The sequence below is a fragment of the Schistocerca cancellata genome, chromosome 1, assembly GCF_023864275.1.
Source record: "Schistocerca cancellata isolate TAMUIC-IGC-003103 chromosome 1, iqSchCanc2.1, whole genome shotgun sequence".
NCBI lineage: Eukaryota > Metazoa > Arthropoda > Insecta > Orthoptera > Acrididae > Schistocerca > Schistocerca cancellata.
In genome coordinates this window covers 880,783,522-881,057,837 of record NC_064626.1, presented here as the reverse complement: position 1 = coordinate 881,057,837, position 274,316 = coordinate 880,783,522, and the positions used below count along the sequence as shown (strand labels likewise).

Genomic DNA, 274,316 nt, shown 5'->3' with positions numbered 1-274,316 from the left:
GGCAAGGAAAGCGTTTCTGAAGAAGAGGAATTTGTTAACATCGAGTGTAGATTTAAGTGTCAGGAAGTCGTTTCTGAAAGTATTTGTATGGAGTGTAGCTATGTATGGAAGTGAAACATGGACGATAACTAGTTTGGACAAGAAGAGAATAGATGCTTTCGAAATGTGGTGCTACAGAAGAATGCTGAAGATAAGGTGGGTAGATCATGTAACTAATGAGGAGGTATTGAATAGGATTGGGGAGAAGAGAAGTTTGTGGCACAACTTGACTAGAAGAAGGGATCGGTTGGTAGGACATGTTCTGAGGCATCAAGGGATCACAAATTTAGCATTGGAGGGCAGTGTGGAGGGTAAAAATCGTAGAGGGAGACCAAGAGATGAATACACTAAGCAGATTCAGAAGGATGTAGGTTGCAGTAGATACTGGGAGATGAAGAAGCTTGCACAGGATAGAGTAGCATGGAGAGCTGCATCAAACCAGTCTCAGGACTGAAGACCACAACAACAAATATTCATCAGTTATTTGTACTAAGACATTCATCTATCAAGTAGAAGGGCCAACCACCAATAAATCATTTAGGCTGCTCTTAAAGTGAACTTTGTTACTAGTTATTTCTTTTTGTGGCCCCTGGCAAGTTATTGAAAATGTTTGTTCCTGAGTAATGAATACCCCTCTAGACCAAAGTAGGTGACTTTAAATCTTTGTGAAAACTATTTTTATTTTTAATATTGATTCCATGAATTGAGATGTTGGTTCAAAAAAGAGATTGTTGTTTTCACAGAGGTGACAAAAGTAATGTGGCAGCAATACGCACATATACAGATAGCAGTAGTATCACATGCACATGGTATAAAAGGGCAGTTCATTGACACAACTGACATTTGTACTCAGGTGATTCATGTGTAAAGGTTTCCAGTGCAATTATGGCTGCACGACAGGAATTAACAGACTTTGAAACCAGAATGGTGGTTGGAGCTAGACACACAGGGAATTCCATTTCAGAAATTATTAGGAAATTCAATATTCTGAGATCCAAAATATCATGAATGTGCCACGAATACCAAATTTCAGGGATTACTGCTCACTGTGGGCGTTATTTAATGACCGAGTGCAGCAGCATTTGCGTAGAGTTGTCATTGCCAACAGACAAGTAGCACTGTGTGAAATAACCACAGAAGTCAATGTGGAATGTATGACAAAAATATCCATAAGGACAGTGCTGTGAAATTTTAATTTAATTGTCTATGGCAACAGATAATAGACACAAGTGAGTTTGATAACACCACACGATCACCTCTGGTGCCTCTCATGGGGTTGTGTCCATATCAATTGGATACTAGATGACCAGAAAACTGTGGCCTGGTCAGATGAGTCACAATTTCAGGTGATAAGAGCTGATGGTAAGATTAGAATGTGGCACAGACCCCACAAACCATGGACCCACATTGTTTACAAGGTACCATGCAAGTTGCTATGTGATACTACTGCCATCTGTATTGTGCATATCACTGTCCCATTACTTTTGTCATCTCACTGAAAATAATAATCTCTTTTTTGAACCAACATCTCAGTTCACAGTTTCAGTACTGTGTTTACATGGAACAGACTGGGTTCTCTGGTTCAATTGGAGTCCATTTGCATCCATTCACAGGCTTCATCTTCCCAGACAATAATATCATGTCACCACCTCACAATTGTTCATAATTGGTTTGAAGAACATTCTGGACAATTTGAGCAAATGGTTTGGCCACTCAGACTTCCTGACAAAACTCCCATTGAGCGTTTGTGGGACATAATCATGAGCTCAGTTTGTGCTCAAAATTCTGCAATAGCAATACTTTCACAATTATGGATAGTGTTAGAGGCAGTGTGGCTAAATATTTATACAGGGGCTTCCAATGACTTGTTAAGTCGAGGCCACTTTGAGTTGCTGTACTATGCTGGGCAAAAGGAGATCCAGCACAATATTAGAAGGTATCCCATGACTTTTGTCACCTCAGTGTATGACAAATTACACTAGGAAATAAATACAGGGTGAACATTAATAAAACTGATGAACTGCAGGGATGGATTCCTGACTGTAAATGAAGGAAAAAAGGTTGTATGAACATGTGTGTGGAAATGGACAGTGTGCATGAAATGACAACAAATCATCCCAGAACACAGTACAGAGCTGCATCGCATCCATGTCACAACAGATGTTCAAAATGGCCTCCATGGGATGCAATAGTTATCAAGTAGGACACACATAACTGTACTCTTACTTACACCATGTTCACGGACTACTTGCCTAGAATTTGTACTAGTGTTTGTCTGAATATACTTTAGAAACTGGTCCTCCAAATCTGGTACATACAGTCCGCCACCTCCCTGCACATTCATCTGTCTGAAAAGACCCATGGTCACACAAACACCCAAAAAGGGCTTCAAATGTTGCGTAATGTTGTTGGTGTCACTGAGGGTACTTGTTTTGATATAGTAACACTCGTTCTCATCTGTTTCCATCCACTTGGCCTTGTGTCAACCACACAGCATGCAACACACAAGGAACACAGGGCATGTGGTCAGAGAAACTTTCATTCGTCAGTGCCATCTACTATAGCAACAATGTATTTCTGTACAATGATCATAATGCTTTTTTTCCTCCATTTCCAGTTAGGAATCTGCCTTTTAGTTTGTAGTTCCTTGAACAGGCCTCTACAGGATGTTCTTGAGTTCATACCAAAAATTATGCGTATTATACATTTTTAGACTTGGAAAAACATTAACTTGGCTTCATGACTTACTCCAAAAAGTGTTCCTATATGACATAGTGGAATGGAAGTAAGTGAAGAATGTTAGCCTTTTTTTTATACCAACTGTATCTGAAAATATCTGCATTTCAAATAAACATTTGTTTAAGGACATCAGCAAGTCTGTGGGTGTTCCACGTAGTTGCATTTCTTAGCAGACTGTAACACCAAGAATTTAATACTGTCAACACTTTCTATCCGCTTCCCATTGTATTTAAGCATATACAGTGGGGAAACTTCTTACAAGTTGTGAATTGATTGTAGTGTGTGTGTGTGTGTTTTTTTAAGTTTAGTGATAAAAAATTGCCTAAAACATTTATTAATATCCATGAAGATTTCATTAACAAATATTTCTGAACTTGTATTTGTCTTGCTGTTTATAGTAATGTTTTTATTGTCTGCAAACACAACAAACTTGGCATTTGGTAATGTTCCTTACGAAAAGTCATTGATATACACAAGAAAAAGTAAGGGCCTTAAGATGATACCTTGTGGGGTACTGCATGTAATTTGTTCCCAGGTGGATGATGCCTCACTGGTTAATAGAGGACCCTTCGCTATTGATACCCTTTATTTCCTGTCAGAGAGACACAGTTTGAACCATTTTGCAGTGTTTCCTATTACACTAGAATATTTTAATTTACTTAAAAACATATTGTGATTTACACAGTGAAATGCCTTTGACAGATCACAAAATACGCCATTGGCCTGTGATTTATCACCTAGTGATTTAAGGTGGTAAAGAGATAGATGGAGATATCTTATTTACAAATTTGGTTTTATGGGTGGAAGCCACTTGCTTTTATTTTGTACTCAGTATTAGTTTGTCAGCCATACTAACAACTGCAGCAGCTCAAGATGAATGTGACAGCCTCTCCATGAAACGTATGTATTGAGGCATCTGACATGGAGAATGTTTCCATTACGATGGTAGAGAACGATGTTGCAAACACTGCAGGTTTCATAACCTTGAAAATCTTTTTTTCTTGTTTGTGTGGTAGCTGTCTTGTGTCCAAAAGTTCTTGAATTTTCTGTTCCTATAAACAGAGAGGAGGGCATTCCTTAGAGCATACTGAACATTTGTCTGAGCAGTTAACAGGAGCTTGTGATAATGTACATGGTGAGCATGGATCTTGAACATACAAACCTTATCTCCCATAGGTTGGCTTCCCCTTGCACACTGGTACTGTGAGCCCAAATCTTTAACATGAAAGCAGTGCAGTGAGTTTGAGGCATATGGATGGATATGGAGACATACAAAGTCTTAGGTTTTATGGTCAGAAGCCACCTGCTTTTATTTTGTACTCAGTATTAGTTTGTCAACCATACTAAATAAATCGTTTGGGTAATGTGGATGGGTTAAAGATGAATATTAAGATGGATGTTTCTCTAACTCATCATTCACCCATTTCACCTTAGTCATATCTTCATTTTACCATGCCTCTAGCAGTTCTTTGGTTTTGAAATCCATTAGATCATGGGTTGATGCAGAGCCTTTACTGTAATTGAGAATGTTGATAATTTCAACAACAAAGGGATATTTCCCAGGTTTTCTGCTTTGCACTTGACTGGATGTCATTGTCTCTAATAGAAAAACACCATTTCTCAGCCTTTTAATACAGTTCCTGTTACATCTCTCTGTATACAGAATGGAAATATTCTATCGAATGTACCCTCTTCTCTCTTCAAAGAAACGAATACATTTTATGCTTTGACATTCTTGTCTTACTACGATTATGCATCATATTATCCATTTCTGAAACAGATGTAATAATGACCAAGAAAGAACCTGTACAACATAGGATAAGAACATTTGGTATCTAATGATTTCTTGAACTCTGTAGGGGAAACTAGGGGAAATGTGCACACCTAAGCGGAACTTTTTTTTTAAAAAATTTGACTTCATTAAATAAAGTTTATTTTATATCAAAACTTAGAGCAACTATTCTAGTATCTGTAAAAATTAAGATAACCCAAGATATTCAAAAATTAACACACCAAAAACAAAATTCCAAGACACTACCTAAGCGCACGGTTTCCCGAACATCAGGGAAACGTGCGCACCGGGTGGGGTAATTGTGTGCATGTTAGAAGAATTGATACACAGTAATACCTGGAGAGGAAAAAAAAAAAAAAAACAATACAAGGTTTGGTCCGAAGATTATATTGATAAGGCACATTTTCGATTAGGTTAAACATAAGTTTCAATCAAATTTTACAAAATTTAACATAGTTCAGGACTATTGGTTTTCAAATAAAATGCAAAGTCTTTTTGATGTTAGGGGCCTACAGATTTGACAAGTTAGATAAGTCCTTCATTGCACATATCACATATAAAATCTTTAGCAGAATCATTTGCGGTACAAACTGCATGGCACCGTCTTCCGCACAAAGTACATCTGTACCACAGTTCCCTGTCTTTACCATGATCTCCACAAAGTCTGCAAATCTCATAGTCGGCTCCTTGAAGTGCGCCAGGGTCAAACAGCTCCATGTCGATATCATCGGACTCATCGTCATTACACAATGGAACTTCATCAACATCTGAATGGTCTGATTCTTCTTCAATCATCATCTTTTTGTTTACTTGCTTTTGTAAGTGTTTCTAGCCAGCAGTCTGATTATCCTTTTTCTTGTTTTGAAGTCTGTTCTTATTCATACTTTCTTTTGCATTAGGCTTAGGCCTATTGCCGAGATTAAGCTTTCTAGCAACTTTATGTTTTTATTGGCAATTCTTTGCTGTTTCACCTCTTCTTTTTCCTTTTTCTTTTCTATATCCAATTGAAGCTTTATTTTCATGGGTGTGATAATTAGTATTTCAGAGTGCTGCTTTTCTCTGGGCTTTCTTGTTTTAACCTCAGCAGGCTTAGGCCTATCAGATTTCTTCTTTAGGTCAAAATCTGGTAGATAAGTCATAAACTTCTTCAGTAAAACCTCCTGTGGATGTTGAAGAAGTAGGGTCATCAAAGAGCCCCACAGATGGACTTGTAGCAGTCGATAGGGTCTTACATGCTGCAGATGTTGATGGACTATCACAATCTGTGGCTGCTTCCACTCTTAGCCCGTCTACTTTTCAAGCTGGAGCAAAATCAAGTTCAGAAAACTTGTCAGGGTTGTATGGGTGAATACCAGCTGCACAGGAGCCAGATAAGGCATTTGACAATGTAGCAACTTTAAGAAAATCATTCTTCACAAATTCAGCAACTTTGTACTCAGCAATTCTCTGGTGTCCTGTTCGTATCATGAAAAAATCATATTCTCTAGAAAGAGCATTCTTCAGAGGGTCGAAAAAGGTTAGGTTCAAGGGTTGTAGGCAGTGGGATGTGTGCGGTGGCAGAGAGACCATGTGGATGTGGTTTTCTTTATAAAACTTGCAAGACTCAATGGAAATGTGGCTGTTGTGGTTGTCCAATATTTAAGGAGCACTGGTTCATCAGCTGTTGGGCGAGTATGTTTTTTAAAATGAAGAAGCCACTCATTGAATAGTTCTGTTTTGGTCCACCCATTGTTGGAACAATAGGAAATGGCCCCATCCAGTCCATTTTTCTGAAAACTTGCACTCATTCGTTTTCTTGGATAAATCATCATAGGAGGTATGAAATGACCTCCAGCACTCATACAAAACACACTAGTGATGGTCCTGCCCCTCTCAGCGGAAGTTGCAGGGGCTACGCTCTTTGAACCTTTTGGTAGCAAACACCTTAGAACACTTTTTTTGTACAATGTTTATGCCAGTTTCATCTTGGTTGTACATTCTTGTGGGATCAATATTCAGTTTTTCTTTTAAAGTTAGCAGATTGTAAAAAAAATCGAGTAACTTCTACCTTGCTGAAAGCATTGATTTTATTCACACTAGTATTTTCCGGCTGCTGCAGTCTGATGGTCAGGTGGCGCTTAAGAAAACTGTATATCCAATCTTTGCCGGCTAAGCGACTCTCTTTGTTGAAATTGTGGTTAATACCATTTTTCACAACGTAGTCATATGCTATTTTCCGCAAGCCTTTAGGTGTTAGGCCATAGAACAAGTTGCAAAGAAGGACGATAAAATCAACCATTTCTTGCTCAACACTCTCTGGAATAATAGCCTTACGCTCCAAACTTGGCTGTGTTACCTGGTTAATGGGTTTTGTGAGGTATTATCGTATTGTTGATTCTGTTATTTTGAAGCTCCTACCAACTTCTCTGATTTTCCTCCCATCTGTTCTTCCTGCATGTATTGCTTGTTTAAACGTGTCTACACTATAACTGTAGTGCTCTGTTTTCCGGACATGCTTCCTCAACATCTGAGAACAAAGAAAAAAACTGTTGGTGGCCTGCTGGTGTTTAACTACATGAGTGGGAGATGTACGCATCGGTGCCCACCTTCACCCCATAGTGTTGTAGCCGCACCACAGTTTAGGATAGGGAAAGTTAGTTTTGTGCAATATTCTGAGCTCACGTTCCAGCCAGGTGTGGGCCAGATTGCAGTAAGTTATGCTGACCAGCGGTTGCAAAATGGAATGGAGGCCACAGGGGCCATCGAACCGCTGAAAAGCATAAATGCAGTGGTTCGCATATCGCAAGCTATAGGAAGAAGGGGCCCACTGGCGCATCTGTGGTGTGGGGCTGTACGTGACTTGGAGCGATGCGTTAGCAAAACAGAGCCACGAAGCCGAGTATACATAAGTGTGGTTTTCTAACGAGATTCATTCAAGTGTGGCAGCTCTCCTGGATGGTGGGGCATGTCACACTACTGGTGACACGGCGACAGATGGAGTGACAGTGTCCCACTCCACGCTGGGTCGCTGATTTGACCCTCTGTGGCCGACGCGGGGTCCGCAGCCAGCCAGGGCGGGCCACTCTTCGACAGTCGTCTCGGGTCCCGACACACGCTGGAGACTTATAAGGTGAGGGCCGCATGTTCGGACGCTGGAACGGGAGCAGTCGTTGCCGCCGCATTCCCAGCTACGCCAGCTGAGGAAGAAGCAGCAGTGTGGTTGGCCTACGGCTCCCGGTGGGGCAGTGCGGAGTCAACAGGGACGGTGGCCGCTGAGTTGGCTGCTAGCACAGCCAGCCTGACGTAATTGGAACTCTGCAGCTGCCGTACAAGGCCGGCTTGACACAGTGTGTTGCACAAGCCACTGGGGTGCTACCTCAGCAATGCGGGGCCCGTGACGCGGACCGAGGTCAACAAAGCTCTGTAGTGGAAAAAATAAAACATTTGAAAAGCTTGGACTAGAATGAGATTTTCACTCTGCAGCGGAGTGTGCGCTGATATGAAACTTCCTGGCAGATTAAAACTGTGTGCCCGACCGAGACTCGAACTCGGGACCTTTGCCTTTCGCGGGCAAGTTCTCTACACTTGCCCGCGAAAGGCAAAGGTCCCGAGTTCGAGTCTCGGTTGGGCACACAGTTTTAATCTGCCAGGAAGTTTCAAGCTTGGACTAGTTTTAATACGGCACCTCCTGGCACCCATCCACTACATTTGGTGTCAGAATAGCAGATGTTGTCTGTCCAGTACGACGTTCAAGCCCACCGCCTGCAGTATAGTCACAAGATGTGGTAAGTGCTGTCAAAATTGTTCTTTTGAGTGTTGGACGTTTTCTTTCTTGTTGGTGTTTTGAGTATGGCTTGCCAGAAACCACATTTTAGATGTTTTGTTTGGGCACAGTATTTTTTGTTGTCAGAGTAAGTGTTAGTGTGTTCAGGGAGTAACATTGTTTTGTGACGTTTGATCACTTTTGTGTTAATTTGAGTGTGATGTTACTGAATATGATGATATGGAGTTGTAGGAAGTCATATTGTTCTTGTACTTAAATGTTTTTGTCGGGACTTACTGAGAACAAAAGCAACACAATGACAGAGTCCAGGACGCGAGGTGTGTCAGAACCAGAAGCGGTGCAGATTCTGTTGGAAAAAAATATCACAATTGACAGCAGACAATACGCAGCTGAGAAATGAATTAATATTTAGAAGTAAGAGGAAACCGCATCTGATCAGTCGTTGTTGCCTAGGGTGCAGGAGATTGATCCAGCCGTCTTGAGTTTGATTATTCCGTTTTCTGGCAAGGCATCTGAGGATGGGCGTTCATGTGTGGAGGACTTGGAAATTTCAGATGAGATGAATGGTTGGTCTGATAAGGACGAAGGAAGTTAGACCCACCACATTATAGGTTGCATGGAGTGGGGCACGCCTTTGGGGTCAGTGACAGTTGACTTTCGCATAGGGAAAGTCCAATTTAATGCATGCATGGAGGTAGTACCGTGGGTGAGCGAGGGCTACGACATGATCCTAGGAGTAGATTTCTTGCATCAACATCATGCCAAAATTGACCTTGGACAACGAACTGTGGAACTTGGTGGAATGTTATTTCCGCTAGGGGAAACTGTTGTCAATGCAGAGCTGTCGCAATGAACAAACCAATTGAACCGTGTACATTAGCATTACGGCTTAATTCACATGAGTGTGTGTCTAGTGGCACCGGGAAGTCGCTTTGGGTAAGTGTGGAGTCGAATCTACCTGTGGGTACGGTATGTGTTATTGAACCATTGGAGGATAATGAAGATTTGGGTTCACTGGGTTGTTATGTGAAACGTAGTGTTGTACGCGTACAGTAGGAAACGACGGGCGAGTAGTTCCCGTGAACGTGGATAATTTTAGCGCTGTAGACGCGAATTTGAGGAAAGGAGTTTTAGTAGCAAATTTGGATGTCCCAGATGATGAAGACTGGTGTTCGAGAGGTAGGCGAAGCGATCAACCACTAACTGCCGATAGAACAGCATTGCGTGGCAAAATTAAGCATTTGAAAGGAGAAGAAAGGAAGCAGATGGAAGAAATATTGTGGGAGTTTAAGGATTTGTTTTTTCCACAACTCCATTAGTTCAACATAGGATACCAACAGGGAATGAAGCACCGGTTTACCGTAAACCATACGGAATACCGAGGTATTTGCAGCCGATTGTGGAGGATTTCATTGATCAGCAGCTTGCGGACGGTTTTATAGAGCATAGTAATAGTTGCTGGGGAACAGGCATTGTCATTGTGCCTAAAAAATCTGCGGATGGAACTAAGAAGTACAGGTTCTGTTGTGACTACCGATACCTCAATAATAAGACAGTAACGGACGCACACCCCATTCCAAACATATCGGAACTTTTCTACGATGGATTTGACACGTGGTTATCATCAGTTAGAGGTGACTCCAGAGGATCGTCCAAAAACTGCTTTCTCTACACCTGGAGGCCATTATCAGTACATTAGAATGCCATTCGGTTTGAAAAACGCTCCGGCAACGTTTCAGAGGTTACTGGGCAGTGTATTGAGGGATTTGAAACCGCGGCAGTGTCTTGTCTATTTGGATGACATTATAGTATTTTCAAGTAGTTTGGAGCAACATAGACAGCGGTTAAGGGAAGTCTTTAGGAGGTTAAGAGCTGCTCGTTGGACGTTAATCCTGGAGAAGTGTCATTTCGCGTTAGAAGAAGTAAAATACACTCATGGAAATTGAAATAAGAACACCGTGAATTCATTGTCCCAGGAAGGGGAAACTTTATTGACACATTCCTGGGGTCAGATACATCACATGATCACACTGACAGAACCACAGGCACATAGACACAGGCAACAGAGCATGCACAATGTCGGCACTAGTACAGTGTATATCCACCTTTCGCAGCAATGCAGGCTGCTATTCTCCCATGGAGACGATCGTAGAGATGCTGGATGTAGTCCTGTGGAACGGCTTGCCATGCCATTTCCACCTGGCGCCTCAGTTGGACCAGCGTTTGTGCTGGACGTGCAGACCGCGTGAGACGACGCTTCATCCAGTCCCAAACATGCTCAATGGGGGACAGATCCGGAGATCTTGCTGGCCAGGGTAGTTGACTTACACCTTCTAGAGCACGTTGGGTGGCACGGGACACATGCGGACGTGCATTGTCCTGTTGGAACAGCAAGTTCCCTTGCCGGTCTAGGAATGGTAGAACGATGGGTTCGATGACGGTTTGGATGTTCCGTGCACTATTCAGTGTCCCCTCGACGATCACCAGTGGTGTACGGCCAGTGTAGGAGATCGCTCCCCACACCATGATGCCGGGTGTTGGCCCTGTGTGCCTCGGTCGTATGCAGTCCTGATTGTGGCGCTCACCTGCACGGCGCCAAACACGCATACGACCATCATTGGCACCAAGGCAGAAGCGACTCTCATCGCTGAAGACGACACGTCTCCATTCGTCCCTCCATTCACGCCTGTCGCGACACCACTGGAGGCGGGCTGCACGATGTTGGGGCGTGAGCGGAAGACGGCCTAACGGTGTGCGGGACCGTAGCCCAGCTTCATGGAGACGGTTGCGAATGGTCCTCGCCGATACCCCAGGAGCAACAGTGTCCCTAATTTGCTGGGAAGTGGCGGTGCGGTCCCCTACGGCACTGCGTAGGATCCTACGGTCTTGGCGTGCATCCGTGCGTCGCTGCGGTCCGGTCCCAGGTCGACGGGCACGTGCACCTTCCGCCGACCACTGGCGACAACATCGATGTACTGTGGAGACCTCACGCCCCACGTGTTGAGCAATTCGGCGGTACGTCCACCCGGCCTCCCGCATGCCCACTATACGCCCTCGCTCAAAGTCCGTCAACTGCACATACGGTTCACGTCCACGCTGTCGCGGCATGCTACCTGTGTTAAAGACTGCGATGGAGCTCCGTATGCCACGGCAAACTGGCTGACACTGACGGCGGCGGTGCACAAATGCTGCGCAGCTAGCGCCATTCGACGGCCAACACCGCGGTTCCTGGTGTGTCCGCTGTGCCGTGCGTGTGATCATTGCTTGTACAGCCCTCTCGCAGTGTCCGGAGCAAGTATGGTGGGTCTGACACACCGGTGTCAATGTGTTCTTTTTTCCATTTCCAGGAGTGTATTTGGGTCATATTATCAGTAAGGACGGAGTACGAACAGATTCGAGGTTGGTACAGGCTGTAAAGAACTTTCGGGAACCGAAAACAGTTAAGGAAGTGCAGTCATTCATCGGACTTCGCAATTTCTATCGAAAGTTCGTGAACGGTTTTGCAGATTTAGCACAGCTATTGACGCAATTGTTACGGAAGTGTGTGAAATTTGAGTGGGCAGAAGAGTGTCAGAAAGCGTTTGACAAACTGAACATCAAGTCCGGTTCTTGTATTTCCAGATTTTGAAAAGGAGTTTATACTAGCATGCGATGTATCGAATCAAGCATTAGGCTGTGTTCTTAGTCAGGAAATTGATGGGAGAGAACTTCCTGTAGCCTATGCGTCTAGGCAGTTGAATGCAGCAGAGAGGAATTACTCAACAACAGAGAGGGAGATGCTTAGCGTAATCTATGGAATCACGTATTTTAAATATTATTTACATGTGAGAAGATTTTGGGTAATGACAGATCATGCTGCATCCGTGTACTAGACTCGCTAGATGGGCTGTGAGGCTTAGTGAATTCGACTACGAGGTGGTGCACAAGCCTGGGAAGAAACACGGTAATGCGGATGCACTAAGTAGGAAGGTGGCAAAAGTAGAATTCATAGGTTATAACCTAGCAGTATGGCAAAAATTACAGGACGCGGACAACGATTGTAAATTGTATCGGAAACAGCCACAGTTTAATATGTACGACGGTCTTCTGTGCAGGGAAACGAAGTTAGGGCCAAGGGTAGCAGTGCCAGCGAAACTGAGGGACGAGGTTTTAAAGGAAGCACATGATCACCTGTTATCCGGTCATGGAGGGTGTAGAGCGACGAACAGGAGAGGGCGGAGAGGTATTGGTGGAGAGGTAGGAAAGGAGATGTGGATCAATATGTCAAGAATTGTATACCATGTGCGCAGAGAGCAGATTTGAGTCGGAAACAGATACAGCTACAACGATTACCAGAAGCAACATGTCCATTCTCTACCCTGGGGATTGATGTCTTAGGACCTTATAGGCGAACACCATCGGGGAACAGATTCGTTCTGACAATAATAGACCACTTTTCAAGATATGTGGAGATGGTGGATATGCTAAATCAACAGGCAGCAATGGTCGCGCAAGCATTAGTAAATAACTGGATATTGAAGTTTGGTGTAACAGAGACAATAATTACTGACCAAGGGACCAACTTCATGTCGGATTTAATGAAGGAGCTGTGTAAATTGTTGAACGTAAAGGACGAGCGCATTGCATCCCCAGGCCAATGGAAGGACAGAACGGGTACACAGAACAATCGGGAAGATGCTGAGTTTTTATGTGTATTCTCATCACCTTCAGTGGGACGAGTATTTGAAGCATATTGTATGCGCATACAATGCAAAAGTCCATACAAATACCAGTTTGTCTCCATATGAGGTAGTGTACGGGCGAAAAATGCCGTCATCATTTAATTTAGTGAAGCTACAGAAAGAAAGGACTGGTGATTCTGTACGTCAAATCGCGAGGACACATGTTTGGAAATGAGTACAAAAGGCGAATACAAAGGCTTTGGAAAGACAGGAAGACGCAGTAAAGCAGAAAGGAAGTTTACCCCAGTATAGGGTGGGGCAATGGGTAATGCTGTCCAGCCCCTATACGCAAAAAGGGAAAACGAAGAAGTTCTTCATGAGGTATCAAGGGTCATACAAAGTTGTTGAAACCACATCTCCCGTTAATGTGAAGCTTCAGCTGCCAACTAGAACGACTATAGTAGACGTTGGGCGATTACGGTCATTTAAGGGTTGCCCCGATGTGATTCCAGGCGTGTCACAGGAAAGAAAGAGGAAGAAAGAAAGAGTGAAGAGAGGTACTAAGCACAGAGAAAACCAGGAAGTTAGCGTACAGCATGAAGTACCGTATGCTTTGCGTTCTAGAAAGTAGTAGAGTATTTGTAGTTTTATTTTTTATTTTCTTGTTATGTATCATTGGGTTTGTGTAGATACATTAAGCGTTGTGTTTTTATGTGTTGTATGTGTTTTCGAGTATTGTAAGCCTGCTAGGGGCAGCAGTCTTATGGAAGAGGGAGGAAGGGTGATGGTGATCCCTGACCTCAGGTCACTGAAAAGGGAAGTGTAGCGTCTTACGTGTGTGGAGTGTTGTTGGAGAAATAAATATGTCAGAGTGAATTTTTCGCCAAAGCCGTAATAAATATGTGTCGAACGATGTAAGAGTCGTACGACTTCTTGTTTAAATTTTTAGTTATCAACAATGCTGGATCAGGAAAGTCGTGTTTATTGCACCAGTTCATATAATGTAAATTTAAGAATACAAGTAGTCACACAATCGGTGTTGAGTTTGGATCTTCTCCACCTACGAGAATTTGATAGTAGTAGCAAGTTGTTTTGAGCAAGGTGTGTTTACAGAAGCGAAACGTGTAGAGCTCGAGGGGAGAGGAATTTTAATCAATGGAACTGAGGGTAACATAATAGGACCAACCTTCCGTCTGCCAGCGTCAATTTCAGGAGTTATACAATTGAATGTTACGCAGATACAGCTGTACTGGCCAGAAACTACTGTAGAGTTTTTGCCAAGGCAGAATCTGACCTTGTTAAATCAAACTCTGGAGCCAGGTCTGTTGGGATCCGTAAATCAGTTCATTATAGAGCAAGAGGGGCGCATATCAACCGAACAGCTTGTTCAACATGTCACGCAGTATAGGGAAACGCAACGTCAAATAACGATCACTTTGAGCACCTCTGTCCAAAGTATCATCGCAGCCTTAACTTTGTTATGAGTTGTTTCCTTTCTGATCAGGTGGAGAGCTAATTCCAAAAGGGAACCAAGGGTAGTCCAAGTCCCAGTGGATTGGATACCGAGGGCGTGAGACGAGTAGGTAAGGGGTTGATCAAGCAGTGGTCGTCCAGTAAGGAATTTTTACGTTTTGTTTCATGTCATGTGCTTAGGAGCACTAGACCACATTTTTCTAGTAGTAAGGAAATATGCCAACCCAAGCAAGTTAGGAGGTAGTTAAAGGACAACCTGGGGACCGGGTCTTTCCGAAGAGGGGAATAATGTAGCGGCATCACAATTTAGGATAGGGAAAGTTAGTTTTATGCGATATTCTGAGCACGAGTTACAGCCAGGTGCAGGCCAGATTGCAGTAAGTTATGCTGATCAGCAGTTGAGAAATGGAATGGAGGGGCTATTGAACTGTTGAAAAGTTTAAACGCAGCAGTTCACATGTTGCAAGCTATAGGAAGAAGGGGCCCACTGGCGCATCCCTGGTGTGGGGCCGTACGTGACTTGGAGCGATGCGTCAGCGAAACAGAGCCCTGAAGCCGAGAATAAATAGGTGTTTTCTAACGAGATTCATTCAAGTGTGGCAGCTCTCCTGGACGGCGGGACGTGTCACACTACCGGCGACACATGGCAACAGATGGGGCGACAGCGTCCCAGTCCATGGCGGGCCGTTGGTTTCACGCTCTGAGTCTGACACGGGGTCTACAGCCGCCCAGGGAGGGCCACTCTATGGCTCGCTACTGCAGACAGTCGTCTTGGCTCCCAACACACGCCAGAGACTTACAAGGCGAGGGCCGCAGGTTCGGATGCCGGAACAGGAGTGGTCATTGCCGCTGCATTCCCAGCTACGCCAGCCGAGGAAGAAGCAGCAGGGCGGCCGGCCTACGGCTCCCGGCGGGGCAGTGGGGAGTCAACGGGGGTGGTGGCCACTGAGTCGGCTGCTAGCGCAGTCATCCTGATGTAATTGGAACTCTGCAGCTGGTGTACAAGGCCAGCTTGACACAGTGCGTTGCACAGGCTGCTGGGATGCTACCTCAGCAATGCAGGGCCTGTGATGCGGACCGAGGTCAACGAAGATCTGTAGTGGAAAAAATAAAACATTTGAAAAGCTCGGACGAATTTTAATACAGCACCTCCTGGCACCCATCCACTACAGAGTCTTGGAAATAAATTTTGGCCACAATTTTCTTAAAACTAATTACAACCAAACAGGACTCACATCGAAACATACCCATAGCATACAGGCTTTAACTATATCACAAGTAAATTTAGTCAACGTAATAAATAGAGACTCACAGTCTTAAATCCCGAAGGCTGCAAATTACATCACAACATCGCATTTCACCATTTGCAAACTCACTGTAATGGCGGCCCAGCAACCAGACGAAAGTAGTTCGCTAACCTGCTGCTAGTTGTAGCACTGGTTACAAAGTTCAACAAACCTTTTAAATCAGAGAAACAGCAATGCGCATGTTTACCCACTGTGCACATTTCCCCTACTTTCCCCTAATGAGAATGTAATTTTGGTCCTTTTATTGTAATTTAATTCCTCAGCCCCACATGGGCAGGGGTGGGCTGGAAGTGGCACAATCCGCTGTTCTTCAGCTGAGTGGCATAAAAATAATAAAAGATCAAACTTATACATAAAAGAGTGGGAAAAGGGAGATATAAAATACAGTAAATGGAGACAATGGTAGTTAAAATATAAACTGACACGGGGACGTTCATTGGGGGGCAGTTAAGAAAGTCGACAAACAGTTAAAATAACACAGTTGGTGACTTGTGGGGCACTTAAAATACACCGAAGTCACACATACAAGTTAAAAGTCGGCCACAGTATAAAAACACACACAGCGAGAGACACTTAAAAAACCACTGTAAGAAAGATACCCTGCCGCTTATCATTCGCCATATTGCGATGGCGCCAGAAGGGCAACTAGCGAAAAAAAAGGTCTCCTATCATGCTGGTGTGTTAATGTTTCCAATTTTAGCACAACGGTTCCATTCTTTGCCGTTTGCAACATCCTGTGACATTCTTAAACCAATTGTTTGGCTGGTATTAAAATTAATTCGTCTCCAATATCCGATATTCTTTTATCTACCGAATATATTGGTGCCTCCAGAAGGCCGAGAAAAATTGATACCATACTGTAATAGAAATCTTCACATAAAATTTTCCGATTTGTAAAAATTCATTCAACCAATTCGTGATTGCATACATTGGAGTTGTAATTTTGTTTTCGGTATTGTCATTCAAATAATTGAATACTCTTCCTTTGTAAGGGACTGACCCACTCAGTCGCTGAGGGCTCTCAACATATAGGTGAAACATTGCGGAAAACCTCAGATTTATAGCCCCTATCACTTTCACTGTGATTGCTTGAATAAGAATCGTGCGACATGTGTGTTCTGTATTGCAACTGCTAGAAAGATGCCTGGGGTTCTCAAATAGGAATCTTTGGAAATAAGGCAACGCCATAAAAAATAAAATTAGAGCACAAATATTAGAGGAAGACTGCGCAACAATTCTGCTGCTACCACCGTAAGGACCACAAGAGCGATATAAGAGATCAAGGAGCCTAGAGAGGCATGTCAACAATCATTTCTTCCGCTGCTCAATACATGAATACAGTAATAAGACAGAATCTCACTGATACGGAATATCCTCCGCGACGCACTGTACAGTGGGTTACGGAATATACAGGGTGAGTCACCTAACATTACCGCTGGATATATTTCGTAATCCACATCAAATACTGACGAATCGATTCCACAGATCGAACGTGAGGAGAGGGCCTAGTGTAATTGGTTAATACAAACCATAAAAAAATGCACGGAACTATGTTTTTTAACACAAACCTACGTTTTTTAAAATGGAATCCCGTTAGTTTTGTTAACACATCTGAACATATAAACAAATAAGTAATCAGTGCCGTTTGTTGCATTGTAAAATGTTAATTACATCCGGAGATATTGTAACCTAAAGTTGACGCTTGAGTACCACTCCTCCGCTGTTCGATCGTGTGTATCGGAGAGCACCGAATTACGTAGGGATCCAAAGGGAACGGTGATGGACCTTAGGCACAGAAGAGACTGGAACAGCACATTACGTCCACATACTAACACCTTTTTATTGGTCTTTTTCACTGACGCACATGTACATTACCATGAGGGGTGAGGTACACGTAAACACGTGGTTTCCGTTTTCAATTACGGAGTGGAATAGAGTGTGTCCCGACATGTCAGGCCAATAGATGTTCAATGTGGTGGCCATCATTTGCTGCACACAATTGCAATCTCTGGCGTAATGAATGTCGTACACGCCGCAGTACATCTGGTGTAATGTCGCCGCAGGCTGCCAGAATACGTTGTTTCATATCCTCTGGGGTTGTAGGCACATCACGGTACACATTCTCCTTTAACGTACCCCACAGAAAGAAGTCCGGAGGTGTAAGATCAGGAGAACGGGCTGGCCAATTTATTCGGCCTCCACGTCCTATGAAACGCCCGTCGAACATCCTGGCAAGGGTCAGCCTAGTGTTATTTGCGGAATGTGCAGGTGCACCATCATGCTGATACCACATACGTCTACGCGTTTCCAGTGGGACATTTTCGAGCAACGTTGGCAGATCATTCTGTAGAAACGCGATGTATGTTGCAGCTGTTTGGGCCCCTGCAATGAAGTGAGGACCAATGAGGTGGTCGCCAATGATTCCGCACCATACATTTACAGTACACGGTCGCTGTCGCTCTACCTGTCTCAGCCAGCGAGGATTGTCCACGGACCGGTAATGCATGTTCCGTAGATTCACTGCCCCGTGGATTGTGAAACCCGCTTCATTGGTAAACAGGTAGAACTGCAACGCATTCTCTGTTAATGCCCATTGACAGAATTGCACTCAATGATTAAAGTCATCACCATGTAATTGCTGATGTAGCGACACATGAAACGGATGAAAGCGGTGACAATGCAGTATGTGCATGACACTACTTTGACTCAGTCCACCGGCTCTCGCAATGTCCCGTGTGGGTTCATGGAAACAACAGCTAACACACCAACTGCACCCGCTTCTCCTGTGACGGGCCTGTTACGGACCCGTTTGCGTGCTACGACCATACCTGTTGCATACAGTTGGCGGTAGATGTTTTGCAATGTGCCGCACGTTGGATGCTCTCTGTCCGGGTACCGTTCTGCATACACCCTGCAGGCTTCAGCTGCATTTCGTCGACACTCGTCATAGATGAGTATCATCTCCGCCGTTTCAGAGTTCGAATACACCATGGTCACAGTTCCTACAACACTACACTATCACAGACGTCTGGTAACACGGTGTACTACAGTTGGTCTGCATTCGAATACACCATGGTCACAGTTCCTACAACACTACACTATCACAGACGTCTGGTAACACGGTGTACTACAGTTGGTCTGCGTGCGGAGACGAATGCAGAATAACAATAGCAGCAAGCGCTACATGCGGACACTGCGACAGCTAGACCAAACCACAACAGTGCACTACAGCCACACTCGCAAACACGGTCGTCATCGTAAACATGTCCCTGCAGATGCTGCTCGCCGACCGTGGCCCGTGTTTGTTACAACACGCAACTGAACGTCGGAGGCTTCAAGCGTCAACTTTAGGTTACAATATCTCCGGATGTAATTAACATTTTACAATGCAACAAACGGCACTGATTACGTATTTGTTTATATGTTCGGATGTGCTAACAAAACTAACGTGGTTCCATTTAAAAAAACGTAGGTTTGTGTTAAAAAACATACTTTCGTGCATTTTTGTATGGTTTGTATTAAACAATTACATTAGCCCCTCTCCTCAGGTTCGGTCTGTGGAATCGATTCGTCAGTATTTGATGTGGTTTTCGAAATATATCCAACGGTAACGTTAGGTGACTCACCCTGTATATGTCGATGTAGATATAGAAGTTGGCGTCTAATGGCTCAGCAGACTACCTTAGCTTCGTTATCCAGCTGCTCGTGAAAATTTCATTTAAAGGTTTGAAGCTTTTTGTGGTACAGGCAAAAGTTTGCTAGCGAAATCCAGATCAGAGAAACGACGTGTTCTTGTGATCCTGTTAGCATTTTTGTAAACAAAGTAACCATACCTAAATCCGTTACCAACAGAGATGGTGCAGTGATGTCGCACTGAACTTGCATTTAGAAGGACGACATTCCACATTTTTTTCTTTAGTGTACCAACATAAATCAAAGCAAAAAAATGGTTCAAATGGCTCTGAGCACTATGGGACTCAACTGCTGTGGCCATCAGTCCCCTAGAACTTAGAACTACTTAAACCTAACTAACCTAAGGACATCACATACACCCATGCCCGAGGCAGGATTCGAACCTGCGACCGTAGCAACAGCGCGGCTCCGGACTGGAGCGCCTAGAACCGCACGGTCACCGCGGCCGGCAAATCAAGGCAAACGGCAGTATGGTTCATATGATATATTTCCTTGTGTTCCGCCTCTAATAACCCCATCGTCGACAGCGCGTTAGTCGTTACCTCTACTATTTTCCTCCCTTTCTGTGTGCTGCTAGCGACCGTTTTCTTTCTTTTTTTCTTTTTTCATGGTGTTCTTCATCCTCGATATAATGGGTGTGCGAGTGTGCGTCAACCTTCTGTGGTTGTAGCAATGACGATTAATATTTCGCCAGTTTCGCGATACATCCTCTTTACAGATTTCCAGTAAAATAAAAAAAAAAAAAACGAAGTAAATGTTCCTGCACTGTGCTGCGCATATTCGTCCTTAATAGGGATTTAAAAGTTCATAGTCTGTACCAAATCATCTGTTTGATCAGCATGTAACTCTTTTTAAACGTCTTATACAGCATGTCATGATTCTTCCACTTACAGTCCTTGGTCTTAATGATGACGATCGCATTCTCCATGGCTGCAGATACGTACCGCTGTCGACGAGGTCGCTGACTGCCTATAGGTTTCCGTATCTCACATTAGAAGTTCATTTGCTTAACTAGCACATAACTGCGCCAGTTCCTGGGAGCTTTCCACAGCTTGTACAGAAATATCATAGCGGAGAACCCTTCTGTACGGGTACTGATACCCTACACATCTTCGGTGCTGACTCCCGGGTAAGGATGGCTATTGGAACTACTTTTTTTCGGATCACTCGCTTCAGTGTGCTTCCTCTGAGGCAATAAAATACTGGGAAGCCCTGTCTGGGCTCCATTTGGTTGCATATTTCAGACAGAGCCCACTTACGCACAGGTTCGTAATGTTTTTAGTAATAGTTGCTTTATTCATCGGTAGATCATTTTGACAAGAATACAGAACGAAGTGATAAATACCAGCGTTTGTATTCTCACAGGTCTAGTTTGATAAGGATGGAACAGGTAGTCCGCATGGCCTTTTTTGTAGGAGCCATGCGGCCATTTGCGTGAAGTAATTTACAGAAACCACAGAAAATGTAAATTGGGATTGCCGTATACAATGCCAATCTGTTTAAAACTGTGCGGCCTCATTCGGTTAATCCCTAGCGTACAATAGTGTTTTACAAATAAGTTATTTAAAAATGTAAAAGGCTACTGCTACACTGTTCACTCATTTCTAACTACCAGTTATTGCACACATTGCACACTCGTTCTTTCATGATGGAACACTGCACACACTCTAAGCTGATGTCGAGGTCATAGCAAAGATGTCTGACTTCTGTTTTGTGTACCGCGACTTCCCATTTGTTAGCCTGATAGGCTAAGTCAGTATCCCTCCATAATGAGTCACTTGTAGAGCTCAGAAAGATTACAAGCATAGCCTTAGTAGAAAGTTTTTCCAGAAAAAAAAGAAATAAGGAAGAAAACATAGTGCAAAAGTGTTCAGTGAAATGTCTTATTATAGTACTTATCATTCAGTAGCTTAGTGCCCGTTGCTTCGCTCGCGTAGACTGTATGGCCTACAAATACTTTTTTTGTTTTTCTTTAATCGATTTTTTATGTAGTTCACAAATTGCAACATCTTCTAAACTTTTCAAGCTAATGAAGGTCATATAAGCTTTTCCGAATGTACTTCTGACCAAAAAGCTATTCTGGTCACTAGAGTGGAAGATTTTTGTTAATCATACCTTTTCCGTTCTTCTTGTGATATTTCCATAGAACCTTGCACCCCCTAACACATATTTCTGTCTACTAACCGATAAGTGAAATACGTACCAATTTCCAAACCTTTAATTTTTTAATTTATTTATGTAACGAAAAATTTTCTTAATAATTTTCATCTCCTATTTCGCCGACTTAGGAGCTGAATTTCCCAAAATAGTGAAACATTTATATTTTTTTAAAATTTGTAATAGAGACGCCAAATACAAATTATGATAGATTTAGCTTTGAAAATGTTCTCACAATGAAGTAATTTCATAAAACTTTTCATCTCCTATTTCACTTCTTTATGGGGTTGAATTTCCAAAAACACTGAAACATCTCATTTATAACCGAGAAGCCAGTAACAGTTTTCAAAGATTTCGTTTCAAAAATGCTTACGTAATGAAGTATTTCCATCAAAAACTTTCATCCCCTATTTCACCCACATGGGATAAAATTTCCAAAAACAGTGAAATGTGTACTTTTTTATTTCTAACTGAGAATCCAAATTCAAAGTTTAATAAATTAGCTTTAAGAAATGAAACGCCAGTTTTAGTAGGTCTAGCTTCTACAGTGCCTTTTAAGTGACATCTTTCAGAAACCTTTCATCCCCTATTTCACCCCCTTTACGGGTGGAACTTGGAAATATCCCTTCTTAAAATACATAATATAATATTTTACAGTATAATATAGTATTTCAAGTTTCCATTCTTAGCGGTTTCGGGTGGGCGATGATGAGTCACTGAGTAGTCAGTACATTGCCTTTTATATAGGTCTTTATAGATTTGTGTTACACTTTGTCATCAAACGCCTACTCTGTATTATCTAAGTAATCCTTCAATGCACAGAATTTATTGCTTAACATGTACTTTTTAACTGTCTTTTTTAGTAGGTTTGTTTCAGTAATCTTCTTACTCTCTCTGGGAAAATTATTGTACAGTTCTATTCAGAGATAGAAAATGCAGTTTTGCGTTTTATATTTATTCTTTCTTGGTAGAGCTCGCTTTGCGACTTTGCGAGTGTCTGCGTACAACTCACCGATACTGACGGTGTAAGAGTTGCCGCGTTTATCGCCCTTTGTATTCGAATCTCTTATCCCTCAGAGTCAGCAACAATTATCTCCTGTCTGTTTCTTAATATTGTTTCCCACGTTTCACTACTTATGATTCTCTAGGGTCTGGCTACACATATAGGCCCTATTCACACTGGGATACTCAAATCAGGTCTGACAACCAAGAGACTGGGAGACGACTCGAGTAGCCGGTCACATTCACACAGGCACAACACGAGTCTCCTGTACTGCCAAATCACTTGCAGTGTGAACAGAAAATTAAATGAGTTTGATTGGCTGTGGGCAAAGGACGCTTTTTGTGTGCCGTGGCCCCAGTCTTACAATGTCCAGTGACTCTATTATTGATGATGTTACTATAATACAGTATTATTATTACCGCCGGAACAGAAGGAGAAAAGTGAGAAAGTTGTAGGTTAATACTTACACCGAAAATAATATAAACCGTTAATTGTCTAATTGCTTGGGTGCATCGGACAGGAACCATATCCGCATTGAAAAATTACCTGGGACGGGTCCAACTAACTTCAATTAAAAACAATACCACTCCACAGTACTGTTGGCATGCAGTGATGCTGATGGTTTATTCATTACCATTGAAACTGATTATGCAAAAATGGCTCTGAGCACTATGGGACTCAACATCTTAGGTCATAAGTCCCCTAGAACTGAGAACTACTTAAACCTAACTAACCTAAGGACATCACACACACCCATGCCCGAGGCAGGATTCGAACCTGCGACCGTAGCAGTCGCGCGGTTCCGGACTGCGCGCCTAGAACCGCGAGACCACCGCGACCGGCACTGATTATGCAGGTAGATAAAGTGATGGAGGGATATTTCGTGCTTCAGGAACCAAACACTGGATTACAATGGAAGATTAAACTTTCCATTGTATTCGAGATTACCAGATGATGACAATGAATATAATTTCCCTTGTTACTTTGTAGGAGATGAAGCGTTTCCATTATCACGCTACGTGATGCGGCAATACGCACAAAGATCATTCGATAGTGTGAAGAGAATTTAATAGCATAGTTTAAGAAGAGGAAGAAAATCTGTCGAATGCGCATCTGAAATGCTGATACAGAAGTTCCAAGTCTTAAGCAGTCCTATTCGTTCTCGAACTACAGGAAGAGTGGTGACATAATAAAATCCGTGGGCATACCGCATAAGTTCATTCGAAAACATGAAGATATCCAATACAGTCGTGGTGAACAACAATGCAACAACTTCGAAATGCCAACAGTTAGAATCCAGTCAAGGTAAGACGTTGCACTGCATCCTCATTCTATTGCTTATGAAGTAAGGAATTATTTAGCCAACTACCTTGTGACACCTCGCGCTTCCCTCCCATGGCAGTGGAAGTACGGCATCAACAATCATCAGGATCTACTACAATTGTCTTTCTTTACAAACTTTTTATGTGTAATGCGTATTTCCGCAAAACTTAAAAATGAGTTTCTGTACGTTTTTATTTATGTATTAATACGTAATTAAAAACGTTTTAGTTACGTATTTATTGCATTCATTGTATAGTGGTTGCTAATAAATCGTTGATTAGTTTTTCAATAGACTGGATCTTAAAGCATAGTAAGTAGGGAGTGTTTATTTTATGCAAAAAATTTTAATTACTGATAACGAGTTTACCTGATAGATCAACCTCCTTGGCTACTTCGTGCCATGCTCTCTCTGTCACCTCCTTCCTTGAATTTTATAGTTTCGGATATTTCTCCACTTCTCCCAAGAATTTCAAATTAAACATTTGTTCGCACATTGCGCAACCCAATGGTACGAATGAAACTGAGAGACTAGGAGACTAGGCAACTAGCACGTCGGGTCGCTCCGACTCTGGAACGCCACTACTGAAGTATCCCCGTGTGAACGATCTCATCTAATTACACTTGCCAGGTCTCCTGGCTGCAGAGTACCTCAGTCGTTCGGAAACTTAAGTATTCCCGCGTGAATAGGGCCAGGGCCTTATTTCCTGTTCGACTGTTATACTCTTGAAATTTTTAATTCCTGTAACGAGCTGGCTATCCGACGAATAATCTGGAACTGCTGATTGATGTCGTCCCAGGGATAACAAGGCTACTTCAAATTCAAATGTGTTTTAAATAATCAATATATATTTATTCCAATGATTTACTGCCTGTCTGCTGCGTGTTTTTTGCTTTGCCTCTGTATTTTATTATACGTATAACTTTTCTGGATGAAAAACATACTTCAGATTTGATCTCCGATGCTGACACGGGTCAGTGAACAGATGTCTGCAGGTAAGATAACTTTATCTGTTGTTAGTGTAAGTGGTAACAGATAGGAGCCGGCCGCGGTGGTCTAGCGGTTCTGGCGCTGCAGTCCGGAACCGCGGGACTGCTACGGTCGCAGGTTCGAATCCTGCCTCGGGCATGGGTGTGTGTGATGTCCTTAGGTTAGTTAGGTTTAAGTAGTTCTAAGTTCTAAGGGACTTATGACCTAAGATGTTGAGTCCCATAGTGCTCAGAGCCAACAGATAGGACACCTAATTAAATTAATTGCTCACTGATCACCCCTCATCGAGTACGCCCACGCTACAGGGTGATACGCTACTTGAAAGTGTGTGAGTAATTATGTCTTTGAAGTCAACCGACGATAACGTGGCTGAAGTTTCCAACTTTCTATGATTGTTGTTTTATCTGTTCTCTGATAACAATATAAAACGTGACATATTTGGTTTTAAACGTGTGATACACAAATGGTCAACTTGTTGAGCTAATGTTGTCGGTTTCTGATTCAGAAATTCGCCAGGCAGAACGTATGTGTCAACTGTTTCATTTATATCACGCACCAACGAATCACGCTCATATAGGCTTGAGGTGTGTTTATCAGGCAAAGGGTCCTGAGAAAATGTACGGGTTTATTAATCTATGGTGCAGTCTGGGAGAACATGTCACATCATTTCAATAAAACAAAACAGTGGAGTACCACTGGTTTAGCTCACATGAAACATTTGATACCCCACACTAAGCTAGGAAAGAATAACAGCACACAAAATCAGTAGAGGGGAAGCAATAGCGTTAGAAATAGAATAACACTGACTTTGAGTTCCAAAGAGGTCCCGAAATGGTGAAAATGTCTTTTTCACGGTGCTGTTAACTGCGCTTCTCTGTATTTAATGAAGAGTTGTCCCCCCACCCCCGGTAGCTGAGTGGTTAGCGCGTCGGAATGTTTTACCTAACGGCCCGTGTTCGATTCCCGGCTGGGTCGGAGATTTTCTCCACTCTGGGACTGGGTGTTGTGTTGTCTAACTTATCATCATCATTTCATCCCCATCGACACGCAAGTCGCCGTAGTGGCGTCAACTCGAAAGACTTGCACCAGGCGAACGGTCTCCCCGACGGGCCCTAGCCACACGGCATTTCCAATGAAGAGTTGGCAGAAATTCCATATTTCGTTTTTTTATTTGTGCGTGATTAATATTGGCTGCAGCTGAATGGAATCTTTTTGCCTTTGGGGCATGGGTGTTAAGTGTATCGTTCTATCGTCGTAGACTCTTCTGAAGCTATGTCCATGCTTTTTAATGAAGTTTTCTACTAAAAGAAGGAAGAAATCGCTGAACTGCTTGCTTTACAAATCATCTTCCGATAAAATTATTTTGGAAACTCATTTCAAAGCGACACAATCCAAGTAATACCCTTTATGTTTGTTGGCAGAGTAGTAAGATTGAAACGAGCAAATTTATTGCGTAAACAGTAACAAAATGTTCCGATACGAATTTGGGTGCAATACATAAATCGGAAGACGTCGTTTCTAGGAATGATCTATGACTCTTCCAGTCCAGTTGGCTTGGCTCCACAATAATGTGACTAACTAGGGAAACGAGGGCTCCCTAGAAAAGTTAAAATTCGGTTCTGCCCGCCGGTTGGAGGGTGGCTTTGAGAGATTTAGTAACACACTGGCCCCGGATTGAACTTACCTACCCACATCAAAACATCTAGCTTTCAAAACATATTTTCTTTAACTTTAGCTAAGCCAGTCAACAGTAGGAAAAAGAAAGCATGAAAATAACGCAATACGTTGATTAACGCTGTCAGATGTGAGGTTTTGCAAGCATTAAATGTGTTGAAGGTGTTATCAGCGTGTAACAAACCCATTATAAAGTTATTCACTGTTTCTCCGTTTCGAGAACTATTAAATCAGAGAGTTGCATTTGTATTAGTTACTGTCGATATCCAACACGATTCAATATTATGCAATATGGCTAGTTTCTTGTGAATATATTCTAGCTTTATTTCAGAACTCGTCAGAGTCAGTCATACAAGGGTGCAATTTCAGATCGTCAGAGCTAGAAGATATACTTTTCATATACCACTGAAATATCAAAGCAATCTTAAAATTTTTTTGGTGTCATCACCTCTGTCTCCCCCTACGGATTTTACTCTTTGTAGAGCCCTCTAGTACCATAGAACTTATTCCTTGATGTCTTAGCGCATGCCCTATCATTCTGACCCCTCTTCAGAGTTTTCTATATGTTCCTTTTTCACCGATTCTGCGGAGATCGCCCTTAAAAACAATAACTAGATAACTATCAATCATTTGAGACACAATACGTTTTGTGTCCCCACATGAACCATGGACCTTACCTTTGATGGGGAGGCTTGCGTGGTTCAGCGATACAGATATCCGTACCGTAGGTGCAACCACAACGGAGGGGTATCTGTTAAGAGGAAAGACAAATGTGTGGTTCCTGAAGAGGGGCGGCAGCCTTTTCAGCTGTTGCAGGGGCAACAGTCTGGATCATTGACTGATCTGGCCTTGTAACACTAACCAAAACGGCCTGGCTGTGCTGATACTACGAACTGCTGAAAGCAAGAGGAAACTACAGCCGTAATTTTTCACGAGGGCCTGCAGCTTTACTGTATTGTTAAATGATGATGGCGTCCTCTTGGGTAAAATATTCCGGAGCAAAATATCTCCTATTCGGGTCTCCGGGCGGGGACTACTCAAGAGAATGTCGTTATCAAGAGAAAGAAACCTGGCGTTCTACGGATCGGAGCATGGAATGTCAGATCCCTTAATCGGGCAAGTAGTTAGATAATTTAAAAAGGGAAATGGATAGGTTAAAGTTAGATATAGTGGTAACTAGTGAAGTTCGGTGGCAGGAGGAACAAGACTTCTGGTCAGGTGAATAAAGGGTTATACATACAAAATCCAATAGGGGTAATGCAGTAGTAAGTTTAATAATGAATAAAACAATAGGAATGCGGGTAAGCTATTACAAACAACATAGTGAACGCATTATTGAGGCCAAAATAAACATTAAGCCCACGCCTACCACAGTAGTACAAGTTTATATGCCAACTAGCTCTGCAGATGACGAAGAAATTGATGAGATGTATGATGAGATAAAAGAAATTATTCAGATAGTGAAGGGAGATGAAGGTTTAATAATCATGCGTGACTGGAATTCGATGGTAGGAAAAGGAAGAGAAGGAAACGTAGTAGGAGAATATGGACTGGGGTTAAGAAACGAAAGAGGAAGTTGCCTGGTAGAATTTTGCACAGAACATAACTTAATCATAGCTAACACTTGGTTCAAGAAGCATGAAAGAAGGTTGTTTAGATGGAAAAAGCCCGGAGATACTAGATGGTATCAGATAGATTATATAATGGTAAGACAGAGATTTATGAACCAGGTTTTAAATTATAAGACATTTCCAAGGGCAGATATGGACTCTGACCACTATCTATTGGTTATGAACTGTAGATTAAAACTGAAGAAACTGCAAAAAGGTGGGAATTTAAGGAGATGGGACATGGATAAACTGACTAAACCAGAGGTTGTACAGAGTTTCAGGGGGAGCATAAGGGAACAACTGACGGGAATGGGGGAGAGAAATACAGTAGAAGAATAATGGGTATCTTTGAGGGATGAAGTAGTGAAGGCAGCAGAGGATCATGTAGGTAAAACGACGAGGGCTAGCAGAAATCCTTGGGTAACAGAAGAAATATTGAATTTAATGGATGAAAGGAGAAAATATAAAAATGCAGTAAATGAAGCAGGCAAAAAGGAATACAAACGTCTCAAAAATGAGATCGATAGTAATTGCAAAATGGCTAAGCAGGGATGACAAATGTAAGGATGTAGAGGCTTATTTCACTAGGGGTAAGATAGATACTGCCTACAAGAAAATTAAAGAGACCTTTGGAGAAATAGAACCACTTCTATAAATATCAAGAGCACAGATGGAAACCCAGTTCTAAGCAAAGAAGGGAAAGCAGAAAGTTGAAAGGAATATATAGAGGGTCTATACAAAGCCGATGTTCTTGAGGACAATATTATGGAAATAGAAGAGGATGTAGATGAAGATGAAATGGGAGATACAATACTGCGTGAAGAGTTTGACAGAGCACTGAAAGACCTAAGTCGAAACAAAGCCCCGGGAGTAGACAACATTCCATTAGAACTACTGACAGCGTTGGGAGAACCAGTCCTGACAAAACTCTACCATCTGGTGAGAAAGATGTATGAAACGGGTGAAATACCCTCAGACTTCAAGAAGAATATAATAATTCCAATCACAAAGAAAGCAGGTGTTGACAGAAGTGAAAATTACTGAAGTATCAGTTTAATAAGTCACGGCTGCAAAATACTAACGCGAATTCCTTACAGGCGAATGGAAAAACTGCTAGAAGCCGAACTCGGGGAAGATCAGTTTGGATTCCATAGAAATATTGGAACATGTGAGGCTTATCTTAGAAGATAGATTAAGGAAAGGCAAACCTACGTTTCTAGCATTTGTAGACTTAGAGAAAGATTTTGACAATGTTGACTGGAATACCCTTTCAAATTCTGAAGGTGGTAGGCGTAAAATACAGGGAGCGAAAGACTATTTACAATTTGCACAGAAACCTGATGGCAGTTATAAGAGTCGAGGGACATGAAAGGGATGCAGTGGTTGGGAAGGGAGTGAGACAGGGTTGTAGCCTCTCCCTGATGTTATTCAATCTGTATATTGAGCAAGCAATAAAGGAAACAAAAGAAAAATTCGGAGTAGGTATTAAAATCCATGGAGAAGAAATAAAAACTTTGAGGTTCGCCGATGACATTGTAATTCTGTCAGAGACAGCAAAGGACTTGGGAGAGCAGTTGAACGGAAAGGGCAGTGTCTTGAAAGGAGGATATAAGATGAACATCAACAAAAGCAAAACGAGGATAATGAAATGTAGTCGAATTAAGTCTGGTGATGCTGAGGAAATTAGATTAGGAAATGAGACACTTAAAGTAGTAAAGGAGTTTTGCTATTTGGGGAGCAAAATAACTGATGATAGTCGAAGTAGAGAGGATATAAAATGGACTGGCAATGGCAAGGAAAGCGTTTCTGAAGAATAGAAATTTGTTAACATCGATTATAGATTTAAGTGTCATGAAGTCGTTTCTGAAAGTATTTGTATGGAATGTAGCCATGTATGGAAGTGAAACATGGACGATAAATAGTTTGGACAAGAAGAGAATAGAAGCTTTCGAAATGTGGTGCTACAGAAGAATGCTGAAGATTAGATGGGTAGATCACATAACTAATGAGGAGGTATTGAATAGAATTGGGGAGGAGTTTGTGGCATAACTTGAGTAGAAGAAGAGATTAGTTGGTAGGACCTGTTCTGTGGCATCAAGGAATCACCAATTTAGTATTGGAAGGCAGCGTGGAGGGTAAAATTCGCAGGGGGAGACCAAGAGATGAATACACTAAGCAGATTCAGAAGAATGTAGGTTGCAGTAGGTACTGGGAGATGAAGAAGCTTGCACAGGATAGAGTAGCATGGAGAGCTGCATCAAACCAGTCTCAGGACTGAAGACAACAACAACAATAAAAATCATCAGACCCCGCGAAGGCATTACAATCGCCCTGTATTTTTCGCAAACGCGGAAGACAGTAACACGTATTGGACACCAGAACAAACGCAGCAACATTTTGACACGAGGTTTGTGCATAACAGTAATTTTGTTCCTCAGTGTTCTCACAATGTCAGATTGGTCGAACTTTCTAATGATGAAGGCCAATCAAAACCACACAAACAGGAAAACTAAGTTCAGCATCTGAAAGCTCCCTAAGTGATGCTATGAGACAGAATGGGGGCGACCACTTCGACGGAGAGACTAGCCATGACGTACTTGTACTGAGATACAATGACGGGATTGACATGATACAAGAATTATTACAAGAGAAAGAGACGACTGACGGTGATGAACCGATAGATGACCAAGTGCAAGCTATGACAAAACTTCCTATAGCCGGAATTTTGACGACTGTAATCCTAGATACAGGTGCAAATATTAATGCTATGTCCTTATGTTTCTATAAGCAAATTAGTACATTAATTAAAATTCCAACATTACCCGTCCAAGGAAGTTCAAGGTCAATTCAATTCCTAAGTGTAACAACACAAGTGCTAGTTTAGACGCCAGAATAAGACAAGCTCTAACAACGTTGACCACCCAAGCCAATTTACGCAAGAAGGCGTATGACAAACATGTTAATAAGCTGTTAACTTATAAAGTAGGCGAAAAGGTCTTGCTAAAAATACACTTTAAACCATCGTTGCTCTTACGCAAAAATCGAAAATGGCAAAGTCTTTTTGAGGGACCTTACGAGATCCTTCGTATACTGCATACAGGTTGTTATCTGATTTCTGATCCCGCAAATGGAAAAATAAAAGGATTATACCATCACTCTGATCTTAAAAAATATCATGCTACAGTATAAGTCAAAAGGAAAGCTTTATAATGACAAGAGAAGGTTAGCCGCTAGTGACTAAGTGACAACTGATTTGACTTCGTTAAAAAAATGCTTAGAATATATTACACGACAGTGAGTCTATCTTGCTATACAGCAGACAATTTAAAATATGTTATTTTGAGCCATAATTTAAGTACAGACAAGCTGATAAATAAAAAAAAATTCTTGTTTAACAAAGAAAGTGATCAACTCCAAGAACTCTAGTTTTAAGATTTAGTTTTAAGGAGATAATATTTAAGGGAGAAAAATGAAATATAAAGCGAAGGATGTGCCTAACAAGCCGGCTTCTGCGATATGAAATGCTAAAGAAGTGAAAATAAAACATAGTATGTAAGAATTTTTTTTTGAAGTTCAAGGAGCAATGATCCAGAAACGAAATTTATTTTCGTCAAGGACAAGGGTCGCTTGACAATTATTGGTTCCTGATCCCACTAAAAAGGAAAACAAGTAACTAGTTTCTAAGTCAGCTATGTCTAGGTTAAGTTCCAATGTACATAGAAATCTGGAACAGGTTCATCTCTGCATTAAAATAACGTAATGTTTACGAAGCATGTGAGTTACTTGTAAGTACCAACATGACCACGAAAGGGCTATCCTTCAGCTAGATAAACAAAGTAGCATTAATTGTAATTGCAATACGCAGGACAGATACATTCAAAGCCATAAGTGAAATAAATACCAAGTATAAGAGCGTAAGTGGCAAGGACAAAGCAATGATGACCTAAGGTCATATATAGAGGCCAGTGCAGTGTAGCGCAAGCAGGCGTCAAGGCGAGAATAAAATGACAATGAAACCGCCGGCAAAACAAAGTAGCTAGTTTGTAATTGGAGCGCGTACGCAGACGTACGGCCCAAAGGAAAATTAATTTCTAAGTCATAAGGAACAAGGAGTCGTTTGCTAGATTTCTTCTTCTATGTACTATTATATCTATGTCTTTCTTCTGAATTTGTGTAAATATCCTAACCCGCCTAAACCCGTCCCGTAGACTTGACGTCACAGATTGAGAAATGCGGTTGACGTGGAAGGCTGGTTTGGCATACGATTTTCAAAAGGAAACGCGTGAACGAAATCGGGAAAAGCTAGTTTTGAAATGTCTTTATTTTTCCTTTTAAAGTCAATCCGAGACGCAAACCGAGATCGCGATAAAGAATTTGAATATTTTCTTGAATGGTGTTCTGTTCTCATGTGAGAGGGCGATCAAATGTGACTGATTGATCCTCACATCTAGTAAAACGAGAATTTTTGTTGAAATGACAGTGATAACTTAAATGAATCAAATAATTAAAAAGAACGATTCAAATGAATTAAAATAATAATAATAATAATAATTGCTAACAGATCGGAGAAACTAATGTATTGTGACTGTGAACTAAAAGCATAATTAGTCTTAGAGAAAGATGATGAACAATGTAAAGCGAAATGTTAAAGATAGTTACCAACAAAGTAACAGAAATTGAAATGGACATGATAATCAAAGCTCTGAATTAGCAAGCTTCAAAGTGAGACAAACTATTTGATTATAAAATGTAAAAAAATTGTGTACATAGTAGCGTATAAGTGAAGGCTTAAAATGGTGTGGAAGTCTGCCACAGACACGATGAAGATAAAGTGTTAAACGCGCAGATAGGCCGACGGACAATGATAGTCCGTTTGTGTAACCGAAGGTGGTGATGTGATTACGTGCAGTGCACCGGAAACCAAGTGTGTTAGCTGCTTTGCAAAGTGCGAGCGCTAGCCTACCTTAAAATTTTCAAAATCGGCTGGAAAATGTGGAGACAGGGATGGTTTCAATGGAGTCTCTGTCCCTGGCAATCTTCGTCCCTCCTCACCAGCTCAGCAAACCACAACACCATCGACGCAACGTGTTCACTGAACCGTGCGCGAAAAAGCTGAAGTACCGCGTGAAGGCTAGTGAGCGCCTCGAGTTGCGATTCAGCTTTAACAATCAGCCTGTGTCAACGTCCATCGACGCAACAAACGCGTTAAATTTAGTTTGATGTACTTGCACAGCACTCCCGCTGCAGTTCGACGAAACGGACTTTCCATGAAAGCCGCTCCTAAAATAAAAGACTCTTACATTAGTTCACAACATATCACATACTATGCTAATGTTATATCCCGTGAATAAAATGCAAACAGCCAAACCACACTCCAATAGTGACAAAGTCAAATTCCTATGAATCCCAAGTCCTAAAATAGATTTAAGCTTAGTTTTTAGACTAATGGGTATTTGTATTTTTTGTTACATGTAACGTGTGTACGTAACGTGCGAGTGAGACTCGCCCGCCAGAGCTGATGAAAAGTTTTCTACTCGGAGACCGCAAAGTAGCGATCCAACTTCTCAAGGGATAAGCTTCACCTGGAGAAGAATCAAATTTTAAATTACCTGTCAAATACACAAACAATGAAAGCGTAAAAATCATGACAACTAGTGAGCAATGGAAAATGGACACGTGTGAGAAATTCCATGTGTGAGAAGTATATGTGTATAAAAATGGACGCGTGTGAGAAATTCCATGTGAGAGAATTGTGTGAGAATTATGTGCGTATAAAAAGATGAATCCTATGTGTTTTCTTTCAGGAGCAAAGAGCCTATGAGCTCTGGACAATAACTTGAAGCCACAAAGATGGTCGGTATGAACTCTGTAAAAAAAGGACTGTAATGAGTATAATGTATAATCTCCAATGTAAACTTCGTAGATTTACTGTCTTAGTTTTTAAATTTTTTTGTGTATCTTTACCTTAAGAACTGTCTTTGTCTATGAATGAGAGATCACCATATTTGTGTAATCCTAATAATCAAATTACAGGAATACTGTGTTTGATCAATGTAAATCGGTAAAGTACTCAATCCCATAATGTTAACGGCGACATGTGAATCTTGGTAATCTCCTTGATTTCCAAGATTCCCATGGAAGGCAATGTAACATTATGTGATTGTCTTATCATTTTAAATCATTCACTAATCGAGCAGTCGCTCGGCAACAGCTACAGTTAGCAAATAATGTTGCGAGAATGTAAAAGGTGAACGACCTGTGACGTAACTTGTTTATTGTCGAAGCGCCGTCAGAGATGCAGTGAGTTCTTGACTTTGAAAACCGCGGCGCGAAAAACGGACAGAAGAAGAACATTTTTACACTTTTTTTTTTGAGGTACGAGATATTCTCGATGAACAGTTACTCATTCTTCTCTTGTCTCCTGTAACTTGTGTCGGACGCGCATGTCTTGCCGCCGTATTATTATTGTTAAAAATAATATTGTTCTAGTGTAAAGTAAATGTGTAATACTAAAAGTGCCTAGCAGTAGATTTATTGTGCGACGTGTATGTGAAAACGTCAAAGGAATTGTTTTCATTAAGAGAAGAGCCAGTCAAAACGGCATCCATGTTAAATCCTTCATTGCAGTGTAAGTTCATCTATTAATTGCCATAAATTCAGAGTTAAATGGAACTGGTATATGGACTATTCATTTACTATAGAATCTGTCTCACTTCTTCATGAAATCATTTAATTTTCTATATGTTTCTGCCAAATAGAGAGTTCAAAGTCACGAATTCTTTCGTCGAGTTCGGACGGAAGTTGCATGCGGCGAAATATTTTCTCCGCGCCATATTCTACTGGTAAATGCATGATAAACTACGGTCCCTTAGGAAATTCATGTTGAGCTATCCAAAATAATTATATTTTGAATAGGCATTTACTCTCCTCTGCAATGCAACTTCCGACTGATCAGACGATCCAACAAGAAACAGCCGCACACAGTCGGCGTTCGCAAATATGTTTCCACCGCTGATTATAGCTATATGTTACAGCACAAAAGTAACATATTGTTATAATTAGCGACTACGAACGGGGACATTTATAACTGTATGTTTATGTATACACATTACGTAAACATATCGTTAAAACTTCCCGTCATGTATATTTCCCAGGCTGACGCTGGTTGCTACGGTCCAGTGCGGAGCCCCACCCCACTACGCGCGACATACGGTCGCTTCGTCACCTAGCCAGCCAGCGTAGGAAATGCTCTCCGACTCATGGCCGACTACGGGCTACAGCACTTCCTAACCATCGTGAATACAGCAATAAGAAATAATAATTTATTAAAACTGGTAAAAATGTCTTCCTCACGTAAGAGGCACCTTACACTCTTCTGGGCTCACTGTCTGCACATCAGACACCAGATGTATCGTCTGCATGCATAGTGATCAATATTGCTTATTGCCAAGAGAACTTGGGAAATCATTTATACAACATGTGAATAGGACTGGACCTACAATGGAGTCCTGAGGAACACATAAATGTATGTTTCTTATACTTGACCTACTTTTCTCCAATATTTATCCATTAGAGTATATCATCTCTGTGCACTGCTGTCTACCCTTTAAATAAGTTTCTAGTCCCAGTGACTCCACTCTTTGCAATTTTTGATAAGAGCACATCATGAAGTACTCTATCAAAAGCCTTTAAAGAGGGCCAGGGATACTACTGCTGCTTGGGATTTTCCATTTGTTTGATTGCGTTGACTTTGAAGCTTCAATGTTTTACACCGCCAAGGGACCATTGACCTCAATGTGTGACAAAAATTCAACTTGACATGTTACGCGTTCCTGAAAAAAAAGTTTTTTTATCGTCAGACAGAAAGATGGACAACAAAGCGATCCTGTAAGGGTTCCGTTTTTACCGACTGACACGCGGAACGCTAGAAATTACGAATACTGTAGACACTAGGCGGCCAGTGCGGTAGCCGCTGCAACCTTTCACTTAACTGCTATGAATATTTTACAATTTTGTATGCTTCTTTTTGCCAAACATATTCAGCACATGCATTAATTTATACTGTTAACGCAGAAAATTTCACTCAGCTATAGAACACGATATTGTCCACATGTCCACATCCAGGCCTGTTCTGTCCAAGCCCTTTTCATTGCCTCTCATTTAGCTCTATTACGTATTTTAATACGAAATGCTGATAGAAACTCTTGCGATAAAATACAACTCGTGTTAATTTCGATAAATTTTAAATGTATCAGAGCTGCTGAAGTTTCCATTACATCGTTACAACAGGAAATATTTGCTCCACAGAGAAAAACAAAAATAGTATCTAGGTCCGATACGTTGACAAACAGTGAGGGATGGGGTGCATTGATTCAGTCTTGTTTAGCTTTTGCAAGTGAATAGAATGTCCTCCTAGGCATTTTAAGGCACGCAGGTCATGTATTACTGAATCATCTTGGCCTCTGATTGAAATTTACTACCAGCGTTAGGTAGATCCAACAGTTCAATTTGTTCAAAAAATGGTTCAAATGGCTCTGAGCACTATGGGGCTTAACATAGGTCATCAGTCCCCTAGAACTTAGAACTACTTAAACCTAACTAACCTAAGGACATCACACACATCCATGCCCAAGGCAGGATTCGAACCTGCGACCGTAGCGGTCGCGCGGTTCCAGACTCCAGCGCCTAGAACCTCTCGGCCACACCGGCCGACGTTCAATTTGTAACTCTGTTTCCAATAAAAGGGCAAAAATGTTCAGAACAAATCCATGTATTGTCAACTTTCATTTTGTCTCTTTGCGTACAGCGAGATGGCTATTGAACTTGGAGAACTATGTCTTTCGTCTCTTCGTATGCTGCGCGGCTCTTCCCACCAGAGGCTCGAGTCCTCCGTTGGGCATGGGTATGTGTGTTGTTCTTAGCATAAGTTAGTTGAAGTTGTGTGTAAGTCTAGGGACCGATGACCTCAGCAGTTTGGTCCCTTCGTACGCAACACGATGGTCATTTACGTTGGAGCTCCATGTGTTTTGCAAACGACAGTAAACTGCGTCCTCGATTGAAAGTTATTCTTCGTAACAACAGGCCAACATAAAGCGCTTGAATTAATTTTACTCTTCAAGTGGTCTACATCAATGGTCTTCAAAGTGTTTTGCTCAGGAGCCAATACTGACAATGTGGGACGGCATCTCGGGCCGTTTTATGCACCCATCCTACTATTAACTTAATTGGTAATCTACATAAATTAGTATGGCTGCCAGATCCCCATTGGGAACACTTCGTGTCCACTCGTCTCTGTTTCTGATTGCTATCACCCTGAGCGACCCCAAAATGGTGACACTGTAATAGCCTGATGAAGAGGTTTTGTGTTGACTGTGTGAGCGGATGGTCGATTAATAACAGTAAATGTTTCCAGAATGATAATTTCACTCTGCAGCGGAGTGTGCGCTGATATGAAACTCCCTGGCAGATTAAAACTGTGTGACGGACCGAGACTCGAACTCGGGACCTTTGCCTATCGCGGGAAAGTGCTCTACCATCTGAGCTACCCAAGCACGACTCACGCACCGTCCTCATAGCTTTACTTCTGCCAGTACCTCGTCTCCTAGCTTCCAAACTTTACAGAAGCTCTCCTGCAGGCAGAGTACAAATATGTCTAAACACACAGTGCACCCAACACTCCTAAGGGTGGGCCTCCGCAATCGACGATGAACCATGGATGTGCTAATGTTAATACTACTACATCGGCAACTACGACCGAAACGGGCACGTGACCATTGGCACTGGAAGTCTGCATTGTCTGAAGAATTCCGATACTTTTTTCAACATGCCAACGGGAGGGCAGTCTTTCAGGGGAACAGCTCCTTGACAGCTGTACTGCGGAATGGAGCCAAGTTGGCAGCAGCTCCGCTAAGCTCTGAGTAACATTCACGTGGGCATCCATGGGTCCAGTGGAGCTTGCGCCCACGCCTACCACAGTAGTACATATTTATAGGCCAACTAGCTCTGCACACGACGAAGACATTAATGAAATGTATGATGAGCTAAAAGGAATTGTTCAGATAGTGAAGGGAGACGAAAATTTAATAGTCATGGGTGACTGGAATTCGATAGTAGGAAAACGGAGAGAAGGAAACGTAGTAGGTGAATATGGAATGGGGGTAAGGAATGAAAGAGGAAGCCGCCTGGTAGAATTTTGCACAGACCATAACTTAATCATAGCTAACACTTGGTTCAAGAATCATAAAAGAAGGTTGTATACATGGAAGAAGCCTGGAGATACTGGAAGGTTTCAAATACACTCCTGGAAATGGAAAAAAGAACACATTGACACCGGTGTGTCAGACCCACCATACTTGCTCCGGACACTGCGAGAGGGCTGTACAAGCAATGATCACACGCACGGCACAGCGGACACACCAGGAACCGCGGTGTTGGCCGTCGAATGGTGCTAGCTGCGCAGCATTTGTGCACCGCCGCCGTCAGTGTCAGCCAGTTTGCCGTGGCATACGGAGCTCCATCGCAGTCTTTAACACTGGTAGCATGCCGCGACAGCGTGGACGTGAACCGTATGTGCAGTTGACGGACTTTGAGCGAGGGCGTATAGTGGGCATGCGGGAGGCCGGGTGGACGTACCGCCGAATTGCTCAACACGTGGGGCGTGAGGTCTCCACAGTACATCGATGTTGTCGCCAGTGGTCGGCGGAAGGTGCACGTGCCCGTCGACCTGGGACCGGACCGCAGCGACGCACGGATGCACGCCAAGACCGTAGGATCCTACGCAGTGCCGTAGGGGACCGCACCGCCACTTCCCAGCAAATTAGGGACACTGTTGCTCCTGGGGTATCGGCGAGGACCATTCGCAACCGTCTCCATGAAGCTGGGCTACGGTCCCGCACACCGTTAGGCCGTCTTCCGCTCACGCCCCAACATCGTGCAGCCCGCCTCCAGTGGTGTCGCGACAGGCGTGAATGGAGGGACGAATGGAGACGTGTCGTCTTCAGCGATGAGAGTCGCTTCTGCCTTGGTGCCAATGATGGTCGTATGCGTGTTTGGCGCCGTGCAGGTGAGCGCCACAATCAGGACTGCATACGACCGAGGCACACAGGGCCAACACCCGGCATCATGGTGTGGGGAGCGATCTCCTACACTGGCCGTACACCACTGGTGATCGTCGAGGGGACACTGAATAGTGCACGGTACATCCAAACCGTCATCGAACCCATCGTTCTACCATTCCTAGACAGGCAATGGAACTTGCTGTTCCAACAGGACAATGCACGTCCGCATGTATCCCGTGCCACCCAACGTGCTCTAGAAGGTGTAAGTCAACTACCCTGGCCAGCAAGATCTCCGGATCTGTCCCCCATTGAGCATGTTTGGGACTGGATGAAGCGTCGTCTCACGCGGTCTGCACGTCCAGCACGAACGCTGGTCCAACTGAGGCGCCAGGTGGAAATGGCATGGCAAGCCGTTCCACAGGACTACATCCAGCATCTCTACGATCGTCTCCATGGGAGAATAGCAGCCTGCATTGCTGCGAAAGGTGGATATACACTGTACTAGTGCCGACATTGTGCATGCTCTGTTGCCTGTGTCTATGTGCCTGTGGTTCTGTCAGTGTGATCATGTGATGTATCTGACCCCAGGAATGTGTCAATAAAGTTTCCCCTTCCTGGGACAATGAATTCACGGTGTTCTTATTTCATTTTCCAGGAGTGTAGATTATATAATGGTAAGACAGACATTTAGAAACCAGGCAGCCATACTAATTTATGTAGATTACCAATTAAGTTAATAGTAGGATGGGTGCATACAAGGGCCCGAGATGCCGTCCCACATTGTCCGTATTGGCTCCTGAGCATGGCTGGTTTGTGTTTCGCGCTACGACCATCGCCGCCCAGCCTGAAAGTGGGCTTCGTATCTATCTTGGCCACAATAATGCGTTCACTATGCCGTTTGTAATAGCTTACCCGCACTCCTATTTTTTATTCATTATTAAACCTTCTCCTGCATTACAACTATTTGATTTTTATTTATAGTCCTGTATTCACCTGACCAGAAGTCTTGTTCCTCCTGACACCGAACTTCACTTATTCCCACTGTATCTAACATTAACCCATCCATTTCACTTTTTAAATTTTCTAACCTACCTGCCCGATTAAGGGATCTGACATTCCACGCTCCGACTCGTAGAACGCCAGTTTTCTTTCTCCTGATAACAACGTCCTCCTGAGTAGTCCCCGCCCAGAGATCCGAATGGGGGACTATTTTACATCCGGTATATTTCATCCTATAGGACGCCATCATCATTTAACCATGCAGTAAATCTGCATGGCCTCGAGAAAAATCACGTCTGTAGTTTCCCCTTGCCTTCAGCCGTTCGCAGTACCAGCACAGCAAGGCCGTTTTGTTTAATAGGGCCAGATCATTCAATCATCCAGACTGTTGCCCCTGCAACTACTAAAAATGTTGCTGCCCCTCTTCAGGAACCACACGTTTGTCTGGTCTCTCAACAGATACCCCTCCGTTGTGGTTGCACCTACGGTACGGCCATCTGTATTGCTGAGGCACTCAAGCCTCCCCACCAGCGGCAAGGTCCATGGTTCATGGGGGGGATTTATTATCTATGGCTCGAAAATAAAGATATTAATATCTATGACTAAACTATCACGTCACTGGACAAAGCCGACGGATTGTATCTCATTCTTCTGTTGAACCGGATAATGCCACTGGACAGAGAACGGCAAGAAAATGGTTTTCTCGTTTTAACATTAGTGATTCTCCACACTCAGGAAGACCTTCGCTGTCTGGTGAAGACCGTTTAAACACACTGGTCACGTCAATGCACTCGAGAACTGGCAAATGTGATGAACTGTAATCATTCCACCATCGTGCGACGTTTACATTCGATGAGGAAGGTTCAAAAATCGGATACTGAATGCTCTAAGCCAAAATTATAAAAATCAGCGGGTGGCCATATGTGCATTTCTACTTGCTCTTCGTCAACATGCTCGTAAACGAAACCGTCCAGCCGGCCGAGGTGGCCGAGCGGTTCTAGGCGCTCCAGTCTGGAACCGCGCGACCGCTACGGTCGCAGGTTCGAATCCTGCCTTGGGCATGGTTGTGTGTGATGTCCTTAGGTTAGTTAGGTTTAAGTAGTTCTAAGTCTTAGGGGACTGATGACCTCAGCAGTTAAGTCCCATAGTGCTCAGAGCCATTTGAACCATTTTTTGAAACCGTCCATTCCTATCCTGCATCGTTACTGGTGGCGGGAAATGGTGTCTTTACGCTATCACGAGGAAAAGTAAGAGATGGCTGAGCACCAACAAAGCAGGAACTCTTCGTACAAACACCTGCGCGCATCCACAGAAGATAATGTTATGCATCTGGTGGAACAGCGACGGTGTCGTGTTCCGCGAATTGCGTCCCCGAGGTGTAACTGCCACTGCTGACATTTCTCATCAATCACTGAGACGTCTTGCAGACACAATGCAAGAACAACGACCAGAAAGACTGCGCGAAGTGATGTTACTCAATAATAAAGTCCGCCCACATTCTCCTAGGCTGACAAAAAACATTATACAGGAGATGGGATGGGAGGTAATTCTGTATCCAACCTTATTCACCTGATCTTGCGCCGTCAGATTTTCACCTTTCCCGCTCTCTATCAAGCAACCTTCAACGAATTCTCTTTCCGGGTGAAAATGCATTTCGGTCATGCCACGATGAGTTCTTCGCCTCAGAAGCACATGATTTATGCAGTTGCGAACCGAAAAGTTAGCCCAGCGTTGGCAAACTTCTATAATTAGTGAAGGAGGATGTATTGTTGATGACTAAAGTTTGTTTGTTATGTGTATCTATTGTGTTTTTAAATTTACGAAAACGCTAGAAAATTACGCAGCAACCCAATAATAAGTTTTCCGTCACCTATGAAACTAAGTTTTCGTGGGATTACAGGTCTCGAAGCTGGGCAACATATTTGTATGAATAAAAAAAAATGGTTCAAATGGCTCTGAGCACTATGGGACTCAGCTGCTGTGGTCATAAGTCCCCTAGAACTTAGAACTACTTAAACCTAACTAACCTAAGGACAGCACACAACACCCAGCCATCACGAGGCAGAGAAAATCCCTGACCCCGCCGGGAATCGAACCCGGGAACGCGGGCGTGGGAAGCGAGAACGCTACCGCACGACCACGAGATACGGGCTTGTATGAATAGCCACACGTTTAGAGCCTTATTCCCACCGTCATCCCAGCCCCCTAAATTTCTGCCGAGAATGTTGGAACTTCTTATGAGTTTATTTAACATTTTAAAAATTTCATTCTACATTGTCTGCCTCTCGTATTGTTAACTTATCGCCTCGTTACGGACAATGGCGAGATAAAGTAACTGATGACATACGACTAACTCTTGTAGAAAGAGGCCCCTTTCAAACAACTGAAGATAATTTTCCTGCTGATAAGAGAGGTAGAAAATTTACTCCGGCAAACTACAGGAAGACATTGTTCGGTGGTAGAGAAATCAACTAAGAGTAAATCAGTTATTCTGTTTAGAATAACGCCATTTCTTTGTTCTGTTGCGAACTTTTCACTGGTGAAACTGGCTGGCAGATATCACAGTTTTCTCCATGCAAAAATACGTCCAGGCTGTAGCAAAGAACGAAAATCGCTAAAACCCATCCCTTCCCTCACGCTTTCAACATCATCATTTTAGAGCATAACTAAACATGACAACTAAAAACATTTTCTGTTAAGATTTTTACTTTTAAGATGGCGAAAGATAAATTATATTTAGTTTTTGTAGGTGTTTTATTAAAATACAAACTAATGAACCAATGAGACGATTAGTAGGGGGGGGGGGAGAGTTGTACCCTAGTTCATTTTTCAGACTTGCCTATAGTCAGCTGGATAAAAGAAATTTAATATATTTTCTTGTTTCGTATTTAAATGATTGCATTCACATTTTATATGCAGTAGTCTTTTTTATGAAATTAGAAAAATTACTCCCAAACAACATTTTTCCAAGTGTGAGAACATGTTCCAAGGTACAACATGGTCATATACATAGAAACAGGCATTCCACTATAGTTTAAAAACGTCGCAGTTGAGAATCTTGTCAATATGTAAAGCACACGTGCATTCCCTTCACGTGTTTAAGCCAAGTATTGCACACATTTATGCCATCGGGAATTCTCAGTAGCAGCCAGGCTACATGTACATTTGACAATTAAGCGTCAGCAAGGAGCATTAGTGATGAAATCATAGAAGGCAATGTTGTGCAACCTTAGTAGGGACAAGGTCCGATTATTCGGGAGTAGGATCTTACAATCTGAGACAGTGTTCCGAGACAAACTTCCGTCACAATGTCCGCACACACGACGTCAGATCCGCCTAGCAACAACGATCTGAACGCCCATTGGCTGAAATTTTGGAAACGAGCGAAGTGTCCTTATTGGCTGCAGCAGGATCACAACCTAGATGGAACCTGGCACCTGAGCGCTACTAAGGTGCGACGAGGGACAACCGAAGCAGCAAGACACCAGGTTAGTGAACAAAAACCGGAGAAGTGAGGCAGAGTCGCTTCCTTCTCGCTACAATGCCACTGACACTGAGGCATTGTAAATACTGGATTTAACAGTCTATCTATTGCGTTGGTCTGCAGCTCGTGGTCTTGCAGTAGCGTTTTCGCTTCGCGCGCAGAGGGTCCTGGGTTCGATTCCCGGCGGGGACATTGATTTTTCCTACCTTAAGATGACTGGGTGTTGTCATCATCATTCATCCCCATTAGGTAGGAGGAAGGCAATGGCAAACACCTCCGCTAGGACCTTGCCTAGTACTGCGGTGCGGCTGTCCCGCATCGTCCCCTACGCTCCTCGGAGTATGGTATCTCATCATCATCCGTTACTGTACTACACACCAAAAATCAGTAAGTGAAATCAAATTAAGCAGAAGTATTAGCAAAAACCAGTTACAAGGTAAATACATTTTGAAACAGAAACTGCTGAAAAATAACACAGATTTACATTTTCAAGACAGGTAAAATTGTTAAGTCAGTTAATTCATTTATCTGTTTCGGAGCGAGTAATGAAGCAATTTAAGGACTACCAGAGGTATTATCTACAACTTGGAGGAGACATTTTCTTGAAGTATTTAGCATTTGTTACGTAAATATTTCATTTTTATCATCAGCGATGTATGAGACAAAGAATACATACGTATGTGAGGAACTACCACATTTATGCTACCAACTTAGAAAAAATAATTAATTATTGATAACTTATACAATCAGTATTAGAGTCTTATAAAAATGTGATAATCGTAATGACCTGCTGAGAATAATCTACTTTTGCGTCTCAAACAGAATCGAATTTCTAAGTTTGTACCCCTCAGAAAATTTCGTTTTGCTTCTCAGGAGGTAGTTACCACCAGGTTGGGAACCAGTGCACTGGGTGATATGTTTCTTAAACAGGAAAACATAAATATAGATTGCATTCACAACTGCCACATGTAGTGCAGCATTCTGCTGCTGAGCTCTAGTCTCACAAGGGAACCTCCCCATCGCACCCCCCACAGATTTAGTTATAAGTTGGCACAGTGGATAGGCCTTGAAAAACTGTACACAGATCAATCGAGAAAACAGGAAGAAGTTATGTGGAACTAAGAAAAAAGAAACAAAATATACAAACTGAGTAGTCCATGGGGATGATAAGCAACTTCGAGGATATAGTAAACTCAGGAACGGCGTGGTCCCGTGGTTAGCGTGAGCAGCTGCGGAACAAGAGGTCGTTGGTTCAAATCTTCCCTGTAGCGATAATTTTAATTTTTTATTTTCAGACAATTATCAAAGTTCAGGCACTCACACATAATCAACTTCACTCTCCAAAATTCCAGGACATGTTCAGATTTGCTTGGACATATGCAGGATTTGAGTCTCTACACACGGAAAAATTTGAAAACGTTAAAAACATACGTTTTGACAGAGCACAGGGAAAACTGTGCGACTGTGAAACTGTTGCATTAATTTGTTGCAGTTTATGTGACAAACTCTTATGTTTTCATCACTTTTTTGGGAGTGATTATCACATCCACAAGAAAACCTAAATCGGGCAAGGTAGAAGAATCTTTTTACCCACTCGTCAAGTGTACAAGTTAGGTGGATCGACAACATATTCCTGTCATGTGACGCACATGCTGTCACCAGTGTCGTATAGAATATATCAGACGTGTTTTTCTGTGGAGGAATCGGTTGACCTATGACCTTGCGATTAAATGTTTTCGGTTCCCATTGGAGAGGCACGTCCTTTCGTCTTCTAATCGCACGGTTTTGCGGTGCGGTCGCAAAACACAGACACTAAACTTATTACAGTGAACAGAGACGTCAATGAACGAACGGAGAGATCATAAAGTTTGCGAAAATAAACTTTTCACTCGACGGAAGACTTGAACCAAGGACCTCTCGTTCCGCAGCTGCTCACGCTAACCGCGGGACCACGGCGCTCGTGAGCTGACGCTGTCCTTGATGTTTCTTATCTTGCGCATGGACTACCCACTTTGTATATTTTGCTTATGTTTTTCATAGTTCCATACAACTTCTTCCGATTTTCTCGATTGATCTGTGTTCAGTTTTTCAAGGCCTATCTACTGTGCCAACTTATAACTAAATCTGAGGGGGGGGGGGGGGGGCGATGGGGAGGTTCCCTTGTCAGAAAGACGCTTCAGAAGTAGTAGTTACAACTGAATCAAACCCATTTGAAACCAAATTAAGTGCAGATTTACCGGAACCACAATACAGTGTTAGATCACAAATTAGTAGTGTGCAACAAGAGCGGTCCATTATAGAACAAATAGTACATGACACACTGTGTTTTGTTGCTAGAATCAGTAGTGAAAATATTACACCTACACTACATGACGAAATCTATAGCGATGAAACAAATCATGCAGGCCTGTCACCAAATTAGATGTCCTAAGGGGTAGTGGCAGCATCATATTTACAGTCAGTTTTATTAAGTGAATGTGCAAGATTACACTAGACCTGTGGTGTGTTTTCAAAGGCTACAGGCAACGCTGAGTTTACGCCCTGACAGCAATCACTTTAACTAGTAAGCCTTCCACTTGACTACCTGGCCCATGCATCTGGTAAACTGATTTTTCCCTGTGACTCTGTTGTTGTAGCCTCCATTTGAAGCTATCACATTTATCAGAATCTATATGAACTTGAGTGCGGAAATAATATTAATGAAATGGTGAATCTGTCATTATTTTAGTCAACTGTCGATGGTGGTTAATGTATCAACACGGGATAGATATATTGTAAAAGTTATGGCACAAGTTTATCGGCTAAAGTAATGGAACAAACAGTACACATTAATATGATGATAAATAGAACATGACTATTGATAACACAGAAAGACGCAACAGATACTTAACACTCCACTGGCTGGCTACTGGTTGGCAAAGACTAAGGTTTGTCTGATTGAACTATTTTGTCTCCCTCAAAACATTGATAACACAAACGGAAATTATCTAATACTGAATAAACTTTGATGGATTAATTGCACACAGAAATTATACTACGTTAGTGCAGCTGAGAACAGATTGGGATTCTGTTTGCCCTAACAAGCCAGACCAGCAATATTACACTACTGGCCATTAAAATTGCTACACCACGAAGATTACGTGCTACAGACGCGAAATTTAACCGCCAGGAAGAAGATGCTGTGATATGCAAATGATTAGCTTTTTAGAGCATTCACACAAGGTTGGCGCCGGTGGCGACACCTACAACGTGCTGACGTGAGGAAAGTTTCCAACTGATTTCTCATACACAAACAGCAGTTGCCCGGCGTTTCCTGGTGAGACGTTGTTGTGATGCCTAGTGTAAGGAGGAGAAATGCATACCATCACGTTTCCGACTTTGATAAAGGTCGGATTGTAGCCTATCGCGTTTGCGGTTTATCTGATCGCGACATTGCTGCTCGCGTTGGTAGAGATCCAATGACTGTTAGCAGAATATGGAATCGGTTGGTTCAGGAGGGTAACACGGAACGCCGTGCTGGATCCCAACTGCCTCGTATCACTAGCAGTATAGATGACAGGCATCTTACCCGAATGGCTGTAACGATTCGTGCAGCCACGTCTCGATCCCTGAGTCAACAGATGGAGACGTTTGCAAGACAACAACCATCTGCACGAACAGTTGGACGACGTTCTCAGCAGCATGGACTATCAACTCGGAGACCGTGGCTGGGGTTACCCTCGACGCTGCATCACAGACAGGAGCGCCTGCGATGGTGTACTCAACGACGAACCTGGGTGCACGAATGGCAAAACGTCATTTTTTCGGATGAATCCAGGTTCTGTTTAGCCCGCATCTCGTGGACGTGCGGTAGCGTTCTCGCTTCCCACGCCCGTTTTCCCGGGTTCGATTCCCGGCGGGCTCAGGGATTTTCTCTGCCTCGTGTTGGCTGGGTGTTGTGTGCTGCCCTTGGGTTAGTTAGGTTTAAGTAGATCTAAGTTCTAGGGGACTGATGACCATAGATGTTAAGTCCCATAGTGCTCAGAGCCATTTTTGAGGTTCTGTTTACAGCATCATGGTGGTCGCATCCGTGTTTGGCGACATCGCGGTGAACGCACATTGGAAACGTGTATTCGTCATCACCATACTGGCGTATCACCCGGCGTGATGGGATGGGGTGCTATTGGTTACACGTCTCGGTCACCTCTTGTTCGCATTGACGGCACTTTGATCAGAGGACGTTACATTTCAGATGTGTTACGACCCATGGCTTCACCTTTCATTCGATCCCTGCGAAACCCTACATATCAGCAGGATAATGCACGACCGCATGTTGCAGGTCCTGTACGGGCTGTGGTATCGTGTTGAAGCTGCATGGGCAGCTGTACCTGTACACGCCATCCAAGCTCTGTTTGACTCAATGCCCAGGCGTATCAAGGCCGTTATTAAGGCCAGAGGTGGTTGTTCTGGGTACTGATTTCTCAGGATCTATGCACCCAAATTGCGTGAAAATGTAATCACAAGTCAGTTCTAGTATAATATATTTGTCCAATGAATACCCATTTATCATCTGCATTAGTTCTTGGTGTAGCAATTTTAATGGCCAGTAGTGTATTCCCCTTTCTCGATGTGTGGCGCTGTTTCAGCTGATAGTCGTGGTTCAAATACCTGCAGAGCAGCGAAGTGCGGCGCCTTTGATTTGTTATCGCGGGCACGAAGTATACAGAGTCACAGCTGGGGATCTGCTTGATGGACCGCAATTACTCTCTAATGGAGCCCTGAAATCTCGGCAGATTCAAGCGTGTGACACTCCCGTTTGCTGGTCATAGCATGGACAGCTTGATTCACTTATATGACAGTGCAAACAAGGAGTCAAGGCAGCTGACCTGTCACGACTAAGATTGCCATGGGCACAGCGAGTTGTCTGAGATGACTGGGATCTAAACTGGCGGTAGAGCTAAGTCCTCACCACAGGCTCCCCAGTCAACACTAGTGCTACTATAAAGTCACGCTCAGTACAAGTGTCCCAAGTGTAACACCTCATAACAAAAGTCAAGTCCAGAATCCTCTCCAGACCAGAGTCTGAATCGGAATATCCTCTCTAGACCAGAGTTTGACTCAGAAGACTAAGTTTCTCCTCTCCTCACTTTCCATCAAACCTCAGTAAACTTCACAAAAGCACTCCCACAGCTGCCCCAACAATGTTTTCATGCAAATCACAAGATTCCACGAGCTCTATGTCTCTCCTCTAACATACTGACCTTTTTTTTTTTTTTTTAGAATTGTTACTAAAAGCTTTCTGCAAGTGACTTGTCACACATGCCAGTTGTATTTATTTCTGTTCTTAAAAGATTTCGACTGTGTGAAGTATTGGTTCAAATGGTTCAAATGGCTCTGAGCACTATGCGACTTAACTTCTGAGGTCATCAGCCGCCTAGAACGCACAACTAATTAAACCTAACTAACCTAAGGACATCACACACATCCATGCCCGAGGCAGGATTCGAACCTGCGACCTCAGCGGTCGCTCGGCTCCAGTCAGTAGCGCCTAGAACCGCACGGCCACTCCGGCCGGATGTGAAGTATTGACAAGCTATTCACAATTACATTTTTTTCTGTTCATGTATTGTTGCAATAACGTTATGTTCATAAACAAATAAATTAAAAAAAACTCCAGAACGAGATTTTCACTCTGGAGCGGAATGTGCTCTGATATGAAACTTCCTGGCAGATTAAAACTGTGTGCCCGACCGAGACTCAAACTCGGAACCTTTGCCTTTCGCGGGCAAGTGCTCTACCAACTGAGCTACCCAAGCACGACTCACGTCCCGTCCTCACAGCTTTACTTCTGCCAGTACCTCGCCTCCTACCTTCCAAACTTTACAGAAGCTCTTCTGCGAACCTTGCCGGACTAACACTCATGAAAGAAAGGATATTGCGGAGACGTGGCTTAGCCACAGCCTGGGGGATGTTTCCAGAATGAGATTTTCACTCTGCAACGGAGTGTGCGCTGATATGAAACTTCCTGGCAGATTAAAAAAAAATCTCGTCTGCTCAAACCTGCAACCAATCCTAATTAAAGTTAACAATATTCTTCTCTTTACAGGAGAAGCAGCCAATCGCTGACTCGAAAACTCTCATTCAGAGAGGAGTAGATGTTGTGCTCCCAACTTGTTTTTTTTGCAATGCCCAATTTAGGCAGCATGTTTTTGAGTTTTTGTATAGCTCTAAAGTGGACAACACATTTATCTGGATGGCCCGAATGTTACAGCGTGTCCGATCAGGGGCCTTGGCTAAATTAAGAGCAAACGTTGCATTCCTTCTAAAATTATTTCGAAAGCCCGAGGCTTCTCAAAAAACTTTGCAGGCAGAGGGATGATACCACCTGATGGCTCTCTGGATAGCATACGCTCCACGATGAACACAGAAACTCATAAATTTTTATCGCCACCATCCCTGTTCACAAAGGGTGTTTACGACACTGTCGAGAAACTTCGTCCAGGCGACCTAGATTTCTCTTGCGACCCTGTCCCTGCTGTGACTAGAGGCGCCTAAAAAGTAGGTCCAGGTAGTTTTTCCGCCTCTTCAGCCCAACGCATTGTCTGCACACAGGTACGAGGAATTCTTGGGACCAGCATTCTGTCCCCAGTAAGTGCTTCGAGATGTTCCTTTCCCTAATAGCTCCACGTTGCTTCCAAGCCCCAAACGTCCACTGCAAGATTTACTGTTAAATGACCAAACTGGCAGTTTATTCTCGACTCCAGAAAATACTACTCGAAGGAGAGCCACAACAAAGATCCCAAATATATTAACAACATACTTGTTCCCCTCAGTGCCTGCCCACGCTGATAACTTCATGTCATCTCACAAAAATGATGTCTCGTGTGTAAAATCGACATTACAGAACAGCCTTGAATATAGACAACAGTAAGAGAGTGACTCGTCCTCTCTCAAATGCTTGTTCAAGAAGAACGATTTCAAGAGTACACTGTTGTTGTTGTGGCCTTCAGTCCAGAGACTGGTTTGATGCAGCTCTCCATGCTACTCTATCCTGTGCAAGCTTCTTCATCTCTCAGTACCTACTGCAACCTACATCCTTCTGAATCTGTTTGGTGTATTCATCTCTTGGTCTCCCTCTACAATTTTTACCCACCACGCTGCCCTCCAATACTAAATTGGTGACCCCTTGATGCCTCAGAATGAGCCCTACCAACCGATCCATTCTTCTAGTCAAGCTGTGGCACAGATTCTCTTCTGTCCAATTCTATCCAATACCTCCTCATTAGTTATGTGATCTACCCATCTAATCTTCAGCATTCTTCTGTAGCACCACATTTCGAAAGCTTCTATTCTCTTCTTATTTAAACTATTTATCGTCCACGTTTCACTTCCATACATGGCTACACTCCATACAAATACTTCCAGAAACGACTTCCTGACACTTAAATCTATACTCGATGTTAACAAATTTATCTTCTTCAGAAACGCTATCCTTGCCATTGCGAGTCTACATTTTATATCCTCTGTACTTCCACCATCATCAGTTAATTTGCTCTCCAAATAGCAAAACTCATTTACTACCTTAATCGTCTCATTACCTAAACTAATTCCCGCAGCATGATCCGATTTAATTCGACTACATTCCATTATCCTCGTTTTGCTTTTGTTGATGTTCATCTTATATCCTCCTTTCAAGACACTGTCAAATCCGTTCAGCTACTCTTCCAGGTCCTTTGCTGTCTCTGACAGAATTACAATGTCATCGGCTAACCTCAAAGTTTTTATTTCTTCTCCATGGATTTTAATTCCTACTCGGAATTTTGCTTTTGTTTCCTTTACTGCTTGCTCAATACACAGATTGAATAAATCGGGGAGAGGCTACAACCCTGCCTCACTCCCTTCCCAACCACTGCTTCCCTTTCATGTCCCTCGACTTTATAACTGCCATCTGGTTTCTGTACAAATTGTAAATAGCCTTTCGCTCCCTGTATTTTACCCCTGCCACCTTCAGAATCTGAAAGAGAGTATTCCAATCAACATTGTCAAAAGCTTTCTCTGAGTCTACAAATGCTAGAAACGTAGATTTGCCTTTCCTTAATCCATTTTCTAAGATAAATCGTAGGGTCAGTATTGCCTCACGTGTTCCAACATTTCTACGGAATCCAAACTGATCTTCCCCGAGGTCGGCTTCTATCAGTTTTTCCATTCTTCTCTATAGAATTTGCATTAGTATTTTGCAGCCATGGTTTATTAAACTGATAGTTCGGTAATTTTCACATCTGTCAACACCTGCTTTGTTTGGGATTGGAATTATTATACTCTTCTTGAAATCTGAGGGTATTTCGCCTGTCTCGTACATCGTGCTCACTGGATGGTAGAGTTTTGTTAGGCCTGGCTCTCCCAAGGCTGTCAGTAGTTCTAATGGAATGTTGTCTACTCCGGGGGCCTTGTTACGAATTAGGTCTTTCAGTGCTCTGTCGAACTCTTCACGCAGTATCATATCTCCTATTTCATCTTCATCTACATTCTCTTCTATTTCTATAATAGTGTTCTCAAGAACATCGCCCTTGTATAGACCTTCTATATACTCCTTCCACCTTTCCGCTTTCCCTTCTTTGCTTAGAACTGGGTTTCCATCTGAGTTCTTGATATTCATGCAAGTGGTTCTCTTTTCTCCAAAGATCTCTTTAATTTTCCTGTAGGCAGTATCTATCTTACCCCTAGTGAGATATGCCTCTGCATCCTTACATTTGTTCTCTAGCCATCCCTGCTTAGCCATTTTGCACTTCCTGTCGATCTCATTTTTGAGACTTTTGTATTCCTTTTTGCCTGCTTCATTTACTGCATTTTTATATTTTCTTCTTTCACCAATTAAATTCAATATCTCTTCTGTTACCCAAGGATATCTATTAGCCCTCGTCTTTTTACCTACTTGATCCTCTGCTACCTTCACTATTTCATGTCTCAAAGCTACCCATTCTTCTTCTACTGTATTTCTTTCACCCATTCTTGTCAATCGTCCCTAATGCTCTCCCAGACGCTCTCTACAAGATCTGGATCTGTCAGTTTATCCATGTCCCATCTCCTTAAATTCCCACCTTTTTGCAGTTTCTTCAGTTTTAATCTACAGTTCATAACCAGAGTCCACATCTGCACCTGGAAATGTCTTTAAATTTAAAACCTGGTTCCTGAATCTCTGTCTTGCTATTATATAATCTATCTGAGACCTTCCAGTATCTCAGGCTTCTTCCATGTATACAACCTTGTTTTATGATTCTTGAACCAATTGTTAGCTATGATTATGTTATGCTTTGTGCAAAATTCTACCAGGCGGCTTCCTCTTTCATTCCTTACTTCCATTCCATATTCACTTACTACGCTTCCTTCTCTTCCTTTTCCGGCGGTGGTTCGAGTCCTCCCTCGGGCATGGGTGTGTGTTATTGTCCTTAGGATAATTTAGCTTAAGTAGTGTGTAAGATTAGGGACTGATGGCCTTAGCAGTTAAGCTTCGTAAGATTTCACACACATTCGAACATTCTTCCTTTTCCTACTATCCAGTTCCAGCCACCCATGACCATTAAATTTTCGTCTCCCTTCACTATCTGAATAATTTCTTCTATCTCATCATGTATTTCACCAATCTCTTCGTCATCTGTGGAGTTAGTTGGCATATAAACTTGTACTACTGTGGTAGGCGTGGGCTTCGTATCTATCTTGGCCACAATAACGCGTTCACTGTGCTGTTTATAGTAGCTTACCCGCATTCCTGTTTTCCTATTCATTATTAAACCTACTCCTGCATTACCCCTATTTGATTTTGTATTTATAACCCTGTATTCACCTGACCAGAAGTCTTGTTCCTCCTGCCACCGAACTTCACTAGTTCCCACTATATCTAACTTTAACCTATCCATTTCCCTTTTTAAATTTTCTAACCTACCTTCCCGATTAAGCGGTCTAATATTCCACGCTCCGATCCGTAGAACGCCAGTTTTCTTTCTCCTGATAACAACGTCCTCCTGAGTAGTCCCAGCCTGGAGATCCAAATGGGGGACTATTTTACCTCCGGAATATTTTACTCAACATTACATTATTGGCAGGATTAACAATAACAGCAATAATTATAGTGGCGCAGCTCACTACTCTCCATCCTGCACGAAATTTTTCAGTCACAGCAGATCAAAAGAGTGTCACATCAGTCCTCTGACGCAGCTGGTGAGACCTCCATCACACAGTGCCCGACATGCTGAACGTGGCCCAGCAAATTTTATTTGGGGAAGGAGGGATGGTAACAAATACCAAGCTGGTTACCACTGTGTTTGTGTGGGAGCAATGGCAAGATTATGGCAATGACAATGAAGCCATGAACACTTATTCACTTATGCAAAATGGGTCACAGCATCACAAGTCCTGTTTATATGAGTAAGTGTTAATACATAATAAAATTCATTACTCAGCTTGCTTGCGAAGGGAGCAACCCAGTGCTCCAAGTCATGAGTACATAACATCACACTATCCACAAGTGAGCGTCTGTTCTGCTAGCCTGTTAGTCAGTCTTAGTCAGTTGATGAGCTGTTCTCTTCCTAGCACTGGGTTGCTCTGCCACTACATCGGTAAGAAAGTGCCACCTTATACCATTCTACACAATAAATTGCACTGTGCTCCGATTAATTACATTAACAGTGACTATTTTATAGCCAATCTGATTTCTTAAAATATTATTTTAGTATTCTCCCAATATAAAATATTTTGTTTCTTTTTTTAAATGCAGGCAAATCTTAAAAGAAGGTTTTATAATTACATGGGCGACCCTCCAGAAAATTTTGTGAAAGTAATGGATCATGTCTTGGTCACTGTTCATTTGCTAATGTAATGTAGATACTGTTCACTGACTAATATGTCTTGACTATGATCAATGAGTACACCTATGACCTTTTAAAACTGAGATCATCCCTTGAGCGGTGCGCCTATCTATAAATTGCACCATCTACAAATAGTGTTGTCTTGTACCATCACATTGTTGCTTTGCAATTGTGAGCCAGTACCTATTTCTTCGTTATTGCTTCAGCTAACACACTGCTAGTTTGTGATGTCATATGTCCAAGTGAACAGCAGTATAATACAATAAACAACGAGCTAGGTGGGAAAACATTTATGATCAGTTCAAGAAGATGACCCAGATTCTGAGGTAGTGGCGCAATCCCATATTGACACAGTTGTCTACAAGATAATTAGCAATCGAATGAACGGTTGGCTAGGATCTGATACAGCTGCACTGTTTAATGCTTTGTGTGAGTCAATACTGTAGAGTAGCAGTTGTACGCCACAACAGAGTGATGTAATGAAAGCTTATTTTATTATTGTTTAATTAAACAGTGATTTACCTAAGATATTATAAGTTTATTTTATTGTTTTATAATCAAGCAAAGATTACACTGCTATTTTGCTCAAACATGTTCACCTTGGAAATAAAAAGACAGCTATTCTTTACATGTGTACAAGTATGCCATGTGCCTGCTTGTGCTACAAAAAGTGGTGCGCGAACTTAAGGGTTATATTTTAGATATCACCTTTATTAATTTTAATAACTCACGAAGTTGACACGTTATATATTACTCTTTAACATGTAGGGTGTACCTGATGATGCAACTTTAGGTAGCAAAACTGATTGTATATCAATAAAACAACTATTTTATCAGCTGTCAGCAGAGTGCTGCTTAACATCATGCCCTTCAACAGATGTGGATGCCCAGAACATAAAATACTTTGTGAACCGCTTAAAAGTAAGCAAGAAATTCTAGTACAAAACCATGCTGTTGGTACCAACTGACAAACGCAGAATCCCATCTTGAATATTACTGATGTACACAGCTACGTCCTGCAACAATAAGTTTAACAAACTAAACACAACAGTAAATCATAGATTGTGGAGTGGTGTGGGAACAATGAGTAATATTACAATACAACAATGACGGGGACATTACGGAAGAATTAACAACTGACCACTACAGATGCAATGATGATAGCAAAGACATTGTTCAAGATACTGCACATGCTATCATAGGGAAAACACTGACTCCAGTTGTTTTCGATATGGTGAATGTGAATATCAGCCCATTTACGTAGTAATGAGGTCACAAACGTACCCACATTTCCTGTACTGGATTCTAAGATTAATGGATCTATTGGTGTCGGACTGCAATATGTCAAAATGCAAATGCAGGTGGAAATTGTAATAGAAAATGAAGTTATAAAATACCTGTCCCTTACTGTAAGAGAGTTTAATGTAGAATGAATTCTCAGCATTGAATTGCTAAGAGAGAAGGATACAATAATCGACTTCTCCTCAGGCAACTGCTTTCTAAATGTAGATGGCAAAAATATTGTAGTTGGCTTAGTAATAACAAAGACACAGCACAGTAAACGCTGCCAAGATCTAAAGACAAATTTCGTTATGAAATGGCTACGTACTGTGCTCTGTTTGAGAAAAGTGAAAATCAAATAAAGGTTAAGATTACAGAGTCTACAAACATTGATTCCTTGCAACAGGCAAGATTAAAGACGTTACTTTTAAAGTAGATACGTGTATTTAAGAAAAACCACGTATTATTAACACACACCAGTATAAAATGGAAGGTCACTCCTATGAAATTACTATCAGAATACATACACCATCCAATGGGCTAAGAGAGCGGTGGTCACGAAAGAAATGTGGCAAATACTCGAATGGAGAATTAAAGTGCCCTTGATGTCACCATATTACAGTCTTCTACTAGTTGTGGCAAAGTCCAGTGGAAACATTTGCCTAGTTTTGGATGAAGTATACTAGAGGGTTCAGACAAATACACACACAAAGGAAACTACTTCGTAGCTTATCCTAAAAATAATAAAATTAAGGTATTTTACACCCACCAAGATCTTAAAAAATGTCTTCATGGATGATTAACCTTATTTGAATATGAAATTAAGTGCTTGTGTGGAAGGTATATGAATTATTGTGCAATTCAGCAACTAAATTAATAAGTGATATTTGTGGAAAGTTATGGAGCTGAATGCAGACATGGTGTCCCCATCAACTGAAACAAAGTTATCTGATTAGTACTATTGGAACTTAGATACCTGATACAGGAGAAAAATTTTGACTATTAGTATTTAGTTTGACTGAACTGTCATACTCTAATTATTTATGTCAAATAGATTGAGTACTAAGCCATACACTCCCTGTGTTACTCAAACGCTAGTTGAAGTGTATCTGTACAAAGTAGTTGCTAGAAAATGCAAGGCCAAAAGACATTTTCATATTTGTATGCATACTGTATGACGGTACACTATGATAATATATATATATATGTTGTGATGCTTTCCTACTTGAGATGCGTATGCTAGTATTATGTGAATAATAGGAAGACGTTTGTACATGTACATATGAACAGACTACTCACTATGAAAATAACATAACATGTTGTTTGAAATGTCAAGTATTTAGCTTTCAGTAATATTTCTTCATGTAATTTTTCCAGTTCTTATAGCACAAATGAAACGAAATATTGACACAAGAAAGGCATATCCTCATTACCAATTACATGTTTCGTAACATGTGATGTTGTTGTATGATAAGGATGGACAGTTAATTTAATAGTAACAGTATTCAAAGCCATGTGAGTCGTAAAATTATCCATGTAAGCAGGCTATGAATGATTACATTTGTCCTCGCATCTCACCTGTTCTAAGTAAGTATTCTGCTCAGATTCGAGCCTGTTTTTTTTTTCATTTTTCTCCGTGTTTTGGTGTTTTGCCACGTATGGTTTTGAGTTGATCCATTTATGCAAAAATTAATTTTATCCTATGAATACACGACGTTGCCCTAGCCTATATAAATGTTGGTTCATGCAGAACGCTTCGGTTTTCCGAAATGAGGCCAGCGTCAAAACAGAAAACTATTTTATTCATTGTAAACGTATTTCTCTAATGTAGTATCGATGTAATTCCTACAGAACGATGTACACAATTAGTTCTACAAACATTTTTGCCTGTGTTTTGCTTTACACTAAAAACAATCGAGATTCATGGGACTGATACGAAAGCATTTGCAGAAAATAACAAATACTGATAAAATACGATAAAGTGAACTCAGTTCCTAAAAGGTTGTTGTTTTAGTGTGTATGTGACGAAGATATGGGACAGCGATGAAAGTTAAGACACAGTCAAACTAGCACTGTGTTAGGATTTGTTAAGAAGACAACAAAAACTAAAACACCAATGGAAGCTCTACTAATAATCTTCTAATTACCTAAGATGAGCTTAGCAGTCTGCTACCCGCTTATGGTGTAGTCCAAGACTATTAAGTTTGTTTTCTTCATGTGACGTGGGACAATTGTACGCACACGTTCACAAATGCTTAAGTACTTAAACGTTCAGCGTGAAACTATCACAACGAGCCAAAGGCTTGACTAACCATTCTGCATGCCATGCATCTCACCTGATTGTCGTTATGAGATGCTAGTTGCGCCGTCGTTATTGAGTTGAACTGTGTATTGACATAATGAAAAAACTGCCCTAAAAAACCTTATACAGCGCATATTGTGGACATTAATTACAAAATTAGTGGTTTCGGCTGAATGAGATGGTTCATCAAAATCCTTGGTTTTTTAAATCATTGTGTTCTGGACGATGAGCGAAACTCCATAAATGAAATAAAAAGAAAGGCTCTCTCTCACAATAACACGAATCTATTTAATATGTTTGATTTATCCTTAGTTATTTCTGTTTGCGTAAAAATTTCACATCTATTTTAACAAAGAATTGTCTTTTAATATAACTTTTTAAGTCATAACGTTCATAGCAGTTATTCTGTTGTAAGACTATTGCATGTAACCTGATATCGATGGAATATCTGATCGCGTCATTAGGTACAACCCGCACTGCGATGGCGTGACCTTCCCGCTGCCAGGCCACCAACCTCTGTCTGGATCCTGAGTGCAGGGAAGTCCCAAGATGCCTGCCAGTGTCGCCCACACCATGTCTTTGGGTCCATCGTACCTTATCATCACCAGCAAAAACATTCAGCCATCACCACCACTAGCACTTCCTGATTTCTGACACTTACTGTAATGAAACACAAAATACGATATAAAACATTATGGAAATGAATGCTCCAAACCAGCTGCAGTAAGGTAATATGTTTTTTTTTTAATATTTTACACAACAGGCCTGTTTCAGCTTATTGGCATTATCAAGTGACGTCTAGTTGGAAGTGACGACCATATTGCCTCTATAGTAAAGTCGTTCTGCTATGTCTCGGTAAGTATAATAGCTCATAACTACAAGAGCTATTATAGGCCTGCTTACCGAGATACGACACAAAGACTTTACTATAAATGCAATATGGTCTTCACTTCCAACTAGACGTCACTTGATAATGAGAATAAGCTGAAACAGGCCTGTCGTGCAAAATATTAAAAAAAAAATATTACTTTACTGCAGCTTGTTTGGATCATTCATTTCTATTATATCTTACACCGACGTATACTATGCTGTGGGCCCAAAAGATCGCGAAACAGAAACTTTAACAGTCATTTCACTGCGTCTGCCCTATGTACTACATCTTATTCATAAGATGCTACCTGTGTGAAAGGATGGAAAACAAAACAAAAAGAAAAATAATAATGAAGACAGTAACCAAAGATTATATACAAATAATTGTTAATTATATAATTTTTCTGACAAATTTGAGGCGTAAGAACCGAAACTGTAAAACGAGTACTAAATGACAATTTTACTGAGCACTGCATTATGATAAACTGAACTATCAAGAACTGTACTTAACAGAGCCAGTCTCTGTAACCTGTCATGTACCATTCTCAATGTTCACTATTCATAACATTTCTAACTCTGTAAAGTTTTAACGTCTGTAGTTCGAGCCACAGTTTTCTCAGATTTTCTCTCGAGTATTCCCAAATGGGCAAGGGGGAGGGGTCAAATATTTACTTAAATGGTCCTGAGCACAGCTATATTTCCAGACTTTAACACTAATTCATGACAGCTAACTCTTTACTGAAAAACTTTAAGCAGTCTATTACTATCAAATGGTTTGCCTGAATGTCGTGACAAGAAAATCCGTTCTCTCATGCTAACTTTATGAAACTGTTTACCATGAACCATTCGTTACCTAAAACAAACCAATTATTTAGAAAAGCAATACGTCAGCGATAAGCGACTGGGTGAAACATGACTGATAGGTATGAAACATAACAGCTTATTTTTCTTACAATTTCGAATATAATTTAGATTGCCTGATGAAATGTTATTAAATAGGACCCATGTAAGTAATTTCGCCTTTCGACTTCTGTAACGTAGTTTTCAACAACTTCATGTCAAAGAAGTCTCTAATATTACTTTCATCCATTGATTGGAACATATACTGCCATTTCGTTTAGCTGCAATTAGGCTTTTCGTTTACAAACAATCGAGTAACAAAATAGGTATCAAATACACTGTAATTACTATGTTTGAAACCTGTAACAATTCCGTCTATCATACTGACTGTTGCTACGCTATTGGCTAACATAATCACATCTAATTATCACGTATTTATTAGAATTCATAAAACAAAAACCAGATTAACAATTAAACAAAGTGTTTATTTGGGCTGCTGTACGATATATTGAAATTCCGTTCATACTAAAAAATAATGTACTCATATTTGAAACAAGAAACTGGGTAGGAATATCTGGGACATTGTAGTTTCAGTATAACTAACAAAAATGTAATCAGCACTGTTTATTCATACCATTTCATTTATTTTTCGACGAGCACAAGATATTTGTAATTGTCATTGTATGTTATTCCATGCATTTCAATTATAACTACAGGATGATAACTTTAATTATCAGCAACTTCAGTGATAGTAATCAGCGAATTTACTATAAAATGCAACAGTTCATCAATTGTTAGGAAGAGCGTATAAGGCCCGCGAGAAATCCTGTTGGGGTACATTCTGATTGAGCAGTACTGTGTGACGTAATAAACTATACACTTGAAACACTGAATGACTTTTGATGTCTTTTGAGAAAAATGATGTTCTCTGGTGCGTCTTCACTTAAGAAACTTACAGGACGAGTCATCTACAGCAAAGCATCGAAATGAAGGTAAGTTCTCCTCATCGTTTATTATTTTGAGCAAACTGAGCTACACCCACCTGACTTTAGGAGGATTGACAAAATTAATATTTCGTAAAGATGTTTAATCTGAATTATTTTCTCTTTACAACATATATCTCTAGAAAGAGGGCTACAGCGCAGGCGCTACCAGGAACTGTGACAGACACTGTCGTCACCATTCAAGGGACAAATATAAGAAAACATGTTTCCATAAAAAATACCTTAATTGTATTGAAAAAAGGTTATATCTCTTGTTCGTATTCAGCACTCTCTGGAATTTGCGTTCTTCTGTTGTTTAAAAACTGCAAAAGCGATATACAACTCTCTCTTGTCCTTCGTGTCAGAGCTTCCAGACGATAACGTTCTGTACTGATTATTTTTATTACAATTACTAATGAAATAATAAGTAAATCCTTAAAATACGCAATATATTTTATTTAAAACTGTGTAATCAGCACCATGTTCCACTTATCCAGAAAGATTTGATGTATTTTCAGCCTGTTAATTAGTTGGAAGCGATTGATTTGGTGACTCAATGTTCGCACGCCCTCAGTATGCTATCGTTTACTCATTTTCATTTCTACAAGCTGAGCCTGCAGGCTATGCCCTTCACGAAGTCCGATAACCAATATTATCATGCAGGTCATTCCATTTCAATGAAACTAAACATTAACACGATCTTGTCTCACCAAACCTTTCCGCTATCCAGCAACGACTTCTGGACCTGCTAAGTCATTCACATGACGATACCAGGCATTTACCATTTCAAGATATTAGTCGAAGCAGGAGAATTTTTCTTCATTTTTATCCTGAAGACTATGTTTCTTTCTTGATTCTGGTATACTCTTGTTGTAGTCAGTCTGATGTGGCTATGTTTCCTGAACGTTTTACTTCTGACTCCAAAAATATTGTTGAAAAATTCGCACTGGTCGAACCAAAGCCAGCTGCAAAAAAGTCATTTAATGACAAAATAATATATAATACAGAGAATAAAAGCAAAACAGTCTGGGACGTTATAAAAAAAGGAAACGAGGAGAGGCAAACAAATGCAGAATAACATACTGCTAAGAGAGAGGTATAAGGTAATAAATAATCCACAACAGTTAGCAAACTATGTAAATGAGCATTTTACAAGTATTGCAGAAAAGTTACAGCAAAAATTCCTCAATACAAATATAACACCTGTAAATAATGTTGCACTAAGTACAATGATGTTACTTCCAACCACAGAGAATGAAGTCAATAAAACTGCTCAAAAATTAAAAATTCAGTAGGCTTAGATGAAGTACCAATGTGTGTACTAAAACAATGCATAGAAATTGTACAAGGCCCCTAAACAAATATAATGAATGAATGAGGTAGGAGACGATTTACTGGCAGAAGCAGAGATGTGAGGACGGGGCGTGAGTCGTGCTTGGGTAGCTCAGTTGGTAGAGTATTTGCCCACGAAAGGCAAAGGTCCCGAGTTCGAGTCTCGGCCCGACACATAGTTTAAATCTGCCAGGAAGTTCCATAATAAATGAATTCTTCACATCAGGGACATTTCCAGAGCAGTTAAAACAGGCAGGAGTTGTACCTTTGCTTAAGATAGGTAATAGAGAAGACATAGAAAATTACCAACCCATTTCCCTGCTGTCACCATTGCCAAAAATAATAGAAGGAATTATCAAAGACAGATTAATGAATTACCTGAATAAAGATAATCTTTTAATCGAATCTCAGTTTGGTTTCAGAACTGGCAAAAATACGGAGTCAGCCATAGTAGAATTCAAAAAAGTTGTACTTGATGTTCTTGATAAAGATGATCGTGTCACAGGCATACTTTTGGATCTTCCTAAGGCCTTTGATACTGTCGATCACAAGATTATGTTAAATAAATTAGAAGCATTAGGAATAAGAGGGGTAACTAATGACTGGTTTCGATCATACCTAGCAGATAGGGTACAAAGATCTAAACATTTAGTAAAAGACTTATCAGAACCAAAATACATTAATATAGGAGTTCCGCAAGGTAGCATATTAGGACCAATTCTATTCCTGATGTACATCAATGACTTCCCCAGTAGTGTTAGTCGTGGTGAAAACATTCTCTTTGCTGATGACAGCAATGTTATAGTCACTGAGAAAACAAGAGTACTCCTCAAAGAGAAAGCAAATGAAACTCTCAAGGAAGTTTATGATTGGTCAATAAGCAAAAAAGCGCCATTTAACATAAAGAAACTAATGCCATGAATTTCAGTTTGTTAAAGAAAAATGACAATGTTAAATTAAATATATATGGCACCTCTATAGACTGTGTAACAAATGCAAAATTTCTAGGAATGAATATTGATTCTCAGTTGAAGTGGTGTGAACACACAAAGGTAATTGCAAACAGAACGTCATCAGCGTATTATACCCTTAAAATCCTATCATCAGTGTGTAACATGCATTGTCTTTTAGTTACATATTATTCATATGTACACTCAATTCTTAGCTATGGCATTCTGTTTTGGGGAACAAAGGCAAAAAATGTGAACATAATTTTCAAACTTCAGAAAAGAGCCATAAGAATAAAACCAAAAATAGTAGTCGAGCTCATTGTAACGATCTGTTCAAAACACTGGGGATTTTAACTGCACCACGTGAATACTTTTACCAGTCAGTTGTACACATAAAAAATAACATTGGTAATTACTTCACAAACAGCTCTGTCCATGACCATGGAACAAGAACTAGACTCAACTTACATTTGTCAATAAAAAATAAACATGAAACTTAAAACAGCCTTTTCCACTAGGGAATAAAACTGTACAATAAATTTCCAAAAGAGATTAAAGAAATTGCAAAAATACACTTATTTAAAAAGGCAGCTAAAAAGTATCTGTTATGCAATACATTTTAAACAAAGAGGGATTACTTAGATAAAACAGAGTAGGTGTTTGGTAAAAAAAGTTATACAACTAAATAATAATAATGATTATAAAACATACAACATTCCACATAACACCTTCACACTATGTTTTTTCCCTTCGTTTTTCCTTTTCTATAAATACGTACCCCCCCCCCCCAAATGCTTAAGCATAGCACAACATTAACACCTCTTCCTCTTTCTGAGCTCAACATCTCATTCATTATAGAGAGATGCTGACTCAGTTTTTCAGGATAGCAAATGGGAAGCTGTGATACAGAAAATGGCCCAGAGATCACCGGTGTGTGTGTGTGTGTGCGTGTGTGTGTGTGTGTGTGTGTGTGTGTGTTTGTGTGTGTTTGTGTGTGTTTGTGTGTGTTTGTGTGTGTTTGTGTGTGTTTTTGTGTGTGTGTGTTTTTGTGTGTGTGTGTTTTTGTGTGTGTGTGTTTTTGTGTGTGTGTGTGTTTGTGTGTGTGTGTTTTTGTGTGTGTGTGTTTTTGTGTGTGTGTGTTTTTGTGTGTGTGTGTTTTTGTGTGTGTGTGTTTTTGTGTGTGTGTGTTTTTGTGTGTGTTTTTGTGTGTGTGTGTGTTTTTGTGTGTGTGTGTATGTAGTGAGTGAAGTGTTACGAAACGATGTGTGTATAGTGTGTGGAGTGACTGATAGTGAGGTATGAGTGAGCAGCGTGGCATTACATTATTTAATAAGTTATTTGTAAAAAAGTATTGTATATCAGGAGTAAATCTAATGATTGTCTCTAACTAGAAGTATGTAAAGGTATGTGTATACGAATAAGCTTTTTTTTTTAAATCGTTCTAAACTTGTAAATACTTTGACATGTGCTATATCCTTGTAAAAAGAGATCTACGGATGAATAAAGCTACTACTACTACTACTACTACTACTACTACTAGCATCACAAGTGCAAAGGGCCTCGCGGAGTGGCCGCGCGGTTTGAGGCGCCATGTCACGGATTGTGCGGCCCCTCCCACCAGAGGTTAGAGTCCTCCGTCGGGCGTGGGTATGTGTGTTGCTCTTAGCATAAGTTAGTTTAAGTATTGTGTAAGTCTAGGGATCGATGACCTCAACAATTTGGTCCCTTAGGAATTCACACACATTTGAACAAGAGCAACGGCAGTTTAAATCGCTAGCTCGATTATGAAAGTACTATGTCGAGCACACCACGTAGCTGTTCAGCGTTGAAGTCCGAAAAGCGGGTGTGGATAACTTTTCAAAATCCACGAACTTATTCAGAAATGTCACTAGTCTCGAAACACGACGGTGCAGTTCAGAGTTACAAGTCCATGAAGGTATGCGGAAATTTCTCAAGTCTTTGACTGCTCTGCTATTCACGTTAAATTTAATGAGCGCAACTGTCGAATGGTTCCTTTGTAGAAATTATACTGGTCTGCAGGCTCGTCAACAGGAAATTTTAAGTACTTTATTCGAGACTGACACACTTCTAACTCACGGACGTCCGACCTCGTCGACCTCTCAAAGCAAACTCCATTTGACTAGCATGGCCATTGCCTTTAGTTTCAAAGCCAACAAAGTTACATATACTCTACACATTGCCATAAAAATTACACATATTAACACTCTACATGATTTGTGCTTCCATGCCCTTTTGAGCTTTTAAAAACATCGATTTCACGGCCTTTTTTTTATAAAATATTTAATGTCTTTCGTTTATTGCACGTGAGCTTTATAACGAATGAAAACTAACATTAAACTTATCGCTACCATAATTATTATATCAAATGAAACTATATGATTCCAGAGACACTATCAGTCTCAAACATTTATGGTGTATAAATGCAGACTGAAGCGCCAAATGAAAATTTGTACCGAGGCCAGGATTCGAACCTGGTTCTACCACCCAGTAGGCAGATGGACCAGCCACTGCGCTACCCAGGCACCACAGCTTCGCGTAACTGCGGGGACTACCGTAGTATGCCTCCCTCCTGGGTCCAAATTCCCATTGATGCCTCAGCCCAATTGCCCCTAAACTCGAGCAGCACTGCAGTGACTTTCCAATGAGGGACCATGTCTGAAACCCAACCACAGGTGTATTAATCCAGTGAAAATATATGGTTCCGAAGACCTTAAGGTCTCAATCGTCCGTAATGTATATATGCAGACTGAAGCGATGAATAAAAATTTGTATTATGGCCAGGATTCGAATCCAGGTCTCCTTCTCACTAGGCAGACTCGCTAACCACTATACCACCCTGGCACAGTGGCTTCGCACAATTGCGTGGACTACCTTGGTACACCTCTCTCTTCAGTCCATTTGTGCCTCATGTTTGCCACTTGATAAGGCCTCTAGAAGCACATAGTTTCATTTGATTAAAGCATCTATCCCATTTCGTTCGATGCTGAGGTGCTGTTTCAGTATAAGAGGGTCACTCCAAAAGAAATGCACACTATTTTTGTAAAAAGACAGTTTTCATTCTGCATGTGTGAAAGTTTTACAGTGTGTAGATACATCCTTCCCGCTTGTTTTCAAACTTAGTTCAACCTGTTCCCGTGAGTGGCACCGTCACAGCATGTCTTCAAGATGGCTGCTACACTTGACGTTCGTCAGAAGCAACGTGCTGTCATCGAATTCTTGTCCTGTGAAAACGAGACAGTGGGAAACATCCACAAGAGGGTGAAAAAGGTGTATGGAGATGCTGCTGTCGATCGCAGTACAGTTAGTCGGTGAGCAAGCAGGTTACGTGATGGAAGTGGGCACGGCAATATTGAGGATTGTCCTCACAGCGGCAGGCCTCATACTGCACACGCTCCAGACAATGTGCAGAGAGTTAACGAATTGGTGACTGCTGACAGATGCATCACACTGAACGAATTGTCACGCTACGTTGGGATGAATAAAAACTTAGGAGTGCGGGTTAGCTCGTACAAACAGCACAATGAACACATTATTGAGGCCAAGATAGACACGAGGCCGATGCCTACTACAGTAGTACAAGTTTATATGTCTACTAGCTCTGCAGATGATGAAGAAATTGATGAAATGTATAATGAGATAAAAGAAATTATTCAGGTAGTGAAGGAGATGAAAATTTGATAGTCATGGGTGACTGGAATTCGACAGTAGGAAAAGGAAGAGAAGGAAACGTAGTAGGTGAATATGGATTGGGGCTAAGAAATGAAAGAGGAAGCCGCCTGGTAGAATTTTGCACAGAGCATAACTTAATCATAGCTAACACTTGGTTCAAGAATCATGTAAGAAGGTTGTATACATGGAAGAACCTTGGAGATACTAAAAGGTTTCAGAAACATTATATAATGGTAAGACAGAGACTTAGGAACCAAATTTTAAATTGTAAGACATTTCCAGGGGCAGATGTGGATTCTGACCACAATCTATTGGTTATGAACTGAAGATTAAAACTGAAGAAACTGCAAAAAGGTGGGAATTTAAGGAGATGGGACATGGATAAACTGAAAGAACCAGAGGTTGTACAGAGTTTCAGGGAGAGCATAAGGGAACAATTTACAGGAATGGGTGAAAGAAATATATTAGAAGAAGAATGGGTAGCTTTGAGGAATGAAATAGTGAAGGCAGCAGAGGATCAAGAAGGTAAAAAGACGAGGGATAGTAGAAATCCTTGGGTAACAGAAGAGATACTGAATTTATTTGATGAAAGGAGAAAATACAAAAATGCAGCAAGTGAAGCAGGCAAAAAGGAATACAAAAGTCTCAAAAATGAGATCGACAGGAAGTGCAAAATGGCTAAAAATGGCTAGAGGACAAATGTAAGGATGTAGAGGCTTATCTCACTAGGCGTAAAAGAGATCCTACCTATAGGAAAATTAAAGAGACCTTTGGAGGAAAGAGAACCACTTGCATGAATATCAAGAGCTCAGATGGAAACCCAGTTCTAAGCAAAGAAGGGAAAGCAGAAAGGTGGAAGGAGCATATAGAGGGTCTATACAGGGGCGATGTTCTTGAGGACAATATTATAGAAATAGAAGAGAATGTAGATGAAGATGAAATAGGAGATATGATACTGTGTGAAGAGTTTGACAGAGCACTGAAAGACGTCAGTCGAAACGAGGCCCCGGCAGTAGACATCATTCCATTAGAACTACTGACAGCCTTGGGAGAGCCAGCCCTGACAAAACTCTACCATCTGGTGAGCAAGATGTATGAGATAGGCAAAATTCCCTCAGACTTCAAGAAGAATATAATAGTTCCAATCCCAAAGAAAGCAGGTGTTGACAGATGTGAAAATTACCGAACTATCAGTTTAATAAGTCTCAGCTGCAAAATACTAATGCGAATTCTTTAGAGACGAATGGAAAAACTGGTAGAAGCCGACCTCGGGGAAGATCAGTTTGGATTCCGTAGAAATGTTGGAACACGTGAGGCAATACTGGCCCTACGACTTATCTTAGAAGAAAGATTAAGGAAAGGCAAACCTACGTTTCTAGCATTTGTAGACTTAGAGAAAGCTTTTGCCAATGTTGACTGGAATACTCTCTTTCAAATTCTAAAGGTGGCAGTGGTAAAATACAGGGAGCGAAAGGCTATTTACAATTTGTACAGAAAGCAGATGGCAGCTATAAGAATTGAGGGGCATGAAAGGGAAGCAGTGGTTGGCAAGGGAGTGAGACAGGGTTACAGCTTCTCCCCGTTGCTATTTAATCTGTATATTGAGCAAGCAGTAAAGGAAACGAAAGAAAAGTTCGGAGTATGTATTAAAATCCATGGAGAAGAAATAAAAACTTTGAGGTTAGCCGATGACATTGTAATTCTGTCAGAGACAGCAAAGGACTTGGAAGAGCAGTTGAACGGAATGGGCAGTGTCTTGAAAGGAGGGAGTAAGACGAACATCAACAAAAGCAAAACGAGGATAATGGAATGTAGTCGAATTAAGTCGGGGAATGCTGAGGGAATTAGATTAGGAAATGAGACACTTAACGTAGTAATGGAGTTTCGCTATTTGGGGAGCAAAATAACTGATGATGGTGGAAGTAGAGATGATATAAAAAGTAGACTGGCAATGGCAAGGAATGCGTTTCTGAAGAAGAGAAATTTGTTAACATCGAGTATAGATTTAAGTGTCAGGAAGCCAGTTTCGAAAGTATTTGTATGGAGTGTAACCATGTATGGAAGTGAAACGTGGACGATAAATAGTTTGGACAAGAAGGGAATAGAAGCTTTCGAAATGTGGTGCTACAGAAGAATGCTGAAGATTAGATGGGTAGATCACGTAACTAATGAGGAAGTATTGAATAGAATTGGGGAGAAGAGGAGTTTGTGGCGCAACTTGACTAGAAGACGGGATTAGTTGGTAGGACATGTTCTGAGGCATCAAGGGATCACCAATTTAGTACTGGAGGGCAGCGTGGAGGGTAAAAATCGTAGAGGGAGACCAAGAGATGAATACATTAAGCAGATGGAGAAGGATGTAGGCTGCAGTAGGTACTGGTAGATGAAGAGGCCTGCACAGGATAGAGTAGCATGGAGAGCTGCATCAAACCAGTTTCAGGACTGAAGACCACAACGACAACAACAACAACACGTTGGGATAGGGGAGGAAGTGTTAGCAGAATACTGAAAGTGTTTGCGTTAAAAAAGGTTTGTGACAGGTGGGTTCCCAGGATGTTGGTAGTGTCTCACAAAGAAACAAGAAAAACGGTACCCAGCGAACTTTTGGAACAGTACGAGAATGGTGGAGATGAATTTCTTTGAAGAATTGTGACAGGTGATGAAACATGGCTCCATCATTTTTCACCAGAGACGAAGAGGTAATCAATGGAGTTGCATCATGGAAATTCACCCAAGAAAAAAAATTCAAAACGATTCCTTCTGCCAGAAAAGTTATGGCTACGGTGTTTTTCGACTCTGAAGGACTCTCGCATGTGGACATCATGCCAAGTGGAACCACTATAAATTCTGATGCATGTGTGACGACACTGGAGTAACTTCAAGCTCGACTGAGTTGTGTTCGACCACATCGGCAAAAGCAGAATGTTTTGCTGTTGCACGACAATGCACGGCCACATGTCAGTCAAAAACCCATGGAAGCGATCATATAACTCGGATGGACAACAGCACTGAAACACCCGCTTTACAGTCTTGACCTGGCTCCATGTGACTATGATCTCTTTGGGAAACTGAAAGACTCTCTTCGTGGAACAAGGTTTGAAGGTGATGACTCCCTTGTGCACACTGCCAAACAGTGGCTCCAACAGGTTGGTTTGGATTTTTACCGTGCGGGTATACTGGCGCTTGTTCCAAAATGGCGTAAGGCAGTTGAGAGGGATGGAAATTATGTGAAGAAATGAAAATACTGTTCCTAAAGGATGAAAACTTTGAAACATGTAGAATAAGCCGGCCGGTGTGACCATGCGGTTCTAGGCGCTTCAGTCTGGATCCGCGTGACCGCTACGGTCGCAGGTTCGAATCCTACCTCGGGCATGGATGTGTGTGATGTCCTTAGGTGAGTTAGGTTTAAGTAGTTCTACGTTCTAGGGGACTTATGACCACAGATGTTAAGTCCCATAGGGCTCAGAGCCATTTGAACCATTTGAATTTTGTAGAATAAAACGTGGATTAAAAAAAATAGTGTGCATTTCTTTTGGAGTGACACTCGTAGCTGGAGAGTATCTGCAGTGTGGTTTGAGCTTAGAGGGCTAAGGTATGATTGGGAGTTTGGATTGAGGAAGAAGGTGGGGGGAGGGAAATCCATGCATTGTGAAAAGCCATGGTGCCAGGGTTGTGTTGCGGATAGTGAGTCTGTCAAGTGATCAGGAGACCTGGGTTCGAATCCTGCCATTGATACAAATTTTCTTTCTTCGCTTCAGTCTGAATGTTTACAGTATTACACATGAATTAGAGCTAGAATTTCACCAGCATTTCCGTGGTGACATTAGCTTTTTGCTGAGGTTCTTGGTTTTTGGTTTACTTGTGTCTTATTCGATGATATGGTAAAGATTAGCATTATTTATCGTTATCTGCATTAAAGCTAATGAGACCTATATGGCCACAAATAGTTAATCTAGTGTGTTACCTAATCTGTCGCTATACTTATCGATGTGTAATTTATTTTCTTCTAAAACCCGTTTCTTAACCCTCGTAATCAACATCCAGCTCATTACTCTATATTGCTTTGATAGAAATTCTGAAGCTGTTTTTCGTCAGCGCCGTTCAAGTGCTACCTGTTGACATTTTGATCTTTAAGATCGCTTAAGATGTTTAGACGTTATTAATTTTTAAAGATAATAGGTATATTCATATCTCACATCGTCAATATCTAAAGTACTATTATATCTACACAGTGGGTCTTCAGACGTGTGTTGTTACCTCGTTATTCTCTTTTATGGGGTGCCACTGCCTACTCTTTACGTGTCATTGTTATTCAAATTCGGCCAACTAAAGACCAAGTGAAACAACTCATTTATAACATTATATTCCTTTCCTCTTGTTTTTTTTTTCCCTTTTTTCCACATACTTTTTAATCCTTGCTCTCTGTTCATCTCTTCTTTCTTCTGTTCATGTCCTTTCTTTCTTCTTCTGGTTTTTTTCCAAAAGCACGTGACTTTTTGTACTCTTTCCCTGAATGCTTGTCTGTTGTCTATATGTTTGTCCATGGCTCCCAACTCCTGCAGATACATTTTAACTCTTATATACCACGAATTCTGGGTATTTATTTATTTTGTCAAAAATCTGAGTATTTTCTGTCAGCCTCTGGTTACCGATTCTTTCTCTGTATTTTTATTAATACCGAATTTACTTATATACTGATCGTGAAATGATGTATGGCCTCTGAGTTTGTACTACAGCAGCAACCTCACACCACATGCAGGTTAGAAACTGCTACTCATCCGTGCAAATCAATTCACAGTAACCTATTGTAATCCCACATCTCATACAGGCCAGCAACCAGGCAAATCAACTCGCAGTAACTTGTGGCATCGCCACGCAACTTACAGGCCAGCAACTGCTACTCGCCAAGGCAAATCAAATCGCAGTAACAGGTAGCACTCCCACACCACATGCAGGCTAGAAGCTGCTAGTCGTCCAGGCAAATCAACTTGCAGTAACCTGTGAGACCCCCACACCATGTGCGGGCCAGCAACTGCTACTCGTCGAGGCAACTGAACTCACGGTAACTCAAGGCATCCTCACACAGTGTGCAGACCAGCTGCTGCTACTCATCCAGGAAAGTCAACTCACAGTAACTCGTAGTACTTCTCCACCACATGTAGGAGAGCAGCTCCTAGCCATCCAGTTGAATCAACATGCAGCAACTTGTATCACCCACACACCATGTGCAGGCCAGCAGCTTCTACTCCTCCAGGAGAATTGACTTGTTGTAACTAGCAGCATCCCACACCATGTGCAGGCCAGTAACTGCTACTCATCTGGACAAGCAGTAACTTGGGACTCTCCCACACCATAGACAGGCCAGCAACTGCTACTTGTCTGGGCAAATCAGCTTGCAGTAACTCGTGGCTCCCCCACGCCATGTGCAGGACAGCCACTGCTACTCGTCCGCTCAAATCAACTCGGGGTAGCTCGTGGCACAATCATATCACGTGCATGACAGAAACTGCTACTCGTCTGGGCAAATCAGCTCGCAGTAATCCCTTAGACTACTTGCTAACCCTCAAGACAGTCGGCTTACTTCGTATCCACCAATAAAAGAGGTTGAAGCGACTCTAGTTGGTCAGACAGACAGCTCTGCAAGCTACCTCAACGGCGACTAACCACGCCTATCTCTCATCTTTCAGGCTACCCGAAAGTGCTGGCAGTTTTTTGAAGAACGTTAGATCACAGGAGGATGTTAATAGTGTGATAACTGACGGAAAAGTGCTTGCTGACAAATTTGAATGTCATTCAAAATGCGAAAAACAAATGAAACTTCGCACCAGCAATTTACTTGTCAGTCCAAAGGCATCCGCAAAGGGGAACCAGAGGGAACACTTGCAAATCTAGAATCTTGCCCCCTCTTGGAAATGTTTCCATAGCTGACCATTCATGAGTTCCAGCGATGAACCTATTTATAACGATAAAGCATAACGCTCGTTTAAGGTAAATTATTCTGTCCTATTATTCATATTTCCACTAAAAATACATTACAGGTGAGCAGTTACAGTGAAAGCTTCAGTTCTCTATACGACATTCGTGATCGACAGACATAGAATGGTGGAAAACTAAAAGCCATATGAATGGCTCTTGAGATAGTGTGAAGTCATGCTGAAGAATGTGACATCAATAGGAAAGAACTAAAGTTAAACGTTGGAGTATTGATCTTAGCGTACCTGCTTCCTATTGGAAGGTCTCCACAAAGCTTACAGCACGTCGCCGCGAGCTCTAGTGCATCCAGTATAACGAAGGGGTTAACATCACTGGCTGGAGTGCAGTGAGTTGCCAGTTCGAACTCGACCACCAGCAAATACACTGAAGCGCCAGAGAAACCGATATAGGCATACGTATTCAAATACAGGGATATGTGAACAGCCAGAATACGACGCTGCGTCGGCGTTTCCTATATAAGTCAACAAGCGTCTCGCCCAGTTGTTAGATAGGTTACTGTTGCTGCAATGGCAGGTTTAAGTGCGTTTGAACGTGGTGTTATAGTCGCGGTACGAGCGATGGGACACAGCGTCTCCGAGGTAGCTATGAAGTCAGGATTTTCCCGTACGACCATTTCCCGTGTGTACCGTGAATGTTAGGAATCCGGTAAAACATCAGATCTCCGATATCGCTGCGGTCGGAAAAAGATCCTGCAAGAACGGGACCAACGACGACTGAAGAGAATCTTTCAACGTGACAGAAGTGCAACCCTTCCACAAATTGCTGCAGATTTCAATGATAGGTGATTAACAAGAGTCAGCGTGTGAACCATTCAATGAAACATCATCGATACGGGCTTTCGGAGATGAATGCCCACTCGTCTAGTCTTGATGATAACACGACACAAAGCTTTAAGCCTTGCCTGGGCCTTTCGACACTGACATTGGTCTGTTGATAACTGGAAACATGTTGCCTAGTCGAACGAGTCTCGTTTCAAATTGTATCGAACGGATGGACGTGTACCGGTCTGGAGACAACCTCCTGAATCCATGGACGCTTCATGTCAGCAGAGAACTGTTCAAGCTGGTGGAGGCTCTGTAACTGTGTAGGGCGTGTGCAGTTGGAGTGATATTGGACCCCTTATACACCTAGAAACGACTCTGACAGGTGACACATACGCAAGCATCCTGTCTGATCACCTACACCCATTCATGTCCATTGTGCATTTCAACAGACTTGGGCAGTTCCAGCAGGACAATTCGACACCCCCACACCTCCATAATTGTTACAGAGTGGTGCCAGGAGCACTCTTCTGAGTTTAAACATTTCCGATGGCCACCAAACTTCCCAGACATGAACACTGGCCACCAAACTTCCCAGACATGAACATTATTGAGCATATCTGGGATGCCTTGCAACGTGCTTTTCAGAAGGGATCTCCACCCCCTCATACTCTTACGGATTTATGGAGAGCCCTGCAGCATTCATTGTGTCCGTTTCATCCAGCACTATCCACCAACGCCACTTGGCTTGCATTGCACAGGAAGACGTGCATATATCCTCCAAAGTTCGTAGTAGGAAAGAAAAGTTACGAAGTGGGGCAGTGTCGTGTGAAACTGGGATGAATACCAATTGAAGTGGGAAAGCTGAAAGTGATGTGATTCTAACGTTGTGACTATTCTTTGTGTTGTATTCTACGTTGCCAGTGTGATGTATTGCATTTAATTTAAGTACGAGTATGTGTGGTTGGCATGGAAGAGCAGCAAGATAGGTTCAGAGGCAGTGGGTTATGCGTGTTCCTTTTTGTACCGCTCGATCTGGAGTAAATTTTCGTGATGATGGGTGTGAGAGTCGAAGTGTAAGATATAGCATAAGATCCACCATCCTATCCAGAAAGTGCACTGTAGCGTTAGATAATTAGGAGACCATAAGATAGAGAATCACCAATGTAAAGCCATGCCCGCTGGGTGGAGTTTCCCATGTGTAATTGTTGTATAAAAGGTAATGGTGTGTTTAGGTTATCTTTGAATCATAATAGAATTTATCGGAATAAAATAGATAGCGAAAAGAAAAAGATTGGTGACCTTGTTCTTCGAATAGTGTGTAGTCATGATATCCAGAATTTATAATGTGTGCGCCATTCATATTCAGTGCGATGGCCATGTGTGATCAAAGCCGTTGAGTAAGAAAGAAAATTTGATATTGCCAGAGCGTGTGTAAATTTCTAATAGTCAGATGTGCGTTATCCGTTTCCGTTGCGTAATATTCAAACAGGAGAATAATTTGTAGCTTAATTGTGGGTACTAGAGCTCATAATCAGTCATTGATGTTACTCGATCGAGAAATAAGAATAAATCCACTCGCTTGGCAGACCACTCATCTTGCAGGCCTGACTGCTTGAAGCCACAGTATGAGCAAGGCATGTGGGTGCCTCTCAACAGAAATAAACCGTTTTTATCATAATACTTATATGACCAATGTTTATACATACAGGGTGGTCCATTGATCGTGACCGGGCCAAATATCTCACGAAATAAGTGTCAAACGAAAAAACTACAAAGAACGAAACTTGGGCATCATCATTTGTTGCAGGTCGTGGTTGACGTTTCACATATGACTGAACGCTTCCTGTTTCCTCGGCGAACGGTCCGGACACTTGGATGATGTCGTCCAGGATAGCGAGCAGCATACATAGCACACGCCCGTTGGGCATTTTGATCACAGTAGCCATACATCAACACGATATCGACCATTTCCGCAATTGGTAAACGGTCCATTTTAACACGGGTAATGTATCACAAAGAAAATACCGTCCGCACTGGCGGAATGTTACATGATACCACGTATGTATACGTTTGTGACTATTACAGGGCCATCTATCACAAAAAGAAAAAAGTGATTCAAGTAAAACATTCGTATTTCTTTACTTTTTTTTTGTCATCAGTCTACTGACTGGTTTGATGCGGCCCGCCACGCACGAATTCCTTTCCTGTGCCAACCTCTTCATCTCAGAGTAGCACTTGCAACCTACGTCCTCAATTATTTGCTTGACGTATTCCAATCTCTGTCTTCCTCTACAGTTTTTGCCCTCTACAGCTCCCTCTAGTACCATGGAAGTCATTCCCTCATGTGTTAGCAGATGTCCTATCATCCTGTCCCTTCTCCTTATCAGTGTTTTCCACATATTCCTTTCCTCTCCGATTCTGCGTAGAACCTCCTCATTCCTTACCTTATCAGTCCACCTAATTTTCAACATTCGTCTATAGCACCACATCTCAAATGCTTCGATTCTCTTCTGTTCCGGTTTTCCCACAGTCCATGTTTCACTACCGTACAATGCTGTACTCCAGACGTACATCCTCAGAAATTTCTTCCTCAAATTAAGGCCGGTATTTGATATTAGTAGACTTTTCTTGGCCAGAAATGCCTTTTTTGCCATAGCGAGTCTGCTTTTGATGTCCTCCTTGCTCCGTCCGTCATTGGTTATTTTACTGCCTAGGTAGCAGAATTCCTTAACTTCATTGACTTCGTGACCATCAATCCTGATGTTAAGTTTCTCGCTGTTCTCATTTCTACTACTTCTCATTACCTTCGTCTTTCTCCGATTTACTCTCAAACCATACTGTGTACTCATTAGACTGTTCATTCCGTTCAGCAGATCATTTGATTCTTCTTCACTTTCACTCAGGATAGCAATGTCATCAGCGAATCGTATCATTGATATCCTTTCACCTTGTATTTTAATTCCACTCCTGAACCTTTCTTTTATTTCCATCATTGCTTCCTCGATGTACAGATTGAAGAGTAGGGGCGGAAGGCTACAGCCTTGTCTTACACCCTTCTTAATACGAGCACTTCGTTCTTGATCGTCCACTCTTATTATTCCCTCTTGGTTGTTGTACATATTGTATATGACCCGTCTCTCCCTATAGCTTACCCCTACTTTTTTCAGAATCTCGAACAGCTTGCACCATTTTATATTGTCGAACGCTTTTTCCAGGTCGACAAATCCTATGAAAGTGTCTTGATTTTTCTTTAGCCTTGCTTCCATTATTAGCCGTAACGTCAGAATTGCCTCTCTCGTCCGTTTACTTTTCCTAAAGCCAAACTAATCGTCACCTAGCGCATTCTCAATTTTCTTTTCCATTCTTCTGTATATTATTCTTGTAAGCAGCTTCGATGCATGAGCTGTTAGCTGATTGTGCGATAATTCTCGCACTTGTCAGCTCTTGCCGTCTTCGGAATTGTGTGGATGATGCTTTTCCGAAAGTCAGATGGTATATCGCCAGACTCATATATTCTACACACCAACGTGAATAGTCGTTTTGTTGCCACTTCCCCCAATGATTTTAGAAATTCTGATGGAATGTTATCTATCCCTTCTGCCTTATTTGACCGTAAGTCCTCCAAAGCTCTTTTAAATTCCGATTCTAATACTGGATCCCCTATCTCTTCTAAATCGACTCCTGTTTCTTCTTCTATCACATCAGACAAATCTTCACCCTCATAGAGGCTTTCAATGTATTCTTTCCACCTATCTGCTCTCTCCTCTGCATTTAACAGTGGAATTCCCGTTGCACTCTTAATGTTACCACCGTTGCTTTTAATGTCACCAAAGGTTGTTTTGACTTTCCTGCATGCTGAGTCTGTCCTTCCGACAATCATATCTTTTTCGATGTCTTCACATTTTTCCTGCAGCCATTTCGTCTTAGCTTCCCTGCACTTCCTATTTACTTCATTCCTCAGCGACTTGTATTCCTGATTTTCCCGGAACATGTTTGTACTTCCTCCTTTCATCGATCAACTGAAGTATTTCTTCTGTTACCCATGGTTTCTTCGCAGCTACCTTCTTTGTACCTATGTTTTCCTTCCCAACTTCTGTGATGGCCCTTTTTAGAGACGTCCATTCCTCTTCAACTGTACTGCCTACTGCGCTATTCCTTATTGCTGTATCTATAGCGTTAGAGAACTTCAAACGTATCTCGTCATTCCTTAGTACTTCCGTATCCCACTTCTTTGCGTATTGATTCTTTCTCACTAATGTCTTGAACTTCAGCCTACTCTTCATCGCTACTATATTGTGATTTCAGTCTATATCTGTTCCTGGGTACGCCTTACAATCCAGTATCTGATTTCGGAATCTCTGTCTGACTATGATGTAATCTAATTGAAATCTTCCCGTATCTCCCGGCCTTTTCCAAGTATACCTCCTCCTCTTGTGATTCTTGAACAGGGTATTCGCTATTACTAGGTGAAACTTGTTACAGAACTCAATTAGTCTTTCTCCTCTTTCATTCCTTCTCCCAAGCCCATATTCTCCTGTAACCTTTTCTTCTATTTCTTCTACTCCTTCCCCTACAACTGCATTCCAGTCGCCCATGACTATTAGATTTTCGTCCCCCTTTACATACTGCATTACCCTTTCAATATCCTCATAAACTTTCTCTATCTGTTCATCTTCAGCTTGCGACGTCGGCATGTATACCTGAACTATCGTTGTCGGTGTTGGTCTGCTGTCGATTCTGATTAGAACAATCCGGTCACTGAACTGTTCTCAGTAACACACCCTCTGCCCTACCTTCCTAATCATAACGAATCCTACACCTGTTATACCATTTTCTGCTGCTGTTGATATTACCCGATACTCATCTGACCAGAAATCCTTGTCTTCCTTCCACTTCACTTCACTGACCCCTACTATATCTTGATTGAGCCTTTGCATTTCCCTTTTCAGATTTTCTAGTTTCCCTACCACGTTCAAGCTTCTGACATTCCACGCCCCGACTCGTAGAACGTTATCCTTTCGTTGATTATTCAATCTTTTTCTCATGGTAACCTCCCCCGGAGATCCGGATGGGGGACTATTCCGGAATCTTTTGCCGATGGAGAGATCATCATGACACTTCTTCAAATACAGGCCACATGTCCTGTGGATACACGTTACGTGTCTTTAATGCAGCGGTTTCCATTGCCTTCTGCATCCTCATGTCGTTGATCATTGCTGATTCTTCCTCCTTTAGGGGCAATTTCCCACCTCTAGGACAAGAGAGTGCCCTGAACCTCTATCCGCTCCTCCGCCCTCTTTGACAAGGCCGTTGGCAGAATGAGGCTGACTTCTTATGCCGGAAGTCTTCGGCCACCAATGCTTTACGTATCACACGAATATGCAACAAAAAATGAGGGTTCCTATTAAAAAAAAACCGCAGTTGATATCCCTTTGACCTATGGCAGCGCCATCTAGCGAGCCAACTATAGCGCCATTTGGTTTCCCCCTTCAAGCTAGACGAGTTTCGTTCTTTGTAGTTCTTTCGTTTGATGCCTATTTCGTGAGATATTTGGCCCGGTCACTATCAATGGACCACCCTGTATAGTTGAAAAAAATTTCTCGTTGTATACTGACTAGCTGTTTGCACGTTCATCTCCACGGCTCCAAAATACGTGTGGATACCACCATAGTGAAATGTGCCTTATAGAGTACAAGGGACAAAATATGCGCCTTCCTTTTGTATTTGTGTTCGGAGAAAACAGACACAGTTTCACGCAAGACCGAAAAACGATGGTTTCTGCGGGTGCTATTCGAGAAAACTTGGGTAATCAGAATCTGATCTCACTTGACAGAAGAGCCAGAAATGATGAAGCAGTCGAGTGCTGGCTCGACTGATCAAAGGGAACCGCCGTGAAGAGCCTATTATCTGGATATTTACAAATCAACTTCGCTGATATTCGATAGCACGGCGACAACAACATGCCCATCGGCGACAAATCAGCTGTGCAGGAAGTAACTTTGATCACAGTTCAAAGTTGCCAGAACTTTTCGTGTGCTTTGAGTTCGATGCGCTGTGGCATAGAAACAGTGCAGATTTTATATCATTTCATACTGTTGGAGCACAGTGCTTCATATCATCACACGTGAATTAATAAGCTACCATAACAACTTACAGGTGATAATAACCATGTTACTCAGCGCTCTAAATAAACATCAAGTAGCCTCTTAGAATGCAGCGGATAAATCTACACGACATGATGCGGATACTACCTTCATGTGTGTGCGTGGAAGTACAACACTATCGTGCTGACGAAAATAGAGAACAGCAGTAATAAACCGCTGAAAGATATGAGAATAGTACGAAAAATTATAAAGGCCGTTGAGTATTGTCACTCTGTTTATCAAGATCGTTTCTGGTTCTTCGAGCAACAGTTGTTCAAACGAGTTTCTAGCATTTCGTCACCTGTAGTTCTTATTCTTTCCATCAATTGTCGCTCTCCTTTGCTGGTAACGGTCTGAGATTGTTCCAGCGTCCGAGGATTGTACGTAGCAGCTCTGTTCTTTTAAGAGAGGATGATAATTTCAAAGCATACGAGGAACTTCTATATACCTAGAAACCTTATGTACTCTGCTGCAAGTGACCGGTGTAAAGTAACACCAATACCAGTGAACACCACCCTCGTGCTGTTGTGTGAGGTCTGCCGTGTACTCGATTCCACTCGATTCTAATATCCGTAGAATGATACACTTTCCACAAATTCGGATACTTTTGGCGGTACATACTGAAACCATCAGAATACGTCGGCACCGAGAACATCACAGTTTTTCAAGAGCATCTGTCATTGTTGACGTGTTAGCAGTTCATTCATTTACTCGGAAGTAGTTAAATGAAAATGTTTCCATATGGCAGAACTGAAAATGAGAAGTATTCCAAGATACGTAAGTTTGAGACTATGCTATCCTAAATGTTTTTGGACACAAGTAGATCATTGCTCAAAAGAAAATTAAATTTCTTTTCACGTTAGTAATTTTAGATTGCGTTACAGTTTTCAGGAACACCTATCATTGTTCACGTGTCAGCAGTATCTTTATTTCCTCGAAAATCTTTAATGTCGGAGATAGATAGAAATGCAGGTAGATGGGCAGATAGATAGATAGATAGAGAACAAAGGAGGAAGGATGAGTTAGATTTTAACATCCTGTCAATATCGAAGTCATTTGACTCTGAGCACTAGTTCATGCGGACAAGGAGTGGGATGGGGAGCGAATTCCGGCATAACCTATCCCCCTCTCCCATCCTGCTCGACTATCAAGTCTGGAGTAAAGAATCTTAAGTAATATGGGAAGGTAAGAGAAGATACTAAAATAAACTAGTACCCAGAATTTAAGTCCAATGAAAAAATATAGGGCTACTTACTGAACAATGTCGGAAGGGATGCAGATAAGATAACAGTTAACCACAAAACGTTCGTCCGTATTCTCGTGCTGTACGATTTCTCCTCACACCAGGATGCTACAACCACTAGACTGGTCTGTCTCCAACCAGATTCTGCACTTTTATCGGTTACCACTTCCGCTCCACATGACTGTAGTACAAGAATATTTCGTAAATTGAAACAAAAGAGACTGATATGTAAAGAACATATTCCTCCATTCATTCACGGTCCCATCTTGATGTTTATGACTCTACAAAAAAGGGCAATTATCTTCACTTCCGTGACAAACAGACCAGCTACTCCATTCTTTTAGTACATAGTTCAATGGAAAAATGCAAATCCTGAGGCAACGATTGGATCTGTATGCAACTGTCTCGTAGACACAAGAAAAAAAAGTAAGACTGGGTTTTAACCCTCTATTTCATGGTGTTGCCATTTGGCAACAAACCGTAAATTTACGTACAATGTTAAGGAAACCACTCGTTTATGCATGATGTTGCCGTCTGCCAATACACACACAGTGTGGCTGCAGAGAACTAAACTGGGTTTAGCGCCACTATCTGGAAGAAACAGTCGAAAATCGATAATTTTTGCTGCAAGTCGAATGTACGTAAACACAAGCGAAAACATCTGAAAGAGTGAATTATTTCTGCTTCAAAGATCATATCTAGTAAGATTTTTAAGGTTTCTAAAATAATGCGTAATGATATCACAGATTATATTTCCATGTCTCTGTAAGTGAATGATTAATAATTAATCAATAATCAATAAAATGGCAACAAACCTGAAATATTGAATAAATCGATATTAAATCTTAATTTCTATGTTCAATCTGTTACAGGGTATTTTCTGTGTCGGCCATAGCCCCAGAACTTTTTTCACTGAAATTAGTTACCTAAAAAAAAAGGTCATACAATAGAGGGTTAAAATCGCGTCGACGATGAGGTCATTAGAGATGTGCACAAATTTTGATTGTATAAGGATAGGGAAGGAAATTGGAAGTTTCCTCATGAATGGAGCCATGCTAGAATTTGCATTAAATGTTTTAAACAATGAATGACCAGTCGGGTGTTTCATTGCTGTTCGCCGAAATGCATACACAGTGTCTTAATCACCGTGCCACCTCGCTCGGTCGGTGTTGAAAAAAACATTGAATTTCGTTGTGCAATTAGTACCAGACTGATTACTCTTGTTCGAGCTTTCTATGCTTTACTACAAATATATCCTATCATCACAGCCTGAGGCACGATCAGTGCTGCTGAGCACAGCCTGTGTTTGTCCTGCACCAAGGAGTCTGCAGATTCTCTCATGTAAAACTGGCCGCAAACACCGTCTTCTTTCCATTACATTGTAAACTCTGACAAAGATCGTAGCTACTCTGATTACAATCAAGTGCAAACACAACTTAAATACTACGCTGTTGTTACACTGGAATAATATACATTTTTAAATGACGAATAGGGGGAATGAGTAAGGTGGCGTTGTGGTTAAGATACGGGACTCATGTTTTTATTTATTTATTTATTTATCTATTTATATCCCATAAATCCAATACTGCGAGGCATTCGCATGAATGTAGGACGTGTCAGAATTATTAGAAATAATACAAAAGGAATACATAAAAGTACCTCTTGCAAAGAGGATATCTGGTATAAGACAAAATACACATTAATAGGTATAGAAAAAATTACATTAAAAATATGGTAGATCTTAATAGCTAAATGAAATACACAGTTATGTTAACAGTGATTGTGAGTATCGTAATGCACAATAGCACATCAAATTAGTAAATGAAAAAATCAATTACAGTTAACTCTACTGAGGAACTTTGTTGGTAACTCGTTTTCATGATATGTAACTGAAAGGATACAAAACGTTGTATTAAGAAACTCAAGGAGGGCACATAATGAAACAGTTTCTTCTTAATGGGAAATAATCTCTAGAGGTGTACCACAGGAAACGATATTGGATCCATCTTGTTCTTCTTACACATAAACGATCTTACATCGCATATCCAAGAACCATTACTAGCTTACTAGCTCTTTTTGCTGACAATGCAAGTACTATAATTAAACCTAATGGAGTAACTTCAATACTTCAGATGTAATTAATATTTTCTTGAAAATTAATAGCCGCGCGCAGTGGCCTCGCGGTTAGAGGCGCCATGTAACGGACTGCACGGCCCCTCCCGCCGGAGGTTCGAGTGCTCCCTCGGGCATGGGTGTGTGTGCTGTTCGTAACATACGTTAGTTTAAGTAATGTGTAAGACCTTAGCAGTTTGGTCACTTGGGAATTCACACACATTTGAACATTTTGAAAAGTAATAACTGATTCTCCAGAAATGGACTGCCGCTGAATTTAGACAAAGATCAGTACATGCAGTTCAGTGTCGTGCAAATCCTGACCATTTCATTTGAAATAATGCATGAAGGTAAGTCAATAAATAAAACTGAATATTCTAAATCCTTAGGTGTTTGTACTGATAAGAAGTTGGGCTCAGAACCACGTACTACAGATCTTCTTAAATGTCTAAGCTCTGCGGATAATGCAAGAAAGTTGACTTACATTTTATAGGAGTTATGTCTTATCGCATTATTTTCTGGAGTTTTCGTCATTGAGGAAAAAACCTTAATTTGCAAGGAAGTGTGTTACAAGGATAATATGTAGTGCCCATCTAGAACTTCTGGTAGACATCTTTTTAAACAGTTGGGAATACTGACAATGACGTCATAGAACATTTTTGGCACAACTTGACTAGAAGTTGGTAGGGCATATTGTGAGGCATCAAGGGATCACCAATTTAGTATTGGAGGGCAGCGTGGAGGGTAAAAATAATAGAGGGAGACCAAGAGGTGAATACACTAAACAGATTCAGAAGGATTTAGGTTGCAGTAGGTACTGGGAGATGAAGAGGCTTGCACAGAATGGAGTAGCATGGAGAGCTGCATCAAACCAGTCTCTGGACTGAAGACCACAACAACAACATTATGATTTTTGTTGTCAACAATCGTTCACAGTTTAATAACAACAGTAGCATTCATAAATACTAATAGTAGAAGGGGAAATGATTCACACTTTTCACCACTCACCCTTAGTGTGGCACAAACAGAGGTAAGGGATTCAGCCATAAAAATTTTTGACCATCTACCCACATAAATAATTTAATGGATAATAAAATTAACTTCAAACAGACACTGATGTTACATCCGTTAGACAACATTTTTAGTTCTATAGAAAAATTTCTGAGTGTGTAATAGTATGTGTGTCTTTAAGAGAGAGATAGGGACACTGAACATAGTAAAGTGTAAAAAGAAACTTAAGAAAACATGTAAATGATCAGCATTTTGCCATTAACCCTATGAGAATAAGTAGAATACTACAAATGTAAAACTGACTCGTTCCATATCAGAGTGAGAGGTTTCAATTATGATTGATACAAGGTGCAAATACCTAAATTTAGAGGGTTTCAAATCCTGCTATGACCATCCAAACTTCTTTGGCTTCTACATCTACTTTCATACTCCTAAAGCTACGGTACACTGCGTGGTGGAGGGTACCCTGTACCACTGCTAGTCATTTGCTTTTCTATTCCACTAGCAAATAGAGAGAGAGAGGGGGGGGCTGGGGACGGCTGTCTATAAGCCTCCGTATGAGCCCTCAGTTCTCGTATCTTATCTTGGTGGTCCTTACTCGAAATGTGTGTTGGCGACAGCAACATCGTTCACTAGTAGGCTTCAAACTCCGATTCTCTAAATTTTCTCAACAGTGTTTCTCGGAAAGAACGTCGCCATCCCTCCAGGGATTCCCATTTGATCTCCGTAACATTTGGGTGTTGTTCGAACCTACCGGTAACAAATCTAGCAGCCCATCTTTGAATTGCTTCAATGTCTTCCTTTAATCTGACCTGGTATGGATCCCAAAACAATCGAAAAGTACTCAAGAATAGGTGCGAGGTGCCAGGGCTAGCAGTGTATTTAACACTAAATTTCGCTAGAATCTTCATATGGAAATGATGCTTTAAGCCCCCACCCCCCTTTTCTAACTCCGGCTGACTCACCTTGCTTCTCTCTCGGAGTATTAGAGCTTGAATCTAGCGTCACACGGAAACGTAACACGCAAAGTAATATTAAGATCATATTCGTCACACACGCGAGTCCTCAACTATGGTTCAAATGGCTCTGAGCACTATGGGACTTAACATCTATGGTCATCAGTCCTCTAGAACTTAGAACTACTTAAACCTAACTAACTTAAGGACATCACACAACACCCAGTCATCACGAGGCGGAGAAAATCCTTGACCCCGCCGGGAATCGAACCCGGGAACCTGGGCGTGGGAAACGAGAACGCTACCGCACGACCACGAGCTGCGGACAGTCCTTAACTGATACCTTGGACGAGTACTTCTCTTTATCCTTTGTCTCATGCACAGATTGAGACTCACACAATACTCACCACGTTGAAGTGCTCGTCTCTAATTTCAAGTGCTGCACACGCCATTTCTTAAATATTTCCAACTTATAGTACACACGCCAGTAATTCAGCTTAACTTTAGCAATCGGAAGTATTTCAACTTAGTACTAGCACTCGCAAGTATTTCAACTTATTGCTACACGTGGTTTCATTGTGACCGTTGGTCACTTCCGAAGATCACTACGATCCCCTTAATTTTACCTGCCTGTCATTTAATTCTCCCCCCAAAAGTTCCTGAAATAGAGAAATAATTATTCCAAACTACTCGTAAGTATTCCACATGCATACCATTCTCTCCACTCTTTTGTCCTTACGGAGCACACCTAAGACAGGTCTTACCAACACAAGATCCAGTGCCAGAGTGCTGAAACATTGCCGTTCTTCAGGTCATCTCGCACCTCTGCCGAGGTGGGGAGGACCATTCTACCGTATTGGTCAGCCACATTTCAGGTGCTCAAAGCTCAGGTAAATTTCATCTATTTGGTTCCACCAAATGTGACCAAAGGACCGTCTCAAAGATGATCATATATTGCACATTCACTATCTGCGGTTAGCAGACGCCCATACATTCATTCATTTCACAGATCTCACCGAACTGGATGTAGGGATTTATTTTGTGGGAGTGCACATGTGATCAGTTAAATAAATAAATTGTCCTTCCTTCCTACACTGGTATCCGGCTTCGGTGTATTAAGTGAAATTGAGTTATTATTACAAAAAATGTGTTGTTCTGACAAGAATAACTAAGAATGTTGTACCTATTTTCAATGTCGGGCGGAACTGTACCCTTTCACTGTTCATAGTACATATTCCAACTTCAACTAAAGAGTAGACAAGTTATGATGCGTAAAATAACCAGTATTTATATGTGATTCAAATAAACGAAAAGCGACACAAATATGTTTACATGTTGTGTTCCCTCAATAATGTCAAGTTGTGGAGACTGAAATTCGGGAGTGATTGGAAGCAGAAGTGAAGCAAATGATTCGATGACACAAGGGCATCAATGAATTCACATTTGCGGGTTGCTGTTAGTTGTGATTTGGTTTCAACTCCACAGAAATACTTACGCAAATACAGATTTAGTAGCCGGCCGGGGTGGCCGAGCGGTTCTAGGCGCTACAGTCTGGAGCCGCGCGACCGCTACGGTCGCAGGTTCGAATCCTGCCTCGGGCATGGATGTGTGTGATGTCCTTAGGTTAGATAGGTATAACTAGTTCTAAGTTCTAGGGGACTAATGACCTTAGAAGTTAAGTCCCATAGTGCTCAGAGCCATGTGAACCATTTGAACCAGATTTAGTAATGTTACGAAACTGTTCACCATTTACTCTGCTTCACCCGAGTTGAAGCCTCATATACTTTAATGAATCTTTCTCTGCTGTTTTTCATCAACTTCTTTACACCTGGAACTCTTTTCACTTGACTTTCAGTCGTAATAAAGAATGAATAATATTAAGAAAGCATTTTGGGACTAGAAAACTTCCATTGTTTCTAATCTAGTATGAGCCCAAACATTTCTGGAGAAGGGGATGGCAATTGTTTAACTCGTAACTGGTTTTTGATAATATTTCTGTTTCATTTAATTCGTTCGGCGCGCCGCTTGTTGGTGTGCAGTAGAGTAATAATGTAACACATAGGCTATTAAATACAGTATGAACAAGAAATTGTCGATTGCACTGCTTTTAACTTCCCAGGTACATGACCATGTTGTACCTTGAAACATGTTTTCATGTTTGAAAAAACCTTAATTTTCCGGAGTAAGTTTTGTAATTTCCGAAAAAGACTGCACCACGTAAAATGTTCATCGTCATCAACACATTGCGAGTATGGCGTCGCTTCTCGCTTCCTGTAGACTGTTCAATTTTTGTCCGGCATGCCAGTCTCCTTGTAGTTCTCCGGCATTCGTCGCTTCCCGGTCGTCTCGTCCCTAACTCTTCCTAGGTCGCCCCCCCCCCCCCCCTTTCTTCTTTCTGCTGGGGTCCACTGCCACGCTTTCTTCGGCCATCGGCTATTGTCTCGCTTTTCTAGATGTCCATATCGTTGCAGACATTTCGTCTCTATGGTGTCTATTATTGATTTATCGACACCCATACTCTCTCTCATATTAGTATCTGGTACACGGTCCAGCTTGGAGATGCCACAAATTGGCAACCAAAAAACTATTTCTAGGGCAAACAATTTATTTCTCTGACGCTTGTATACTACCTACGTTTCTGCTCCGTACGCAGCGATTTTCTAAACAACTGAACGATATATCACCTGATTGTTCCTTTTGGTTATTTCATTAGTTAGTTCAGTGTCGTGCGGCCCTTTTACCCCGTCCAATTTTATTATTTACGCCACCTTCAATTTTTCCATTTCATGATACCTGTATCATAACCCTCAGATACTTAAAAGACTTACAGCCCCTGATTTTACCGGTTCCAACCTCCAGGTATGGTATGTCGCCAACCTTCCGTTTTTTGCCAAGCTAATTGTGAGGTGCCGTTTTTCATATTCCTGTTTGAAGTTCCGAAGCATGTACTCAGCATCTTCCTTGTTTTCTGTTAAGATTGCCTCGTCATCAGCGACGAGAAGTGTGAATGAGGTTTCGTCCTCCACATTTACTCCTATACCTTCACGTTTTCTCCTCTAGGCTTTAAGAGCTTGCTGCACATGGATTTTAAGTAGCGTCGATGCTGTAGTACATATTGGCGTAGCCCTTTTGTAACAGGAAACTCCGGTGACACGAAATTTCAAACTCTGATACCACTTACACAATCGGTATACAACTGTTGAACTGCTTTGATGTTAATAATTGGCACGCTAGAATTTTTCATACTTTTCTACGAATTGTTTTGTGAATGCCGTAAGCCGGCCGCTGTGACCGAGCGGTTCTAGGCGCTTCAGTCCGGATCCGCGCTGCTGCTACGGTCGAGGGTTCGAATCCTGCCTCGGGCATGGATGTCTGTGATGTCCTTAGGTTAGTTAGGTTTAAGTAGTTCTAAGTCTACGGGACTGATGACCTCAGATGTTAAGTCCCATAGTGCTTAGAGCCATTTTTGAATGCCATGATTTAAAAATAGAATACAAAAATTCATGAATCTTATATTACAGGGCTGACTGGAGGCATAAGTCTGTAAAGTGCACCAAAGTACTCTTTCCTACAGTATTTATTACAATGATTTCGACAGGAATTTTCGTAAGCAGTGCTACATCCTCCTTTTACGTAGGATATGAGTAAGTTTGTTTATTCTTGTGCATATGAAATGAAATATATAAGTACGGTTGCACACGTGAACATCCACTTAACAATAAAGAAAAGGGATGGACACACTCCACGGTGAGTTATCGCTTGACGATGGTACACACGTCCCAATCGCGATTATGCAATACATGCATCCAGTAACAGGCAAAACGGATATGCTGTCATTTCTAAATTTGTAATAGATGACGGTGTACCAGATCCGAAGCGTCATTCACAGGACTGTGACCTGCACGTTGTGGATGGAGGCGCAGTGCACGTGGTACCAGAAGTCCTTGAGCGCAGCCGCTTTATGCTGTGTCACGTGACACGGCCAGCCGCAGCGGCAGTCGTCGCACTGTCTCACGTATTGTTCTTCCCCGTTGATGATTGGATGAATGTTTGGAACAGAGGGAGGACGGTGATAAGCGACGCCGAAGCCCGCTAGCACACCGATCAGCGACACAGAGTTGTCAGTGCGTGTTCGGGCGTCCTGCTGACCTCCACGCCGCACACCTCAACACATTGAGGTAAGTTGAGAGCAGCCACTAGCTCCGCAAAATCGAAACGTTTACCATACGCGTAAATGGCATTACGCCACGCTCCTCTTTCATGTCAATGTTACGGCATTAGCCGTCAGGGGGATACTAAACAGCTTTTCAAACGAGCAATGTCTTGAGAGTCGAACGAAAGTAATTTTACAAGGTAACCACCCAGGAGAGGATCCTTAGGTACAGTGACAAAAAGCAGGGTTCATAATTGTCACTGGAAAATAAAGAAAATATCGTTTCATTCTTGCAAAAAAAAAAAAAAAGAAAGCAGCAGTCAGCCAGCCACTGTTAATGAAGCTGTTTGTTAACGCAAACTGAGCCATTTTCGGTTTCGAACAGACAGATTCATCTTCAGACGCCTGTTCACGTTTAGATGTTCATATATTGTTGCTTACATTGATGTGCATTGCTGTTCACGTTTTAATGCACCTATATTAATGCTTACACGTGAACAGCCGTCTGAAGATCATCCTGTCGGTTCGAAACCGGCAACGGTGCTATTTGTGTGAACAGTTAGCATTATCAAAAATGGCTCTGAGCACTATGGGACTTCCGGGAATCGAACCCGGGAACCCGGGCTAGCATTATCAACAGTGGCTGGTTGCTGTTTTCTTCCTTGCAAGAATCAATCTGTATTTTGTATACAGCCTCGCACTCAATATGCTAGTTTTCGACAAAATAGCAAAAAGAAAATAAATTTGTTCAAATGGTTCAAATGGCTCTGAGCACTATGGGACTTAACATCTATGGTCATCAGTCCCCTAGAACTTAGAACTACTTAAACCTAACTAACCTAAGGACATCACACAACACCCAGCCATCACGAGGCAGAGAAAATCCCTGACCCCGCCGGGAATCGAACCCGGGAACCCGGGCGTGGGAAGCAAGAACGCTACCGCACGACCACGAGATGCGGGCAAAATAAATTTGTCTGTTGTCTAGTAATACATGTTTATTAAACAGTACATCAAGCAGAAAAGCTTGTACTATGATCAAAATAGATGTTGAATATTCCTTTAACATTGTACGTTTTGATCCAGAAACCCGTTATGATATCAGTACATCGGTTTGTTTGTAATATAATTCTAGCAGAAACAGGCCACGTTTCTATTTTGAGGGGGCAGTATGTACAGTCTGTGGCAACCGTGTCACCAACAAACATTGCAGTTATTGTGCTATGTGTCATTACGAGAACTGTGACACTTACATGCAGTCAGAAGCTCTGTGTAGTTCCCCTAATAGAGCAAGGAATGAGACGGATGGACGTCACAGCGAATGTCGCCGTGAGTCAAAGTGTTGTCTCTAGAATATGGAACAAGTTTCTGCTGCCAAGAAAAGTTGTGGATCGTCACAGAAGTGGCTGCGGAAGAAAAGTAACAGGTGTGTACGAATGACATCTGCGTATAAAAGCAAACAGAAACCATCAACACAACGCTACACGTCTATGGTTGCAGTTCCAAACAGCTATAGCAGTGCAGCTGTCGAAACAAACGATACGAAACAGTCTCTGTGAGCAGGGATAACGTGCTGGAAGACCTCTCAATGTTCCCCACCTAAATCGGGATCGGAGGGGGACGGGGAGGGGGGGGGGGGGGGGGCTCGTGTCGCATGGGCACGAAACCATTCTTCGTGGGACTAGGGAGTAATGGGACACAACACTCTCTTCTGATGATGCACGTATCAGCCCCCACCCTGACAATACTGACATTCTTGTGTGGAGGCAACGAAGACAACGTTTACATCTTATCAGTATCGGAGACTCTTGTCAAGGCAGTTCAGTCACGTTTTGGAGTGAAATCATGTATGGACGCAAGACACCGATTGTGCCAATACATGAGGGGATGACTGGTGCGAAGTATTGGGACGACATCCTTGCACGCATTGTGGCTCCATTTGGTGAACTTATTAGAGCGGGGTTCACGCTGGTGTACGGCAATGCACGCCCCCATCAGCACAATGTTCTGGCACATCTCCCCCGCGGAGTACAGTGTCAGTTGAGTAGAATGGCCTCCATATTCTCCATACATCAAGTGACTGAGAATGCATGGGCTGTGCTGAAACGAGAGGTTTTCAATCGTCCTGCCCCACCAGAGACTTCACTGGATCTCGTACAGACCGCTGTGGAGGAATGTGACAATATCCCACTGACTTCTCTCGACAATTTGGTGAAGAGTATGCCTAACCGCATTCAAAAGCATCTCCAATTATTAGGAGGGTCAACTGGTTTACAAAAAATGCTTTATGCAAGATGACAGTGAGAAGAAACCGTAGTGTTTGTAATAGAATCTTTTGTTAAGTTCTTTTTTGTTTTGTTTTGGGTTGTCAAGTGGAAATGTGTTTAACTTGTTTGTTCTTGTTTTCTTATAAGTGACAGAACAACAACAGTTTTGTTTCCTATTGTGTCTATTATTGACAATAAAGCAATATTCAACACTTATTCTGATCACTGCATTTGTGTGTTTGTACTGACAATAAACTGCATAATTTTGTAAGTATGAATGCATATCGTTTAATTGTTTTAAACATAGTATTCTTTATTAAGTTTGATATAAATGCTGCTCTACGGTAGTAATACACTGAAGTTCGTTGTGATAAGTGGATTTTTAAAATAATTTAACCATTGCTATTGATACACACTGCAGGAAAAAATTGCCGCAGATCTCGAACACAGCACCACAGTTCCGTCCGGCAGGTACCTCTTATCTGATCTAACAAATTCTCATAACGTAAGTAGCTGCTTTTGCTACTTCATCGACAGACGAATTTTTGTAACGAAAAGCCTTGGCGCACCAAGTTGCATGTATAAAGTAAAGATGTCCTCTACTCAAAGACTGATTTGACCACCGCAGTCCTTTACTGGACATGATCCAACTTGGAATCGCTTGCCTTCCTTTGATATTTGACCTGATTTATCCAGCAAGTTACAGGAGGACGGAACCATGACATAATTGAAAGTGAAGCGTTTTGAGTGTCTGCTGATTTTTAGGGATCAACCAGCAGGGCAGTTCGCAGTTTCCATCCTTTAGTTGTTCTGTCTTCAGTTAGTCCCTTCAGCTCTGTGCGTTCATGACCATATTTTAAATGTTCTCCGAGTTCAACGAAATGGCAAGAGGAGCAGCGGTAACGTGTGCTGTGAAGGCTCACATTGTTTCACGTGACACAACAATGCGGTTATGTTGCCCTTTCTTTCCTCAGTTCCTGACTTGTTTGATGTGACCCGCCACTATTTCCTCTCCTGTGCCATCGTCGTCGTCTCAGATGAGCACTTAACAACCAATGCCTTCAATTATTTGTTGGATGTATTCCAGTTGCCGTTTTACGTATGTTGTTTGCCCTTCCACTGGTACCATGGAAGTTACTTCCTGAGGAACGCATGTTCTGTCATGCTATCCGTTCTTCTAGTTAATATTTCACACATATTCGTTCCTTTCCCATACTGTGGAGAATCTCTTCAATTCTTACCTGACGAGTCTACTTAAAGACTTTATGTCAAACGCTTCGATTCTCTTCTTTTCTGGTTTTCCTATAGTCATGATTTATTGTCACAGAATGCTCTGCTCCAAACGTCCATTCCCCGAAATTTCTTCCTCAAAGTTCTTCGTTTGTCTCATTTCTGCTACTTCTCATTACTTTCGGCTTTCTTAGGTTTACTTTCCCCATGTTATATGCCCATTAGATTGGTCATTCCGTTAAACAGATCCTGTAATTCTCGTTTACAGGGGTTAGACAAAAATATGAAAGCACCACAAAAAATTGCAAATTTGTGATAAGTTCCTATGGGACCTAACTGCTGAGGTCATAGGTCCCTAGGCCTACAAATTATTAATCTAACGTAAACTAACTTACGCTAAGGACGACACATACACACCCATGCCCGAGGGAGGACTCGAACCTCCGACGGGGGAAGCCGCGCGAACCGTGCGAGGCGCCTAACACTGCGCGGCTACACCGCGCGGCGAAGCACCACGAGAAATGCATGCTTGAACATAAATGCAGATGCTAGCTCGGGCTGCGGGTTACACTGTTGTATTTGACCGCGAACACCACCTGTGCAATGTCCACAATATGTGGTCTGAACAGTGTACTATGGATTCAAAAAAATGGCTCTGAGCACTATGGGACTTAACTTCTTTGGTCATCAATCCCCTAGAACTACTTAAACCTAACTAACCTAAGGACATCACACACATCTATGCCCGAGGCAGGATTCGAACCGGCGACCGTAGCGGTCACGCGGTTCCAGACTGTAGCACCTAGAACCGCTCGGCGACTCCGGCCGGCTGTACTGTGGAGTTGTGAGTGCATTATGACGGAGCTCAGTGAGTTAGAACATGGGCAAATAACTGGGTTCTTCTGTAACCAACCCCGAAGTGTTTGGTGTTTTAAAGGTTCTCCCTATCGAAGATTTACATCGCATACAGGGAAAGCGGAAAAATATCATCAACCAAGTCTCAACGTGAACGAAAGTGTGTATTGAGCAACCGTGACAGACAGTAATTCAAGAGGACTGTGACGAAAAATAAGAGGACCACAGCTGCAAAAATCACTGCGGATCTGAATGTCTCACTCGCGAACCCTGTCAGCACCAAAGCAACACGAAGGGAATTTATGGCGAGCTGGCATTCCAAGACCACTCATCTGTGATAAAAATAACAGTAACAGGAAAACGGACTATGGAGCAATGGAAGAAAGTCATTTGGTCTGATGAGTCTTGTTCCCCACTATTTCCAGCTTCTGGACGAGTTTATGTCCCAAAAGCGAAACATGACGGTGGTTAGGTGATGATTGGGGCAGCCACGTCGTGGTATTCCATGTGCTCCATGGTTACTGTGCAAGATCGCATTACTGCCAAGGCTGTGGATCATTTGGCGTGATGAGGTCCATCCCATGGTACAATGGTTGTTCCCGGATGGTGATGCTGTGTTCCAAGAAGACGTCCATGTTGACACAGCTATAAATGTGCAGGACTAGCATTGTGAGCAGTAGGATGAATTGTCGAATCTCCCTTGATCACCACATTCACCGTGAAACGTCCCCTTAGAACAATTATACAAGACTGTGCTTAAACTGACACACAATATTTTTTAGCGCAACGCAATCTGACTTTCAGAAATCCCTACAAAGGAATGGCCCTGACTAACATTAACCTGTACCTTTCACAAATCACTTACCTCACCAAAAATCTTCGTTACTCGAACTACTGCAATACAGCGAGTGCCACTACTGCCAGCTAAATAAAAGATTCAAACTACGGAAGGCACTAACTACTGATAGGCATAGTTAGCAAATGAAAGATTTTAATAGAGAACAATAAATGTATTTACCTTAATAGTGTTGAAAAAGCATAATATACATAGCAGTTCATAATATCCATTCTGTACTCAAAAATCCGCCATCTCATTTCCCACATCCACCACTGCTGGCGGCTCACCTCCAACTGCGCAACGCTACGCGCTGTTCACATCCAGCTGCTGCTGCCCAACACTACAATGGCAGACAACAATGCAAACTAGCCACAGACTGCACACAGCACAGCCAGTGATTTTCATATAGAGCGCTACGTAACGTTGCCAATAAGAAAACATAAACAGCCTACTTACATAGCCCCCATGCTCCCCACAAAAAATTTTACAGATTGTTTTGGGCAGTGGCCAATAATGATTTGATAAAATTTTTCATAATTACAGTAATAAAGATATCAAATGCACACACTTATTAATACAATGTTGGTCAAAAGCTAAAATTTTCTCACAGTCCATAAAGATAGTCCTGATCATTCATCATAATAGTAATTACAGTTTTTGTTTTTCACAAAGTCTCATTAGTAAAAGAAATTGCACACAGAAGTACTGGATTTCCATGCAGTCTTGAAGAAGTAGTGTTGTCCTTCCAACAGAGAGACAGTGCTGACTCTTCACATGCTGACAGGTAATGGGCCACAACAGAGCAAACCCACATCAGAGTCATTCGACTTTGAAGAAGATGGTAGGTAGGTCATCACAGAGCAGACCCACTGTAGTCCTGGTAGAGAGAATGGTATTGGTGGGCCACCAGAGGTGCAGACCCACTGCAGTCCTTGTAGAAATTGTGGACAGGCCCACTGTAGTCCCGGTAGAGATTGTGGTATTGGTGGGCCACCAGAGGTGCAGACCCACTGCAGTCCTTGTAGAAATAATGGTACTGGTGGGTCATCAAAGATGCAGACCCACTGTAGTCCTTGTAGAGATAATGGTACTGGTGGGCCACCAGAGGTGCTGACCCACTGCAGTCCTTGTAGAAATGGCCAGCAGCCATCTGCTGCGACTGTGCAGGTGCACAATCACCATCAAAGAGTCTTGCGGAGAATATAGCAAGTCCATAAACCACCACTTGTGCACTCACAAAGTTTTTGGAATTGTCCTTAGAACCAGCAATGCTGTTATCCAGACCCTTGCTGAATTATTAACACACGTGCAAACACTATCAGTCCCAACTTCTCACATATTGTCCATATGGTATGACCAACAGAAACGTGTGCAGTGAAATGGAACTTACAAGTTACTTAATTTGATGAACTGCTGTCAGTTACAATTTTATAACATAAGAATACAATTACAAAGATATAAAATACATCATTAAAGAACATAATAATACAGATAACATTTGTAGTACAGGCTTTACAACAGAATAGAAATAAACACATACATCAGTGTTACAGGAATTATGACATAAGTAAATACATAAAAGATCAGAATAACTTTTGAAACATCAACTTCACACATGAGCATTAAAACAAAACAGAATAAATAATGTCTAAGCATATTTACAAGGTAAATAACATATTATTAATGCCAATTATATTTGAGAATAACAGTATTCCTCATCATAGTGAATGTAGATTAGTATTATAAGAAAAAAAAATTCTATGAAACTACACAGAGACAGGAAGAAAACAAATACACAAGGGTACACAAACACATAGTGGGATAACACAAAAGGAAAGGACAGGGTTCGTTTTCAGTGTAACATTTGGTACTGCAGTCCAACCCAAAACTTCATTCCATAGATCTTTCATCTTATTTCGATATTTGCTCCAGCCAAAAAATCCTATCCAAGCATGCTTTTTTGTATTTTTCTCGTATAACCTCTCAGTGCATTTCTTCAAATTCATCGCAACTCATTCTCTTATAGGCTACCCCCTCTTAAGCTAACTTAAATCTACTGAGCTCAGATGCTAAGCTAAGGGACGAGGCAATGCAGCAGCATAAAACAATTAACACAAACACCAAGGACAAAAATTTTAAATAGGCAAAGCAATTGCAGTACTACAACTAATATAAGGCACTGTGCAGCAAACAAGAAAAATAAATCAGTAGTAAAACTGGCTTAACAGCGTAATACAAAGTCAAATTCAGTAACACTATGCCTGGCAAACAGCAGCAGCAACTTATATCTAAACATGACATAGCTCAAGCAGAAAAAATATTACAATAAAGACAATAATGCAGACAAGGGAAATGTATATTCACATCTTAATATCTATGTAATTAAAGTGGTGCACCACAAAAACTAATTCTACAAAAAATTACCAAGTACTTGAAAAGAAAATTATATATGCAGTTATTGTTATTAGTTCCTTCTTATTGTTCTTTCCATTCCAAGAGCTCCTTTTTCGAAGCATGTGGATCAGAAAATAATTATTTAATAGATCTGTTGACAGAAAGTGTTCACATTAGCAAATGCATTTAAGTTTATTTTATAAAACCAATGCTGCAACACAGCTGGAAAACAGATATCAAATGAAATAAGCAATTATGCAAACCAAAGCATAAAAACATCATTCAATAGCTATGTGGCATTTCGTAAGTAAGTAGCTCTCAACTATCGTAGAAAGACACTTGTCATAATCAGGTTTGCAGATGTAAGAATATTTCCCATCAATTCATAAGCATTTCAGTAAGTAGCACAAAGTACGATAAATTATGTTTCCAAGTAACGAGCGTGTCGCATTTCCGATGCTTTCTACAAAGGAATGTCAATAGCGAGGATAATGGCCCTTTTTTTTTTCTCCACCTGTGCCTCTGAAAGGCACACTAATGGCTTTTTTTACGGGCGTCTGCCGCACAGCTGGGTGCCCACGACGCATTACGTGAAGGTGGTCACTTAACTTTCTTACCGAAATATTTACGACAGCAGTTTGCATTACAGTGACAGTCTCTTATAAAAAATTTCACCGGTCGAGAATTTACGTTGCAAATGTGTAGAAACAAAATCTTATGAATATAACAGTGTCCAAAAAAGTTTCGCTGGCATTGTGATACATTCACACATTTACACACATTTCATAACTCTTAAAGTACGATAAGTACGATTCTTGGTTTCCAACAACCTTTTTCACAAACCAGAGTCCCTAACCACTACTCATTATTCCTTACCTTATTACACATGTATATATTCGTCGACACGTCAATCTTGCGACGACACTTCAATATTTCATTATAATAAATACATAGCATAATCAAATTCCTCATATAGCATCAGCTTATTGATCATAAACATACCGCAACAGCATAATACACATCGTCATCGTAATAATAACATCATAACACCTCAGTCAAATCTCAAAATCGTCGTAGCTTCCTCCAATAATTAAAAAAAATTCTCTGCTCATGTCAAAAGTGTCATCTGCCTCAAACGTACTTTAAAAATCGTGATCCCATATCAAATATATCATTCAAAGTTCTCATAATATCACAATGGGTCTGAAAAAATATGAACAGTTCACAAAGTACAGACAAAATACAATTTCGTAAGTGTGAAGTTATACAACGGTGTAATTACGTAAACATCTGTCACTGATGTAGTAAAAAAAAAGTTTGTCTCTCAGTTAAATGATCAGATAGCTGTGTAATTTATGTATTAGAGGAATATGGTACCGATGTGTAAAGTTGTATAAGCAAATACCATATTAGCTAGGGCTCCTTGCGCTTGCCAAACACATGGTACACAAAGTAGGCGTGTACCCCCCTGAGGATTAATGTAATTATACCCTCAGGTGCTATAGATTATAGCAATGGAATGAAATGTATCACGAAAAACTTTCTTTGTAATTCAAAAATCTTGAAAAATACAGGGTGTTTCAAAAATGACCGGTATATTTGAAACGGCAATAAAAACTAAACGAGCAGCGATAGAAATACACCGTTTGTTGCAATATGCTTGCGACAACAGTACATTTTCAGGCGGACAAACTTTCGAAATTACACTAGTTACAATTTTCATCAACAGATGGCACTGCAAGTGATGTGAACGATATAAAAGACAACACAGTCTGTGGGTGCGCCATTCTGTATGTCGTCTTTCTGCTGTAAGCGTGTGCTGTTCACAACGTGCAAGTGTGCTGTAGACAACATGGTTTATTCCTTAGAACAGAGGATTTTTCTGGTGTTGGAATTCCACCGCCTAGAACACAGTGTTGTTGCAACAAGACGAAGTTTTCAACAGAGGTTTAATGTAACCAAAGGACCGAAAAGCGATACAATAAAGGATCTGTTTGAAAAATTTCAATGGACTGGGAACATGACGGATGAACGTGCTGGAAAGGTAGGGCGACCGCGTACGGCAACCACAGAGGGCAACGCGCAGCTAGTGCAGCAGGTGATCCAACAGCGGCTTCGGGTTTCCGTTCGCCGTGTTGCAGCTGTGGTCCAAATGACGCCAACGTCCACGTATCGTCTCATGCGCCAGAGTTTACACCTCTATCCATACAAAATTTAAATGCGGCAACCCCTCAGCGCCGCTACCATTGCTGCACGAGAGACATTCGCTAACGATATAGTGCACAGGATTGATAACGGCGATATGCATGTGGGCAGCATTTGGTTTACTGACGAAGCTTATTTTTACCTGGACGGCTTCGTCAATAAACAGAACTGGCGCATATGGGGAACCGAAAAGCCCCATGTTGCAGTCCCATCGTCCCTGCATCCTCAAAAAGTACTGGTCTGGGCCGCCATTTCTTCCAAAGGAATCATTGGCCCATTTTTCAGATCCGAAACGATTACTGCATCACGCTATCTGGACATTCTTCGTGAATTTGTGGCGGTACAAACTGCCTTAGACGACACTGCGAACACCTCGTGGTTTATGCAAGATGGTGCCCGGCCACATCGCATGGCCGACATCTTTAATTTCCTGAATGAATATTTCGATGATCGTGTGATTGCTTTGGGCTATCCAAAACATACAGGAGGCGGCGTGGATTGGCCTCCCTATTCGCCAGACATGAACCCCTGTGACTTCTTTCTGTGGGGACACTTGAAAGGCCAGGTGTACCGCCAGAATCCAGAAACAATTGAACAGCTGAAGCAGTACATCTCATCTGCATGTGAAGCCATTCCGCCAGACACGTTGTCAAAGGTTTCGGGTAATTTCATTCAGAGACTACGCCATATTATTGCTACGCATGGTGGATTTGTGGAAAATATCGTACTATAGAGTTTCCCAGACAGCAGCGCCATCTGTTGTTGAAAATTGTAACTACTGTAATTTCGAAAGTTTGTCTGTCTGAAAATGTACTGTTGTCCCAAGCATATTGCAACAAACGGTGTATTTCTATCGCTGCTCGTTTAGTTTTTATTGCCGTTTCAAATATACTGGTCATTTTTGAAACACCCTGTATATGGTTTAAGTACAAAATTATTCACTCAAATGCGTGTCGTGTAGCACTAAATGTGCGTCTTGCTGTAAGATAATTCTGTGCAAGTGTCGTAGTTATCGTCCTCTGTAAGCAAAGTTCTGCTGAAGTCAATGTACTTACCTCATCATAAACGAAAGTGAAATGCTTTGCATATAGATATCGTAGTTATTACGTACCTTACCGTGATCAAGAAAGAACTATACTGTAACGTATTGTTGTCTTACGGAAAAGGCTGTCTCCTTGTAGCTATAGCACAAAAGTTACTACTAAAACATGTTTTACTTTATAGAAGAATTCATAAAAACTGTGCAGATATCAAACAGATACACCGCAAAAGCAACATAGTAAATTGTCACTCATTAGCAGCGTCGTGACAAAATCGTGTAGCTGTCACATAAACTAACCACTGTCTCATCTGGTATCTCACAGAAAGTACTTTAAATCCAGAATGTTTCTTCAAGTAAACCAAAATGTTGCATTAAAATCTCATTAGCAGTACTGGTAAATGTTCTAAGTATGTGAGCCTTATAGTCGTTACGTAATCGTGCAACTAACAAGCAAGAATGCACACACACAATAACACTGTGTCGTCTGTTCACAATCACAATGCATTCGTAATTGCTGTTTAAATAAGTTCTCTTGGTTCTTGACTGGATATTTAACTTCAAACATTGTTGCATGGTAACAGTTTCTAAAGCATACTAGTAACGTGAAGTGAAACGTTTTATGGCAAAGACAAAGTTAAAAAGCAGATTATCTCTCAATAAATGGTTTTACATGTGAAATGTGGTGGAAACCTATACTGTTCCTAGTATGCAGTGTTTCAACTTCGACGCAATTATCATGTGGTATACGCTGATAAAGAATACAGCAATTTTCTCAAGGTTAGCGTCTATGTAATTTTTCCCTGAGCCAGCCGGCGCACGCGGCAGCCTGCGGTGCGAGTCGTTGTTGCTATCTCTTTGGTGGCGCGCGTCGTTATTGCGATTAGGAGACCTAACTTCCACAAATTCGCGTTGTCAAGAGTGCCCTGCTCTGTTTGAATCCCGCCAGTTCTGATGAAATTCAGGTCTGTCGTTATGATTATATCGTCTGTCGTCATGTCGGTAGTTCCTGTACTTTCTTTCTTGTCGGTTAAGTGGTGGAGAATTTCTCACTGAATTATCACTGCACGGTGGACCGTTGCGTCTGAAGCTATTCTGTCTCCCGTGATAGTAATAGTTCTGGTTGCCATATTGTCTGTTTCTATGATTGTCTCTATCATATTCATTACTACGGAAATGCGATCTTTCTCTGTAACTATTACTCTGCCAGTGGTTGTCATATGGGTGGTGTCTGTTTTGGTCACGATTTACGTTATAAGAATAGCCTTGTCGTGTATTATTTCTGTCATCACGGAATTGTGACAGATGTGATCTGTAATTGTTTTGCTCCTGTTTTCGCGTTCCGCGATTGTCAGTGTCAATTTCCAGTTCTTGTAACAGTCCCTGAAAAGCTTCAATGTCGTCTTTGCAACGTCCTGCTAAAATAATATGTCTCAAATGTTCAGGCAGTTTGATTAAGCAAATGCGGATAAGTTCTGAGGGGCTGTATGGGTTTGACAGGTACTGATTCTTGTGCAACATGTCTTCAAAATATTTCACAAGACTGGAAAATTCAGATTGTTCGAAATGTTTCATCATTATGATGCTATGTTTTACTCGGTCTTGTGTAGCTTGAGACCAATATGCTGAGAGGAAGGCATGATAAAATTCTCCTTCACTGTGACAATCGTGAATGACCGATCGCATTCTTACAGCTGGTTCATTCTCTAAATAGCCACACATAAATTCTAATCTGTGCTCTAATGACCAGTTGGGAGGAAAACAATGAGAGAATTGATGGAGCCACGCTTGTGGATGAATGTCGTTGCCAGAATTCTTAAATGTTTTGAATTTACGTGTACTAATGAACAGCTTATAGTCGAAATCATCGTGTCGGCGAGTCGCACATCGCTCATTGTTACTTCGTTTCGGCGGTTCCATCTCAAAATCCAATGCGCCTTGCCAATTTCTTTCATAATTTCCGAAGTGTCCTGTGTTATTATTTTGTGGTTTTTCCGTATTTCTATGTCCCTCTTCCCATATTAGAGCACGAGTGGCCTCTGAAATACGTAATTCTTGTATTACTTGTGTCAGCTGATGTTGTACTTCCCGGATTTCTCTTTGGTGTTGCGTATTAATTTGATTCTGATTTTGTTTGAATTTCCTAATTTGTTCGCACTCTTCTGGGTCAGTGATGGCTACAGGTCTTGTGTCATTCAGATCATCATCTACCTTTGTAGATAAGTTAGTGACCTGATCCGAAAGTTCGGCTACTTTCTCCGATAGTGAACACATTTCCTCAGTGTGTTTTTCTGAACCAAGTTTCAGAGTGTCCATTTGTGTTGAAATCGAATCTACTGTGTCCTTTAAGTTTTCCTGAGTTTTTGCAAGTTGCGTAACCGAATCGGTAGATGCAACTGAGTCAATTTTAGCCCACAAGGTCTCATGATTTTCATGAACAATGGTTTGCAGTTCTTTTATGGCTGCTTCGTGATTCTGTAATGCATTTTCATGCCGCGAAAAAATAGGTTGAAAATGCTCACAAATTTGTGTTTTTACGTCATTACAGACTTTTTGACATTTCGATTCAATATTATGTAACTCAGTAGTTAAATCTTCACGTGTTTGTTCAAGCTTATGTTCCACTGAGTCTAACTTTTGAAGCTTTTGTTCCATTGTGTCTAACTTTTGAAGATTTTGTTCCATTGTGTCTAACTTTTGAAGATTTTGTCCCATTTGTTGCATTAATTGTAATAACAATGCATTAGTGTCTGGAATCTGTTCCTCTACGCTTTTCGGAAGTGCATTTGCACCAGCAACATTCACATTTTGACAAGCAGAAAATGTATCTTGACTCATTTGAGAAAACGGTGAGAACCCAAAACCTGAGTCTACAGTATTTGCAATATTGTGTTCTGTCATTCCCGATTCCTGAGGCGAGCTGTTGCCGACCTATCGATCGGTAATGCTTCCCTGTTTACTACCTGTTTCACTGTCTACTCCATTATTTGACGCCCGCTCCATTTCCCTATGCACAGTTACCAAATTACTACTTTGAACATTAGTTAATTCATTACTCGGTGGCGCTAACACACTGCTTTCGTCTTCACTGTCATTTCTCAGTTTACTTTGGAGCCTAGTATTATGTTTTTCACACGCCATTATTGTCACAATATTTCACACGATAACACAGAAAAACACAATTTGAAGAGTAACAATAAGAGAACACATTAACATAGCACTGAAAATAATATCTCGTTAATTGCAAGCGGAGATGCGAAATACTTGGTGCAAATCTACATGCATGCCACAACTGTTTTACTGTACAACAATGAAAGGCTGCAACTACAAAGGAGATTCTCTCTACAATTACGCGCTAGCAATAAACAAAATCTACACTAATTACACAAACTACAAGAAAAAAATCAGAAGATTCTAGTGAGGTATCCTCGGCTAAGGGTCGACATATGAAACGTCCCCTTAGAACAATTATACAAGACTGTGCTTAAACTGACACACAATATTTTTTAGCGCAACGCAATCTGACTTTCAGAAATCCCTGCAAAGGAATGGCCCTGACTAACATTAACCTGTACCTTTCACAAATCACTTACCTCACCAAAAATCTTCGTTACTCGAACTACTGCAATACAGCGAGCGCCACTACTGCCAGCTAAATAAAAGATTCAAACTACGGAAGGCACTAACTACTGATAGGCATAGTTAGCAAATGAAAGATTTTAATAGAGAACAATAAATGTATTTACCTTAATAGTGTTGAAAAAGCATAATATACATAGCAGTTCATAATATCCATTCTGTACTCAAAAATCCGCCATCTCATTTCCCACATCCACCACTGCTGGCGGCTCACCTCCAACTGCGCAACGCTACGCGCTGTTCACATCCAGCTGCCGCTGCCCAACACTACAATGGCAGACAACAATGCAAACTAGCCACAGACTGCACACAGCACAGCCAGTGATTTTCATATAGAGCGCTACGTAACGTTGCCAATAAGAAAACATAAACAGCCTACTTACAACCGGATCCCAATATTGTTGAACCTTTGTGGTTTACTTTGAAGATACAGGTGTGTGATCACCCTCCAACTCCATCATCATTACCTGAACTTGTGTACTATTTGCAGGAAGAATGGTGTAAGATTCCCTTGAAATCCATAAATTTAATCATTGCAAGATGCCTGGAACCTGTTTTGAATACCAACGTGTTCCCTACGCTGTACGAGTATTAGGCATGGTAATGTGTTGTTTTTGGCTTTCCATATTTTTGGGTACCCTCTGCATTTGTAAAGCTATAATGTTTCTAATAGCATTAGAAACGAATGCAATCTAGACGGACAGTAAAATTTGTTTTACCATCATTGATACCGGATTTTCTACAAAACAAATCCTGTAATTCTACCTCACTTTCACATAAGAAAGCACAAAAGATGGCAAATTCTTCAGCGAATTTTATCATAGATGTTGTTTCACCCTAATATTACTCCCACTCATGAAAATTGCTTTTATTTCCCTCATGGCTTCGTCGATATACAAGATGAACGCTCTTGCACTTCTTTCTTGCTCTACCAGTCTTATCGATCCATCATCGTATCTATTGTATATTACCGATATTTTCGTATATCTTATAGGAAGGGACTTCAAAATGTACACTCCTGGAAATGGAAAAAAGAACACATTGACACCGGTGTGTCAGAACCACCATACTTGCTCCGGACACTGCGAGAGGGCTGTACAAGCAATGATCACACGCACGGCACAGCGGACACACCAGGAACCGCGGTGTTGGCCGTCGAATGGCGCTAGCTGCGCAGCATTTGTGCACCGCCGCCGTCAGTGTCAGCCAGTTTGCCGTGGCATACGGAGCTCCATCGCAGTCTTTAACACTGGTAGCATGCCGCGACAGCGTGGACGTGAACCGTATGTGCAGTTGACGGACTTTGAGCGAGGGCGGATAGTGGGCATGTGGGAGGCCGGGTGGACGTACCGCCGAATTGCTCAACACGTGGGGCGTGAGGTCTCCACAGTACATCGATGTTGTCGCCAGTGGTCGGCGGAAGGTGCACGTGCCCGTCGACCTGGGACCGGACCGCAGCGACGCACGGATGCACGCCAAGACCGTAGGATCCTACGCAGTGCCGTAGGGGACCGCACCGCCACTTCCCAGCAAATTAGGGACACTGTTGCTCCTGGGGTATCGGCGAGGACCATTCGCAACCGTCTCCATGGAGCTGGGCTACGGTCCCGCACACCGTTAGGCCATCTTCCGCTCACGCCCCAACATCGTGCAGCCCGCCTCCAGTGGTGTCGCGACAGGCAAATGGAGGGACGAATGGAGACGTGTCGTCTTCAGCGATGAGAGTCGCTTCTGCCTTGGTGCCAATGATGGTCGTATGCGTGTTTGGCGCCGTGCAGGTGAGCGCCACAATCAGGACTGCATACGACCGAGGCACACAGGGCCAACACCCGGCATCATGGTGTGGGGAGCGATCTCCTACACTGGCCGTACACCACTGGTGATCGTCGAGGGGACACTGAATAGTGCACGGTACATCCAAACCGTCATCGAACCCATCATTCTACCATTCCTAGACCGGCAAGGGAACTTGCTGTTCCAACAGGACAATGCACGTCCGCATGTATCCCGTGCCACCCAACGTGCTCTAGAAGGTGTAAGTCAACTACCCTGGCCAGCAAGATCTCCGGATCTGTCCCCCATTGAGCATGTTTGGGACTGGATGAAGCATCGTCTCACGCGGTCTGCACGTCCAGCACGAACGCTGGTCCAACTGAGGCGCCAGGTGGAAATGGCATGGCAAGCCGTTCCACAGGACTACATCCAGCATCTCTACGATCGTGTCCATGGGAGAATAGCAGCCTGCATTGCTGCGAAAGGTGGATATACACTGTACTAGTGCCGACATTGTGCATGCTCTGTTGCCTGTGTCTATGTGCCTGTGGTTCTGTCAGTGTGATCATGTGATGTATCTGACCCCAGGAATGTGTCAATAAAGTTTCCCCTTCCTGGGACAATGAATTCACGGTGTTCTTATTTCAATTTCCAGGAGTGTATTTTACACATTCTTATGTCAGGCCGGGTAACTTTTATTGAATATCGCACTACACTCAAAATGACTCAGATACGTGACACTATTTGTCGACACAGTGACTAAGTCTCTCTAAACAACGATCGGGACGTTCAACCAATCGTTAAACCCTTCGACGGTAGAATCCGCTCCTTGGTCACGGAGCCATTCGGGAATTGATGAGTAATTATCCTCAGAAAATCGTTTTCTCCCCAGATGATCTTCCCAAATTGGCAGAAATTGTCCTCTGTGGTTGATTACATCAGCCACGTGTGTGCGGTCTTGGTCAAGTTCTTGGCATTACTTCACTACAGCTAGACGTGACACTGCACTTTGTCCATATACGATAGAATTTCGTGGTGAAACTGTGTGTAGTTTAGACTTTCGCCCACAAGAACCAACCGCACTGTCCTGCGTACTTCAGCTTTGGAGTGCGTTTCCAGTTGCTGCGCCGTTTAACTCCCATAGTGATGCGCCTGTTATCCGTACAGTAGCAGAGCAGTGTGTGCACGAAATTTGGAACCACAATATCTGTAATTTACTTTCTGAAGTCCCTGCGTACCTATTTTTCATAGAATTTTAAAGGTTTTGCACCAATTGATGTTACTGAATGCTGTTTCTAGGTCGCTGTATACCATAAGTTGTCTTGATTTTTCTGAAGTCCAGCCTAAATTATCAACTACAACGTCAGAATTGCCTGCCTGGTGCCTTTACCTTTACGAAAGCCAAACTGACAGTCATCTAACAGACCTTCCAATTTTTTTTGCCATTCTTCTATATACTCGTATTATTCATGTCTGTAACTTGGATGCATGAGCTGTTAAGCCGATTGTGCAGTAGTTCTCGTACTTAACTGCCCTTGTTACCTTCGGGATTGTGTGGATCATCCCGAGAGACCAGTGATATGTCTGCAGTCTCGGAATCTGTACATTAACTAAAATGATCCTTACGTTGCCACTTCCGCGCTATTGTTTTAGAAATTCCGATGAGGCGTTACCTAGCTTTTCTGCCTCATCTGATCGCAAGTCTTCCAATCCTTTATTCAACTCTTGACTCTGATACAGGATCTGCTATGTCTTCCATACAGACTTTCATTTCTGTTTCTATCACATCATCAGACAACTTCTCTCCATCTACAGGACTTTAATGTACTCTTTCCACCTATCCGCTCTCTACTCTGCGGTTAACAATGGAATTTCCTTTTCATTCTCAATGACGAAGGCGTTGTTTTTAATTTCACCTAAAATAATTTAGCTTTCTGAATGCTTAATCTGTTCTTCCGGCGATTATTTTACTTTCGATTAAAAAAAAAGGTTCAAATGGCTCTGAGCACTATGGGACTCAACTGCTGTGGTCGTCAGTCCCCTAGAACTTAGAACTACTTAAACCCAACTAACCTAAGGACATCACACACACCCATGCCCGAGGCAGGATTCGAACCTGCGACCGTAGCAGCAGCGCGGCTCCGGACTGGAGCGCCTAGAACCGCACGGCCACCGCGGCCGGCACTTTCGATTCCTTCACATTTTTGCAGGAGAAATTTCACCGTAGCACCATTGCATTTCATATTTATTTTGCTCCTAAGTGACTTTTACTGCTTCCGTTGCACAAGTTTTCTTCGCAGTTGCCGTCCTTGTACCTATATTTCTGTTTGACTTCTGTGATTGCCCTTTTTAGAGAGTTCTATTCTTCTTCAACCGAAGTGCCCACTGTGGTAACGCTTTCTTGGCAGAACTCGGTTACTACCGCCAGCATCTCTCTCGTGCTCTACGTTTGTGGCCCAGTCCAGCACACAGTTTTAATCTGTCAGGAAGTTGCAAAACAGTGCACATTCGACTGCTTGGCGAAAAATTAATTCTGCCTAATATGGTATTACTATTGCAGTGTGTACAGCCATACAGTACTTGAAACACACGATACTTTAGTATTCTACTTTAGTTACTGAATTGTGAGCTGACTCTGTATCTACCCCTGGGTACATCTTATAATCCAAAATCAGATTTCGGAATCTCTATCTCACCGTGATGAAATACAGCTAATGCCTTCGCGTGCATCCAGGCCGTCTTCAAATACAGGGTGTTACAAAAAGGTACGGCCAAACTTTCAGGAAACATTCCTCACACACAAAGAAAGAAAATATGTTATGTGGACATGTGTCCGAAAACGCTTACTTTCCATGTTAGAGCTCATTTTATTACTTCTCTTCAAATCACATTAATCATGGAATGGAAACACACAGCAACAGAACGTACCAGCGTGACTTCAAACACTTTGTTACACGAAATGTTCAAAATGTCCTCCGTTAGCGAGGATACATGCATCCACCCTCCGTCGCATGGAATCTCTGATGCGCTGATGCAGCCCTGGAGAATGGCGTATTGTATCACAGCCGTCCACAATACGAGCACGAAGAGTCTCTACATTTGGTACCGGGGTTGCGTAGACAAGAGTTTTCAGATGCTCCCATAAATGAAAGTCAAGAGGGTTGAGGTCAGGAGAGCATGGAGGCCATGGAATTGGTCCGCCTCTACCAATCCATCGGTCACCGAATCTGTTATTGAGAAGCGTACGAACACTTCGACTGAAATGTGCAGGAGCTCCATCGAGCATGAACCACATGTTGTGTCGTACTTGTAAAGGCACATGTTCTAGCAGCGCAGGTAGAGTATCCCGTATGAAATCATGGCGGTGAATCGAGGAAGTACAGTACATACTGACGAAACTAACATGAGCTCTAACATGGAAATTAAGCGCTTCCGGACACATGTCCACATAAGATCTTTTCTTTATTTGTGTGTGAGGAATGTTTCCTGAAAGTTTGGCCATACCTTTTTGTAACACCCCGTATAGCTTCTTCTCTGGCGGTTCTTTGTCAGTGTTAAATATGAATTTTCGTTCTGCAGCGAAATGTTTGCCGATTTGAAACTTCACTGCCGATTAAAACAGTGTGCTAGACTGGGTTTCGAACTTGGGAGTTTTGCCTTTAACAGGCGACTGAGCTACCCAGCTCTGACAGCTTAAATTCCATCAGTACCCTCTCTCCAACCTTCCAAACTTCGCAGGAGTTCTGCTGACGTTTCGCGGGTCTAGCGCTCTGTGGAGAAATATCTTAGCCACAGTTTGAAAGGCAGGAGTGAATCTGAGAGGGGGGAGGAGGACTTGCTAGTCGTACTTGAACAGCTCAGTGGATAGAGAACTCGCCTGCGAAAGGCAAAGGTCCCAGATTCCCGTGTTAATCTGTCAGGAACTTTCAAATCTTGGACACTATATTTGCCATTCCCAGCTAAAATTTTGTTGGCAGACCAATTGTAAGTAGGCTGTTTAGATTTTTATATGGGTAATGCCACGTAGCGCTCTGTATGAAAATCACTGGCTGTGCTGTGTGCAGTATGTGGCTAGTTTGCATTGTTGCCTGCCATTGTTGTCATGAACTGCTATAGCTGGATGTGAACAGCAGATAGCGTTGCGCAGTTGGAGGTGAGCCGCCAGCAGTGGTGGACGTGGGGAGAGAGATGGCGGAGTTTTGATAATCTGTAAGACTGAATGTCAATTATGAATATTAAGGTAAATACATTGTTTGTTCTCTATTAATATCTTTCATTTGCTAACTATCCCTATCAGTAGTTAGTACCTTCAGTAGTTTGAATCTTTTATTTAGCTGGCAGTAGTGGCGCTCGCTGTTTTGCAGTAGCTTGAGTAGCGAAGATTTTTGTGAGGTAAGTGATTTGTAAAAGGTATAGGTTAAAGTTAGTCAGGGCCATTGTTTTGTAGGGGTTATTGAAAGTCAGATTGCGTTGCGCTAAATAATATTGTGTGTCAGGTTAAGCACAGGCTTGTATAATTGTTCTAAGTGGACGTTTCACATGTAAAATTGTTCTAAGGGGACGTTTCATATGGCGACCCTGCCAGGATTATGAAACGTCCCCTTAGAACAATTTTACATGTGAAACGTCCACTTAGAACAATTATACAAGCCTGTGCTTAACCTGACACACAATATTATTTAGCGCAACGCAATCTGACTTTCAATAACCCCTACAAAACAATGGCCCTGACTAACTTTAACCTATACCTTTTACAAATCACTTACCTCACAAAAATCTTCGCTACTCAAGCTACTGCAAAACAGCGAGCGCCACTACTGCCAGCTAAATAAAAGATTCAAACTACTGAAGGTACTAACTACTGATAGGGATAGTTAGCAAATGAAAGATATTAATAGAGAACAAACAATGTATTTACCTTAATATTCATAATTGACATTCAGTCTTACAGATTATCAAAACTCCGCCATCTCTCTCCCCACGTCCACCACTGCTGGCGGCTCACCTCCAACTGCGCAACGCTATCTGCTGTTCACATCCAGCTATAGCAGTTCATGACAACAATGGCAGGCAACAATGCAAACTAGCCACATACTGCACACAGCACAGCCAGTGATTTTCATACAGAGCGCTACGTGGCATTACCCATATAAAAATCTAAACAGCCTACTTACACAATGAGTCTACCTACTCTGTCATTCCTACTACCAAGCCAGTATTATCACTATTATCCGCTTAATTTGTCTTCTATTCCTTCCCCTATTACAGCGTTCCGATCCCTCATGGTTATTTATTTTCATCTCTCTTTACTTATTGAGTTATCCCTCAGTGTCTTCGCATACCCTTCCTATCCCTCCATTCTGAACCGTTATTGTTCTCACTGGTTTGTCGTCAATTCTGATGAGAATAATCATATCACTGAACTGTTCGCAATACCTCCCTTTCTATTCGCAACGAATTCTACTCCCGTTAAACATTTTCTGCTGCTGTTTATATTACCCTATAATCATTTAACTACAAATCCTTCTCAGCTTTCCATTTCACTTGACTCTCTCCTGCTGTGTCTACATTGAGCCTTTGCGTTTCTTGTTGCAGATATCTGCTAATGTGCCTAACACATTCAGACTTCTAATATTTCACATTCCGATTCGTAGAACGTTATCGTTTCGTTTGTTTTTCAATCTTTTTCTTATGGTCACCTCCCCTTGGCAGTCTTCTTCTGAGAATCTTAATGGGGTACTAATGCACAATATTTTGCTAATGTTTCTTTTTTTTTCTTTTTGTCAGTTACAGGCCACATTTCCTGTGGCTATACATAACGCATCTTTAAGGCAGTGGGTACCAAAGTCTTCTGAATTCGCATGCCCTTGATCATGGCTGATCATTTCGTCTTTAAGGGGATTCCCCCCCAGGGTGAGCGATTTCTGTGAACCTCTATCCGCTCCTGTGCGCTCTTTAACAAGTTATCTGGCCGTATGGGTTTAACTTCACATATCCGGAGTCTTTGACCGCCATTGATAATAAATTTTATTCAGATTGTAAGCAGAGACTGGGACGTAACCAGGGACCAAGAACATACACTATCTGATAAAATGCATCCGGACAGCTTTCTGTGGTCATTAAAAGGGAGTGTGTCCACCCTTCGGCTTTACAACGGCTTTTAATGATGTGTGTGAATGTCTGTGGAGGAATTGTAGGCCATCGTTTCTCAAGAGCTGAAACCAGAGAATGTAGTAATGTTGGACGCCGGGTCTGGAAACAAATCGACATTCTGACTGATCCAGAGGTGGTACATTGAGTTCAGATCGGGACTCTGGGCAGCCCTGTCCATTTCAGTAATATTATTGTCCGCAAAGCACTTTATCAAAGATATTGCTTTATGACAGGGTACATTCTCTTACTGATAGAATCATCGCATCAGGACTGTTCCTGTAATATACATAGTACACAGTGCTGTAAAATTTGTTTATCTTCTTCCACATTTAGCGTTTACTTAAGCGCAGCAGAAGGACCACACCCTAACCAAGAGAAATACCCGTATCATCACCTGCTTTGTACTTCACTGTTAGCACCACACATGAATGCAAGTAACATTCTCCAGGCATTCGTCAAACCCAGACCATTCCATTGGATTGCGAAAGGGTACAGCGCGATTCATCATCCAGATCTTTCGTTTACAGTCACCCATTTCCAAATCACTCGTTCCCAATCACCCACTGTCCAGTGATATCGCTCTAAACGCCACCTCAAGCGTTGCAGACTATAGAAATGTGTGGCTTTTAACGAGCTGCTCGACCATTGTACCTCACTGTTTGTAACTCCAGACGCACAATCACTGTGCCACGTGCACTTCTGGTAGCACTTTGGGACTCACGAGTGAATCCCTCCGCTGAGTTTCACGAGGTTTTAAAAACAACTCTACGCAGTGTTCGACGGTCCCTGCCCTTCAGTACATGAGGCCTGCCTTGTCTTGGTTTACTGTAGCTGTTCCTTTGCGTTTCCACTTCACAATCTCATCGTCCAAAGTCGCCTTGGGAAGCTCCAGAAGGGTTGAGATGCGTCTTATTGATTTGTTACTCAGGTGGCACCCCATGATTAGTCCACCAGCGATGTCTCTGAGCTCAACTGACCGACGCATTCTGCTGTTACTCCTTCTCTGCTGATAACGCAATACTCCATTCCTCCTTTTATAGAGGCAGCTCTGCCTCTCATAACATTTGGTGGTAAATTCCACATTACTTGGTAGTGTCCGCATACTTTTGATCAGACAGTGTATGTGGCTCACGGCTCGATTACGCAATATGATGCACACGCCCTTTCATTACTAATTATTTACAAATTTCTAGAAACATACAGCACATACACTACTGGTCATTAAAATTGCTACACCAAGAAGAAATGGACAAATATATTACACTAGAACTGACATGTAATTACATTTTTACGCAATTTGGGTGCACAGATCCTGAGAAATCAGTACCCAGAACAATCACCTCTGGCCATAATAACGGCCTTGATACGCCTCGGCATTGAGTCAAACAGAGCTTGGATGGCGTGTACAGGTACAGCTGCCCATGCAGCTTCAACACGATACCACAGTTCATCAAGAGTAGTGACTGGCGTATTGTGACGAGCCAGTTGCTCGGCCACCATTGACCAGACGTTTTCAATTGGTGAGAAATCTGAAGCATGTGCTGGCCAGGGCAGCAGTCGAACATTTTCTCTATCCAGAAAGGCTCGTACAGGACCTGCAACATGCGGTCGTGCATTATCCTACTGAAATGTAGGGTTTCTCAGGGATCGAATGAAGGGTAGCGCCACTGGTCGTAACACATCTCAAATGTAACGTCCACTGTTCAAAGTGCCGTCAGTGCGAACAAGAGGTGACCAAGACGTGTAACCAATAGCACCCCATACCATCACGCCGGGTGATACGCCAGTATGGCGATGACGAATACACGCTTCCAGAGTGCGTTCACCGCGATGTCACCAAACACGGATGCGACCATCATGATACTGTAAACACAACCTATATTCATCCGAAAAAATGACGTTTTGCCAGTCGCGCACCCAGGTTCGTCGTTGAGTACACCATCGCAGGCGCTCCTGTCTGTGATGCAGCGTCAAGGGTAACCGCAGCCATGGTCTCCGAGCTGATAGTCCATGCTGCTGAGAACGTCGTCCAACTGTTCGTGCAGATGGTTGTTGTCTTGCAAACGTCCCCAGCTGTTGATTCAGGGATGGAAACGTGGCTGCACGATCCGTTACAGGCATGCGGATAAGATGCCTGTCATCTCGATTGCTAGTGGTACGAGGCCGTTGGGATCCAGCACGGCGTTCCGTATTACCCTCCTGAACTCACCGATTCCATATTCTGCTAACAGTCATTGGATCTCGACTAACGCGAGCAGCAATGTCGCGATACGATAAACCGCAATCGCGATGGGCTACAATCCGACCTTTATCAAATTCGGAAACGTGATGGTACGCATTTCTCCTCCTTACACGAGGCATCATAATAACGTTTCACCAGGTAACGCCAGTCAACTGCTGTTTGTGTATGAGAAATCGGTTGGAAACTTTCCTCATGTCAGCACGTTGTAGGTGTCGCCAGCGGCGCCAACCTCGTGTGAATGCTCTGAAAAGCTAATCATTTGCATATCACAGCATCTTCTGTCTGTCGGTTAAATTTCGCGTCTGTAGCACGTCATCTTCGTGGTGAAGCAATTTTAATGGCCAGGAGTGTATATGTTGCAATCACCACCAGTCATTCTAACAGCATAATAATCGATAACAATGCCAAACAACTGAATACAATAATTACTTTTCAAAACTTAAACATTACACAACACATACGTTAGGAACGACGAAGTCTTGAATGCAATGCATACTTTGATGTATTTACAAGAAATATATTAGCTTGTCAGAATGTTGTACAGGCATTTAATGGGAAGTTATAAAATGTTAGTTTCATTGGTAGTTTCAATGTTTTCGCAAAAAATTCAGCTATGGGAACTGAACCTCTTACAACAGCTAACAATTTCTCTATATAAGGCTCTCTGCGGTTATAAGAGCCGAAGGACATAAAATAGAAGCAGAGGTGGAGAAAGGAGTGAGTGCAGACTGTAGCCAGTCCCCGGCATTGTTCATTTTGTACGTTGAGCAAGCAGGAAAGGAAACCCAGGAATAATCTGGAGAGAGAATTAAAGTTCAGGGAGAAGAAATAAAAATTTTAACGTCTGCCGATAAGACTTTATTTCTGCCAGAGACAGAACAAGCCTCAGAGGAGTAATTGAATGAAATGGATAGTGTCCTGAAAAGATGTTATGCTAGAGGCCTGGCCAAGATTTTCGCTCCCAGAGTGAGCTTGCGCTCCGCGAACAGAGGCGAATCTGTTCAACGTTCCAGCTTCCCCCACAACTGCGCTATTTCGAGCCGATGTGTGAATGAGACAGCTATACGGCGAAGGCCACACACGTGAGAAACTTAGGAAGATATGTTTGCTACACAGTGCAACTACTTTCAAGAAGCTACTATTTTAACATACTTTTGTAAGCAGTATTTTATCACTCGTGATTATTATCAAGTTATTATTTTTCCTTCTAAGCAATAACTTTCATTGTTTAATTAAATAAGTATATCAGACAGTGATAATACAGTGAGTGAACTACAAAAAGCCTGACTTGCAGGCATCTGACTCAAAGTTGTGATGTTTTTAAATTTATACATATTTCGATTTTAGGATATGTAATATGTCTGGAACTTTGATTTGTGATACAAATTCATGGTGTTAATCAGATTAAAATTTGGTAAAGCTGAACGTTGGTAGAACTTTCTCAATTTCGTAACGGACAAAAAGTGTTTGTACATATGTGTTGAACCATATACTGAAATAACTTAAGCGGCTTGACTGTGCAGTCAAGGCTATTGCTCTTGAGGTAACATTTTATAGGAGTCTTGAAAATTTCTGGATAGTAAAAACAGGTCACTGATCCTGGTGCTGCACTGTACATCTGTCAGCTAAAGTTGGAGATAATGAGTACGTACATCAGCAGCCAAAAGAGAGGATGGCCTAACAAATAAAACGAAATTTATCTTCCACGTGCAAAGCCTTGAAACCTCTTACTGAACTCCAGATGAAGTGTCTCAGTCATGGAAACGCAGTCAGTTATGTCTGGTCCACAAACGACTGCCTTGACTTCTGATAACTGTTCAACGTCATGGACGTGAAGCTGCTTTTCCCATTGGATTACTTTTTGTTTGTTAGCATCAATTTTGTCTGCTGTATCCGTTTCCAGTGATTCAAGTAATTGGTGATGTTGACAGTAAAAGATTTTGTCACTGCTGTATTTGCCCTTTACTCAGTTCTTTCCCTAATAGCTGCATTAAGTTCAGCCAGCATTCAAGCTTGTTCATCAGAAGACAAGTGCATTATATAATTTTTGTCGGTGTTATTGTACTGGTGTCCCAATGAATGTCTTCCCATCTCATAGTTCTGTGATAGCGTATTAAGCACTTTGCATGGCATTCCTAATGCAGAAGGTAAATTGATATTGTTAGCAAACTATTAAAAGCTGACTGCCTCGCACTAGCAGCGTCTAGCCGCAGCTTTTTCCTTCCCCTTCTGCCCTCACCCTTCAGTCGTACTCATCACTGTGCTCGGAGTGCTAGGCAGGAAGGCAGCCGGAGCACTCTTTGGCCAGGCCTGTTGTACTGCTAAAGTCAACAAGTCTTGGGACTTAAACGCCTGGGATGTAAGCACTCGCAAGAACGCTGATGTCTCAAAAGATACCGCGTAGCAAGGCGTGTGCTCTTCTTAGTTGTTTTTCTTTACTGGAGAGAGGGGGAGAGAGAGAGAGAGAGAGAGAGAGAGAGAGAGAGTGTCTGTGTGTGTCTGTGTGTGTGGCCAGAAAGCCATACAGCCATGGCGTGCACCTATTCATTTTAATTAGCTTTTGGCCTGAAGGCCATAGGGCTACAGCATAGAATATAGAATTAAATAGATCCTTATCCTCCCTCAAAGTGGCCACTGTTGGCCGCTATGGTCATCTTCCAACGTCCACATACAATGAAGCCCCCCCCCCCCCCTAATATCGCATCGCGTAGGGCCCCCATGAGCAGGCAGAAGTGCCGCAACACGACGTGGCATGAACTCGACTAATGTCTGAAGTAATGCTGGAGGGAACTGAAACCATGAATCCTGTAGGGCTGGCAATAAATCCATAAGAGTACGAGGTGGTGGAGATCTCTTCTAACAGCACGTTGCAAGGCATTCCAGATATGCTCAATAATATTCGTGTCTGGAGAGTCTGGTGACCAGCGGAAGTGTTTAAACTCAGAAGAGAGCTCCTGGAGCCACACTGTAGCAATTCTGGACGTGTGGAGTGTCGCTTTGTTCTGTTGGAATTGTGAAAGTCCATCGGAATGCACAATGAACATGAATAGATGCAGGTGATCAGACAGGATGCTTACTTACGTGTCCCCTGTCGAGTCGCATCTACACGTATCAGGGGTCCCATATCACTCCAACTGCTTACGCCCCACACCCCGGCAGAGTCTCCAACAGCTTGAACAGTCCCCTGCTGACGTGCAGGGTCCATGGATTCATGAGTTTGTCTCGATACCTGTACACGTCCATCTGCTCGATACAATTTGAAACGAGACTCGTCCGACGAAGCACCATGTTTCCAGTGATTAACAGTGCAATGTCGGTGTTGATGGTCCCAGGCGAGGCGTAAAGCTTTGTGTCGTGCAGTCGTTAAGGGTACAAGAGTGGGCCTTCAGCTCCGAAAGCCCATATCGATGATTTTTCGTTGAATGGTTCGCTCTCTGATACTTGTTGATGGCCCTGTATTGAAATCTACAGCAATTTGCGGAAGGGTTGCACATCTGTCACGCTGAACGATTCTCTTCTGTCGTCGTTGGTCCCGTTCATGCAGGATCATTTTTCCCGCCGCAGCGATGTCGGAGATTTGATGTTTTACCGGATTCCTGATATTCACGGTACACTCGTGAAATGGTCGTACGGGGAAATCCCCACTTCATCGCTGCCTCGGAGATGCTGTGTCACATCGCTCGTACGCCGACTATAACACCACGTTCAAACTCACTTAAATCTTGATAACCTACCATTGTAGCGGTAGTAACCGATCTAACAACTGCGCCAGACTCTTGTTGTCTTATATAGGCGTTACCGACCACACCGCTGTATTCTGCCTGATTACATAACTCTGTATTTGAATACGCAAGCCTGTACCAGTTTCTTTGGCGCTTCAGTTTAGCTGCTGGAAACACCTCTCAAACATGCTGGCATGGAGGTCCCTCGGGGTTTCTCTTTGGCTGAATAAAATCTACACCCACATAAGTGTGCTTTCTTGTGGAGAAAGAGACAAAAATCGAATATTGCGGTATGAGATGACTACGGAAGGTGTGGCAAAACGATGACCTGTCACCTGGCAATTTTCTCTGGGACGAAGACAGGGCAATGTGCAGGAGCGTTGTTGTTTAGCAACAGCAAGTTCTTCCCAATCCAAAGCTCAGGATGCTTATGACGAACTGAATCGTGTAAATGTCAAGGAGCTCCTTGTAGCGGCTTTCGTTTCCCGTAGCATCATATGGGATGAATTCCATGTGAACTATTCCATTTGAATAAAAAAAACACTTCAATCTTCATCTTGCCTTTTGACCTGTCTTGTCGTGGTTTTTCTGTTGCGGTGGTACTTGCGTTTCCCAGGTCGCGGATTGGGGCTTCAGTTGTGGATCGTACAAGAAACATCATGTTTCGTCTCCAGGTAGGATCTGGCTGAGAAACGCCGAATCATCGTCAGTATTATTGGCCAGGTCCCCATAAGTCGTCAAGCAATCACCAGGTTCTAACACACATGTTCAGATCATCAGTCAGAATTTCGTAGCACATAGCGTGGCCGACGTCCGACTGCACCTGTGAGATCGTCTACCATTTGGCAGTGGCTGGCGCACAGCAACTTTACTACTCTTCAATCTTGATTCACTTCAGACCGTTTGTGGTCGGCCAGTACTTCCATCATCCTTCAAACTGTCTCTCCCCTACGAAACACGCTCATTTGAAACGTTTCGGTAGCGGTTTTTCCTCGTTTTTGGCAGAACATGATGTTTGTACTTTGTTCCAATTGCGATATACTCGAGTTGCGACCCGTGCAGTCATATCACCCTTGTAATAACTGTAGTTGACAGGAAAAATACACGTCATGGTATTGCTCGTAGTCGCTTCACACTTTCCTGTCAGTCACGATTCAGATCCCATTTACAACATTTTCCGAAGATGAAGTCACTATCGAGACTGGAACGCATTGCCTAGTTCCACTTCATGAAGCCTAACAATTAAAATTCAGCTTAGTCATATTTTGTATCGACAATATTACGAAAAAGATACATTGCTCCTCACCAGAAAGGTGACACTTTGAGGTGCAAACAGGCACAACGAAAAGACTTTACACACAGAGCTTCCAGTCAAAGCCTTCTTCAGAAAGGAAAACACACACAGGCACAAAAGAAAGCACACCACACGCTCACATGATAGCTATCTCTGGCCGGAGCAGCCTGTCTACAATTCAGAGTGTCATCTTTACAGTGATTAGTGATATATCCTTTTCATTACAGTGTTGGTTTTCCAACCTGGACTTTCCATTGTTTCATATTTTTTCTCAGATTTTCCAGTGATCTCACAATCCCCTCACAGTCACTGAGCGAGGTGGCGCAGTAGCTACCACACAGGACTCACATTCGGGAGAACGGTGGCTCAAAGCCACGTCCGGTCATCCTGATTTACGTTCTCTGTGATTTCCCTAAATCGCTTCAGGCAAGTGTCCGGATGGTTCCTTTGAAAGGGCACGGCCGATTTCCTTCCCCATCCGTCCCTAATCCGAGCTTGTGCTCCGTATCTAATGACCTCGTTGTCGACGGGACATAAGCACTAATTTCCTCCTCCTTTTCCCCTCCCTTACAGTCATCACATCACTCTTCGATAACTAGGATGGTCTTCTGCTTTCTTCTTTTGTTCTCATTCCGTAGACTGGTCGGCAGCAATTCTCGTTAACCTTTTTGTCCCATATTCTGCAAGTTTTCTTTTTTTTTCAGTTCGGGGTTTGTTGTCAGTTTCTCTGATGTACTGAAAGATTTCGCATATATTATTTGATTACAACTAATTGTTCGGCGAATAATGTTTCTGCCATTTTGAAAAACAAAAAGCAAACTGTAAGTGACGCTTTACTTTTCTCCATTTAAAGATATGCTTGGCTTCTGAAATTCCTCTATGTAAGTAAGAGGGTTCCCCGAATACTCAAAAAACGTTAATTATTTCGATTCATTGTCTTGTTCACAGGACACTATCGTCGGAATGTGGAGACTTTGTCTATTGCTTGCTACAGCGGCCTTGGCGCCAGTCGCGAAAGGTGGCGTGCTGTATCCCAGAGAATCCGAGTCCAGGGAGGTGAAGTCTCTAGATGGCCTCTGGAACTTCAAGCTGGACGCAGCCGAAATAGGCTACGCTGAAGAATGGTACGGAGATGATCTCACCAAGGTACGTTGCCTCTCGGTCAAGCTGTGCCTGCATTTAGAAAACACGAATGTTGGTCAGAGGCTGTGGTTACTAGCTCCTGTCAAGCTTCCAAAGGATTAACATCGCTGTCAGAAGTGAATTGCTCTGCTCTCAAAATTACCTAAACTTTTCGCTCTCCAGGTTGAGTTTTTTGCGCCTTGTATGCCACCCTTCGGTTGGGTTCGCTCTTTGTAGAAAAGGTAAAGCGTCACATACTGGATACAAATAGCGACTTCTGAGCAAAGTTTTCTTGTGTTCAGTTGTGGGTATCCTCATTATTAAATGATATTATGCACATCCTGGGTGGCCTAAATGACGTTCAGAGGTGTTAAGCGAGATTTGCATTTCAACAACTCTTTGTTTCGTATCACACCTAGCTATAGGAGTTTCTCTCTTAACTTAGAAATATAGATTAAGAGTTTCGAGTAGTCTTCGTTTCCTTCAAACATGAAAGTCAGAAATAATAAAATGTATTTTTTTCTTTTCTTTAAAAAAAATAACTTCCAGTTTCGGTCAGCAGAGAGCCTGTCTCCTATGTCACCACTGGTTTTTCTGGATTTGTGGCCGATCGCTGGCGTACCTTTGCTTTGGTGTTTCTTGTGTGTGCTTGGATTGGTGTGCATTGCCATACATGGCCGTACAAATGTGCCAGACGTGGGGTGCTAATGCGCATTGCTGGTACTGCCTTGGTTTGGGATCAACTGTCAGTGAAGACAGTATCACTTCAGCATGGAAAATGCGTGGATCACAAAGCCACAGAAGCGATTACTTTAGGTTAAGAGCCCGGTACAGATAAGATTGCCAAGTTCAAAACTAGAAAATCGAAACTCGGCGTTATGTTAGCTGGACATTTTACCTTAAGAAACGGACTACTTATTTTAAATGGAAATAGAGAAAGTTGGGTGTTTTCAGTCGTTTATTACTAATCAAATGCAATCAGTTTTTTTAAATGGCTCTAAGTACTATGGGACTTAACATCTGAGGTCATCAGTCCCCTAGACTTAGAACTATTTAAACCTAACTAACCTGAGGACGTCACACACATCCATCCCCGAGGCAGGATTCGAACTTGCTACCGTAGCAGCCGCGTGGTGCCGGACTGAAGCGCCTAGAACCGCAGTTTTGTTTTGCGAGATCATTTTAATGGTGCTTAAACCGAAAACCAATCAATAAGCAGCGTTATAATTTGGCGGTCTTTTTAGCGGGTAAATCCTCTTCGAAAGATAATCTTAGGTTAAAGTAAACTAAGAATCCTTTGTTACACAAAATAAACAAATTTTTATTCTTCTGGGACGAAAAACGAAAAGATATTAATTAATTTTCGTAATTTCAATGAGACTTATCGAGAAATAAATAAATAAATAAAAAATAAATAAATAAATAAGAAATAAATAAACAAGTAACCATAGTTTTTTTGGTGGGTTCGCATCGGTTGATTGGCACATTCTATGAGGGCTGGCTGAAAAGTAATGCCTCCGATTTTTTATGCTAAAACCCTTAAAGCTTTTTAAATAAAACAAACATTAACGTTCCACATCTTTATTCTTCACGGCTACATATTTATTTCTCAACACAGTCACCGTAGCGAAGAACACATTTCTCCCAATGACAGACCGATTTGTTGCTACCATCACCGTAGAACGTTTGACTTTGTTGACGGAGCCACAACCCCACCTCTGCCTGCACCGCTTCGTCACTATAGTTGAAGTCCTCTAAGATGTTCTTTAAGTTTTGGAAAAAGATGAAAACCGGAGGGGGCCAAGTCGGACTGTACGAAAGATGATCAGTCATGTCCACCTCTGTAGGGGCGGGATCAGTGCGGCAGATTGCTACGAAAATGTTGTATTGTCGTAATGCACATTTCAATTGAGATGGTCGACTGGGCACGGCCCGAAACCCAACAAAAGAAATCGATGACAGTGGACGCAGGGCGTCGAACTGATGCAGATGTCGCAGCACTCGTGGGTGGTCTGTCACTGACATGCTGAAGTAGAGGGTGCCCCACGTATGGATGAACTCTACGAATTAAAAACTCGATTACAGCACGCTATTTCTCATACACCGACATAGTTATGTTACAAACTGCTATATTACAAGCTACAATTCGGAGCCTTCTAGTAGCAAAAGGCTGCAAGTACGTGTACATCAAGAATAAATATAAGAATGTAAGTAACGTTTTTTGTATTTAAAAAGCTGCAAGAGTTTTACATAAAAAATTCGGAGACGTTACTTTTCAGCATGCCCTTGTACTTCTCTTCACTCCCTCTGCACGTAGCGTGCTAGTAAAATAATGTGTTAGGCTCGCTCGGCCTACGAAGAAAAACGTAGGACATAGACGAAGGGAATAGCACTGGTTCGTACACTTACATATCCTTCTTATTTCTCATTATGCTTTTTCCTCGAAATTACGCCATTAGCTTGGAACGGGCCTTACTTGTGCGTCCTCTACTTCACCGCTAAAAAGCCTAACAAAATCCGGACAGGCCGGGCTTGTAGGCATTTGGCGGCACACAACCGCAAAGAGTCGGAAATGTCAGGCTAAAGCCGGATACTTGGCAACCCTAGTTACAGCCCCAGGTGCAGGCGGGAGCAGTAGCTAAGCGGGTGAGGAGTGTGCCACAGTGCATCGTGTGACCTGTGAAAACGCCATAACAAGCCGAAGTCGTTGGGAGCTGAAGTTCGTTGCACCAGAGCAGAAACCTACAAGTGTGAACCAAATGATGGAGCCCATTTGAATAACCGGAACCAACATGTGGTGTTACTAGGAGATTGATTGACCACACTGCAGTGTTGGTTACATGGCCGTACAGAAGGGTTGGCGAGATAGCCCCCCCCCCCCCCCCCCCCACCAAGGATGCGGGCAGAGAGGGGTCGTAAAAACGGCTACGTGGATTTTCCGACTCGTTTGTAGGCGCCAACCAGATTTCCATTGTGGGTTCTCTGGCTAGAGCCTTCCTCACTGCTGATTTGCGCCAGTCACTCACCAGCAGCAGAAGTGTTGTCACGGTCAGTCAGGCAGGGTCCTCGCCGACAGCATTCCTATCCGTATAGTTTCGTAGGCCTAAGCCACGTAAGCTCTATATACTGTGAATAATGTCATTAGGTACTATAACGAAAGGGAAGCCGTGTCTTCTCAAGGATGGTCATAGCTACCCGATACAAAGAAAATGAGATGAGTGTATGAATTGGTTGTGCCTGAATTGAGAACGGAGTTAATGCCGAGGCCATTTAAAAAATGCAAAATAGCATAATAATGGCATGACCACCTGACGAGCAGATTGAGAAACGAATACGTAACTGCAGGAAGCAAGTTCACGGAGAAAAAACAGTGTTGTTTTTCCAAATTTTTGAAAAGGAATTTCAAAATTTGAAAGATAAAGGTTTAGATTTCGTCCAAACATTCCTAAATATTAGAGCTCCAAGACTACATTGTGTAAAGCAAGAAAGGAAGATACTGGGAAATAAAGAAGTAATAAAAAGTTTATGACGAAATAGAACCAACATCTGACACAATGTGGAAGAGTAGAGTTGTATTCTATGGGCACTTGAAAAGAGTAGATGAAAAGAGGATAATAAGTAGAATTTTTAACAGAAACCCAAAAAGATCAGTGAAGTGGATCAAAGAAGCTAACGCAACCCTGAGAGAAATGGAAATAACGAAGGAATAAATATGAGCGAGAGAAAAGTTTAGAGCAAAAGTAAAAAGTTTCAAGGCCTTCCAGGAGAAAACAAAGAAAACGACAGATGCAGTATGGGCAGAAGAAAGAAGAGAAAACCTCACGGGAAGAATGAAAAACTACTGGAAAGAAAGAAAGGAGGAAAGAAAGAAGACGTAAGCTATTTCTTAAGGTCCTTAGTAGGCCAAACCAATAAATAAAAAAATAAAAATGAAAAAATAAGAAATAAATTTAAACATTCCTGGATCAAATGTGAAGGAATGTTAGTACAAAGCGATCTGTGGAGCCTCCCACATTGTTGCGGCTCGCTTTCGCGGCCGGAAAACCGCGGCTAAAACATTTGTTTTCGGAAACACCACGTTGACGTCACGGGGATCTGGACACTGCAAAAACTGACGCAGAGAAAAGACAGTCGTTGTCAGTAATCGCCGGGTGAGATTTTAGCCTAGGGTGTGATGCATACCTCGACGCCTCTGTTCTTGGAGATGAGTGCTACACTGCGACTTTAGTTATTAAAAGGACGCCGGACGAATGTGAACAATCTATATCTGTCTCGAAAAGAAAGTGACGAGTACTGTGCACTCTGTCCTCAGTTACTGGAATTACCAAACAAGTTTTACAAATGTAGGAGACGGAGGGAAAAACTTTATGTTAGACCTACATACTCGAGGCGATTCATGGCGACCTTGAAAAGGAAGATTACAATCTGTTTTGCTGTATTTATTTGAAGTTGTGTAGACATATGTCAATTAACCTTCAATGGCTGTCATTCAGCTTACGTGTGAAAACAAGCATAAACTTAAGAACAAGATTCTCTGACGCCTCAAGCACTGAAAAGTGGAAACACAGACACCACACCTGCAAACCACTTAAGATACAGTCACCACCCTACTGGCATGAAATCGCCAATATGCAGTAATAATGATTGTGCACAGCTAATATCCGCCTACCACAACACAAAAAAGGTCAATTCCAGTAACTATAAGTGTAAGATTGTCACCGTTCACAATTGAACAGATTACTTTTTGAGAATACAATTCACTCTAAAATTTTCGATAAAGATTTTGCCTACTTGTGGTTTCCAATAAACATGCGATTTCAGTCCATAGATTCCAACTGTAACCCGATTATGATATTTTTCATCGTCAGGATGCTACAAACTCACGCTTTCTTGGACTAAACTTACTAAACTTACCAGCTTCTCACAGCCCACTTCATGTTTAAGGCCACCGTTCGATTTTAGCGCATAAAACAAACTGGTCTGAATTTCGCCTAGAATTTCGGACAATGAGATCGGCTTCAATGTGACCGCGCACGTAGTGGCGTACTGATTTGAAAGACCTGTCGTCTTCGGCCGATGTCGGTCGTCGGCGGAATCCACCAATATCGGTGCCACTGTCACCGCAGCCTAATGGTATCGTAGGATTTCAAAGGCAGACGACAGGGTGCTGAAGTAATCTGCCGACAGAAGAATGGTGCTTGACCCGACGGTGGAGAATACAAGCAGAAAACGTGAATGGAATATATAATTTACTTGACCCCTCCAACGAGTTCTTTTGTTGCTCCCAAGTTTAGATCGGTACGATCTGCTGTGTAAATAAAAAAAAAAGAATTCAAGAATAAGCTTTCTGTGGCTAATTGACTAATTGACGCCATTATGGGAATTGTTGGTCGTTACGCCTGTAGACAGTTATGTTTTTTTTTTTAAGTAGACTTAAATTTAGCTGGTTTGGCGATGGAATAGGAGGCACCGACTGAACTTTAATTTAGTGACGTAAATAGCGATTTTGCTATGCTCAAAGAAAGGAAATACAAAATAAAATTATAATGAAAACACAATTCCTGGAAAGAGATATTTCCTCAACTCTTAGCTATAGCCCTTTTCTTTTATTTTTACTTAGATAATTTGTGCACCATTAGTAACTGAAGAAGAAATAAAATCTGTTCTTTATTATACATCGTACTAAAACCAATGTACAGGACTCATAAACAGAGAGATGAAGATTTCATTTTACTTTCAGATTTTTAGAAACGTTTAGAACGTTTCATAGAATGCGGTCAGCCACTGACGGGTCCACAACCGCACCCCCTCTTGCACTTCCTCCTCCGACTGAAACGGACATTCACATATATCTTACTTCAAGTCACGTAAGATGGGAAAACACACAAAGACAAAGACCTGGGCTGTGCAGAGGATGCTGCAGTGTTCCCCAAAGAAATTGCTGAGGTGTAGTCTTCGTCCAACTGGCTGTTTGGGGGCAAGCGTTATCGTGCAACAGGATGATTCCGTCCAACAGCATTCCTGGGCGTTTTGACTTTATGACACGTGCAGTTTCTGCAAAGTATCGCCGCGCGGGGTTAGCCGAGCGGTCTGAGGCGCTGTAGTCATGGACTGTGCGGCTGGTCACGGCGGAGGTTCGAGTCCTGGTTGTGTGTTTGTCCTTAGGATACTTTAGGCTAAGTAGTGTGTAAGCTTAGGGACTGATGACCTTAGCAGTTAAGTCCCATAAGATTTCACACACATTTGATTTTGCAAAGTACCCTCATAGTGTTGCGCACTGATTGTGGCTCTATGCTCGAGGAACTCAACAAGCAGTGGGGCCCTGCAGTCGAAGAAATGGTCATCATAACCTTACCAGAACTTGTGTGAGTAGCTTTACGTTTCTACTTCTCTGGAGGGGGAGATGATTTGCCCTTTGCCCTTGGTCTGTCGGAATGCTGTCTGACGGAATCACCCTATTGCACTATAATGCCCACCCACACACTGCCAGTCGGACGAAGGCCATGCTTCAGCGATTTGGTTGCGAAACACTACAACATCCTCCTGGATATTTCACCATGTGATTTGAACATCTTTGGTGACCTGACGAAAGACATGCATCGCCGTCAGTCTCAGTTGGACGAGGAAGTGCGAGAGTGGATGCGATTGAGAATCTGTCAGCAGCTGACTGCGTTCTACGAAACAAGAATTGCTCATCTCGTGTCCCGTTGTGATAAATGTCGTAATGGATGTGGTGATTATTTCTGAATCGAACCCTTCCATGGTCCTATGGTGGCGGATACTCATTTTTCATTTGACTGCTCCTCATAACACGGAATGCACGTCTCCTTACCATCCAACACAAAGCTCAAAACCAACCGAAACTGCTAACAGAGTGCACCTGCGATCTAGAATCTTCCACCATTATCATCACCCATAAGTCCCTCATCAGGCCCATTCTCACCTACAACAATGTTGCTGAATTTCTGCCTCCACTAAATTCTACAAGTCCCTTGAAATCCTAGAAAGACATGCACTCCATCTCGATTTCCGCATCTGCCTACTTTCCCCAACTATCAATCCACACCAACTAATCCGCTTCCCACACCTTATTCTCTTGCTCAAGCACCTTTGGATGCATTACTGACAAACCCCAGTCCCAGCAGCCCACTTATCACCAATCCAGGTACCCTGCTACGCCACTTATATCCTTATGCCGCTTATCATGCACCTTTCTGCTTTATCCTTCCTCTCCTGCTACAGTGTTGTTAACCATCTGCCACTCATCAAAGATGAAATCCCTCCCAAGATATAGCCGTCTTTCCACTCCTAGTCACAATTTTCTACCTCTAACAATTGGTCCATTTTCCTCCCTACTACTTCCTCTGCCTTTCTGACGCTCATTTGCTACCTGTGGTTCCACAAAGCCCATAATCATCATTGCACCTTCATCATAACCGTGGACATTTTCATGCATCACAAGCATCACTGTTACACCATAACATCATTCACGTTATCATCAGTGATTTTATTTTAAGTATAACATAAAAACATCTATAAAGTTTAAAAAATCAACAATACTGGCCACCAGTGTTTCTTTTTAAATCTTCATTTTGTCACCCATTTTTTGTAAAAATCACGAACATTGTCCAGTAATGTGTTTTTAAAAAATCATCACTTATTGTCTTCTGCTTTTTTTGTTTTAAGCCCTCTTTTCAATTTGTGTAATATATGGATGAAGAACCGTTTCATCCGCTGCCAGGTCGCCCCTTGGTGGTGAATTGAGCAGCTGTTCGACAGATATTAATATGTACAACATTCAATGAATACTTGTTCTTACTTTGACGAACTCCACGCATGGACTAATTGGTCTCATTTAAAAAACTAATTTGATTGCTACACAATTCTACCCATTTAAATCACGTTTAACAGTTTGAATTTTGAATGTTCATGTATTTTAAAGACTATCTGTCTTTCTATAAGTATGTAGGAAGAAAGGATAGCCGGCCGCGGTGGTCTAGCGGTTCTGGCGCTGCAGTCCGGAACCGCGGGACTGCTACGGTCGCAGGTTCGAATCCTGCCTCGGGCATGAGTGTGCGTGCTGTCCTTAGGTTAGTTAGGTTTAAGTAGTTCTAAGTTCTAGGGGACTTATGACCTAAGATGTTGAGTCCCATAGTGCTCAGAGCCATTTTTTGAAGAAAGGATATAAACAGTAAAATAAAATCTGAAAGCAAAATCCCCCTCAATAGCGCCACCGGTCGGTGGGAACATTTATCTTTGTTCATATTTTATGAGTCAAAGTGTTGGTTGACGTCCCTATTCAGCATTGCTTTTAACACAGAGACAACTTGTTGCTCTATAGCAAAAACCTGTCGCTCTTTATGTTCCTCTAATATTAATTACAGCTGTCTGATGATGGCAGTAGTCGAAACTGCATAATAAACAAAATAATTTTGTGTAGACAATTTGATTCGCTAAATACTCACAAAAATGTGGACACATGTAGGAAATTAATTTCATTTATTAATAAATTTATCTAACCTACTTAGAAAATTATAAAGCTGCTAAATCTGGGTTGGAAAAATTGTAGGAAGATAGTTTTATGGGGTGGCAGTTCTGCCAGGGTTGCAAGATTACCTCAGCATGGCCCTAGCTGGGTGGCGAACTGTGTCGGCTATCTAAGGCAGCTCGCCAGAGAGCACAGCTCTTGTAACACCAGCTCATTAGCGATAGAGCCCACCACTCACTCCGCTTGCACCTAATTTCGACGCGATCGGACATTGCGAGCGTCTCTGCATTGGTCACGTGCTGTCGTACCCCAAACGATGGCTCGTTGACAACCACATTCCTCACTGGAACTGCTAGGCAGCTACCTAGCGTGTTAAATTTGGAGGGAGGGCAAATTTTGTGGTCAACTAAACCTAGTGATACCGGATATCGGCTTCATACCGTGACATTCGGCTGTTGTGGCGTGTAAAGTTATACATGGGCAAACAGGAAGAGAATAGAACGCTGACAATATTTTTTTCTATATATAATTTTTTGAATTGTATGTTGAATTGTATGTCAGATGGAAATCCAGTTCTAAGCAAAGAAGGCAAAGCAGAAAGGTGGAAGGAGTATATAGAGGGTCTATACAAGGGTGATGTACTTGAGGACAATATTATGGAAATGGAAGAGGATGTAGATGAAGATGAAACGGGAGATACGATACTGCGTGAAGAGTTTGACAGAGCACTGAAAGACCTGAGTCGAAACAAGGCCCCAGGAGTAGACAACATTCCATTGGAACTACTGACGGCCTTGGGAGAGCCAGTCCTGACAAAACTCTACCATCTGGTGAGCAAGATGTATGAAACAGGCGAAATACCCTCAGACTTCAAGAGGAATATAATAATTCCAATCCCAAAGAAAGCAGGTGTTGACAGATGTGAAAATAACCGAACAATCAGTTTAATAAGCCACAGTTGCAAAATACTAACACGAATTCTTTACAGACGAATGGAAAAACTAGTAGAAGCCGACCTCGGGGAAGATCAGTTTGGATTCCGTAGAAATACTGGAACACGTGAGGCAATACTGACCTTACGACTTATCTTAGAAGAAAGATTAAGGAAAGGCAAACCTACGTTTCTAGCATTTGTAGACTTAGAGAAAGCTTTTGACAATGTTGACTGGAATACTCTCTTTCAAATTCTAAAGGTGGCAGGGGTAAAATACAGGGAACGAAAGGCTATTTACAATTTGTGCAGAAACCAGATGGCAGTTATAAGAGTCGAGGGACATGAAAGGGAAGCAGTGGTTGAGAAGGGAGTAAGACAGGGTTGTAGCCTCTCCCCGATGCTATTCAATCTGTATATTAAGCAAGCAGTAAAGGAAACAAAAGAAAAATTCGGAGTAAGTATTAAAATCCATGGAGAAGAAATAAAAACTTTGAGGTTCGCCGATGACATTGTAACTCTGTCAGAGACAGCAAAGGACTTGGAAGAACAGTTGAATGGAATGGACAGTGTCTTGAAATGAGGATATAAGGTGAACATCAACAAAAGCGAAACAAGGATAATGGAATGTAGTCGAATTAAGTCGGGTGACGCTGAGAGAATTAGATTAGGAAATGAGACACTTAAAGTAGTAAAGGATTTTTGCTATTTGGGGAGCAAAATAACTGATGATGGTCGAAGTAGAGAGGATATAAAATGTAGACTGTCAATGGCAAGGAAAGCGTTTCTGAAGAAGAGAAATTTGTTAACATCGAGCATAGATTTAAGTGTCAGGAAGTCATTTATGAAAGTATTTGTATGGAGTGTAGCCATGTATGGAAGTGAAACATGGACGGTAAATAGTTTGGACAAGAAGAGAATAGAAGCTTTCGAAATGTGGTGCTACAGAAGAATGCTGAAGATTAGATGGGTAGATCACGTAACTAATGAGGAAGTATTGAATAGGATTGGGGAGAAGAGAAGTTTGTGGCACAACTTGACCAGAAGAAGGGATCGGTTGGTAGGACATGTTCTGAGGCATCAAGGGATCACCAATTTAGTATTGGAGGGCAGCGTGGAGGGTAAAAATCGTAGGGGGAGACCAAGAGATGAATACACTAAGCAGATTCAGAAGGATGTAGGTTGCAGTAGGTACTGGGAGATGAAAAAGCTTGCACAGGATAGAGTAGCATGGAGAGCTGCATCAAACCAGTCTCAGGACTGAAGACCACAACAACATGTTGAATTGATAGATTGATCTGTAGCGTAGCCTGAGAAATGAGCTATGTTCAAAGATGGTAATGAACAGGAAATCTTAGTTGTGGTGAAATATTGATCTGTAGCGTAGTCAGAGGCCTATGCCAGGTTGTTAGGTGACTGTTTGTGAGTTGGTGAAAGGTGTATGAAAAACATCAGTTAATCTCAGTCAAGCCTCTAGACGACAAATCACAGGTAGGAGACGAGGTACTGGCAAACGTAAAGCTGCGAGGAGAGGTTGTGAGTTGTGCTTGGTAGCTCTGTCCGTAGAGCACTTGCACATGAAAGACATAGGTCCGAGTTCGAGTCTCGGTCCGACACACACTTTTAATCTGCCAGGAAGTTTCAGACCACAGCAGACTGATACTCCAGTTATGGCGATTAATTGTTCCATGAAGTTTAAAGCTCACTTCGTCTGACCTAAGAATTAGATAATGGAAATATTCACCTGCTTCAAACATATTGACGAAAACTAAACGCCGTCCGAACAGGCCTCGGAAACGTCCGCTGTGTCATCCTCAGGGCAAAGGCGTCATCGAATGCGGATATGGAGCGATGTGGGGTCAGCACACCGCTCTCCCACCCATTTGCCGTTTTCGTGGAGTAAACACGTTGATGATCCACTCAAAAATTTCAGTTTGCCTATTGGGATCATCTTCCTGCAGATCTCTGAGAAGTGTCGCAGTGTATATTGATACATGATAACACACTCAGAAAATTCACTTCACGTACCGAGATATCCATCATTCAGAGAGTGGAGAAGTGTCAGAAAGTAAAGCTTCCACCTGCGAGTCCACGAAATTCTGTGAACACTCGTTTTGCTGATCCCAAACTCATGATAGCATTGCTTCACAGACGTTTTCGGGGATTGTGCGTGTCGCTGAACCACTGCAGCCACACTCTCGTTATCTGTTGAACATCTCCTTCTCCTAGTACGTCCATTCTTCACATCGTGCACCTTCGACTTTAAACTTGTCTCGAAATCTCGTAATTGTTAACCATGAAGGTGGCGATGTTCCAAACTCAGTACTCCAAAGTCGTCGAACCTCATACATATTGAAACTTCCTGGCAGATTAAAACTGTTTGCCGGACCGAGACTCGAACTCGGGACCTTTGCCTTTCGCGGGCAAGTGCTCTACCAACTGAGCTACCCAAGCACGACTCACGCCCCGTCCTCACAGTTTTACTTCTGCCAGTACCTCGTCTCCTACCTTTCAAGCTTTACAGAAGCTCTCCTGCGAAACTTACAGAACTAGCACTCCTGAAAGAAAGGATATTGCGGAGGACGGGGCGTGAGTCGTGCTTGGGTAGCTCAGTTGGTAAAGCACTTGCCCGCGAAAGGCAAAGGTCCCGAGTTCGAGTCTCGGTCCGTCACACAGTTTTAATCTGCCAGGAAGTTTCATATCAGCGCACACTCCGCTGCAGAGTGAATATTTCATTCTCATACACATTCTCTGGTTTCCAGTAACACTTCATCATCCACTTCACAATGTGTGTCAGTACAACACCTTTGAGGATTAAAATTATGTCCTTAACAATAGTAAGATTAGATCACAACTAACAGAATAAAATTAAAAATTCACGATATTTTTGTGAGTAAGCTCATCACAAAAGTACGTGAAACTGAGAATATTTATAGAGATATAGAAGTGAATGAAAAATTTGGATGTAAATCCAAGGTAAGGAGTTGTCCTGAACTGATTTTAAGTGATATACATGAACACAATTCATGATGTTATGTGTGACTTTACAAAGAAATCTAGAATCTCTCTCTAGTTTGCAAATAAATTTTCACGTCAAAATTGCGCAGTTGCTTTGCGGAATTTCATACTGATTCTGACATTTTCTGATCTTGTTACTGTTGCGCTGCACCTCCTTTGTATAATTAATTTTGTAAATTATTACATTAGAGGTCAACTACATAACACAGGGTGGGGCAAATAAAAGTGACCTAGAGAACAGAGTTCCAGGGTACAAAGAAACACAGCAGAGGAAGGGAAATACAGCACTAATCTGACAATATCAGATGTTGAAAGTGACCACCATTCATCACTTGGCGCTTTTGAGTCCTGCTCGGGAAGTTGCTGAAGGCGGATCGAAACTGGACTGCTGGAATTCCTGCAGTCTCATCCGAAATCATTTGCTGCACCTTTTGAAGACTATGGGGGCTGTTGTGATACACCTTAGACCTTAGGCTTGAGGGCTCTTCACACAAACTAATCCGATACTGATAGGTCAGGTGACGTGGGTGGCCAGCTAGGGCCGCAACCACTGACCTTTGCCAATAACGGCGTCAGGCGTGAAGACTGCATAAATGTGCTCCATGGTTTGGCCGGCTGTATGGGCGGTTGCTCCATCCTGTTGGAAGTAACTGTACGTCTTTTACTCCTCCGTTAATACTGCCACAAATGGTTTGGAAATGTTGGCAATGTAAGTCAGCGTCTGATGAAAGAAGATGGGATCAATATTGCGGCGTGGAGACACTGCATACGAAACCCCAACCTTCTGATCATGCAATGGCGTTTAGTGGGAGTTATGTGGCTTCTCCTCTGGCTAGAACCTGTGATACTGTGAGCTGACATAACCACTCAGGTGAAACCCAGATTTATCATACGTACAGAACAATCCATGTCCAAGCCGTTGAGTGTTATCTCAGTGAACAGCTACTCACGAAACTGGAGGTGCTGAGGAACATTTGTTGGTTTTAATGCATGAACAACAGACACTCGGTAAGCATGCATGTGCAGGTGCAGGTAGAATGTTCCTTCACATGATCGACCTGATATACCGGTCTCTTGCAACAGGTGTCACGTTGATTTGGTAGGACTCTGAAGTATTTACTGGTGACCTGCAGTCACATTTTCTGGGGTGTCAGCACGTTTCGGCATGTGTTTCTACTTGTTCAAAACAGATTATGCCTGACGCCATTTTCGGACTAAGCGTTGTATGGCACCCCTTGCGTGCACTTTGACACCTTTAAACTTCTCACCAAACAGCTGACGACACCGTTTCCACAGCTTTGTTGTCACGTAACTCTCCTCAACAAACACCCGCTACTCCAATGTGAGTACAGTCGTCCCCTTTGCACTGCTCCACTCACACTGACACAGGCTGCACTGCACTCTGAACCGGCGGGGATCACGTGGCAGGTGTACACGTGGTGTGCACTTCACACGGTATGTTTATATTCTTACATCCAAGTCCAATCGTATCCACGCGTCCGTGCCACTTTTATTTGCTCTACCCTCTATAAGGCACGTCAAAGTACACATAGTAATTAGAAGTGGCTGTAACCGTAATATTACATCGATAAGAACTGCATAGAATACAAAAGAAACATTTTTTTTTACAAACTTTATACATGTTGGCCACACGGACAACATGTAATGGATAATGCACTTCGCGCCATACAGTCGAAAGCACATGTGGAGTCCTGGCGTGAGCAAGTTAGAAAAGAGCATTTTGAGTTCTAGGTTCGGCGAGATGACAAAAATGCCACAGGTGTGCCGTTTCCCTACTACAGTACATGAAAGATTTGGCGCTAGTGATGTCCAGAAATGATGTTCAAACAGATGTGTGCTGCATGTTGTTTTAGAAATGTTGCTGAAATTGTCGTCTGTCAATCAATATTAATGCAAAACAGACATCTGCGTGTTAATGATTGCCCAACACGCTCAAAACAAGATGTTTCGCGAATAATGGCTGCAACCAAACGTACAACCGTCTCTTCTGGAGTGTCTGTCGGTGTCTTATGCACTAAACGTTTCATCTCTCCCAACAAAAAGAAATTCATAAGTGGTCCGCAGTATCAACAAAACAATATCCATCACACGGCAGTTTGAGCAACGTCTCCGAACATCATTAAGGCCGGAAGCATTATCGACCTCTAGTGGGGAAATTCTGTACCTGTGACATTTTTGTCGCATCAAAAAATGTTTTTTCTTATCTACTCTAAACACTCTAGAATTTTGTCTACATAGAGTTCTTACATCCTATATTACAGAAGATGAACATTAATAAAACCGACAGACTGCAAGGACTGGTTCCTGACGGGAAAGAGAGAAAAAAAGATCCCATGGACTTGTGTCTGTAAATGGACGGTGTGCGTGCAGTGACAACAAATTGTCTCAGACTACAGTGCAGAGCTGCATCACATCCACGTCACAATAGATTTTCAAGGTGGCCTACGTGAGATGGAGTGCACGTGTTCACATTTCGCATCACGGATTGCTGCACTCTTTCGCATGCTGTGGCCTCTCTCTGAATAGAGTCACTGGCGTTGTGAACATAGTATTGCAGGGTCTACCTGTCAGGAAGTGGTTAATCGCTCACAATGCTTTTCAGATGCTCCCAGAGGTAAAAATCCAGGGAGTTTAAGCCCACTGATTCAGCAGGCCATGCAACAGGTTCTCCGCAATCTGAGAAGATGTCGAGGTATTGGCGAACTGTAATGTGGGAGTTGGGTGGTGTTCCGTTACGCAGAAAGCACATTGGAATGTTGATGGTAGTGACACACCAAAGTCACAATAGTAATCCGTTGTAGTTGCTACATATTTCATTAGAATCAAAAGCATTATAAAATAACAATCACAATAATACAGGAAACTGCCTTACAAGGCCAGATTACTTGAACAAATCACAAATGAATTTCTTAAACCCGGAACAAGACCCGTAAAACTTGAAATTTGAATATGACTAGGTAAATATACTCAGGTAAAGCTTTACTTCAATAGTAAAAATGTCCATACAATTCCCATCAGAACTCTCATTACTTCCAATCAACTGAGGAAAAGATTAAGGGTAAGAACTCAGATCATTTAAGGTTTGGCTAGCCAACTTTCCTAAACAAAACTATATACAGATGACTAAAACAGTTAAGGAGGTGCTTTAATTTTGACCAAACCAATCTTCAAATTTACTTACTCAGTTGATTAATCAACAATATTCTCAGAATGATTACAACTAGAACATGACCATATGGCAATACCCCTAAACTGAGGTTGCTTCAATATTGTGTGTGAATTAGCGATAGACACGAGCAGACCAAGGATTCAAATCAATATGAGAGATCCACGAGACAGGAAATGACATAGAAATGTGCTCAACTTTGCACTGCAATGGAACTTCAGATGCTGTAATTCTCCACCGGAAAGATGGAATCACGCAACAGTGACAACATAACCCAAGATGCAAAGGAGAGGACAGGGCCTGAAATATCTCTCTGCCCCTATGGTGCTCTGCTCCCAGTATGCTGGCGTCGACGGCTGCCAATTATCTGTAACACAACACACATCAACGGCAGATAATATTCTGAGACATAAACTACACCATGTTATCTAGAAAACAGCTGATTAATACAACTGAATAGAAACAAATTAGCCTCTGTGAGTTACTTGACCAATGCCAGTCCTTAAACTTTAATTAATAAGTTCGCTAAAAATCATGCCCTAAAGTTAAGATGACAAAAATTATCTCGGCGCACATTTACATGCGAAACTACCAAATGAACTACAAGGTAGAATAGAGGACGTATCTCGGCCTGTCTTGAAACGCCAGAGCCGGACTTAACTCACTACTCGTTGCACTTCTAGCTACGTCTTTAACCACACTTCATGTCGGTTGGTTGGGCGTAGCCACACGTACTCAACTGCCGTCAAGATAGTTAGTCACAACACCGAGGTAAGTGATAAACAACTTAAACAATTCCAAAGGATTTTTAGTACACTGGCATATTCAATTAAGCCGCACGCAACCCACGGAAGCAACTCAGTGACTCCAATTCAATCAGCCGGCGTAGCTTATAACAGACTCGAAGGAGCTTTTCCTTCCACCTCTAGGAAAACCAAATCACCATGGGCGGTAGATCCGCCCTCACGACTCAACACGCCGTAGCCGCTGGCCCCGCTTCTTCGTTGTCCGACTCGTCCTCTTGCAGTCCTGCCTATGTACACAGTCCCACGTGACTCCACTCACCCCCGATCCCGACACACCTCCACAGCAGAGCGCACGCGCTGCCGTTAAATCCGAGCCGCCAAAGATGAGCAGAAGACAAATAAGCATCGAAGTCGACTCAAAGATCAAAATGACGATCGATGGAAACTGGCGCCAGAAACGCACCAGCTCACACATAACCTGTCACATTGACAAGCATCCCAGGCAAAGTACGCTGCAGGAAATCCAGGTATGTTGCTCCGTCGAGGTGTTGTGGAAATGTGTTCAAATGTGTGTGAATTCCTAGGGGACCAAACTACTGAGGTCATCGGTCCCTAGACTTACACACTACTTAAACTAACTTAACGCGAAGGAGAACACTCACTCCCATGCCCGAGAAAGGATTCTAACTTCCGCCAGGAGGGTCCGCACTATTAGTGACATGGCACCTCTAACCGCGTGGCCACTCCGCGTTGTGGAATAATAAGCAGTCAATGTACCGGGTGGTCGAAAAGTCAGTATAAATTTGAAAACTGAATAAATCACGGAATAATGAATATAGAGAGGTACAAATTGACACACGTGCTTGGAATGACATGGGGTTTTATTAGAACCAAAAAAATACAAACGTTCAAAAAATGTCCGACAGATGGCGCTTCATCTGATCAGAATAGCAAATAATTAGCAAATAATTAGCATAACAAAGTAAGACAAAGCAAAGATGATGTTCTTTACAGGAAATGCTCAATATGTCCACCATCATTCCTCAACAATAGCTGTAGTCGAGGAATAATGTTGTGAACAGCATTGTAAAGCATGTCCGGAGTTATGGTAAGGCATTGGCTTCGGATATTGTCTTTCAATATCCCTAGAGATGTCGGTCGATCATGATACACTTGCGACTTCAGGTAACCCCAAAGCCAATAATCGCATGGACTGAGGTCTGGGGACCTGGGAGGCCAAGCATGACGAAAGTGGCGGCTGAGCACACGACCATCACCAAATGATGCGTGCAAGAGATCTTTCACGTGTCTAGCAATATGGGGTGGAGTGCCATCCTGGATAAACTTCGTACATTCCAGCAGGTGTTTATCAGCCAGGCTGGGGATGATGCGATTCTGTAACATATCGGCATACCTCTCACCCACCATGGTAGCAGTTTTGCTGTCCAGCACCATCTGTCGGACATTTTGTGAACTTTGTTTTTTTTTTGTTCTAATAAAACCCCATGTCATTCCAAGTATGTGTGTCATTTTTTACCTCCCTATCTACATTATCCTGTGGTTTTCAAATTTATACTGACTTTTTGATCACCCGGTATGTGGTCGCCAAGAATCCCTGCCCATGCGTTGATACTGAATCGATACTGATGAGTTGCCTCAACCATTCTCCGAGTATTATCTGTACCCCACAGATAACGATTACGCAGAAACATGATGCCAGTTCTGGTAAAAATTGCTTCGTCGGTAAAGAGGACAAATGACAGAAACCCCATAACTGTGGTGGTCTGGTGCAAAAAACTTGGACATAATTCTTCCCGTAGAGTGAAATCTGGTGCTGATAATCCTTGCACTCATTGCCAGTAATAGTAATAGTAGTAATCGTACTTTGCCTTATACCATGTTCTCAGTCCATTTGCTTGGAGCTTGTATTAGGATTTGTCTCAATATCCTACAGAACCAGTCCTCCAAATATGGTGTACACACAGTCCACCTCCTCCCTGCGCGTTCGTCTGTCTGAAAGAACCCACGATCACACAAGCATACAAAAAGGGCTCGACATATTGTGTGATGAAGTTGGTGTCTGTGAGGCTACTTGTTTTGTTTTGGTATAGTCGTGCTGCCTCGTGGCCATTTCCATTTGCTCGGCCGTACACAAACACCATCTCTGCTTGTTGCCAAACATGAATACCGGCCAATTCGTGCTGCTTCGGTACGCTGCATCACTCACACCTCCTGCAACACACAAGGAACACACGGTGCACGGTCAAAGGTACTTTCATTCGTCTGTGCCATCTACTGTAGCAACGATGCATTTCTGGACACATGTTCATAGGACCTTTTTTCCTCCATTTCAAGTCAGGAATCCGTCGCTGCAGTTTTTCGGTATTATTAATATACACCCTGTATACACAGTACAAATTGTGCCACAACTATCAGTCTGAATTGCTTCTTTAGTACTGCCCGTGTGACTGCCATCTGTGCAGTGCAAGTCATTGCTCTGCTTTTCAGACAGGAGGTGTACTGACGATGCCAGTGCCGGCCAGCTACAACGACGTGACCACAATGAAGGAGGTGCGCGACCACGTGGGACTCGTCTGGTACGACAGGAACTTCTTTGTGCCGCGCTCATGGGACGGCGCAAGCACACGCGTCTGGCTGCGCTTTGGTAGCGTCTGCTACTCTGCTGAAGTGGTACGTAGCCTGATTTGTACATTTGTTTACTGCACATGCTTACTGTGCTAGCGCTGTAGCGATAAATTTAGCCGAGACATACCAATGATTGCAGGTTGCCCATCTAAGAGCGTCCAGGGGCAACAAAATTATGATTATTGACAGAACTTAAAAATTTAAAACGCTATCTTAATCTGCTTACTAAGAAACATAATCTTACGTTAAAATTTTAACATACCAAGACACCTATTACAGATACACTACCTACCATTAAAATTGCTACACCACGAAGATGACGTGCTACAGACGCGAAATTTAACCGACAGGAAGAAGATGCTGTGATATGCAAATGATTAGCATTTCAGAGCATTCACACAAGGCAGGCGCCGGTGGCGACACCTACAACGTGCTGACATGAGGAAAGTTTCCAACCGATTTCTCATACACAAACAGCAGTTGACCAGCATTGCCTGGTGAAACGTTGTTGTGATGCCTCGTGTAAGGAGGAGAAATGCGTACCATCATGTTTCCGACTTTGATAAAGGTCGGATTGTAGCCTATCGCGATTGCGGTTTATCGTATCGCGACGTTGCTGCTCGCGTTAGTCGAGATCCAATAACTGTTAGCAGAATATGGAATCGGTGAGTTCAGGAGGGTAATACGGAACGCCGTGCTGGATCCCAATGGCCTCGTATCACTAGCAGTTGAGATGACAGGCATCTTATCTGCATGGCTGTAACGGATCGTGCAGCCACGTCTTGATCCCTGAGAAAAAAGATGGGGATATTTGCAAGACAACAACCATCTGCACGAACAGTTCGACAACGTTTGCAGCAGCACGGACTATGAGCTCGGAGATGATGGCTGCAGTTACCCTTGACTCTGCATCACAGACAGGAGCGGCTGCAATGGTGTACTCAACGACGAACCTGGATGCATGAACAACGACGTTACATTTCAGATGTGTTACGACCCGTGGCTCTACCCTTCATTCGATCCCTGCAAAACCTTACATTTCAGCAGGATAATGCACAACCGCATGTTGCAGGTCCTGTACGGGCCTTTCTGGATACAGAAAATGTTCGACTGCTGCCCTGGCCAGCACATTCTCCAGATCTCTCGCCAATTGGAAACGTCTGGTCAATGGTGGCCGAGCAGCTGGCCCGTCACAATACGCCAGTCACTACTCTTGATGAACTGTGGTATCGTGTTGAAGCTGCATAGACAGCTGTACCTGTACACACCATCCAAGCTCTGACTCAATGCCCAGGCGTAGCAAGGCCGTTATTATGGCCAGAGGTGGTTGTTCTGGGTACTTATTTCTCAGGATATATGCACCCAAATTGCGTGAAAATGTAATCACATGTCAGTTCTAGTATAATATATTTGTCCAATGAATACCAGTGTATCATCTACATTTCTTCTTGGTGTAGCAGTTTTAACCCTTTGTTGCCTGACGGTACTTAAAAGTACCAGTAAGTTTTGACTCTCATTATTTTCTCGTAGTGCAGTTTCGTGATCTGAGAGCCTGGCGGTACGTAACAGTAACTCTGCTCTACTGTTTCATAGATGTTATTGTGCAATACATAGACCTCTCTGGCGGTCAGAGCTTGAAATTGTTTTTCGCGCGCTGCTGTGAAAACAGAAGACTGTATGTGCTTGTTTCCATTGTGTTGCCTGAATTTGTGCGCAATTTATTAAAACTTCCGTTGAGTTTTCCACTGTACGTACTTACCTTCTTTGTTTTTTTTTATAATAGTTTGAAGCATTACGTTACAAGTGAATGAGATAAAGTGGAAAATATAAGGCGGACTTATTAGTACCGTCAGGTTGTGCGAACACTTTATTGTAGTTGTTCTGTCCACTTTTTCTCACACAGAAATCGGTAAATACATTTGCCTGCGGAACAATTAGAACAAGCAGGAAAGGTTTGCCAAGGAATTTACCTAAAGAAAAATGTCTAAATCAAATCAGAGAGTCATCTTTAGACCATTTCAATGAAAGGAAAATAAAGTAGTGTATTTTGCATCAAACTTCCATGGCACTGAACAGAGCGTAGTGACAAAAAACAGAAAGATGGAACTAGTATGACTAAACCATGTCCAGTTATTGTATGTAATTACAATAAAAACGTGGGTGATGTGGTTCATGCAGACAGATAACGTTCAACTTATGGTCTTGACAAGCGATCAAAGAAATGGTGGCACTGTCTCTTCTGGGGAGTAATAGAATTGCTTTTGTCAATGCTTACGTCATTTTCAGTGATCTACATGGGGCACTGCCACTGCTGGAATTAAGGCGTGCTGTGGCACTAGGGCTCTGATAAAGATGAAATAACTCTCAAAGAGAAGGAAGAATAACTTTTCTGTTCCGAAGGATGTACGTCTTGGTAACCGAGGAAACCATTTTGTAGTGTTCAGTTGTAAAAGAGGACGATGCGAAATGTATGCGAAAAATAAAATTCAGTCGAGACCACATTCACAATGTAGTACATGTAAAGTGTATTTGTGCTGCAATGAGAAAAAGAACTGTTTCCTACAATTTCATGAGGTATCACTAAATATGTGATATGTATATACTGTCAAAAATGTATAGCTAAGTTACTATGTATTGTGAAGTTGCTCTAGAATAAATTTATGCGAAATTTAAAAAAAAATCAGAAATATCATATTTCTGTTAATTAATTTTCTAATGTAAAAATATTTAATATTTATGTGGAATGAAGTACAAGTTATAAAAATTGGAGCATTTTTCTGCGCATGTTGTGATTCTGTCCATGGAGTCTGACGGTACTTTTCAGAAGCAGGAGAGAAAAAAGTTGTGAATCATCATCATCATCATTTAAGACTGATTATGCCTTTCAGCGTTCAGTCTGGAGCATAGCCCCCCTTATACAGTTCCTCCATGATCCCCTATTCAGTGCTAACTTTGGTGCCTCTTCTAATGTTAAACCTATTACTTCAAAATCATTCTTAACCGAATCCAGGTACCTTCTCCTTGGTCTGCCCCGACTCCTCCTACCCTCTACTGCTGAATCCATGAGTCTCTTGGGTAACCTTGCTTCTCCCATGCGTGTAACATGACCCCACCATCTAAGCCTGTTCGCCCTGACTGCTACATCTATAGAGTTCATTCCCAGTTTTTCTTTGATTTCTTCATTGTGGACACCCTCCTGCCATTGTTCCCATCTACTAGTACCTGCAATCATCCTAGCTACTTTCATATCCGTAACCTCAACCTTGTTGATAAGGTAGCCTGAATCCACCCAGCTTTCGCTCCCGTACAACAAAGTTGGTCGAAAGATTGAACGGTGCACAGATAACTTAGTCTTGGTACTGACTTCCTTCTTGCAGAAGAGAGTAGATCGTAGCTGAGCGCTCACTGCATTAGCTTTGCTACACCTTGCTTCCAGTTCTTTCACTATGTTGCCATCCTGTGAGAATATGCATCCTAAGTACTTGAAACCGTCCACCTGCTCTAACTTTGTTCCTCCTATTTGACACTCCATCTGTTTATATTTCTTTCCCACTGACATTAAAAGTTGTGAAAAATAAAATAAAATTTTACAAAAAATCCTACCGTCATTTGAGGCCACAATAGCATAAATTCTGCAAAGAAAATGTTAAAAAGTAAATTTTTTTTCTTATGTCAGGAAACAAAGGGTTAATGGCCAGTAATGTAGAAACTCTTTGTTTGTCTTTAGACCGCGTAACTGACATCGCGCAAATACTTCATTGCAGCCAGTATTTGCGAATGAGAGCAGTTAGCGACTTTCTACAAACTTTACACATAATTTCAAACATTTACGAATCTTTTACTCGCTGACATCCCGCACAAAATGATGAAAGGAAACAAATTTATCGCATACTACGGTTTCACTGTTCATGCTCTCAAACTTCAGCATCAGGCATAACGTTTTAATTTTTTACTTCTTTACTACGAACTCCATTTGTAACACGCTTTACAAACAGTACACACACATATCAATAAATGCACCACCAAACTTATATCATTCTGTAACGAATATTTCAGGAGATGTGGCTTCATAAACATTGAGATAAGTGAAAAACTAGATTTTGTCTAAAATGGAGCGCCGATTACCCGAGCTAAATTCATCTAGCGTTTCATTATGAGAGCACTTAGCGAAGCACTTCGCGACTTCCAACAAACCTTAAGCGTAATTTCAATCCTTTCCTAAACTTTATCTCGCTTATGTGTTTAAAGTCAAATATTTAAAGCATTAACGGATTAGCAAAGTATGATATTTGTAATGAGACGTTTGAAGCTCTTTTATACATGGGGGTTTACTAGGTCTTATTTGCTTCGAGACAGTCTGTGGTTCTGTGTTATGAGTATTATTATCTGTCCAGCTACGATACAGTCTGTGAACTGTAATGTCTAATAGTCTCTTTCACCTATGGCGAATTGTTGTCTGTGTGGTAAATACCAAGTTATTGGTCTCACCAGCCCATTAATTTCACTGGATGAAAGAAGGCAAGTGCTTATGACCACCATATGACTATGTCTTCTGAAACTATTTGAAGTTCTACATCTACAGGACTACTCTGCAATTCACATTTAAGTGCTTGGCAGAGGGTTCATCGCACCACAATCATACTATCTCTCTACCATTCCACTCCAGAACAGTGCGCGGGAAAAACGAACACCTAAACCTTTCTGTTCGAGCTCTGATTTCTCTTATTTTATTTTGATGATCATTCCTACCTATGTAGGTTGGGCTCAACAAAATATTTTCGCATTCGGAAGAGAAAGTTGGCGACTGAAATTTCGTAAATAGATCTCGCCGCGACGAAAAACGTCTTTGCTTTAATGACTTCCAGCCCAACTCGCGTATCATATCTGCCACACTCTCTCCCCAATTACGTTATAATACAAAACGAGCTGCCCTTTTTTGCACCCTTTCGATGTCCTCCGTCAATCCCACCTGATAAGGATCCCACACCGCGCAGCAATATTCTAACAGAGGACGAACGAGTGTAGCGTAAGCTGTCTCTTTAGTGGACTTGCATCTTCTAAGTGTCCTGCCAATGAAACGCAACGTTTAGCTCGCCTTCCCCACAATATTATCTATGTGGTCTTGCCAACTGAAGTTGTTCGTAATTTTTACACCCAGATACTTAGTTGAATTGACAGCCTTGAGAATTGTACTATTTATCGAGTAATCGAATTCCAATGTGTTTATTTTGGAGCTCATGTGGATCACCTCACACTTTTCGTTATTTAGCGTCAACTGCCACCTGCCACACCATACAGCAATCTTTTCTAAATCGCTTTGCAACTGATACTGGTCTTCGGATGACCTTACTAGACGGTAAATTACAGCATCATCTGTGAACAACCTAAGACAACTGCTCAGATTGTCACGCAGGTCATTTATATAGATCAGGAACAGCAGAGGTCCCAGGACGCTTCCCGGAGGAACACCTGATATCACTTCAGTTTTACCCGATGATTTGCCGTCTATTACTACGAACTGCGACCTTCCTGACAGGTAATCATGAATCCAGTCGCACAACTGAGACGATACCCCATAGGCCCGCAGCTTGATTAGAAGTCGCTTGTGAGGAACGGTGTCAAAAATTTTCCGGAAATCCAGAAATACGGAATCAACCTGAGATCCCCTGTCGATAGCGGCCATTACTTCATGTGAATAAAGAGCTTGCTGCGTTGCATTAGAACGATGTTTTCTGAAACCATGCTGATTACGTATCAATAGATCGTTCCCTTCGAGGTGATTCATAATGTTTGAATACAGTATATGTTCCAAAACCCTACTGCAAACCGACGTCAATGATATAGGTCTGTAGTTCGATGGATTACTGTGCAATTTTCCAATCTGTAGGTACAGATCTATCGGTGAGCAAGCGGTTGTATGTTATTGCTAAGTAGGGAGCTATTGTATCAGCGTAATCTGAAAGGAACCTAATCGGTATACAATCTGGACCTGAAGACTTGCCCGTATCAAGCAATTTGAGTTCCTTCGCAACCCCTAAAGTATCTACGTCTAAGAAACTCATGCTAGCAGCTGTTCGTGTTTCAAATTCTGGAATATTCAATTCGTCTTCCCTGGTGAAGGAATTTCGGAAAACTGCGTTCAATAACTCCGCTTTAGCGGCACAGTCGTCGGTAACAGTACCATCGGCACTGCGCAATGAAGGTATTGACTTCGTCTTGCCGCTTGCGTACTTTACATATGGCCAGAATTTCTTCGGATTTTCTACCAAATTTCTAAACAATGTTTCGTTGTGGAACCTATTAGAGGCATCTCGCATTTATGTTTGTGCCAAATTTCGCGCGTCTGTAAATTTTAGCCAATCTTCGGGATTTCGCTTTCTTCTGAACTTTGCATGCTTTTTCCGTTGCCTCTGCAACAGCGTTCAGACCTGTTTTGTGTACCATGGGGGATCAGTTCCATCTCTTACCAATTTGTGAGGTATGAATCTCTCAATTGCTGTTACTACTACACTCCTGGAAATGGAAAAAAGAACACATTGACACCGGTGTGTCAGACCCACCATACTTGCTCCGGACACTGCAAGAGTGCTGTACAAGCAATGATCACACGCACGGCACAGCGGACACACCAGGAACCGCGGTGTTGGCCGTCGAATGGCGCTAGCTGTGCAGCATTTGTGCACCACCGCCGTCAGTGTCAGCCAGTTTGCCGTGGCATACAGAGCTCCATCGCAGTCTTTAACACTGGTAGCATGCCGCGACAGCGTGGACGTGAACCGTATGTGCAGTTGACGGACTTTGAACGAGGGCGTATAGTGGGCATGCGGGAGGCCGGGTGGACGTACCGCCGAATTGCTCAACACGTGGGGCATGAGGTCTCCACAGTACATCGATGTTGTCGCCAGTGGTCGGCGGAAGGTGCACGTGCCCGTCGACCTGGGACCGGACCGCAGCGACGCACGGATGCACGCCAAGACCGTAGGATCCTACGCAGTGCCGTAGGGGACCGCACCGCCACTTCCCAGCAAATCAGGGACACTGTTGCTCCTGGGGTATCGGCGAGGACCATTCGCAACCATCTCCATGAAGCTGGGCTATGGTCCCACACACCGTTAGGCTGTCTTCCGCTCACGCCCCAACATCGTGCAGCCCGCCTCCAGTGGTGTCGCGACAGGCGTGAATGGAGGGACGAATGGAGACGTGTCGTCTTCAGCGATGAGAGTCGCTTTTGCCTTGGTGCCAATGATGGTTGTATGCGTGTTTGGCGCCGTGCAGGTGAGCGCCACAATCAGGACTGCATACGACCGAGGCACACAGGGCCAACACCCGGCATCATGGTGTGGGGAGCGATCTCCTACACTGGCCGTACACCACTGGTGATCGTCGAGGGGACACTGAATAGTGCACGGTACATCCAAACCGTCATCGAACCCATCGTTCTACCATTCCTAGACTGGCAAGGGAACGTGCTGTTCCAACAGGACAATGCACGTCCGCATGTATCCCGTGCCACCCAACGTGCTCTAGAAGGTGTAAGTCAACTACCCTGGCCAGCAAGATCTCCGGATCTGTCCCCCATTGAGCATGTTTGGGACTGGATGAAGCGTCGTCTCACGCGGTCTGCACGTCCAGCACGAACGCTGGTCCAACTGAGGCGCCAGGTGGAAATGGCATGGCAAGCCGTTCCACAGGACTACATCCAGCATCTCTATGATCGTCTCCATGGGAGAATGGCAGCCTGCATTGCTGCGAAAGGTGGATATACACTGTACTAGTGCCGACATTGTGCATGCTCTGTTGCCTGTGTCTATGTGCCTGTGGTTCTGTCAGTGTGATCATGTGATGTATCTGACCCCAGGAATGTGCCTAGTAATCAGGGGACTTGGGTTCAAATCCCCCTCCGGTACAAATTTTCAACTTCGCCCATTGATATAAATCAGTGACCACTAGCAGCTAATGTCTGTAATTTCTTTGTGTCTTGACTTCTCATTTGGTGCCCCTGCATGCCTATCCTCATCCTTCCACCTTCCCATGGCTCCCATATCCCTTGTACATTTTCATCTGAGTCAGTTTTTACTACTAACTGCACTACGCACTGTGTCAAATCTTTGATGTGGAATTGGCCACTTCTAATTGAGACACATCCTGTCTAGAAATCATGCAACTGTTCCACTTCTGGTTCCCCTTTCAGTTTGGTGTTCCAACTGGCAGCTTTTGTCACATGAGCGTTAACCTATCATGTGTTTATACACAATGTCATTAAATTTATGTCAAGAGAGACAAATAAGGAAGCAAAAATCTCAATAAAAACTGGGCTTGAGAGTGTTATAGGAACTGCTAGCATTAATAATAAAGAGAGCAAAGAAGGAAGGAAACCATAGCTGCAAGTACTTTCCAAGGCTTCACTCTCCTGAAAGATGCAAAAGAAGAAGAAGAAATTTTATTTGTAGCTGATGTTGCAGAACAGGTCATCAGATGACTGACACATAATTTCTGCATGAGCCCTGTTCTTTATTTTGTATTGTTAGTGTATTGCAGTTAGTGAGACTGTCTCTGATGGTTTATTTTTTACATCTCTTTGGCCCTTGAGATCACCTTCTTGCAGTGCATGTATGGATTTGTTTTGCTTTGTTTGAATTTTTGTTTATCTGTTTATTTCTTTTCTGGTAACATAACAAAAAACTGTTGACTTTGATTTCTGTATTTGTCAAGTTGTTGGTTGTATGACAAAACCTGTCACTACGATCATTTCCAGACTTGCTAGCTATAACTCGCAAATTACATGAGAAAGGTGTTTGTGAGTAGAGTTCAGCTGTTGAAATATACCTCCCCTACCACATGGTATTCACTCTAGCCAGAGCCCCCACCGCTACTGCTGCCCCTCTTCTAGTATGCCATTTGCGCAGATGTGGGCCAACTTTTTAGTGCAATCTCTACTATGACTGATTAAATTTGGGCCCCGAAGACAACTCGATAGGTTCTAAGGATGTATGTAAATAAAATAAACCCTAGTACAAAATCTCAGTAATTATGTTGGTGGATATAATTTTTGACCCTATTTATGTATTTGGGATTAGATACAGGAGGACAACAGCTCAAATCCACATCCAGCCATGCAGATTTAGGTTTCCTGTGATTTTCCTAGGTCCTGTGTTCACATACATGAGTATAAATTGGTCCCAAAGTAAAGAAGTTCTAATTTCTCACAAGACACCCATAATTAAGACTGCATTGTGAACAACTAAAAGGATGGTATCTTATGATGTCTGAAAACATAAAAGACAATATGTTCATATTAATAAGTGATGGTAGATGAAAGTTAAAAAATATTTTTGTTGGCCATTATTTTCAATTAACTGCACTATTTTCAGATATTACAGTGTGGACAGTTGGTGTTTGGGCTGTAGCAGTGAAACAGTTTCATGTTTAATCAACTTGTTTTCCTGTCTTTTTTTCAGTGGGTGAATGGTAACAGAGTGGTGGCACATGATTTTGGCCATCTTCCATTCCAATCTGAGGTCACAACTCTGCTGAATTATGGAGCAAGCAATCGAATAACAGTTGCAGTGAGCAATCTGCTTAACATCACAACTATTCCACAAGGCTATTTCCAAACATTGGCAACGTAAGTGTAGAGTTTTAGGCAAATAAACATAGTGTGATTTGCAATTTACAAAGTAAGACTGTATTTATACTCAAGTCAGCAATTTAGTAGTTTCTGCACTTTCTCTATAATCGATAGTTTTATCAACTGTAAAACAATGTAAACATTGGACTTTATCTGTGATGACACAATAGTTCTTGTGTGAAAGCTGAGATACAGTTGGATATTGGCATGGGTAATAATAATGCTAAAATATTATAAAGAACAGAGCTGAAATTTGTTATAGCACACAGAAGAGCTATCTACTTAGCAGAATAACTCTTCTGATGAATGACACAGCAACAGATTTTGAGAGTAGCAAAGCAAAAACTAAAAAGTTGCTTTCAAATGCTTCTTCATGAAGAAGATTGCTGGAATACTGTCCCATTTTAATCACTACATATCTACTGCAATGAGTGATTTATTTGTTTATTGATTTTATTTATTCGCCCAGTGTTGTAGGAAACTGGTGAAACTGCTAAAATTGAATGAGAGCCCAACCATGATGAAACTCTCTGTCTTATTTAATACAGAATTTTTGACTGATTTGACACCTATTCTAACCATAATACATCACAGATACATCAGACAAAATTATGCTCAATGACTGGAAGAAAGCACTGGTCACACTATAAGAAGGAGGCAGAAGTGATCCGCAATACTTGAGTATTGCTCATCAGTATGGGATCCGTACCAGGTCGGGTTGACAGAGGAGATAGAGAAGATCCAAAGAAGATGGCGCGTTTCGCCACAGGGTTATCTGGTAAACGTGATAGCATTATGGAGATGTTTAGCAAACTCAAGTGGCAGACTCTGCAAGAGAGGCACTCTGCATTGCGGTGTAGCTTGCTGTCCAGGTTTCAAGAGGGTGCATTTCTGGATAAGGTATAGAATATATTGCTTCCCCCTACTTATACCTCCGGAGGAGATCACAAATGTAAAATTAGAGAGATTCGAGCATGCACGGAGGCTTTCTGGCAGTCGTTCTTCCCGCGAACCAAACACGACTGGAACAGGAAAGGGAGGTAACGACAGTGGCACATAAAGTGCCCTCCGCCACACACCGTTGGGTGGCTTGCGGAGTATACATGTAGATGTAGAAAACTACTATCAAATATCATTGACATCAGTGTGTTGTAAAATCTTAGAACACATTATAAGTGCTAACAGAATGATATCCACAACAACTGGCCATGTGAAACTCTGTTCATGCCTTCATTCACGACATCCTGAAACCCATGGCAGTTATCAGGGCAAATCATAAAGCCTGCATTTTTTATTAGCCAAAATGAGGTTCTTGCAGGTAATTACAAATACATGTACTAAAGGGTTGCACAAAAAATTGGTCACAGGTACAAGACTGCTCATTGTCATCCACCAACTGCTATCTGTTGCTTTGAAGCTGTTGTGGCCATGTTTTGTATCATCAGGATTCCTTCACTATCTAATTATTATATGTTTATCTATTTGTTGTTGTACCTGCTCATGCTGGGCAACAATACATGAATAACTGGTGAGCAGTCCATTCTCTGTGTTGATTTTTCATGCATCACCCTGTATATAGAGATACCTTACACTATTTTTTCTCATAGTCCCCACAGTGGTTCATACATTTGTCCCATCACAGCACTAAATCTGAGATGCCACTGCTGTAGAATTTTATGACTGATTGTGGAACCAATGTAAGACTACTGTCTTGACTTCATTGTTGCAAAGTGCATCACTGTCCTGCCAGGAACTTCAGCAGACAGAAAATGTGGAATTCACTAGGGCATGAGGTCCAGGCTGTAAGGTGGGTTGTCCAGACCCTCCCAGTGAAATAACTGGAGCCTGTCAATGATCCTGTTAGCCACAGGTTGCCTTGCATTGTCATGGAGGATAAATGTTACCCATATCGAGAATCCCTTGGCACTTCTTCCTGATGGCAGCCCACAGGCATAACAGTGTGGAACAATAACAGTCACATTGGTAGGTCCACATTGTGGCTTGAAATCCAGCAGGAGCAGTCCATGGAGATCCCAGAATACCATTAACAAAACTTTCCCAACAGATGTCACTGAACAGAATTTTTTTGTCTCTGGTGAATTTGGATGTTTCCACTCCATGCTCTGATGCTTTGATCCTGGTGTGAAATTCGCTAGCCACAGTTCATCACCAGTAACAAGAATCTGTCAACCTTCTTGGCATAGCATTATAGATGATTCAGTGAAGCAGACATCTGCTCTCCTTCTATCATGTCATCCAACTCCTTAGGCACCTGCTGACATGAAATCTTCCAGTACTCTAAGGACAAGTGAATGATGTCATAAACACTTGCATGTGAAATGCCTAGCTCTCAGGAAATGTCCTGGATGTGTACATGGCAATCTGCTTCACCATTACATCCATGCAGGAAATGTTACCATCAGGTAGCAATGAACACAGCTTCTATGAATACTCATTGTCAAACAATTCTTCATGGCCTATTGCAAACTCACAATGCCACCACCTCACACTTCTCAAAGTGAAACACTTATTTTGAGGCACACTCATCCCTTGCACCATAGAAAGTGAATCACACTTCGTTAATTGTATTGTCATGTTCACCTACTTTATTTCTTCGTTGATAGTTCTTGGTGTCAATGTACTGCATTGTTATACTGTCTGAAAAATGGGACATAGAAGTTCAACATTGACTACTGTAAATGATGTAGCCGACAGCTGCACAGTTGCATCACAGTTCTTTACTTTCATTGTTCACAGCCCCCCCCCCCCCCCCCCAATATTCCACAGTTATATGGCCAGTTCACTATTGGTAAATGTTAAGCTTCATTAATAGGTTGCAGGCAAACATCAGCATACTGCTACAATAGTTTGCTGTTGAATATCTATGAGCAGTAATTACCTAACCACACAGTTCACAGTTCTTGCAGAATAATAAGGTATGTGTGACACTATTTCTCAAATAAATTGAACAGACACTGTCATCGTTTTAACCCCTGGCCTATTTGTATTACATTAATTCCACTGTTAAGTTGATGCATTGTTGTTACTTGAAACAGGTCATAATTTACCTCTGAAAATCGGTCATGGACTGACTGTCTCGGGACCAAAAATCAGGCCTTTATACATCCTCACCATAATAGGCAGTGAAACTATACATTGTTCGATGTTTAAGTTACAGAAATTACAATTAAAACATAGCTCATTCAATTAACTGAATCCATCAAAAAATTCCTTCTTTTTAACCGTTTCTTCCACCACCAACATTATGCTGATTTATTTGTTTAAATAATGAAATTAACAGATACTCAAACAATACTTCTGACAGTCTGGTAATTATTTTGAGATTAAATAAGGGCTAGCTTTGCTAACATGTTTTTGAATGGAGCCAAATAGATACTTTGAGAATCCTAGTAGTTCTTCTTCCAAATGTTTATGATTAGTACAGAATTTATATTTGTTTATAAGTCAACAACAGAATCTAAGTCACGAAACAATTATTGATTTCACCCTATAACAAAAGATATTAACTAGGAGTAGTCAAAATAAATTAGGAAATTAATTACATACACAAAACTAAGCACAAAATTTGATCTGGTGCTATATTCCTTAAGACTGAGGGCCAACCTTTCTCTTTTATAGAAATGCAGATTATACTCATGTATGTTAATGGTAATTAGTCAAAACTGAAAATAAAATGAATTTAAGTGTCAGATGGCAAAACAAGAGAGGAAGTAAAGAGATCCGAGGTTGCTTTGTCACATTACCCCCTCACTGGATTGACCAGACAGATATTGCAAATAACTGATTGGGCAATTCAGTGACCACAAATGACTCCAGAAAGTCGGTTTAACATTCTACACACAAAATATTGCATAAGGAATCTCCTTGTCAAAAATTACAGTACATATGTTTCTCAAATTTCTACTTATATGAGCTGGCCATACGAAAATCCCCATACAAGATATTTACATATAGTGTATTGTACAATGGCACAAAATAACCACAAGTTATATTTTTAATAAAATTTAGGCATGTTCATCGTAAGTGATGTCCTTGCTTCAAAGAATAAATGATTATAGGTTGCAAAAAGTTAAATTGCACTGCACATTCCAGTTCATTTTCAGACATAAAAATTCACTTTTTCAATGTTTATTATTTTGCACAAGCACTTTCACTCATTTAATGAGCTTTAACACATTTTCTCGCCAAGTCACCCATGTCTTTAACATGCCCAAGTGGCAGTACAGAAATGCACTGCCATCAGTTCCCTTGGAGGTGGTTCTCCTCTGCCACAATACATGAAAAAATTAGACAAAATACCCCACTTTAGTACACTCACTTTTACTTCTAAGTATAAGGGAAAATAAATAATGTCAAATAACAGTCTTTACTTTGTAAATAGAAGCATTACACAGCTAACATAACATAACAATAATTAGCACTAAAATTGACTATAGTACGAAAGGTGGGGACTAGTAAAAATTTTAAAATCAAGTGCACATTACACTACGAAGCATTACTCTAGGTCATAACTCTGTCTCAAACTTGTTAAACCTGAAAGATTTGGGTTTCTTTCCCATTTGCAAAATCACTAAAATGCCAAGTCCTGGTTTGCAATTCACACCATTTATTGACTCGTATCACCTTAATGTCCAGAATATGTATCTTACCTTTAGTAGAATCTCAAGATGTACAGTAGCATAGATCATCAATCAATACATTATGAAAAAAAGAATAGAGTGACAATCACATAACTTAATAACTACTCAAATCAAAATTAAGGGGATGAAAGTTGTACCGAATCATTGCCCTACTTCTCCACTCAACTCTCAGTACTACTCTCATTCAGCCAGAAAATGAAATCCTCACAAAATGTTACCAAATAGTTGACCTGTCAGAATATTCACATCACTCTGGCACCACAGTTATCAATTAATCAGCAAAATTACTTTTCTTTGTTCCAGTATTACAATTTTAAGCTCACAATTGCTCAGAAAGTCAAGTGCACATTACATTACAAAGCATTACTCTAGGTCATAACTCTGTCTCTAACTTATTGAACTTGAAAGATTTGGGTTTCGTTCCCATTTGCAAAATCACTAAAATGCCAAGTCCTGGTTTGAAATTCTCACCATTTATTGACTCGTATCACCTTAATGTCCAAAATATGTACCTTACCCAGAAGTTTTCAGATAACCTATAGGCCTGATAATTCGGCATTATATGACTTGTAACTCATTAAAATATGTCTCTTTCTGTTATGCTCTCATTCCCAGCTGCAGTGTCATGAATTGCACAATATACAAAGTACTCAATGTTGCCTAGTTCAGAAACAGATAATATAGTTACACTGCATTTGTGAGTATATAGTTGTCTTTTTCATTACTCAATCATGTCTGTCAGCTCCAGTATTTTACTTACATTTCTTACCTCATTAGCTAGGGAGTGCATCCTCAAAAAATATCCCTACTCCAGAGACAGGCTCCCAAACCATTAAGACCCTAACATTATTCATTATTTTATTTTTTCATTATTGCTTCATTACCTAATAAATAAATACCTGCTCTGCTTATCCAATGCAAAACTGATTCTACTAAAAAACCCTCCACAGTAACAGACCCATTTGCCAAGGCAAACTTAACTCTCATTACTGATCAGACAAAATTGCCACTTAGAAAAACTATTATTTCACTATATTCCACCAAATTGCTTGAGATTCTAGCCTGAAAGGCAATATTCATACATATCTTGCTTATTATTCCCACACACATTACTTGAGACAGCTATGTTTAAAGCTTTATTTGCTTAATGTTAGGAGAGGGCGTACCATGACACACTTCTATAGGTAGTTAGTTATCTCCATATACTGATTGAACTGAACACAAACACTTCTATTAAACCATGATTAATATTAAGACCTAGTATTCAAGATGGCTTTTACTCCACATTGCCTCTGCTGCTGCACCAAATTATACTAAATTTCACACATGAGCTGATTACTTCAGATGTTAATTATAGTTTTCAGGTAATCTGCACCTTCTCTGCCACACATGCTGATACCTTTCATTTTCTGTTTACCTTATCTCTGTTTCACAGAGATACCGATTTACTTTCATCACATTTCATAAAACCAGAAAAACACAGTATATCAGGTTTTTTTCCAAATGTCATTGCTGGTTTTTTTTAATTGCCTTTTCTTCCATCCTCTAATGATTCCACTACTTATCACTAACATACATTAAAAAAAAAGTTTTGCATCACCCTGGTTCCCAGAACTCCTGAAGATGGATGTTGACTGAGAATATTGTAGCACAGACACAGTCCATTTGAGTGTTCAGAGATGTACTAAACCTGCCCAAAGATGTAAACAACCATGCATGAGCAGCACCTATTAGATGGATGGGGTCTGACAGCCAATCTGTTCCAGTCATTCCACCAGGAAGGAGGTACATAGCTCGTACCATATGTAGTCCAACCATGCCTAGACAGTCATAACCACAGTTTGTTCATGTCTGCATTGTTACTTTGTGCCAGGAAGGGCTCTCAGCAAGGGAAGTGTCCAGGTGTCTCAGAATGAACCAAAGCGATGTTGATCGGACACGGAGGAGATACAGAGAGGCAGGAACTGTCGATGAACGGCCTTGCTTAGGCCACCCAAGGACTACTACTGCAGTGGATGATCGCTACCTGTGGATTATGGAACAGAGGAACCCTGACAGCAATGCCACCATGTTCAGTAATGCTTTTCGTGCAGCCACAGGACATCATGTTACAACTCAAACTGTGCACAATAGGCTGCATGATGTGCAACTTCACTGCCGACATCCATGGTGAGGTCCATCTTTGCAACCACAGGATCATGCAGTGCAGTACAGATGGGCCCAACAACATGCCGAATGGACCACCCAGGACTGGCATCATGTTCTCTTCACCAATGAGTGTTGCATATGCCTCCAACCAGACAATCGTGAAAGACGGGTTTGGAGGCAACCTGGTCAGGCTGAATGACTTAAAACACTGTCCAGCAAGTGCAACAAGGCGAAGGTTCCCCATTGTTTTGGGGTGTCATTATGTGGGGCTGACCTATGCCACTGGTGGTCATGGAAGGCACTGTAATGGTTATACGATACGTGAATGCCATCCTCCAATCGATAGTGCAACCATATCAGTAGCATATTGGTGAGGCATTCATCTTCATGGACAACAATTCGTGCCCATTGTGCACATCTTGTGAATGACCTCATTCAGCATAATGACATTGCTCAACTAGAGTGGCCAGCATGTTCTCCAGACAAGAACGCTATTGAACATGCCTGGGATGTATTGAAACGATGTGACCCACCAACCCTCTCTGAGGGATCTATGCCAAATTACTGTTGAGGAGGGAGACAATATGAACCAACAGTGCCTTGATGAACTTGTGGATAGCGTGCCATGATGAATACAGGCATACATCAATGCAAGAGGATGTGCAACTGGGTATTAGAAGTTCCAGTGTGTACAGAAATCCGAACCAACACCTCTGACAGTCTTGCTGTATGGTGGTACAACATGCAATGTGTGGTTTTCATGAGCAATAATAAGGGCAAAAAGATGTTTATGTTGATCTCTATTCTCATTTTCTGTACAGTTTCCAGAACTCTTGGAACCAAGGTCATGCAAAACTTTTTTGATGTGTGTATATATAGATAACACTGGAGAAACCTTTTGTAAAATATTCCTATGCTAAGGTATCCTGCTGTACAAAATCACATGAAAGTCGAAGATAGAATGTTTTTGATTCACTTATAAACCACAGATAGGATAGGAGAAGAGTTTGAGTGCCTCCGGAAACATGAAAAATGAAACGAACAGATGGAGTAAGCATTATCGCCACATAATTGAATCCATACAGAATGTTGAACCCCCTATTTGCTATTTACACAAGAAATTAGTCCCATATATTACATCAATGCTGAGATTTTGAATCACCAAGAAACTTCACTCCGACAGCTGTCCTGCCAATGGTACCTCTTGTTTCACACTCTTTGATAGCTTACCAGTAGTACCAATAATTTTTATTCCAGAAACATGCATCACTACTATTTGCTATGTGTTCCTAATAGATTCAAAAAATGCCTGTGAAATGCCATTCAAGTCACTACCACTGTCTAGTGAACACATAACATGCATACCTTGTACACTTGCTGTTCTTACAGGGTGTTACACTTCCTTTTTACTTACCATGTGATCTTTTTCATACAGAAAATCCTCATTAATCCTTTCCCTGGAAAAATATCATTCTGCTTACCAAAACAAGAATCACACAGTCAAATGGCAGATAATTACCACTCTCATTAAACTCCTACTCTTCATTAGGCCTAATATTATGCTCCTTTATTCTTTCTTTGCTTACCACATTGCCATCATTATCAATGATAAATCCAAATAACTCATCCTCATCACATACTGGATTTGTCATTCCCATCATCATTACAATTACTGTTGGAATAGGACCCACTGTCTCTTTCATTGTCCTCAAATACTTGGCTAATTAGTTGATCCTTGTTTCCAGTATTAGACCACAAAGCAAAACACATGAATTCCTTGTGTTCTCTTTAAAATTTACCATCCATTTTGACGCTTTGGACATCCTGAGAAACAGCAACACACACTGTTTCATCACCTAATTTTGTTATAGTAAGTTCCTCCTCTCTTTTTATGGATAACCATTACTACCCAAACCATTATTCAATATCTCACTAGAATTAGAATTTACTCTTGTCCTACTACTATAATTTCCATTACCTTTACCTGTAATTACAGCACATTTATATACATTTGGCTCTTCATCACTACCAGCTCTAGTGCAAGCCAAAACTGTAGCATTATCTAATTTAAATGGTTTGATCCAGGATTACTTTAAGAATCCTAGTAGTTCTTCCACATGTTTATAATTAGTGCAGAATTTATATTTGTTTATAAGTCAACAATAGAATCTAAGTCATGAAACAATCACTGATTTCACCCTATAGCAATAGATATTACCCAGGAGTAGTCAAAATAAATTAGAAAATTAATTACATACACCAAACTAAGAACAAAATTAGACCTGGTGCTATAATACTTAAGACTGAGGTCCAATCTTTCTCTTGTATAGAAATACAGATTATACTCATGTATGTTAATGGTAATTAATCAAAATTGAAAATAAAATGAATTTAAGGAGGCAGATGGCAAAACAAGAGAGGAAGTAAAGAGACCCCAGCTTGCTTCGTCACAGTATGCCATGGATGTACAAACCAGAACTACCATCCTCAACAACTGACAGCACTGCTGTGTCACAGAGCTACCAACAAATAAGGCCACGTCAGTCCACGAAAGGTCTGCTGTTGGGAATGAACATGTTGACTTCACATTTACAGCCATAATTTGGCTAAAAAAATAGGAGCAAATACTTTCTGATTTGCTGTTGTAGGTAGATGACTTGAAAAAAGTATTTGACGCAGTAACAGGTCAATGCTTATTAACGAAAGTATGAAAATAGTTGTGACTGGGTTGAAGATTTCTTGGTAGGAAGGATGCAGAATGTTGTCTTGGGTGGAGGGTCACTGACAGATACAGAAGTAACTTCAGGCATATCCTATGGAACTGTATTGCAACCCAAGCTGTACATGTTGTCTATTAATGATCTGGGGGACAATATTAACTGTTACTTCAGACTTCTTGCAGACAATACAGCTATTTTTAATAAGTACAATTTGAAAAATACTGTAAAAAATTCAGTCTCATCTTGATGCAAGTTGTGTAAAGATTAACAACTTGATTTAAATGATCAGGAGTGGGAGAGCATCAGCAGTATGCTGCAAATCCTGAAATGAATGATGGCAACCAAACCATGAAAGACTACTTTTAAAGTTTCAAGAACCAGTATTAAGTGAGAAATCTAGGAATATATCATAACCCCTATGCATTGCAGCTCAGGGACCACAAAGTGAGGAGTAGACTGTTAACAGCTTACAGAGAAGTAATTAAGCAGTCATTCTTCCTGTACTCTGTATGTGAATAGAACAAAACAAACCCTTAATACGTGGCACAATGGGAACTGTTCCCTGGCATGCACTTCACAACTGCTATCTTCAGTTAAAACCCAGTTCCATACACAGCTCTTTGAGTGTTGTCTAATTTGGAATGATGGAGAACTTACCCTAAAAGCCCTGTTTCCCTTTTCTAGATGCTGTTCTTCTTATCATAATGACCTCCAGATCTTCAGACTCTGTCAATCCATACCCCTCACAAACTTCATACTATAGAAACAAATTTTGATGGCACAGCCATCCTTGAAGCACTTCTACTCCTTCTAAAAGATAATACTACTATTCACTACCATTTGCTTACAATAATCTGCCACTACTAGTTTTGCCTTGCAATTGGTTTTCATTTATCCATATACGGAGCAACCTTTAAACATAATCCAGAATACAAAACCATTGTTTAGATACTCTTGTCACTCCTTTTGATGCATCTATCTCCTTAATCTTGTCCTTGTTCTTGAGGATAGTGCAAATACTCAACGTAGACTGATTGTATGTGTGCACTAAATCAGCAATGCTCACGATTTTATGTTTTCATTTCTAAGGTTATTTTCTTTTACCTTTATCTTCAGTGACATTTCTATGAAGGTTACTAAAATTTGCACGCAAAAAACACTGTGTGAACACAAGGTTATTAAAATGAATCATCACAAGCTGTGCTAAGGTGGTAGCAGAAAGAGTTCTAAACCCAGACTACAGTAGTGTCTCCAAAGATTTTGAAAATGCTGATGACTCAGACATGGGTTGACAATCTGTATTATTGCTATTTTCTGAAGTTCCATAACACATTGTATGAAAATGTAATTATGTAGAGATTAATTACATGTCATTACATAAGTCATTAATTACATAAGTCATTACATAAGCTCAACAGCAACAATTTCTGTTCTAGCAAAATGTAAACAAATGATAATTTATTTTTGAGAGAGTTGATAACTATGACAACCTCTTTTGAGGATATAAGATGTAGTTAATTTTTATCAGAATGTTTTACAATGATTTTCTTAGAAACTTAGACTTTTCATGTGAGAGGGGAACATGACATTGTCTTTGTTTCTGGTACATACACATTTTGCCATGTTTTTCAAATGGTTCTTCATGAATAATTGTTAATTGTTAGCCAGCCACTGTGGCCGACCGGTTCTAGATATTTCAGTCTGGAACTGCGCTGCTGCTATGGTCATACGTTCGAATCCTGCCTTGGGCATGGATTTGTGTGACGTCCTTAGGTTAGTTAGGCTTCAGTAGTTCTAAATCTAGGAGACTGATGACCTCAGATGTCAAGTCCCATAGTGCTTGGAGCCATTTGAACTATTTTTGTTAATTGTTATATATAAAAATAAACAGTTCATAAACATAAATGCACGTCTTTGCTGACTTCTCTTTCATTATAAATTTCCTCCTTTTCTCTCCAATGAATAATGCCTAGTTATGAAAACTGTTGTAAACTTTTAGAGTAATATCTCTGATGCAGAAATTGGTACATTCATTTTATAGTTTAGCTGCATGACAACCAACTCCATATACATGTTTGAATAAGGACAGAATCATTATGTATGAGATAATTTGAATAAACTGATTTGTGTGATGACTGAGTTTTGCAAAATGTTTTGTTGGACAGCGAAAATGGTAACAGGACATACCAGACTTACACATTTGACTTCTTCAATTATGCGGGCATTGACCGGTCAGTTTATCTCTACACTACCCCTGAGGTGTTTATTGATGACATCAGTGTTACAACAGAATACTCTGGTGATGGGACAGGTAAATTTCACATTCTGTGCTATATACATTTGTGTAGTTAACAATGTGTCATTATTTTATTTATTTAGATCTCTTGTGCCATAAGGCAGTTGGTGTCAGAGATGCACTATTCATTAATGCCTGTATATTATGATCTATTCAAACTAACTAAATTATGTCTCATGTCAACAGTATGTAGACTTTTTAATTTGATTTTATTATGGAATATGTTGTGAACTACAGTTGAGTTTGTTGTAAATTAATTTGTTCCTAAGAAATGAATTATAGAAGTAAATATTATAGATTCAGATATATGTATCTTTCATGAAAATGTGTATGCTCCACCTTGTGGTTTCTAGTCCACATGAGTAACGGTACCTTTACCTCTGACATAACCACTAAATTAATTGCTTATGAGAACATGTGGAAATTGTTGTGATCATCATCAGATTGATCTCTCTTCTTAAACTTAGTAAAAGAAGCAGATAAAATTTTTAGTCATGGTTGACATCATCATGAAATCTAAAAACATGATAAAATTGTAATGGACACTCATGGCCCATGATGTAGGGCCACCATTAATGTGTGTATTCATTGCATACAGTACCACATTCAAAAAATTATTTTCTTGGGGTCAGCACCCAGGGACACAGGCTGGGCCCAGATGGTGAAGCATGCTGGCCCAGTCAGGAAGCCAGAACAAAACAATGATGAGCTCTGTAACAGGTCAGTCCCACTGTACAGTCCAGATATGTGACTCAGTGTGCAGCAAAAATCAGAGCTTGGGTGTGAACTGAGGACACCAGCATCAGACACTATGACATTGGCCTGCAGATGCAAGCCTACAGTAGCAGTGTGCATGAAGGCAGGGCAGGCAATAGCTCAGCAGCAAGTCAGGCCAAGGTGCAAACCATAAACCCCCAAATAGGCACCCTGAAGTCAGCACAAGTCTGCCTGCAGATGGTCCCCTGCTGCAAGAGACCAGTTCAGCTCTTGGTAGTATCAGAACTAAGTGCAGCTTGTAGTCTTGGAGATACCAGAGGTGGCATCTAGTAGCAGGGTGTTGGGTGGCCCACATAAGTTCGATGACTATCACGGAGTACCTCTGAGAGTTGTCTGCAGGCACTGACAGACACTGCATGACTGGAATGGGCAGTGTTTATGGTTGGTAACCCAAGAAAGTGGGGCTGGACCAAGCTCAGTCATGTGGTAATCCGTGTCACCATTCTGGCAGTGTAGCCCCAAATTTTGCTGTGCCAGTGATATTCGAGCCTGGTAGCAGTATCATGGTTGTACATGTGGTAACTGTCCCTGCTCTAATGTCATAATGGAGTCTTACATCATGTCAGTTCAGCCTCCATGTAGCTTCTTGCATCAGACTGCAGTGGCAACTTTCTGATTGTTAGGCCACAGGCTACAGATGCCAAGTGAAAAGGCATTGGCACAACATTCATGTAATAAAACTCTAAAACAGTTGAAGATACTCATCATGTCTCGATTTAAATCAGTTGACAAATTGTCAAATGTCTTATAAACATGCACTAAAAGCAATCACATTTCAAATAAAAGTGACATGCTGGAGCCACTTTCTAAAGTCAGGGGCAGTACATTGACAGTAGGGACAATAAAATGCTTCCAGAGAGAACTTGCATGAAAGAAATTAATCAACTGATTGTGATGGCACTTAGTCTGATAATGTATAGTCTGCTCTATATTTTCTTTGATTTTGTGTATTTTTGTAAATAAAAATATTAGTCTAAAATTATGTATGTTGGTATTACAACTTTCACTCATGTCCACCCAATTGCAGTGTCAAATATCCTTTGTGCCAAAGCACAATAAGTCTGCAGATACATTCAGCCCATGTTGGCATGAGTATTTGAACACAGGGACTATTAAAATAAGGAAAGAAAACTAGGTGACTGAATATTTGTTGCACCTCTAAAGTTGACAAGTGCTTAAAATTTTGTTTTATTTGATACAGTGTTTCATTTTTAATTATTTTGTGCTTTTCACCTGTAAGATAAATACAACAATTTATGGTGCACAGTGATTTGTCTACTAAATGAGGTTAAAAATGGACTATCTAGATGTCTGCACATTTTTACACTCCTTGTAGTTGAAGGTAGAACAGAGGTAGATAAGTAAGAGAGTAATTAGAAACTACAAAGAAAATTCATCAAATGTATACCATAATACTTGTGGTAACAGAATCACACATTCTAAAACACCTACAAAAATCTTTAACCCCAGAAAATATGTAATAAAATATCATCAAGAATCACCCTGCAAAGAAGAAGAGATGCTCACTGATGACTGACTGCATTGAAATACACCATGGCTCTTCAGATGGTTAGTCAAACCCATCGTATTTTGCCTTTCAAAACTAATACACTGTGAGAATATACAACACAGCACTTTAGTTTCCGGAGCATCTGCAAAATATTCCCAAACTCACGGTTTCTCCTTTGTTGCCATCAGCCGCTATAAATATTGTGTTCAGTACAGCTCTTTCTTACTACCACCAAACAACTGAAATGAATGGATTTTCCTTGTGTGTTGTTTGGCATTGGAGGCATACCAGATTTGGACACTATGAACTAGCAGCACACCCGTGGACTGTTCGAACAGACTACTGTTGTTTCAGATGCAGGCAAATTTTCTTTGAAAATTAAGAATTTAATTAACTAAACCTTAAGGTACAAACAGAAGATAAAAAGCAACTATTTAATAATTGAAGATATAGCAACTTCTTTTGTACTGTGTATTCGTCTAATTTACTAGGTTAATTTAGTTACCAAGGACCTTCAGTCATACAGTGTTAGATTATTATTAATTCTGTGTAATTAGATGGCATTTTAAAAGTAGCTTCTCTTTTGATGATGTGTATCTTGCCTTAGTCCACATCCTTGAAAGTTCTCTATGGAGATCTATGGAATGTAATAAAATGAAAGAATGACTAACTATTAGGCTTTTTACACAAAGACTTTTAAGTTGTATGGCCTATGCTCCTCTGTTTATTATAATGAAGTGAATCAATGATTTTGCAGGTACTGTGCAGTACAATGTGACATTTGATGGGCAAGCTGATGACCTGCCTTCTTGTTCTGTATCCCTTTTGGATGCAGAAGGTCTATCTGTAGCCACAGGTACAGGCTTTGCAGGAGAACTGATTGTCACAAATGCCAAAGCATGGTGGCCGTACCTCATGGATCCCAATCCTGGCTATCTCTACACTCTTGAGGTAAGTGTTCTTCTGAATTTGTAGATGATTCAAATTGTATTGAATATTAACTGTATTCTTATGTAGAGTAAGTTACATTTTTGAGAGAAAATGTAAGAACAGAAAAAAATGGTATTGCTGATAATGTTAGAACAGACATCCATAATACACATCCTTTACAGGAGTAAAGTGAGCAGAGTGAAGTTCCTGGCATATGCATTCTAGAAAGTCAGCATTGTACAAAGATTTTTATAATAAAGGGCAGGTGCTCATGCAGCAGAAACAGCCTATTTAACAACATAGATCAAACAGTAAAAATGACATGAATTTTCATTTCATTTCATTTGACAGATATATTGAGTAACAATACTAACAGCAAACACATCTGTGAGTTTGGTGGATTTTTTTCAGTGTCAAAATGTATCTTACGTTTACACAGCTGTCAGTCACATAATCAAAAAACTGAGTAAATTTTGCTGACCATAGCAAATTCTAATAATTATGTTGTATCTGTTGCTCCAATAGCCAGATGGGAATATACTAACCATTCTTTGAAGTTGAATACAAAGGGGAATGAGAGATCACCTGGGTGTCATTCAGGACATGCAATGGACGTCACAAGCACACAAAGAAAAATCCTTGTTATTGTTAGATTTAGAGGAGTACAGTTTTTAGGTTAGAGGCATGATGTAGATAATTATTTATTTTTATTTATCTATTTATTTATCCATCTGTAGACAGTAAATATTGAATGTATGTAGTCCAAAAGTACATGTAAATTTATGAGAAAGAATCTGTGCAAAAGGAACATACAAAATTTTACATTAAGTAGTACAAAGAATAATACATACAAAATTGTACAAAAAATGTACAAAGAATAATACTTGGTCATTCAAGACACAGTAATACAACTTTTTATACATGTGTACTAACAGTATTGTAACTGCATAGTCTGTTTTCCCTAAGGCTTTATTTTTGTCTCCCCTAAACAGGAAGCCCTTATATTCACTACAATAGTTTTGAAAGAAATCAGAACAGGACCACAAATATCCAATGGCATCCAATAAAGTCAGATGAGCTATTTGTTTGTGTAAAATATTTGAAGAATTCTGATGAGGTAAACATTTGTGTCTATGTGAACACCATGCAATCACAGAGAGATTAAGTATACATGGTTATAGGCTATCACTGTTTTCATGTAGAGTTAGCATGGGAAAAGGAGGAATTACATCATATGCCAAAGTTGAATAAAAAGTCACAAAGTACTGGAAAAATCTTTTTCCTGTCAAGATCAGAACTTAGATACAGGTGCTTGTGAGCCCTCCTGCCATTTGCTAATTATATGCTTTTTCCTGACCCCCAAAAACTACAGATCAGTTTCACTGATATCAGATTTCTCAAAAATCCTGGAGATGCTTACTTGTAATAGATTGGTTGTTTATCTGGAGAAATACAACTTTGTTCTACTAACAAAACATGCTTTCAGAAATGACAAATCTACAGAATCAGCCATTGCCAATCTGACAGAAAACATTATACAGGTCTTAGATGAAAAAAAATATATCTACAATATTTGTGGATCTCTCCAAAGCATTCAACACCACTGCCAATTAAATCTTGATACAGAAATTTGAAAATTATGGCAGCCAAGGGCAAGCAGAAGAGTGAATACAATCATACCTATACAATAGGGAACAGCATGTATCAATGGGGAGCTCATACTAGTCAAAAACCAAAGCCATAATATAAAGAGAGCTGTATGATTCAATACTGGGGCTAGTGCTGTTTAATCTGTTTGTAAATGATACAGGTGTTTAAAAGAAAGAGAAAATAATGACGTGTGCAGATGATTTGACGTTACTGAATACTGATCAGAAAGTTGGACAGCTTGAAAGGAGAGAACATATTTCTGTAAACATAACAACCCAATGGCTCATGGAAAACAAACTGTTCATAATCCCGAGAAAGACTATGAATGTTTTATTCAGAAACAAAGAGAAGTCTGTGCATATGGATGTGGAGGTGGATGATACAAAGCTGAAAAGAGTAAAAACCACTAATTTCTCAGGTTTTTGTCGTGGAAAATGAGTTTAAATGTAAACAGCATATCGGTTCTGTCTGTAAGAAACTCAGCTTTGTCATATTAATAAGGAATCAGCTAGTGCACTATGCATACAAACAGCTTCTAGCTAGGCATAGTAACTTACATATTACACCTATGTACATATATGAAACAATAACATCGTTTCAAAAGATAATTTGAGTGGAATAAAAATGCTAGTGTCACACCCACAACACATGGACGAAGAACAATACGCAAAACATATCCCGACAATATACAGCGCTTTAAAAAGAGACCTCAGTAATAAGGTATCAGTCTGCTAAAAAGTCTAGCTAAAAATCTGCATGATAGTATACATAATGCTGTCTTTCTAAAGAAGCTCAAAGACTATCTAGTGGTAAGGAGTTATACAGTATTAAAGACTAACTACTAAATTAAAATATGTATATTGCCCTTACAATCAGTGATGTTGAAGAGTGTAATCAAAATGGCTGTGCCTTGTGAAACAAGTCTTTATCAATGTTTTCAGACTTTGATGTATCATGTATCACATGTATTTTTACTGTACACAGTGTAATCCTACAGGTTCAAATAATATTCAATTAAGTCCAGTATAGTTTTAGATTACTTACAGACTTTTTCTTTCTTTATGTATCATAAGTTATAATTTGTATATGTTGCAGCAGATCACAATTAATGTATATGGTTTTTAAACAGGTTCATGTGAATTCCTCAGAGAGGGGAACAGATGATGTATATAGGCTACCTGTGGGAATACGGCAGCTCTTCTGGGACAACTCATCATTTCTTATCAATGGGAAACCTATTTACATAAGAGGTTTTGGTAGACATGAAGATTCTGATGTAAGCAACATCTCTTCATCATTTGCTTATATTCTGGTACATGCATGATATGTGCATCATTTTAAGTGTGATCTTGTCAATAACTGTTATTGTTTATTTGTGCCAGTAAGTCTGTTGAATTTCTGTATGACTGAAAAGTAGCACAGGAATGTTATTACAAGTAATATGTGACTATAACTAATGCTGTATAAAGAAAGCAGATTTGTAAAGGATACTTTAAGGGATATATGGTATTACTAATATTGTGGCACTCAAAGCATGCCAAATAATCATCATCATTATTAACATCAATAACCATATTTTGTTTACTGTTGGATAAAGAATGTTATAATCATCTACACATATTATATTTACAACACTGCATACCCAAGGATGCCGTGCTTGTTTCATGATGGTATCAATCCACCTATGATAGTACTTACATTGAGAAAGCCAGTTAAGAATTTTCTAAGTCCATCTTCTAAACCTACTGTGAAATATATGTCCTGACAATCTTCATTTCAGTTTCATAGGTGCTATTATGTCAGCATGTACTACACCTCTACACCTATACTCTGCAAACCACCTTATATTCATGTATTGGTCAAACAAGGGTTCTGTAAACTATGTCTTTTTTGGGTAGAATGCACACTTGAAATGCATCTCAGTCTTGCTCCTGTTCTTCCTGTGATTTGCTTTATGTGGTTCTTTGACCCTTTTTATTTTGTACACATTCTCCAAGGCACTTAATAAAAGTGACTGGTTCCAGTAATTTCTCAGCAAACAACCAACCATACATTAATCAGTTTTCTGCCTATTTGTGCACAATATATTACTTTTTTATGTTGAGGGTCAACTTCCAACCCCTGAAATCCTGCATTTTGCTATAATTTTCAGTAATTGTGAAATCTTTGTCTACAACTGCATCACATGTGACTATCTTCATGGAGCTTCCAACATTGACCACTAGGTCATTCATGTATGTTGTGAGAAGTAATGATCACATAACATAATCTTGGGGTATGCCCAAAGCCACTTTTAACAGCTTAAGATTTCTCTTAACTAAACAATGGAAAATCCAGAATGGATAATGATGGGATTACCAAAAGGATAGTTGCTACTCACCATATAGTGAAGATGTTGAGTCACAGGTAGGCACAATAAAAAAGATCATCAAGTAAGTAAGGTTTAAGCCAAAAACGCCTTCATACAGGTAGTGGAGGGTAAAGTGGAGGCTGGTGTGGTGAGTGGGAGGGATAGCAGGAGAGGGGTGATTGATGGTAAAGTGCTGCTTGTGGGAACACACAGGGACAAGGCGGCAAGAGTGTAGGGCAGCTGTATGCAATTGGAAGATTAGATGGAGGTCAGGAAGGAGGGGGATGGCAGGCACAGTGGAAAAGGACAGAAGTAAAAAACTGTGGGTGCACTGGCAGAATGTAGGGCTTTGTAGTGCTGAAATTGGAACAGGGATGGGGATAGATGGGTAATGTATCATGACTAATGAAGGTTGAAGTCAGGAGGGTTATGGGAACATAGGACATATTTCACAGAGAATTTCCCACCTGCACATTTCAGAAAAGCTGGGTTGGTGGGAATGATCCACATGGCACAGGCAGTGAAACAGCCATTGAAATGAATGTCATGCTGGACAGCACGCTCAGCAGCTGGCTGGTCCAGCTGTTTCTTGGCCACAGTTTGTTGGTGGCCATTCTAGTGGACAAACAGCTTGTTGGTTTCATGCCCACATAGTATGCAATACAGTGGTTTCAGGTTTGCTTTAGATCACATGACTGGTTTCACAGGTAGCTCTGTCACTGATGGGATAGGTGATGTTTGTGACTGGACTGGAGTAAGTGGTGGTGGCAGGGTGTATGCAACAGAGATATGAGCCATGGTGTAAGGGGTTGGGAGCACAGGTTGTGAAGGGATGGATGAGGATACTGTGTGGGTTTGGCGGGTGACCGAATAGGTCTCTGGAGGACTGAAGTCTTCATAGTGATTAGAATAATGCAGAGATAATTTTCATTTTGAAGAAGAGCTGTCAAACAGATGCAGGCAGCTACATGCCTCTTTCTCTGATGCCAGTCACTGCTGAATTTTAGAACATGTTAAATGTTTTTTGGAGACTGAAAATCTTCTCATTAGCTACCAACATTAATGCTGTAAACGAAGATCATGTTGAAACCCAGCTTTCTTTATGCACCTGTGATACCAAGATGGCAGCAGATACTTGCATCTACACTGATGCCATGTTCCTTGACTACCAGACGGCACTTGATAAAGTCTTGCACTGTCACCTAATGAGAAAACTATGAGTGTACAGCAAATATGCCCAGCTTCAAGACGATTGAAGAATTTCTAGTAAGTAGAACACACCAATTCAGTCTTTATTAAGAGAAAAGACTGTCATACAAGTAAGCTTTCAGCCATAAAGGCCTTCATCAGGATTAGACAAAACTCTCTCTCTCTCTCTCTCTCTCTCTCTCTCTCTCTCTCTCACACACACACACACACACACACACACACACACACACACAAAAGCAACTCATACACATGAACACAGTCTCTGGCTGCTGAGGCCAGACTGTGAGCAGCAGCATATGATGGGAAAAGCAATCTGGGTGATGTGGGTAAGGAGGAAACTGGGACAGGAAGGGATGACAAGGTAGGGCTGAGGAATGGTAAAATGCTGCTTTTGGGAGCATACAGGGACGAGGTGGGGGGGGGGGGGAGGGGTAGGGCAGCTAGGTGCAGCTGGGAGGTTAAATGGAGGCCAGGGGAGGGAGGGGGGGTGCAGTGGAAAAGGAGAGAAGTAAAAAGACTCTGGTCACATTGCTGAAACAGAGAGCCATGTAGTGCTGAAATGGGAACAAGGGAGGTGATAGGTGGGTAAAGAACAACGATTAATGAAGGTTGAGGCCAGGAGGGTTACAGGAATGTAGGATATATTGCAGGTAGAATTTACACCTGTGAAATTCAGAAAAGCTGGCATTGATGGGAAGGATCCAGATGGCACAGGCAGTGAAGCAGTCATTGAAATGAAGAACATCATGCTGGGCATTGTGCTTGGTAACTGAATGGTCCAGCTGTTTCTTTGCCATTAATGCAGACAGACTGTTTGTTGGTTGTCATGCCCATATATAATGCAGTACAGGGGTAGTGGCTTCACTTGTAGACCACATGACTGGTTTCACAGGTAGCCCTGCCTTTGATGGCACAGGTGATGCTTGTGACCAGATTGTACTAAGTGATACTGGGAGGATGTATGCGATAGGTCTTGCACCTTGGTTTTTCACAGGTATATGAGCCATGAGGCAAGGGATTGGGAGCAGGGGCTGTGTAGGAATGGATGAGGATGTTGTGTAGGTTCAGTGGTCAGTGGAATATGACAGTGGGAGGGGTAGTCATGCCATGAAATGAGGAATTTCCTACCCACTGTCCTTCCCACCCACTTCCAATCACTATGAAGACTTCACTCCTCCAGAGACCTAGAGAACATTTTCTAATTTTGAACTCAATAAGAAAGATGATTACAAAAAACCATCAACCTTCATTTCCGTTATTGTGGAAATGCATAACATAATCAGAACATTATGGTTTGATAGCATGTACAAGACAGACCAGCTAGAGTTGGTGCAAGACAACATAGAGGGTATTTGTCAACCAGGGGGCTGCTGGCTTCCTACTGTGGGTGACTGAGGTGTCATCCATGGTCATTGATCTCAGATGGAGCTCCAGAAGCTGCTGAATGCTGAACAGTGCTCTACTTGAATGCGCCACATGCTGTGACCTTAATGCAGGAGGTGTAGTGACATGTAGATTGCTACACATCTCCCTTCTTCTGGGATAGGTGGGGGGGGGAGGGGGGAGGGGGAGAAGAGCACACAGATGCTGGCTCCTCCATGATGGTCTGATGGTTAACATGTCCATGGTATCAAATGCGGTTGGCCTGTGCATGAACAGGTCTCAGTCCATGTAAACCATGTTGGGGCAGAAGTGGCACAACTGTGGACCTGAAGATCTTCCTCCCCCTCCTGTTGAGCAGACACAGGATCCTGTCTCCTAGGAAGGTAGAGGATGTGTTGATGTCTGAAGCAGCACTGGGGACCAGGAGCTGGGGGGCCACAGTGTCCAGAGTCCAGAGGCAATGTAGTAGATGCTGGCGGGGGGGGGGGGGGGGGGGGGCAGGGAAAGCAGTGTTGGTTTCGGTAGAGGACACACCTGAAGCAGTGTAGGAGGCGCCTTCAGGTGTGCTAATAAAGGCCTGGTGTCCTCCTGCCCCTCTCCCCATCCCCCCTGGAAGAGCAGGCACTTCAGGCCCAACTAGAGACTGTTCCACATCACTTGTGTGTGGTCAGGCCAATGGTAGAGCAGTGGGAGACCATGTCAGTAAGGTGGGTGGGCACAGCAATGCCAGTGGAAGAGATTCTGGAGTGGAAGGCCACTGCAAGGTGTCAGCATGCAACTGAGAATGCAGCTGACTCGAGTGGCATGCAACGAGGTGCTCATCGATGTGCACCTTGAATACATGGCATCCAATCTGGCAGTGGATGATGCGTGCAAGCCATTGTGGCCATCATCACTGAACCTTCAGGCCCAGACTAGAGTGCCAGGTGTAATTTGTGAGGACATCAGTTTTTCTGCAGGATGTCTGTCCAGGAGCAGAAAATGAAGCAGTGTCCACAGCTGCCAGCTTTTTAAGAGATCAGTTGGGCTCTTTTACCTGATTGGAGTCATTCTGTAGGAACTGAGAAAGAATGTAAGGACATCTTCCACTGGGAATTCTGTGATGTACTTGCACATTTACATTTTGAAGGTCTGCGCCAGTTATTCTGCTTCGCCATTGGATTCTTGATGAAAAGTCAGTGCCACGACATGGTGGATGCCATTGTGAGGGCAAAATTCCTTGCCGGATTGAGCCACAAATTGAAGACCATTGTCCAAAACAATTGTACAAGTAGGCCTTTAATGGAAAAAACTGCTGACACCTCCTTGACCATCACTTTTGCTGTTACTGATGTTGAAAGGAGAACATAAGGAAACCTGGAAAAGGTGTCAACAACTAACAGTCAAAATGTGTCCAAAAGAAGGTTCTACCAAGGGGAAAAACAGCATGTGATCCTGCCTGTTGACTGTAAAACTGGCGGCAGGCTGTAACCAGGCTCTCCACCTCATGATCAATATGAGGCCAGAACATGTGCCTAGGTGTCAATTATTTAGTGTGGGAGGCTTCCCAGTGACCTTTATGTAACCGCGTGAGAACCTTCATCTGCAGCTGTGTACCCTCATCCATCAGCAAGAGAATGACACCATCCAGCAAGGAAAGGTGACGATGGAAAACATAGAAGTTCCATAAGAGGCCTCCTGACACCCCAGCTGATGGATGGTCAAGCCACCTGTGTTGTACCACGTGCTCAACTTGTTTAAACACTGGGTCTGCAGTTTTGCTGATGCAATCCTGAAGCTGTTAATGGGGAAACCATCATTAGCTTATCTTGCTTGCATGTCAAGTTGAAAACATAACAGTTCTTCTTGATCAAACACTGGAACAGGCCCAGTTGGCAACTGAGACAATGTGTCCCCATTTGCATACTGCAGTGTAGGATATAAATGGATCTCATGACTGTACCTTAACAAAAATAAGGCCCAGTGTTGAATGCGATGAGTGGCTCTGTTGGGTGAAGCAGCTAAATGGTGAAGCAAGGAAACTAAAAGTTAATTATTTCTGATTAAGTGGAATTTTAGACCACATAAGAAGATCTGAAATTTTATGACAGAATAAATAATCACAGGGGCTTCTTTTTTGACTTGTGGATGGTGTTGCTGAGCTGTGTTGAGCATTTTGGATGTTAAAATCAATAGGTTCTTCCCGAGCCATGCATGTGACAGTGTGCCAGAACCAACCCCACCACATATGGAATGCATCCGTGATCAAGACAAAATGTTTACCAAGTTGGAAAGCCATAAAGCAAGGTGCAGAACATAAACTGTTCTTGAGCTGCACAAAGGTGTGCTCAAAGCCCAGCAATCACTGTAAAGGAATATTTTTACAAACCAACTGGTGCAGATGGTGAGACAGAGAGGCAGCACCTGAAAGAAACCTTTGATGGCATGCCATTTTTCCAAGGAATCTGTGCAGTGTCTACAAATTGGTTGGGCTAGGCAAACCCATAATAGCAGTAACATGCTGTTCCAGGGGTTGAACACACTGCCCGGAAAGTTCATGACCAAGATAAACAATAAAGGTTTGAAAAATTGGAACTTCTTAAGATTCAGGCCTGTGGTGTGGAAAACAGTGCAGAGACAACAGAGGTTATATGAGTGCTCTTTTGTCATAGCACAAGTGTTGACAACATCATCAAGGTAGTTGATGCAGCAAGGAACATAAGCTTTAAGTTGCTCCAAAAAGCATTGAAATATAGCCAGGGCACTATACACTCCAAATATTAGATGCTGATATTGATAAAGATCAAAAACATGCTCAGAACAAGCAGTTGTTTCAGTGCATCACCTAAGGAACCTGCAGATAGGCTTCAGGTAAATCAGTTTTGGAAAAGGATTGGCCAGTTTTGCAAGTAACTCATCAGTTAGAGGCTGAAGGTGTGTAGCAATAACAAACTCTGCATTTATGGTAATTTTAAGTCACGACAAAGTCAGAGCTGACCTGATGGTTTTTTCAAGTCGGAGCTGACCTGATGGTTTTCTCACAGACACTAATAGCATAGCCCACAGTTTATTGAAACCACTTGAATGATTCTCCTTCAGGTTTAACTTGTTCCTGTAGGGACACAGGTACTGGTTGCACCTTGAAGAAATGCGACTGAGCCAATTGTTTACATGCTGTGAAATTGTTGACACACTCTAAACACTCAGAAAATAAATCCAAAAATTCAGAGCACAGTGAATCCAGGTCTTCATAAGTGATCTGATCTGATGTAAGATGCACAGAGTCAAAAGCAACAAACATGTCTAACTCAAGCAAATTCACAGTATGGGGATTGTTAATAACCAAATATGTGATAGCACAGACTACATACTCGTATTTGTACCCTGTGGCAGTCATAAATTGTTCAAGAATAGGAATATGCTGTTTATTGTAGCTTACCATATGGCATGTAATGGAAGCCAAATATGGGGAGCCCAGCTATGTCTACATTTGAGAGTTGAGGAGCAAAACAGCTGCCCCAGTGTCCAATTGCAGTGATAATGGTTGTTCAGCACAGACCCTCCAATAAAAAGTTTATTGTTATCTGCAGAAAATGATTCAATTGAATTAATGCTCAGTCTATTTGCTTGGAGGAATGCTTGAAATGATAAATTGACACAATTTGGCCTTTCTTGCAGCACTTGTGACATGACAACAACTGTCTGGAACATACAGCTCTCTCATGTTGCACAAAGCAAGAGTGGTATGGCAGAAGTGTTGCACATTGTCCTTATCGTTATGCCTGCCAAAAGGATCGTCCAATGTGGCCAATATTCGTGGTTTGCACAGCATTTACTTATTCTTCGCTTGGTGAGCCTGTTGCTATGCACCATCGTGGTTCACTATCAATGATGACGACGTACCCTCGTGCTTTGATTTGATGGCCTTCTGTGCAGGAGACATCAAAATTTGAGCAATGTCCAAAATTTCTTCCAAGGATTGATCTTCAGTTGGAAGACCCTTTAATGCACTTCCTTGTTGGGTGAAAGGCAGATGATTCTATCATGAACCATGGAGTTGGCATAGGATTCCTTTGAGGTTTTAGCAATAAAATGACACTTATGACTCAGACCCTGTAGCTTCACTGTCCAAGCCTGATAAGACTGATGTGGCTGCTTGTGGCACTTGTAGAACTCAAAATGACTTGCAGTAACATGGGTGAGCTTGCAATGATGAGACGATAAATTACACATTTCATCAATGGAAAGGGAGGTTGGTTCCTGCAAAGGAGCCAACTGACACAACTGATAACATGAGGAGAAACCCATGACAAAAATATAATCTTACAAATGTCCTGGGTTGTCACCCTAAGTGCAATAAAGTGCTCGTGGTTTTCATAAACTTCTCTATCTTTGCCACAGTTGTGAAATGGTGGAAACAGCAGCTAATGCACTTGAGATGGTGGAGCCTGAACAGACAATGTAGCCATGTGTTTTTCCAGAGAGACCATAGTAAGTTGCTGTTGGCGGAGAAGTGATTGAAGTAATGCCTCCATGAAGAAATTACATTAAGAAACAATCACTGAGGTTGAGCACACAAATGTTCTTCTTGTAGTCACTTGTATTCCAACTCTTAACACAATAAAGAATGTAGTTATGACAAATCCACAACCTTTATTTGAGGCACAGTGTGACATGCATAATGTAATCAGAACATTACAGTTTGATAGCATGTACAACAGAGGCCACCTGGAGTCAGTGCAAAACAATATAGTAGGTATTCATCCACCAGGAGCTGCTGGCTCCTGCTACAGGCAACTGAGGCACTGTTAATGACTGGTGGCCACAGCTGGAAGTGCCTGGAGCTGCTGAACAGCTTGCTACTCAAATCTGCTGCACACCACAGATGTAGTGGTGGAGGTGTAGTGATGTGTGGATTAGTTCAGCACTACACATTTGTGTTTCTCTTACATATTTTCTTATTTTTGTGTTCCTTGTTGTTATTCATTATGCCTTTTCCCTAGCCAGCACTCAGTTTTTGGATTGTTTGGATGTTTGAGATTTACATTTTCTGTCATTGTTTAAAAATGTTACCGGTAACACACATGGTATATAGCCTTTCTACTAACTTTTGAATATGGTATTCAATATTTCAGATGAACTCAAAGGCATTGTTTATCCCTGTTAATTTATTTCTGTGCACCTGAAGTACACCAATTTATGAATTGGTTCAGTAACATTATTTTTAGTGCTCATTGTCTTTCTTTCAGCACACTGATTGCAAATCATTTCATTCTACCACAGATAAATGTTAGCTTTTCATCATATTTTATGCACTGAATTTATTCATTCTTTAATGAAACTCTTCTGTAATCAAAATATTATTCTCCTCAAATCAAAAGATATTTATATATCACCCACTGATTTAGTCTCCATTTAGTTCAATGTCTGTAAAAAAGCTTTCTAAGGCCACAGAAAAGAATTTTATGTAACTCTTTTATAAATAGACCAGGTGTTGTTCGCCATGCTTTTTTAGAAAGTGAGCTGAAATGATTTTAGAGTCAATATTTACTGTTTTTACTAAATTCAAGACATATATAATGAAAAAATTGAAAATTTTTAGACAGCTGGTAGAATGTTGACATCAAATGAGAGTGTCTGTCTTTGCAAATAACTTCAAAACCATTCAGCATGAAGTATTGCAAGAGTTTTCTTGATGAATCAAGAAAATATAAAACTTTTAATATTTGTGTACCTGTGAAATCACTTCATCAACCAAATATGTATCTGGAAAAAATAGAAATGAAAATCACTGAAAAGCTTTGTCCTATTTCTATCTGTCATTGAAGCAGTAAGATGTACCACTTCATGTTCTCTATTTTTATACATTGTACAGAAAGTACAGATTACTTCATGAACCAGAATCATCTGTTGTAGAATACATTAATATACTAAACAGTACAAAATCTTGGGTAGAATAACAATAACATAAATTAGGATGGATTGCTACACACCACCTAGGCGAAGTGTTGTGTGGCAGACAGCCATGTTAAAGGTGTATTTAAAAGCAGACTAAGGTTTCAGACAATGTCCTTATTGAGATTTAGAATATCAATATGAAGCAAGACTTTGTCCAGTAGCTCACTCTATTTTTAAGTATACTTTTAAGTGCACATGTCTGCCATTCAATATCTCATCTATGTGCTGAGTAGCAACTTATTCTGATCTAAAGTAGAATATTGTATGTATTACGATCTTGCTATACTGTGTCTGTGAAGTTCATTTCACAAGAAACTGCACTTTCTTTTTCATCATTATGATCATGATAAGACAGATGACTATTAACTGAAAACTGAAATTAAATGTAGATAGATAATCCCACTTACATTTTCAGATTCGTGGTAAAGGTATTGATCTCCCTTTGTTTACTCGTGACCACGATTTGCTGAAATGGGTGGGAGCAAATTCTTATAGAACATCACATTATCCTTATGCAGAAGAACTCATGGACTTTGCAGATAAGGAAGGCTTAATCATTATTGATGAGTGTGCTGCAGTAAATATTGAGTAAGTACAGCAGCTGTTATAAATAAAATTAAATCCAGTTTAGATACACCTTGGCCAATCACTTTTATGTTTAGTGGAGCTTTTTAATTACCTATTGTTAATCCATTAAAAGTGTGATATACTGCAGTTTGATGTTCTGCAGATTTAGATATAATGTGGTGTAAAAAGTTTGGTACTGTCTGCATGCAACATTTCTATAATACCATTTGCCCCTGTAACTTTCAGTCCCTGTAAATAGGAATCAAAAGCAATAGGGGTAACTAAACATGACCCCGGGTTTGTGTTATATCATTATATCATGATTGTTGCTGGGTGGGAACCTGAATACACTCCTCACAGTTAATATTGCAATGCAGTTGACAAAGTGACTACATAAGAATGCTTGACAATAATAAATGAGCACAACCATAATGCACATCATGCATTATTCATGCAGAGTCTAGATTTATGTGTGTTTGTTGTGATAGTGTAGGAGCATGAACCATATTCTGTGAATCATAAACTAAAATTTTTTGATTGTATGAAGAATGCTGATACAAATAGTAGTTCAGCACATGAGTGTGGTGTACCTGAAGGAATAACCAGGGGAATGGATGAAACAAAAATAAACTTAGAAGTTTTATAAACATAGTCAAAAGTGGGAATGGACAGAAAAAGGACAAAACTGGGAAGAGACAGTGTACTTCATGAATAACTTTACAGGTGGCTTTTAATAAAGTTAACTTAAGGTGTGCCACTTATTGAGCCAATTATTAAAGCCCAAGCTGCAAATTCACTTTGATTTACTTGGCAACAAAACTTGATATTTTTGATGGTTGTATTTTAGAGTCATAATAGCCTCCTTGTGGAACATCCACAACAGTTACTAATATTTTTTAAGATGAATAAATCCACTCCAGTTGTATGTGACAAATCCTTTATTTGGATAAAACTGTATGCAAAACCTGGGTTTCAGGATGTAAATTCCATCTTCAGTTGATACAAAAAACAATGGAAACTAAGAAGAATTCTATATCAAATTAAATAACATTAAAAAGGTCTACACAACTGTGAGCATCAGGTCATGTCCTGATTGTGTATAAAAATTATACCAATGATGTAAAAATCCAATAATTTTTTCAAGTAGCATGTGAGATCCTGTATGGATGAGACATGAAAATGTTCTTTGAGTCAACAAGTATTGCACTGGGTAAATGGGGTCTACCAAAAAAAGAAGAAAATAATGTGAACGTAAGTGCAAATAAACACTTTGTAACCCTGAACCAACTGTCAACTGTGAACAACTAGACATGTGGCATGGGCTTAAGAAAGTAAAATGCCAGTTTTGTGAACTTGAAAAGCAGTTTACCATATAAGTGTGCTGCATGTCATGGATGCCCAGCATGATCAGTCAATCAACTGCTGTGCAAATTACAACAAATTGCAATGAGGACATCAGAGAGTGGCCACCACCAGAACTAATACCAAGGGCAGTAGTGGCAAAGAAAGAAATCATAGCTAAAAACATGGCCACACCCCTATGTTTTCTCTCAAACACCACCCACTACTAATAGTGCCAAAACAATATTATTTCATGTGTAACATTAACTACGATAGGCCTTGTAAAGAGCAAACAATAGAAGCAAGATTCACAATGTAAAATATAATTGTTAACAACCAAAAATAATGAAAATCCGTAATGAAATTGTCAAAAAATAGAATTAATTAAACCATAGTGTGAAATATAAAAGGGGAAAACTGATATACAACAAATTAAACATAATAATGGAAGCTGTGTCAATATACAGAGTACATCATATTAAAAATGCAAGGCAATATATGTAGAAAGTGCAACACAAATATAAGGCAACCTACATAATCACAGTGCATAAAATCCCCAAGCATGACTAGAAAACACCAAAAAATCTTCAATATATACATTGCTACAGTGTTACACAGTAGGTGTCAAGCTGAGGAACAATATATTGTGTGCAGCCCATTAAAAGAAAAGCTGGACATTGTTCTGAAAACATAATGTGATGCCTGACAGTTGACATGACATGCAACCATCTAGATCAGGAGACAAGATCTTATAAATACATCTTAATGTGAAGATGACCAAATGTGACAACATATTATAGTAGCGACCACTGTAGACACTGAAAAGAGTTGCTGAGATGCCTTTATGTTTAAGTTTGTTTGCTCAGCTGTACCTATTATGTTCCAAATGAACAGCTAAAGCTAACTTAGGATTATGAGTGGCACTATGTTCTCTGAACCTAGTTCGCAAATGTCTCCATATCTGCCAGATACATCTGCTTTCAAACTGTGGGAATTCGATACCATAAATACCAGAATTACTATACAGACAAACTATAAACTCTTCATGATGGACCCAATGTTGCCTGTTAGTTTTAGGCACAAAATGGGTGGAGGTAACACCCACAGGCCTCAAACATCTCCCTAGTTTCAGATATGGGACTAAAGTAAGTGATTCTTCAATAATTCTTCTTGTCTACATCATTGTCTAGCCTGACAATGAGACTAATCTGTTTTCCCCCAGTCCTTTTTTGGTTTCATTTTTCCATTTTTTAAAACAAATCATTGACAGCCTTCATTGCTGTGCTGTATATCTAATGGCCTGTAATTCCTCTTCCAAAGTACTTTAATACTAATAGTACTGCTAGTATCCAATGGACAAATGACTTGCAAGCAGGTATTTTATAAGATTTTGGGTGCTCAGATGAATTATGAATCAGTTGTTGATGGTTAATGTTATACACCAAATTTGAGATTACTGCCTTCCAGTGTAATGCAAAGATTGAGCTATGGTAAGGATCCATGAACTGCATGCTCCACTGTGAATTAAATATTCAGAGCTCGTCTATTAACAGCTGTATGCATTATATTCATCTGTTCAACACTACCATCAAAAATTATAGTGACATCATCCAGATACCATTTGTACAGCTGCAGTCTGTTTTTAAATTAGGATGGTCACTGAAAAATGCTTTCCAAATGGGGAATATAGATGCTTGCAATTGGGGACCTGACTACTGATTCTGCATGTTGTTGATATATTTTATCTCCAAATATGAAGTAATTGTACTTAAGGAGAACAGCAAACAGTTTAAAAAATTTGCTGAGACAATCACCCTCCAGATAACTAAAGGTGCGTAGGTTGTCTGCAATAACAGATGACATATTAACGGGGATGTTAGAGTACATGTTTTTTACATTGAAGGATGCTATACTAGCATTTGCAGGTCTCTTCACTGCTTGTAGGCAGTTAATAGCCTCCTCTTTGTTTTTAACTGTGTATGATCCCAATAAAAAAAATAATGCTAAATAAGTACCTTATTGACAAATCTGGCCAATTGATTGGGTTATCAGTGGCATTAATAACTGGCCTAACTGGGGCTTCTGTTTATGAAGCTTGATAGTGCCATGGAGGGTTGGTCTTCTAAGATTCATAGGAAGAATATTCCTCTTTTGAGGCTCTGTGAAAGTCTTGTTGATGCCCCTGAAAGTTATTTTTACTTCCGCCACAAACTTATTAGTCAGGCTGCATCTTGCTTGCTCTACATTATTGTTAATTATAAAGTCCTCCACTTTCTCTTTGTATTCTACCTACAATTAAATAACCACTGTTTTACTTTTGTCTAAGCTAAAAAATAAAGGAATCATCATCACTTAGTTTCTTGTTAACACTCTTAGTTATCATAATCTCATCATGAACCCACCCACCTTCTTTGCTAGTCCCCTCTGTCTGTTAGACGACAGCTTCATTCAGTTTAAATGTAGTCTTCTTCTTTTCTGATGGTAATGCTTTCACCTGGTCTAATGCTGCTGTGACATGTGTAATTAAGTATTTGGCTTGTTTTTGCATAAATTGCTGCTTGTTATTGTGTGTGAGATCATTATTTAAATGTTTTAACTCAGGGTCAGATAACTGATTAATAGTATGAGCTTGCACCCTATGAAAAAATTGAATCTAATGCTACTCTGGTGTGAATGATTAGGTATTCAACTTCCTTTTGCATAAACTGCTGCTTGTCATCATGCATGAGACCCTTGTCTAACTGTTTCAACTCAGGCCCAGAAAATTGAATACTAGCACAACACCGCACCCTATGAAAAAATTGAAAAGGAGATATAAGTGTGAGTTCCTGCCCCAGGCATGACTTCTACTTTGTCATCAGATTTTGGAGCTTAAGTACACATCTAGTCTCAATTTCCTGCTGAAATATTTCCATGTCATTAAAGATATGCCTAAAAACTATGTCAAAAGACTCTGCATCCTTGACAGCTGCTAACTCAAGACATGACAAATATAACCTCATGTTAATCTGTTTTTTACATTTGTACAGATCACAGATTTTCTTTTGCAAACAATGTTGTTTTATATTGTTCATATACCTACAAGGTTTTTCACTAGTTTTCCTAAATAGAGCAATTGATATACTTAGGAACTAGGCTGGTCGGTGTAGTAATGCCTCCATGGAACTAAGCAAAGAAGCATTGAAAGAGAAGCAAGGTCTTCTTATGGTGAATCTGCCTCACAATTTCCTGAAGTTCTATAGAAAGTAATATTAGATGAAAATTTTAATGATCATTAAGTGTGTTATTGGATGAAATGGTGCTTTATTATTAACTGTTTAGAACCAGAACTATTGATGTAAAACTTTCTGGTATTTCAAAATAAATTAAGGGAGAATTAAGCTCATCTCTGCTACAAATAAATCAGGTAGACACAATCATAAACCTTTCTATATAGACAACGTGAAAGCCTAAGATAATTTGAGCATGTAAACATTTCATCACTACAGTTGAGTTATATGCATTCAAAGAATGCTTGAATGATATGTGACATCTTCATAAAATGATTAAAACAGAGTTTGTTCAGTCAGTGAGGAAGCATTTGTCATCACTTAAGCTGAGAGAAGAAGTTCTACTAATCATTGATCACTGTCCTGCTTATCCACCTGCTAATGTGTTGCTCTCAAATGAATGAAATATAAAAACTTTACATTTGCCTGAAAACAAAATTCAGCCACTGGATCAGGAATTCATGCAAGCACTTAAGGCTTGTTATCACTGTCAACTGCTTACTTCAATAACAAATGGAAACATTCATGAAATCTGTAAGTCTGAACATGATTGGATATCCAGTACATTAGACATGGCATGGCAGAGCATTGATTGACTGATATTAGGAATTGTTGGTACAAGTGTTCCACTAAAGAACATGAAACAGATGAAAAATGTTGTGACACAGTTTCAACAACAATGATACCCATTCTGCATGTGATGTTCTGCAGTCCAATATTGATATTGAAGACTTGAGCCACTAGGCAGTCATTGACAGATAGAAGCAGATTTCAGCAATAATAAATGATAAAGACATTAGTGATGCTGTACAAAATGAGAGTGATAAAATGGTCAAAGATGAAGAAGAAGAATGAATAGAAGACATTACTAGTGCATATGTCATATTGGATATTATAAACAAAGTAATTATGTGGATGGAGTGGCAAAGTGACTCAAACCATATTCACTTGTTGAACCTGATGAACATGAAACATAATTAATAAAATTACCTCTGGTTTCAAGCCACATCAAGTAGTTAACTGCCACTGAGCTGTCAGCAGAAATCTCCTCTGCCACCGTCAAGTGGTTAACCATCATTTGAATGATGGTGCCATGCTTATATAGCTGCACCATCACCAGTGACTTTTGGGGGCACAACTGCTGTGCCAGCTTCAACTCCCAATCAGAGGATCCCAGAGCATACTCAGCTACAATCCACCATCTTCAATAAGTGTGTTGTCTGATATTTTGATCTCTATTGCTTTGATTATTATGCCTGTCCCAGAAGCCATGTTCCATTTAATAACAGAAGTCTCATTGAATGCAGTTCAGTGTCTGTTTTCCAGTGCATGTTCCGCTTTTTTCAGGATAGCATAAGTGGAAACACATTTCATGTTCTATGCAGTGCTGTTCAATATTGTAATCAGTCTGATCAACATAAAACTACCCACACTCACACAATATTTTGAATATTACAGATGTTCTGAAGCCTATATCATCTAACAAACTTCCTGTCTGCTTGAAATATTCTGCACCATGTAAAACATATGATGATGTCAGAGTATGTTTATATAAATTCATGATGGTGCTGACAACTGGAACAGTAAGTTTATAAAGAGTGTGACTATAGACTTACTGTCCTGGCTCTTTGATGACACCATCATGGATTTATTTAATACTGCTGTTTTTGTAGGTTTTAGTGCATTGAAATGTTAAGTTTGTCATCAGGGGTATTAAGATCACTTAAAAGAGATCCCTGAAATAACACATGGTGGATGTTAGCTGGTACACAACCAATGTTCATATTTTGATTTTGGATTGACAACCATTAAGTTATCAGTGATAAATTGAGTCACACAGAGAGTTTAAACAGGTAACACACCAACAAAGATTTTTAAAAAAGTGCTAAAACCAGAACAACCTTGTCTTGGTGAAGTTTCACCATATCTCCAATTTCCCAGCATCAGTATCTCAGTGTAAGATATCAAGAAACTTTTTATAGCATGTGCTTTGTTTGTAGTGCCACATGATGTAGCTTGCATTAGTTACTCCTGTCAATATTTACTTCCATTTCATTTCTGCACACAAACTCACTTACTCCTTATTTTCATTTCTCACCAGTCTTTTATATTTTACAGTTTCTCAATTATTTCTCTTCCTTCATTGCTTGTACTTTTATTTTTATTGTTGATGCTTGTCCATCCTTCTGCCTTTGTTCAGTAGACTCTCATCTTACTTGACAGCTGCCCTACCATTTCTCTCTTTTATTTTTTTAAGATCTCATTTTATGTTAAACTTTGACTGTTGGTAACACTTAATCCTGCTCTTCTGTGAATTTCTTGTATGAGATTCTATGTGTTTTCCTATTTAATTCCTTTTTTAGACCATTTCATTTACACCTTTGCTCTTTCTTTCCAACTCAGTCTCTGAAAACTATCATTTTTGGGTCTACATTTGTCTGACTGTTTTGATAGTGTTTTAATAGATAGAACACTTTTCTGCTAAGATGCAATTAGCTCCGCCCAGGATGCACTGCAATGTCTCTCTTTCTTTCTACAGCACATGTAAAGCAGACATATTTATATACACAAAATAAATTGAAGACAATGATTTTTTTGCCTTAGATTAAATTTGAGGAAGTAACAATATTATGAAGGATAATTGCTCCTCACCATATAGTGGAGATGCTGAGTCGCAGATAGGCACAACAAAAAGACTGTCACAAAATAAACTTTCAGTCAATGCGGTCTTTGTCAAAAATAGGTCACACACACACACACACACACACACACACACACACACACACACACACACACATCTCACACACATATGACCACAGTCTCTAGCAGCTGAAGCCAGACTACAAGTAGCAGCAGCAGCAGTGCATGATGGGAAAGGCAACTGGGAGGCAGCAGAGAGGAGGCTGGGGTGGGAAGGGGGAAGGATAGCAGAGTAGGGATGGGGGACAGTGAAGTGCTGCTGGGGAGCATGTAGAGACGAGTTGGAGGGAAGGTAGAGCATCTAGGAGCAGTCGGGCAGGCAGGGGAGAGAGTGGAAGTAGCGTAAAAGCTGAGAAGTAAAAAGACTGGGTGCATTGGTGGAACAGAGTGCTGTATAGTGCTGGAATGGGAACAGGGAAGTGGCTAGATGGGTGAGGACAATGAGTAACAAAGTTTGAGGCCAGGAGGGTTACAGGAAAAAGGATGTATTGCAGGGAGAGAATTCAGAAAAGCTGGTGTTGGGGGAAAGATCCATATGGCACAGGCTGTGAAGCAGTCATTGAAATGAAGAATGTCATGTTGAGTGGTTACATAGCAACAGGATGGTCCAGTTGTTTCTTGACCACAGTTTCTCGGTGCCCATTCATGTAGACAGACAGATTGTTGGTTGTCGTACCCACATAGAATGCAGTACAGCATTTGCAGTTTAAGTTGTAAATCACATGACTTGTTTCACAGGTAATCCTGTAGTCCTACCTTTGGTGGGATAGGTGATATTTGTGACAGGACTGGAATAGATGGTGGTGGGAGGATGTATGGGACAGGTCTTACACAGAGGTCTATTACAGTGACATGACCCATGACACAAGGGGTTGGGAGCAGGGGTTGTGTAGGGATGGACAAGTATATTGTGTAGATTCAGTGGATGGTGGAATACCACTGTGCGAGGGCTGGAAAGGATAGTGGGCAGAGCATTTCTCATTCAGGGCATGACAAGAGGTAGTTGAAACTCTGCCAGAGAATGTATTTCAGTAGCTCCAGTCAGTGGTTCGGAGTTATGAGGGAAATGCTCCTCTGTGGCCAGAGAGGGAGACTTTGGGAGGTTGTGGGTGACTGGGAAGATAAGGCACGGGAGATTTGTTTTTGTACAAGGTTGGGAGGAAAATTATGGTCTTTAATGGCCTCAGTGAGACCCTTGGTATATTTTGAGAGAGACCAGTTGTCACTGCAGATGCGATGGCCACTGGTGGCTAGACTCTATGGAAGAGACTTCCTGGTATGGAACAGGTGGCAGCTGTCGAAGTGGAGGTATTACTGGTGGTTATTAGCTTTGATATGGTCAGAGATACTGTTGTAGCCATACTTGAGGTGAAGGTCAACATCAAGGAAGATGGCTTGTTGGGTTCAATAGGCCCAGATGAAGCAAATGGGGGAGAAGCTGTTGAGTTTCTAGAGGAATGTGGATAGTGTGTCCTCACCCTCAATCCAGATTGCAGAGGTGTTATCAGTGAATCTGAACCAGGTTCAGGGCTTAGGATTCTGGGTGTTTAGGAAGGATTCCTCTAAAAATAGTCCATGAATAGGTTGGAACAGGATGATGCCATGCAGGTGCCCATAACCGTATACCAGATTTGTTTGTAAGTGATTCCTTCAAAAGAGAAGTAATTATGGGCGGAGATATAGTTGGTCATGGGAACTAGGAAGAAGGTTGTTGGTTTGGAATATGTTGGGTATTGGGAAAGGTAGTGTTCAATAGTGGTAAGGCCATGGGCATTAGGAGGGGAGGTGTCATCAGTAGTGATGAGCAGGGCACCATGTAGTAAAGGAACAGGAACTGCAGAGAGTCAGTGGAGGAAATGGTTGGTATCTTTGATATAGCAGGGTAGGTTGCAGGTAATAGGCTGAAGGTGTTGATCTATGAAAGCAGAGATTCTCTCAGTGGGGGCACAGTAACTATCCACAGTGGGGTGTCCTGGGTGGTTGGGTTTATGGACTTTAGGAAATGTAGAAGGTAGATGCACAGGGAGTGATAGGAGCGAGGAGAGAGATGGACTCAAGGGTGAGGTTCTGGGATGGGCCTAAGGATTTGATGAGAGACTGGAGATTCTGCTGGGTTCTTGGAATGGGGTCACTTTGGCAAGATTTGTAGATGGATGTATCTGACAGCTGGTGGAGTCCTTTTGCCAGGCAATCCTTGCAGTTCGAAACAACAGTGGTGGAGCCTTTGTCAGCAGGTAGGATTGTAAGATCAGGGTCAGTTTTTAGGTGGTGGACTGCAGTTATTTCTGTGGTTAGTTTGCATGTTGAGGGATTTGGGGAATGATGGTGAGGCAAGGTTCAAGATTAGGGATTCTGGAAAGTTAACAGGGGGGAGATTTGGGGGCAGTGGGAATGGATCATGGTTGGATGGAGGAGAGAACTGAGTCAGGCAGGATTCAACATTGGTCTTTGGTTGAGACTGATAGGTGGGATTGGCGGTGAAAAAGTGTTTCCGCTGTAGGGACCAGGAGAAGGAGAGAAGATCTTTAACAAGTCCTGCATGATTGAATTTTGGAGTGGGGTAAAAGGTGAACCTTTGGAAAGGGCTGATATTTCTGTGAGGCTAAGGCTTTTGGAGGAAAGATTCATGACTGTGTTTCAGGTCTGTTTAGGTTCTGGACTCTGTGTGGTGATGGGATGGAGTTTTGGATGGTGGGGCAAATGTAGTAGGTCTGCAGAATAGAGTTTGTCAGCTATGAGGTAATGTGAGGAAGGTTTGGAGGTTGTGGTAGAGGTAGTGGACAGTGGTACTCCAAGGGAGGAGTAGAAAGTGAGCAGGGTGGAGAGCTTATTGAGGTGGTATTGTGCATGTTGCACATTGCACATGTTGCTGTAGTTCCCGGAGGGCAACAGTTTCAATGTTTGTTATGGATTCCAGAAATTTGGGACTGCATAGCAGGAGAATTTCATGGATGGAGAGAAGATATTGCAATGAGGTTTGTGCTTGGTTGATATGGTTTTGTAGGGCTATGTTGGTGAGGCCTATGGATTGGCAGAATCTGAACAGAAGGAGATCATTGGTGGAAGGAAGGGTGGCAGTTATTTAGTAAGGCAATTTGAGGGGATTTCATGAGCAAAGAAATAAAGCAGAAACAGTATATGAAAGTGGGGTCTGGGTAGGTATAAGGAAACCTTTATGTATTTACGCAGCTAGAAGGAGCAAGGATCCAAGGTGGTGGAAAAATGCGAAAAATATGCAAATAACATAGAGCTACATCCGAAAAAGTTCGCAAAAATACACCCAGATACGTGGCAAAAATCACAAAGAGGATAACATGGATGTGAAAGGGGGAAACAAGATGAAATCTGAGGGAGTAAGATGATAGTGAAAGGTGAAAACTTAGTAAAGTTGGTGTGAAGTCGCAATGAGCTCAGAGAAAAGATATAAGTAAAAAATATTTTACTGTGGATTGCAGGTCTAAAGGTGGATAAGTGAGAGGAAGGGGGACAGCAGATGTGACTGGATGAAGTGAAATTAGCAGGTGTGAACTGGGATAGAAGAATGAGGGGGGGGGGGGGGGGAGGGGGTAGAATCAGATACAAGATCATGTGGTACTGGAAAGATGCGGGAAATAACATGCAACCATACAGTTCCTGGTGCAGTTATAGTGACCAGTTTGCAGGTATAGGATGAATGATATCAGTGGGAGTAATGTGGGACATCAGATATTGCACCAAAAATCAGCATGGTCTTGTAGCCATCTGTTGTGCACTGCCAAAATGGTTAATACAGTGTGGCTCATAAGTAGAACATGAAGTTTGGTTTGAAATGTGACAAGAAAAACACAGGAAAGAAGAGGAAGAAGGGTAGACATTGAGTACAGTAATGCATTAGAATATAGTGACAAAGGAAAACACAGCTGGGTTAGGATGGAAGAAAAGCCAACATTTCAATGACTGCTTCACAGCCTGTTCCATAAAGATCCTTCCCATCAACACCATTTTCCTGAATTGTACAGGTGGGGACTTTCCTTGCAATATATCTTATGTTCCTGTAAACCTTCTGACCTCAACCTTCATTACTCATTGTCCTCACCCATCTAGCCCTCTCCCTGTTACTATTCCAGCAGTACATATCCCTCTATTCCACCAATGCTCCCAGTCTTTTTATTTCTCTCTCCTTCTCCTCTAATCCTCCCCCCCCCCCACAACCTCCCCTCCCACACTCACCGTCTAACCTCTCGCCGCAGTTAGTTGCCCTAACCTCTCCCCACCTCATCCCTGCATGTTTCCATCAGCACTTCACCATCACCCATCCCTACCCTGCTATCCCTCCCCCTTCCCACCCCAGCCTTCTCCTTAGAGCAACCCAATTGGCTCTCCCATCATGCACTGCTGCTGCTGCTCATAGTGTAGCTTTAGCTGCCAGATTCTGTGGTCATGTATGTGTGTGAGTGTGTGTGTGTGTGTGTGTGTGTGTGTGTGTGTGTTTTGGTTGTTGGTCATCTATTTTTGACAAAGGCCTTGTGGATCAAAAACTTTTTTTGTAACAGTCTTTTTATTGTGCCTATCTGCAACTCAGTGTCTTGTTTATATGGTAAATAGCAACTATTCTTTTCACAGTATTGTTACATTCCATCCTGGATTTTCCATTGTTTAAATTTGAGAAAGTTTATTCAAATTCTTTGGGATGTACAATATTGTTGGTCTTTCTGTTTTCTGCAAAAACAAATAAATTTTTCTGTTCATGAGCATGCAACATATAACTGACCATGTGAAAAGCTTTGAATTTCCATATTTAATCCACACACTTGAAACTCTTGACACTGTGCCTTGTTGAAAGCCAAGAGTGCAGGACAAATGGGGTACTACAGTTATTTGAAACCAAATAAGTAACAGATTGTGCTTCATGCTTCCTACCCATTCCAAGTCAACTGACAACTGGAAAGAAATAGCAGCATGTCATATGCAGACATTTCTACATGTCACCTCCACACCTAGCAGTAGTAGGAGTATCTTACTCTAATAATATTTTTACACAGATATACAGTCATATACATACCAACCTTCTACATCTACATCTATACTCTGCAAACCACTGTGAGGTGAAAGGCAGAGGGTACATCTCTTTGTGCCAGTTATTATGGTTTCTTCCTGTTCCATTCACATATGGAAGTGGGAAGAATGATTGTTTGACTGCCTCTGTGCAACTAGTAATTATTTTAATCTTATCCTCATGATCCCTACATGAGCAATACATAGGGTGTTGTAGTACATTCCTAGAGTAATAATTTAAAGCCAGTTCTTGAATTTTGTTAATAGACTTTCTCAAGATAGTTTACTTCTATCTTTAATAGTCTTGCCAACAGCCTTGCCACACTGGTAACACCAGTTCCTGTCATATCACCAAAGTTAAGCACTGTCGGGCTGGGCTAGTACTTGAATGGGTGACCATACAGTCTCTTCAGAGCTATTGGCAAGCGTAGTGCATTCAGCCCTTGTGAGGCAAACTGAGAAGCTACTTGATTTAGAAGAGCAGCTTCAGTCTCATGAACTGACGTACGGTTGGGAGAGCAGTGTGCTGACCACATGCCCCTCCTTATCTGCATCCAGTGACACCTGTGGGCTGAGGATGACACGGCAGCTGGTGGGTACCATTGGGCCTTCCAAGGCCTGTCTAGAAGAAGTTCAATAGTCTTCCACTTCAGTTTCTTCAGCATCTCTGTGACACTCTCCCAACAATTAAACAAACCTGTAACTTTGGTTGAAACTGCTCCAGATGTTCCTGAGCTGTGCTTTTATCTCATACTTTTTCATCCCAACCCATTACCAAAGATGTACTATGGCTGTATTACTATCACAGTAAATTTTTCCAGATAGTGACTGATACATTTGTCAATTTTGGTAGGAATTCATTCAGGTATCACAGAGATATGCTGGTAAGGCACTGTTTTTGCATCCCCCTCTCACCAACAATAATAGTGGTGAATTGTCACTCTGACTGTTACAAGGGAGTATATATAGTAACCCCAAAAACTATGGATTTAATACTATATTAGATGTTATCAAATATTTTTACAAGTGATGTCTTTTCACTCCCCTACACTGGGTGGAGGTATGTTAGTCCACCCACAATGTTTTTAAACAAATAACTAGCAGACTCAAAAATTCTTTGCAACTGTTAAATATGTATGAGAATTAGCTACACATTCTAATCTCCTCCTCCCCCCCCCCCCTCTCTCTCTATCTCCTCCTACCCCTTTTCGCTGTCCATCTCCTGCTCCTTTCATCTCCTGCACCCTCTCACTGTCCTTCTGTCCTTTACGTCCTCCCCCTCACTCCATCTCCTTCTCTCCCTCTTTTTGTTCACCTTCTCCTTGCCCCTCTCTATGCCCATTTTATCCCCCTCCCCTCTGTCTCCTTTTCTGCCTTCTCTTCGATCTTTACCCATTATATAGCTTGTGTGTCTCTGAATGTTTATCAGAGTATCCTGTAAAAATCTGTGTATTATGTAAAAATCTTGAGTATTATGTGTAGGTTATCCACCAGGCCTCAACCTCCGCTAATTTCAAGTTGCCGCCACTCATACCTCACCTGTCATTCAACAACATCTTTGCCACTGTACTTCTGCCTCGACTGACATTTCTGCCGAAACTCTTTGCCTTTCAGTATGTCTGCTTGTGTCTGTATATGTGTGGATGGATATGTGTGTGTGTGTGCGAGTGTATACCTGTCCTTTTTTCCCCCTAAGGTAAGTCTTTCCGCTCCTGGGACTGGAATGACTCCTTACCCTCTCCCTTAAAACCCACATCCTTTCGTCTTTCCCTCTCCTTCCCTCTTTCCTGATGAAGCAACCGTTGGTTGCGAAAGCTTGAAATTCTGTGTGTGTGTTTTTTATTGTGTCTATCTACCAGCGCTTTCCCATTTGGTAAGTCATGGAACCTTTGTTTTTAAATGGGAAAGCGCTGGTAGATAGACACAATAAAAAACACACACACAGAATTTCAAGCTTTCGCAACCAACGGTTGCTTCATCAGGAAAGAGGAAAGGAGAGGGAAAGACGAAAGGATGTGGGTTTTAAGGGAGAGGGTAAGGAGTCATTCCAGTCCCGGGAGCGGAAAGACTTACCTTAGGGGGAAAAAAGGACGGGTATACACTCGCACACACACACATATCCATCCACACATACACAGACACAAGCAGACATATTTAAAGACAAAGAGTTTGGGCAGAGATGTCAGTCGAGGCAGAAGTGCAGAGGCAAAGATGTTGTTGAATGACAGGTGAGGTATGAGTGGCGGCAACTTGAAATTAGCGGAGATTGAGGCCTGGTGGATAACGGGAAGAGAGGATATATTGAAGTGCAAGTTCCCATCTCCGGAGTTCGGATAGGTTGGTGTTAGTGGGATGTATCCAGATAACCCGGACGGTGTAACACTGTGACAAGATGTGCTGGCCGTGCACCAAGGCATGTTTAGCCACAGGGTGATCCTCATTACCAACAAACACTGTCTGCCTGTGTCCATTCATGCGAATGGACAGTTTGTTGCTGGTCACTCCCACATAGAATGCATCACAGTGTAGGCAGGTCAGTTGGTAGATCACGTGGGTGCTTTCACACGTGGCTCTGCCTTTGATTGTGTACACCTTCCGGGTTATAGGACTGGAGTAGGTGGTGGTGGGAGGGTGCATGGGACAGGTTTTACACCGGGGATGGTTACAAGGGTAGGAGCCAGAGGGTAGGGAAGGTGGTTTGGGGATTTCATAGGGATGAACTAAGAGGTTACGAAGGTTAGGTGGACGGTGGAAAGACACTCTTGGTGGAGTGGGGAGGATTTCATGAAGGATGGATCTCATTTCAGGGCAGGATTTGAGGAAGTCGTATCCCTGCTGGAGAGCCACATTCAGAATCTGATCCAGTCCCGGAAAGTATCCTGTCACAAGTGGGGCACTTTTGTGGTTCTTCTGTGGGAGGTTCTGGGTTTGAGAGGATGAGGAAGTGGCTCTGGTTATTTGCTTCTGTACCAGGTTGGGAGGGTAGTTGCGGGATGCGAAGGCTGTTGTCAGGTTGTTGGTGTAATGCTTCAGGGATTCCGGACTGGAGCAGATTCGTTTGCCACGAAGACCTAGGCTGTAGGGAAGGGACCGTTTGATGTGGAATGGGTGGCAGCTGTTGTAATGGAGGTACTGTTGCTTGTTGGTGGGTTTGATGTGGACGGACGTGTGAAGCTGGCCATTGGACAGGTGAAGGTCAACATCAAGGAAAGTGGCATGGGATTTGGAGTAGGACCAGGTGAATCTGACGGAACCAAAGGAGTTGAGGTTGGATTCACCTGGTCCTACTCCAAATCCCTCTTTCCTGATGAGGCAACAGTTTGTTGCGAAAGCTTGAATTTTGTATGTATGTTTGTGTTCGTTTGTGTGTCTGTCGACCTGCCAGCACCTTCATTTGGTAAGTCACATCATCTTTGTTTTTATATATATATATATATATATATATATATATATATATATATATATATATATATATATATATATATATATATATATATATTAAAAATGTGTATCCTAAGTCCATTTGAATGTTTATAAGATTATTCAATTATTGAAGAACTTTCAGAGATATATGACTTTGAACAAACAGATACTTACATTTTTATTTATGTCGATGAGTCAAGTACATACAAAATTTGACTGAAGTTGCTACAAACATTACTGACTTAAGTTTCCATGTCATTCTCTTCTCATCACCACCCTTGTGAGTGATAGGTAGTTCTTACTCCCACAGAAACTTGTACAGACATGTGCAGAACAACTCATCCAAGTTTCATCATAATCAGGTGAACGGTATGTGAATACTTAGAACATGAATCAACATTGATTTTTATGTGTTAAATTTTATTGTTAACTGTTGTTGTCATATTTCCTTGGTGCCTTGTTCTGTAGTATTTACCTAGTGAATAAGTGTAACTGCTCTATGTCTCTTCAAAAATGAATTGTAAAAGACAAGTAATAGTTATTCTTAGTTCCAATTATGAGCTTCAAAGCCCTGTATTTATTACTCTTTCCTTTTGGTGACTATTTTCCTTGTAGCTTTTATTTAACTGGCAGATTTTCAAACTTGTATTTGTCTGTTCATGTTTCAGAAACTATTCTGATGAGCTGCTTGAAAATCACAAGCGCTCCCTGACAGAATTAATAAACAGAGATAAGAATCGGCCAAGTGCTATCATTTGGTCTGTGGCCAATGAGCCACGTTCGTATCTAGATGGAACAGAGGATTATTACAGGTAACTAAAACAGAATTGTTCTGTTTAGCAGTTGTGGAAATGTTATTATGTTGTAAAACAAAAGTTCATCACATTATTTGGGTGATTATATACCTTAGGAAGATATAATTTTTTCAAATTTTGCCTGTGATCTTCTAAACTAGAAACTATGTTGTCAGTATACTGAGCAGCACTCAGCATGTAAAAATGTAAAAACCAGAAATTCCAACAGGTAAATGACAATAAAAATAATGGATTTTTAGTGTATAACATTTCTCATGATATAAGCCTGTAGCAGTGAAAGATTATAGTTTGATAAAAATTATTTGCTACCTGACATCTGTCACTTGCCACTACAGTGTTGCCACTTCATCTGCCACTCTTTTAAAGGTGATGGACAAACACAGCAGGTCACTTCACAGGTGCTGTTATGTGTAATGCATTGCAATGGTTGGAAGCAGCTGCCACCATGTATGATGAACACACCAGATTCTCTGTCCACAGCTGATTTTAAGTGACCAATGACTGAACTGTGGTAGACAATGCATTTTGTAACCCTGAATTTACATTCATGTCTGTAGGGGTAATTTCACTACATAAAGGAAAACACTTGTGTGGAATTTATATTGTGAACGACCACCTGTATTGTACCGCACAGACACACTTGATACATACGTTAACGCGGGAAAATGAACACTCATCGTGTCCTCCAAAGAACCCCGCTCGTCAAGAGAATCTCTCAGTCTTGTCGACTATCAACTTGTCACTCCCACACAGCCCCCCCCACCCCCTGAAGTGCGGAGCACCCGGTATGGTGGGGTACTTAAACTTCACCTCTCGGCCTGCCCGAGTGCGGATAGTGCGGGTGTGGGTGCTGCTTGCTGATTCTGTTGCTGCATTAGGCCCTCTGGTGTGGGGCTCATGTGGGACACAGCTGTCTGGTTCTGCGTAAGGTGTGGGTTCGTTGCAAGTTGTGTCTGAAGTCGTCTGTGAGACTGTCGTCGGTGCTGGCATTGTCCAACCGGGTTTTACTCGCTCAATGGAAACTTTGGTCGACTTTCCCTGGAGGAGGATATCCATTGTGTGTTTGTCCCGTCCTAGCACTTGGTATGGTCCAGTGTACGGTGGCTGTAACGAATGACGTACCAGGTCTGTGCGGAGCATGATGTGGGAACAAGTATCGAGGGACTTGTGTATGAACACTGGATGCGTGCCGTGCTGAGACGTCGGGGCTGCACGTAGTGTCTCTGCCTGCTTCCTCATTTGTTGCAAGAGGTGGGGTAGTTGTGTGTCATCTGGGAGAGGAACTGGTGCAAGGAATTCTGCTGGAACTCGGAGTGGTTCTCCGTATACCAACTCTGCCGAGGAACAATTGATGTCTGTTTTTAATGCGGTCTGTAACCCCAACAAAACCAATGGCAACGCTTGAGTCCATGAGTCCTCGTGGCACATCAGGGCAGCCTTTAAGGTCCGGTGCCACCTTTCCACCAAACCGTTGCTGGCCGGGTGGTAGCTAGTAGTACGGTTTCGTTGGAAGCCGCAGAGTTTTGACAGTTGTTGGAACAGTGTTGACTCGAACTGGCGTCCTTGGTTGGTGGTAACGAAAAATGGGCACCCAAAACGAGCCATCCAAGTTTCCAAGAATGCGCGTGCAGTAGTCCCTGCAGAAATGTCCCTGGTTGGTGTAGCCTCTGCCCACCGCATGCAACGATCCACTGCCGTAAACAAGTACCTGTAACCTTCTGAAGGGGGGAGGGGTCCAACCAAGTCAATGTGTACATGCCCAAAACGTGCCGTTGGGTTTGGGAATTGTCCTACTGGAGCGTGAACATGGCGTCCCACTTTGCTACGTTGACACTGATAGCAGCTGCGGGCCCACTCCCGTGTATGTTTCTTGATTGAAGGCCACACAAAACGGTCCGTCACTAATTTCACTGAGGCATTGGTTCCCGGATGTGCCAGGTTGTGAATGCTGTCAAATACCTTTCATCGGAACTGGGGGGTGATGTATGGGCGTGGTCTAACCGTGGAGGTGTCGCACCATACCTTACATGGGCTCCAGGGGACATCCACAAGTTGTAAATGTAGGCCAGTGGACGGGTCCGCCAACAAGGATTGCAGCTGCGCATCTGAAGCCTGAGCCCTTGCCAATTCGGAATAATCTAACATTGGACTTATCCCATTAATACGTGAGAAATAGTCTGCCACAATGTTTTCGGCACCATGGATGTGACGCACGTCTGTCGAAAACTGGCATATAAACTCTATATGGCGGGCCTGGTGGGGGGAACATGAATCGCTGACTTTGTAGAAAGCTGCCATGAGAGGTTTGTGGTCGGTGTATATGGTGAATGCCTGCCCTCAACTAAGGGGCAGAAGTGCCTGACGCTTTCATACATTGCGAGGAGTTCCCTGTCATATGCACTCCAACGAGTTTGACTCATCTGTAGTTTTTGTGAGAAGAAACTTAGTGGCTGCCAGTGACCCTTCACTCTCTGGTGCAGTGCTGCCCCGATTGCGACTTGGCTTGCGTCCACTACTATGGCTAGCTGAGCTCCTGGTGCAGGGTGTGCAAGCCCCACTGCGTTGTGAAGGCTGTTTTGCAGTGCCTTGAAAGCCGAGTCCATCTCGGGTGTCCATGGGAGTGGGCACTTGCCAATTTTGTTGTGTCCGGCCAAGGCATTGTTCAGTGGCGTCTGGATTGCTGCTGTTCCGGGGAGGTGGCGACGATAGAAATTTATCATCCCTAGGAACCGTCGGAGATCGTGGTAGGTTTGAGGCCGTGGTAGGGTACGCAACAACTCCAGCTTCTCTGGCAGTGGGGAAATGCCCTGAGCTGGCACTTTATAACCCAGGAAGGTTACAACGGGTTCCCCAAACACGCACTTGTCCTTGTTAAGTGTAATTCCATGAGCACTAAGCCTGCTTTGCACCTCACTCACGTGTTTCTGATGGTCAGAAACATTCTCCGAAAACACCAGAATATCATCTAAATAGGCGAAACAATATGGTAGTCCTCTTAGTACGCTGTCTAGGAACCGTTGCCATGTCTGGGCCACATTTTTCAGCCCAAATGGCATCACCAAAAATTCAAACAGCCCGAATGGGGTTGTCACTGCAGTCTTTGGTATGTCCTGCTCTGCCATTGGGATCTGATTATAAGCCTTACGGCAATCCAAAACACTGAATATGGATGCTCCGGCCAGTGAATGGGTGAAATCCTGTATATTTGGCACAGGGTATCTGTCTGGAACAGTTCGGGCGTTCAAAGCTCGATAATCACCACACGGGCGCCATGACCCATTCTTTTTACGGGCGAGATGCAGAGGAGAGGACCACGGACTGTTGGATGGCTGTATAGTTTCTTCCTGTAGCATCTCGTTGAAAATGGCCTTGGTTTCCCGCAAGCGATCAGGTGCAAGCCTGCGAACACGTGAGGAGACTGGTGAGCCTGGAGTTGTACCGATGTGGTGCACCGTCTCATGCTTCGCCCTGCTCTTTCTTGTTCCCTGTTGTGGTTTGGGTGTCGCCTTTGTGGTTGAAACAGCAGGAGCCTGTTGTGTCGTTAACTGTTTTGATGTCGTTTGAGCCATGTGCCGGTCAGCTTCCTCCGTTGCTATGGTGTCCTCCCAGGTGGGTGCACTGAGGTTATCTACCCTTTGGCATGCATGAGAAGTCGGACGTCCTTGTATTCCCGGAATAACAAATCCATTGACAGAATGGACGAGTTGTGACTTGTGTAAATCCACGGACAATGCATGTTTTGCCAGGAAATCAGCACCTAGTATAGGTTGGTCGATATCAGCCATAACGAAGGTCCAGTTGCATTTTTCTGGTAGCCCAATGTCCACTGGCAGTGTTTTCTGTCCATATGTGTGGATGACTGAGTCGTTGACTGCTTTCAAAGTGGTTTCTTCAGTGCGTTTGTCTGAAGGGAAGAAATTTACAGGCAGAGTGCTGACATCTGAGCCGGTGTCGACCAAGAACATCCATCCTGTAGAGCGATCAGGAACGAAAAGTCTTTGTGAAACAGCGTACCTTACAGCTGTGGGAGAAGTCGATCCACATAACGTAGGCTCGTGCTGAAATGGGGGTGTTCCCCTTCCATGCGTCTGTGAGTTTAGGCGCAGTTGCTTGTTGTCACGGTCGGCTGCGCCTAAAGCAGGCCGTGGGATGAGTTTGGGTGTGAGCATGGCGTCTTACACTTCGTAGCTTGCGCGCCGAAGCGCTGGTGGAACCAGCAATAACCGGTGCCGTTATTTGCGTGACGCGGTGGTCGCGTCGGCTGGCGACGACGCGTGTGTGTGTCAGCCGCCGCAACGTCGCGTGGCTCTAGCCGCTGCAGCTGGGCGGTCAGCTGATCGATGGCAGCGCGGAGAGATCGGAAATCTTCGGTCGCATCCGGCGCTCGTCGTGCGGTCGTGGCAGCACAAGCTGGAGGCGCCGCGTCGACCGGCTCCGGCCGTGCTCGGCTGGTGTCGTTGGCCAAGGTGGTTGCGGCGGCGGCCACTGTGGCGCGCGAGTCGAACAGGGAGTGCGCTCTATCGGCTACTTGCAGCAACTCGCTTAATGGTCGGCCCTCGTAAGCAATTAAGGTAAGCCCACCTGCGGAGGTAACTGCTGTTGCCATATGTGCAAAAGTAATGTGTCTGAGAACACGGAAGGGTCCACCATAGCATGTAAATGCCGGTAAAAGTCTGAAGGTGACCTGTCACCGCGTTTCTCGTGGTACAGGAGCTGTGATATCCGCTGATCCACAGGTTTTGTACAACGCGAAATTAAAGCCGTCTTGAGAGTGGCGTAGGCTTGTTGTGGTGGGGGTTGCATAATTATATCCGATACCACTGATGACGCACGTTGGTCCAGGTTGCATATCACTAGCGTGAACTGTTCAAAATCGTTGACTATTTGTTGCTGCACGAAAATGTTCTCCATAATAGCGAACCAAATTTCCGGACGCTCGGGAACGAAAGGTGGGGGTCGAATTTGTAACCGAGACGCGGGTGTCCCACGATCACTGGCGAACGGAAAGTGCGAAACTCGTGGGAGCGTTACCGACGCGGGTGATGAAAACGGGAGCACTTTGGGTCTGATATCGGCGTGTCCTGCGCGCTGGTTGTGCGAGGCAATGTCCTGTGGCGGCGGCACGGGACCCGCCGGCACACGCGGCGTGGTTGGAAACGTAACGTCGTGGGCGAAGTCGGTTTGAGATGTAGGTGTCCGTGGCACTGTGAACTGAGGGTTTTGCTGCATCGTGTCGAGCTCCTTTTTGATGTTTTGGATGACGCCGTCGATGCCGCGGAAGAGGTTCTGTGCGGACGACATGTCGATACGAGACGTCGCGGAAAATATCTCAAGAAACTTGCCTACTGTCACACTGCTTAGTTACGGGGTCACCACTTATGTAGGGGTAATTTCACTACATAAAGGAAAACACTTGTGTGGAATTTATACTGTGAACGACCACCTTTATTGTACCACACAAACACACTTGATACATACGTTAACGCGGGAAAACGAAGACTCATCGTGTCCTCCAAAGAACCCCGCTCGTCTCATCGTGTCCTCCAAAGAACCCCGCTCGTCAAGAGAATCTCTCAGTCTTGTCGACTATCGACTTGTCACTCCCACATGTCCATACCTAACCTCAATCTCATTATGTGCAGCACATCTGAATAAATAGTGGTCAACCATCTGCAGCAGAACTATTATTCAATATCACTTTGTTCATAGTTATTAAAGCTGACATCTACAAGCAAACTCAAGACAGAAAAAATCTAATTTCAGTACTAAAAGTAAACTATGATTTCTAAGTTTTGTTGGTTACCTGAAACTATCCTGGCACTGGCTACACAAGATAGTGCGATACCAGCTAATGAGCAGTCCTGTTTGGCACTTGGTTACAGGATATAGGCGACCATGCATATTGGAAATGAAAAAAAGTCTGATAAGAAGAAAAAGTAAGAGAAAATTAAAAAGTTAGTATGATTATGAAAATGATGTGAGAATAAAAAATATTCACCTTTAAACCAATCAACTGAATAAAAATAGTAGTCAAAGTCATTCTGATAAAGATTTAAAAACAACAAAATTTTATCTTTTGTGAAGATCCAAACCAACAACCTTCTGCAAGTCAGGACTGTAACTTATCCAACACACTACAGCACCACATACCATTGTAGCTGTTTATTTATTCCTCTACAGATACATTTGCAATGATGGTTTGCTGGCTTTAAAAAGTTCAACTTCATGCAGTATTGTAAGAAGCTTATCTGCTATAAGCTGATCTGTGTGATGATAATAACTAAACATGTGATGTCCAATCAGATCTTATGTTAAATGATCCAGTGGTGTTTAACTTGTGCTGTGTATCAAACATACATATTTCATTACCATCATTGTATGTGTATGTTGATTTTGGTATGGTTGTCATATGTGATGAAATGCAAAATAAGAGCCAGAATCGGCATCTGGGATCCAAACACATTAAGAAAGAAAGCCAGATAAGGAACCAGGAGTGAATTGACCATTTGTTGTCACAGATTTGGAACAGGGAACAGTTCGGTCATTACGGTGAGCACTCTGACTGGATGAAACCAGTTGCAGTGCATGAAATGTCAATTGGCAACTAATTTTAATCAGACTCTAGCTCAGCTATGTATGAAAGGGAAGCCACTAGTCAATTACAACAAGTATTTATGGTCCCTTTTCATATATTATCATCTGATTAACCTTGTCTTTATACTTATTATTCCAAATTTCAGTATAAAAATTGCAAAAGTTCTTATAAAATTTTTGATTTTAAAAACAGATTTGTCCATTCCTATGGATTAACAAATAATAATATCACATAAAATAAAGGAAAAGCAACCACTCACCTTTAGCAGACTGTTATGTGGCACATGTGTCTATGTGCCACACATGAGTCTACTAAGGTGAATGTTGGCCTATACGTTATTTTGTGTATTGTTCTATCCAGAATTATTGTTAATTGTATGCTTTCTCACTGTTATTGCTGTATTGAATAGTACTTGATTTATGAAATAAATGTTTTTTTTTCAGATTTTCATACAGGATACGTAAATATAATGTTTGGATATAATAGAGGGAAACATTCCATGTGGGAAATATATATCTAAAAACAAAGATGATGTGACTTACCAAACGAAAGTGCTGGCAGGTCGATAGACACACAAACGAACACAAACATACACACAAAATTCAAGCTTTCGCAACCCACGGTTGCTTCGTCAGGAAAGAGGGAAAGATGAAAGGATGTGGGTTTTAAGAGAGAGGGTAAGGAGTCATTCCAATCCTGGGAGTGGAAAGACTTACCTTAGGGGGAAAAAAGGACAGGTATACACTTGCACACACACCCATATCCAACCGCACACACACAGACACAAGCAGACATTTGTAAAGGCAAAGAGTTTCGGCAGAGATGTCAGTTGAGGCAGAAATACAGTGGCAAAGATGTTGTAGAAAGATAGGTGAGGTATGAGCGGTGACAACTTGAAATTAGTGGAGGTTGAGGCCTGGTGGATAACGAGAAGAGAGGATATACTGAAGGGCAAGTTCCCATCTCCGGAGTTCTGACAGGTTGGTATTAGTGGGAAGTATCCAGATAACCCGGACAGTGTAACACTGTGCCAAGATGTGCTGGCCATGCACCAAGGCATGTTTAGCCACAGGGTGATCCTCATTACCAACAAACACTGTCTGCCTGTGTCCATTCATGCGAATGGACAGTTTGTTGCTGGTCATTCCCACATTGAAAGCTTCACAGTGTAGGCAGGTCAGTTGGTAATGGTGGAGTGGGGAGGATTTCATGAAGGATGGATCTCATTTCAGGGCAAGAATTGAGGAAGTCGTATCCCTGCTGGAGAGCCAAACTCAGAGTCTGATCCAGTCCCAGAAAGTATCCTGTCACAAGTGGGGCACTTTTGTGGTTCTTCTGTGGGAGGTTCTGGGCTTGAGGGAATGAGAAAGTGGCTCTGGTTATTTGCTTCTGTACCAGGTCGGGAGGGTAGTTGCGGGATGCAAAAGCTGTTTTCAGATTGTTGGTGTAATGGTTCAGGGATTCCGGACTGGAGTAGATTCGTTTGCCACGAAGACCTAGGCTGTAGGGAAGAGACTGTTTGATGTGGAATGGGTGGCAGCTGTCATAATGGAGGTACTGTTGCTTGTTGGTGAGTTTGATGTGGACGGACGTGTGAAGCTGTCCATTGGACAGATGGAGGTCAATGTCAAGCAAAGTGGCATGGGATTTGGAGTAGGACCACATGAATCTGATGGAATCAAAGGAGTTGAGGTTGGAGAGGAAATTCTGGAGTTCTTCTTCATTGTGAGTCCAGATCGTGAAGATGTCATCAATAAATCTGTACCAAACTTTGGGTTGGCAGGCCTGGGTAACCAAGAAGGCTTCCTCTAAGCAACCCATGAATAGGTTGGCGTACAAGGGGGCCATCCTGGTACCCATGGCTGTTCCCTTTAATTGTTGGTATGTTTGGCCTTCCCACTAATACCAGCCTGTCAGAACTCCAGAGATGGGAACTTGCCCTTCAGTATATCTTCTCTTCTCATTCTCCACCAGGCCTCAACCTCCACTAATTTCAAGTTGTCACCACTCATACCTCACCTGTCTTTCTACAACATCTTTGCCACTGTACTTCTGCTTCGACTGACATTTCTGCCGAAACTCTTTGCCTTTACAAATGTTTGCTTGTGTCTGTGTATGTGCGGTTGGATATGGGTGTGTGTGCGAGTGTATACCTGTCCTTTTTTCCCCCTAAGGTAAGTCTTTCCACTCCCGGGATTGGAATGACTCCTTACCCTCTCTCTTAAAACCCACATCCTTCCATCTTTCCCTCTCCTTCCCTCTTTCCTGATGAAGCAACCGTGGGTTGTGAAAGCTTGAATTTTGTGTGTATGTTTGTGTTTGTTTGTGTGTCTATCAACCTGCCAGCGCTTTCGCTTGGTAAGTCACATCATCTTTGTTTTTAGATATATAAATATAATGTTTGAAATACAATGCGGGACCTAATTCTTGGACATTACTTAAAGTTCCAGTAACATAAATCTCCTGTTAATGTTGTTAAAGATTGACTCCCTTAGTGACTTATATGACATCCCATGTCTCAACTACTTATGATATACTACACTTAATTATATTACTCCAAGCAAATTATAAGTGTGCTACCCCTTCTTCTTACCTTCTAGACACCAGGTTTCTCTACTGGCATCTTTCCAGATCACCTAAAAATTTTAAAAGTGAAATCATTTCATAAAAATAGAAGCTATGGTGTGGCGTCAATTTACAGAATAGTTTCTTTACTGTCAATATTGAAAATATACTTGAAAACTTTGTTATAAAAAGCCTGTTGAACTTTTTAAATAAACACAAACATGCTAACACAATATCAGCATGGATTCGGAAGGAAACAGCAATATTTTCATTTTGTATGACATTCTGTTGACAACAGATAAGCTGCATAATGTTTTTATGATATTCCTTGACTTATCTAAGGCTTTTGACGCCATAAGTGATGTTAAGTTACATGGGTAGGCAGAGAATTTAGATATTGAGGGAGCAGCACATTAGTGAATTGAATTCTACCTTTATCAAAGAATACATTCCACTGAGATAACACATGGAAAAATGGCACAGTTTAAACCTATCAATCTGATATATTATCAATCAGACACAATGTTCTCCAAGGATCCATGCTGGGGCCAATGATACTTTTATAATGTGGGAATGACTTATGGCACACAACAGTAAAACGCACAACTTTGCAGATGACACTACCAACTTTATAACAGGGAATACAAATCAGTACCAATGTGTTTATTTCTCCCTATACCCATCAGACTTAAGAGAAGTAACCCAGCTATAAGGAATAACATGAACTGTACTGTCTGAATAAACTGTGTACACGAGAGCACAAGCATACATCACAACATAGCACCAATGTTCAAAGATGTTAGCGTTTATTCATAGAGGGTTGATGGACTATCTGTACTCACCACAGAGTGCCCTTCCCATGGCAGTGTGGAGCACAGGAGACAATACACAGTACTAGCCTTAGGTCCCCTAGCATGGAATGCTGATTGGGTCGTGTTGGAAGAGACAGCAGGTAATAATGGACAACCAGCCATGCCAAGGCACCTGTCCAAGGGAGACATGGCTAGATCACTTCTTGATGACTGGGGAAGGTTGGAGATGCAAATTTTGGAGACCATGTAGTCATGTAACCAGCATGGTGGCTGCAGATATTTGCTTGCATGGGAAAGAGGAATCTCCGGTCTGTGCACCTGTTTGTGTGGATGCACAAGTAGTGGGACAGTGATGGTAGGACTGGCATGTTCATCGATGGCAGCAATGATTTTATCCTATCAGCATCACTTAGTAACTGGAATAGTGTGTGAGCCATCAGGAGAATCAGGAGAAGCAATTAACATGAAGATCACTCTATCACAAAGTTGAAGGACAGATCCGTGATGGAGATGTTGAACCTATTGATGGTGAAGACTGTAGCACTGGGAGGGGAGGGTGGTGAGAAAGCACAAAATGCCCAAGTAACCTAACCACTTCTTCTGGAGGAGCTGCATCACATAAGCCAATAGTGTCAGGGGATACACCAGAGGGGAACAGAACACTGGAAGTAACTGTTACCCACAGTGAGGGTATCATCTGTCAATTCCACATCTTCATCTGTGGTTGTAGAATGTTCCTCACCCAGTGTCCAAGCAGGTTTGACTCTGTTGAAGGAAACTGTCTGACATTTCCTGTTGGGAAGGAGGTCCATTGTGTTATCCATGTGGCTAAGGACCCAATGTGGACAAGAATATGATGGTTCGAGAGATGCACAAATGGTGTTGTCGCGTAGCATCAAAAACTCGTAGTGTGCCAGATCAACCCAATCACTATGTATGAACACTTACAGCAGTGTGTGAGGATGCACTGCATGTGTATTTATTTTCATGATGCGTGAGCAGAGACATTTGAATAGAACAGGGAGCTTGTTCTGAGGTGGAAGTACAGCATCCTTAACAAACTCCACAGGTACAACTAAGCTCTTCCACAGAGGATATCAGCAAGGGAAGAGTTCAGGTCATTTTTGTGAGCCAAAAAAATGCTGAGCATGACTCACAGTAGGGCCTCTGAGTGGGAACTGCTGTGGCACATGGGAGCTGCTTTAAGGGTATGGTACCAACATTTAATCAGTCCATCACTCTGTGAATGTTACACAGTTGTATGGAACATGTCTTCACTGCAAAGGCAGCATAATTTGGCGAAGGGTAGGGTCACAAACTGGCATCCCTGATCAGTGGTGATCGACATGGGGCATACAAAATGTGAAATCCACACAGAAGCAAAAGTGCAGTGACAGAAACAGCTGTGATATCTGAAAGAGATACGAACTTGACCCTTGTGGTTGCTTGATCAATGGCGAAAAGGATGTATCTCAATCTCTCAGAGAGGGGTAGGGAGCTCAAATTGTGGAGCTGCATGTGATGGAAGTGTCTCTTTGGTATGTTGACGTTTCCCAGTAGAGGTCAAGTATGGCTTCCAAAATTAATCTGTTGACATGGTGTGCATGTACATGTCCAAGGACAGCAGTTATTGTCGACACCTGGCTAATCAAAATGCTCCATGAGGAGGCATGTTGTAGCTTTAATACCTGGGCGCAGAATATTGTGGATGGCAGAGAAAACTGTCCATCGTAGAAGAGCTGGAACAAGGGGGCAGAGGTTACTGATCAAGATGTCGCACGATATCAGACTGAGGGAACCCAGATCAGTGCCAAATTAGAGTCCTGTTGCAGGTTTTGAACTTTAGGATCATCTGCTTGCAGGGGAGTTAGTTCTTCCAAGTCCAAGCTGAAGCTTGGTCCAAGTCCAGCAGAAGCTGTGGAGGTCACTCATGATATGTAGTTGCGTGTCCCCTGGACGTGCTGAATGCCAGTGGTATTCTGGTTACTGGAGTCCATATGTTGGAATCTTTGTGGGGGAAGGTCCTTGTGGAGGGTTGCAAATAGTGTCCATGAGAGGTTTATGGTCAATTAAAATATTGACCTTTCAACCTTTAGTGCCTTGTGGAAGTATCTCACAGCTTCATAAACTGCAAGGAGTTCATGGTCGAATGCTGACCATTTGCATTGGGGAACAGTAAATTTTCTCAAGAAGACCTAAAGGGGTTGTATTGAATCATTGCGTTATTGCTGTAGAACTGTGCCAGTTGATGTGTCACTTGCGTCAGCTGTGGGGGAGATATGTGCATCAGGCAGTGGGTGCGCATATCTGTCATCATGGTGACAGCCCGGTGGGAACATTTTACTGTGCTGCTCTGCGCACGTCTGCTCTTTCACCCCCTCACCACTGCAAGTAAACTTTCAGGGGGTTTTGGCTGCAGCCGTTCACCTGCTCACTTTTCTCATGGTGCCTGATATGCCTTCCATGTCAGACATCCATGTTGCAAACATTACTTCAGACACTTCTACAGCATCATTTCCTAGTGCTTCGGTGCCGTTCTCATCCACCCCGACAGACTGCTTGCTCTCACCCTACGCAGTGCTGTCTGTGTTGACCTCTCTGGTCCAGCATCCACATCATACAAGTGATATGAGGGACTTAGATACAGAAGTAAGTGTGCCTTCGTAGCCCCGACCAGGCTGCTTACCGACCCTGCCCCCGTTATCTGAGGACAACCCAGCAATGTGGTTTGCACTGGTGGAGAACTTGTTTGAACTGTACCATGTCACTGATGACAATTCAAAATGCCTGTGCCTCATGACTCAACTGAATGGACACACGGACCTGATCTGTGGCCTTAATAACTTTGAGGTACAAGTTCGCAAAACAGACTATTATTGAACGCCACTCTATTCTTCAAATACTGTACGAGGAACATCTCGGCGACTGCACCCTGTCCCAGCTTTGGCGCCAGCTACACCAAGCAGATGATGCCAGTCAAAAAGCTGCCTACAGATCTCCAGGTTCATCTCCTCCCCCATGCCCTGGAATCCATCAGTTCACATCTGCGGATGGCTGCCCACGTCTGTTCGCTCACACACCAGTGCCGCCAGCAGGAGCTCATGTAACAGGTTGGCTCTCCTGCACTGGTAGTTTGTCCTGCCACAGGCAGAGGCAGGCCGTGCTCCACCTCACAAACTGCTGCACCACCAAGCCACTGCATATCACGCCTTCACCATCTGCCGTGGTGTATGAACCCAAACACATCGAGGGCAATCGACTGCCTCCTCTCCAAGTGCACCCTCACTGTTGGTACCACACCATATTTGGCAACAATGCAAAACAGTGCCGTCCCCCATGCAAGCAACCAAAAAGCCAATCGTCCAATAAGTGTCAACCCATGCTACATTCCATCCACGCCTCCATCCCATCGAACATCCACCTTTACGCCAAAGACTATTCTCTGAGTCACAACTTCCTCATGGACACTGGTGCTTATGTCTCAATTGTATCTAAATCGATTGTCACATGCCCCCTCACATGCACATGCTCTCTCCTGAGGGCCATCAACTCATCTACAGACCTGTGGCTCCATCGAGCTTCAACTCCACCTCTCTAACAACATCTCCCTCCCATGGATCTTTCATGTGGCAGGTATCGCAGAACTGATCCTGGGAATCGACTTCTTATCACACCACCACCTGTCTCCAAATGTCATTCCATGTTCTCTGTTTCACCACCTCTAACTCTCACATCCCGTGTGACTGTGCTCCACCACCTGCTCCGAGTGTAAACGCCATTAACTCTTTAGTGCATTAATGTGTGGCTCTGCCAAGCAGGACTTGTGCAACTGTGAATCACATCCTCACAGAAGATGCCGAGATATGAACCCTCTGCTGTGAGAATGCCATTTTGACATATCTCTTTGCATGCGCTGAGGCCGAGCTTGCCACGATCACCACCCACATCAATTCATACCGCTCATCAGCTCTGATACCTGAGCCTTCATCCACCACACCTGACAGCTCTGCCGACAACAGCACACAGAGTAGCAACACCATACTATCTTGTGTGACTTCACTCTCAACCATATAGTGTTACTCTACCTCCTCCACCCCCATCAAATGTGTTCCATTCAACGTCTTTCTCGCCTGTTTTGCAAACTGACACTCACGTGCCTCATGACGATCCAGCTGTCCAGGCTCCGATGACATCCCCCCCCCCCCCCCCCCCTGCAACGTTTGCACCTGTCCAGAGTGTTGATAAACATTCCCCCTTCTTGTGCCTCCTCGCACAGCTCATTCCATACCTCCATGCCCGCCAGCAGTGCTGCCACTACCGAGCACACCTCTGGACAATAGACAGCCTCTATGTGCACCGCTCGCACCTGCCTCGCATTTGGCACTCACAAACTGCCATCCCCGCTGTTGTAAACATAACAAAAATGTGAAAATGTGCCATTCCCCTCTTGAGCAGACAACCATGCCGCTTCCAAGCCATGCACCTCTAATAAATCAACCAACACCACGCCCTACCTGTGCGCAGTCATTGAACATTCAGTTTCCGCTGTCACAAACGGAACTGTTCATCACATCATCACATCAGAGGGCTCACGTATTCGCCACAAGGCTTTCCACCAGAACCCACTCAAGTTACGCTAGGTTCGCGAGCAAATACAGGAACTTCTTGAGGAGGGAATTTTACAGCACTCCGATAGCAACTGGTCAACCCATACACCTCACCACTAATCAGGACAGCTCCTTTCGTTTGTTTGATGCTTGAATGCTAGAACTGTGATGGACAATTATCCTATACCAAACATTTCCGACTTCACTCACCTTCTAGTGGGTGCTACAATTTTCAGCGTACTGGATTGCAAACATGCTTATCACCAAATCCCAGTCGCACTCGAAGACATTCCAAAAACGGCGATTATCACCTCTGTCGGGTTGTATGAGTACCATTTCCTGCCATTCAGGTTAGAAAACGCCAACCACACATGGCAACCCTCTTGCTCCAGTTCGACTTCTATTTCATACATCTTGACGATATCCTGATCGTCAGAAAATCCACGAAGGATCATGAACGTCACATCACGATAGTAAAGGACACTTTTTCAACAAACGAAGTCGATATTAACACTGACAAACTGCAACTATGCCAACAATCTGTCCAATTCTCAGGGTATACAGTCTCAGCTGCCGGGGTACACCTCCTGAATCGAAGGTGCAATCCATCTTATTCATGCCACTCCCTACCACATACAAAGAGGTCCGATGGTTCCTGGGAATGATAAACTACTACCGTCATCATTTACCTGCAGCAGCCGACAAGCAGGTCACCCTCACTAGCGCCCTTGCCAGCAAGCAAACTTCAGGGATGCGCCTTGTTCTGTGGACAGAACCTATGTGCACAGCCTTCCAGGCCCTGAAAGACTCGATCATGAGCCATCACACTCACTCTTCCAATCTCGAATTTTGAAATTTTCATCACCACAGATGACAGTGACTCTGCGGTAGACATGGTCCTACAAAAACGCCACAACAACGTGGTAACATCACTTCAGTTCTTTTCAAAGAAACTTTCAGGTGCCCAACAAAAATTCTCAGCCTTCAACCATGAAGTTTTAGCAGTCAGGCAGCAGTAGCAAGCCACAACACAAGCAGGAACGGGGAAGCAACCAATTTTGTGACTTTTACATGTTCCTAACCAGGAGCGAATTTTATAATATCACCTGTGTGCTTTAATAGCTTAGTTTATTGAGTTTCTGTATGTTTCTAATACCAACAGTTCTCGCATTTTCATTTGCGTTGGAAAGTAAATCGATTTTGTGAGATATTACAAGTTCCTAATCAGGGGCGAATTATTTAGTTTCACCTGAGTGCTTCGCTAGTTAGGTTTTTGAATCTCTGCATGTTAATCTAATTTATTAGACACAGTTCCTGCGTTTATGTCAGGGTCTACAGCAGAGTTGTGCAGGCCCATAAGAGGTCATAAACCACACCACTAACACAATGCACATCTGGGTTAAAGTTTCACCAATCACTGTATCTCTCCACCGTGTAAAACTGGTACAACTTGACCCAGAATCTTTCATGCCCAATGACATTATGCAGCCTCCCAACACTGAGGACTCATGCTCAACCTATGACCTCTCAGAGCTGCTGCCACAGCCTTCATCCAAACATGCATCTGCATCAAAATCAACACCATTCCTTGGGTTCTCGCCCTTTCTCTCTACCTCCTCCTCCCTACCCCCTCTAGTGGTTCTGCAAACTGAAGTCCCACCCAAATGTGTGGAGAACATCATGATCCTCATCGACGACAATCACATCTTCATCCTGTTGCAAGACAACTCACCCCACCTGACCGGGGACTTGGTTCATCAATCTATTGCCTGCTCCTGCCCGCTCCTGTGTGGGGTCGACCACATGCTCCTCTGAGCTACAGAAACCCCCCTAGGGAGGGCTACAATTTGAATGCTGCCAGCCAATCACATGAGGAACACAGTCCCTTCCACCACTGCTCCATCTTCATGTATGGGCCAACACCTCTTCCACCCACACCACCTACAGGAGTTCCATGTTGACCTTCCAGCGTGGTTCCTGCAGCAACAACCTCCAGAGATTGACATCCCCATCACATCACTGTCATCACCCTCACTGTCTCCATTGCCAGATGTGTCCCCCCTTCCACTGTGCTCAAACCATGCTCCACACTGCGGGAGTGGGAGATGTGGGTGGGGGAGGGGGGGGGGGGGGGCAGCTGTGCTGTGGACATCTGTAATGAATTATACCATGTCTTACAGAAATGAGTGTTTTCCTTGGGATACAACCCAACAGAAATCCCACAACTTCATTGATCATCCTCCTTAGAGACCCAATTTGCCTCCATCCAATTTTCATTTATTTCTGAAACTTAAAGGACACTTTCAAGGACTCACTTTGATAGCAATGAAGTGATGCAAGCAGAAATGAGGTTGTGCTTCCTTCAACAAAGTCAAACATTCTTAAGTGATGGAATCAACAAGCTACTCTCTTGTTGGCAGAAATGTGTTCATCACAAGGTGACTATGTTGACAAATAAATATGTAGACATGAAGAATAAAGACGTAGAACATTAATAACATTTATTCGATTTTAAAATGTATAAGAATTTTCACATAAAAAATTCAGAGGCATTACTTTCCAGCATGCCCTCATACTATTTATGTAATTAAATAGACCGTAACCATAACACATCTGTAAAACTGATATGCTCCTGTGCAGATCAGACACCATAGTGGATGCACACAACATGGACTATGTTATGTTCCTGCCATAAATCACTCAGCAATTTCCCACATGGACATTAATCCATCACACAAAGATATAAGCAGGCACACGGCTCCAATTGATCAGTGTCCACCGAGTGTTAACATAGTCAACAATACCTCAAGACTGTATTAGAACTATGTCTATAGTCACAGCCAGGAAGAGCCAATCTGGATATTCTACAACTGATTGTAGTTATCTTACACTGAATTCAGAATTAGAGCAGAGCTAAAGTCAGGTCAGTGGAAGTGAACTTTTGCCACACTCCATCTACAGGCTAAAACAAAGCAGTGTAATATTTCCATTAATAAATTGAACTGTTGCTAATCTGTGTTACCATAATTTCTGCTGTTGTTTGAGAAAACCTATTTGGCACTGTGTGAAGGCTGTATAGTTGCTGTGTGCAACAAAGCTACCTCAATAACAGCAACTACTTTCAGTGGTTAGGAGTTCTCTTTCTACCACATTTATATTTTGACACCAATAGTATTTGGTAATTACAACACCTCTGGCTCATTACCCAAGGCCTAGGTCCCATGTGAAAGACAAACCATTTTCTTCACCACACCTTAGTCATTTCCACACCATTACTTCTTGGACTCCTATTCAATAACTGTTGATGATACCTTCCTTTACACCATTATCCACCACACACATTGTCTTACCATTGTGTAATACTATGTCTCACAACACCCTCTCAATTCCAAAAACCAACACCTCACTCCTTCTATACTTTGATAATTACATCCTAAACTGTAATTACTTCTCCTTTTAGGAAAAGATATGAAAACAAACTTGTAGCATGGCCAAGAGAACCCTCACTTCATGCTCATATGCCAACCTGTTCATGGCTCATCTAGAGAAAACCTTCCTTGGCACCTGAAAACCTAAACCCTTCCTCTGGTTCAAGTTCATTGATATCTTCACAATCTTGACAAAGAGGTAAGTGACTATCATTATTTGTCCATAACTCAACACATTCTATCCTAATTGCTTCATCTGTTCCTATTTACAAAGCATGCTACCCTCCTGGATACTGAACTTCCACCTCTTCAGTTGCCCACCAACCATGAATGGTACCTTCATTTTGATAGTTGCCATTCCTGACATTCAGTATGGCCACCTGTGGATGGCACATCAGCAATGACTAGCATTCTCTTGTGCCGTATACTGAAGGTCTCATTAAGATCTTCACAGTCAGGCAATGTTATCCTTGCATTGTCTGTATTTATCTAGGACTTCCCAGTTTCATATCATTATTTTGTTCTATTTTAATTGCTTGCACATCATTTCTCATTGCTGCTTGAACTATTTCTCCATGCTGACTTGTTTCTGCTTTCTTAATAATTTTCCTCTCTCTTTTCATTCAATTAATTTCTGATAAATTCTGATCTATCAAAGGAATTCACTGGACAAGATTTTCTTCATCAGTTAATCTCTGTGACATTTTGAAACAACCTGCTTCATATTATCATCACATTATAGCCAATTTAAAAACTGAAGTTGAATGGCAGGCTGCAATCTAATTTACAGCCTCTGAGTGTGCAAAATGGCAATAAAGTAAAATCTGTATGTGACACTTTTACTAAAGTGTTGAGAACAATTATCTAAAAAAAAACTCCTTATTTCGTACATACCACAATATTTCTTCATGCATATTTGTCACTTCTGGTCCAATGACTGCAAACAGTTCTGTGCTGTTTGTATTTTAAAATTTTTGTCATGTTATGTGATAGTTTGCACTGATATATCAGACTAAGATTGTTACATGTGTGTTACAGGGAAATTATCAACCATGTAAAAAGTCTTGATACAACTCGTCCAACTACCATTGCTCAGCAGCAAAACTGGGAGAACGATCGTTCTGTAAGTTTAAATAATAGCATAACTACCTTGCTGTGTCCACTTGCTAGAGATCACTTGAATTTCAAAAAAAAAAAGTTCCAGCTTTTCATTGCATGTGCCTCATTAACAGAGAAAGTTAATTGCAATGCATCTGTAATGTCAGTACATAAGCTGTACACTGGTAAAATATTAACAGTGGTGTTCTGATATTCATGTTTATTTATTTATTTTGATCCAACATCAACTGATTACAAAAAAGGTTTTTTCTGAAACTTCCTGGCAGATTAAAACTGTGTGCTGGACCAAGACTCGAACTCGGGACCTTTGCCTTTCGCGGCAAGTGCTCCACCAACCGAGCTACCCAAGCACGACTCACGCCCCGTCCTCACAGCTTTACTTCTGCCAGTACCTCGTCTCCTACCTTCCAGACTTAACAGAAGCTCTCCTGAGAACCTTGCAGAACTAGCACTCCTGAAAGAAAGGATATAGTGGAGACATGGCTTAGCCACAGGCTGGGGGGGATCTGAGATTACATATATTTTTAGATAGATGGTCTTCCATCATACGAGTTTACTAAATTTAGAAACTCATCTATTGAATATACAGGATTGTTTAGGAGCCATAATTTTAATTTCGTTTTTAGTTTTGTAATGGGCAATTTGGAGATATTAGGATGGAAGCAATTCAGTAGTTTTATGCCTGCCTAGAGAGGGCTTTTCTCATAGAGTGTTGTTCTATGAGAGATGATGTGGGGTCTCTCTCTACCTCTAGTGTTGTGATTGTGTATTTCTTTATTAAGTGTTTTGTTACTGTTTACTGCCATAATGATTATCTTCAGCACATACAGGTTATGTACAGTTAGTATTTTAAACTCTTTAAACAAATTTCTGCAGGACTCCCTGGCACATTTCTTTCCCATAATTCTAAGTGCCTAGACATTATTGAAGAGCCAAATGATATCTTATATTCAAGGAGGGTGAAACATGTCATCAAATTTTTAGTGCTGAAATTTTGACACAGACTAAAAACATGGTTATACGGAATTATGGTCCAGTAGAGTACCTATAAAGTAAATGGAAACTCTGAGAGACATAATACAAGACAAAAAAAAAATTACAAACTTATGAAGAAAATGGCTGGGACAGATTGAAGCAGATACTTATACTTAAACTGGCTGATGATGGTACAAGTAATCATCTACAGTTTTGTACTGGGGCAACTAAAGTGCTGTTACAAATCAGAATTTTGTGAAGATGAAGTTGAGGTATTTTTTACCAGGTATCTCCAACAAAATGCCCATTTCATTCACAATGAGAATTACACAACAATCAACTAGTTCCCAAATGATGGTAAATTATGTATTTCTAGTTGGTGACCAGTTCAGCTAATAGGAAAGTACCTCCTGAGCAGGGAATTAGTTTTATACATCCAGTAGCTTGAGGTGTGGCATTGCATTTATTGGAATTTAATTCTAGTAGTACACTGAAGGAAGGAATGTTGCTAGTAACTAAAAATCCTGAGGCAGAAGTTACTGTTGCAACTATCTACAGTTCATTGCATTTGTGCCTGTTGATATTACACATCATCATGCCTATGGTTGTATTTGTACTGTACATGCTAGATATTGTTCCTGTACTGTTAGTGTCTATAAATGCAATCTATACCAGAATATAGTCAGTGGTGTATGAGTAAACATAAGATCACATTATTGGATGAGTCTTGCTCATCTTTGGTTTGTGTGATAGCCACATGCTAGGAGTCCATACTGATTCTACACATTCTTGTGGAATACCGTAACATATGAGTGGTATACATTATAATACCGTGTGGATTAGATGTCTTGACTCCAAATTTTAATGGCATATGCTGCAAAAATTGATGTACTTCTCCAAAAATACAGAATAGTGTCAGTCAGCAATAGACCTAAATGTATCTTTCAGTGGATAGTGAATGGTGATATTGAATGGTGATATTTGATAAAACAAATAAATGTGGTTGGTAATAGTTACAAAGCACATCAAACTGCTCTCTGATATGATTTCTTGCTTGATATGAAGATTTTCTTATCACACCCTTGAGTGGCATTAAAATATATTCATTTTTGGATTCAGCAAATTTGCATTAGTTTAAATCTGTAATTCTTTATTTGTATCACTCATAGGCAAGTGTAACATAAGTTCTAAAATTTTTTACTAGGCCTTTATGTGAGTACTGTTTTCATGATTTTGTAGTGTTACAGGAAGACATTACATACTTATACCATAAATAACATTAAAATGGAAAAACTTTATATTCAGTAAGAGGCATGAGTTAAAACACAGCATCTATGTAGTCTTCCAGTATTGCACTGATCTTTCCTGAAATGTGTTTTATTTATGAGATCACCTAATTATAAAAACAACTATGACTGAAATATACCATACAAAATGTATATCAAAATACTTTTTATATGCCAGATACCTCTTCAAGGAAACCAGCAGATATGATTCATTTAAATTTACTGATTTGCTTGTTTAACACCATTCTGATTTTAATCACTTCATTGTGTTTATTACTTTCTGACAGTGGAAATAATACTGGTGTCTGAATTTTGCAGAGTCAGTTTTTGGACATCATTGGAGTTAACCGCTACCTAGGGTGGTATGAGAATGGAGGACTTACAGAGACCATTCTGCCACAATTAGTGATGGAAATTGGCAACTGGAGGACAAAGTATAACAAGCCAATAATAATAACTGAATATGGAGCAGATACCATGGAGGGGCTGCATTTGGTAAGGAAATCTAAATCAAATATTACTTCCAATTATTTGATCAGCATTGACTGAACAGTCTCAGATGTAGACAATGTGTCAGATATCATTCTGATTTTCATTTTTAATTGTAGTATCATGATGTAGAGTAAAAGAAAACTAATATCAACCACAAAATTTAGTACTATACAAGCAGCCACCAGTGCACTGATGCATATGTATTATTTTGGTTTCTGAATCTTCGCCACTGAAAAGATCCAATCTTACCACACAAAATAAGTGTAGGAGTCAGGAAGCAGTAGAGATATTAGGCAGATGGTCTGAAAACTTCTCAGCCTGATGGTGAAAATGAGAATTTTTTATTTCACATCCTGTCTATTTTTAACATTATCTCTTTTAACACTGATACACCTTACCCACTTTATGTTGCAGTGACATTATTCCACCCCTTTAGTGACACTACCAAATACATATCTACAACTAAAATCACTTTTGCTTGGTCTTCCTGATCAGTAAGAAGAACTTTGAATTTTGGGAGGAAACATAACCCTGAGAGAGCCAAAACAGGGAATAGGGTGGAAGTTGTACAGATCACAGAATTTTCCCATTGCCAAGTCATTTTTATTGGTATATGGATTGTCTTAATGTAATATGACATTTCTTCTTCTGCAGACCAAGTCATTTGTCCTGAATTTTGATATCCAGATTTGTTAGAAGGTTACAATAATCTACCCATGTTTTCATTTACCTTTTTGAAGACAAACAGTTTACAGAACTCCTCTTATACACCAAAATACCAGTTTCCTTTCTGCAGTTGACACTCTCTTCATCTTCCACACAGCTGAAGAAATGGCTTCTGTCCACTGTTTTCATTGTTGTTGTCATTCTGTTATATAGTGGGTGACTCTGTGTTTTATCCATTGTGACATAATGATGAAGAACATTACTTTTGTTTTTACAGATAGGTGTATGTGTTAAATACGGTCCAGAAATTGTTGTGTGAATTCATTTCTGATCAGCAGGGAGTAAATGCAGGACCCATCTTGCACAGAGCTTTCTTATGTGCAATTCTTAATGCAGAATGCAGTCAGAACATTCTTTTGAATCCTTAAAATCTTGTCAATTTCAGGCTCATCTATATACCAACTTCCAACATCAGACAGTGCACAGTTGTTAAACAATGTACACAACACTGCAGACAGTACATTTTGATCTCTTCATATTTATTGATACTGCTTACTACTGTGATGGTCAGCCTGTAATTAGTTATTTTAACATTTCGTAGATTAATTCTTCATGTAAACTATGAGTGGTTTAACAGAATCTTTCAAGTGGAAGCATAATAACTTTACATTTCAACAGCTGAGCAGTAACTGACTGATAAAACAGCAACATTACTGCTTGGCTAGCAGATGCAAACTCATTAAAAATTACATGATGAAACAAAGATTGTTTACAAGTTCACTGCTGGGCCCTGACTGACTAGTACATAGTAACTGTACACTTAAGCTGTCCAACTATGACTTGATACTGACTACACAATGTTTGCATAACAAATGCAAGCCTCCAACTACTATTGTACACCAGTTTTTAGATGTGCCTATTACAGAAATTACAAACTGAGAAAATACTATGCTATTCCATTTTAGATACTGAAATAAAATATAGGAAAATTAAAAGAAACAGAGATACAACAGGCAGTGGAGAAGTGTTGTATATGGCAAAGTTATCATAATTGTTTTATGGGATGGCTGTTTAATGTCCATGGGGATTGCCAAAGTTCAATTAAACGTTTTAGGCTGCTAGGCACAACGTTGGGAGGGGGAGGAGGGGAGGGTGTCAGGAGAAAAGGAAAGAAACAGAGAAAGAAGACGAACAAAATTAGTGGATGCGTTGGCAGAGAGTGGTGCACAGTGAAGATGAGAGGACATGGATAGGGAGGAGGTGATAGGACAGAGGGGGCAGAAAATGTTGGGAGGAGGGTGTTGGTACAGAAAGTTATCATAGGTTGAGGCTGGGATAATTATGGGAGTAGAGAATGTGTTGTAAGGATGCAGTTCAGAGAAACTTGTAGAGTACAGGGGGTTCCAAGTGACCCAGAGTGTGAAGCAACCATTGAAATTGAGCATTTTATGTTCAGCTGCATATTGCCCCACAGTGGTGTCCACTTTGCTGTTGGCCACAGTTTGGCAGTGGCCATCCATCGTTGTGGAGAGCTGGCTGGTAGCCATATCAGTATAAAAGGCTGTGCAGTGACTGCAGGAAAGGTGGTATATGACATGCCTACTTTCATAGATTGCTCAACCTCTGATGGATAAGGTAAGCCTGTCACTGGACTTGTACAGTAATTGCTGGGTGGGTGGACTGAGTAGGGATTGCACCTGGGTCTTCCACAGGGATAGGGATTAGAAGTGGTATCGAGATGGACTAAGATGCTGTTGAGGTTGGGTGGGTGGCAGAACACTGCTTTAGAAGGGGTAGGAAGGATCTTGGATAGAATGTCCCTCATATCAGGGGTTGATGATAGACAATCAAAGCTCAGATGGAAGATGTGGTTCAGTTGTTCCAGTCTGAGGTGATATTGAATGACAGATGGGGTGCTCCTTGGTAGCTTTTCTTGGGGGTGGTCAGAGAAATGGTGGTATGTGAGGATATGGCATAGGAAATCTGTTTTTGGACTATGTCTGGGGGTTAGTGCCTGTTTTTGAAGGCCTTTGGGAGACCCTCACATTCTCCCTCCCTAAAGCATCCTGATGATGTACCTAGCAGCCTTGTCCCACTACCATCTTGTCTCTGCACACCCTGCCAAACAGCCCTCTCTCTCCCCCATCCATATATCCTGCTATCCCTCCCACGTCCATGCCCTACTCCATGATGCTGCTTTTAGTCAATGAAAGAGCTACATTCTGGCTGTAGGGGCCAGAGATAGCAGTCATATTTGCATGAAGTTTGCCTACTTGTGTGAATGTGTGTGTGTTTCCATTTTCAAAGAAGGCTTTGGCTAAAAGCTCAATATGTAACAGTCTTTTCATTGTCCTTGTCTACAACTCATGGTGTCATCTTCATGGTGAGTAGCAATCTATCCTCTTCATGGTACTGTTAACTTTAGAAATAGTGTGTTTACAGAAAAAAGTACAATATTTGCTTGAGAGAGGAGAGCGAGAGCTTCTAGATATGTTAGTTCAATCCTAAAACAAATAATTTTTAACGCTATGGAATTTTGAAATGCACATATTCTGCAGATACCATAAATTGTGAATATTTCTTTAAATAAGATATTTGCATCAGAACTAAATATACCATACCAGTATCATCAGTATCAGAGAACATCCCTGTGCATAATAAAGTTTTAGTGAAATTATTATTTTGCGTACAGTAACTATCATATATGTACTACTACTAAAAAATCAGAAAAGAAAATAAATATTTGCATCAGTTCTTGCATAGGAAACCTTATTCAAATCAGCAGTCTATAGTCAGCTGTTTGGTGAAATGACTTGCAATTTCACACACAGCCTGTTGAATGCTGTACCACCCTCTAGGGAAAAAGTATTGTAGTGATGTCAGGATAGTGTCAAGATTTTTCAACCACCTTTATATTACTCCTTGTAAGCAACTGAAATTTTTTTTTTTCAGAAAGGTACATGATATTGCATTGCAATCTCAAAATAAAAATATTTGTCTTCTTTTTAACAAAATTTCTTGAACAAATGTTTACCCTGGGTCATCCTATTAGTTTTTAATGATACAGGAGCTACAATTTAAGTGGCACATTTCAGCAAATTTTCTTGTAAAGTCTGTTTTAGATGCATCTTTAATATCCTATGCTACACTCCTGGAAATGGAAAAAAGAACACATTGACACCGGTGTGTCAGACCCACCATACTTGCTCCGGACACTGCGAGAGGGCTGTACAAGCAATGATCACACGCACGGCACAGCGGACACACCAGGAACCGCGGTGTTGACCGTCGAATGGCGCTAGCTGCGCAGCATTTGTGCACCGCCGCCGTCAGTGTCAGCCAGTTTGCCGTGGCATACGGAGCTCCATCGCGGTCTTTAACATTGGTAGCATGCCGCGACAGCGTGGACGTGAACCGTATGTGCAGTTGACGGACTTTGAGCGAGGGCGTATAGTGGGCATGCGGGAGGCCGGGTGGACGTACCACCGAATTGCTCAACACGTGGGGCATGAGGTCTCCACAGTACATCGATGTTGTCGCCAGTGGTCGGCGGAAGGTGCACGTGCCCGTCGACCTGGGACCGGACCGCAGCGACGCACGGATGCACGCCAAGACCGTAGGATCCTATGCAGTGCCGTAGGGGACCGCACCGCCACTTCCCAGCATATTAGGGACACTGTTGCTCCTGGGGTATCGGCGAGGACCATTTGCAACCGTCTCCATGAAGCTGGGCTACGGTCCCGCACACCGTTAGGCCGTCTTCCGCTCACGCCCCAACATCGTGCAGCCCGCCTCCAGTGGTGTCGCGACAGGCGTGAATGGAGGGATGAATGGAGACGTGTCGTCTTCAGCGATGAGAGTCGCTTCTGCCTTGGTGCCAATGATGGTCGTATGCGTGTTTGGCGCCGTGCAGGTGAGCGCCACAATCAGGACTGCTTACGACCGAGGCACACAGGGCCAACACCCGGCATCATGGTGTGGGGAGCGATCTCCTACACTGGCCGTACACCACTGGTGATCGTCGAGGGGACACTGAATAGTGCACGGTACATCCAAACCGTCATTGAACCCATCGTTCTACCATTCCTAAACCGGCAAGGGAACTTGCTGTTCCAACAGGACAATGCACGTCCGCATGTATCCCGTGCCACCCAACGTGCTCTAGAAGGTGTAAGTCAACTACCCTGGCCAGTAAGATCTCCGGATCTGTCCCCCATTGAGCATGTTTGGGACTGGATGAAGCGTTGTCTCACGCGGTCTGCACGTCCAGCATGAACGCTGGTCCAACTGAGGCGCCAGGTGGAAATGGCATGGCAAGCCGTTCCACAGGACTACATCCAGCATCTCTACGATCGTCTCCATGGGAGAATAGCAGGCTGCATTGCTGCGAAAGGTGGATATACACTGTACTAGTGCCGACATTGTGCATGCTCTGTTGCCTGTGTCTATGTGCCTGTGGTTCTGTCAGTGTGATCATGTGATGTATCTGACCCCAGGAATGTGTCAATAAAGTTTCCCCTTCCTGGGACAATGAATTCACGGTGTTCTTATTTCAATTTCCAGGAGTGTATATTATAAATTGTTAAAAGTAGCTACAGGCAACAGGCAAGATCACTGCCTTGTTAAAAAACTATGTAAAGTTACGCTGTTTACCAAAAATTTTATTTTGAGGTCTATATCCATCTTGATGATTAGCACAATATTTTGAAACCTAACATGGTTTTCTCCATTATATGTTGCAAGCACACATTCCACCACTACCTGTATCACCTGATGATGATAACTGCATCAACAAAATATTGTGTTTAAATATGGAAACTGGCTAAGTACCTGAAAATATCTTGTCTACCAATCATGTCTAGAGAACCTCATGAATCATATTTCTTACAGTGATGTGTAACTCCCCAGTGTTACATTTATTTCTTTCAAATATGCTTTTCATATGTGTCTGTTTTCCTTTCACCCATCTTGCTTTGAGTACGCTTCCTTTTTTCCTGCATATTTGCGGCTGCACCGTTCACACAGGCATCAGTAACAATGTCTCCTGTTTCATCATTTTTTGCACTTTCATTGGATGTTTCATCATCATCGGTACTGGTATCTAGAGAGACAGTAACACAAGTTATGGTTTATGCAGCACCACATGATTGAAAACACATGTATATGTGAAATACATTAAGATGGACACCCTCATTTTTCATTGTTACTGTCAACATAACCTTCATTCTCAAATATTCCTTTTTTGGAACAAAATGTCTATAATGCTGGGATAAAAATAAGTAATTATTTTTACCTGAAACCATTTGAAAAAGTGGATCATCAATTGTATCACAGTCACTTGATAATGGTCCTGAATCCATCATCTTCACAAGAAATAGCAAACACTGCAATGCACAAAAGCACACGGATCTTGTACCACTACTGAAATAAATTCCTACTTGCTTTCTCTAATGAGTCAGCATTGAGGTGCACTCTGTTGGCAGCAGGATGAAGCTGGAGCTGTCCCACTATGCAAATAAATTACAAACCACTTGTGTGAGTATGTACATGAGCGTAACTCTATTTTTTTGAAAAGTGGACTTGTTCCACTATTGAAATAAGCCCTTCATTTACATTCTACAAAAACTTTCCTTCAACAATCATACAGTAATAGTAGAGAATGTAGGTAAGAGTTTGTATTGTAACCTTAACTATGCAATTAGGTAGAGTGTGAGGAGAGAATGGTGGAAAAGTACTACTGAAACCTATTTAGCCTCCAAAAAACACCAAATTCTTAACACAAAAACCAATTGAATCCACATACGTTCATCACCATTAAGCTTAATACAAGTATATAAGAATTAAATACATGCTCCACCAGCACTAAAAAAATTTATAATAACGACTGTTATGGTACACAACTTACAAAAAGGAGGTGGTTTCTGTTACTAAGCCTTGATATACATACTACCTGTTAAGATTATGTAAATTGGCAGCTTTTTCCCAGGGCATTAAACTGGTCATACCTGGTAATTAAAACATCTGAAAAACTCCCCTAAAACATGGAAATGTATAAGGTATACACAATAATAAAAATATGAAAACAGACAACTCCAGGTTACACACAAGTTTACAAAAACAAGAGACTTTCAGATTTCAGAATAAATATTTATGAAAATCTGATAATATCAATTGAAACAACTATTGACAGTTAAGAACCCAAGTGTAGGCTGTAATTAGTGCCAACACCAAAACACAATTAGAATAATGCATAATATAGTGTACACATACATGGATAATACAGATGTATAAAACACTTCTTAAGCCCAATGGCAGTGATTTACAATTTTTGACATTCTGGCAGAGGAACTATAATCATTATAATGGAAAACACAACCAGAGTCAGACTGCACTGCCACAAAACTGAAAGAACACTGAAACTCAACAAGTTATGAGTGGTGTTCAATAAGTAATGAAATTTTTCTTCTGAAGTAGGCTGGTTTTATTCAGGATTCAAATACACTATTTTATTCACCACTCTTTTGACTACAAAACCCTATTTTTCAACACAGTCTCCATCTACTGTGATGGACTTATGTCACCTTAATGGGAGGCCTGAATGCCCGTATGCTACCACTCTATTGTCAACACTGGAACAAACACCTTGCTGCATCAGCAAATGCCCCATCACCCATGTACTGCTTTCCATGGAGTGCACTCTTCATTGTGCCAAACAAATGGAAGTCAGAAGGTGAGAGACCTAGACCGTGGATGAGGCAGAACAGCCCAATGAAGTTACTTGAGCTCCTCTCAGGTGAGCAGACTTGTGTGAGGTATTGTGTTGTCATCAAGAAGGAGAAGTTCATTTGTATTTTTGGGGTGATGAAAATACTGAAGTTCATTCTTGGATTTCCTGAGGGTAGCAGAATATGCTTCAGAATTGATCATTGCACCATGAGGGAGGATATCAGTCATTGCCATGCCTTTACTGGCTGAGGGTGTGGCTTTGAACTTTTTCTTCAGAGGAGAGGTGGTGTGGTACCACCCCACGATTGCCATTTTTTCTCATTCAAAGTGATGAAGCTATGTTTCATCACCTGCAATGATTTAAAAAAAAAAACTGAAGCAGGAAATTTGTTGCACTTTATGATCTTTTGTTAGGTGTCAAAGAACCCAGAGGGTGTACACCTTTGAGTACCCCAACTACTGAATGAGTGTGTCAGCACTGGTAGCAGAGATGTCAAGATGTGCAGAGAGGTCTTAGATGGTGATCTGTGAACCACCTTGAATGAGAGTGTCCACATATTCCAACACTGCAAGGGTCACAGCTAAGTGCAGCCAATGAGCACGCGGGGATCTACATTTACATCTACATTTATACTCTGCAAGCCACCCAACGGTGTGTGGTGGAGGGCACTTTATGTGCCACTGTCATTGCCTCCCTTTCCTGTTCCAGTCGCATATGGTTCGCGGGAAGAATGACTACCGGAAAGCCTCCGTGCACGTTCGAATCTCTCTAATTTTACATTTGTGATCTCCTTGGGAGGTATAAGTAGGGGGAAGCAATATATTCGATACCTCATCCAGAAACGCACCCTCTTGAAACCTGGACAGCAAGCTACACCACGATGCAGAGCACCTCTCTTGCAGAGTCTGCCACTTGAGTTTGCTAAACATTTCCGTAACACTATCACGCTTACCAAATAACCCTGTGACGAAATGTGCCGCTCTTCTTTGGATCTTCTCTATCTCTTCTGTCAACCCGACCTGGTACGGATCCCACACTGATGAGCGATACTCAAGTATAGGTCGAACGAGTGTTTTGTAGGCCACCTCCTTTGTTGATGGACTACATTTTCTAAGGACTCTCCCAATGAATCTCAACCTGGCACCCGCCTTACCAACAATTAATTTTGTATAATCATACAATAAAGGATCCTTCTTTCTATGTATTCGCAATACATTACATTTGTCTATGTTAAGGGTCAGTCGCCACTCCCTGCACCAAGTGCCTATCCGCTGCAAATCTTCCTGCATTTCACTGCAATTTTCTAATGCTACAACTTCTCTGTATACTACAGCATCATCCACGAAAAGCCGATTGGAACTTCTGACACAATCTACTAGGTCATTTATATATATTGTGAAAAGCAATGGTCCCATAACACTCCCCTGTGGCACACCAGAGGTTACTTTAACGTCTGTACATGTCTCTCCATTGAGAACAACATGCTGTGTTCTGTTTGCTAAAAACTCTTCAATCCAGCCACACAGCTTGTTTGATATTCTGTAGGCTCTTAGTTTGTTTATCAGGCGACAGTGCGGAACTGTATCGAATGCCTTCCGGGAGTCAAGGTAAATGGCATCTACGTGGGAGCCTATATCTAATATTTTCTGGGTCTCATGAACAAATAAAGTGAGTTGGGTCTCACGCGCTTGCTGTTTCTGGAATCCATGTTGATTCCTACAGAGTAGATTCTGGGTTTCCAGAAATGACATGATACACAAGAAAAAAACATGTTCTAAAATTCTACAACAGATCAATGTTAGAGAAATAGGGCTATAGTTTTGCGCATCTACTTGATGACCCTTCTTGAAAACTGGGACTATCTATGCTCTTTTCCAATCATTTGGAACCTTCCGTTCCTTTAGAGATTTGCGGTACACGGATGTTAGAAGGGGGGCAAGTTCTTTCACATACTCTGTGTAAAAGTACTTACCTCAGCTCAGTACAGCCAATAGATACAAAAAACAGAACAGAAAATTTGTGTTCCTAGGTTTCAGAACTTTGTTCCTTTGTCAGGGAGGAGAGAGGGGAAAAACGGCGAAGAAGGGAAAGTGGATTCAGTTACTCACAACCCAGGTTATGAAGCAACAGGGGAAAGGTAAACAGGGGGGGAGTAGCAAAGATGGAGGCAGGGGTGTCAGAGGGAAGCCAAAGATATTCTACTGTAAATACTGTGCTAGCTTCAAACCAAAGAGGATGCATACAGAATTAAAAAGGTATATAGTATAAAGATAAACACAACTATGTAGGTTGAAAGATGTGTGAATGGCTAAAGAGGAAAGGGAAAGAGGAGAAGACTGAAGAGTAAATGGGATTGAGGTTGGTTACATAGGTTCAGTCCAGGGAGATGGCGGGATGAAAGGATGTGTTGGAGTGCAAGTTCCCATCTCCGCAGTTCCAAAGGACTGGTGTCGAGTGGGAGAAGCCAAATGGCATGTACGGTGTAGTAGGTTCCTAGGTCCCTAGGATTATGCTGGGGGGCATGCTCTGCTACTGGGTATTGGACATCTTCTAGGCGGACAGTTCATCTGTGCCCGTTCATGTGCTCAGCCAGTTTAGTTGTCATCATACCAATGTAAAAGGCTGTGCAGTGCAGGCATGTCAGCTGATAAATGACATGTTTTGTTTCACATATGGCACTGCCTTGAATTGTGTATGTTTTACCAGTAGCGGGGCTGGAGTAGGCGGTTGTGGGGGGATGCATGGGGCAGGTTTTGCAGCGGGGTTGGTTACAGGAGTAGGAACTGCTGGGTAGAGAAGGTGGTCTGGGAATATTGTAGGGTTTGACAAGGATGTTACAGAGGTTAGGGGGGCAACAAAAGGACTCTGGGTGGTGTCAGGAGAATATTGTCAAGGGATGATCTCATTTCAGGGCTTGACTTGAGAAAGTCATATCCCTGGTGGAGTAATTTGTTGATGTATTCGAGGCCAGGATAATACTGAGTGACAAGGGTGATGCTTCTGTGTGGTCTGGGGGTAGGAACATTGTTGTCGGACAGGGAGGAATGTATTGCTCAGGAGATCTGTTTGTGGACAAGGTCTTCAGGATAGTTGTGGGAGAGGAAAACACTGGTCAGGTTATTGGTATAATTGTTGAAGGATTCATCACTGGAGCAGATAAATTTGCCATGAATACCTAGGCTGTAGGGAAGGGAGCATTTGATGTGGAATGGATGGCAGCTATCAAAGTGAAGGTACTGTTGCTTGTTTGTGGGTTTGATGTGGACAGAGGTGTGGATGTGAGCTTCAACAAGATGAAGGTCAACATCCAGGAAGGTGGCTTGGGTGTTGGGGAATGACCAGGTGAAATTCAGATTCGAAAAGGAGTTGAGATTATGGAGGAAATTAAGGAGTGTTTCTTCATCATGAGTCCAGACCACAAAGATGTCATCTATAAACCTACCGTATTTACTCGAATCTAAGCCGCACTTTTTTTCCGGTTTTTGTAATCCAAAAAACCGCCTGCGGCTTAGAATCGAGTGCAAAGCAAGCGGAAGTTCTGAAAAATATCGGTACGTGCCACCACAACTAACTTCTGCCGTCAAGTATATGTACTTTACTTTACTTTACTTTACTATATCTTCGTCATTTACCAGCCATGGCTGGACAGACTGCGTCACAAATACAATGCTTATCAACTAACATTTATACAACACCATATACAAAATTTATATTACAAATAAAAGAAAATATTTATGCAGTGCACAAAAACACATGGAACATAGCAGGAATGAAATATAACTAAACAGGAAAGTAAAACTTCATAGCAGCAAATGAAAATACCATAAAGCAAAATGTCACACACACAAAGTTTCATTTTGGCAAAATATGTACTTTAGGTAAAACACAAAATTAAATGTGTAGTTAACATAAGAAGAAGATTAAATTTAGGCAAAATTATATATAAAACATAACAATATTTATTATTTTGTCCATTCAGTAGAACCGCTGTTGAAAAACTCTTCCAATGAATATAGTGGATGTTGTTTCAAGTCCTGAGCAATTTTTTTCCGAAATAATTCAGGTGGCAGGGATTTCACTTCTGGAGGCAGTTGATTGTACATTTTTAGGGCGACTGTTGGAAAGCTGTCTTGTGTACTTGATAGGTGACACCTTGGCACTTCAATGTTCCTCTTACAGCGAGTGTCATGATTATGTATTTCTTGTCTTATGCTAAAATTCCCTTGATTTTCTTTTATATACATGAGGCAGAAATACACATACTGGCTAAAGACAGTCATTATGCCTAGCCTGGTGAAAATAGGCTTACAGTGGTCCAGTCTTTTGCTAGAGGATATGATCCTGATGGCACTTTTTTTGTAATAGCAACACATCTTTGCTGCCTGAGGAGTGTCCCCACAACAACAGTCCATAGCTAATGTGGCTGTGGAAGAGTGCATGGTAGACTATTGTGAGAAACTGGTCAGTTATTACCCTCTTCAGCTTCCTCAGGAGGTATATCACACGAGACAGTTTGGTGCATACATATGTAGTGTGATCATTCATGGAGAGTTTGCTGTCAATCTTGAAGCCCAGTAGTCTGACAGTCTCCATGTTTTCTTGGTCTTCAATGTTGGTTAGACTGCATATCAAATGTTGGGTTTTTTCTTCATTGATCTTCATTTTGTTTATTACGAACCATTCTTTTATTTCTTCAAACATCAAATTTGATGCACCAAGAGCTTCTGCGGCTGTATGTCCTTTGGCAATAAGGGTAGTGTCATCTGCAAACTGCAACATTTGACTATTACAGCTCATATCATTGACATATATGAGGAATAGGAGAGGTCCTAAGACTGATCCTTGGGGCACTCCATGTTCCATTTTTTGTTCAAGAGAAGTTGCTCCATGCACTGATACTACCTGCTTTCGGTTTTCCAAATAAGATTGGAGTGTTGATAGAACAACACCTCCTACACCATAGCATCTTAACTTGGCTGTTAGTGTTGTGTGTGAGATGCAGTCAAAGGCTTTGCTGAGGTCACAGAGTGTCAGTGCCACACTCTCTCTCTCTTCAAAGCTCTGTCAAATTGTTTTTAATAAGTCCAGTGTGGCTGTCACTGTTGATCTCCCTTTGCGGAATCCGTGCTGTGTGTTTTGGAATAAGTTGTTTTCCTCAAAGTAATTCAGTACCTGGCGGTGCATCACAGACTCAGTAACTTTGGCTAGTACTGGTACCACTGAGATTGGTCTGAAGCTGGACACCTCACAAGGATCCCCCTTCTTATATATTGGTACTGTGCGCGCTAGTTTAAGGAAGTCTGGGAAGACACCAGAAGATAGACATTTGTTTATTGCTATGGCTAGTGGCTGAGCCAATTCTGCAATAATTTTCTTTAGCAGTGTGCAGGACATGCCATAGATGTCTACGCTGGCATGCTTTGTAGGCACAAAGATAAATACTGGCGCCAAAACCTCTGCGTCAGTAAATAATTTTTTTAAAAAAAAGTGGAAAACGAGCTTTTTTCTCCGCCGCGAGTTTCGACCACTGCATTTTCATACATTATCCAACGAAGTAAATACAAATTCCGTATTGTTCATCTTCGAATGTAGCACAATTTCAGTGTACTACGAAAATCTGACTGGCAAGACTGACAGGGATGTTTGTCAATATGGCAAACTCTACGTTTTGAATTTTTTCCTATCTGTGAGAAGAGATGGTTGCTAATCGGAACCTGATGAAATTTGAATCACGTACAGTATTATCTTCACCATAAGAATAATACGAATATAAACATTTTGCCATATATTCTTTCGTGTTTGTTGCTATCTCATTTAAATCCTGTCTGCCTAATAAACTACGAAACTAGAGTGAGACAACAGCAAACGCGGAGGAATATACGTATCGTGTCATGTTTATATTCGTATTATTCTTATGCCGAAGCACGGCAAGTGACTAGATTTTTAAATCTAAGATGACTCTAATTTCTGTGCAGAATTTGATGTAATAAAGAAGCGGCCGCAAAGATTTTCAAACGGAGAAAATTTTCGCCTAACTCTCTTTCAGAACATGTTCTATCATACGCAGTCTATTATTTGATTCTTGTTGATCATTATCAAAGAAAGCAGCAGTGTAAGTAACGTCTCTTGTCATTGTTTCGCTAATGAGATGATTCCCCCCTCTCTTTCTCTCTCTCTCTTTTATTGTACGCGGCGGTAGCGCGCACAAAAGCAAGCCATGCCGCGAGCCGCAACAGGCCGTAAACACGCACTATCAGAATGCGACAAACAATGCATGACACAGTGCAGTAATGCATTTTCAGCTTAAGAGTGACGCAAACACCTATAACAAAAAAAAAGGCACTTATCAGATCAAAGCAAAATAAGCAATCGATTCAAACCAGACGAAGCACGTGAAAAAGGAAGGGTACCCGTATAAATACGGACGGAGCGTCTGCGCATAGCAATGGCTACGTGGTAAAGCTTAACTGCTAAGGTTACGACTCGAACCAAACTACTGTAGCTGTATCGTCATTCATTCAACCTAAATTGTGTCTCCTATTACAATGAACCAGCTTTGTATCGATTTGGAGGTGCGGCCTCCCCTAGAATTTTGAGTCTCAAATTTCAGGTGCGGCTTAGATTCGGGAATTTTTTTTTCCTTTATTTCGAGTCTTATTTTTCAGGTGCGGCTTAGATTCGAGTGCGGCTTAGATTTGAGTAAATACGGTATACCAGGCCAGGGGAAGCAGCTGTTGGGTCTTCAGGGAAGCCTCTTCCATGCGGCCTATGAAGAGGTTGGCATAGGATGGAGCCATCCTGATACCTATGGCCATTCCCCTGATTTGTTTATAGGTCTGGCCTTCAAAAGTGAAGTAATTATGGGTGAGGATGAAGTTGGTAAGTGTGATAAGGAACAAGGTTTTTGGAAGATCATCGAGTGGGCATTGGGAGAGGTATTGTTCAAGGGCAGAGAGACCATGGGTATGTGGGATGTTTGTATAAAGGGATGTAGCATCTATGGTGACAAGAAAGATTTCAGGTGGGAGGGGAGTGGGAATGGATTTGAGGTGTTCTAGGAAGTGGTTTGTGTCTTTGATGTAGGATGGGAGTCTGCAGATTAAAGGTTGGGGTTGTTGGTCTACCAGAGCTGAGATATGTTCTGTTGGGGCTTTGAAGCCTGCCACAGTGGGACAGCCAGAATGGTTTTCTTTGTGGATATTGGGTAATAGGTAGAAGGTAGGGGTACGTGGCTCAGGTGGAGTGAGTAGGTCTATGGAAGCCATTGTGAGGCCTTGTGAGGGACCTCGCACTCTAACACATCCTTTCATCCTGCCATCCCCCTGAACTGAACCTACGTTAACCAACCTCACTCCCATTTACTCTTCAGTCTTCTCCTCTTTCCCTTTCCTCTTTAGCCATTCACGCATCTTTTCATCCTACATAGTTGTGTTTATCTTTATACTATATACCTCTTTACTTCTGTTTGCATCCTCTTTGCTTTGAAGCTGGCACAGTACTTACAGCAGAATATCTTTGGCTTCCCTCTGACACCCATGCCTCCATCTTTGCTGCCCCCCCCCCCCCTGTTTACCTTTCCCCTGTTGCTTCATAACCTGGGTTGTGAGTAACTGAATCCCCTTTCCCCCCCTCTCCTCCCTGTCGAAGGAACAAAGTTCCGAAAGCTAGGAATGTAAATTTTCTGTTCTGTTTTGTGTATCTATTGGCTGTACTGAGCTGAGGTAAGTACTGGCCAGCCCCTCTATCTCTTTGTTAGTATTTGTTTCACAACTGGCTATGTAGCAAATATAGAAGTAATAACTATATGAATTAGGATAGATTACTATTCCACACATAGAAGAGTCTTGGGCAGCAGACAGGCATATTTACAGTAGACCACTGAATAGTCTACTGTAGCTGTCAAATACTGACTACATGTCTTGGATCCCCTGAGTGCAATGAAGACTGGGTTGTCATCTGTGGAGGTGTTGGATGGCCGATATGCACATTTAGCAGTGGATTGTTCAACAGTCTGCTGCTAAATATGCACATTTTCCTCTCAGGGCTGCCGCTACGTGGTGAATTTTAATTCATGCTGTTGTTATTCCATTCCAGATTTGCCACTGCTCAAGTATAGAAGTAAGATAGTGTGTGGTGGTATAATGAAGAGAAACTAATGATGAGCTAAGTAAAAATCGTCTAAAGGGAAAACAAGGGTTGCAAAGCAGACACGTTTAACACATTGTTCTCTATTACAGTTTGAAAATTCCATTTCTAATTTAGAAATAAAGCCAAATAAAATTAATATTCATGTCATCTTTTTGTTTTTGGCATTCCTAATCTGCTTGTGCTGTGAATGGCATATATAACATAGCACTCTGCATAATGAGAATTATAGCAGAAATAGTTGGTAGTATTAGTAACTAACTGAATTGACATTTCATGTGCTATGGAACCATTCAGCTTTCCTGGCCATGCTCTCTTTACGAATTTATTCTAGCATGTCAGATAACTTTTTGAGAATGACAAAAATGTTTAATTTAATGAGAGAATAAGGGACTAGTGTTAAAATCAGATATCTGCATTCAGCAACAGGCTTGCCATGGATGGTAACCTGATGGAAATGAATCATTATGTATGAGTTCAGACAATTAGATGTGAAATGGCTATGGAAAATCAAACATGGTATATGAACATTTATTACCTCAAATATGAACCAAATGTTTCTGAGCTGCACTGAGTATGCAGAGCTTGATTAAGACGAATGTCTCTGTCGGGGATTTTTAAACTTAAAACATATGATGATTATGAGCATTGTTGCTGTATTTGAGAGTAGAATTAACATAGGGGTTTAGAACTCCATAGAAATGTTAAACTTTTTGTTTTATAGTTTGATATTTATATGTATTTATACCCATGCATTTTATTACTTCCCTTTATATTCAGTAGCCCATGACTGTTAATTTTAATATCAAAACATTAAAATTTATCATTTTTATCAGACCTACCATAACCTCATCTCTTTGATACATTTGACCTGACAAGTGTAGTCTGTCCCTTACATTTTTTATTTGTTTCTAATTTTTGTTGTAAAAATCATGAAGTTAGCACCAGCATGAACAAGTGATAAAAAATTTCACTAAAATTAGAATAATAAATGAATCTACTAAAATCGGTAGTGTTTCTTCCATTCCAATCAGTATTTTAACTGCTGCTTGTAGGGTAGGGGAGAGTGGGGCACTCTGAACCACTGGGCACAATGAATCAGGTAGCACAGTTTCAGTATAAGGTGGTAAATTATTTTTTCCTCTGTGCATATGTTGTCATTACTGCTCTACCGACTGCCATTTGTTTCCTGCAGGATCTAGTTCCTGCCATTAGTTTCGTGACAGTGAAGTAATTTTTGGAGACATAGATAGATTGAATTTTGTTCAATCCTTTGTCACCAAATTTTAGAGAAAGTAAGTCATTGTAACAATATCAGTACTGTATTTTTAATGATATAGATTTTCAAATATTAACAATGTTCATACATAACCTGATATGAGCTTTGTTTGAAATGTGTACTGTCGGGGCACATTGAACCGAGCTCTCCCGGGGCACAATGAGCCGTGGTCCATTGTGCCTCAGGGTGGTCCGTTGTGCCCCAGGAATCTTTTAAATTGTCCAATACAAGCACTTTGTACTTTATTTCCTTAGCATGGGGAAAAACATATGTGAAGGTATTTAAGGCTTTTAAATTACAGACATTCAGCAGTCCTGTTTTATATTATCGGTTTGAAGGTAGTTCATTCATACGTCAGGAGGACGAACAGAGGTAAAACTGACCACAATGTTATGCAAGAAGCTGTACAGGATGTTCTTAATAAGGGCATGGCAGTTCGCCAAGCAGCTAAATATTGTTCAATACCTTACCCTACTCTTCGACAATGTGTTCAAAACATTAAATGTGGTTCCAGTGAAAGATTGACACCAAACTATGACAATTGTAAGGTATTTTCTGTGGAGCAGGAGAAAGAATTAGTGGAGTATTGGTTGCATTCTTTGAAGATATGCTTTGGTGTTGACTCTAAAACATGCAGATGCTTAGCAAGTGACCTGGCTTTGAAAAATGGTCTGAAATGTCCTGAGGACTGGATAGAGGTAATGGCTGGTGTAGACTGGTTCTATGGGTTCATGAAACGAAATCCCATTTTAAGTATCTGAACCCCAGAGGGCTGCAGCTTATCCAGAGCAATGTCCTTTAATTAGTATACTGTTTCGAATTTCTTCAAAAACTTGAAAGACCTTTACCAGAGACACCCTACTTTCACTGATGGTACAAGGGTTTTCAATCTGGAAGAAATCAGTACCTCAACTGTACCAGATAGACTTCCAAAGGCAGTTGCACAGAAGGGAAGTAAACAGATTTCTCAAACTACTAGTGGAGAATGTGGTGTCTTAGTGACCACCTGTTGCATAATCAGTGCAGGTGGTACTTTCCTGCCCCCAGCAATGATATTTCCTCGAGTACATTTTAAACAACATATGATAAGTACTGGTAATGCACCAACAGGCACCCTGGGATTAGCAACAAAGACTGGCTGGATGAATAGCGAACCTTTTTTTGGATGTCATGGAACATTTTATCCACAAATTCACTAGTAGCAAAGACAGTCCTGTGCTTCTAATTTTAGACAATCATGAAAGCCATCTGTCAATTGAGGTAATAGATGTAGCAAAAGCCAATGGGGTGGTTATGCTAACTATACACCCATATACCTCAAACAAACTGCAGCCTCTAGATGTAGGAGTGATCTCTTCATTCAAGGGAACTTATTACTCAGCATTAAATTCCAAACTCTTACATAGGAAAGGCACTCCTCTCACTATTTATGATGTAGCTGCATGTGCCAAAATTGCTCATGACAGATCAATGACACCCACTAACATATGTTCGGCTTTCAAGAAATGTGGAATCTTTCTATTTGATGAAGACATCTTCACTGACGAAGACTTTATGGTCAGCAAAGTAACAGAAAGTGTCGTGGAGGCAAACAGAACAACTTCAGATGTTAATTCTCTCCATCATATCAAGGATGCACAATCTGCAGGACAAGCCTCAGTCGATGTCAGCCAGTCACAAGATCTGCAGCAAGCAGGACCATCTGCAGTGCTTAACACCCAAACAGCTTTTCTGAATGGAGTTTCTCCTGAAATAATTCAAGGATATCCAAAAGCAGAGAACAGAAAGAAGAGCAATAAATGTGAGAGAGGACAAAGTTTAATTGCAGCTGATACACCGGAGAAAGATTTGTTGCAATCCACAAAACTTCCCAATAAAAAGGTCAACCAGAAGCTTTATGAGCAGGAATCAGATGACTACATTAGTGAGGCGCATTATGAAGAGAGCGATGCCAATGTGGATGTGTCTGGTGAATCTGAGTACAACTTTGAAGACTTGGACAAATTACCAGAAACAGGTGATTTCATTTTGACCAAACTTGAACTGGAAAGCAAAACACCGGTTTACTATGTGGGGAAGATTTTGAAACCAAAGGATGATGCAGGGGACTATCAGGTATCATTTTTGAGAAAAAAGTGAAAAAATTGAAGTTTTATTTTCCTCAGGTAAAGGATGAAGCTTTTGTTCCAGCTAGCAACATACTTTACATGCTTCCATGGCCTGCTACTGATGGTGTGAGAAAGAGACAAAAATCATATTTAAAATCTGGAATCAGCTTCAAGTCCATTGATGTTCGGTAATTCCAAAATAATTTACATGACTGTGTGCCTAAAAATTTAATTATATGATTCACACGTGGAATATATGTGAACATTATGTTTAAAGTACATTTACACTTACTTTGTATGCTAAATAAATTCTTTCAATGAACCTGTTTAAAGTGGTTCATTGTACACCACACATGGGGCACAATGAACCATTTACCAAATTTTCTTTGAAGGCGTGCAGCTAAAAAACAATTATTGACAATGCAATCATATAAGGCCATTTGATACTTGAATTATTAAACTGTAACATCTGTAAATCACAACTCTGTAATAAAATTATTGGATGAGTAACACAGAGAAATATTTTTTATGGTTTAATGTGCCCGACTCTCCCCTATGCTTTCATTGTTCCATAGCATTTTCAGTTTTCATGAACACTTGGTGAAGATAATGGAAGAACAAAGTAAACAGACATATGAAACTGTTTTTACAATATAAAACTAATTTGTAACATTCTTCAAACAATAATTTCAGTTTTTCTTTAATGCAGTTACCTGATTACATATGGTCAGAAGAATACCAAGAAGTTATGTTTTCTGAGTACTTCAAGGCTTTTGACAGACTCAGAGAAACAGGATATTTTGTTGGAGAGATGATATGGAATTTTGCTGATTTCAAGACTGGTCAATGTAAGTAATTAACAGCAGTATTAAGAATATGCTGAAGCATCCATGCATATTTAGGTACAGAATTTGAATTAGAAAATTCGTAGCTGATATATTACTTCGTTCTTGTTATTTTTTCATTCTTCTAAAATATCTAATAACTAACTACATCTTTTCTGCCTCTCCCATGCATTTGATCTTTGTCTTCTCGACTGCTGATCTCTTAATTAACATTTTTCTCTTTATATACATCTCAAAAATGATTTCTTTAAACTTTGCCTGCTAACTTGTGTACACATTTATTAGCTTGGTATCAAAATCACAAATTAGGAAAAGATCATTTCTATGTTCCTTTTTGCTAATTAACTGGTTACATTTTATCCTTGTGTATGTTACCACAAAACATCACAAAACAATATCTGTGCATTTATATTAAGATTTTCTGTTGCTTCTCCACACTCTCTCACATAATTTCATTGTTTTTAATAAGGAGAGTTGCTAATTTATTGTTATGAACAAAGTGAAATCTATATTTGCATATTGGTGTCACTATGGCTGCATGCTAGTACCAGTGATATTAATTCCAATGTTGTACCTTATTTGAGAAAAAAGTCAGCACTGTGCTTCTTCACTTCTCCCTTTTGATTTCTTGTAGTTTTAAGTCCTTGAAGGTCTGTATAACATTACACACTTAACACATTTATTTTAATGCTATACAATAATGAAATGGTCACTCAAAGATTTTACCTCACTAGTAGTATTCGTAGTTACTAAAGTGGCCTGGTGTGAGACAGAACAATCAGTTCTTTTCTTACAAAAGTTTTTAACTTGTGGATGGAGTGATACATGTCTTTATGTCAACTTCACAAATGTGCAGAATGTTTGTTAGAAAAGTATCCAACCTTATTTCTTTTTTTGCAAACACCTGATGGATTTGAATGTAGCGTATTTGCATGAGCTGACCTTGAACCTTCACGCTCATCTGTGAATTTTTTCCCAGCTGTTGATAGCATCAGTTGCTGGCAAGCAGCAGTTGAGTGAGGTAGTACGTAGTGCTCGTGTCAGTTTTTTGCTGCAAGGGAAATGACGGAATGACTGGAGCAGCTCTACTGCATTACATTTTGTGAGAAACTGGGTGATAGCCAAGTGGAAACCATTTGAAAGATTCAGACAGCCTTCAGTAACAATGATATTGCATCACACAGATTATGGATTGGTACAACCAGCTTAAAGATGGCTGCACGTTGGTGGAGAGCAAGTTGTGCTCTGGTCAGCCATCAACATGCTGAAATGACCAGGTCCTTGCCAAAGGAAACACTGTGGTGATGTTGGACTATTGTGTGATTATCAGAGAAATAGCAAAAGTTGAACATCAGCACTTTTTTGGCACATTCCATAGTGACCAAACATTTGTGCATGAAGAAAATGTCAACAAAACTTGAGATGAAGCTACTGACACTGGAGTAAAAGTAACTTCATGTTGAATTCTCACAGGACATGCTGGACTCCACAAACAGTGACACCCAACTTCATGAACACCGTAGTCACTGTTGACAAGACCTGGGTATATGGGAAAAGCCTGGAAATCAAATAATAGTCATCTCAGAACACCAAAGAAGGCCCATCAAGTGCACAGCAATGCCATAGTGATTATGACTGCTTTCTTTGTATGCTGCAGTGTGGTACATCATGAGTATGCACCACAGGGTCAAACAAGCACCAAAGAGTGCTTCGGGAATGTCCTCTGTTACCTACATGATGCCATGCACCACAAGAGACAAGACTTGCAGTCAACAAGGAATTGGTGTCTCCATCATGAGAATGCTCTGGCACTTTCCTTGCACCTGATTCAGACTTTTTTGGCAAAATACCAGATTCCTGTGCTTCAGCAGCCTCCTTACTCTCCTGACATGCCCCCCTGTGGCTTTTGGCTGTTCCCCAAACTCAAGAGACCATTGAAAGGGATGTGATTTCAGACAAGAGAGGACAGTATGGCAGCAATGACAGCTGAGCTAAACTAATAACTGAAAGAGTCTCTTTTGGCATGCCTCCAAGAATGGCAGCACCACTGGGAGAAGTGTGTGGAGCCTAAGGGAACTACTTTGAGGGTGATTATGTGTCCCATGCTCCAGGTAAACCAGTTTTTTTCCCAGCCAAATTGAGGATACTTTTCTAACAGACCTCATATGCTCAGAAAAAATGGCAACAAAGTAGGCCTACCTGGTGAGGTTAAGATTTTGAAACATTTCCACACTAAATTCTGACCATTTATTCTTTGCTATTTTCTATATAGGTAGATAGTCTTATGGTGGATAAAGACACTTCTGTCTATCATCCCACAGAATTTTATTATCATCTTGAATGTCTGTAATAGTCTTTTTGTATAGTCATATATTTATTAATTTACTTGCATTTTCTTGCATGGAGCCAGCACAATGCTGCCTTCTGGAAATGCCGGAAGTAATATTATGAGAATTACTACATTTGTAAAATATGTAGCATACTACAACTGTTGATCTTATATCTATTTTACATCTTTATTACTTTATGCTTTATATGATACTAGTTCATATCACAACCCATGTCTTAGTATTTTTTAAACAAATATAAACATTTCTCTATCCAAAAAGATTTTAAATTTATGTTAAAATCAGACACCTTAGATGTTCTTAAATAGTTTGGTAGTTTGTTAAGGCAAATCAAACCATTGATATATAAGATTCTTTTTGTCATTTTTTATTTGGTCCTTTTCTGAAAGTAGTTATGTTTTGTTCTAGTGTTGTGGCTTGTACATTGCTCTACTTGATAACTTTGGTTGACTTTTAAAAATAATTAAGTGATTTAAATAAGCATTAAAATATATTGTTAAGTACTGGTGCTGCACAAACACTTCACATCAGTATTCTCTATGGCCTATCCCATATATATGTCTTATTGCTTCTTTGTATAATAGCAATATTCTTTTTAAGTGGACATCAGGTATACAGCTCTGCAATTCCATCCCATAGTTGAGAAAGATGTAAATTGTTCCACAGTAAATTATTTCTAATGTTTTACTAGGAACTACTTTCATGAACTATGGAGATGTAAACTTATATTGACTTTTTCACATACAAAGTTAATGTGGTTTGTCCATCACATATTTGTATCAATGTACACAACCAGAAATTTACAGCTGTCAGTTTCTGCTGCCAAGATGCCACATACATAATTTACGCTGGTGTGGTGAAAACTGCCGGTTTTAAATGCCAGTAATTGAGATTTGTTTACATTTGACTGAAGACCCTGATTGTTGAAGTATGTTGTCAATTCCGTAACCTTACCATTAGTGAAAGATCCTAGCTCCTAATATCCTCTTCCACAGCATTTGATTTAGGTTTCATCTGCATAGCTTACAAAGTGGAAGTTTATGTATTTTGCAATGTTGTTAATATATATAAGCAAGAGACAGGGAACAAGGATTGAGCCCTAATACACTGTTTCTTGGTATGTCAGTTTGGTGCATTGCTTATAATTCAACGGGCATGTTGCTGTAAGAATCATTGGTGTATTCCCCACATAATATAAAATCAGTTTTTTAAAGAGGTGTTTTACCTTGTTGAATGCTTTTGACAGATCTAAAAATATACCAACAATTGGTGTCCTCTGGCTATGGAATAAATGTGTAACTGCAGTGGTTGTACTTCTTACTTTTCTGAAGCCATGCTGACAGCCTATAAGCAGTTTGTGTTTTCTGAAAAAGGTACTAAGCTTGACAGGATAATACTTTTGAATATCTTACTAAGGTAGGGAATTAGTGATGTTCCTTACTTCACTTTTTATGCAGTTGTTTCACAACAGTGATGTTTAGAACAGCTGGATACATGTTTTCTCTAAAGCTGCAATTAATCAGGTAGGTAAGAGGTTATAACATTTCTTTGAAGCACACCTTAGTAATTGCACCAGATACTCCAATGTTTTCCAACTCTTCAGATACTGAATTTCATCAAAACTTAAAAATGTCACCTCAAACCCATTTACACAATGATGTGGTTTGGGTTGGGTTTCTCCATGTTTTAAACTGCTGAAGAATAAATGAGAAACATCAGAGTTCACATAGTCAAATGGATAATAATTATTAAAAGTAGTTAGTCTGAAATAACTCTTCTGTTGAAGTCCATTATGGTTTCTTCATTTTGTAGGCTCTGTTGTTTTGAAGTATTACTCTTTGCTATTGGTTGCAGTAGGATATGTAGGTCCAACTTCTGCACTGGATATTAATATGACTAATACAATTTGATGGTGTTGTAAACATAATTATTCCACTTTTCTTCAGTCTGTCATTGTTACTCACAACTGCACAAATATATGTGACAAATTCATCCAACATGTATCACTTTGCTCCAAATATATACTGCTACTTAAATGTCAAAAACTACAAAGATCAGTAGTGCACCAAAGATACAAATCTAGTACTGCAAAGATAATTATTTTGTTTAGATTAACAGTGATATATAAGTGTTAATACTTTACGTTACAAATATTTCCAAGTTATCTTCCAGAAGGCTACAGAAACAACAATGACAATAATAATAATAATAATTTTAAATGTTTCCCCAAAATTAAATTTTAGTATTTTCTATCTTTGCATTTTCATTGTTGTTGTTGTTGTTGTTGTGGTCTTCAGTCCTGAGACTGGTTTGATGCAGCTCTCCATGCTACCCTATCCTGTGCAAGCTTCTTCATCTCCCAGTACTTACTGCAACCCACATCCTTCTGAATCTGCTTAGTGTATTCATATCTTGGTCTCCCTCTACAATTTTTACCCTCCACGTTGCCCTCCAACGCTAAATTTGTGATCCCTTGATGCCTCAGAACATGTCCTACTAACCAGTCCCTTCTTTTTGTCAAGTTGTGCCACATACTCCTCTTCTCCCCAATTCTATTTAATACTTCATCATTAGTTATGTGATCTACCGATCTAATCTTCAGCATTCTTCTGTAGCACCATATTTCGAAAGCTTCTAGTCTCTTCTTGTCCAAACTACACTCCTGGAAATTGAAATAAGAACACCGTGAATTCATTGTCCCATGGAGACGATCGTAGAGATGCTGGATGTAGTCCTGTGGAACGGCTTGCCATGCCATTTCCACCTGGCGCCTCAGTTGGACCAGCGTTCATGCTGGACGTGCAGACCGCGTGAGACAACGCTTCATCCAGTCCCAAACATGCTCAATGGGGGACAGATCCGGAGATCTTGCTGGCCAGGGTAGTTGACTTACACCTTCTAGAGCACGTTGGGTGGCACGGGATACATGCGGACGTGCATTGTCCTGTTGGAACAGCAAGTTCCCTTGCCGGTTTAGGAATGGTAGAACGATGGGTTCAATGACGGTTTGGATGTACCGTGCACTATTCAGTGTCCCCTCGACGATCACCAGTGGTGTACGGCCAGTGTAGGAGATCGCTCCCCACACCATGATGCCGGGTGTTGGCCCTGTGTGCCTCGGTCGTAAGCAGTCCTGATTGTGGCGCTCACCTGCACGGCGCCAAACACGCATACGACCATCATTGGCACCAAGGCAGAAGCGACTCTCATCGCTGAAGACGACACGTCTCCATTCATCCCTCCATTCACGCCTGTCGCGACACCACTGGAGGCGGGCTGCATGATGTTGGGGCGTGAGCGGAAGACGGCCTAACGGTGTGCGGGACCGTAGCCCAGCTTCATGGAGACGGTTGCGAATGGTCCTCGCCGATACCCCAGGAGCAACAGTGTCCCTAATTTGCTGGGAAGTGGCGGTGCGGTCCCTTACGGCACTGCGTAGGATCCTACGGTCTTGGCGTGCATCCGTGCGTTGCTGCGGTCTGGTCCCAGGTCGACGGGCACGTTCACCTTCCGCCGACCACTAGCGACAACATCGATGTACTGTGGAGACCTCACGCCCCACGTGTTGAGCAATTCGGCGGTACGTCCACCCGGCCTCCCGCATGCCCACTATACGCCCTCGCTCAAAGTCCGTCAACTGCACATACGGTTCACGTCCACGCAGTCGCGGCATGCTACGAGTGTTAAAGACTGTGATGGAGCTCCATATGCCACGGCAAACTGGCTGACACTGACGGCGGCGGTGCACAAATGCTGCGCAGCTAGCGCCATTCGACAGCCAACACCGCGGTTCCTGGTGTGTCCGCTGTGCCGTGCGTGTGATCATTGCTTGTACAGCCCTCTCGCAATGTCCGGAGCAAGTATGGTGGGTCTGACACACCGGTGTCAATGTGTTCTTTTTTCCATTTCCAGGAGTGTATTTATCGTCCATGTTTCACTTCCATACATGGCTACACTCCATAGAAATTCTTTCAGAAACGGCTTCCTGACACTTAAATCTATACTCGATGTTAACAAATTTCTCTTCTTCAGAAACGCTTTCCTTGCCATGCCAGTCTACATTTTCACAGGGGAATATAAATTAAGTATAGCTTTATCATTATGTACTCAAAGATAAGAAAATATTTTTATGATCTCAAAACAATGTCTCAGTGTCGAGGGATCTGTCTGTCTGAGTGTATCAGCTACACTGGGTACTTTTATGTATTGAGTACTACTATTGTTTGTTGGTATCAACAAGTATAAAACATAACACAAATAGGCAACTGATCAGCTCCAACAGAATAACCCACCAATAATCTTGCAAGCATGAAAAAGTGAACAAAATTCTGATACTAAAATAATGGAACTGCCCAATGCTTAATTTTGGCAAGCATAAGTAATTAATTTTCTGAAAAACAATTTTCTGAAATTGAAATGTGTTTAACATGTATGGGTATTGTAGCCTCATTGTTATCTATATAATTTAGCACTTGTTAGCTGTGCTTTCATTGAAACAGGCTGAAAAATTAGTGTTGACAGTAGGCTAATGTCAATAATGTAGGCTACACCAGATCAGTGCAAGTGCAAGTACAATGTTTGTACTACAGCAGATTTGTAGTACAAACACTGTACTTGTACTTACATGTTGAATGAACTAGTATTTATGGCCAGTCCATGTTCCATCTACTTAAATTATACATAGATAAATAGCTATCCACATACTACACTGATATCCAGCAGTATTGCTCAAGTGCAGTAACCTAACACAAACATAATTGAATATGCAACAGTATTGAGATTTATGGATTTCAAGAACATTTCCATTTCCTCATCTGGATCTACTATTAAGTTAGCAGTTAGAAAACTGAATGGTATCCAGACAAGCTGGGCTGACTAAATAATTTGCAGGGTTTGAAGAGTTCAATCAGCAGAATGCAAAGTTTATATATGAAATTCATGACCCAGGTATCAAATATTGATAGATAATGAAATAACTGCCAGTGTCACCAACAATCAGGTCCCTTGCAGCAATGGAGAAGAGACTAGTAACAATGATCAAGCTACAGAAGAACTATCCCCTACGGAAAACTTTTATTACTTTGGATAGAGTGGTTAAAACAGAAAGGAAAATCTGATGCTCTCCAAGTGCTGACTTTACAAAGTGTCTGAGATTTAGAAGGAAAGAAATGAATTTCAGTTTTGAAGAAAAAACCTCTTTTGGACTTATTTTCCTAAACTGTATGTTTACTTTTATGTCCATGTTGACCTTTTCAAACTAGGCTATGTAGTCTAACAATGGAAAATCCAGGATGGAATGTAACAATATTTTGAAAAGGATAGTTGGTACTCACCACATGGTGGAGATGCTAAGTAACAGTTAGGCACAACAGAAGGACTCCCACAATTAAGGCTTTCAGCCATTAAGGTCTTCATCAACAATAAACAACACACACACACACACACACACACACACACAAATGCAACACATACACACAACTGCAGTCTCAGGCCAATGAAACCACACTCCGTGGTGTGTGGTTTCAGTTACCTGCGACTGCAGTCGTGTGTGTGAGTTGTGTTGGTTTCCATGAGAGAGAGAGAGACAGAGAGAGAGAGAGAGAGAGAGAGAGAGAGAGAGAGAGAGATAGTGTTATTTGTAAGACAAGTGATGCAAACTATGTGTGTACAGTTTAGTGTTTCAGTCAGTGTTTTCATATTTCTAGGAACACTCAGTTTTTGTAAATGATCATTTGTCCAAAATATCCCATCCCCAACTGCTTCAGATTATTGATGTTCTACTGCCTTGTTTGTGGTAGGGCTGATTCCACATTTAGCAGGTCACAGACACAGTACTTTGGATCTGTACCAGTATATCTGTAATGTAAAGGAAACCTGAGAATTCATATTATAAAGCAGCAAATTTAAAGTTCGTTGGAATTTCCTAAATGCTCTCATTATCAAACACTGAATGAGTATAACCTGCATAATTTACTCTCAGTTTTAATAAAAGCTGATTTTTCACAGATCTTCCTATTTTTGATGTCATATCTCCTGAACCTCATATGTTTTGTACAATGATTTAATTTTGCATGTACATTCAGTGGTAAATGTAGATGCTGTCTGCAGAATGTGTTGTGAATGGGGTTACTAATAAAGAAGTAGGAAATTAATGTCATACCTGGTGCCAAATTTTTACTACATGAACAACAAAAATGTTTTAAGTGATGAACTTTTTCCTTTCATTATTTTATTGAGGTATCACTGAAAAAAGGTTTGAAAAAGTTTGAAATTATGCATAAAGTTTAATAGAAGCAGTTAAGAGCTCCCACTCTCAAATACTGAATGCAAAGCCAATTTTCATGCCATGAGCTTGTGCTGCTTCGAGAAAAACACACAGTTACAAAACTTAAATACTTCACTTATTGTTTTACATCTTTAATGTAAGGTTACACATCTTAATGAGAAGATAATGACAGCATCTTGAATTTTTTAATTTGATCAATAATTGTATGATATATTAAAGACAAAATTTTTTGTTGCCTCTGGAAGCTATTAAATAGACAACTTGCATTGAGTTTATTTGATGTTTTAGTTCAAATAAGAATACCACTTAAGTAAGCATTGTATAATTGCAGCATACACACGAGTTGGTGGAAACAAGAAAGGAATTTTCACAAGAGCACGTCAGCCGAAGACGGCAGCATTTATGGTGAGAGAGCGCTACTGGACCCTTGCAAGAGAAGATTACAATGTAACACTTCCTGAAGATCTTGGCCTATATGTCTGCAGTACATGCCAAAACTAGATGCCACTTTCCACATCACAGTCTATACCTGCATCCATATTTATAGTAATTCACTTTATGCTTTTCTGTGTTTTATTTACTAAAGCAGTTATAAAATGACACCATCTATCTTAAAATAAAATTTTTACATGTAATATATCTTTTTCATGCTACCTTTATTCAGTTACTATTTCTTATGCTTGTATCCACTTGGGGGGGGGGGGGAGGGGGAGGAGGGCAAGTGAGGCACATAATTGCTCTTAATACAGAAACCAATATAACTTGTAAGTGGAAACAATGAACAAATACTCACATGATAAAAGTGAGTAATGGATGGTACATAGACAGCCTTAATCGTCATAAAATTGAAGCTGCTTTTGTTCTTCTTGTAACTGTAAAACACACTGACACACACAAACAAATCTTCACATATGCAACTGGGGCAATGTCGGCAGTATTTGAGTGTTTGGATGGAGGGTGGACAGATAGAAAGTTGAAATGACTAGTGCAGAATGCTAGATGAAGATTTATGAACTAATGAGAGGTAAGGAATTATTGGAATTGATGTATACAACCACGATAAAAAATAAATGAGCCTCCTTTTATTACTAAGGAACTTTATCCATTACAAATTCCATGAAAATCCATCACCTTTGTGGCAGTGGGAAGCAGTTTACTGTGAACACATTCTTGAACTTTGTAAAGAAGTTATTTACAACATCTAGCACAATTGAAACAAAAATGATGCTTTAATTTTTTTTACCTACCAAGCATTTTTAGTTAGTGGTGTTGCCTTAAACGTGAGACCTATTTGAGCCCATATGTGTACATTTTTTCCTTACGCAGTTCAAAACTATTTCTGTATATCATTTCCTCTTTTGCTTCAAAGGAGTTCCACTTTTTTGGCCTTTTGGTGAAGTATGGGAACACATTCGTTGTAAACATCTTGTGCATTGCCAATGAGTTGACTAGTTAGTAAACTTGTCCAGACTAAAAAATGGCTCTGCACTAATATGCCCCATTGTAGCTTGATGTGATCCCTATTTCATCACACCTGTAGATGCTGTATTCCTCCTTTTCAGCTCAAGGTTCTAATTATATACTTTCTTTTCTGATATTTTTTTAGGAAGTGGAACATGAAAGGTTCAGTTGATAACAGTTACTGGTGGATCACTATCTTTATTGTTTATTGTCACAGTAATCATTTCAAACTGTTGTAACTACTCTAAGCTTTAGCAATGTTCTGTATGGCCTATTACAACATTAATCAGTTCACACTGAAACTTTAAGACGATAACAACACTGCATTAATAAATATCTTGGATACATTAATGAGTAATGCCAACCATACCGACTCACTATCACCACTGTCCACTTGCTACTCAAATCCTATACCAAGAACGTGCATGGAACAGTGGTCATACATTAAAAAAGATTATCAGTGGGCAATGTTTACTCTGAAATGCTGGACACAGCTACCATAGTGGTAGCTGTGATAAATTAACATGTACTCTTTGGTAACACTAATCAATAAACTTACAAAAAGTCATAACATGTCACAAATATTTAGAGGTGAGAGGATACAGGATCCCCACATGTGGATACTGTCTGATATATAATCTAACTTACACACATTTGTTAAGATTTTGTGCCTGGATTATGTGTGTGTGTATTTTTTGCAAGAAAAGCAAGCAAGACTGTACAAATATTTGTAAAATAAGAGAAAGTTATAATAGTCTGCTGAGCATAGGTTTCAATCATTGCCTTAAATGGAGCTGAATATATGTTTTATAGACCAGAAATTATTTTATTGTATTTTTCCAGCTTGTGGTTACACAAACAGCATTACAGTTTGTGCAAATTACTTAGAAAGTCATCATCAAACATTCTCTTTAACAGGAAATAAAGAAGACGAATAATAAAACATGGGCAAAACTAAACTAAAATTCAAACTAACTTCTGCACACAGCTACATGTACTTGAAAATGTTACATAGTAACTTGTCAAAGTATGACAGAACAGGGCAGGAGAGTTTTTCAAGTGTAAACTTATCTGGTATCTGAATGCTGTAACTTGTAATGAACCTTACCCCTTTGGAAATATCGCATGTCAACCGAAATGTTCAATACCGTATATATTCTGCCCAGACTTGGGCTAGTTTCCTTGCTTAAATTATACATTTCTCATATGTATATATCTCTCAACATTTCTGATTGTCAAAAACTATTTTTTTGTTAATCAATATGAATATTGATTCTCAGTTGAAGTGGTGTGAACACACAAAGGTACTTGCAAACAGATTGTCATCAGCATGTTATGTCCTTGGAATCCTATTTATCAGTGTGTAACATGCAGTGTCTTTTAGTTACATATTATTCATATGTACACTCAATTCTTAGCTATGGAATTCTTTTTGGGGGAACAAATGCACAAAATATGAACACAATTTTCAAACTCCAGAAAAGAGCCATAGGAATAATAACCAAAAATACTAGTTGAGCTCATTGTAAAGATCTGTTCAGAACACTGGGGATTTTAACTGCTCCATGTGAATACATTTACCAGTCAGTTGCACACATCAAAAATAACATTGGTAATTATTGCACAAACAACTCTCTCCATGACCATGCAACAAGAGATAGACTCAACTTACATTTACCAAGAAAATATAAACATAAAACTCAAAACAGCATTTTCTACCAAGGAATAAAACTGTGCAACAAATTACAAAAAGAGATTAAAGAAAATGCCAAAATACGTTTATTTAAAAAGACAGCTAAAAAGTACTTGTTATGCAATACATTTTATACATTGAAGGATTACTTAGCTAAAACAGAGTAGGGGTTTAATAAAGAATGGTATACAAATAAATGATAATAATAATGATTATGAAATATCCAACAATCCACATAATACCTTCAATTTATGTTTTTTTCCCTTCCTTTTTTCCTTTCTAGAAATACTTACCCCCCAAGCTATGCATAGCACAATGCTAACACCTCTTCCTCTTTCTGAGTTCAACATCTCACTCGTTATGGAGGGATGCTGACTCATTTTTTCAGGATAACAATTGGGAAGTTGCGGTACAGAAATTGGCCCAGAGATCACCAGTGAGTGTGTGTCTGTGTGTGTGTGTGACTGTGCGTAGCGAGTGAAGTTTTATGAAATAATGTGTGTATAGTGTGTGCAGTTACTGATAGTGAGATATGAGTGAACAATGTGGCATTACGTTATTTAATAAGTTATTTGTAAAAAAAAGTATTGTATACCAGGAGTAAATCTAATGATTGTCTGTAAATATATGTGTATACGAATTAGCTTATTTTAATTGATCTAAGTTTGTAAATACTTTAACATGTCTTATATCCTTGTAAAAAGATATCTATGGATGAATAAAGCTACTACTACTACTATTTTTATCAATATATTTCGTAATATCGATCCGTTACCATAAAAATTAGTAATCACAATTGTCAATTTAAATTATCTAAAAACAAATTTACACTAAATATAATATTGATATGCTTCAGTTTTCTTGTAAACAAAATTTCTGTCTACATTTTTAATTCTTCTAATTTCACATCAATAATGAATTCGGTTTTATAAAGTAATAGGAATCTACTGTTTTTCATATTGTCAAAATTTGCAACCAATCTGAAAATAAATTCAATGAAGACAGTTATATTAATACAAATTTGAACTATATTCTGTTGTAGAAGGTAATGGAAGTAGGGTTAAGCCCGGTCCACACGCAACGATCTGTCTGCGCAGACATCGGCGCAGATGTCTGTACATGCAAAAGATCGCTGCAAATGTGGTGTGTTCACACGACACAAACCCCAATCTACTACTCGCCCGCCATCTGTTGGTGTAGAAAAGAAATATCAGTGGCAAACGATTACGCTCACCTTAAACGTCAAAAATTTAATTCAGTTATTTTGAAATATAGAAATGTAGGAAGTTCTATTGTGGTCTGTGTTCGCAGCTTGTGTTGCAAAAAACATTCAGACCAACCGTAGGAAACAGAGAAAGTGGTCAAAAGCGAAAGCAGTTTTCTCACGTACTTTTAGTGCGAGAGTTGCAGGGCGAACCTGTTTTGTTTTACATTACTTCGTGTTCCATTTCCTGGCACATTGACACTCCAATTTCATCTTCAATTGTACTCCTGCTTGGTCTTGGCGTTTCTTGATCACTAAGAAAGCCAAGCAGATCAAAATACCATAACATTGGCTGGTATACTTGATCTACTCTTACACCAGATCTTCTAGATTTCTGAACTTTGGATAACTCTTTTCGGTAAACAGTTCGCTGACAGACTTAATTTACTTGACTTGCCTTCATGAATCATCCTTCAGGAGAGCGTAAATAGCTTCAAATGTGTTGGGTATTATTTTACTCGACGCTGGTTTCGATATTGCAGTTGAAAATTCCAAATCCTTGTAGCTCCTTCCTGTTGCTAGGAATCTTAATGTTACCGCCAGCCGTTCATGAGGAGAAATTGCCCTTCTCATACAAGTATTTTTTCTCATACTATGAGGGGTTACAAGCTTTAAGAGATAATTATAAGTTTCGACATCCATCCGCAAATAATTTCGCCAGTTCGTAACGAATTTTTTTTTAATTACCGTTTCTCTGTTTGCCGAGGCGTCAACTGCCCGCAATATTTAAATTAGAGCATTGTATACTGCTGTCTTTTTGTCTCAGTCACTATATTCTTTACTTTTGATCTTCCACAAACTTTTTTTTTTACTTTATTGGTGTTTTAATGCCTGTACAAAGCAGGTAGGCTGTCAGTGGCACACTACGCCGCTCTTCAGCCATAGTGTTGACAATAGTATAAGAAAGGAGAATGATAATTAACATAGTGACGGGCAAAAGAGAGAGGTCACAGAGACACAAAAAACATGGAGTCATTCACACGCGACGATAACAACACTGAAAACACGTTGACACGGCGCACAGAACACTGATGAATCCGATGGCACAAGTGAACGTAGTAGCTGGACGGCGGACACTAAAAACACTAAACGACGTCACACACATGAGACACAGAAGGCGATGATCTCCGGCGCGCAAATGTTCACTATGCGTGTGCGAGTTCGGGGACCTGCCAAGAGAGTAGGAGGAGGAAGGGGAGTGGGAGAGCGAGAGGGGAGAGCAGAGATGCCACGGGCAGGGGAGATAGGGGGTAGGGAGGAAGGGGGAGGGGAATCCCGGGGGAAGAGGGGTGGAGGGAGGGGATGGGGGAAAAGGAAAGAGAAGGGAAGAGAAGAGAAGGGAGGAAGGGTGCCGAAAGGAAAGGAAACCGGAAGTGGGGGGTGGGGCAGGGTCAAAGTTGATAGGAGGGGTAGATGGAGGGGACGAGGACATCATCAGGGAGGGGGAGCTGGCGGAAGCCACCTTGGGAGAGGTAAGGAGGGTGGAGAGATGGAGACCGGGTGGGACGTGGGAATACAGGCGCGGCAGCGGGCGGGGATGGGAGAGGATCGTGGATACGAGTGGGTGAGGAGGATCAAGTTTACGGGAGGTGTACAGGATCCGTATCCTTTCAAGGAAAAGGAGGAGGTGGGGGAAGGGGATGAGATCATACAGGATCCACGTGGGGGAGGGGAGACGGATGCGATAGGCAAGGCGGAGAGCATGGCGTTCAAGGATTTGGAGGGATTTATAAAAGAGAGGGGGGCGGAGATCCAGGCTGGATGGGCGTAACAAAGGATAGGGCGGATGAGGGATTTATAGGTGTGGAGGATTGTGGAGGGGTCCAGACCCCATGTGCGGCCGGAAAGGAGCTTGAGGAGACGGAGTCGGGAACGTGCCTTGGCTTGGATTGTCTGGAGATGGGGAGTCCAGGAGAGGCAACGGTCGATGGTGACGCCAAGGTACTTAAGGGTGGGAGTGAGGGTGATAGGATGGCCATAGACGGTGAGATAGAAATCAAGGAGGCGGAAGGACGGGGTGGTTTTGCCTACAATATTCACCTGGGTTTTGGAGGGATTGACCTTGAGCAACCACTGGTTGCACCAAGCGGTGAACCGGTCAAGATGGGATTGGAGAAGGTGTTGGGAGCGTTGCAGGGTGGGGGCAAGGGCAAGGAAGGCGGTGTCATTGGCAAACTGGAGAAGGTGGACGGGGGGTGACGGCGGCGGCATGTCCACCGTGTACAAAAGGTACAGAAGGAGGGAGAGGACGGAGCCTTGGGGCACACCGGCGGAGGGGAAAAAGGTGTAGGAATCTGTGTTATGGATGGTGACATAGGAAGGACGGCGGGAGAGAATGGAACCGATCAGACGGACGTAGTTAATGGGAAGGGCGAAGGTTTGGAGCTTGAAGAGGAGACCGGAACACCATACGCGGTCATAAGCGTGTTCGAGGTCAAGGGAGAGGAAGATTGCGGAGCGACGGGAATTAAGCTGGTCGGAAAGGAGATGAGTGAGGTGAAGGAGAAGATCGTCGGAAGAGAAGGACGGCCGAAAGCCACACTGTGTTACGGGAAGGAGGCGGTGCTGGCGGAGATGCTGGTGGATGCGGCGGGTGAGGATAGATTCCAGGACCTTGCTGAAGACCGAGGTAAGGCTGATGGGACGGTAGGAGGAGACGGCGGACGGTGGTTTTCCAGGTTTGAGGAACATGAGGATACGGGAGGTTTTCCACAGGTCGGGGAAGTAACCGGTGGACAGGACCACATTGTAGAGCCTGGCCAGGGTGGAGAGGAAAGAGACAGGAGCTTCATGAAGGTGACGGTAGGTGACACGATCGTGACCAGGAGCGGTGTTGCGTTTTGTGCGGAGTGTAGCAATGAGATCCTGTGTAGTGATAGGGGCATTGAGTTCCGTGGGTGCAATGTTGTCCAAGTACTGGAAACCAGGAGCGAGGGGAGGGCCAGAGGTGTCAGTTCGATCGTGGATATCCGGGAAGAGGGAGTAATCGAACTGGGGATCATCGGGGATGGAAAAGACATCAGAGAGGTAGGAGGCAAAGTGATTGGCCTTACTAATGGCGTCAGGGAAGGGGTGATCATCATGGATCTTCCACAAACATGGGTGGTTTCTATATATTTCAATGAATTCACTTACAAACTCTCGAGAACACTGACGAGTATCAGCCATTTTAATGCCCTGTACGCACAAATACAAACACTAGACTGAGTAAACAGCTGTTTCGCGCCAGATTTGCGGCGATCTCCTGTACACACGCTGCAACTTGTCTGTGCAGATGTGGTTTGAACCCACAGATTTGAGAGGTTTCGCTCAAACCTCCAACTCCAACTTCCAGGTTTGCACACACCTCAGGTTGGTGCAAATCTTCTGTCCACACGCAACGATCTGTCTGCGCAGATGTGATGTGCGCAGACATTTGTGCAGACAGATCGTTGCGTGTGGACGGGCCTTTAGTAACATATATCCTAATTTCTGGTGCAATGCGCATGAGATAGAGTTTAGCATCTGCTGAGTTTGCTAGATGTTCTCTCTGACCAGCTGTTCTTTTTATGGCTCAAACAAGCTGCACGATGTATTTTTGAAAAGTGTGAAACACGTAATGGTAAATTGTGTTTCAAGTGCATGCAAATAAAAGACGAAAATGTTTAAAAGGAACACAATGTTCCAGCAAATTGTCATGTAAACGAACCCATAACAAATTCTTTCAATAGGTTATAACCTATTGAAACAATTTGTTCTGCTGTTTGTTCAGAAATAAAGGAAGCTGCCCTGACACTGAGAACATCTTTGCAAAATAAGTATAATTTATCAGCAAATATTTACGTATTTTTGTATTTACATTTATAAATATTTACATATTTATTTCAAAGTTCTCTAAACTGTGAGACAACAAAATAATGAACGTTTGAATTAACCATAATATACGGTCAGTTAAGTAAGGGATTGCATTATAAACTGAAGACTATTGTTTGCTATATAACACACACTTCAAAAAAAGTTTTGCATCGCCTCGGTTCCCAGAACTCTTGCAGATAGACGTTGAATGTGGATATTGTATCACAGACACAGTCCCTTTGACTGTTTCGAGATGTCACTAACCCCGCTCAAAAACGTAAACAACGATACATGAACGGTGCCTATTAGACAGATGGGGTCCTACAGCCGATCAGTTCCAGCCATTCCACCAGGAAGGAGGTACATGGCTCATGTTGTCTGTAGTTCATCCAAGCCTAGATGGTCAATACCGTAGTTCGGTCATACCCACATTGTTACTTTGTGCCAGGAAGGGCTCTCAACAAGGGAAGTGTCCAGGCGTCTCGGAGGGAACCAAAGCAATGTTGTTCAGACATAGAGGAGATACAGAGAGACAGGAACAGTCGATGGCATGCCTTGCTCAGGCCACCGAAGGACTACTACTGCAGTGGATGACCGCTACCTACGGATTATGGCTCGGAGGAATCCTGACAGAAACGCCACCATGTTGAATACTGCTTCTTGTGCAGCCACAGGACATCATGTTACAACTCAAACTGTGTGCAACAGGCTGCATGATGCGCAACTTCACTCCCAACGTCCACCAACATCCATGGCGAGTTCCATCTTTGCAACCACAACACCATGCAGCGTGGTACAGATGAGCCCAACAACATGCCGTATGGACAGCTCAGGATTGGCGTCATGTTCTCTTCACTGATGAGTGTCGCGTATGTCTTCAACCAGACAATCATTGGGGATGTGTTTGGAGGCAACCCGGTCAGGCTGAACGCCTTAAACACACTGTCCACAGAGTGCATCAAAGTGGAGATTGCCTGCTGTTTTGTGGTGGCATTATGGGGGCCTGACATACACCGCTGTTGGTCATGGAAGGTCCCATAACGGCTGCACGATATGTGAATACCATCCTCTGACTGGTAGTGCAACCATATCAGCAGCATATTGGCGAGGCATTCGTCTTCATGGACGATAATTCACGCCCCCATTGTGCGCATCTTGTGGCCAGCATGTTCTCCAAATATGAATCCTATCGAACATGCCTGGGATAGATTGAAAAGGGCTGTTTATTGGTGACATGACCCACCAACCGTTCTGAGGGATCTACGCCAAATCACCGTTGAGGAGTGGGCAAAAGACCAATAGTGCCTTGATGAACTTGTGGATTGTATGCCATGACGAAAACAGGATGCATCAATGCAACAGGACATGCTACTGGGTATTAGAAATAGCGGCGTGTACAGCAATCTGGACCACCACCTCTGAAGGTCTCGCTGTATGGTGGTACAACATGCAATGTGTGGTTTTCATGAGCAATAAAAAGGTCGGATATGATGTTTATGTTGATCTCTCTTCCAATTTTCTGTACAGGTTCCGGAACTCTCAGAACTGAGGTGATGCAAAACTTTTTTTGATGTGTGTAGTAGGAAATTTGAAACTTTTAAGTCCGAGATGTAGTTAAGAAATTATTCACAACAAGGTAGCAGAAAACTTCTATAGTTCATTGAATATGGGAGCCGACAGTCAGGGGCATGTGTCATGTCTCAACAACCTCACTACCTGCCCTCACAAATCCCAAACTATCTCGTCGGACAATAGGGCCTTCTGGGGCCTCTACCCTTGTCGGATACACCCCCCCCCCACCTCTCCCATGGTCAAAACTCTTATCAGTCCTCCCTCACCCCATTGCAGTGGCCATGATTCGGATTCAGCTGCCTCCCTCCCAGGCAAAGCCACACCTGGTGATGCTATGGACCAGGGCATGTGTCCCCCTCCTGACCCCCTCTCAGAATCCACCACCACCACCACCACCAGAGAAGAAGATAACAGCTCCTAACGTGGCTTACAACCCCACGAATTAAATTAAATTAAACATTGAACTGCAATGCCCTATTACAGGCCAACTGTTTACCAGAAAGACCATGTCAATTACCTGCTTGACCCAAAGGCTGACTACCTTATAGTCCTCAACTTTGTGAAGTCGAGGGCAATGAATTGCTACACACATCTCGCTTCTGGCAACAGAAAAAAAACCGCCATAAAGACCTCCCACCCAAAGTTACAGAAACAGATATCAGGGATGAATTACTCCATCTCAAATTCCTTGACTCTTTGGTCCATCAATACGAGAGGGACCCTGAGACTCGGAAGTTAATCCCTTTGCCTACACATGTTGTCTTCCTTATCAGGAGAAAAGAAGTTGAATGTGCTTACCAAATCAGGTATCTCCTGTACACCAAGATCCATACTAAATCATGTGAAGACTGCAGTGGCCCATCCATCTCCCATAGGTGTCAACATCTGTGATACGCCAGTAATTACTGCTCACTGCATTTCTGGTGTGTCAAGTGTGCTGGCCTACACGCATTGTAGGACAGCAAACGCCTGGTCTCAGAAAAACACACCTGCAACTATTGTTTGGGCACCTCTCATGACCCCCACCATCTAGCCTCCTGGAAGATTTGTCCTGTATACCAGAAGGCAATGAAGTCTTCCTCCTTTCCAAGCACAAATCAGTCACTTTGGGACTGCACCCATTTAAATGGACAACCGTCAAACCTCAGACACTCAGGAAACTGACACAAGGGGCCCCTCCACCTCCATCCCGTAAGTCCACCTCTGATATTACAGCTCAGTCTTCTCCTGCTCATCCATCTCCTGTGACAAATACCAATGCCCACCAAACAGAAACGCCATCTGCAGCCACCTTACACTGATCTGTTAAAATGCCCAACCCTCCATTGCAGCACCTTCTCCACCTGTCGCAACACCCATCCCAGCCTGCCAAATGGTCAACCAGGTGACCCATGATATGCCCCCAATGTCAGAGACAGATGTTTCATTTTGGAATGAATGACATGCAAGGGATCCTCCAGGTCATCTCTCTGTTCACCAACCCCACGACAGGGCTGTCATTAATGAAACAGCTCAGAAGATCCATCAGTCAGAGGATGGGCTTGAAAAGGTCATCACCCTCGTTGAAGGACTCAGATTTTGTAACAAAGTGAATTGGCCAGCACACAACCACCAGCTCCCTTAGGATCTTGTCATCTGTATTTTTAATGCTAATAGCATTAAACAGATACAAACTGAACTGAACACCTTCCTCTGTTACGACCATGTGGATATTTTACTTGTTTCAGAAACGAATCTCAAACCAGCTGACAATTTTCATCTGAGCAACATGGTCTGCTATTACACAGACCAGCTCCATCGCCGTTGTGGGGGCATGGCAGTGTTTCTAGATGAGACACTCATCCACAAGCATAAGGCTCTCCAACCACTGGAACATATACAGGCCATGGCAGTCACTGTTTCTACGCACCTTGGAGGTATCACATTTGCTGCAGTGTGTCAGTGTTTCTAGAGACACTCATCCACAAGCATAAGGCTCTCCAACCACTGGAACATATAGAGGCCATGGCAGTCACTGTTTCTACGTACCTTGGAGGTATCACATTTGTTGCAGCGTGTTTGAGCCCTAACCTGCCACTTCTTGAAGTGGACATCTGTGCATTGACATTGTATGACAGACTCATCATTGGGGATGACCTCAGTGCCAAGCAACCAGCTTGCCATTCTCACTCACATCATTAATCCAAGGGCAGATTCCTCCTCAAACTGGAAGATACTCTGGCACTGTCTATCTGTGACTCTCACAATCCCATCCATATACCAATTCACTCCGATAGCCCCAGACAGGAAACACTCCACAAACTGACCTCTGACCAAGACCTGGTGCTCCTGCACCTTACCGAAGTAGCTCTGTCCTTAGATGTCCATTCTACCTCGAACATAATGGACTGGGTCAAATTTGCTAGGGTCCTCAAAAACACCACCTGGCAATACCTCAACCTGAAGATACCTACCAATCTGTTTAGCATTGTTGATTATCTAACCACAAAAATCTAGAAGGAAATGAAAGCCTCTACTTCCATTATACCTAGAGCTTTAACCCCACTGGATGGCTTGCCTCCCCTATTGTGTGAACTGAAAATCCAGAACAGCTGCTACTGCCAGTGGTGGAAATAGTTTCATGACTCTCGGAATAAGCATTGCATGAGGTGTCTCCAATGAGAATTCTGTCATCGCCTCACTGATTGGTAAATGGAATAAGGATAAGATAGATGTCCACCTTCTCCTACAACATAAGATGGAAAGACCACCCACCCCCATCTGCATGGTGGATGGGTTAAATTATGATACCCTCCATGTGGTGGAAACTCTGGCCGATGCATCTGAGGCCCAAAATCAATTGCTTGTGCAGGACCTCACTCCTGGTGTACTCCGGGATGATCATAATATTCTGGTGGCCATTGCTGCTTTTAGTAATAGGTATCCTCTCACTGCCCCTCACTTTATGTCTCCAGCAGAAATCTAGTGGACCCTCTGGTGGAACCATGGACAACTGGCTGCTGGATTGGTTGGCATTCTGAATACCGTAGCGAAGGTCCTGGAAGGAATCTTTGATACTTCACCGCAATTCACAGCCTCTGGCAATGGCTGGGGCAATCTGTCCAGACCTGTTCAATTTCGCTTCCCACATGTCGGCCAAACTAAAAGTTCTTAGGATCACAGAACACATATGCAAGTTCTTTAACTCCAGCACACCAACACCAGCAGTTTTCCTGGACCTGCAATACACTTATGACAGGACTCAGCAGTGCAATCTTGTGTACAAAATGCTGACGCAGATGACCATCCCAGACATTTATGTCAAGATTGTTGATGATTTCCTCCACGATAGGGATTTCTTGGCTACTCAGCATATGTCACATTTCGATGGGTACCACTCAGGGATCTGTGTTCTCTCCCACCCTCTTTAACATGTTAATATATGCCAGTCATCCCATACTGCCAGCTTCAACAATACATGACGATATGGTGCTCTATATGATTGGCTGCAACACCGACCAGCTCACTGTTCATCTCCAGAAGCAGGTGGATGCAAGTCATCTGGTGCCATTCAGACATGATAGCCCTCAATGCTACAAAAGCTACGGTGATCTACTTCACCAAACGGTGTCCTATCCTCGGCCACAATATCACTATTGCAGGCACCTGGTCCCATGGTCCTCAGCTACCAAATATGTAGGAGTCCAGATGGATAACAAATTGCTCTTCCACCACCGTGCGGAATACGTCATTCAAAAGAGGCAAAAGCTGATAAAACCATGTACCCAGTCTTTAAACAGCAGGGGACTGAACTCAGACACTATGCTCTGACTGTACCATACGTTAGTCCACCCTGTCCTATAGCTCCACTGCAGAACCTTCAGCGCCTGCAGAATAAGGTGCTTTGGTGGAGCCAGCATGCTCTTTCATTCATGAGGATTGTTATCGTCCATGAGGAGACAAACATGGTAACTCTAAAGACGTCCTTCCGAGAGAAGACAAGCCTTCTCTATGAGAAAGTGGACACCCTGCATGACATGGACACCCTGAATGACACAGTCAATGACTTACAACACAACGGCACCACGACTGCTCGCACTTGTATCACCACCCTGTTCCTCTTACCATTCTCGAGGACTTAGATTTGGACCATGGCTAATGATAGCCGTGGTACGGACACCAATAATGTGTTAGTATTGATATGGCCACTCATTACGTGAAATCTATGGTATGACCCCCACTGTCACTACATACGTAGTTGTCTCACCTCTGCCAGCAACCTTGAACTTCAGTCATTGGAGGGTGGTACGGGACTTCAATCCCCAGCACCACACGTTCAGTGTGCACTCGAATGATGTCATTGCAATGATGTTATTGTAAGATAAAAGGTTTTACCCGTACACCAAGATAGTAAGACCTAGACACTGGTGACATTGTTCGGATATGCCGGCCACATGCTCTACTGGTTGTTGTGCCTATGTCAGGGCCTGTGTAGCCGGCGCTGCAAGTGGCATCTCCGCTGCATACAGGTGTTGCGGAGATTTATGTCTACCGAGTAATTCGTTGAATACAATGACGAACTACAACAGGGAATTCTCCGTGCAGTGCACATTTGATAGAAATTTTCCATGACCCACGGCTTACGAAATTAATACACAGATTTAAGATACTCAGAAACAACTGCATGAGGACTGAAAAGGAACTGAGTTGGACTTTTCATCGCACTGGTGTTTTTTGAAACTTTGTACCAGTGATGTTGCTAAACGGTTGGTCGCCTATAACAATGGTGTCCGGATATTTAAAAACGTGGATGATTTCATCAGTGATGTTTTGGTGCAAAGTGCGTGATATGACATTCGCAATGTGAAGGTGTTCAATGTAGAATTTGAAGTCACAAACGAGGATTTAGAGAAAACTTTAGACGTTTATGGAAGAGTATATTCTGTTAAAAGGGAATTCTGGTCAAGTGCTTCTGTTTACCAGGCGGACAGTGGTGTTCGTTCAGTCAGAATGGAAGTTTGGAAGCATATTCCTTCTTGCATTTAACTGGGCGGTACTCATCTTTGGAGTAGCACAGCGGAAACTGCAAACATGTGCAATATGTCGATCGACAGAACATCTGCGACAAAATTTTCCTTGGAGGAAACCTGTACAACTACCTAGAGAACCCTTGGTTCGCGACGCTGATAGGGTGACGCCGTTAGTCAGTGAGGTAGTGATTGGCACTGCATCTCAATCCCAGAAGAGCCGGGAGTTACACTGCTGGCCATTAAAATTGCTACACCAAGAAGAAATGCATATGATAAACGGGTATTCATTGGACAGATATATTACACGAGAACTGACATGTGATTACATCTTCACGCAATTCGGGTGCACAGATCCTGAGAAATCAGTACCCACTGTAATAACGGCCTTGATACGCCTGGGCATTGAGTCAAACAGAGCTTGGATGGCGTGTACAGGTGCAGCTGCCCATGCAGCTTCAACACGATCCCACAGTTCATCAAGACTAGTGACTGCCGTATTGTGACGAGCCAGTTGCTCGGCCACCATTGACCAGACGTTTTCAATTGGTGAGAGAGCTGGAGAATGTGCAGGCCAGGGTAGCAGTCGAACATTTTCAGTATCCAGAAAGGCCCGTACAGGACCTGCAACATGCGGTCGTGCATTATCCTGCTGAAATGTAGGGTTTCGCAGGGATCGAATGAAGGGTAGAGCCTCGGGTTGTAACACATCTAAAATGTAACGTCCACTGTTCACCCCATACCATCACGCTTCCAATGTGCGTTCACCGCAGTGTCGCCAAACATGGATGCGACCATCATGATGCAGTAAACAGAACCTGGATTCTTTAGAAAAAATGACGTTTTGCCATTCGTGCAGCCAGGTTCGTCGTTGAGTACACCATCGCAGGCACTCCTGTCTGGGATGCAGCGTCAAGGGTAACCGCAGCCATGGTCTCCGAGCTGATAATCGATGCTACTGCAAACTTCGTCGAACTGTTCATGCAGATGGTTGTTGTCTCGCAAACGTCCTCATCTGTTGACTCAGGGATCGAGACGTGGCTGCACGATCCGTTACAGCCACACGGATATGATGCCTGTCATCTCGACTGCTAGTGATACGAGGCCGTTGGGATCCAGCACGGCGTTCTGTATTACTCTCCTGAACCCACTGATTCCATATTCTGCTAACAAGTCATTGGATCTCGACCAACTCGAGCAGCAATGTTAGGATATGATAAACCGTAATCGCGACAGGCTACAACCCGACCTTTATCAAAGTCGGAAACGTGATGGTACGCACTTCTCGTCCTTACACGAGGCATCACATCAACGTTTCACCAGGCAACGCCGGTCAACTGCTGTTTGTGTATGAGAAATCGTTTGGAAACTTTCCTCATGTCAGCACGTTGTAGGTGTCACCACCGGCGCCAACCTTGTGAGAATGCTCCGAAAAGCTAAACATTTGCATACCACAGCATCTTCTTCCTGTAGGTTAAATTTCGTGTCCGTAGCACGTCATCTTCGTGGTGTAGCAATTTTTATGGCCAGTAGTGTACATGTTGTTGAAGCCGCTGCCCCCATGGAACAGCCGCCGCCGCTGCAGCCAGCCGTGGCACCAGTGTGAGTAAGATCCCCGGCACACTCGCGGCGACCCTTCCTCGGGAAAGCGAAAGCACGGTGCAATCAGAGAAGTCAAAGTCCGCTGATGAATTGCCCACTCAGAATAGGCCACGCAAAGTAACTGCAGACGTCGGAAGTTTTTGCGAAGTGCCATCAAACAGTCGGTGGCTACAGTTTCTTGTAGTGGCTCCGATAGTGACCTGTTACGAGAATCGCTTTCACAATGTCCCACGCCAGGCAGACGACGTGGAAAGAAAAACCAGTGGATTACGAAAGATCTGCCGCCTCCCCTACCCCCCCCCCCCCTTCCCTGCACACACACATGTGTCACTTGACCAGGCGATCAGGGAATTGAGGAAGTGTCACAGTCGTTAGTTGCCAAAAGGAAGCGTGCGGGCGTTCAAGGTACAGACAGGGAAATCACACCGGCAGTCAAACCTGCAACGCGAACCAAAGAGGAAAAGTGTCCCAACAGTGTGCCGCAGCACACTAGACAGCCGCATAGAAAAAACGCATGGAGTGGGCGGACGATGTGACAGAGAACGTAGTCATGTTCTTTCAACGGAACTATGGCGTTTGGCATCTGTTGCTCTAATATCTTCACTGTAAATGTTAACAAAATGCATGGCGACTATAAGACATTGGCACTGAACTTTTTACGGGACAATAAGTTCCACATAGTATTCCTCCAAGAAATAACCCTCGAAGCCCCCGATTATATTACTGATTTTGCTGTTATTACAAATGTACACCTAGAATGGAGACAGGCAGAACTATTTTAACTGGGCCAGACATTGATGTCAAAGATGTTGAACTCCTGCCGGATGGTCACGTGATTTCTTGACAATAAACAACATTGTCTCTGTAAATGTTTACGCTATTTCTGGCAATAGACCGGCAAGTAGGCACATTTATAGTCAAGAAATTTGTCAACTACTGCACCGCAACGACTACCGGGTTGTCATTGTTAGTGATTTTAATGTAGTGTTCAGTGATATGGATCGAGTGCCACGGCCAAAAAGATCTCCCGAACCTCACGCTCTAGTCGACAGTTTCCGCCTTAAGGGGACCACACGCTGCTTATCTAACCCATGTTAATTTAGGCAATTATTTGACCCATTTCTGAAAAAACTATTTGATGCAGGACCTTAATATTTTTACAGTATGTTACATGATGCTAATAGAGTCAACTGAACTAAAATCTACTATGTCCATTAAATAGTTTTTAAGAAATACTTTTTTAAATTCATTAACAAAAAATATTAAGTTTTTTCTGCAGAAAATATTTTTTGTGAACTTCCTAATGGGGAAATATTAATGAATGTAGTACCAGAGGTGGCTTTTTATGTTATGCAGAGTCTCTGAAAATTTCATTCATTTACCTATGATAGTTTCTGATATAATGGGGCATAGGTACTGAAAATTTTAGATTGCGGGAAATTGACTTTAAAGAAAAAACTTTTGAAATTTGTTACTTATAGGTAATTAAAACTGCCCTGCTGCAATGATGGCCCTTCTTTGGCCTCTAGCAGGTCTTCCAGCTTCTTTTTCACCTTCCTGGATGTCTGTCTTGCTTTCTTGGCCGTATTAGATGCTGACCTGTCTGCATCGATTATCCTCATTTTATCGTAATAATTTTCACCAGGATTAATTCCCAGCTTTTTCAGTACCCAGCACTTTCCAATATTATCACAACTGATTGTAATAACAGCATCATGAACGCCTAGTTTCATTGTATGAATGCCTAGAAATACAGTTTTAGGAAGGCGGTTCCAAATTATGCTGTTGAAACATTCATTTGGGTTCTGTGTCTGCCTATGCAGACATTTCCTTAGAAGGTCAGGAAGAGCCAAGTCTCTGAAAATAGTTTTAATTGCTGTAATAACAGCAGCAGGAAGAGAATTCTGGTGAGAGTAAGATTCTCCAGTTGCCTGAGCCCTATTGTATTTGCACCACGAATTTTCTCCTGATGGACACAATCCATGACATGGCTTATCATCAGTAGAGGACTTATGGAAGAATATGGCACAAACATCCCTCTTCATTGCCTCCAGATTTTCTTTATTTCTCCAAATTGCCTGCCCATAGTATACCTGCAAGTTTTCTGTAACAACTACTTGCAATCACACTTGAACAAAACTAACCGCGTGTTTGAAAGTGTGTTGTTTACAAACAGCAGAAACAAAAGAATACCGACTTTTAGTCCAAGGATAGCCAACACACTCGGGAGTAAGCCGGCCGATGTGGCCGAACGGTTGTAGGTGCTTCAGTCTGGAACCGAGCGACCGCTGCGGTCGCAGGTTCGAATCCTGGCTCGGGCATGGATGTGTGTGATGTCCTTAGGTTAGTTAGGTTCAAGTAGTTCTAAGTTCTAGGGGACTGATGACCTCAGATGTTAAGTCCCATAGTGCTCAGAGCCATTTGAACCATTTGAACACTCGGGATAAAAAAAAAAAATCCTAAGGTGCAATTTAGGGGATATAAAGATCTAAAACATATGCAGAAAAGTGGGTGACAGAAAAGTGGGCGTGGCACATAAACACACTTGGTAGGAAAACGCTCTTTAAATGGTCGAAAAAAAATTTTTCAGCAAAATCCTTTTCAGAGTACTTAAATAAAACCTTAATCTATCGAAATATGATGAAAACCGAAAATCGACTTTTTCGATCTGAACCACAGTGTGGTCCCCTTTAAGACACGTTGCGTGTCTTGCATCCAGACGAAACCGACTGTATCTGTTTTTACAACACAGGCCATAGTCGGCTAGGGAGGATGTATGTATCGCCTACACTTACGGTGCACATAAACAGTGGAGAAGTCATACGTGTCATCTTCTCAGATCATTGCAGTTACTGCCAAATGACTTTACCTCGTGATCGGCCTCCACGCTGGAAGTTCAACTGTAGTCTTTTGCACGACCCATTCTACCTGAAGATTTTAACAGCATGCGGCAAAAATTATTCGAGGAGCAGCACACTGTGAGGAAAAGACCTGAATGGTGGGTCTCAACAGCAAGGCCTGCCATCCGAATGTTTTTGATCAGCTGCAGTCGTCAGGAAGTTCGCTGCCGCAGGACAGCGGCACAGTTTTATCGAAGCTGTTTACAAGATCTAGCTTAACAGATTACGGAACAACAAGAACTGCTTCCTGTTTTTAAGAGATTTAAAATAAACTCGTCAATATTCTGGCATATAGAGACAGTATCGCAGGTATCAAAAGTGCAAAGATGAGAAAACACAGAGATTTTACTTGTCAGCTTTCAACCTTATGAAGAAGTTAATGACCAGAATTGGACTTGAGAGAAGGTTTGCAACTGTTATTCAGGACATGCTTGGAAACGCCGCTTTGAAGGTCATCATCAACGAGTGACAAAATCGCGATCACTAGGTCAGTACGGCAAGGATGCCCAATGTCGCTGGCTTTGTACACCATAGCATTAGATCTGCTCGCCCAGCATGTTGTTGTGGTGGTCTTCAGTCCAGAGACTGGTTTGATGCAGCTCTCCATGCTACTCTACACTACGCAAGCTTCTTCATCTCCCAGTACCTACTGCAACCTACAATCTTCTGAATCTGCTTAGTGTATTCATCTCTTGGTCTCCCTCTACGAATTTTAGCGTCCATGCTATGCCCTCCAATACAAAATTAATGATCTCTTGATGCCTCAGAACATGTCCTACCAACCGGTCCCTTCCTCTTCTAGTCAACTTGTGCCACAAGCTCCTCTTCTCCCCAATCCTATTTCATACCTCTTCATTAATTATGTGATCTACCCATCTAATCTTCAGCACTCTTCTGTAGAACCACATTTCGAAAGCTTCTATTCTCTTCTTGTGTAAACTATTTACCGTCCACGTTTCACTTCCATACATGGCTACACTCCATACAAATACTTTCAGAAACGACTTCACGGCACTTAAATCTATACTCGATGTTAACAAATTTCTCTTCTTTGGAAACGCTTTCCTTGCCATTGCCAGTCTACATTTTATGTCCTCTCTACTTCGAGCATCATCAGTTATTTTGCTCCCTAAATAGCAGAACTCATTTACTACTTTAAGTGTCTCATTTCCTAATCTAACTCCCTCAGCATCACCCGATTTAATTCGACTACATTCAATTATCCACGTTTTGATTTTGTTGATGTTCATCTTATATCCTCCTTTCAAGACACTGTCCATTCCGTTAAACTGTCCTTCCAGGTCCTGTGATGTCTCTGACAGAATTACAATGTCATCAGCGAACCTCAAAGTTTTTATTTCTTCTCCATGGATTTTAATTCCTACTCCGAAATTTTCTTTTGTTTCCTTTACTGCTTGCTCAATATACAGAGTGAATAACATCAGGGATAGGCTACAACCCTGTCTCACTCCCTTCCCAACCACTACTTCCCTTTCATGCCCCTCGACTCTTATAACTGCCATTTGTTTTCTGTACAAATTGTAAATAACCTTTCGCTCCCTGTATTTTACCCCTGCCACCTTTAGAATTTGAAAGAGAGTATTCAAGTCAACAATGTCAAAAGCTTTCTCTAAGTCTACAGATGCTAGAAACGTAGGTTTCCCTTTCCTTAATCTTTCTTCTAAGATAAGTCGTAAGGTCAGTAGTGTCTCCCGTGTTCCAACATTTCTACGGAATCCAAACTGATCTTCCCCGAGATCGGCTTCTACCAGTTTTTCCATTCCTCCGGCATACGTCCCACGAACGCCGGGGGATCACGATAAGCAACGACCATTTGATTTCCAGGGATTCTGTCGATGATCTACGAGTTTTCATAGAACAGCAAGCAGATAAGGACAAGCAATACACTGTATTCCACCAGTTTGAGAAATCAACAGGGGTGATTATCATTCCTACAACGACATTATTACACACGTCGCGGATGGAACATTCAGCTGAAGTGATTCTGTGTCTGGGCACAGCACAAAGTCCTCTGGGTGGTCATCGTGGGTAAGCTGCAGAGAATGGAGGCGCTCAACTGGCGTACCACTCTGCATGAAATCAGAGTGGTAGCCAGAGTACGCTCTGTCAGGGCCTTGGAAACTGATTAAATGGTGGAGATAATTAACACCTGCATCCTAGCGAAGGCCTGGTATCTGGCTCAAGTTCTGCCAGAGCACCAACAAACAGCATGTGCGATTAAACAATCCATATATCGGATGCTATGGAGGGGAAACATCTTCAAGGTCTCCATGCAAATTTGCACCCTGAGTCCTGAAGACAGTGGACTGGAATTAGTAGATATAAACGCCAAATGTGCGGTGCTTTCCATCAGACGCACCAAAGCTGTGATTGAAAAGGGTGTTATAGTCCAGCAGCAACATTATTTCATAAATATCAGCCACAATCATTGCATGCCCCCATCCTAATTAGCGGCATCCCCTATGAGCTAATCTTCATGGGCCACCTGCTTCCTACATAGTGACCTGAGAGGGAACAGAGTCAGCACCATCTCTGCCGCACTTCGTGGATCTCCAGACGAGCTTGAGCATGGGTTTATACTGCCACAACACAAGTGGGAAACTGCATAGAAGCCTCCAAGGTTCTATCAGACAGCGTGCGAGTAACGTGGTACCACGCCCTAATAATAATAATAATAATAATAATAATAATAATAATACTTTATTCAACGTCGAATAATTCATCGCATATTAAAATACTGACTGTTAAATATGGAGTGCCACTACGATCAGTAATGGGTCATATTCTGTTCTTAATCTATGTAAATGACCTAAACACATTCTGAATTAAAGAGAACCAAAAAGCGTCTAGCGTAGCGTCTCGAGACTTGCAGACTTGCGGCACTTGAGGAGCTTGTGGGGACGTGAATCGAAGGAAATAACATGACGAGCTGCACCGAAAACGAGAAACATAGATTCTAGCCAACAGCGCCCTGTGCTCCCAGGCGGCCACCCATCCAAGCCCAACCTCGGTGATCGGACGAGAACCGGCGTATTTGTACCCTTCTCTTACCCCGTTGCCGTTGGCGAGTGAATGCTGCAACGTGTGCCGGCAAGTCAGCTTCGGATCCTCACTCAACTTCCACACACAGTGAATATCTTCCTGGCCACGACAGTTTCCCGCCGCAGTTGGCGTCTACCTGCTCTAAGGAATGGCCTTTCGTCGCAGTGGTTGTGTTTCATCTGACAACTTTGCAGGCAACCTAAAATAACGCTTGGAAATGAGCAATTAAAGCACGAGGAGGACTGAAAACGGCCGCAAGAAATTATTAAGCTCGGTTTCGATTGCAACAATTCCAATGAAATTCTCACGTACACTAATTGCAGAGGTAGGTAGGATTAAATAAATTCGTTGTTGAATCACTACATTCGGATAAAAAAAAATACACTTTAAAAAAAAAAAAAAAAAAAAAATACACTTTATTGTTTAATGTCATTTCTTTACACTTCAGAACTGTTACTACTTCAAAAACAAGCAATTTAATTTATCCTTACTTACTCCATGTCCAAGCAAAGAGACAGAGAGAGGTGAATGTAATGCCCGCTGCAGTTTCAAATGTTTGCACATATAAAACTACTCATAGCGTCACCATAGTCATAAGATATTAATCATTTATGAAATGCCGCAAAATTAATCTGCAGCAAGCTGTGTTGCCATTAGGTGGCAATGGCATTGTTTTCACAGTGCTACCTAGTAGTGGTGCAGCCTAAACGAATTAATTAATTACTTCCCCTAAACTTTTCCATCTAGCTTAAATAATGAAGCATCATTTTTCTCACATACTTTCGTATGCGTGAAGGAAATATCTCCACATTCTGAATTAAAGAGAACAGAAATTTCGTTCGAGCTTTCCAGATCGTGCTCGAGATGAACAGAAAAAAGAAGTGTTACCTTACCTTCGAGTGTCTTCTGTTCCATCAGCGTCCAATGGGGTAAGTTGCAGTTTTTGCTCATTATTGTCTTTCCTTAAGAGCCTGCTGACGTGATGTTTGTCCCTCGTGTACAACACCCACGAGTGCATACAGCTTCCTTAGAACATCTGATAGTCAGAGCCTGGTCCTTCGGTTGCTCAGCGACAGACAAGGCCGATTGACAATGCTGCCGTATTTCCTAGCACTAAGGGCTCCCACGGAGGGAGCAAAGGTAAGAGCAATAATTGATTTTGTGGCTTGCACTGTGGCTGGAAGAAACAGTCATTCAGCAAATCTCATTTGCCGTTTTTTGACACCGGCCGAGAAAGAGGGCGACTTTCAGGCGGAGAGGGTGGCTCGAAGGCGGTAACCCCGACATGGCCCGCCATCTCCCGGAGGGTGCAGTAACTTAACCCCAGCAACGGCCGGCGCCGCGAGTCGCGATGTCTTCCGCACGAAAAATGCATCGCTTTCTGCAGAAGGCCGTTATTGTGCCTGTCTGCCTGCTAACTCGACGGCCAACAGCGCGTTTCTAAGGAAGCAAGTACATTCACGGCACCATGCTCTTCGCCGAATGCGACAACGTCAAGAGTTCTCGTTCCACTACGATAGCGCGACGCATTACAAATATTCGCCTGTGGCCGAGGAGAAGCATACTTACCTGGCGTAGAGGATACCGTGATCATGAAGGCGGTTCCTCCGGGGTGAGGCTTGTCCATTGCACTTCGGTCGAGCTGACCCCCGCGATTACTCCAAATGCGAGTAACTCGGGCGCATAATTTTTGGTAGTCGGGACTGCGTTCGCGCTGTCCCGGTGCTAATCTCCATTACAATCAAAGCTTCTCCTCGTGTTTGACGATAAGCACTGACGGTGAGTAATTTGCCAGCTTCTCATAACCGACTAGAAGTGACAGAATACACTAGGAAACGGCGTCCAAAGCCAGAGCCAGCGCACTGCTATTTAACCGCGTGGCACGCTCGCTCGTAATAGCAGCGGCAGCCGCGAGATGGCTCAGGCCATCTAACTTGGCTACGATTTCCGTATTAACGGTCGAACGGCCCCTTTTAGCATCCTCTGTCCATAAACGGATTGCGCGCCAAACGTTATTCGACGGCGCGGCATTCCCTGCAAGCACAGTAACTGCTGTGGCGCGAGCGGGCGTACAGGGGCCATCGGCCAGCCGAACGCTTTGGCGCCTGTGGCATGGTACATGAGGGGCCGGAAGCAAGCGTCTAGCGTAGCGTCTCGAGACTTGCAGACTTGCGGCACTTGAGGAGCTTGTGGGGACGTGAATCGAAGGAAATAACATGACGAGCTGCACCGAAAACGAGAAACATAGATTCTAGCCAACAGCGCCCTGTGCTCCCAGGCGGCCACCCATCCAAGCCCAACCTCGGTGATCGGACGAGAACCGGCGTATTTGTACCCTTCTCTTACCCCGTTGCCGTTGGCGAGTGAATGCTGCAACGTGTGCCGGCAAGTCAGCTTCGGATCCTCACTCAACTTCCACACACAGTGAATATCTTCCTGGCCACGACAGTTTCCCGCCGCAGTTGGCGTCTACCTGCTCTAAGGAATGGCCTTTCGTCGCAGTGGTTGTGTTTCATCTGACAACTTTGCAGGCAACCTAAAATAACGCTTGGAAATGAGCAATTAAAGCACGAGGAGGACTGAAAACGGCCGCAAGAAATTATTAAGCTCGGTTTCGATTGCAACAATTCCAATGAAATTCTCACGTACACTAATTGCAGAGGTAGGTAGGATTAAATAAATTCGTTGTTGAATCACTACATTCGGATAAAAAAAAATACACTTTAAAAAAAAAAAAAAAAAAAAAAATACACTTTATTGTTTAATGTCATTTCTTTACACTTCAGAACTGTTACTACTTCAAAAACAAGCAATTTAATTTATCCTTACTTACTCCATGTCCAAGCAAAGAGACAGAGAGAGGTGAATGTAATGCCCGCTGCAGTTTCAAATGTTTGCACATATAAAACTACTCATAGCGTCACCATAGTCATAAGATATTAATCATTTATGAAATGCCGCAAAATTAATCTGCAGCAAGCTGTGTTGCCATTAGGTGGCAATGGCATTGTTTTCACAGTGCTACCTAGTAGTGGTGCAGCCTAAACGAATTAATTAATTACTTCCCCTAAACTTTTCCATCTAGCTTAAATAATGAAGCATCATTTTTCTCACATACTTTCGTATGCGTGAAGGAAATATCTCCACATTCTGAATTAAAGAGAACAGAAATTTCGTTCGAGCTTTCCAGATCGTGCTCGAGATGAACAGAAAAAAGAAGTGTTACCTTACCTTCGAGTGTCTTCTGTTCCATCAGCGTCCAATGGGGTAAGTTGCAGTTTTTGCTCATTATTGTCTTTCCTTAAGAGCCTGCTGACGTGATGTTTGTCCCTCGTGTACAACACCCACGAGTGCATACAGCTTCCTTAGAACATCTGATAGTCAGAGCCTGGTCCTTCGGTTGCTCAGCGACAGACAAGGCCGATTGACAATGCTGCCGTATTTCCTAGCACTAAGGGCTCCCACGGAGGGAGCAAAGGTAAGAGCAATAATTGATTTTGTGGCTTGCACTGTGGCTGGAAGAAACAGTCATTCAGCAAATCTCATTTGCCGTTTTTTGACACCGGCCGAGAAAGAGGGCGACTTTCAGGCGGAGAGGGTGGCTCGAAGGCGGTAACCCCGACATGGCCCGCCATCTCCCGGAGGGTGCAGTAACTTAACCCCAGCAACGGCCGGCGCCGCGAGTCGCGATGTCTTCCGCACGAAAAATGCATCGCTTTCTGCAGAAGGCCGTTATTGTGCCTGTCTGCCTGCTAACTCGACGGCCAACAGCGCGTTTCTAAGGAAGCAAGTACATTCACGGCACCATGCTCTTCGCCGAATGCGACAACGTCAAGAGTTCTCGTTCCACTACGATAGCGCGACGCATTACAAATATTCGCCTGTGGCCGAGGAGAAGCATACTTACCTGGCGTAGAGGATACCGTGATCATGAAGGCGGTTCCTCCGGGGTGAGGCTTGTCCATTGCACTTCGGTCGAGCTGACCCCCGCGATTACTCCAAATGCGAGTAACTCGGGCGCATAATTTTTGGTAGTCGGGACTGCGTTCGCGCTGTCCCGGTGCTAATCTCCATTACAATCAAAGCTTCTCCTCGTGTTTGACGATAAGCACTGACGGTGAGTAATTTGCCAGCTTCTCATAACCGACTAGAAGTGACAGAATACACTAGGAAACGGCGTCCAAAGCCAGAGCCAGCGCACTGCTATTTAACCGCGTGGCACGCTCGCTCGTAATAGCAGCGGCAGCCGCGAGATGGCTCAGGCCATCTAACTTGGCTACGATTTCCGTATTAACGGTCGAACGGCCCCTTTTAGCATCCTCTGTCCATAAACGGATTGCGCGCCAAACGTTATTCGACGGCGCGGCATTCCCTGCAAGCACAGTAACTGCTGTGGCGCGAGCGGGCGTACAGGGGCCATCGGCCAGCCGAACGCTTTGGCGCCTGTGGCATGGTACATGAGGGGCCGGAAGCAAGCGTCTAGCGTAGCGTCTCGAGACTTGCAGACTTGCGGCACTTGAGGAGCTTGTGGGGACGTGAATCGAAGGAAATAACATGACGAGCTGCACCGAAAACGAGAAACATAGATTCTAGCCAACAGCGCCCTGTGCTCCCAGGCGGCCACCCATCCAAGCCCAACCTCGGTGATCGGACGAGAACCGGCGTATTTGTACCCTTCTCTTACCCCGTTGCCGTTGGCGAGTGAATGCTGCAACGTGTGCCGGCAAGTCAGCTTCGGATCCTCACTCAACTTCCACACACAGTGAATATCTTCCTGGCCACGACAGTTTCCCGCCGCAGTTGGCGTCTACCTGCTCTAAGGAATGGCCTTTCGTCGCAGTGGTTGTGTTTCATCTGACAACTTTGCAGGCAACCTAAAATAACGCTTGGAAATGAGCAATTAAAGCACGAGGAGGACTGAAAACGGCCGCAAGAAATTATTAAGCTCGGTTTCGATTGCAACAATTCCAATGAAATTCTCACGTACACTAATTGCAGAGGTAGGTAGGATTAAATAAATTCGTTGTTGAATCACTACATTCGGATAAAAAAAAATACACTTTAAAAAAAAAAAAAAAAAAAAAAATACACTTTATTGTTTAATGTCATTTCTTTACACTTCAGAACTGTTACTACTTCAAAAACAAGCAATTTAATTTATCCTTACTTACTCCATGTCCAAGCAAAGAGACAGAGAGAGGTGAATGTAATGCCCGCTGCAGTTTCAAATGTTTGCACATATAAAACTACTCATAGCGTCACCATAGTCATAAGATATTAATCATTTATGAAATGCCGCAAAATTAATCTGCAGCAAGCTGTGTTGCCATTAGGTGGCAATGGCATTGTTTTCACAGTGCTACCTAGTAGTGGTGCAGCCTAAACGAATTAATTAATTACTTCCCCTAAACTTTTCCATCTAGCTTAAATAATGAAGCATCATTTTTCTCACATACTTTCGTATGCGTGAAGGAAATATCTCCACATTCTGAATTAAAGAGAACAGAAATTTCGTTCGAGCTTTCCAGATCGTGCTCGAGATGAACAGAAAAAAGAAGTGTTACCTTACCTTCGAGTGTCTTCTGTTCCATCAGCGTCCAATGGGGTAAGTTGCAGTTTTTGCTCATTATTGTCTTTCCTTAAGAGCCTGCTGACGTGATGTTTGTCCCTCGTGTACAACACCCACGAGTGCATACAGCTTCCTTAGAACATCTGATAGTCAGAGCCTGGTCCTTCGGTTGCTCAGCGACAGACAAGGCCGATTGACAATGCTGCCGTATTTCCTAGCACTAAGGGCTCCCACGGAGGGAGCAAAGGTAAGAGCAATAATTGATTTTGTGGCTTGCACTGTGGCTGGAAGAAACAGTCATTCAGCAAATCTCATTTGCCGTTTTTTGACACCGGCCGAGAAAGAGGGCGACTTTCAGGCGGAGAGGGTGGCTCGAAGGCGGTAACCCCGACATGGCCCGCCATCTCCCGGAGGGTGCAGTAACTTAACCCCAGCAACGGCCGGCGCCGCGAGTCGCGATGTCTTCCGCACGAAAAATGCATCGCTTTCTGCAGAAGGCCGTTATTGTGCCTGTCTGCCTGCTAACTCGACGGCCAACAGCGCGTTTCTAAGGAAGCAAGTACATTCACGGCACCATGCTCTTCGCCGAATGCGACAACGTCAAGAGTTCTCGTTCCACTACGATAGCGCGACGCATTACAAATATTCGCCTGTGGCCGAGGAGAAGCATACTTACCTGGCGTAGAGGATACCGTGATCATGAAGGCGGTTCCTCCGGGGTGAGGCTTGTCCATTGCACTTCGGTCGAGCTGACCCCCGCGATTACTCCAAATGCGAGTAACTCGGGCGCATAATTTTTGGTAGTCGGGACTGCGTTCGCGCTGTCCCGGTGCTAATCTCCATTACAATCAAAGCTTCTCCTCGTGTTTGACGATAAGCACTGACGGTGAGTAATTTGCCAGCTTCTCATAACCGACTAGAAGTGACAGAATACACTAGGAAACGGCGTCCAAAGCCAGAGCCAGCGCACTGCTATTTAACCGCGTGGCACGCTCGCTCGTAATAGCAGCGGCAGCCGCGAGATGGCTCAGGCCATCTAACTTGGCTACGATTTCCGTATTAACGGTCGAACGGCCCCTTTTAGCATCCTCTGTCCATAAACGGATTGCGCGCCAAACGTTATTCGACGGCGCGGCATTCCCTGCAAGCACAGTAACTGCTGTGGCGCGAGCGGGCGTACAGGGGCCATCGGCCAGCCGAACGCTTTGGCGCCTGTGGCATGGTACATGAGGGGCCGGAAGCAAGCGTCTAGCGTAGCGTCTCGAGACTTGCAGACTTGCGGCACTTGAGGAGCTTGTGGGGACGTGAATCGAAGGAAATAACATGACGAGCTGCACCGAAAACGAGAAACATAGATTCTAGCCAACAGCGCCCTGTGCTCCCAGGCGGCCACCCATCCAAGCCCAACCTCGGTGATCGGACGAGAACCGGCGTATTTGTACCCTTCTCTTACCCCGTTGCCGTTGGCGAGTGAATGCTGCAACGTGTGCCGGCAAGTCAGCTTCGGATCCTCACTCAACTTCCACACACAGTGAATATCTTCCTGGCCACGACAGTTTCCCGCCGCAGTTGGCGTCTACCTGCTCTAAGGAATGGCCTTTCGTCGCAGTGGTTGTGTTTCATCTGACAACTTTGCAGGCAACCTAAAATAACGCTTGGAAATGAGCAATTAAAGCACGAGGAGGACTGAAAACGGCCGCAAGAAATTATTAAGCTCGGTTTCGATTGCAACAATTCCAATGAAATTCTCACGTACACTAATTGCAGAGGTAGGTAGGATTAAATAAATTCGTTGTTGAATCACTACATTCGGATAAAAAAAAATACACTTTAAAAAAAAAAAAAAAAAAAAAATACACTTTATTGTTTAATGTCATTTCTTTACACTTCAGAACTGTTACTACTTCAAAAACAAGCAATTTAATTTATCCTTACTTACTCCATGTCCAAGCAAAGAGACAGAGAGAGGTGAATGTAATGCCCGCTGCAGTTTCAAATGTTTGCACATATAAAACTACTCATAGCGTCACCATAGTCATAAGATATTAATCATTTATGAAATGCCGCAAAATTAATCTGCAGCAAGCTGTGTTGCCATTAGGTGGCAATGGCATTGTTTTCACAGTGCTACCTAGTAGTGGTGCAGCCTAAACGAATTAATTAATTACTTCCCCTAAACTTTTCCATCTAGCTTAAATAATGAAGCATCATTTTTCTCACATACTTTCGTATGCGTGAAGGAAATATCTCCACATTCTGAATTAAAGAGAACAGAAATTTCGTTCGAGCTTTCCAGATCGTGCTCGAGATGAACAGAAAAAAGAAGTGTTACCTTACCTTCGAGTGTCTTCTGTTCCATCAGCGTCCAATGGGGTAAGTTGCAGTTTTTGCTCATTATTGTCTTTCCTTAAGAGCCTGCTGACGTGATGTTTGTCCCTCGTGTACAACACCCACGAGTGCATACAGCTTCCTTAGAACATCTGATAGTCAGAGCCTGGTCCTTCGGTTGCTCAGCGACAGACAAGGCCGATTGACAATGCTGCCGTATTTCCTAGCACTAAGGGCTCCCACGGAGGGAGCAAAGGTAAGAGCAATAATTGATTTTGTGGCTTGCACTGTGGCTGGAAGAAACAGTCATTCAGCAAATCTCATTTGCCGTTTTTTGACACCGGCCGAGAAAGAGGGCGACTTTCAGGCGGAGAGGG

General features: G+C 41.9%; 1 protein-coding gene and 5 non-coding genes across 6 annotated transcripts; 5 read left to right on the top strand and 1 right to left on the bottom strand.

Moving 5' to 3' along the window:
* Positions 1–62,312: 62,312 nt before the first annotated feature.
* On the top strand, positions 62,313–62,387 carry Trnas-cga (transfer RNA serine (anticodon CGA)). The gene has a single exon. It is a non-coding gene; the product is annotated as a tRNA-Ser (tRNA).
* Positions 62,388–89,067: 26,680 nt separating this feature from the next.
* Positions 89,068–244,277, top strand: LOC126190512 (beta-glucuronidase-like). The gene is made up of 13 exons (XM_049931026.1): positions 89,068–89,252; positions 119,827–120,024; positions 138,879–139,061; positions 148,475–148,641; positions 160,339–160,484; positions 163,514–163,707; positions 166,466–166,612; positions 176,631–176,803; positions 193,218–193,361; positions 212,410–212,494; positions 215,070–215,246; positions 234,878–235,016; positions 243,979–244,277. Exons 2-13 carry the CDS (start codon positions 119,842–119,844, stop codon positions 244,146–244,148), a joined length of 1,908 nt encoding a protein of 635 aa, XP_049786983.1. The 5' UTR covers positions 89,068–89,252; positions 119,827–119,841; the 3' UTR covers positions 244,149–244,277.
* On the bottom strand, positions 131,800–131,874 carry Trnas-cga (transfer RNA serine (anticodon CGA)). The gene has a single exon. It is a non-coding gene; the product is annotated as a tRNA-Ser (tRNA).
* Positions 244,278–267,603: 23,326 nt separating the features above from the next.
* On the top strand, positions 267,604–267,766 carry LOC126095760 (U1 spliceosomal RNA). Its single transcript, XR_007521981.1, has one exon. It is a non-coding gene; the product is annotated as a U1 spliceosomal RNA (small nuclear RNA).
* Positions 267,767–269,941: 2,175 nt separating this feature from the next.
* LOC126095757 (U1 spliceosomal RNA) lies at positions 269,942–270,104 on the top strand. The gene has a single exon (XR_007521980.1). It is a non-coding gene; the product is annotated as a U1 spliceosomal RNA (small nuclear RNA).
* Positions 270,105–272,279: 2,175 nt separating this feature from the next.
* LOC126095756 (U1 spliceosomal RNA) lies at positions 272,280–272,442 on the top strand. Its single transcript, XR_007521979.1, has one exon. It is a non-coding gene; the product is annotated as a U1 spliceosomal RNA (small nuclear RNA).
* Positions 272,443–274,316: the final 1,874 nt, after the last annotated feature.

Coding starts and splice junctions, on each gene's coding strand:
- LOC126190512 (XM_049931026.1), top strand. CDS start 119,842: ATGTGGAGACTTTGTCTATTGCTTGCTACAGCGGCCTTGGCGCCAGTC. Junction 139,062..148,474: donor TCTGCTACTCTGCTGAAGTG/GTACGTAGCCTG, acceptor TCTTTTTTTCAG/TGGGTGAATGGTAACAGAGT. Junction 176,804..193,217: donor TGTGCTGCAGTAAATATTGA/GTAAGTACAGCA, acceptor TTCATGTTTCAG/AAACTATTCTGATGAGCTGC.